Source organism: Ornithodoros turicata, chromosome 1 (genome assembly GCF_037126465.1).
Source record: "Ornithodoros turicata isolate Travis chromosome 1, ASM3712646v1, whole genome shotgun sequence".
Taxonomy (NCBI): Eukaryota; Metazoa; Arthropoda; class Arachnida; order Ixodida; family Argasidae; genus Ornithodoros; species Ornithodoros turicata.
Window position 1 is genome coordinate 95,255,535 of NC_088201.1, and position 287,828 is coordinate 95,543,362.

The 287,828-nt window shown below is 44.5% G+C and overlaps 5 protein-coding genes and 2 long non-coding RNA genes across 11 annotated transcripts; 3 read left to right on the forward strand and 4 right to left on the reverse strand.

The window, feature by feature from the left end:
- Nucleotides 1-5,386: 5,386 nt before the first annotated feature.
- LOC135379151 (uncharacterized) lies at nt 5,387-6,631 on the reverse strand. The gene has a single exon (XM_064612403.1). It carries the CDS (start codon nt 6,629-6,631, stop codon nt 5,387-5,389), a length of 1,245 nt encoding a protein of 414 aa, XP_064468473.1.
- A 25,568-nt stretch (nt 6,632-32,199) lies between these two features.
- On the forward strand, nt 32,200-80,434 carry LOC135378483 (uncharacterized). Of its 2 annotated transcripts, XR_010418409.1 has the most exons (6): nt 32,200-32,370; nt 33,064-34,864; nt 34,931-35,008; nt 36,015-36,389; nt 37,489-37,561; nt 37,903-37,953. It is a non-coding gene; the product is annotated as an uncharacterized LOC135378483 (long non-coding RNA). The 2 variants fall into 2 exon arrangements; XR_010418410.1 differs by lacking the exons at nt 33,064-34,864; nt 34,931-35,008; nt 36,015-36,389; nt 37,489-37,561; nt 37,903-37,953 and adding exons at nt 64,518-64,620; nt 79,324-80,434 and having other exon boundaries at nt 32,221-32,370.
- Nucleotides 40,603-41,858, reverse strand: LOC135366710 (uncharacterized). The gene is made up of 3 exons (XR_010414270.1): nt 41,652-41,858; nt 40,770-41,184; nt 40,603-40,648 (listed from the first exon to the last, which is right to left on the reverse strand). It is a non-coding gene; the product is annotated as an uncharacterized LOC135366710 (long non-coding RNA).
- On the reverse strand, nt 50,741-55,664 carry LOC135366715 (uncharacterized). 2 transcript variants are annotated; one of them, XM_064599558.1, is made up of 10 exons: nt 55,303-55,664; nt 54,811-54,914; nt 54,341-54,602; nt 53,938-54,005; nt 53,778-53,864; nt 53,474-53,551; nt 53,022-53,207; nt 52,779-52,907; nt 51,002-51,221; nt 50,741-50,858 (listed from the first exon to the last, which is right to left on the reverse strand). In XM_064599558.1, exons 1-10 carry the CDS (start codon nt 55,481-55,483, stop codon nt 50,746-50,748), a joined length of 1,428 nt encoding a protein of 475 aa, XP_064455628.1. In that variant the 5' UTR covers nt 55,484-55,664; the 3' UTR covers nt 50,741-50,745. The 2 variants fall into 2 exon arrangements, with proteins under 2 accessions (XP_064455628.1, XP_064455620.1); XM_064599550.1 differs by having other exon boundaries at nt 52,779-52,910; nt 55,303-55,661.
- LOC135378482 (uncharacterized) lies at nt 55,885-62,117 on the forward strand. Its single transcript, XM_064611535.1, has 4 exons — nt 55,885-57,535; nt 57,690-57,947; nt 58,572-58,832; nt 60,168-62,117. The coding sequence occupies exons 1-4, from the start codon at nt 56,041-56,043 to the stop codon at nt 60,950-60,952; spliced, it is 2,799 nt and encodes a 932-aa protein (XP_064467605.1). The 5' UTR covers nt 55,885-56,040; the 3' UTR covers nt 60,953-62,117.
- An 8,828-nt stretch (nt 80,435-89,262) lies between the features above and the next one.
- Nucleotides 89,263-213,884, forward strand: LOC135366726 (protein-cysteine N-palmitoyltransferase Rasp-like). 3 transcript variants are annotated; one of them, XM_064599571.1, is made up of 12 exons: nt 89,263-89,474; nt 96,938-97,064; nt 97,142-97,209; nt 97,268-97,378; nt 104,635-104,832; nt 135,522-135,725; nt 162,577-162,695; nt 166,438-166,644; nt 186,104-186,139; nt 190,063-190,264; nt 210,441-210,573; nt 213,457-213,884. In XM_064599571.1, exons 2-12 carry the CDS (start codon nt 96,953-96,955, stop codon nt 213,570-213,572), a joined length of 1,506 nt encoding a protein of 501 aa, XP_064455641.1. In that variant the 5' UTR covers nt 89,263-89,474; nt 96,938-96,952; the 3' UTR covers nt 213,573-213,884. The 3 variants fall into 3 exon arrangements, with proteins under 3 accessions (XP_064455641.1, XP_064455660.1, XP_064455651.1); XM_064599581.1 differs by lacking the exon at nt 89,263-89,474 and adding an exon at nt 89,810-89,995; XM_064599590.1 differs by lacking the exon at nt 166,438-166,644.
- An 8,285-nt stretch (nt 213,885-222,169) lies between these two features.
- Nucleotides 222,170-223,063, reverse strand: LOC135379170 (uncharacterized). The gene has a single exon (XM_064612417.1). The coding sequence runs from the start codon at nt 223,061-223,063 to the stop codon at nt 222,170-222,172; it is 894 nt and encodes a 297-aa protein (XP_064468487.1).
- Between the last annotated feature and the right edge of the window lie 64,765 nt (nt 223,064-287,828).

A 287,828-nucleotide genomic window follows, 5' to 3' on the forward strand; every position in this document is an offset into this window, starting at 1 on the left:
CCTCAGTACCCAGTTCGTACTCCTGTATTGATAAGGCACTATTACAACCGCACAAACAAAAAAGGCAATTGCTTAGGAATCTGGGCTCTAGTGATTACTTTCGAGGTCGTACCGTCGAAAGGCAGGAACAGATGCATGAACAGCGATAAGGACACCCCCACAAATTTGTAGTCCCAATGAGTCATAATCTCTGTCACGCCGGGAGACCTGATATTCGTTACCAAAATAATCGGAACTAAGAAAATGTGAATGCAACCAAGTTTCGGTAATCCATATATTATCGTAACTGGAAGCCACAGGCTAGCTGAGAATACTCTTTGCCTTGTGCGGAGACCTCTAGCGTTCTCATAATATACAGAAAACATGTTAGTCATGCCGAATGTACAGATAAAGTAGTAGCACTTACAGTAGCCTCCAGTGAAGGAATTCTGTCAAAAAATACACGGGACGAATAGCCCTCTGGCCAAAGATCTCCATTGTGGATTAGATGAAAGCTGGTGCTATCCGTTACTACACAAAAGGAAGAGTAGGAGCTGTAGCGTGTTAAATCCAGCCTGTTAGATTTGCAATGTTTCATGTGTGTTTCTGCTGTAGTGTTTGTGGTCAAGAAGGCGTTCCCTCTTGATGTGAAGCTAGGGTTTCGGCATATCACCTTGATGATTGGGTTATGCTGGGGGTATGGGAAACCAAATAGAAAACGTGTCAGAGAACTTCTCAGACGAAGCATTCAAAGCATGTCACCATAAGTTAGTGAAGAGGCCTTGATCAAAAATGCTTTGACGAAGTTGTGCTCAAAGTCGGGTTACCGATGCATTGGTACAACAAGTGAACAAGTTATTGCAAGCCTATGATTGCAAGCGTTATGATGTCATAGTGATTGAACAGAAGCTTTTAAAAGTTTCCTGTTCGCCAGAGTTAAGCTGTGCGAGCTCAGCAGACCCTGTCAAACTTAAATGTATGTTTTATTCCGAAATAAGCTAGCTAGATTGCATTACACGCTTTTTTCAAATTTCACTTAAGAGTACAGAGTACCCACTAAAACCTTAGATCTTGTTGCGTGTGCAAACAATGTGGTATGTTCTGTACCATTGGCATGTAATTTAGTATACATATTTTCCATTCTTGGGACGAATCTTTGCGGATGACCCTACGTTTAATCTAGACTACATTTTCCTTCCCCCTAACAGTTTTGCAAAGGTGCCCATCTTACTAGTGAATCTTAATACCTCGGAAAGCATTGGTCCCACCAATTCGATATGGTTGTGATCAATAATCAGTAATTCGCCATTACGTATGGGTATATTTCGTAAAATGATGCAAACTGCAACAATCGTTGTCTTTTATACGATTGACACAAAAAGGACTTAAATCATTACAATATCAATGTTCAATGCCTCTCAGCTTTTCAAAAATGCTGCAAAGGGGTTATTATTATTCACATTTTGAGGTTCGATGATGATGATGATTCAGGTTTTCTTGGCGCATAAGCAACGAAGGCCATAATGCGCCAAGACAATGATAAGGAAAGTACTGTTAAAAGTATAGCGATTCAGCTAAGATAAAACTGTACAGTTAGAGAATAAAAGGACATGAAGCTAAAACTACAATGCGTTTAAAACACCAACGTCTTCAAAGAAACTAAACACCCGTTCGAATGGCAGAAGAGCCTCATCCCCCAGCAAAAGGGATGGATGTAGAGGTGTGTGGTATGTGTAGAGCTCATGGAAATGGTGAAGTCTGTATGTTTCATGTGATGGACATGTAATAAGCATGTGGAGGACAGACTTTATCTCGTCGCATCGAGTGCAATGTGGAGCCTCTTCATTGCAGAGGAGGTGACTGTGGGTCAAATGAGTGTGCCTAATTCTCAACCTGGCAGAAACAACTTCATGAAGACGACTGTTAAAAATCTGTGTCGGTTTAACAATGGTGGGCTTAACCAGGTGAAGTTTGTTGGTGTGTAGTGTATCCCAGTGCTGCTGCCATCTGCTATTTATGGCCCTCATAAGTGTAGGTCGGAGGTCTTGGGACGCTACAGCAAATGGATTCACCTCAGATGAAAGAGCACCTGTAGCAGCCGCATCAGCAAGTTCATTCCCGGGTATACCCACATGACTGGGTACCCAGCAGAATGTTAAAGAGAGACCCTTTTTAATTACTTTACCAGCAAGGCACTGTGCCTTCTGCACAAGGAGGTTTTTGGACATCACTATGTTGCCTATTGCTTGAAAAGAGCTCAGAGAATCTGTGTAAATGACTGACGACTTGGTGTGACTTTCTAAGATGTAGTTCAGTGCGAGGATTATTCCGTATACTTCGGCATTAAAAACTGAGAGCATGTGAGGTAGACGATATGACTGTGTGAGTCCATTGGTTACCATTGCGCATGAGACTGAGGTGCGTGTTTTGGAACCGTCAGTGTAAAAAGCTCTGTGTTGCCCAAGACTTTCTTTAAGGGACTCGGACTCCTGCTGGAGCACAACAGGTGGTGTGTTCTGTTTCTTTAACATAGTCAGGGAGCTATTGAAACATGGAGGTGATTGCCATGGCGGGACCCGAGGACTAGCCTCTACTATGGTGAAATCATTATATGGGAAACTGTAATCCTCACATCCCTGAAGAACACGCATGCTAAATGGGGGAACAGCGCTGGGCTTATTAAGAAACAGCTGTTTGAAGCGCGTGCCTCCAATGCAGGTAATAACTGGGTTATTGGGATAACCTCTTACCCTCAAGGAGTACGAAACAGATAAGTAAAACCTCCTTCTTTCGAGTGACCATTCGTTGCTCTCGACATAGAGGCTTTCCACTGGCGACGTGCGGAAAGCACCAGTTATCAAACGCAGTCCCTGATGATGTACTGGGTCTAAAATCTTCAGGACAGATTTCCGCGCAGACCCAAAAACAACACATCCATAGTCCATTCTAGACAGCACTGTGGACACATAAACCCTGTGCAGGGTGTCACGATCTGCTCCCCAAGATTTGTGGGACAGGACCTTCAACAGGTTAAGTGACTTCATGCATTTTGTTTTAAGGCTCTTGATGTGGGGTAAGAAACTGAGCTTGCTATCAAAGATTTCCCCAAGAAATTTGTGTTCACCCTTAACAGCAAGGTCCTGTCCGTTCAGCTTAAGAGTAGGTGAAGGAAACAGCCCTCTGACCCTCGAGAAGTGAACACATACGGTTTTGTCATGTGAGAACTTGAACCCATTCTCGAGAGACCATTTGGTAAGTTTATTTAAAGCTAGCTGCACCTGTCGCTCACATGTTGCTAGATTCGTGGAAGAGAAGGAAATCTGAATGTCATCCACGTACAATGAATAAGACATGGAAGGTGGAATTATGCTAGCTACTGAGTTGATTTTCACGAGAAACAGAGTGACGCTAAGGACAGATCCCTGCGGCACCCCGTTTTCTTGGATGAAAGGACGGGATAGTATCATTCCAAGCCGTACTCGGAATGTCCTGCTTTGAAGGAAGTTTGTTATACACCTAAGAAGGCGCCCCCTGATTCCGAAAGAGTATAGATCTTGTAGAATGCCATACCGCCAAGTGGTGTCATATGCCCTTTCAAGATCAAAAAATACTGACAGGCAGTGTTGTCTTCGGACGAACGCTTCACGAATCATTGTTTCCACTCGAACGAGGTGGTCTGTTGTGGAACGTCCAACGCGAAAACCACACTGTAGTTCTGAAAGGCACTTATTTTCCTCTAGGAAATGGACGAGTCGAGCATTGACCATACGCTCAAACGTTTTGCCAATGCAGCTCGTGAGAGCGATTGGTCGGTAACTGGACGGGCTTGAAGGTTCCTTTCCGGGTTTTAACAGAGGAATTACAGTTGAAATTTTCCAGGCTGAGGGTAATGCACACTGGGTCCAAACTTGGTTAAAAAACTTGAGTAAAACCTCTTTAGATGCATCAGACAGATGACTCAACATAGGATACATCACCCTGTCTGGGCCTGGTGAAGTTGCTTTTGCACACTTTAAGGAACGATGAAGCTCTATTTTCGTGAAAGGTTGATTATACATAAGATTGTCTCCAGAATGCATTGGAATTTTCCTCTTCTCTGCACTACTCTTTAATTTAAGGAACTCACTGGTGTAGTTGCAGGAAGAGGAAACGCTTTCAAAATGCTCACCGAGAACGTCGGCTTGTTCCTGTAGGCTTTCACATGGCTGACCATTCACTTCTAAAAGAGGGGTAGCGCGGTTCATGTGTACACCTCTGATCTTATGAAGGCGATCCCAAATAAGTTTAGAAGGAAAATTGGAAGACAGGGATGAAACGAAGCTCTGCCAAGAGGACCGCTTGGCTTGCTTGCGCGTCCACCTTGCTTTGGCTCTCGCCTTTTTAAAGAGAACAAGGTTTTCACTGGTGGGGTATCTTCGAAATCTACCCCACGCACGATTTTGAGATTTTCGTGTTTCTTCACACTCCTTGTTCCACCAGGGCTTTGGTCGCTTAGGGAAGCGACCAGAAGTTTCAGGAATGCATTCTGTTGCTGCGTCAAGGATAACATTAGTTATGACATCGTTTGCTTCGTCAGTTGTCATCCTATCAACAGGGATTAAAGACAGGTCGCATTTCTCAGAAAAAGTCTTCCAGTCGGCTTGTTCCAGTTTCCATCTAGGGGGACACATCAAGATACCTACTTGAGCCAGATACTTCAGTACCACTGGAAAATGATCATTTCCCATTGGATTTTCTTTTACTGACCACTCTAAAACTCCAAAAAGAGATGGACTACATAAAGACAGATCTAATGCCGAGAAAGATTGTGTAGCGGAATGTACGTACGTAGGTGACCCTGTATTCAAAAGACAGATGGAAGATGATAGCAAGACCTTTTCTATCATCTTTCCCCGACAGTCGGTCCTTGTACTACCCCAGAGTGGGTTGTGCGCGTTAAAATCGCCTAAAAGAATGAAAGGATTTTGAAGTTGGCTACATAGATCTTCTATGTCGTTTTGCGTGATGGATGCTGTTGGGGGTAGATAAACGGAGCAGACAGTGATTACTCTGTCCAGGCACACCTGCACTGCTACAGCCTCCAACTGTGTGTTGAGGTTAACTACCTTGGCTGGAATAGACGCTCGTGTGACAATCGCCACACCTCCAGATGAACGATTCGTGTCATTTCGATCCTTTCGGAATATGTTGTGTCTACGTAAAGGAGTTGGAGAGGAAGTATTCAAATAAGTTTCCTGTACACAAAAGCATGCTGCATTATAGGTATCGAAAAGATCATTTACGTCATCTAAGTTTGAAAACAAACCTCGGCAATTCCATTGGAGGAAGTGGTTCATAGTCGCGCTTATTCCAAGAAGAAAGAAAACGAAGCGCAGCACTTGGTTATGCCGACTAAGCAACACTTGTTTCATTTAGGCGGTTGGACCCTTCGCGGGGGTGGCTTCTGTGGTTCACCTGTCTTTACTCCTCTTCGTCTGCCTTTTTCTCGTTTTTTTCTTGGATGCATTTCAGGGAGGCTTGATGATGATTTTTGCGACATTCTGTCGTCATCATCAACCTCCATGCTCTGAGTGCTTTTTTGGGTGGGGGTTGTCACGCCTCCGTCCCAAATCGACTGCAGACCATCGGCTTTAGAAAGAGCCGTGGCTGCTTCTTCTTGGCCAGTTGGACGGCTGACCTCCGTCGCAGCTGGAGACACCTGAGTGCCCCCAGCTTCCTCTTGGGGAGTGTGGGGTGGAGGCTCAATAACCTGCGAGCAGGTTTGAGTCTCCACGGATTTCCTCTGTGGTGCCACTCCCCTGCGCACCACTTCGGAGAAACTGCCTTTCTTTTGAAATTCGTGTTGCGTTCTAGCCGCTTTATAGGAAATATTCTGCTCTGTTTTGATTCTGATTACTTCTTTCTCATCTTTCCAGCGTGGGCATGATCTTGAGTATACTGGATGGTTACCTTGGCAGTTATTACAACGGTATTCATTACTGCAAGACTCTCCTGTGTGGTCTTTGCCAGCGCACTTTGGGCATGTCAGATGTCCGCGACATGCAAGTGAGCTGTGCCCAAAACGCTGGCATTTGAAACAACGCCTCGGATTTGGCACGTAGGGTCTGACATTACAACTTAGGTAACCTGCCTTGATGTTAGTGGGTATCGTGTGCAGTTTGAAGGACAGAATAATGTGTTTTGTGGCAATTTCCTTGCCGTCCCTTCTGATCGTGATTCGTTTTGCGCATATTACGCCTTGCTCACTCAAACCCTCTTGAATCTCAGCCTCTGTACATTCGATCAGCTCGTCCTCCGAGATCACGCCCATCGTCATGTTCAGTGTACGATGTGTGGTAACAGTTACAGCAACATCCCCAATGTTTTTCAATGTTTGCAATGCAGTGCTTTGTCGTTGGTTCTGAACTTCAACCTGGATATCCCCAGTGTTCAGTTTTTTTGCCTTATATGATTTTCCTATGACTTTTTCCAGCTCCTTTGCCACGGCAAAAGGGGAGATTTTTGTCAGTGATTTTCCGCCTTCATTTGACTGAATGACAAGAAACTTGGGGAACCAGGGACCTGGGGTATGGTCAAGAAAATTCTGCGTAAGCCTTTCGGTGCGGCTCCTTTTCAGGTGCCGATCAGTTTCTTTGGAGTTTTCGTTATCCATATATTTTGGTTTTCCATTCAGTGCAGTAGGTGTGTCGGCCACCACCGACCCCAACCAAGGGAACGTGCTCTGCACACTAACACATCCTTCTGCACTATACCCAAGTGCAGCATCAACGGAGATTGAAAGAACTGCCCAAGGTTGACCCTTGCCGCCAAAGAAGGTGAAGAGAGGAAAAAGAAGATAGTGAAGGGAGTGGAGAAAGAAAAAGCAATGAAAGGTGAGATGGCGACTAGCTGAATAATCCTGGCCGGGCCTTCCGGGACCACCCGACTATGGGAAGCAGGGGCCAAAGCGGTGTGTTGCTTTCCCGGAGGGGCCCCGAAGGGTCCTAAACAACCTCCGGGTCCACTCAACCGCCAGGATCCCCCTTTCCCCAGACACGGGAAAGCCACGCACAGCTATACGTGGGGGTCTCCCTCCTGCGGCGACCCAACCGTGAGTGCAGGAGGGGGCTACTGCGGCTACTGCCGGGCGATGGGGGCGCCAAGTTCCCGACGCCGGGGCATTTTGAGGTTCATCAATAGGCATGATCTGATTACTGTGGAGCAATCTGGTTTCCAAAAAGTATGGTTAATATAGTTTGCACTCCTTTGCACTGGATGTGTACTTCATCAGGTACACAAATAGGTGCACAGTAGGGAATCACTACATTTCCTTCGCTTCTAATTCCATATCGTTTTCGTCTTTTACTGTTACGCTACATAATCGTTCTCTACATGTGTACCTATCTGTATACCAGACGAAGTACAGGCCCTCCACGGAAGCTCTTAATTTTTTGATGTGCTCCATCTTTGTTGCGGATTCCCAGTGCTTATTTTTGGACAGACACTACCAGGATCCCTTTAGTCAGTGGGATATCTGAGAAATCTTCACCAATGAGAAATGGGTTTCAGCCTACCACACTTGCCCTGTCCTTCTGAATTTACTAACACGTCAAAATGTCTGCCTTACTGCTTTATTGATGACCTGCGGCTCAAATTTACAAACTGTACCTTTCTTTGTCATCACAACATTACTATCGATGACCAAGGTTGTGCACACACTGACCCAGGTTTGTCGAGCTCATATCTCCTGTAAGAAGACAGAAATATGAAGGATAAACAGAGTTATGCTTTGCCGTCTCAGACTAAGAAACGCACAAATTGGATATGATTAAAATCACTGGCACATGTAATAAAAGACTTGGTAAACCAAAGAAAGAAATCGTGAAAGCAACTAAACAAGATTATTGTTACGAAGGTCTCGTAGATCAGGTTTTCTTAGCAATTCTCAAGAATCATATAACTGTTGCTTGCCATGTGTGACGGATGCACTATGGACTGTAGCATATTATCATCAAGGTATTCGTTCTTCCGCGTGAAATGATACGCTGTCACTCAGCATTGGCAATGGTTTTCAATCTTGAAACTTGTGCACCGCGTCTCGTACAGTGTGTTATACACTGCAATGAGCTAGCCAAACACTGAGGCTGCAGCCTGTCCAACTCTCTTCTTGGAACTATAGCTGCCCTCCAATGCACACTTGAAGCATATCGGTTCCAACTGGATGCATCTGCAGGAGTTAAAAGACGTGGAAAATCATACCACGTCAATAACTTGGTTGGAGTGGTTTGAAGATCCACAACTTCACAATACAGTCGTCCAACATACGAGTTGGCTGTAGCGGCGGAGCTGGTTAGGAATTTGGAAGAAGCTAGGAAGCATGTTAGAATTTTATTTTGGCAGTGAATTTACCAAGCGCACAAGCTGCAATGACTGCTTTGAATAGTCTTTTGCGCTGGCCCTTGCAACTCCAGCACGACACGCGCCTTCACTACAGCCAGAGAACTACTTATAGGTTTATCCAATGGTAATTTCCTAACTTAAATCTCCGGTTTTACACTCACCAAACGTCGACCAGTTCTGTGATTATTTGCTGCGACATTGGGTCCCTTAGCGGATCCCGGAATGAATTTATTTACAAACTGTTGTTTGTTTGAAATAGCCCGGTGCATGCAATATAGACTTATTTTTTGTGCTTGATATAGTGCCGTCAAAACTATCACAATTACCACAATTACTAGCTGTATTACATTTCCACGTGCCTGTATGCGCGTATACGGTTTCGCACCGGTTTCGTTTTGTCGTCTGCCATATTGGCAGGAGAGATATGAGCGAAATTTGTAATTTCATGCTCGCGCAGGGTGTGGGTGGCTCGGTAGTTTGGGAATACTGGAGCGAGTGCGAGAACACCAAATATTCTCACCTCTTGCCTGATAAAGTACTTGGCCTTCAGAAGAGGAAAATGAGTTGCGCTGCGCATGCGCTAGCAGAGACATCACGTGTCGCTCTTTGCCGCCGCCTTGTCGTCTGCTCGCTTCGCGTGCGCATGCGCTAGCAGACAGCGGTTTGCTTGAGGATGAATTTTTGGTAGTGGTGAAGCCAGTGAAGCAGCTTTGGTGAATATTCCGTTCAAGCTCCTCGTTGGACGTCGTCGATGTTCACCAGGTGAGGAAACGTTTCAGTAACACCTGCGAGTAGCATGTTCGGTTCAAAAGGTGAGGCCGTCTGAACAAAATTGCTCCATGGGCCGTTCTGCAGATTGCAACAAATGCAAGTTTTTCTCAGCTGCACTCTCTTAGCCCAGGCAACAGCAGCACCACGTAAATGTACACAACTTCCAAGCGAATTAAGACGTGCGAGTGCAGGTAAGTACGTCTCATGCTCTGTTTCACTAATACACACATATCATTCGCGTTGAACGCACTTATTTTGCAGGTCTTGCAATAAATGATTCAGTGGCATAAACCGCCAGTCTGGCGTGTAATGTACACCCATTCTGCTGAGTTCCAGTGGCGTGTTCGGACTATCTAATTGGATCACCTGTTCCCAACACCGAAGCCGGTAAATGTGTAAGAAATATCGTGGTTCCGAAAATTATCAGTAATCTTTAGTTGTGCTTAATTATTCCTATACTTTGTGTTTTTACTCAGAACTCTCATGCTGCATTTTTAACTGGGGCAACGAAATTACAAAACATATGCCAGTTGTGTCAGAACTGAGGACATTGCTTATTTTTGCTGATTTCATATTTTCAGGCATGGAGAGAAGAAATGCAGAAGGCAGCCAAGAGTCATTTTACTAACCGCACAGGGGCAAAAAGATTGAAAGGTGGATGTTTAAAGTGCTATTATATTTGTGACTGATCAGGTGTTTTTACAGAGAGGACACATCAAAGGAAATCACAAGGTTCCGTCAGGCGTGGGGTCACCTGCCTTCCTAATGTGTCTGCAACGTTCCAAACTGGCAAGGTCTCATTTGTCTTCCAAGCTTCTTATTATGCACGTGAATTTGGGCTGTGCCACGCCCCACTGACAAAAACAGAGGAAGATGCAATAGAGACAGCCCGTGCAGGCCTCTGTAAAACACTATGTTGTATTGGAATGTTATTTTTTTTAAATACCTTCAAGAAACTATTTGTTTATGTTAGGGAAACTACGTGACTGTGTAGCACTCAGCTTTCTATGCAATTCAGTATTCGAGGTGTGCTGGATGGCACATTGCAAAGGATTCAATTCACCTCACTACAAGGCACTACTTGTACACCACCGTGAGGGACTATAATATACATTACAGTGAGAGGAAAGACGACGACAATCAAAGCACTGTTGCCCTGTTGGTCAGTTCTATCAGAGCCCAAACAAGCAGTTCAGTGTTTTCCCTCACACACAAAGGCAAGAAAGATGATGTTACTCTCTTTCAATGGGGAAATACTGACTTGTTGCAAGGAGGAGGAATTGTTGAGGATTTCTTGCTAGTTCTCATGACAGGCATGGGGGGGGGGAGGGGGCAAACACAGCTGTTAAGGCGTTTGGGCACCAAGAAAAGTGTGTATAGATTCTACACATGGCACCACAGCAGTGATGGGTAAAGTACCTCAAAATTACACTTCAAGTAAAGTACCTGGTGTCATTAGTACTTCAGGTAAAGTACAAAGTACTAGGCAAAGTATTTCAAGTACTCATCAAGTACAACGCTAATTTAATTTGTATCACTTTGCATATCACTGTTCAGTATCTGTCTTGCTCTTTTGGCAAAACTTTTGTGAGCATTCTTGACAAATGCTCTGAAACCATAAAGTCCTAGGTTAGGTGCTAACCAGATGTTATAACTTGCAGTTACATGTAGAGTGGTAATTAGTCAGCTGTGCTGTGATTATGCAAAATAGTATTATACCCTGACTGATCCAAGATCACCATCTTCGGGTATAGGAAGCTAGATAATTTCAGGGGGAATAAGTACAAGCCAACAGAGATTATACATTTCTGGGCATTCCTTGCTGCTTTTTAAAATACAACATGTTTAAAAAAAAGAATATGAAGAAAATTAAAGAGAATGAAACACGGTATAAGCCTTCATTTTTATACGACTGTGATATGCAGCAATGTAATCCATGTGACCAATTAAAAAAACGCAAAATGTAAAAATGAAAGCATGTGTGTCTTTCAGAGTGTTCATTGTGTAATGCAATCACACATTGTGATATAAATTGATTATTAATTGCCAATGAAGGAAACAATATAAAAAAGCATAGAACCTTGCATTGGGAGAGCTGAAATGACAATTGACCAAGTCATTGTGCTGCCGGTTGCAGTGTCATAATGTGTGCGTGTCTTTGCATTCCATTCATTTTACTCAGTCATAGAAGAGTTGATAATTTTTCAACATTTCAAGCCTCTCAACAATAGATTTGCCTCAACAAATACGCTCTTTAAAAGCACAAAAATCCCTTTTGGTAAAATGTGATACTGGGAATCTTGGTACTGCATTTCACTAGAAGCGCTAAAATGATGTCAAGAAGACGAAAACTCAGAGATATAGCCCTATCTGTGTGTTTTCGTCTTCGTGTTGTCATTTTAGCGCCTTTAGTAGGGTGCATTTTTGATACATTTTTGATAGGGTGCATTTTTGATACTCTTTTGTGATTGTTTTGTCTGGAGTCCATATTCGGGTACTTGAGTACTTGATGGGAAAGTACTCGAAAAAAGTACTTTAAGTACAGTACAAAGCATACGATTTAAAATGTACCTAAAGTAAAGTACTCCTTGAGTACTTGGTACATCAAGTACAGCCCATCACTGCACCACAGGTGGGTCATTCTATGAGATAGCTGTGTACTGGCACCAAGTCCATTTTGGTAAAAAGCATCTGTTGCAGCTTAAGAAAACAATACCATCAGTCAGGGATGCAATCACAGGGGCAGTTGTCTCGTTACATTGCAGGAGAGTACTTAGTACTGGAGAGACATAAACACACAGAATAAAGTATAATCTGATTAGAATGGCTGAGTGAGTCTGTTAGTACATAGCTCTACGAAGAGATTGGAGCTGTAAGGACAAGGGACATAAAGAACACGTACACATGACTGGTCCCTTGTCCTTACAGCTCCAATTTATTCGTATACCTATGTACTAATAGACTCACTCAGCCATTCTAATCAGATTATACTTTATTCTGTGTGTTTATGTCTCTCCAGTACTGAGTACTCTCCTGCAACGTAACGAGACAACTGCCCCTGTGATTGCGCCCCTGACTGATGGTATTGTTTTCTGAGCTGCAACAGATGCTTTCTACCATGAAAGTACTAACATCAGTTGGCATTGCACGCATAAAGCCTTGGTGAGCTCAAAGCCGTTGTGTGTATTCTTGTGAATGATTTATCTTAGGAAATGTACACCCTTCCAACAAGCATTAGCAAACTCTTTATGGCTATGCATGATGCAGAATTATTTAATTAAAGGAAAAATGTATTGCCATCACACCAGCTCAATTGTTTTCTTTTGTTATTTTAAAATTTTCATGCACATCAGTACACCTTGTCTATTCAAGTTGGATTTATCTTGCCTCGTGCTAGCGTTGGATATAAGTGTGGGGGGTTCTATGGGGACTTTACATGCGGAAGGAGGATTCTGCCCTCGTTTCCCTCTCCCAAATGCACCACCAAATGTACGTTTTCTGGGGGAGGTAAACTCCCTACCCCCCCGTGGCTACATCTCTGTTGGCTATGCTATGTTAAACCTGCTGTGACACCAGGGAACAAAAATGCCAAACAACTCTGCTTTGTCTCAACAAAGATGCAGGGAGTTAAAGGGACTATCGCATCCGGGAACGTATGTATGATACCGATAGGATAATGTTCGTCATCGTTTCAAAGTCAACTTTGCCAAATTTCTCTTCCGAAAACAGCTTACACATTAAGTAAACGAGTTTTAAAGGTCTGCAGCCAACACGATGATGACGTAAGCCAGGCACACGAATGGGAGCGCAGCGCAGGCAATTGTCTCCGAGATCGTCTGCTTGGCGTTCGCATCGCACTATACTATACTGAGTGAAAAGTCCTCCGTAAATACGCAGACTTTCGCTTACCAGTGTGAGTGCAGACGTAACCATGTTACTTGAAACACGACGTTACGCTCCTGACTGTACGAACACGTTCGACACTAACCAGAAACAACATTCCGCGAGCCGGTAACAGAGAAGAGGCCGTGCCCTAGCATTCCGCCTCGCTCGCCCGCCCGCCTGTCGGTCGGTTGCCAAGGCTACCAAGGTCCCTCCGGCCGCTCCGTGATTGGTATTCTCCATGTCAATGGGCGCGCAGTGATTGGCCTCGTCCGTGTGACGTTTCCAGAAAGGGAATCCCGGAATGCGTCGTCTGCTCTTGCGAAGTTTTATATCAAACTACACAGGAACAACGCTGCCAATTCGCGTCGGGTTTTCGGCATTATTATCAGTGATGAACGCGGAGTAAAACAGCACTGCAGTTTCAGAATCGACCGGGACGGATGCGATAGTCCCTTTAAGACGGGTGCAGCCATGTCAGAGCCAACCACAGCAGAAATGCAAATAAGAGCAACATTTCTGGAACCTGATGTTCAAACAGCTACTGGGAATTCAGAAGACCATACTGGGCGTGAAAATAACCGGCACAATCACAAATGTTTGGATGTTGGTGTGCCTTGCGTCAGCAACTGAGTTCCAATGTATGCTTGATTGCACTTATTTAGGATTTGTGACATGAAGGGCAAAAGTCCTGAAGTAACTGCAAATCTTTATTGTAGATCTACTCAGTATACGCCAGTTAGATCACACAACTTGGTTGATTCATTTCATAAAGCTTTGTTTCACACCTCAAGGAAACGTAGCTCTTCAGTAACCTCAGTGAGCTAAAAATGCAGTCCAGGTCCAGTTTTGGATACTTTTACTGGTCTTGTTGATCGTTAACAATACATCGTTCCAAAATACAACATAAATTCCAGCTGGACACAATATCAATGACTCTATTGGCTTGCACTTCATCAGAGCGACCCTCTGTTGGCTAGCAGGGAGATATTGAACAAGAAACGGGTGACTAGCTGTTTTATGCACCTCTCAGTGTGTGTACCTATGAATTTGTTATTGCCTTGAATGGGCAATCATTGCTCAGAGGTAAAACTTATTTATGTTGACTACTGCCTTCAAACTTGAACTATACATTTTTTCATGCCCTGCACTTATCTTTGTATCCCGGAGGTCACCCAAATGACTTTCTTAAGCTCTCTTGCAAGAGCAGCCTTTTGGGAAGAAATAGGCTGCAAAATCTAAAATTGGAACTCTGACCCTACCGAGCAGTGTTTGTTAGCTGTTGGGGTTGTACAATGTACAGCTTGGGGCAAAAGTTTACGGAACACCATGGTGTCACATTTCTCCATTGGAGTAACATCCTAGCATCAAACAAGAGTGGACACACATACTGAGAGATAGTCACACGTTTTTTATTCAATCTCTTGCTGGTAGTTAGCAGGGGACTGCTCCGATGAAGAAAAGCACTAGTGCCATTAACTTTTGTCTCAGGCTGTACACGCGGTTGAGTGGTAGTCGTACAAATTCTGAACTGCATGCCACTTCTTAGAGAACCCTTGGAAATTTTGAAACGTTATAAACGTTATGCCTTAGTTGTCGGGTCTGATCATGAGCGAGATGGTGGGGGGCCCCGGAGCATACGTCCCGTTACGTCCTACAACCTTACCAGTCTGGAACGTTGCAGACGAATCATCAATGCAGGTTTCCTCCACGCGTGACGGAACCTTGTGATTTTATGAACCTTTCTACTTTGATGTTCTTCTCTGTAAGAGCACCCGATCAGTTACAAATATAATAGCACTTTAAAAATCCACCTTTCAATATTTTTGCTCCTGTGCCTGTTGTAAAATGGCTCTTGGATGCCTTCTGCATTTCTTCTCTCCATCCACGAAGATCTGAAATCAGTAATAATAAAATCTCAGTATTAACCCAATTCTCATGTGTTTTATTTTGTTGTCCCCAGTTACGAATACAGCATGGGAATTCTGACTAAATTAAAACACAAGTACAAAATAATAGGAATAATTAAGCACAAATAAAGATTACTGATAACTGTCGGAACTACAATATTTGTTACTTGCTTACTGACTTCTATGTTGACATAGAACAGGTGATACAATTAGGTAGTCCGAACACGCCATCCGAATCAGTCGAAGATGATGGGAACTAATGTTCTGGAGGCTGGAACACTGTGACTTCCTTCTTTCAGAATTAGTCGAACTCGACAGTATGGGTGTACATTACGCACCAGACTGCCGTTTTGTGCAACAGCATCATTTGCTGCAACACCTCCAAAATAAGTGCATTGAGCGCGAATGGCATGTGTGTATTAGTGTAACAGAGCATGAGACGGACTTATCAGTTTCAGAATTGCATTCGTGCTTCTTAATTCACTCGGAAGTTGTGTACATTCATCTGGTGCTGCTGTTGCCTGGACTGAGAGAGTGCAGCTTATTGCAATTGTTGCATATCTGTAGTAACGAGCGGCCCATGGAACAATTTTGTACAGACGCCCTCATTTTTTCAACCGACCATTCAACTCGCAGTCGTTACTGAAACGTTCCCTCACCTGGTGAACATCGACGGGCATCTAGTGAGGAACTTGAACGGAATATTCAGCAAATTTGCTTCACCACTACCACAAACCGCATCCTCCAGCAAACCGCTGTCTGCTAGCGCATGCGCACGCGAAGCGAGCAGACGGCAAGGCGGCGGCAGCGGTAGCAAAAAACGACACGCGACGTCACTGCTGGCGCATGTGCAGCGCAACTGATGTTCCTCTCCCGAAGGCCAAGTGATGAAGTCGCTCGTGTTGGGAATGCAGCACAGGTAACGATAGGTTAGGTTAGGTTAGGTCAGGTTCGCATCATAGATGAAACTGATAAACTGATTAACCACCGAGAGAATAAGGAATACAGAGATGGTCACAAACACATTCCCGAGGATGTATTTGTGATTGTCTCTGTATCTTTGTCTCCTGGTTCAATCATTTTCCACGTGTATCACCAGTTAGCGGCGGAATTGCAAAATGAGAGGAATAAAAATAAAAATCGGAAGAACTGACGAGAAATATGAAATATTAGAATAGTACTTTATGCACATTTAAATACGCCAACTGCAGCTGCAAACTACAGCTTTTTCTTTCACATTGTGATCAATGCGCACAAAGCCATCGTCGGATAATTTATCATAGTATTAACAGCAATTCAGGTCATGATTCACTGACCCGCCTGACTCCACATACATTTTCACTTACGCGATCTACTTGGAGCCCTAATACGATATTTTCATTTCGATCATTCTTTTCGGCAATTAATAGGGCATATGGAACTGCGACTTCTTTATTTGTGTTTGCTCCCCGAGGACTTTTTGTTCGTACAACATATTGAAGGCATGATGAAAGACCTATTGACAACAAAAGACTGCTCGAAAATGTGTTTAAAAGAATTAAAAAAGTGGAATAAGCATATCACGTATCCCGTCATCAACGCTATACCGGTTCAAAAGCGAGTTCTTTCCATTGCGGTTTCAAGTAACACAACCACTTTATTTGATGTTGATGGTTATGGGAGAGTTTAGTCGTCAGGGGCGATACCCTACCCCATTGCTGGTGGAAGGGAATGAAGTAAAGTCGTAATTGATTCCCTGTACTATTACACGTATGAGGCCATTTGAAGAAGTTCCAGGCGGCCGGGAAATGCGGTGTAAACAATAACGACTACACATACATCACAAAGACGACGACGATCAGAGACGATAGTAACAACAAAGCATTCACAACCTCGAAAACTTCCCCGACAATTCCCAATCTTAACCGCGACTCCCGCAGTCTAGCCTGGTGTGTTCTTTAAAAAAAAAAGAACCTGTTCACTGCGGTAACATTCCACTATCATTGCCACGACCCCAGCCGCTCCGCGGTGTGCATGGCCGAAGAGACGCTTAAAACTAGCAGTCGCCATGTTTGCTCGGGAGGGAACTCGGCAGAGTCCGGGGCCGGCACCACCGATTGCGTACTTGGAGGTGCCAGAACCCCAACTCTGTCTAACCCAACCTGACCTAACCTAACTAAAGTTAGCTTACTTCACCAAATGTATATGATCCAAAGCTTTTTACCTTTACTTTGCCTTTCTCATCATGCACGCGTATTAGCCGCAACACAGATAGGTCGCAGTGCATCTATTTTCCACGTCTTGAATGCGAAGATTTCTGGCACATAACGTACACCCTCACATGTGTTTTGTAGGTTGAATTATATCGGACTGAAGATGAGATATGCCCCCACAGTTAAGCACTCGCACTTTATTCGTGCGAAGTGAAAAAAGCTTTTGCTTCTAAAAAAATTACCTACATATATGTGAATTTGTAATTCCAAACTCCTAAGTGTGGAGTGATATGGGATTGGGACTACAAGCTTTCAGAAATAGGTCGTAAAGAAGGACTCAATGCGTTCGGTTCATATTTTTGACAATGTATACAATCACAGACTGCACTGAAGGGACGAAGAAAATGAAAATCATCCTCACATCAGTTATGAGTTCATGTGTACTGCTCGAAATGTACCCTGTTCTTTTTTAAAGTTGCAACTAGCGCCCACCTGCTTGTTAGTGAACTGGGCTGTTGAGCAAGCCAAAGTAGATATACAAAAAATGCAATTTGTTTTGAATGCGAAATGCACACGCAAAACTGAAAACCATGAGTGCACAAAAACCTTCAAAGCAACATGCGATTCAGGGCAGGCACAGGAGCTGTCAGGACAGGCTGTGATGGAACTAGGATTTCACCATTGTGAAATAATGTCACCTCGCATATGTTGATATACTGTGCTATGTGAAGCACCAGCTAAACCTGCCCACTCAAGTCTCGCCAACAGCCTTGACATCACCTATCCGACTATACCTTTTTGTTGCTCATGATAACCTCAGACGTGACAATCAATCCAAAAGATGTTTTAGAAGAACATTTCGTTGCTCGCAAACAAACATTTTCTGTGACAACACTTTCTTCTTATAACCTTGGTGGAGATCAGTAGCGTAGCCAGACCTCCAAGGTTGGGGGACGGGGGGGGGGGGGTCGATATGAAAACTCGCCCCACTTACCCTCATCCTCCCCCCCTCCCCGCTGATCCTGGGTGCGACAGCACACGCATACTCGTGCACACCGCAAAACTCCCATTGGCCCACCATAGGCCCCACGTGGCTACACCACTGGTGGAGATGCTCTGGCTCTAATAAAAACACAGCAATAAACAGGGTACACGCCACATATGGAATGCTGCGATGAACAACTTCGCTCATGTTACACATAAATGGCACTGTAGTTTTACGCTTATCACAAGGGCAAATGAATGAATTGCCTGCGTAGCTATGTGGCTCAAAGGAAATCAACAGTAAATAAACAGAAAGTACTCAAAATATTGACTCTCACACAAGAGGGAATGACTGTCTGCAACAAAATATAATGGAAAGTTCCCACAACGTGGCCAAAATATCCATCTCTTGGGAGCCTTTTTTCATGAAAATCTTTCTTGGTCTTGGCATGGGTTCACGGATAACCAATCATCACTAACTGGTTGCTACATTAAAAAAGGCTGATCAATTTTCTTCCTAACGGTAACGCACCAGATTTATTCTGCCATTCTTTTTTGACATTACACTTATCGTCTTTTAGTGTGATCAAGAACAATTTAAAGAAATCCTGATAATCTTGTGTCTGTCTAAAATTTAGCAGGACGCCTAATTAATTGTATAACTCTTACAGAAACTTTATGCTGTTGTTCGGAGCCTATCTCACGTTTGAGGTGAAGCATCCGTAAAGATACAAACTGTCATTGGATGCCTAATGTAAAAACCCCGAGACTAGGAAACAGACAGGAACAGACTAGGGACAGACACAACACGAAGTCTCGTGTTGTGTCTGTCCCTTCGTGTTCCCTAGTCTCGGGGTTTTTACATTATGCGTCATCTTCACCAGCTCGCTTGCTTCCTAGCCATTTTTTCATTGTCATTGGATGTCTAGCAGCTATGTAAAATAAATGATGCATTGCAGATAGTGTGCTAATCGTGTGTATTTGTCTAAATTTGCGTATGTATACCAACAAGCCCAGTCAGATGTTTTAGGGAATGATGCATAAAGTGCTGCATGAAAGTGGTGTTGTTTGCTCCTACATTAAAATAAAATGTACTTGCACACAAATCATGCTCGACAGTGATCATGCAGGAAACTCCTAAGCCCATATCCTGTTATCCTGGAACTTCTGCATGATGTGCCTCAGAAAAGAAGTGATTCAAATTATTAGAAGCACTGTACTAATTGAGAGGTATTAGTGAAAGATTTCTATATGTTACACGACACAATTGTGCTTCAGTAATGAAATCTTCAAGCAAGGTACTGGCGTTTCACAAATCGTGTCACTATACAGAGCAAAATTTGGGAGAGGTGTAAAATACAGTGTAAATTTCTGGAATAAATTTTATAAGCATTGATTAAGTTGGTAAGCGCCATGTTTTTCTTAATTGTTTTATACTCCATTCTCCAACTTGGGGGCATCTCCGGAAGCAGGGCTACATTTTGGCTCCACTGCGCATGTATGACATTTGTATGTTTCACTGACATAGAACCATGGGGATAGTCAGATGAGGGGAGGGGGGGGGGGTACAACACCTTCCAAAATTGTACCTTTGGTACAATATTTTTCTGGCAATATTTTATATATTATATATATTTTTCTGGCCCAATATTTTTCTGGCTACGATACTGCATGCAATGGTTATGCAAGATGTTTATTTCTTGATTTACAAATCTGTTTCTCCCTCTCGTGCGTGGGAATAACTTCATCAGCCTTGCGATAGTAATATCCAACGGTGACCCCTGTTGCAAAATAAACAGTCTGTGTGAATTGATAGGTGTTATTTAACAAGTTTTTGGTGTCAATGGAGGAGGGAGAATGACGTCTTGTCATTATAGAAGCACCCGAAAAGACTAGATAGAGCCATCCACATGCATTCCACAACCAGTGGGCTAGTCATGCAACAAGATTGTGTGCTTAAGCAGTTTTTTTTTTTAATTCCGTGATAGCGCTGCGAAGCAACTGTGGCTATGAGTAGCGTACAGATGTGGACAGATCGAGAGAGGACAGCAGGAAGGAGTGGGGGACATGGGGGGTTAGTATGTGTCCTTGGCCGATTTCAGGGGAACTGTGGCAACATCAGTCTGGAAAGTCTTCAGAAAACCGAGGGAAAACCTGAGACAGCACAGCCGGTGCCAAACCCACGTGACCTCCCAGCCTCGGCATGGAAAGCGATCATCCCAACCACTATGCCATGGGAGCTGGTGCACAAGCAATGTAACGCCATCTCTTATGTGGCCTACTCCTGTCTTAGTACACGTAACTTGCAGGAGCCAGTACATAAAAGTGGGCCATTGTCGATACACAAGTAATAAAAGTAAAAATGAGGAAAATCCTGTGAAGTGCTCCTATAAAGCTTTGACCACATTGCTCCTTGTTTTGAAGTCCATATATATTCAGTGATCTCACAAAAGAAAGGTGCACAGTCACACCACAACACATAAACTGTACATTCTACGAAAACACGGGCAGTGGTTTACCCAAAATTTCGTCCTTGGGAGGCAGGGCGGGGCTCTGCAAGGAGGTGTATTTACATGTTTTTCGACAAAATATAGCGCAGTCTCACATCGGTTTGTGGAACGTTGGGGTGTCTGGGCAAATCACTGAGCTTAGGTATGACATACACACACGCACACATCAACGTACGTGCGTAGAGCGACTCCGTATCACGAAATTAAATAACAGGCCGCTGCGTTGTCAATTTATATAGACATGTGCCAGAAAATGCAATGAAACAGCAACATTTAGTGCAAAAGAATATACGAACTTGTCAGTCAAGACATATGCACAGTCACAGCTCAACGGATAAAGCGTTTATTGTTGAAATGAGACAGCTATTGCAGAGGACAGCGGCAGACTTTCGACAGTGGAAACCGTTAATGACATAGAAGCACAAGCACACACATAGTGAGGTATATGTGGTTGTCGCTTCGGAACCATTAAAATAAACGGTCAAGAAAACGATTTTGTTCCCGTACTTTGCAAGAAGACGTGACTAGCGACATTTATATTTCGGTGATCGAAACAAGTGACATAGCGAAGCACGCAAATTTCACTGAGTAGCACGAATAAGAGCTCCTCTCACAATACAACACTTCCACACCACTCTTTTCCTCCTCCAAGCGAAGCTATGAGGAAACTAGCACAGATAGAGGAACGAAAACAAGCGACGCAAACCAGCGGACAAACGCAAACTGACAGCACACTAAACCAGCTAAACACAACAATGGTATCCTGGGCCGATACGAGGTAGATATCATACCTATCCCCTGCGTAGAGATACAGTCCCGTATCAATCCGCCGCTGCGCTAGATTATGGGGGGATTTTGAAACAGTTTATTTTTAATGATGGAATCTTAACCGGTGATATTTAAGCGGATATTTTAACCGATTTATTTTTAAGCGTGTATTTTTAAAGCGGTTTATTCTTAAATGTTTTATTTTTAAGCAGTTTATTTTTAATGGTGGATTTTGGGTACCTCCCTCGTCTGCCGGGTCTGCCGTCCCTCCGTGAGTGGCGCTCCCTCGGGGTCGGGTGCGACTCCACATGCGACGCTCCTCCCCCATTGTGCGCGTCGGAAGCTGACAGGCATAGTCTACTTAATATAGGAGGCATTGCCCAGACTCACTGGCAGATACTGTAGGTGGAGCTGTTATTGGCTGAGGGTATGACTCTGCGTGCAAAGCTTGACAACAGACTCGACAACCTAGATAGTGGCCCTACGGGGGTAAGTTGTAGACATGGTTAAAACTGATGAGAGGCTCGTCCCCCAGCAAAAGCGCTGGGTGAAGAGGAATCCTATACTCTTAAAACAGTGAGAAGTGTTGTTGACGATGGTGTTCGTGATGAGTGCAAACTATGAGTATATGCATAACGGACAAGGCTGTCCCGCAATGCTCGCACTGTGGTATCTGCTCGCCTCGGAGAAGATACCCGTGTGTTAAGAAGGTGTGTCCAGCTCTCAGACGGCTGAATAGCACTTCATTGAATCGATTTTCGAAGTGTTGTGCACACTGTCTTATCCGTGGTTTGATAGTGTGCAGTTTGTTCAGAGTTTGCGTGTCCCAAGAGCTTTGCCATTCTTTGTTGATAACATGTTTGAGGTCTCTCAGGAGATCACTGAGAGGAATCTCAAATGCCGTCATGTCGGTATCCTGAGCAGCAGCGGCAGCACGATCCGCGCTCTCATTTCCCTTTATGCCTACATGGCTGGGCACCCAACAAATGCGTAAACTGTGGCCCTTTCCTTGTATGAGACTCGAAAGATACTGTGCTCGTCTTACCAGCAGGTTTTTGTGCATGTGGAGGCCACATATGGCATGAACTGCACAAAGAGAGTTTGTGTATATAACCGATGATGATGTGTGCGTTTGCAAGATATGGTTGAGCGCAACAATGATGCCATAAACCTCAGCACTAAAAATTGACAAAATATTGCTTAAACGGTGTGGCTTAGTGTATACGCCAGATACCATGGCACATGATACTCCTGTATTTGTTTGTATCGAAGCATCAGTGTATATTTCCACATGGTCGCCAAAGTTTTGCTTGAGGACTTCAAATTCTTGTTGTATTTGCAAGGCTGGGCATTTCTGTTTGTCAAATTTCAGAAGAGTTGTATCATGTCGTACAGGTGGATACCAAGGAGATACCAGCTCACTGCACAACAAGGGCGGTAGATTATAGCTCGTAAAATTGCAACGTTCTACATCCCGCTGGACACGAATACTAAATGGAGCCACAGCATTTGGCTTATTAATAAAGAGCCGTTGGAAACAAGTGCTTGTTACAGTGGAGCGTGCAGGATGCTGTGGATAGCTCCTTACTCTCAGGCCATAAGACACTGCAAGGTAAAAGCGTCGCCTTTCCAAAGACCACTCGTTTGACTCAACATATAAGCTTTGAACCGGTGTGGTTCTAAAAGCCCCAAGTACCAGCCGCAAGCCAAGGTGGTGCACTGGGTCGAGAGCTTTCAGGACTGATAAGCGTGCTGATCCATATGCAACACATCCATAATCTAGTTTAGAACGAACAACAGAACTGTATATGCGGCGAAGAGTCTCTCTGTCAGCACCACAGGAACGCTGTGAAATGGTTTTAAGAATATTTAAAGATTTCAAGCATTTTGCTTTCAAGATCTTGACGTGCAGCACGAAAGTCAGTTTTTTATCAAAGATGACGCCAAGGAATTTGTGTTCCTCATGTACAGCAAGAGCGCGACCATCAATAGTCAGTGTGGGGTCTGGGTACAGTCCCCTTCTCCTGGAAAACAGGACACAAACAGTTTTTTCTGAAGAGAATTTAAAACCATTTTGATCGGCCCATTTGAGTAGTTTGTTAATTGCGAGTTGCAGCTGCCTCTCACAAGTACTCAAATTTCTGGACGAATAAGAAATCTGCACATCGTCCACATACAAAGAGTATGAAATAGAAGGGGGAATAACGCTTGCTACAGAGTTCATTTTAACTATAAAAAGTGTTACGTTTAGTACTGAACCTTGTGGAACTCCGTTTTCTTGAATAAAAGGTCGCGACAGCGTTCTTCCCAGTTGAACTCTGACGGTCCTACCTTGTAAAAAGTTGGTTATGCAACTGAGAAGTCGGCCCCGTACTCCTAATGAGTAAAGGTCTCGGACGATACCATACCGCCAAGCAGTATCATAGGCCTTTTCTAAGTCAAAGAAAACAGACGCACAGTGATTTCCTCTAACAAAGGCCTCTCGAATAGTGGATTCCAACCGGATGAGGTGGTCTGCTGTCGACCGTGCATTTCGAAAACCACACTGGTTATTATTAAGAGTTATTAACCTCAAGATAGTACATCAGTCGGTGGTTAACTATCCTCTCGAAAGTTTTTCGCAGACAGCTTCTCAGTGCAATATGTCGGTAACTGGTTGGGTTTGAAGCATCCTTCCCAGGCTTCAGGAAGGGGATGACCGTTGCTACCTTCCATGTTGATGGCATTTGGCCCTTTTCCCAGACATTATTAAAAAAGTGCTCGCCCAAGTTCTGACATGGGGCCCCATTTACTTGAAGTAAGGGGATAGAAAAGCCTGTATAATCTCCTTTAATTTTCCGAAGTCTATCCGAAACGACCTTTGATGGAGTGTTGTGTGTTAAGGAGGAGATAAAACTGCACCACGAAGAGCGCTTGGCCTGCTTTCTCGTCCATTTAGCTTTCGCCCGTGCTCTTTTAAATGCAAGGAGGTTCTCTGGAGTGGGGTATCTTCGAAAGATACCCCAAGCTCTGTTCTGTTCTTTGCGTGTTTTCCCACAATCGTTTGTCCACCAAGGTTTGGGACGCTTGGGGAGACGGCCAGATGTCTGTGGCACAGATTTCAAAGCAGCATTTCTTATTGCATTTGTTATAACATTATTCGCTTCTTCAATGCTAGTATCCTCAAAAGATAATGATACGAGGTTGGCTTCTATCTGAAACAAGTTCCAGTCTGCCTCAGCAAGTTACCATCGTGGAGGTCGTGACCTTAAAGAATTTGTTGGACCACGAAATTTTATAATGATAGGAAAGTGGTCACTGCCACGAGGGTTTTGTTCAACTGTCCACTCCAGACAATGGAAGAGGGAAGGACTGCACAGTGAAATGTCCAGGCAAGAAAAACTTTGTGTTGAGGAGTTGACGTATGTAGGCAGCCCAGTGTTCAAAATGCAAAGGGACCTTGAAAGAAGAACTCTCTCCAACATTTTTCCTCGCGTATCCAGTCTTGCACTGCCACATAAAGGATTGTGGACATTCAGGTCGCCCAGAATCATGAATGGCTGTGGGAGTTGATTACACAAGTTTTCAAAATCTCTTTGTTCTATTAATTCTGATGGGGGAAGGTACAGTGAACATATAGTGAAAACCCTGTCGAGGCACACTTGAACAGCAACTGCTTCCAACCCTGTAACAAGTGGGATTTGTTTAACAGACACAGATTGCGGAAGGACTATAACCACACCTCCAGACGCACGTGTGGTATCTGTACGGTCCTTCCTAAAAATAGTATGTCTGCGGAAGGGATTGAAACTTTGTTCCTGAAGGTAGGTCTCCTGTAAACAGAAGCAAGCTGCAGTGTATTTTTCAAAGAGATCGTGTACATCGTCTATGTTAGTGTAGAGGCCTCTACAGTTCCACTGAAGGATTACCTGTCCCATAATGAAAGTAGTGATGAATAGGAACAAAGAGAGACTGTACATTATGTGGGAGGTGTAACCCTTGAGGGGGGGGGGGGGGGGGGCTGCTTGTGTCTCCCTAGGGATGTACTGCCCCTGCCTCGGCCTCCTTTTTTCGTTCTTTGTTCCTTCCATGAGGAAGGATTGGGGGGAAGGCTTGACGATGACTTCTGCGACCAGCAGTCATCATCGTCAACATCCATCGTGTATGTGGCAGTCTGGGACGAACCCCCTGTGAGCCCGTCCCAAACTGACAGCTCGCCATCAACCTCCGTAGAGGTGGTGGCCACTACTTCTCGTCTGCCCATCTGAGCAGCCGGTGCCAGCGGAAGCGAACCCTCCGCAGGCTTTTCTTTTGTGGGGGGAGTGTGAGGTGGAGACCCAGAAGTCTGCGTCTCCACAGATTTCCGCAGTGGTGCCACTCCCCGGCGCACCACTTCGGAGAACGTGCCTTTTTTGGCAAATTCTACCTGTGTTTTTGCTTCTTTATAAGAGATATTCTGCGTAACTTTCACTTTGAGTATTTCTTTCTCTTCCTGCCAACGGGGGCAGGTCCTGGAGTAGACACGGTGGCTCCCTTTGCAGTTCGAACAGTGGACTTCGTTTGCACAGGACTCTGCAGAATGGTCCATGCCAGCACATTTTGGACAGATCGCCTGTCCTCGACAGACCTGCGACCCATGTCCAAAACGTTGGCACTTGAAACAGCGTCGCGGATTCGGGATATACGGACGTACATGGCAATTAAGATAGCCTGCTTTGATGGTTTGAGGAAGCCTGTGCAATTGAAAGGAAAGGACAATGTGCTTCGTCGGGATGTCTTTACCATCCCGACGCATCACAATTCTCCTTGCTGTCACAACGCCTTGGTCTTTAAGCCCTTCCTCGATCTCAGTGTCTGAGCAGTCAAGGAGTTGGGACTCTGAGATGACACCCTTCACGATGTTAAGTGTTCGGTGTGTGGTCACAGTAACTGATATATCGGCAATTTTGTCAAGTGAAAGGAGAGCGGAGCTTTGTTGCCTTGTGGTCACTTCAATTTGCAGATCTCCTGTGGTCAGCTTTCGAGCATTATAAGACTTCCCTATTGTGCTTTCTAAGTCTCTTGCAATAGTGAATGGGGATACCTTAGCTATGGGTTTGGTCTCATCTTTCGAGTGGACTATGAGGAACTTCGCAAACCAAGGTTCAGGAGTCAAGTCGAGGATTTGCATAGCTGGTGCATCGGTGCAGCGCCTCTTTTGGCGCTGATCGTGTTTTTTTATACGAGAAGAATAGATAAAAGAGAAGACTGATTCAGTGCAGGAGGTGTGTCGCCCACCATTGAGCCCAACGAGGGAACGTGTCCCACACGCTAACATTTGCCTCTGCACTATACCCTAGTGCAGCTTCTGGAGAGTGAAAGACTGCCCAAGGTTGACCCTTGCCGCCAAAGAAGGTGAAAAGAGGAAAAGGAGAGAAAGAAGGAGACTAAGGAAGAGAAAGTAATGAAAAGGGAGATGGCGACTAGCTGAATAATCCTGGCCGGGTCTTCCAGGACCACCCGACTATGGGAAGCAGGGGCCAAAGCGGTGTGTTGCTTTCCCGGAGGGGCCCCGAAGGGTCCTAAACAACCTCCGGGTCCACTCAACCGCCAGGATCCCCCTTTCCCCAGACACGGGAAAGCCACGCACAGCTATACGTGGGGGTCTCCCTCCTGCGGCGACCCAACCGTGAGTGCAGGAGGGGGCGACTGCGGCTGCTGCCGGGCGATGGGGGCGCCAGGTTCCCGACGCCGGAGTATGCATAACAGAGAAAACATGACGAGTGTGGTTGTATTGAATGGAACTGCTTACCACCAGCAGGTGACACTGCTGAAACACAATAAGACAAAACAGTTGAACTGGAGGAAATGTTCGCCATGGCAAATACAAGCCTTAGTTTTGTGACGGACACGATGCAGCAGACATATATCTACAAAGGGAACACATCAATCAAGGACTATCAGTTTCTCAGGTCAAAGACAAATGTCTGTGGTTGTGCACGAGTGAATGCCTATTAAATCATTCCAAAAGGCTCACTGGTATTGATTGTAAAGAACGGCTTAGTAATGCTATGCTTCAGAAGGAAAAGGCTGTACCCCCCATTCCTTTCAGTTTCTAACGATAAGTCACAATGAAGAGGTGCAGAAGATCATACAGTCTGTCAGTCAAGCCTTTCATGAATCTCAAACCCATTACCAAGACCCCGTGGGGATGTATCTTGAGACCATAGCAAGCATGAATGAAGACTTGTCGTACCCCACTGTGGAGCTTGAGGTGAGGTTGATTATTATTTGAAGCACAGTTGCATGATTGTTTACACAATGAAATTTAATACTGGACAGTGATGCTCCTGCTGCTTAGTCTAGAGGTTAGACTAAATTGTTCGCTTTGTTTTGCTTGACCAAGCTGGTTTCGACACTGTTGATGCTATGCGTACTGTCACCTTCTATGTTACCTTCCTCATTACCTATCGAGCTGGCTTTCTTCTTTGAGACCGAATTGAGCATGTGCGCTACTGAGGTACACGTTCTCGTGTGCAATCATCACAATCACCTATTTTACTGCAAGCATATTTTTCTACCAAGCTAAGCACAGGGCATGATTGTGATGTAACCCATCTACATAATTTTATACGTGAAAGAGTTTGCTGCAATTTTTCTCGAGAGCATGTTACAAAAAGAAGGGAAGAGGAAACAAAAGGCCAAAGAAATACGAAAAATGAAAAAAGACTAAGTGACTAGCCGACATCTTTGTTTGGCTGCATGCTCTTGTATGGCTGCACGTACTGTGTTTTTCCATATTGCCCTTCGTTCTGACTTGCTTTCTGTATGGCTGTCCACACGTTCACTCCCGGCCTTGCTATAACAATAACCTCTATGAGGACTTGTGGTTGTTTACCCACATCTGAAGTCGTGCACCGTGATTTTTTTTCTTGTACACATCCCTTTTGACACATCATGACCCTAACCTTTAAATACGACACCCATGAAAAGGATGGTGCCCTAAAGAAGGACAGTCAAGGTTCGAAGTATTAGCGGCTCCTCACTGAGGCTTTCCTCATTTAGTGTTCAGTATTTTCTTTCTTTTATACTTGTGATTATTTTACTGTGATTTTCATAGTACTGATCGGGAGCAGCAAATGGCTTATTAAATATTTATTTTGTGCAAGATGTATGTCATTAGCATTTGCTTTGCAGGTGCTTCATCCAGATAAATTCTGAAAGGGGAAGAAACGCCAAAAGCAAGCGGCGTGGACCCGGAGTTGTGACGTAAAAAGTGCTCATTTTCATTTGTGGAAAAAATCAAGCAACATGAGGGTACGAGCTGGGTGTTTTGTTAAGACAACAACCTGTATGCACAAGTTTTTGTTCCGATAACCATTCCAGTTACAAGCTGTCATGCGGAGGCCGTTACCACGCAGATGCTATGTCAGCTTACTTGGCGCATGCTGCTCCATTCTGACATTACCACAGTGGTCATTCCAGCAAGGCCTACAAATACTAATCTTATATTTGTTATACTTCCTTCGCACTTCCTGCACAATACATTGCTGAAGCGAAAAATGAGCGCACCTCGAAGACACAGGCAGCCGTTCTTCTAATGACTCCCATGCATGCAATTTCCAAATGAAGAAAATAATATACATATTCATTTGTTGTTTGAGAAATACTTTCCGTGTGGTTTCTGATAGAGCACAAGACAGCAAACTAACGTAATCATCCCGAAAAAAATGCTACAGTGCCAGTGTAACAACTCTTATCTACATGTAATTCCATGTTTGAGACACTATACAGGGTGTCTGTTTTTATTGCAAACTGGACAGTTCGCAAACACAGCAATGAGAGAAAATTGGCAATGTTTTTGTATTACTAGTAAAATAAGCAGGGGTATCTTTTCTCTTGTCCTTGTTCGTAACACAAATACCACAAAAGTAGTGTCAGTCTTTCTTTTATAGCTTTGTCCGTGAAGTGTTCTGTTTTCAATAAAAACTGACCCACTCTTACACAAACAAAACAAGCTTTCCGTAAATGTAACGGGTAAACCTGTTACAATAACAGGTTTCTGCCGTTGGGTTAAAACTGGCTTTCTGTAAAAGCAACAGATAAACCTGTTACATCAACGGGTTTCTCCCGGACCTGATCTAAGGTAACTGTTCTGAGGATGGAACACACAACGAGAAAAAGACAACACAAGCAGCAACATTAACAGACAGGCAAATGAGCTGTGGGGAGCTCCACCTTGGGACAAAGTCAACAAGTAATGCACGAAAAGTCAACGAGTGCCTGATATGTAACATCCGTGACTGGTAGCAGGGGGGTTCATGTTCAGTTCCTGGTGGTAGCACTGACTGGCTTTTTCATGAATTATTTGATGAAGTTTCCATGTGCTTGAGAACATGAACGACTCATCAACCGCTCAATCCTCATGAGGTGATGACGGCTTGCCATTCCAGAGAAGGTTTGCCATCTCTTTCTTGCATGTGTCCTTAGGGTTAGTCACCACTGCAGAAAAACAAAATAATTTAATTACAAGAAATTGATAGTCATGTTTACGTTATAATTGTTTGATTGTGCACAACAGAGTCAATACGGTTGAGAGCATCTAAATTTTAATGAGACGAGACTTGCACGCAGAAGGCTGCACTTCTTCAGATCTAACATCAAGTTACAAAAAAGAAAAGAATACATAACCCATGTTGCAAGGTAGAGAGCAAGAAGAGCTAGGGTTGGTACAAACATACAAATAAAAATAGAAAAAATAAAAAAGGTACGACTCCATCAGTTTCAAACAGACAAGGGATGAGTTGTGTAGCATAATACATGAGTGACCACGGTGGCCAGGTCAGTATTTGGCACAAAATGCATTCATGGGCGACACATTCAGGGAAACGGTGCTACAGTGTCTTGTCAACTTCTCCCTTGCCGGCTTGAAACTGATGGAGTTGTACCCCCTTTCTATTTTATTATATATGTTTGTATATTTATTTTTATGTTTGTACCAGCCCTCGCTCTCTACCTTACAACGTGCCTTATATATTCTGGGATTTTGTAACTTCATTTTAGACCTGAACAAGTGCAACCTTGTGCACGAAAGTCTCGTCTCATTAGAATTTACATGCTCTCAACGTCTGCTTTCTGTTCTGAATCATCTCTATCGCGGGCTACTCGCACATTGCTCCTCTACGTACTATGATTCTGCAATAAGGTTATTGACTTTGCATAAAGAGGCTACAGAGCACTGCTCATGTATTTTTGCGTAGTTAACAGTACCCACTAAAACTATATCAATGTGTCATTGTCCACAGTAACGAACCAAGTGCAGCAAAAGTGCTGTAGAATGCAGGAATTTTAGCTTACATGCCAATCCAGTACCACAATCCAGTGTGAAGTTGTGACAAATAAATAGTTCCCATTTGTCTTAGTTATCAGAATACACACAGCGAATTAATAAGAGCAGACGATGTTAACATGAACTATGAGCTACTCTTCAATCAAACGTTCACATATATTAAAGGCACATTCCTCAATGGACGTTGATAACAGTGAAGATTCAAATACGTTATCGGAGATCGCATTAGCTTCTGCGTCTCAGAAAGGATTGTATGTCCAACAGTAATCCAGCTATAACAGTAACAAAAATGTGCAAAAGCCAAATTCACTGTACCAGTGTAACGTACCTTCTATGCCAGACAGTGAAGGTGGTACCACCCCATTAACAGGAACCACTGTGTGGACAGCAAAAGTGCTTGAACTGGGAGATAGCAGTTAATCGGAATGGCGACCTTTGTTTTCCACCCTGAAAGCAGAGGTTGTAATGTTGAAGGCAGATTTAAGAGCGGTGCCAAGATGTCCGCAGGACAGCTCCCATGAAAAGTGGAATATTGGTGGATGCTCAAATTATAACATCGCATTGCCATACCTGTTAGTGGCAGCTAGACTGCAACTAACATGTAAGCAATTTCTTCATGCACCAGATGCAAGCCAGACCCTGCCTCCAGCGTGCACCTGTGGTAATTTACAAGTTAGATTATCAATACTGCTGTGTTGTTCATTGTGGCTATATCAGGGGAAGCGCAGTCGGACAGCTGCACAAACGATTCATGAAGCTTCCTATTTTTATATCTGAACCTCGACTCACATTTTTGCTCTCGTTTTTTGCCTCTATCCTCCGTGGCACGTTCAAAATTTGTGTTAGTTTGTGTGTTGTGTTTGTGTTCCACTTCAGACGATTTCGTACCGAGATTCCAAATTGCCTCTGGAGTCGCGCCTAACCTATGATAACATTCGCGGACGAAATCCTTGCAGTGGAACTCAGTCCGCACATATTCAGCGTTCGCTAATGAACACACAGCGCGAGCGTCGCTCAATTCTGCGGCACTTCAAAATCGGCATATCCGACCTTTAAGCCAACAGGTGAGTCGGTTAACTCAACAGCCGTGCCTTATTTAAAAAAAAAAAAAAAGGCGAACCTCTGTAAAATAACAGCAGGCGATGTTATATCGACGGACACCGTAATGCTTATATAACGAAACACCCGTGTTGCACAACAGAACGTCTGGGGTATAGATTTCCGATTACTTTCCGTTGAAACAACAGATAATTTTTTCTCACTGTAGAAGTGGTATATACGACTGAGTTAAACACGTAGGTCATGTCACACGGAACGAACATATGTCCACACTGTAGTGCCTCTTGTGAAATAATGGGTTGTATGGAGGACTGACTAAAATGGCGCGCTTAGATTACTCCATTACTCCTTAGTGACCTTTCACGCAGTGGCGGCGGTGATGGTTTGCACAATGAACAATGCAGGTGACATATGCTGGCTCGAATACTGGCAGCTGTATGACGGCTTGAGATTTTGGTAAAATAAACGAGCGCCTAGCAATTGTATAATTTCAGAAGAAACCTGTTCATGTGCGTTGTTTTCCTGTCTGCCCCTTGCAGGTGGTACCGCCACTTGTTCTCCGTTGTTTCATAAGTTTGCAGTATTCCTGGTGCTTTTGTCATAGCAGCGCCAGGGTATTACTACATAATGTAAGTTGACTTTCATTTTGATACGTATCATATGATATGAACAGGGACGCTATGCCTGCAAGGCTTTCACACGCATCTCTCGAATCCATGTCACCTAAATACGAAGTGTCTACTATGCACGTCCGTGTTGCTTAGCAGCAAGAAGGAAAGAGCGATGAATTACGCGCAATTGGTGATCGTTGTACCTTCCAGAATATGGCGGCAGGTTGCTATATGGTGTTTGTTAGTCCCTGGCCGTGAATGAGGCACCATTTCAAAACACCAGCCAAAAGCATTCAGGTGCGTTCCACATGGTAGCCATGCAACGCAAGCGGAAGTCTTGCACCGCTTTAGGCCTCCATATTAGACGCACAATCCCATCAAGCGACACCACCGTCAGTCGAAACAGACTCACTACTGCCATGAACCACTAGGATCTCGAAGCGTCTTGAGCAGGCTATCCGTGTACTCCGGAAAAATACCTAAAGAATCGATACTTTGAGTACGGGAACAGGTTAGAAAGCAGGACAAATCCATGTTAGGGTATAACTAATTGTATTCGCATCCAACCTGATCTAACCTAGTCATGTGTGTCACTTCAAGTGTCGTTCGGAGCGTGTATCTTATTTCTGCATCGTTTCCGTCTGTCCACTACTATTTAGTCCCTAACACAGGAACGTAGCAGTGAGTTTATTTATCTGCACATTCCTCCAGGGCAGTGACACAAATTTGGTTCGCACAATTCATTTTTATAAGGTAAGTGCATGACGCAATTACGTGGCCCATTTCAAAAACGAGTTTGGCATAATTGTAATCATAACTATGTGGCACAATCAACGTTTCGAATTATGTGTCATGTGTGATTCCTATCCCCCATACTATCCTATTTTGCATCATACGGCCCTATATGTGTACTATTGCTGTCACATATGAAGACGTATGGAACCCATATTGCTGCCACATCACTTCATACGACGCCCACATAAGTATCATATTGACTCCATATGGCTCCGTACGGTACCCATAAGAATGCCATATTGCCTACATATGACTTCATACGCGGCCCATATGTATTAATATAGGACCCATACGAATCTGTACGGGAACCATACAAACTGATATAGGAACCATATGTGTTTTATACGGGATTTTTCAATAGGGCGGTGATGTGTGTAATTCATTTTTAGAGCGAAAACACGCTTTCTGATGCAACAGAATAATCACTCCACATTCAAAAAGTGCATCGGCAATGAGAATTTCAATGTGACTTTAATGCGAAAATCCTTGCTGCTGTACATTTGGCCAATGGTAAACTAGGCTGGCCTCCAATAGGTGCGACCGAGCGCTGTTCCACTTCGTTCCCATTGATACAATGATTTCTCTTTGAAACCCACTAAATCCTTGTTGTTTTCAATATGGTATTTGTCCAAAATTGTCGATTCGGAGAATTGTGAATTTCAATGAGAACTGTAAATGTGATATCCACTTAAACCGAATGAGATTCCTGGTCTATTTTGAATTGGACTATTTCCAGCAGGTAGGTTCACTAAACAGCGATATTGTTGCTTGCTCCTGTGCAGACGCATTCTGCGTAATGTATTGTTCTTTAACCTTCTACATTAGTACAACGTCGCGCACAATGATACCAACTAGCAGAACGAAAGTAGTGACCTACAGATCGATCTGTTAAATAACCTCTGTTGGGAACAAATGGAGAATATCTACATTTGTTGTCGCTCGCTTCATCTCACTGGTACAAAAGATAGCTGCTTGTTCGTCGACTTTGTACAAGACACTGGCTGAGGGACACAAGCGTTCACGTTTGAGACCACTGAGTGAACGCCGTGAGCCCGCCACGAATTGCCCGAGTGGATATGCCTTCCGCTTTTGATTTTGACACCCCTGACGATGGCCCAGATGGGCTGCGTCTTGCAGGCGTTAGGGAAAAGGGTGCGCAGAGAAAAAGGTTGATACTGTGCGAAAAATACAGTGCATGTTGATATCTTCTTTTTAGCCTTTATTGCGCTCTGTGCAGCAGGGCAAGGACCGATTTCATGCTGAAAATTTGATGCATCAATTAAATTTTCCGCATTTCGATTACATATGTGCTAAGAAGGTTTGTTGGAATTTAGTTCTTATTAGTTTACTGCACTGGCCCTTTCTACTGCTCTGGCGCGCGAATTAATAACACTATTTCTAATGGATATTTCCATATTTCCTCTCCGTGTAGTTGCCTATGACGACTAACATCGCGCGCCCCCTGTACGCGTAGTAGGCCTGATTCTAAATCTGTTCCTGTACATGACGGCGCCATTATTATTTCTGTCGTTCGCTGCGGTTCGATTCGTTGGCAATTATGTTATGTTCTTGGTTATTCATTGTGAGAAGGAATCGGGAAAACATGCCGTCGAGCACGACTCCATCGTGAACTTCCACGCAACAGATGACTTCGACAAACAGAAGTTATACGAGGCTTTTTGGAATGCGACGCGATGCGACACATCTTACACGGCAGGTAAGGAGATTTCGAGAGCTCATTTTCGATAAGTTTTCTTACTTCTTCATCGTAAAAACATTCCAGAGACAAGGCAGGATGAATTAGTGTCGCCGAAGCTGACGTAACACGGGGTCGCAAACCACGTGCAGAAAAAAAAAAAAGGTAAGATCAGACACGGCATTCCTTTTGTAGGCGTCACAATTTGAAAGTTGGCTTCACCTGACACTTCGGTGTACTGCGGGCGTTAACACGTGTACGGAGTGCACGGAGCAGTGTTCTTTGTGCTGTAGATCTATTTTGTTGAGAATCGGTGTCCAAGCAGCACGCCAATATTGGTCCAATACGGGCCGCCAATATTGGACCAATATGGGGAGTGCAACCAGGCTCCATATTGGACCATTATGGGCTGCCCATATTGGCAAGCCCATTTTGCGGCAATGTTGCCAATATTTCTGTGATAATGCCAACGGTGAGTCCGTGTAATAATAAAGCAGCATGTGACGAAGGAACGGAGCGATCAGTGAATCGGAGAACGAACATATGTTTATTGCGCGCGCTGCACCTCCTCTTTTATACGTCACCCCCCCCCCCCCTTCCAAGAGAAAAGCGGGTAGGGGAATGGTAGAGGCGTAGTTTACTAACGTGGACGATGTCGGTTAGCCGCCCAAGAGGTAAGATGGAGCGGGTCGATTTCATAATTAACGGGTGAAATCTTGCGAAGTATGGTGTAGGGTCCTTCCATGGCAGGAGCGAGCTTCCCACGGTTGGGGTGCCACGGGGTCTCATAGAGTACGGAGTCTCCCGAGGAGAAATCAGCAGGAAGAAATTTTCGGTCGTAGATAACGTTGGTTTTCTGATGGTAGGCAAGAGAACTGCGCACCGCTTGCCTACGGGCTTCGGCGAGGGACGGGATGTTGTCAGAGATGTGAAGATCGTACGAAGGGACGCCGTGCATTAAATATGACGGAGAAAAACGGGTGACTTCGTGAGGGGTGCGGTTGTATTCGGCGACTACTTGCATAAGGAGCTGGTGCCAAGGGATCCTGGGTTGTTCCTGAATTTTGCACTTGAGTCGGTTGACGATAGTTTGATTCGTGCGCTCATTGAGGCCATTGCACTGGGGGTGACCGGTCGACGTGAATAATTGATGGACGTTCCGATTTTTCAGGAACCGCTTGAAGGTGTTGGCGAGAAACCCGGGGCCTCGGTCGGAGAGAACTCGTGTCAGAGAGAGACTCGTGTGCTAGTGACTGATTAGAAGTGAACCGCTATCACGGCTGTCGCAAGGTGTACACCAGTATGCGCTGATCGAAACATGTTGTCTCTTAGGTTTTTAGGCAAGGCAGGACAAACAAGCACTGCGCAAGGCATGCAGAAGACGACATTGCTTCTGCCGCTCGATTCCCTGAAAATCAGTGCACGGAGAACACAAGAGTTTGAAAGCAACAAAAACACGTGAAACTTTTACAGACAGAAGTGGCGACGCTGGCGAAACTTAATCGTATGCTGCAAAACGCCATCGTTTCGAAAGTTTTCCAAACTGGTAAGCAGGACCTCGCGTATGTATGCTAGGTGCGCCAACTCTTTTTCAAGTTTCCTTGTCAATGTACATGTGGTCTTTATTTATGAGTGATTTTTGCTGATGCAGTTTTGGTGTCTGCCTACCTGTTGCACTTGCATGTGGGACATCATTTCTCGGTCAATTCTGCGGCTGCATTTTCTTTTTCTTTCTTCAGTTAAGATTGGCTGTTTGTCTGAAACCTAACTAAAATAACTTTCAAAGCTAAATGTACGTGCACTACGCTACACTGCTAGTTGGCTTCAAAGGGTGCTGCTGATCAGATCTTTGCATAGCCTGGCGTTACACCCTCATGGTGGCGGATCCAGCTTTGGTTTGATTTTGTGTACGTTTTGTCCTTATGGATCGCTTTTTTTGTTTTTTTGTGTGAAATATGAATGTCTGTTCAGTATACAGCTTTATGTGAACTGTACTCCGCAACACCGCATCAGTTGAGATTGCGTATTATATATCTTTCATGCATTAGATATACAGAAGATATACATATGATAAGATATGATATGATAGATAGATAAAATATGTATACGTCTTTATCTGTGTCTGTATCTGTGTCTATATATCGTGTTTCAGTCCGCTGTCTAGTTGTTCCTGCATGACTGCCAAGAAACACTTTCCTTATTATATGATATAATATCCTTTGTCTCTAACATTGCGTGCCTGACGTTGCAGTTCAGAACATTCAAAGAGGCATTAGCGTGACAATGCGCTATGGTCCTAGGGGGTACACCCATATATGGGAGGAGGGAGCTGTAGCCATGGTTTTGTTACTACTGACCTCGGCACATTGCTTTGAAGAACTTAGCTTGCTATGTAGTCCTCATCTCGTCACCCTTCTATTCTACCTGTAAGGTAATTCTTCAGTACACCAGAAACACATGAATCCCTCCTTCTCCACAGTGGAACACCTTCCGCTGTGGGTATTTATGAAGTTGTCTGTTGCTCAGAATTTAATGGTTCTGTGTTGAAGGCATGGCACTGCACAATCTCAAGTTATTGCGGTGTAAATTACAGGTATGGCACTTCAGAGTATTTAGTGGCCTTTGTAATTTGTTCCTCCCATTAGGTGCCCTGGTCAGTGCTACGTTCAGCCTCCTGCCACCACTGCTAAGAAAGAAGACAGATGGACTCATCAAGAAGTTAGTAAGCAGTGTTCTTTGTGCTGTAGATCTATTTTGTTGAGAATCGGTGCCCAAGCAGCACGCCAATATTGGTCGAATATTGGACCCATATAAGCTGCCAAGATTACCAATATTGGTCCAATACAGGCTGCCAATATTGGACCAATATGGGGAGTGCAACCAGGCTCCATATTGGACCAATATGGGCTGCCCATATTGGCAAGCCCATTTTGCGGCAATGTTGCCAATATTTCTGTGATAATGCCAACGGTGAGTCCGTGTAATAATAAAGCAGTATACGGTTTAATATCCACCACTGATATTACTTCTCTCTTCTTTTTCCTTTTTCATTTCTGCAGATCTGATTGATCCACGTTGCATATAATTACAAAAGCAACGCTGCATCGCCCGTGCTACGCCCGTCTTGCTGAAGGACACAGGCAGTCCCACGGAACTGCAACCCAAAACATCCCTCAGAAGCTTCCATTGAAATCGCAACAGTCTATGAACAAAAAATTTCCAACCCGCCCCGAGAGTGCAAAGGTGCGAAACACTTTCGTGACGGTGACGGACATACGCCAGAGTTACTCACACTGCTTGCAATAACTTGAGAGCACCTAATTTTACAGAAGAGCCATGCCTTTCTATGAAACATTGTGTTTTTTACTTGACCTGCCGCAATTCCATTATCATTGGAAGAACCAGCGACGCTTTAGCCCGTATGAAACGTCCGATCCGACTGTCGCGCATGCGCATTAGCTGTAGGACGCGTGATTTCGCTCACGCTCACTCTCAGTCGGTTCGACCGAGTGGCATTGTCATCGCGAAGTAAGATGGCGGCTGCTTCCAGAAAGCGGAAAGTTGAGTTGTCGAGTTCTCGTGAATGTTACAGTGGGATTTCCACGTATGTTGACTCTCTCGAACAATATGTATCATCTGTTGAATGTTATGTCAACATTCTACTGTCAACAAAGAAGATGATGAGTCATTGTCTGTGACACTCGCGTGACAGACATCGCGTTCATTCTAGTTCCTTTTAACGGAATAAACACTTCGTCATCCCTCTCCGTCCTGTCTCATCTTCAACATCATCTACAGGAATTTCTTGGATGTAACGACGTATTGAATTGCGCATTTCACACGCTTCAAAGTCCAATCTTGTCGTGCTGCTTTGGCATTTGTGCAACACGGGTACGTACCATTTTCTGTATTTTCAGTCAATATAGGGTGTACACGGGCAATATGGAGCCCATTGGCCAGTTTTAGCCACCTCCACAGGAAGCCACTATCTTGCAACAACGACAGCGATCCCGGCAAACCACAAACGTCCTGGTGATATCCAAAATAAGTTGCAGATGTCTCAGACATCTCAACGTCCACCGGATATCTGTGGGGTATCCATGGCTTGGTCCAAATTAGGTCGCTAACATCCCGGACATTGTAACGTTCTTTCAATATCCAGAGGACATCCGAAGTTCATGTCATCACAAAACACATTTTGGTGCACTGTACAGATTTAGAAACTGCTTTTGGAGAATAGAACGAGACCAGTGCATGGCGGATGAAGCTTTGGCAGCTTTGCTTAACAAAGCTTTCTTTTGCAGCATGTGTGCTCCAATGACGCGTGCTTTTTAACAACTGTCAACAGTTGTCACCTATTTAAATAAGATGATGTTGAAGGCGCAATCCTTACTTGTCACTGAGAACCTTTGCTCTTGCGAATCACAAACAGCTAAAAAAAAAAAGACGCAGCAAGTCAACATAAGCAAATAAAATAAAAACTGGTCCATCACTGTAATTTCATTTAAGATATATTCTATGACAAATAACTGATGCTGCATATCGTCCTCTAATGTCGTATGTCGGGGCTCGACTACACTAGTGTATATTAGCATAAATTGTGAATCACACACGTAACATGAAAAACGGTTACGTGTGTGATTCCCTCTTCGCGGGCTCCTTGACAGTGTTTCTCTTTTTTTTCCCCTTTTCGACATAAATTGTGAGGTAAATTTCACACTGCACATGGTAATGTGTGTCGACGTAGTACACAGCGTCATGAGTAGAGCGTGAACTTTTGGAGAAATAATTTCTCTTAAATTGGCAGGGTAAAAATCGGGTACGAAACATGCTCTAAATTAATGCAAATTCAGGTGGAAAAACTTCAAGTATGCTAAATCCTGGAGTACAAACAGCCACTGTCCAGGGGTAATGCGCTGTGATGCACTACGCAGCATCACTTCAAACACCAACGTGGTAGAACCTGGAATCATACTTCTGGAGCTGTTGAGAGCACAGTGCTGGCTGCAATCAGATGCTGTTACCACATACTGTGTCATCACAAGTGGTCCTCCAACGGTGGCTGTTTATATCCTGTTCCGCTCGAGTTTTACTGTAAGCAAAATCTAGGTAATTCAAAGTATTGTGTTTCGAGATTTTAGAAAAGTGCGATGACCTTAAACACGGAGTAGCTTTGGTGATGTTGTCTCAATTTCGTTTGAAAAGCCCAAATTGAAAGGTTAATTAAATTTTGCAGGTATACTTAATTGGTCGTCTCACAGATGGATGGTATCATACAGAAAGCTCCCGCCTAGTCGTATAAAGCCAAAGGAAAAAGCGGTAGCCAAGCAGTTGCTGGTCATTTTCTTAAAAATCCCCAGTCAACCACGAAATGTAGAATCAACGTTGAAATAACATTGCAAATCTACAACACCATCGTAGAATCTGCGATAGCGTGCAGCCTAGATTCCACGTAGGAAATGGCCGGTCAAAAACACGTAGAATCTACTATAATTTTATAACGCTATTTGTACGTTGACTGTTGTTTTTTCTACGTTGACTATTGCTACCTATTCCATACGCTACTCGACTTCTGCTCGGGCAAAAGTGCAGGTATCCCGAAACCTAACTGTGTCCAAATACAATAGTACAAATGTGTAATAATTAATATTCAATAAGATAATGAGGGGCATGACCGTTTATGTGCTTGTTTATTAAAATCTTAAATCAAGTAGTGAAACATGTACAAAAAAAAGAATCAGTGATAATGGTCATAATAATAATAATCGCATGGATGGTCGCTACGCCTCTTCGCAACGGTCATCTCTGAAAGATAACCAATAACATAGATCGTTCCATCTGGTGGGATAGCAGCTCAAACACTACCATAAATAGACGTCAAAAACAGACACTCTACAACCACTGGGAACACGTGCATGACACCTACCGCAGTAACTTTCGGAGTATAGATGGTGTGATGCGGAAGCAGCCTAATCACTGGCATGTCCAAGCGATGTTTTCGTCTTCTGGTTTATGCCCCGCTCTTCATTGTTGTAGAGAGACACCAGGTCCTTTACACATGCATGACATGCTATCGGTGTGACGAAATCACATGCAGTTCAAGCTCTCTGACAACTGTAACAGAAGCTATTAGTTCATACAAAACAACAAATGGCGACACTAGCTGACTCAACAACCAGATTAGCTGTTACACAAAAAACAAGGAACCTTGGAGAGCAGCGCAGTCAGATGTGGAAAGGCAACTCATTTCCTTTGCAGCCAATCTTATCTCTACTATCAGACTGCTCATAGAATAGGTCACCGCTGCTTTCACCACTCCCAGATCAAGATATCACGAGCACCTATAAAATAGTGCATGAATCGAAGAGATGTGAACAAAGATATCTACATTTTGCAACTTGTAACATCTGAAATAACTGCGCTACGTACTGTTTGAACGTACGACTTCAACAATGGAGTAGAACTCCGTTGCAAACTGATGTCGCACTGGGAAGGCATTTACAGCAGCCATAAACCAGACAGCATTAAACCTTACCCCAGTAGGATATCATCAGAACATATTTAATAAACATTCGGATACATCAAACTACGTACATATCACACACGCACACCACACACAGTCCCACGGTTCGCATAAATTTGTCAGTGATACGCAACCAGATTCTGCAGGTACAGAAAACGACACAAAGCTGTTTACTTCGGATACTAAACTGTTATGCACCACACTTCTACCACATGTGCTCGCTGAGAAAACAAGAACGCACATATATATATCTTAAGTGAGGCAAAATGAAGAAAGAAAACTCACCTGTGAAACTTGAAGGCGGAGAACAAAGGAACGCTGCCTCTCGCACACTACGGCATTCGCTGCTACGCTCAACATAGTTGTTCACCGCATTGGCCAGTACTGCCCCCGATGCTCCAGATATTGCAGTACAAAATACGCATGATGCTGACGTTCCCAAGACCTTTTCTTGTGACAAAATGAATGTCCATCCTACCGAACTGCCACGACGACGCGCCTCGTCATTCGCCGCCCTCGACTATTTGAGACGGCGGTTTGAGAATGTCGATGACGATGAGGCAGACGTAGTTGAGCTCGGCTCGCGCTTGTTGGGAAATTGATTTCTTGTTATATCCCTCAACCTCCGTGACCGATCATTATAATGGCGTGGAAAAGGTAAAATATGTTTTTTTTTTGTTTACTGAATACGTGCGATTCGTGATGAGTCGTTTGCAAATATGGGTAAAAAAGTATAATGCTATGAGGGTATAAAATAAATAAATAGTATTAGTAATGGCAGAATGAGTGATATAAGTACCACGTCATACAAGCCTTACTCTACACGCGAACGGCACAATGGAACGTAAAAATAAAATACAGTGCGAAACAATTGGGTGCACACTGAAAAAGGGACGGGTTTCCATTCGTGATAAAGGTTGACAATATGTTGAAGGTACAATGTAGAACCAACGCAACTATTTGCTGCGTATAACTAGAGTTGATTCTTTCATGAAAAATCGACGTTTTTCTTTACGTTCATAATCCACCATTGACCAGGTACAGTTGAAACACTGTGGGTTCAACGTTATCATTCTACATTCAACACTGTTCAACATTACACAACGTAGATTCTACGTTCCACCAACAGTCAGTGTTGACTGGGTCTGTAATGTATATGAAAAACACCCTTCAGCAGCACATCATTTTGCATTTGACTCATTGCATTTCTAGTCATCTATGTGAGTATTTTTGTCCATCGATTGTAATACGTGCTGCAGACCACCTGATGCAGTCACCACGACAACATTGAGTTCCTTCATATATAGTATTGCGTGAGTGTACAGTATGCTGCACATCCACATATGTTTGTATTAAAATATAGTCGGGGTGGACCTTACACGTATATGTTATCTTGGAGGATTCCTGAGTTCCTGTTCGTAGGCTTTACAATAACCCGCGAAGTACAAGATACCAAAGAGTTCACATTGTAAGGAGGTTAAAACACACAATAAATATTCTTTGCCGGTACACAGTTGCAGTGGCCTCTACGCACTCTACAACCACTAAGTATCTCATGCACAAAATTTTTAAAAGCAAAATATGTACGATATTCGTAATCTCCCGTATATATCCAAATATCCGTGACAGACGTCACAGGGACTTTCAGTGGATTTACAAACAGGGCAGAAATGCTAGTCGCTGGGATATCGCATGGGTGTAAAGCGTATCTGTGGCAAACTCCAGTGGATATCCAAACGTTCCGCGTGAGATACCTTACGGACATTTGCTGAATGTATCTGGCTTGCTGGGGAGGACGGATACTACGACCATCCAGACAGGACTGACTAACCGCCGGTGAGCGTACTCTTTCCAACTCTAACCCTCAGCCTTCCCCTAGTGCCCAGGCTCTCTTGAAACACAGAAAACTAACCGATAAGTCTATACGGTATTGCCCTCATCGTTAAACTGTACAACTCCACAAGCAACACAACACAATTCCAGAGGACTTGCTATCAACTTTAAACCTACCTTCCCCCTCAATAATGCAGAGTTCGAGGCAACTCGTTACTGTAACGAAGTTCTTTTGGTAACTTGTAACTTAACTCGGTACTTATCCGCAGTGGTAACTTTCAGAGAAACTCGTTCCTTTTTCAGGTAACATTGCCAAAGTAACTTAAGTTCCAAGTTACTTTTAACTCTGTTTTCACTCACGTCCACATATTTTCTTGCTTTCTCTCCGGTTCCTTCATGGCATTTTTTGCCATAAAACGTGATATTCAATCAATGACAGTATTTTATTCAGGAAGTAAGAACTGCTGCCATTGAAATGAACCTGAACTATTGTGCACCCACAGGGAGTAAGATGCAAAGCGTTCGAGTAGACCTCTACCAGAGAAACGTCATCATGACATCGGTAGACGGACGGAAACCGAAACAAATTGGAAGGAGAGGGTTGGGTTCACGAACGGGCACTTGTACGCTGCCTCCCGTTGAAAGAAAAGCAGGACCGAAGGTGAGGCAGGACCATATCGTAATCACCTCAAGAACGTGGCTCTCGTGCGCGACCTTGTTCACCTCTATCGTCGAGCGCAGTTCAATTCTACCAAATTCGTGGTGCTGTCGAACGCTATGATGTCATCTGTTTACAAACAGGGAGATGTCTGTTGTTGGACATAAACGAAAACGATCTAAGCGTGTTGCACTCCTCCGCAGGCAACTCAAGGTCTAACACAACTGCTCACAAGCGCGGCACCTGCGTAATGCTATTTTGTGTCCGAAGTTACTTGGAAGTAACTCGTTCTTTTTGTTAAGTAACCCAGCAACTGCGAGTTACATTTCAGGCTGAGGAACTTCGTTATTAACTTAGTTACATTTTGCACACGGTAACTTAACTTGTAACCAGTTCTTTTTGATGGGTAACTTCTCAATCTATGCAAAAATGAACACAAAGATAAGTGGGACGACATTCTCAACAATACCTCCACCGCGTTAGTCGATGTTTTATTATCCCATTATGATGACGCTATCAGCCAATTTTCTCAGGAAGCTAAACTTATCCGCTATAAAACCGCTCTTGACGACAACCATCACTCAGATTCAGCACGCTTCGCTAAGAACAGGGAAGAAGCCGTGCACTGCAGTAAACGTAAGAAGCTCGCCAGGGACGAAGTTAGCTAGGATGCCCCTACTGGGTTTGGACCCCCTGCTGCAACACCGTAGTATTTCCGACTTTCAAAAACGTAATGATTTGGATATAAAAAAAGCAGATAGAGGTGGTGCAATTGTGGTAATGGACAAAACGGATTATATTAACGGGGGCATTCGGCAGATATCTTGCACATCATTTTACAAAGTCCTCGAAGCTCACCCTACGGAACAGATGCTTGAAAGATCTGAGAACGAATATTTACGCCCTAGAGATTCCGTGCCAGGCAGATATTGCATGCTCTCCAAGATCCATAAACATGGGAACCCAGGGCGCCCGATAGTTTCGTGCAACGGTACGGCTACCGAAAACATTTCCAGCTTTGTAGACTACCTTCTCAAAGATATATTTAAAATCTCCCATCCTACATTAAAGATACAAATCACTTCCTTGAAATATTAAGTCAGTGTCAACCTCCTCCTTCAAGTTTGCGGCTCACGCTAGACGTTGCTTCCCTCTATACCAATATCCCCCACGAAGATGGCATTGCTGCAGCTCAAAGGGCGTTTTTTAAAAGTATTCGGACAACCTACGGACTCCAAGCATTACCTAGCCTTCAATAGTTGCCAGCCGCGGCACCCTAAACTTGTAGCGCCATTATCATCGTCAGCGCGCAGCCTGCGCGAGAAATAAAGCGGCGCTCGTTCAGTTGCTCTCTGACGAGCATCCAGCGAACAGCTGTCCTGGTCTCTCCCTCGTCTAGGAACAACTGGTGACCCGAGCTACGAACACCTCAGTTTCGTAAACAATTAGGCCTTTTACCATCCCTAGTTTTGCAACAGCTTCACCGGCATGGTGCTGAGCACCTCATCCTGGAAGCCTCCCGGCCCAACGACATCCTGGGTTCTGGCAACAGCCGACCATTCAACTGCGACTCGTCTCCTTCGGACCGTCTGATCCACACGCCATGACCTGGTCACATTTCCAAAGGCTTCCTCTGCTCGACCACAGGTGTACTGCAGACGCCATATTGCAAAGCATGTTCTTCTGGCACACACGCGCTTCACAGATGGAGCCGCTTTCACTCCTGCCGCATCTCGGCACTCTTCACCGCACCCAACGCCTTTCACTGCCGGCCGCGACACTCGAGCCTTGCGCTCACCTGCCGGTCGTGGCAGTGGCGGAAGCGGACGCCACGGCACGCTTCAGCCGGTGTCTCGGCGTCTCACCACGGCTCGCATAGCCTCGCCTCACTCAATTAACCTGGGACTCTCGAGCTTCGGCTCCCGCGCCGGTCGCGGCACCCCAGGACCACGACACCGAGCGCCTCACTCTCTCCCGGTCGTCTCTACCTGACGTATCGTTGTTCCCGTCCTCACCATCTTAAGTGCACCTCACCATCCCAAAAAGTGCATTAATCAATAATGGTCGTAAACCACAATATCATGCAGCTCCGAAACGAGGAAGTCACAAAAAGTCACGCCGTAACTAGCATTACGAAAATTGTCCCAAAAAGGTGCAGTAGTCAATGATGGTCGTAACTCACCATATACAGCTTCGACATGAGGAAGTCCCGAAAAGTCACTCCATAGCCAGCTTTACGAAAATTGTCCCAAAAGGGTGTAGTATTCAATAATCGCCGTAAACCACCATACCATGCAGCGCCGACATGAGGAAATCACAAAAAAATTGCGGCATAACAAGCATTACGAAAATTGTCCCAAAAAGGTGTAGCAGTCATTAATGGTCGAACTCACCATATCATACAGCTCCGGCATGAGGAAGTCCCAAGGCGTCACGCCGTAACCAGCAATACAAAAATTGTCCCAAAAAGGTGTAGTAGTCAATAATGGTAGTAAACCACGATACCATACAGCTCCGACATGAGGAAGTCCCAAAAAGTCACGCTGTAACGAGCATTACGAAAATTGTCCCGGAAAGGTGTAGCAGTCAATGATCGTCATAAACCGCATTACCATACAGCTCCGACATGAGGAAGCCACAAAAAGTCACTCCTTAACGAGCATTACGAAAATCGTCCCAAAAAGGTGTAGCAGTCAATAATGGTGATAAACCACGATATTATACATGTCCGACATGACGAAGTCCCAAAAAGTCACGCCGTAGCCAGCTTTACGAAAAGTATCCCAAAAAGGTGTAGTAGTCAATAATGGTGGTAAATAACCGCGCCACACAGGCGTGACATGACGAAATCACAAACAGTCACGCCACACCCCGTATCACAAAAGTCGTTCGAAAATGGTGCAATTATCAGTTATGCTCGTAAACCACCGTACCATCACGCTGGAAATGGCATCACGAAAATTATCCCAAAAAGGTAGAGTAGTCAATAATAGTCGTAGACCGGCATACCATACAGCTCTAACATGAGGAAGTCCCAAAAAGTCACGCCATAGCCTGCTCCAGATCATTGTCCGAAAAAGGTGTAGTTGTGAATAATGATTGTATGACACCACACCATATGGCTCCGACACGAGGAAGTGGCAAAAGGGCACGCCGCAGTCGCACTCGGCATCACCAAAGTCCTCCCAAAACGGTGTAGTAGTAGTCAATAATGGCCCTAAACAACCATATCATACAGCTCTGACATGAAGATGTCCCAAAAAGTCACGCCATAAGCGGTTTCGCCAAAATTGTGGCAAAAAGGTTTTGTAGTCAATATTGGTCGTAAATGACCGTTCCATACAGCTGCGACACGGTGAGGCTCTAGAAGGTCACGCTATGACGAAAACTGTCACAAACAGCTGCCATAACCCACAACACTGAGTATATGTCATGTCATGCAACTCTGACATACGTGACTCAAAAAAAGTTGAGTTCCACGCAGTAGACCGCACCACCTATGTCGCAAAGTGTCTACTATCCCAAGCATTTATATAGGATTAATTTGAGTGGCACCTGGTTTATTTTGTATGGCAACTGGATTAATTAGTTTGCCACTGGGATTAATCTAGCTGGCACTTGGATTAAAATCGCCGGGAAAACCTGTAGTTGAGGACGCAATAAGGAAGGCTGCAGGGCAGGATCGCAAAGCTCTGTTTCAAAACCACAACCGCAAATCAGACAGTGGTTCCGTTACCCTCATTTTGACATTCAATGGTGGTGTTTAAAATATCAACAGTGTTGTACTTAATCGCCACCACAGTATTCTTCCTCATTCAGAGCGCGTGGGACAAATCTTCCTGGAACCCCGACGTGTGACCTATAGGCGCATGCAAAACCTCCATGATAATCTAGTCAGCTCCAAGGTCAACCGACGAGCTAGTCCGAGAACATGCTGCCATCCGTGCGATGGCCGAAGATGCCAAATATGTAAACCAATGCAAAGTGCCCACGTGCTTAAGAGCGCAAATTCTAGTTTTTTCGTCAAAATTCGTGTTGACTTTGGCTGTAATTCAACCAAAGTCATTTACGCCATTCGTCGGCCCAGGACGCATACTAAGGGTCGATTCATACGATGCAACTTTTTGCTACAACTCTGTTCCCGCTAGAGTTGCGCGCAACCGAAGTTGCACCAAAAATGTCCCTTTCATACGGCGAGCAACTCTGAATGCCGTAGTTGCCACTGAGCTCGCCAGATGGCGCGAAAAAACGTCATTGTCATTATTTTCGTCCAATCCCAATGCGACTTCCGCTCGTTACGACTTCAATCCGTTGCAGGTTTGATAATTTTGCATAATTTACACTGGTCAGTGATAATTTTATCGTCTCGCGTACTGCCGCTGCAATAACTGACACATGGAAGTCTTCCCGATTGGTCGCGCTTGCAAGGCGGAGCCGTGTGATTGACAGGTTGCAGCTAGAGTTGCAGGAGAAATCGCTCGTGAAGCGATCGGCTGTGCAACTCCTGCAACTCGAGTTGCGCAACCAAAGCTTCGCGTTCACACGGTGCAACTTGTTGGCGCAACCTAGTTGCGCGCAACTAGAGGTGCATCGTGTGAATCGACCCTAACCCCTCTGAATATAGTCCAATTGCCGGGAGTAGACATCTTTAATAGTTTGAAACGCACCGGCTTTCAACAAACATAACAAAATACAGTTAACGTTTCGGGTCCCATTCGAGTCCCATCATCAGAATGACGCTGTCCTGGTCGTCACCGGGTATTTACGTAGAAGAGCATTCTGGGAGGGGGCCTGGTTGTGGATTGATAGCTTCTTTTGTTTTCTTTATGTGCCATGACTCCACTGTCTCCTCACCCCCCATTTGTTCTCTTTCGCCAGAATGCATGGGTTGTCCAGGTCTAACACATGCCCTGTTTTGCGCGCGTGTTCTCACAGTTCTGTTGGGTTTGTTGCTAATTTCTCGATATCTTTCTTGTGTTCATTCATTCTTGTTCGTGTTTTCCTTCCTGTTTCTCTGATGTACACGGCAGGGCAATCTTGACAAGATACCTTGTATACAATGCCTCGTTCTTCCGGTGGCGTTCTGTCCTTGGGGTGGCTTAGTACGTTCCTCAGTGTTGTCGTGGGCTTAAATGCAGTTTTAATGTTCACCTGGGAAAGCACCCGTCTAATTGGTTTTGACACACCCTTCAGGTAGGGGATGGTAACGTACATGGGTCTTTCTTGACTACTTTCCGCCTGTTCCGGGCTTGTATTCATCATTCGGCGGTATGTATCACAGATAAACTGCACGGGGTATGCCCTTCTTCGTGGATCCGCTTTGGCCTTTGTTATTTCTTCATGTCTTGTCTGATGATCTGAAGGAATTTCATGGCACGTGAAAGCAAGGAACGAACAACCGATCGCTTGTGTTCAAGAGGGTGCCCCGAACCATAATGCAGGACATGACCTGTGTCGCACGGTTTTCTGTAAACCGAGATCTTCAAGTTTCCGCACGGGTCTCTTTGCACGAGGACATCCAAGAAGGCGATCTTTTTCTCTTTCTCCTCCTCGCACGTGAACTGGGTGTAAGGATGAATGCTATTCAGTTTGTCAAAGAATGCGTTGGAGAAATTATTCTTAATAATCACAAATGCGTCGTCAACATAACGGCTGTAAAAGGTGATGAATTGTCCTGCGTCCTCTAAGGCCTTGTCTTCGACAAACTCCATGACTAAGTTGGCAATGGTCGTTGAAATTGGGCTGCCCATGGGACATCCGCCGGTTTGTTTAAAGAACCTGTTCTTGAATTGGAAGAAGGTTTGTACGAGGCATAACTTTAAAAGTTCTCAAAAGGTCAGTGCTCAAGCTCAACTCAAAAGGTCAGTGCGGTCTTTTAAGTCAACGTCAGCTCTCACCTTCGTTCAAACTACGGACAGAGTTACGTCAATGGGCACGTTTGTGAACAGGGAGATGACATCAAAAGACATCATGACGTCGCCATCGTCTATGCGGACGTCACGGATGAGCTCACAAAATTCCGCAGAGTTCTTCACCGACCGGTCGTTCTTGTACATTAGAGGTGCCAACAGTTCAGCCAGGAATTTAGACACGTTGTAGGACGGTGCACCTAAGAAGGACACAATGGGGCGCAGAGGACAACTGTTCTTATGAACTTTCGGTAGGCCATATATCTTCGGTGTCGCTCCGTCGTAGGTGAAAAGTTTCCAGTACAGACTGTCCGTAATTAGTTTCTTAGTTCTGAGTTTCCTGAGCGCGGCAACAATCTTTCTCTCAGATGCAGCTGTTGGGTCACACGATAGTTCGGTGAAATGGGAGCCGTCTTGAAGCATGGCCTCCATCTTGCTGTCGTAATCGTCACGATTCAGTATCACAGTCGCTTTGCCTTTATCGGTGGGCAAAATAACAATTGTATCGTCGTTGCGAAGGTCTTTTAGAGCATTCTGTTCAGCTTTTGTGATGTTTTTAGGCGGAAGGTTTGCGTTCTGTAGTATTCCGATTACTTTGTTCCTCGCCGCTATGGCTGCTGTTTTATCTTTGACTTGTCGCAGTCTGTCTTCAACTTCCCACACAATCTCGCTAACAGGTATGCTTCGGGGAATGATGGCCCCTACTGGAAATTCCGATATAATTTTTTCCAATATAACGTCATATCGTATTCTTGGTCCCGGTATGGGATACATGCATATCTGCCATATCGGTATAACTGCTGTATCAGCATACATGCCATATCGGAATACCAGCCATATTGGTTTTGTGGAATATGGGGCACCTGTAACCACGGAACCACAGCACACTAGCTAGCGTGTCAAACACATTCACATGTGTGACACTTATCTGTGCTTGTCGAAATGAGCAGACATAGCAAAAACATTCTTTTACTTGCTTTTATTTTTTCCTGTTTATATCAGACAGAAGGTTTCTTATATGGAATGTTACTTGCTTGAAGCGCTCCTCCTTCTCATGTGACCCAGTCCGCTTCAAATACTCCCAGAACGCATCTGAAATAAATGATGTAATCTATCAATTCTGATAGCCTGTACACAAAGCAAGGTGAGAAAGCACAGATCTTAGGAGTTACCTCGAACCCGGTGTACAGAATAGTGTAAAAAAAGTGAACAGAGGCTGCCTCTGTGGAACTTACTTCCTAGCGCATCCATCTTCTTCGGTGTGAGACGTTTTTTGCCAACTGCTCCACTCTTCGCGTATCGGCGACATGCCTCCCCCGTCACACTGCGTTCCGAAAGTTCCTCCCCAGTCCACAGGAGCCTCGCAACCTCCCGACAGAAGAGTGAATCCTTGGCAGCTCCCAGTGCCCACTCGAGCCTTTCCTTGTTCACCGTTATGTTGTCTTCAAGGGCAACCTATCACAGAGAACAAAGCACAAGGTTGGACCTGGAGCCACAGATAAGGTACATAAAAAATAAAAAAAAATATCCAGCTTGCTCTCTGTAAACAAACAATAGTGAGCTGCGAATCCAGCTCATTCTCAATGGACAGTGATACAACTGGGTAATTCCATTTTAAATCGACCAAGGTCCGCCGATGACATTTTTTTATTTCAGTGAAAAAAAAAAAAGTTATAAATGACCTTGAGTGAAGACGAAATCAGGTTCCCAACGCGCGTTTCCCATTTCACAGGGCCTTCGATCACCCACCGATGACACTTAGTTGTAGACATGTCCACGTCGGCATTCTTATTTACGTGCAACCCTTTTATATGCTGTTGCGGGACCAACAGATGGCGTCTGCCTGCAGCAACTGAGAGCGGAATACTGACTCGCGATATGTAGCCGAGTATAACAACAACTGTTGCAGCAGTTTTGTTAATACTGCACAGGGTGTGTGCTTAAAAAAATTCTGTACTCGAAAGTACTAACAAGTGGCTCATTGCTGGAGGTGCAGTCTTTAATACAGCTGCAAAAACAAGTAACAAAAAAACTGTCCGGCTACATTGTATAGGTAGCATATGCATTCCCTGAGCCCCTTCATTATTTGGTCACTTAGAACGGATTTGGTCGATAAAGAAGAAGGTTGCACCACACCACACAAGGCGAGCCCTTGTCTTGAGAACGTGTCGTTCATTCTTTTTTATTAATATATGTCACAAGTACATGTCACGATAATCCCCACTGCAGAAAGGCATGATACCTATGCAGTGCGTTACTTCTTTTTGCTGCTGTAATAAAGATGGCACCTCCAGCAGTCAGCCACTCGCAGCGCTTCCCAAATTTAAATTTAATTAAAAAATTCACACCTTGTGCAGCATTCACAAAACTGTTTCAAAAGTTGTTCCTATACTGAGCTACATAGCGTCAGTCAGTACTCCACTTTCAGTCACTGCGGTATAATAGACGCCATCAATTGGTCTCACATCATCATGTAAAAGGGTTGCTCGTAAATAAGAATGCTGACACGGACGTGTTCACAACTAAGTGTCATCAGCGGGAATCAACGCAACATCAGAGAGGCCGAAGGCCCTGTGAAATGGGAAACGCGCAATGACATGCTACTCGATGGTGTGGTCGGAGTGAAGGCCGCAACGGGGAGACCTGGGCACAGAGAAAAATTTGCTGCGTTCACCGTACTAAAATAGTGCAACATACTTTTGCAGCTGGATTTAGAGGATACTTTGGCCTTTTAGTAACTCCAGAATTATTGGAACAAGTATTGCAAGGGCTGAGGTATGCCATACCAAACATCAGCAATTTTCTGCTTTCACCTAACTTTACTGACATCTCTTTCGCAACCATGCATTTTTCTATGTTGAACGGTTTCATTTATGAATATGTGACTTGTTGTCAAGGGGCTATCATCACTAGTAAATGTGCAATTTTTGTCATATCTGCTGACGGAATGGTGCCATAGTACCCCGAGGCAGACTGCTCAGCTGGTCATGGACTGATGGAAGAGCTACTAACCTCATCGCCATCAAAGTTCAGGCTTGGCCGTGTTGGCATGCTTTGTGCACACGACCGTCCCAAGAAAGGTCGCGATGCGGGCTTGGCTGCACGACTACGGTGGGGAGTTTGCGGCGTGGAGAGGTTCCTCTGCTGTAAAAAGAAAGTAACATCATAAGTAACTGCCCCCATGACATGTCACTAGCAGTCCAGTAGGACATGATTCAAAATGTTCTGCGCATACGCATACAAAGCATTACACACCTCATCAATGACGACTGTCTGCACTGGTGTGGTGGGCGGTGCGGTACCGAGCGCCATCTGTGGTGAAGTCGCACAAGCAACAATGGCGTCACTTGTTGGGTGTACAGTACAAGGCTCATCCTGGACATGGAGTGAAGCCTTGCTAACAGCTGCAGGCTCACAAACAGCTGTTGGAATTATCTCTTCCTGTAGATTTAAGCACATTTAATGTGAGGAGCCGACACTTTCAATGCAAATGTATTATGCTAATCAGTATAAGCAACTGTGAGTGGTGCGTTGTGTTAGCGATTAAGGAAAAAGGAAGACAAAGTGCATGATCCCCATAGGGGAAGTGTGACAGCTCCTGAGATTCTTTCTTTTTCTGTCGGCGTTTCGGCAATGGTTTGAAGCAATCAACATCGAACACCTGACTATGTTACTAACAATTTACAATGATGTTCGGAATGAATTACCTCCTCACAAGGGCCACCTTCTTCAGGAACGATAGGAGCATCTGATGCAAAGCTTCTGCACCTCTCAAACACATGTTCCTGAAAGACACGTAGTAAATAAATTCAGCTAGTTTACAGCATATTAGAAGATGACATAGTACTGTTAAGGAACACACTGAAACTGTGTCATTACATGGAGATGCAAAAAGAACATGAAAATAAAAAATTAGCAAGCACAGCATTGTTTATCATCACTGACAAATATTCAACAACGAAACATGCTTTCACCTAGCCTTCTCCCGTGCAAAGAAAAAAATGTATTTACATCTGGTGATCTACTGCTATCATTCAGTGGCTCCGCAGTTTGCGGGACAGGAAGCAGAGGTGGTCGCCCACGGATGTGCTCCACATGCTGCAAAATTACATATAACACGTGGGAGTGCTTTAGAAAATGGTAAAACAAACCACAGTGGCATTCAACTAACCATGCAATCACTTTTAGTGGACAGTGAATCCGCAGCAAGCGCAACATTCAAGGAGTTCGTCACTGTTGCTAAAAAATAAAAATAGAGAGAGAAAGCAAAGCCATGTGATACAAGCACAGTTAGATATTGCATCATAACAGTGAAAATTTTAGGTGGGATAGCTTGATACCAGGCCAACACAGAATGACACACATGTGCAAACACATCTGCAATAGCTAAAGCCAAGCAAAGGGCAAGCAAAATAATGATGCAAGCAAATGAGAGGCAAAGAGAATACACAGCAGCTAGCATTGCATGTGCCACCACCAAGAAAAGGGCCGGCACTGTGCGTCGTGGCATGCATTCCAGTGTTTTGTTACGTCTTCAGTGTCAACACTTTTGTGTCAAATGCTGTATACTGTACCATGCTTCTGAAGTAGAACCTGCTGTATCTGGCGGCAGAGTTTACGCTCAGCACTGAGCTCCTCTCTCAGACTGCGATTTTCCTGTTCAAGCTCGAGGCGCTTCTTCTTTTCATGAAGAAATACCTTGCGTGGAACAGTTTCTATGCTCTCACTCCCACCCTCAGCAGCATTTGCAAAATTCCTTTTCCTCATGATTTGGTTCAGCTGTTTGCCTTGGGCTTCCTCTCGCTTTTCCTTCAGGACTTTGGGATTTTTGGCAACCTAAATTAGGGTATTGAGCAACAAAAAATGTCTAACTATATATTATCACAGAAGACCAACGAGATACGTAGGTGCGACTTACATAAAGTAGGCTACATGACAAAAGAGATTTTAAGGTTTCGCATAGAATGTAATACTGTCGAAATGCAAGGCACAACTCAGGCTTCTCATAACTGAAAATAGGAAAGCAAGATAAAATTGTCCGTACCTTTGATGTCATCCCACTGGTTTGTGCGCATTCTGGAGGATCTATAATGTCAGGAATTCGCATCCGCTTGTTTGACATATCTTGAATAAGTTCACCCAGAGAGTCTGAAACGGGAAAATAAGAGCTTCAGGAATCGCGCCATTACAATTTCACGAAGGCTCCACGATCGCTTGGCCTACGTGTTCGTGAATAACAAGCGTCGAGTGAGGTCGACCCAAGCGCAATTGCTTGCAACTCTACGACAGCAGACGCACTTCGTTTACACGAGGGGTATGTGAACCCGAGCTTAAAGAAGGGATTTTGCGTACTATGTGACCAGCCTCACTAAGCTACATTCATGTACACAGTTAAGCGTCTTCAGTACTGTGATGTGATTTCGTCATACAACGCAGCTACTTTCATATGAAGCATTGCAAACGGCGTCCTTCCCCAGCATGAAAGCCTCTGAATTAAAACGCCGCGACTGGAATTTGCACAGAAGATGACACTTACTTCCAAGCAATTTGACCTTTGTATTGTAGTAGCCTTTCCCGTCGCCGGTCTTTGACTGCCAAAAAGCTTTCCTGGTGGTGCCTTGGTCGAAGTCATCAGTAGTTCGCGGGTTGAAATTCTTGATCAAATGGATCGGCAAGATGGCGTCTACCTCGTCTTCATACCGTACACACGCATACATGTCGCGCCAGACAAAAACAGAAACACTGCAGCACGAAAACCACAAAGACAAAACTGCGGAAAGCAAACCGGCAAACCCACGTGTTAAACCGTTGTTCACTGTCCGGCTATCACCCCACGGCTGTCATGTAACGTTGCCAGACGTGGTAAAAGCGTCACTGACGTTAGCGGGCTGTTACATGAGGCAGCTACTTCACAAATTTATCTTTCTTCGAAAGCTATAGCGACCTTTTACCACAACATAGGTGTAATACCTTTCTATTTGCTCTTGTATTTTTTAACGCTACGCGAGGATTATTATTATTATTTTTTTTGCATTTAATATTTCACAATGATTCGCAGATGGAAAACGAAACGACTCGGTTGGGATTTATAGTCGTCAACTGGCCAAGCCCAGTCAACGCACACTGTTATGCTAGGATGGCGCTATCATGCTTTGTTTAATTCCTGTTGTTGTCTGTGTTCGATAATATTGTTAACCGGCTGCTTTTACTACTGTTTGGCGATTTATCGTGGACAGCTAGTACAATAGCGGAACTGTATTCCACCTCTGGGAATATGCCTCCGAGACAGCGGAGACTCAAACAATATTTGCACAGAGATGTGGAATTTAAGGTTCCTAGACAAACTCGCTATTATCGACGAAACCGCATGGGAAGAGTCGACTCTGAAGGTGGTGAGCAGCACATTTTATCAACTCACTCAACTTCAACGACTGAATGTGTTCCTCGTGGACGTGAATCCCTGCAAGATGTGGCTGGTGTACAGCATCTCGAAGCGAGTTCCGACACCTACCAACTGCTTTGTGCAGGCTCTACCAACGAAGAGTACCCAGAGGATAGCGTAAACTCTCCGTGTTTTCGGACAAGTGGCGACTCGACAGAGGTGGTTGGCGAACATAACAGTGAAGTGCCCACGAGCGTAACAGCGCAAGAGCATCATCCCGAAATTGGTAGCCCTTCTTCCTGCTTCGAACATGATACTGTTCACGTCACTGATGATGAGAGCGACGCCATGCCCACTGTAACACCAGACAATGAAGAGGACGCTTGCAATTCGGAAATGGAAGATATTTTGTTGCTGTTAAGCGAGAGTGAAGAAGAAGATGCAGGTAGTCCTAGCAATGCTCACCAAAGACATGTACATTCTTCTAATACAAGTGAAAGTATGGATGAAGACCCGGAAGACCAGCTTCCGAGCGGTACACTGCCAGGGACTCAAACTACTGTAGCTGCTGCAATAATAATGATTATGGCATTTGTGGTTGGACATGGCCTTTCATGGGTTGCTTTGCAGGACTTGCTCACCATTATCAACACTTTGTTTGGCACAACCGTGGTACCACCAACACTATACCTGTTCAGAAAACTCTGGTGCAAGAAGAATGCATCACTTGTAACATATCACTACTATTGTGAATCATGTGAAGCACTTCTCAACAGTCAGTTCCGGTGTGACACATGCAGAAAGACATACAACCAGAAGCAGCTAAGGGCGTCTGGGTGCTTTTTTGTAATTGCCAAAATAGCCAAGCAGATAAAGCACCATATCGAACTGTCAAAAACAGAGCTAGTGACTAATCTACTGAAGCTATCATCTGAATTGCAGTTGGGAAATGATATCACTGACATTACAAGTGCAGCAGCGCACCGCAAGCTTCGAGACAATGGCACCTTGAAATCGACAGATCTCACAATAACGTTCAACACTGACGGCAGTCCACTTTACAAATCTTCAAAGACATCAATTTGGCCAATACAGTTCACCATAAATGAGCTGCCACCAAAATCTCGTTTCAAGAACCCAATCCTAGCCGGCCTCTGGTTCGGGAAAACACACCCGAATATGACCCTCTTTCTGAATGAGTTTGTGGATGAGCTGAACAACATGGAGCCTGTCACGTGGACTTGCAACACGGAAACCTACACATCACGAGTGTATGCTCTCTGCTGCTGCGTCGATGCACCTGCAAGGGCAGCTGTGCAAAATTTTGTCCTCTTTAATGGCTACTTTGGATGCCCATGGTGCCTGACAAAGGGAAAGTACACCCAAGGTGGGTACTGAAATGTCACTTAATTTGACTCTGATACACCGTTTCTGACAGGCCCACCTATTAAGGGTGTTTTACGTTGCCTCTTCCCTAGTGATAATTCAAAGCAAATTCCATGGCAAATTCGTAGCAAAAACCATATTTGTTCTTCCTCCAGGGAGCATGCGGTACTTGTATGATGATCGAGGTGCTGAAAGAACAGCAGACGGTGTGGCAAGAGATATGGGCCTCGCCCTCCAGTTCAAGACCACTGTCAATGGTGTAAAGGGGCCTTCAGCACTCCTCAACTTACATGCCTTTGACTCGGTGTGGGGCTACACTGTAGATTATATGCACTGCGTCCTGCAAGGTGTTGCCAGGCAGTTCGCTGAGCTTTGGTTTGCTTCATGCCACTCAGAAGAGCAGTTTTATATCGGTAAGTATATATTTCATGTCTGTAGTCTTAGGCCACAGGGTTTCAAGACACCAGGCACTATGCAGGTAATGAGAAGGGAATTGAGGATTGGCATTCAAAGTGCATGGACGGAAAGAGACTTTGGAAGGAAGAAAAAATCCACGTCCCAGGTACCAGCTAAAACGGCTGGTATCCTGACAGACGTCCTGGGTTTGTTTCATATCCTGTGTAGTCGCCACAACAAAGTGTATTCAGGTTGAAAAGACTATTAATAGCTTTGTTAATACCTACTTTGGTATATATAGCATGTAGTGATGCTGGTCACACTGTTACAATTTGCCTGAAGATAATTAGCTTAGTTTGCTTTGAATCACAACTAAAGCCGATAATTGTTACTTATGCTATTGTTGCTTGTTTATTGAAGATATTTGCACGTTAGTGCAAAGTTTTTTCTGTAGTAAACAGCGAGGACTTGCTGTTTGTATTGTTCAGGCTTGATTTATACTTTCTTACCTTTATTCATTATTCGTGTGCAAAAAGTGTATGGGTCTTGGAGGCACTTGCGTTTGAGTACGATACACTGTTTGAGCAGCAGGACACATTTTCATAGGGTGTCCCCTTGCCCTTTGGGATGTCATTTTCCAGGGAACCCTGCTGTCCTGAGCACTGTAGAAAGGCGGCTTCTCAGCATAAAACCACCTCATTGCTTCACACGTCTGCCCAGGACTATCACTGAGCGTGCCTTTTGGAAGGCAAGTGAGTGGCGTCTCTGGGTGCTCTTCTACAGTCTGCCTTGCACCCATGGCATACTCCCAGAAAGGTACTGGAGGCACTTTGCAAAACTTTCACATGCACTGCACATCCTCCTCGCTGAGAAGATCACACATCAGATGATACATAAAGCGGGTAAGGAGCTAATAATATTCTTATATATGCTATACAGGGTGTTTCACGACAATCCCCCGGCTGAATAATTAGTGGACAGGTGGCGCTATCAAAGAAATTTCCTTTTGGTAAAGATCCTTTGGACATCGACCATGAATTGAGTAATGAGCGGCTCATTTGCATACGCTCACTAATTAGATAAAGGTCTTAACTTTTACTTCGCACGCTTACGGAACCTCTGTTTTACGCATCAGGAACTTCAGTGAAAAATATTGCAAGAAAAAAACTGCATCAACACTTAGTGATTTTTTCAGGTAATTAATTGGTTTAGCTTTACACATTTCTTGCGCACAGCAGTGCACCAATGTGCTCTTTGGACAAGCTATCCAGATGTCAATTTCATGTTCATCTGCCTGGTTGACACACTGGGTTGACGGAAGATAAGGAACAGCCGCAAGACCACAGGAGAAGCTTTGATGTTCCCTCTCCTTTTCTATACTCTTAAAATGAACTTCACAACATAGCACGATCAGGGCCAACCATCATCCCCGATGGCAACGCACGTGCCTTGAGTTTGACAAGTACGGGAGGCGTGTGCCTATCTTTTTTAGTACCAATGATGCTGTACATAAGGACAAAAAGAAAGGCTCCGCCTCCCCTGTTCAACAAATTAGACGAGAATGTTGTCATTCGGGATAATGGTTGACTAGCAGCGTACTATGTGGTGTAGTTAATTTTTAAGAGTGTACCGACTAGTTCCCAGCGCTTGCGGCGCATTCGTAATCATTCATGATAACAGCACGCTATCTCACCTACGGAACGACAGAACTGGCTGTGCTGTGTCCTAGGCGCTTTGAGAAGGAACATCAAAACATCTCTTGTGGCTGTTCCTAATTTTCTGTCACCCCCGTGTGTCAACAGGCGGATGAACACGAAATTGACAGTCGGATAGCTGATCCAAAGTGCGCATTGGTGCACTGCTCCGTGCAAGAAATATGTAAACCAAAACAGATTAATTACTCGAAAAAATCACTATGTGACAATGCATTTTTTTTTTCCTTGGAATATTTTTCTCCAAAGGTCCCGATGCGTAAGACGGCAGTTCCATAAGCGTGCAAAGCGAAAGTTAAAAGTTAATATCTTTATCTAATTAGTGAGCGTATGCAAATGAGCCGCTCACTACGGAATTCATGGTCGACGTCCCAAGGATCTTTACCAAAAAGAAATTTCTTCGATAGTGCCACCTGTTCACGAATTATTCAGCCAGGGGATTTTCGTGAAACGCCCTGTATATATTACATTATATATGCTTGCTCAGTTATTGATTAGTTCTATAATTTTCTTTTGTTTTTCAAGAGCATCTCCTTGAACAGTTTGTGTCAAGAGCAGCTGCCCTTTATGGAGAGGGCTGTATGCGGTTCAACGTCCATCAGCTGCTCCATCTGCCCAAAGCAGCTCGACTGATGGGACCCCTTTGGGCACATTCAGCTTTTGTATTTGAAAGTGGTAATGGGACACTAGTGAAGCTCGTCACGGCATCAAAGGGCATTCCGCTGCAAATAGTGGAAAGGGTTGCTCTATCGCAAAAGCTCTATATGCACCTTGCGGCAAACATGCTCACCAGTCGTACAAAGGCTTTGTGTATGAGAATGCTGGGAGAAAAGAGGCTGCAAAGTGCTACTTACGTCGGAAACGTCTGCATGCTGGATAAGGAAAAGGCCACGTGCCTTACAGCTGCAGAGAAGGCTGAAATTGCAAAGGTGTGTGGCAGCTGCCCAGATGTAGCAAGTGAGTTCAAAAGGGTTGTGTACAATGACCAAGTGTATCATAGTACAGCTTATGCACGTGCTGTAAAAAGCAATTCTTCAGCTATAAGAACTGTGGAGGGGGAATATTACGTAGTTTCCCGGATAATTGCTGTAAATACCAGCTCTGGCCGGAAATGTGTACTGCTCTGCAAGGAAATAATAACCGTACATAGTGCCTTTCCAGACCACATCAGAGAGTGCTTTATAGATCCAGTGCCATCTGTGTTGGTCGTTGACATGCTGCGTGTTCAGAAACCCTGTGTGCTAATTAATTTTGCATTTGAAGAGAAGACTTTTGTTTGTGATCTGCCAAATGTTATTGAACGTGACTGATAACATTCAAAGCCACTCGGCACAACTTATATTAAGTAACGTGAGAGAACTGATGTTCTGCGGCTTGAACAACTGAGGCTTCTTCGTTATATTAAGTAACTTCAACCGTACCTCAGGTGTTTTCCTAATGAAGCAGTATCTGGGACGACATCCCCAGGGCTGCCGTCGTAAAGCTTCTCGCTTATCTCTTTTTTGCAAGATATTCTGTCACAAGTGTCGAATTCTCTCTTCATCTCCTGGTTAATAATATAATACAGCTTTTGCCGACCTTTAAAGGGAGACTCCGCAGCAAAAACGTGTTGAGGTAACAGTGAGACATCAATCCGTACCCTATGGTATTTCAGTCAATACAATTTCTCATCCCCATGTGGCGCAGATGATTAGAAAATGAATCTTTTCCTTCGAGTGATTAGGCGCTTCTCCACGGAAAAGCAGTCAAGCAACGCTGTGCTTCACCTCAACGGTATTCCTCGTGTACAGCTTTCTGTAGCTTTTGCTTTTACCACTGGCGAATATTTTAGAACGAAATCGAGGAAGCAGACGACTGGTCATCCATGCAACCCGAAGTTACAAAGCACGTGCTCGAAAAACAGCCAGTGGCCCACACAAGAGTATTGGTGACGTCACGCATGGTACAGGAGGTAGTAGAGGGTACCTGCAGAAGTTTCGGTTTCGTTTTGAGCTTCCTAGCTCTTTTGCTAACTAATGAGTCCCATATTGCCAAACCAACTGTATTTCTCATTATAAGAGTTTTGGATTGTCCCAGATTCTCCCTTTAAGGTTCTTGTTAAGGCTGTTGCAGAGTTACCTTTTTCATAATATTTCAAACATGAACTCATTCGTGCCTCTCACGTTACCATCACCCACTTTTTTTGGGAGCGTACGACTGTCGCTTTTGTTGCGTTTTAGAGTATATTGATATTTGTGATACTGATTTTACCTGTGCGCATTGTAGTACTTACTGCTTCCAACAAGTTTATATCCTATGTTATTATGACAGTTTTCATTATCATATATGCTTAGGTTCTATGTCATTACTACAAGTGCGCATTATTGAATCGTACCTCATATATTCCCAAGTGATATTTTTCTCATTGAGTGTAATTCGGACTGTGTGAACTTGAGTAAAACTGCTTTCAATAATGAATATGCCGGCTTCCATGTACTGCTGCAATTCCCTGCGATAAGGATGATGTGTCGATGACGACGCAATGCAACTCCTCAATTGAAGTGGCTAAATAAGTATTATTCATGCATTTTATGCACAATACATGTAGTAAAATATGCAGTTAGATGAAACATGAAACACTTCCGATTCATCTCAAACGAATAGCACAAGCTGTCTTAAATCATGTGATGCAATACCAAGGGGAAAATACGCATTTGCATGAAAATCCATACCCTGTATGTAAGTAATATTGGGGTCTGAGCGACAAATCATGGATGCACAAGAGGACAAAAATATATCGCCACAAACGTTCTCTTTTTGACAATCATTTTTTATTCGCAGCCTGAGGAATATTAATTATCAAGTACTGGTGTCGCTTTCAGCACAATTATTTTCCTGACAGCTTCAAGTCATATGCGCAGGCACGAAGAGTCCAGATTACATCCTATCTCCGCATACATGCACTTTGTGACAACCGTCTTTTTCATTCACAGTCTGAGGGGTACTGATTATATGGCACAATTTTTGCTTTCATCACCATTTCATTTCATCAATCGATTCACCACGTTGCTATGCACCCGCACCAGTATTATCGGTATTATCAACAGCCGATATGTTGCAATGTCATGCATATTATGAGCTTATGTATTGCAATATAGGTAATATCAAGGGCTGATATGTCACAGTGTCAGACATATCAGGAAGCATTATGTTGGAATATCGGTAATATCAGGAGATATGCTGCAATATCAGTAATATCAGGAGCTGATATGCTGCAATATCAGTGATATCAGGACACAATATGCTGTCATATCAGTAACATCAGGAGCCGATATGTTGCAATATCAGTAATATCAGGAGCCGATATGTTGCAATATCAGTAATATCAGGAGCCGATATGTTGCAATATCAGTAATATCAGGAGCCTATATGTTTCATATTGCTAATACCTGAAACAGATATATTTATACTTGGAGCTGATATGTTTCATATCAGTAACACCTGTTTTGATGGAGAAATCATATTGGATTTTCCAGTAGGGGCGTAGTTCATACCTTTAGTTAGCCACGGAGGTGTGGTCGTCGTCCAGTCGTTTGGAAGAGAGGTTGATCACAGTTGTATTGTCGTCCAGCCCGGAATATTTCGGGCAAAGCACACTAAGTCTGTGCTGGTGTGATGCTGATCGCCGTTTGTGTTCAAGAAGCTCCGCTTCCTTACGTGCGATGATAATCCTGCTGAAGTCGTCTATATCCAAAAACCGTTGAATGTTCCTTTCAGGGGCGTGAAGTTGTTTCCTCGTCTCGAAGATTATTTCTTTGTTTTCTTGAGTGCGGGCCCTCAGGCAATTCCTTTCGTAATATTTGGCCAGGCGTCGTCCGTATGCTGTGTCCACCAGTGGTTTGCAACGGAGAGCAGGAGGGACCACATGCTGGTTCAGACACACTTGGTTGAAGCGAAGATGGCACTGGAATCTGATCACTTTAGTCGCTAGGTTCAGGTATCGACGAGCAGCGGCTAGGGCAGCGTCTCCGTACGTCTCTCAAATGTATCTGAATATAGTCCAATTGCCGGGAGTAGACATCTTAAATAGTTTGAAACGCACCGGCTTTCAACAAACATAACAAAATACAGTTAACGTTTCGGGTCCCATTCGAATTCGTCCCTGTGCGCAAAACAGGGCATGTGTTAGACCTGGACAACCCATGCATTCTGGCGAAAGAGAACAAATGGGGGGTGAGGAGACAGCTGGAGTCATGGCACATAAAGAAAACAAAAGAAGCTATCAATCGACAACCAGGCCCCCTCCCAGAATGCTACGCTCCTCTTCTACGTAAATACCCGGTGACGACCAGGACAGCGTCATTCTAATGATGGGACTCGAATGGGACCCGAAACGTTAATTGTATTTTGTTATGTTTGTTGAAAGCCGGTGCGTTTCAAACTAACCCCTCTGTCCCCCACACCTTCCTGCTGTCCTCTCTCCATCTGTCCACGTCTGTACGCCGCTCATAGCCACAGTTGCTTCGCGGCGCTAACACGGAATTTAAAAAAAATCATTCATGCCATTCAGTGCAACGCGTGTCAAGCGCAATATGTAGGTCAAACCAAAACATCTTTTCGGGTCAGATTCAACAACCACCGTTCGGACGTTCACAAAATGTCAAATCCTCCTGTGACTCGTCATTTCAAACAGCCTGGTCATTCAATAAATCACGTCGCCCTTTTTATGCTTTAATCAAACCTTAGTTCAGATAGAGGCAGGGAACAACGCGAGTCTTACCTCATTTACAAATTTAAATCAATCATTAACGAAGATGCCGGTGTACTTTCAACAGTAAGGAATCTGGTCGCCTAGATGGGATGGACTTTCCTTTTTCCATTTTTTTTTCTTTTCAGCTAGGGCATAAGCACAGTTCACCCTGAGCTGGCTCCCAAAGACGAATGGCATCACCATCCGGACTTGACCTTGTGGACTGTTCCAGAATGTGACTCACCCAAGGTATACATAGACAGGTAGCAAAACTCCCATAGGGCGCTGCGTCTTGAGATAACGCCAACATAGAGACTGTCAGCGCCATCCATCCGTTGCGCGTACTACTACTTTTGTAAATAAGTGACGTCAGATATGACGTCAGCTGCATGAATAATAGGCAGTGCATAATTAGCCATGGCGCGTTTGCATTCGCGTACTTCGTTTGCGTTGTATTCCCTTCCCCTTTCCCTGACCGAACCATACTAATCACGCAGGGCAGCAATACCAGACGAGAACAGAGAAACATAAATCATATCAGACTTAATGGCACATATCAGTTCGAAATACATAGAGTTATCACAGGTTTTGACGAAGGGTACGTGATAACCACAAATAAAAAGGAAGTTTCACTTAATGCCCATTCCTCACCTAGACCTAAACGTACACGTAGTGATTAGCCGTTTGTATTTCTTCAGTGAGTGATCATAATAGGCCCGTTGCAAAAAACATGGCGTCGTTGGTGCACAGCTGATTCGCTAACAGTCACGCTATCATAGCCGGTCTTGCCATGACGAAACCTTTGTTTCGCGGGCCAGCTACACGGGATGCATAGCACTCATCTGTTCACACGTGTTAATCTTGGTCTACAGCTTCGAGATGTGAACGTCGCTTCCTGTTTAATCCAAAGCGTGTACGAACTCCGCATTACAATACACGGGCACACGGCACGGATGCAAGAGTACACGGACAAACGAACCTACTGCTACACATGCGCAGTGGAGCAGGATGCGGAAACGTACTGAGGTGGTAGATGATTTCGTATATATGTACTAGTGGGGCAACAGACAGCTTTTCCTATACTTAAATTATGAATAAACTATTAGTATACACGAGACCCATGCGCGCGTCGTAAATATTTTTGTTTACAACCGTACCTGTGCTATCAACACCCAGGATCGCTCAAGTAACGGAGATGACAGTGTTGCCGGGTAAGATTTGTTTTTTTTTTCCCTGCCTTCGCTACCTGTCTAAATCTACCTTGACTCACCGACGACCGCCACGTGGCGTACATGCACCGATTGTGACGTCACTTACCGAACCTATTTAAGCAATGTGCAACCCGGGCATCCCTTTTGTCGTGGCGAAAACAGTGCTACACAGTAAATCATTTTACACCTTTATTGGCTCAAAACAGGTGTATTGTTATAAAAACACCATTTTCTATTCCGCTGATTAAAACAAAAGGTGTAAAAAAAGCATCATTAAAGGTGTAACATCGACATACACCACAGTTTATCTCGTGTCGATCATTAAGAGTGTAAAAGAGGTGTTGAAAAAAGTGTTTACGTTCTATACACCCGTTTTACACACCATTTGATCTGGGAATATGGTGTTGAAAATGGTGTTTTAAGTCGTGAAAGAAAAATTTATACGGATTTGACAGCGCCTCTCATTAGGTAATCATATTATAGACGATAACTTGAGTTAAAAACACAATAATTGGCAGGGAGGGATGTCAGGAAGTTAGGTGATATCTTTGACTCGTTGCAGGCGTACGTGTTAATTGCAAAGACACATTGCCTGTTGAGGAACTCGTAGGCCCAGGAATTCGGAGCGGGAGGCGGACGCACTTGTACAGACCGTTTATTCCAAAAGAATGCTCGAGACCGCCAGTAACACGCGCTACTATAGCGCGCTACATCGTCCTTGTAGCCAAACCCAAACCGAAACCAAAAACCCAACCAAACAGTACCGCATATTTCACAACATTGCCGTCACCGTTATAGACGAGTCCTGCCACACTACGCTTAACGAACGTGCCCCAACAAACTGTATTTCAGTATACGATCAATCTGGTACGCCAATATAGGCTACCGAAGGTGCCCGGGCTCATTGCTGGCATCGTCTGAAGATCGCAGCATCGTAACGCCGCTCATTTCACGAGCACGGACAGCGTTACGATGCTGCGATCTTCACCTCTTCCCTTACGCTTGTCCCACAGCGTTGCTTCCTTTTTTTTTTTTTTTTTGCTCACTCACTCACTTACAGTGTTGCTAGGATCATGATGGGTGCCTGTGGCTGGAACTGGGCCGTGTCCAGGGCGGGTTATTGCCGTACAGACAAAAACGTGGGACTGCATGGCTCGGCATCCTCCCGCAGGAGCTTCATCCTAAGGGGTGTTTTCAATAGAATAATCCTCTTTTAAGGGTGTCCTTGCTTTTAAACACCAACTTTAAGAGTGTTTTATGAGGAATACACCTAATTAAAGAGTGCTTCAGAAAAAACCCACATTTCATTGTGTAAAAAAGGAGTGCGCAATGGGACAAGCATGTGCTTAAAGGTCAGCTACGCCGATTTCCCGATGTGTTGAAACGGTTGTGATATTCAGAACGAGCACATCCAACTGCCCCCGAAACGCACCTTCGTTTGTCAATTTTGTCTTCCTATTACGAAAATTAATTAGTCAAAGAAACCAAAACAAGCCATGGGCGCAGCCATTTTTGTGACGTAGATGGGATAAACCTGCTCCATCTACGTAGATAGAGAATCGTGCGTCTGATTGGATGAAAGCTGAGGCTTTCTCTGACTTCCCTGGCGTCTTCTCCCGTTTGCGAGGAAATCCAGTTATGGCCGCCGGCTACGATGAGCGTTTCTTCCGAGGTAATCCCGAGAACTATTGAACGATGGAAACAACAACTGCGAACACACCTCAACATCATTTTTGGGCGTGAAATGGTGATTATGTGCTCGAGAACTTCGCAGTTCAACCGTTCAGCTGCCATTCACGTCAACCCGTTTGCTGCTTTTACTACAAGTGCAGGAATGGGAGCGATTGAGCAACAACGTGAGACTTGGTGATTGTTGAGGACTGGTCTTCAAAGAAAGAAGGCCGTATTTCTGCCCATGCACTACGTGCGATTGCCAGGCTTGTTACACGAGATACATATATTGTGCAGCATCATAGCGCGACTGCAATGAACGACGTAGGAATGTATCGTGACCACTCGAACTGCATTCGTTGAACCATTCGTCGGTTATATGAAAGTGCAGAGTTGCCCCGCACAAAAAGTGTTGGATGTAGTTTTGTAGTGTGTTGTTTATCTCGTAGAGCGCATCGCGGCATGTAGGTCGAGAGCCCTTATACGTATTTTTTGCATGTTTACTTGAGTGTGCGCATTGTTCTATACCACACAGGCCATATTTCATTCATAGTAGTTTCGCAAATAAACACGTACGGGTCGATCTCATATTGCTTTTGAGTTAGGCATGCTGTCTTCAGATCAGGGTATGTGTATCCTGTTTGCTGGGCCCAACAGATGTTATCAAGGGTAGTGCAACATTTCCCACTTCTTGAACCATGCTAACATTGCCAGAATAAGGAACATTACACTGTGCTGTGTATGTCAGTTGTCTCGCGACGTAAACCCCCAATTATTATATTGGGTACTCCACATGTTCAACCAGTCAGCACTTCCCATATCCTATTTTTTTTAAACATGTGCTTAAAATTGCACAACTGTCACTCAAGTAACTTTGCCACCAAATTAATCAGTGACAAAAGGTATATGTACTTTATCACAAATTTAATAACCTTGGTGGAAATGGTTGATGGTGTCCTCTGCCTTGTACGGTGCACTTCATAGCAAAATACGCAATAGTCCAAATGTTTTCCTTGTTCACAAATGCCCTGTCAAAGCTGAAAGACTCTTATCAAAATGGGGAAGCGGGCTTGCTTGTCGAGAGAAACAAATATGAAACCGCAGTGCTCAGCGTAAATAACTGCATGCTCAGCAACTAAGGCTGGTGATGCCGAAGACCTAATATTTCTAGGTTAAAAGGAACAAAGGAGAAAAGACCACTGCAGCGTATTAATGTTGTTTCAAAAGTATAACACTACAAAATTTGTGAGGGTCAGTTGGTGTATTTAGTTATGTTGGTCACCTCTTGCACCAATTTTTAATAAGATTCAAATGCGTTGCTACCAACCAGGACCTAAGCCTGACCTATGATCTAATGGTCAATTTCGAATCAATCATCAGGACTATATCACTCCACACGCACCCAGATCAACACGGCTAAGCCATCAGCGCACACTCAAACCATTCCAGTGCAGGACTGACTGCTTTAAATATTCGTTCTTTCCTCGAACCGTCGAAGAATGGAATTCTCTGTCATCTGCTCAGGTCTCACACCGCTCTGTCACGGCATTTGTGAAAGGCTTAAACGCAGTTACATGATGTGACATACGTGTCTTGCTGTAAATTATTTTGGACTTTCTGTGCCCCTCCTACTTGGACCCTTTCAGGGTTTGTAGTATTTTATAAATAAATAAATAAATAAATAAATAATAATAATAGTAGTATCTATCTATGACCTATATGGACTTTCACCACTAGTTTGGTTTCACACGTGGCTTCTAGTGAAATTCGAAGCTGCTCAGTAGAGCTGACAGGAGACTTGCAGAGTAGAGAATTTTTTTATTTATATTTTCCAAAGACCATGTAAAAAACAATGTGCTGTACCAACTGTATTCAAAGAAATACAGATATACTTTGTTTTAGCTATGTGCATATTAGCAGGTTACAGGTGACCGATGACACACAATGGGCGTCAAGGGTGAGAACACAAGAATACTACCACTGCAGGCACTGTCCTGAAATTCTAAGTCACCATTTGTCAGAAAGCAATGACCACGCACAGCCTAAGGATCATGTTGAGCTCCTTCCATTATTCTTTTTATTGACAGCATGTTGGCTGCCATCCAGTCCATGAAAGTGACCCTTATCGTTGAAAGAACGGTTCAACAGCAAGCGAGCTGGTGATAGTGTCCATGATGGCGAGACCTGAAGAGGAGATACAAGAAGGGACATAAACACACTATGTTGAGACATTGTGTATGTCCCTTCCTATCCCTCGTCTCAGGGTTTTTCGCTATGGACCTTCATGATGTTTCCTTCGGCAAACTTTACATATTTTATGTAGAATTGTGGAGGTACAAATCACACAGTACTTTTCTTGAAACAAGAATCCATAGAAGGTGCACAGTCGTCTTCAGCATTGCACACATCTATGGTACATGTTAATCACCTTGGAATGTCACAGACATGTCATGGAGGCCGGCACATGATTTGTGGTGTTGAGCAGACAACGATTTGTCATATTTTAGGCCCAAAAAGCAGTTTTGGCACCTGCATGTTGAGACAGATGCATCTCTACATACTTTGCCATGACACAAATATATGAAGCAACAAATGTACCCTCTACTTTATGGTTATTAGTCAACACTGCCAAGAATGTGGGTATATACACAGTCTTGTACAACCTACACTCTTCAAAATGACCTTCACACACGACACACTGTAGGTCAACGAGACTCCAGAATGATGTCCTCTCCCTCCCCATTGGCTGAAAACATTTTTCTTTTACTTTGCATAAGGGGAAGTTAGTACAAGAAATGCACACGTTCCTTTTTTGAGCAAATCAGTATTCAGAGCATTACCATACTGTGGTGGGCCTGCAGTGCATTAGGTGGTACAGCACATACTGCAAAAAATTTATGTCCCCATTCTAATGACAGTCTTCTCCAGTTTTTCAAACTGCCATTTCCCATAGTGCTTTATGGTATGACACAGCATTTCTAAATCTTTACTGTAGTTTACCGATTGTAGCAGAAAAAGATACTACTGTTTCCGATCACAGGACGCAAGCCATAAGTGCTATACGGCAACAGTACATGCTGCTGTCTAGCAGTTGTTTGTGTTTGGACATGGTATGGTGCATGCAGGGTAAATTCCATGGTTAAAATATCCAAACGTGAACAACTGTTAGATTACATGATGTAGAATGCTCTATAGTACAGTAAAACCTCCAAAGTCGGACACCCACCTACCTCGGACAACTCCCCATGATTTCGTTGCACGGGCAGGCTCCTATTGAAACTACATGGCGACGAAATTCTCTATGTCGGACACCTCCCTATCTTGGAAGTAGGATAGGGTTTTCCCTGCAAAGTCGGACAAAACCCTGAAAAAATTACCTCAATATCGGCCCATCTTTGCACCAAAAAGACCCAAAATGAGCCAGTGGCCTTGACTTTTGCCCCTTTTTTCCCCTATACTGGTCTCAGCATTTTGTTGCTTTAGTTTTTAGAGTCCAAAAACAAGTGCTGTCAGTCTACATTGTAATTCTTTATGTGAGCACTTGTCTTCAGTTTGTCTAGAGCCTTTGAACGAGCACTGCACCAAAGCTATGAGAAGTGGGCTGACGCTTCAGAGACAAGTCCTTGCTGCTCGAAAAGCTCCAGAGGTAATGCCATTGAGTAGAATCCGAACAGAATTGAATATACTAAAATCAGTAATAATTATCAGTGAAGAGTGGGTAGAGGTACCACTACCAGGCACCACCACCAGGTACCACTAAGGACCTTAAATTGAAGAAGGGGGACATTTCTCACAGCTGTGATCTCTTCCATTTTTTGTTGCCGTCATATTCTGTAACTCGGACACCTCTATAAGTAGGAGATCATTTGGCTGCACCGCGGGTGTCCAACATAGGAAGGTTTCACTGTATTTATGTTCCGTGTCATGTGACCACAAACAATATATGCTTTTGCTCATGCTGCACAGCAAGGCGAATTGAGCTGCATGTGAGGATAATAACATGAAATCCGAGGCGCGGAGGAAAAGGCATGACTTTACGGTCTCTGTGTCAGTTGTTTCATGTTGTAATTGCGTACCAGCTGGCCTGTACCTGAGAATAGGTTTGATACATTGTACACGCACCATAGACATGCAGTATGTGGTGTGTTGTGATAGTAATGCCGCTGCCAATTGAACAATAATGCTCCAGGTGGATTGTTTCGGTACAATCTTGAACTATGCATACCAAGGGGTAGGGCATCTGCGTGACAGGTTTACCTGGAAGTAAGAATGTAAATGTTAGCTGAAGTCATTGAATAATTAACATTATCAATATACTGCTGTAGATGATACAAACAATAGCACACAAGATGCTCCGATATGTTCTGCAGGAATGTCTCTGTACTCACAATATTAGTACAGCAGCTACAGAACGGCATAAAACAAGTTTTTGTATACATGATACCACTTGAATGCAACAAAAGCTTCTGCTGCACTGCCAGAACACCACGGCGGACAGATTTACCTTACTTCACCTGAGAAAAAGTATGTACTGTTGCACACATGATGCTGTTTGAATGTCTCGAAAAACATAATTTATGACCGAAAGACATCAACTGGAAGATTTCGATTTACCTTAGCCAAAACTGAAAAAAACTATGTGCTGTTGCACACATGAAACTGCTTGAACTGCCCTTGAGCGCTCTGGAAGAACACCTTATTTGTGACCAAAATACAACAGCTGAGCCAACACTGAATTTATACCTTACTCAAAATACACAAGATGTGCTGCCGTGCATATGATACGATGATACGGCTTAAATGTACTCTGAAAGCGCTGGCACCTCAGGCATGGTTGCTCTAAGCTAGCGAGCAACAGCAAGGGTATACGAACACAAGAAGTCGAGCACAAGTGATGGAATGCACTTGATTAATCAGAAAATGAAATGTCTCAGTACCAGGTGTCACTGTTCCGTCAACAAAAACAGATGAACTTTGAAGGGGCGTCTGGTTGGCACTGGTGACAGCCTTCAGCTTGAAACCCAGACGGTGATAGTTGATACGTGGAGTGATAGTTGAGACGTGGAGTGCAAGCTTTGCGGTGGTGCCAGAATGCCTGTGAAATCATTTAACAAATAAGGCAATTCCAAATCTGTACTGAGAATACACCCGCTGGGGCGTAATCTCTAAAGGATGAAGCAGTAACTGACAGATAGCGTATTTTTCTCTTCTACGTGATGCAATTTGCACCGCATTACTGACTTGTCTAACATTAGGCGTCTTACTTTTATCTCCTGCCTAGTCCTGCCCCTGCAATCTCCTGCTGCAGATAAGGCTGGCACAGCATCCCGGACGAGACATCTTCGGCTTCTTGTGAAACAAGTTGCGTATTGCTTCCGTAACATTCGTATGAGCCAGATGAACAGATCAAATCGCTGCTTTCGAATGTGGCACCTAGTCGGAGTTGTAACCGATTGTTGCAGTCAATAGATTTCTCTTTCGCCTTTCGGAAAATTGTGGTTTGAAACATTGGAACTGCATTGTTCTTGCAGACGGGAGCAAAACGCTCACGCATTCTCGGCACGCAGCACAGAACACGAATCACACCAGGAAGTCTGTACTGGCCTAGCAAATGCTTTGCAGTCGAAGGAAGCAAAACTCACGTTCCTCATGGGTCCAGAAATATACAGGCTCCCTAATAGCGAACTGTTTATCACTTCCCCAATGTGAATCTGCGCAGGAGACGGCTCGGCAGAAGAAACTGGCCGGCTTGGCGGAAGAAACCAAGCCAAAAGTCATGCCAAGCCGGAGCGCGGGCAGACCACGAATGTGTCGTCGACACAGGGTTTGCGGGCCACAAGACGGGATGTCAGTGAAACTAAAAATTCACTTTTTCGGAAAACCGCGAGGAGTTTGGGATAACTATTTTGCATACATAATCAGTGTTCCCTTATGAACACATCGTGTGAGTACCATTCCATTCTGTAACACTCGAAAATCGGCGTAGCTGAGCTTTAAAAAAGGTGTAAAATGATCTACTGCGTACTGTCGAAACATCGGCCTATCTTTTAAACGTTTCATAGCATATTATAACCTTTGTGTTAGATTACCCATTAAAAAAACTAGTTTTTGTTAAGGAAGGGAGTTGCCTCAGGACAGAAGCCGCCGATATTTCGAACAGAGACTGTTCTTCTTCTGGGCACCGTCCTCATCATTGGCATGGTATTTAAAGGGTTAGGTGTGACGTGTTTAAAGGTTCATGCGAATTGTGGGTCAACAGCCCGGAGGGAAGAAAGGTTCTATACGGGCTTTTACGGCCGGCGTGAATGGCTGCTTTGTTGCTGCTTTGTAACAAAGCAGCCATTCATTCCGGCCGTAAAAGCCCGTACGGAACCTTTCTTCCCTCCGGGCTGTTGACCCACAATTCGCATGAACCTTTAAACACGTCACACCTAACCCTTTAAATACCATGCCAATGATGAGGACGGTGCCCAGAAGAAGAACAGTCTCTGTTCGAAATATCGGCGGCTTCTGTCCTGAGGCAACTCCCTTCCTACATTCTACCGGTTCGCTGGATTTCTACCCATCATAGTTTTTATTAAGTTTCCTGTAATCTGTCCTCCACTTCTTATTATTTTACTTTTATTCAACTTCGCAGCCGTCTGATATATCAACCACTTTAACCTATATATTTCAACATTCGTTAAAAATATAGGTTAAAGTGGTTATTATTAAAGTCGTTATTATTGCTTGTATATATATAAAAGTAAAATAACAAAATGTGGACGACAGATTACAGGAAAGTTAACAAAAAACTAGTTTATTTAGTGGGTAATCACACTTCACAACACAACTAACACAAAGATTATAATATTTGTGTTAGATTACGCACTAAATTTACTGGTTTTCGTTAAGTTTGCCGTAATTTGTCGTCTGCGCCTTTTTATTTTACTTTTATTCAACTTCGCAGTCGTCTGATATATCAACCTCTTTAACCTATGTATAGATATATTTAAAAGTGTTCATTCTAGGTAGTTTTTATCGCTGCCCCCTGGTTACTCGCATTGGGCCCTACAACGGGAGCTGTAGGATATTATAGTAGGATATAGTAGGATATTATAGTAGGATATTATAGTAGCTGTAGGATATAGTTAGTAAGCCAGCAAGCTAACTCTTTTAATTATTGATTTTAGGGGTAAGTAATGTCGAGTTTGAGTTGCAGTGCCCAACTGGGCTCACTGCAATTAACATACTCTTTGAGATGTCACACTAGAAGGTTGTGCTACAGTACACATTTATGTTTTAATATGTAGAGCATATACAGCGTGTTACACCTAAAGTGATAAAAAATTCTAACTGTCCACGTGGTCGTCGGAGGATTGTGGGACTTCCGGTAATTACCTTCTGGAAACTTTTGGAATCATAGAGGAAGGCTTTGAGAGGAAGGAATTTTAATTGCGGGAAATAAATTTTTAGTCAATTGAACTTTGAAAATTGCCAAACGAACCTAACTTTCTTTTTTACAGAAATATGAAGTCGTCCACGGATAACCGCAGGCCCAAAAAAAAAATATGCACAGTATCGCAACTGAAATAGTCGAAAAAAAATGTGCTTTAGGCCGCCTGCTTGATTTTCGCAAAGAAGCGCGCGTGAAATGTGGGTCTCGAGGAGGAAGTGTCCCCGCCGTCATTTGTTTTGCCTTCTTTGTGATAAGTCACTTGATTTGTTTTCCTTGTGATAAGACGGTTGTCACCAGCATCAAGGTCAAAGCGTGCAAAAGAAAGGTAAAACAAGAGGGGGGAACTCTTCCTTCTCTCCCCGCAACTTCCATGCGCTCTTCTTTTCGACAAACAAGCAGGTGGGGCTAAAGCGAAAATTTTACTAATTGTTTTCGGCTATTTCTGTTGCGATAGTATATTCATAGTTTCTGTTGGGTCAGTGGTTATCGGCGGATGACTCCATATCTTCGTGAAGAAAAAGCGAGGTTTGCTTGGTAATTATCAAAGTTAAATTGAAAAAATCAATTTCCCTCAATTAAAAATTGTCCAAAGCCTTCCTAAATGGTGGCAAAAGTTTCCAGAAGGTAATTGCCGAAAGTCCTACAATCCTTTGGCGAGTACGTCGTGAGTTAGAATTTTTAATCACGTTAGCTGAAACATCCTGTATAGGCACGACAAACTGCAGTGCAGTGATCTGATTGCTGCGCCAATTGCGCGATACGACCAACCCTGCTGCATCCAACTAGATTTTCCCAAAATATCAGGAATCTGCGCCAGGCCTGCGCAGACATCCACCTGCGCTGTTAAAAGCTCCAGCTGGGTCATTCCACGCCAAATGATCCAAAGGTCCTGCTCGACCCCCCGCACTTCTGGACCAAAAAAATATTGTGGATATCCTATGGCATTAATAGCCATTTCCCAAAGTTTTACTGCGGAATATTGATCCCCTGTCATTTTACGCGGGGTCAAAGTTTTCGGTAAGCACGAAAATCATAGTATGCTTGAAATAATCGGGTGGGTGCATCGCTCGCGTTACTCGCATAATTATGGTGCTGAAACAGGCGAATGGGTTCGGAAAATGTGCTGAAGGAGCAATTTTTGGGAAATTTCAACTTTTAGTGCCCTAAAAGGCCCCGGCTATCGACGCTTTTTCTTGCGACTTTGCGTTTTTAAAATATACTTTACGTAACAGCTGGAATTCTTGAAAACATTGTGGCCGTTCACGAGGACCCATTCTACAAGCCTGCTTGTTTACAAAGCCGTCAATGCAGTAGTTTTTGCCATAGTACACCTTAAAGCTGGCGGTTTTCGCAAAGTTTGACGTTTTTACGACCAATTTTCAAAAGGAAGCGGTCGTCAAAGAACAGTCATTTGGTATACATTAGGTAAAGAAAACCCTCAGCCCAAACATACAAAAAAACTAAAGAGGTACTTTTTGATAAGCGCGAGAAAATATTTTTTTCGCTGAGCATACTACGCGGAGGCGCACGCGCTCTCCGGCGGAGGGAGAGCGTTGGTGAGCATCGCGGGCATGGAGCGCTGCAACGCGACAGCTCAGATACGCCGCTGCTTGTCGCACGATGCCAAAAACGATAATTTGGACTTGTGGGCACCGATCTCCTGCCTGCACAGCCTACTGCCTATGTCGCGACAGGTAAGTAAACTGCCTCCATCAGTGTAGCAACGCGAGTGATACTTTGCATTGCAAACCCGACCGAAACGTATAGCCGCATGAAAGCGGTTTTGCTTACACCTTCCTCTTACCATTTTTATACGAGTTGTAGAAAAACAAAACGTCTGTAACACAAATGAATGGTCGTGCTCAGCACACTAGCACGGTGAAGGCGCTCAAGATAATGTCCAGTAGTTGATGCAGTAGAAGTCGCCTCCGCGTTTCTGGCATGTTCTTTGAACACCCGGAATACCCAATGTTGTTGGGAATGGATGTTGTCTTCACAGTGATTTCAGTGTGGCTAACGGGTTCGAAGCAGTGATACCTCCCTGTTCCAGGCACGGCCCTTGCGCTGTCGTAGCGGTTCTTCAGCGCCCCTTGCTGCCGCACTACCTGTTCTTCCGGAACCCAGATCGATGGGCATCGATGGGCAGTTCTGGGCATCGAGATTTGCCTCTGCCCAGCTGTACAGATCCACGGGTCCCAGTATGTGACCTTCTAAGGGCCTCTGAATGTTGGCTTTAGCAGCAAGATTCTTTAGAGTCCCAGCTCCATTGCACGGCCCTTTCCCATGTGAGGTCGCATAGAAGTGTCATTCATACACTTATGCTGAAATCCGAGTAGTTGTGACAGAGGTTGACGAATTTTGTGTGTGTGTGTGTGTGTTGCGAGCCTGCGCCGTCCGTGAAGTTTATTTATTTATTTGCGTGTGAGCTCTGTCTGAAAGGTATACACCACGGCATTATCGTGCCTTAAGCAATCTGATATCACAACGAATGTACGGTGACGCAAGTTCATATCACCAGGGAAGCAGTTGTAAAATACCATCGAGTGAACGGTGGCCTGTCCTTGATCCCAATGATTGCGGGGTGTCCTGTACGATAAAGCTGTAGTATTCGGCAAAATCTATTAGGATGACACCTTCTTCAGGAGGGAGCGAATCTTTTAGATTCTGAACGAACTCTGATTGTTCCTTTGCCGCGCAGTGGTGGTATTTCAGTGATTCCAATTTATGCGTCAGGTGATCGACAAAGTCGTCCCGACAGGGTCTTTTCTGTCAGCCACAGAACAATAAAACGTAGGACACGTATGCTCACGTGTCGTTGGGATTTGCATCCCAGAGAGGAGATTTGTATATCCCGTAGAGCCGTTATCTCCAAAAGGTTCCCATCTTACGATATCTTTGCCTTTTACAAGCGCAATAAACTGGCGGCATATGCAGAGCTGACGAACGTTCAGAGCCTGTGGCGTGCCGCCGCCTGCACCGCAGGCTACTGTCTCCAAAAGCAGGCAACTGTCAGTGGAGGAACAGGAAAACAACCCTTTTCCACTGATAAATTTTCAACTTTGTAGATTACGTATATGATGCACGCAACTATGGGACGTCATCTTGGGTTCCTTGCGCATAGGGGGGTACTGAGCAGGACCATTTATTTCCGGTGCAGACGTTTTGCTTTTGTACAACTCGTATAAAGATGGTAAGAGGAAGGTGTAAGCAAAACCGCTTTCACGCGGCTATACGTTTCGGTCGGGTTTGTAATGCAAAGTATCACTCGCGTTGCTATACTGATGGAGGCAGTTTCCTTACCTGTCGCGACATAGGCAGTAGGCTGTGCATGCACGAGATCGGTGCCCACAAGTCCAAATTATCGTTTTTGGCACCGTGCGACAAGCAGCGGCGTATCTGAGCTGTCGCGTTGCAGCGCGCCATGCCCGCGATGCTCACCAACGCTCTCCCTCCGCCGGAGAGTGCGTGCGCCTCCGCGTAGTATGCTCAGCGAAAAAAATATTTTCTCGCGCTTATCAAAAAGTACCTCTTTAATTTTTTTATATGTTTGGGCTGAGGGTTTTCTTAATACCTAATATATACCAAATGACTGTTCTATGACGACCGCTTCCTTTTGAAAATTGGTCGTAAAAACGTCAAACTTTGCGAAAACCGCCAGGTTTAAGGTGTACTATGGCAAAAACTACTGCATTGACGGCTTTGAAAACTAGCTGGCTTGTAGAATGGGCCCTCATGAAGGGCCACAAAGTTTTCAAGGATTCCAGCTGTTACGTAAAGTATATTTAAAAATAGCAAAATCGCAAGAAAAAGCGCCGATAGCCGGGGCCTTTTAGGGCACTAAATGTAGAAATTTCCCCAAAATTGCTTCTTGAGCACATTTGCCGAACCCAGTCGTTTATTTCAGCACCATAATTATGCGTGTAACGCGAGCGATGCACCCGCCCGATTATTTCAAGCATACTATGGTTTTCGTGCTTACCGAAAACTTTGACCCCGCGTAAAATGAAAGGGGCTCAATATTCCGCAGTAAAACTTCGGAAAATGTCTATTAATACCATAGGGAATCCACGATTATTTTTTGGTCCAGAAGTGCGGGGGGTTGAGCAGGACCTATGGATCATTTGGCGTGAAATGACCCAGCTGTGACCCTCTTAAGTGAAGAAAAATAGCATAGGCTCTTTGGTTGCACGTTGAACATATGTTTATAAGTCCCAAACGTCGCCACACCAGGATTGGACAGCTGTGCAATCCTGGTCCACTTGAAAGTATATTAATTTTAATTAATAATAATTTAATCAAATTAATTTAATCATCAAATTAATTTAATTATTTTAATCAAATTTAATTAAATAATATTTTAATTTTTTTTTTTTTTTTGCTTGGAAAGGGATTTTTTCCTGCTGTAGTAGGTTCTCTAAATCACTCTCAATCACTGCACTGCTATGAGAAACATCCTCATTTAACTTTATTTCATTCACGGCAGCAAATGCCAACTCAATTGTAACCCCTGAAATATGGTATGCATTTTCCGCGGAAGAGATAGATCTTATGAAATTATATTATTCTCTGATAATGTGGTATTGTTTTCCTGGCACTCTTCATCATTTACCTCGTAACGTACTTTACTTGCAGAAGCCAGAAGTCAGGAGAGGCGCATATGTATCCTACCATCATCCACACAGGAGATGACTTGCAAACATCTGCATCATTCTCTGTTTTGACCGAAGGGTTCATGGTGAGGGCATCCTGCGTGGAGGACACAGTGGCATTGCTGATTGTCACCTTCTTAACCTTGGATGTTGTGTACAGTCCTGGAGCTGCCACCAGTCTTGTGCTTCTGGAGCGCATGTGCCTTAAATGCCCTTAAAGTGATGACAGCCCTAGCGGCCGATTAACTGTTACATGAACGTGGTATCACCGTTTATGGTTTATGCGGATTGAAACATTGCACAAATCTCATAAAGTATATCGATTAAGAACTGCTAGTTGTCATAACTAGTTGCTCTGCTTCATTAATTTCCAGGTAATGCTCCATCGTAGAGCGGGTTGCCTCGGAAAGCCCCCCCCCCCCCTTTATTATTTTGTGTGCTACAGCTATGTGACGGACATCCTGAGGCTGCGAGAACACAGCACCTATTATGGTATCAGGTGGAAGACTGGAAATTAATTCGGAATAGCCGCAAAACGTTATCCAAGGCATGAAAGAGCATACACAAAGATGTAGCAGACAGCGCGCAAGTGTTACTGGCAAGCTTCTTATACAGTAACAATTGCAGCATCAACGAAAAGTATGCAAGTGTTACTTGAATTTTGCAGCAGCATCACCAACCAGCACATCAGCAAGACGTTCGTGCTGTTATCAGAAACCCTCTTCATTGCATTTTGCACATATTTTTGGAAGCTTCTCTGGTATCGAATCACATTCCAATTTTTCTCCCCCGTAATGGGAATTCGTTCTCAGTTCATAGCCACTACGCTCAGCGCCTGCTCGTTCTTAATCGATGTGGATAATCAGATTTGTGCAGGGTTGTGAACAACGTCAAAGTTAAGCGGGTGGTTCAGATGTTTCAATTTAAAGAACAAAGCCTGTTGCTGCTATCTTGTCTCAAAGGAGTGCTAATAGTGAAAGCAATAAGAAACTGATCTTAAGCCTATAGTCTGGAACGATTCAGTAACTTGTCAAAAAAATACAAAATGCCACTTGCAATAAATTCTGTCTTTCTGCGCTATGCTCTAACTGCCAGTACACCTTGACGTGAGTGATCAAAGGGAATTTATATTTGTACGTTGACGACAATAGCTGTTGGTCATTTCCAGGCCAAGTTATGCAGAGTTGCCGCTCGGCCCCACCAGAATTTTATGTGAATTTTTTTGGTGGTTCCTTATGACTCCGAAAGCAACAAAACATTGGTGATTGGTCTTTTCTAACGCATTTGAAATTTATGGTGTGCAGAGCCCCTCAAAGATGCAATTGCTTGGCGAAAACCAATATGTCGTTTTAAGCCGGCGTTACGGCCCACGTAAGGCACGGAGCACGTTAAAAAGCTCGTATTTGATAGGGGAGAGTTCATTTTACCGTATGTAAGCAATTTTCAACACCGCACTGGACGGGCTCGACGCTTGTGGCGTACACGAAATTTCCAAAGTTTGTGTAAATTTACGATTTTTTTTGCAATATAAAATTCTGGAATTTCTCTTCAAAATTTTTTGTACTATAGCCCCCGTGTTCTACTTTAAGCACAAAAAAATCCAATCACGCCGGTGCACTGTGAGCCACGGTAAAAAATCGAGAGGTTGTGAAAATTCGACAAAATGCACATATTTGACAAGAAAAATCGGTTTAAGGAGGTCGGAATAGAAGCGTGATCAAGGTGTCATTCGATGCAGCGTCTTCCTAGCAAGACGTAGCAAAAACATCTCAGAGGTACTTTTTGTTAAACTCACTAATTTTTTAATTGAATGTAAATTCGCAAACGTGTGTGCGCGCTGCGGCGCATCGTACCGAATGAATAACTGAGCGGGTCACTCACAAAACACTAGATGGAAAGAAAACACTAGGCAGTCGCAGTATTGAAGGGCAAATAACGGTAGCAAACACGTGTTTGCCTCCTTCGAGACCCGACGGTTGTGCAGTGAGCTCATCAAGCTGGCCATCTCGCGATCTAACGAAACCTTTAGCCAGCTCACGGTGCTGGTAAGTGAGAGATAAGGAAACACATGGAGATATGGGTCCATTCATGTTTTATGGTACCATATGGCTGATTTTTGGCCGTGCGGCATCCGGCATCTCTCAGTCGAGTCGTTGACATGAGTAGAGTAATCACGACGTGAACAGTGGTCAAGTACTGCCTGCACTGAACACAAGCGGAGGATGCATTAACCAGTCAATTCCTGTTATTTGCCATTATTCCTATCATTTTTTTTTTTTTTGCATGTGCGTGTTAACACATTCAAGTATTTGAAAGAAATTCCTTTAGCTGTCCATTCCGCTTGCGTGTAAACTTAATTAGTAGCTGCTGTGATGTACGATCTTTTCGCTTTGTGCGCCAACATTTGAGATCTACGTGATAGAGAAAGAGAAAAATTTTGTCAGTCATGGGTGCTATCACTTTCGGTACCGGATCAGCTATTTCCGGACATTGCTGTTGTGTACGAAGATATGACACATGTGCTGCGTTATTCAGGTAAGGTCTAATGTTTCTTTCATAGCCATCTTGCATAGAGGGACGTTCCACCCCCACACAAAAATGAAAAAAACAAAGCACCGTTGCAATTTGTTCTGTTTCCCTGTAGTACTCGCTAACTGCACCAGTGCCACCAGCCCTGCTCGACCCCCCCCCCCCCCCCTAGAATTCTATGTGAATTTCTTGGTGGTTCCTTATGACTCCGAAAGCAACGGAACAATAACGAAATTGCAATGTGCATGTCCTTGTACGCTCGCCCATGTTTCTCTGAAATAACAATCCCCCGTATGGAAGATGACTATTAAAGAAACGTTATACCTGGCCTGAATAGCCCAGTAACATAGCTCACAGCAGTATCATAGCCCAGTATCACAACAGAAATGCCCGGAAATAGCTTATCCGACATCAAAAGTGATAGCACCCGTGACTGATTTTTTTTTTTTTCGCTTATACGTACGTCTCAACTGTTGGCGCACAAAGCGAAAAGATCGTACGTCACAGCTACTAAGTAAGTTTTATATACGTGCAAAAGGAGTGGAGAGCTAAAGGGTTCGGTTCCTTATACTGGAACGAGATAACACACACATGCAAAAAAATGAAAGGAACAATGGCACATCCCAGGAACTTACTGGTGAAAGCATTATCCGCTTGTGTTCCGTGGAGGCAGTACTTGATGTTCAAGTTGTGATTACCCTACTCGTGTCAACGACTCGACTGACGGATGCCGGATGCCGCACGGCCAAAATCAACCACATGGTACCAGTAAGCCTTAATGAACGCATATCTCCACGTCCTTCGTTATCTCTCACTTACCAGCACCGTGACCTGCCTATAAGTTCCGTTGGTGCACAAGATGGCCAGGTTGATGAGCGCTCACTGCACAACCGTCGGGTCTCGAAGGCGGGAAACACGTGATTGCGATCGTCATTTGCTCTTCAATAATGAGACTGCCTGGTGTGTTCTTTCCATCTAGTGTTGGTGAGTGACCCGCTCAGGTGTTCATTCGACACGATGCACCGCATCGCGCATACACGTTTGCGAAATTACCTTCAATTAAAGAAATATTATTTCAGTTTAACAAAAAGTACCTCTCAGATTTTTTTGGGTACATCTTGATGATGAAAATTGCTTACATACGGTAAAATTAACTCTCCCCAATTTCGTTATAGAATATCAATGTTCCGTTGCTTTCGGAGTCATAAGGAACCACCAAAAAATTCACATAAAATTCTAGGGGGGGGGGGGGGGGTCGAGCAGCACCTCTGGATCGCGTGGAATGGCACTGGTGCAGTTAACGAGGGAAACAGAACAAATTGCAACGGTGCTTTGTTTTTCATTTTTGTGTGGGGGTGGAGCGTCGCCCCACTCCCTGGGGCATCAAGTGACTCCCCCATGGGGTCACCTGATGCCGGTAGGAGTCAAAACAGTTCCATGCCAGTAGCCCTCTTGATGGCATCAAATGACCCTACCGCCTTGATGGGGTCATAGTTGCTCTAAAAGGGGGGAGATGATATGTGTGGCAGGGTTTGACTCCACCATGGGGAGTCACCCTAACTCCCTTCTTTAATTAGAGTGTGAGCTACCGAGGACAGAGGCGGGCAGAGCGTTCAGATATAGCACGGCATCACCAACATTGTTGCCTTTCGGAAAGTATTTAGGATGGAATCGCTGACGAAAAACGAAAACGAAAAACACTCTGGAAGCGAATCACATGACTGTTATGATGAATGTGATGTTGAAGCCAGCCGCCTTAACTTTCAGTATCCACAACGATCCAGGGAAAATAGCGGGCATTAAAACCACGTGATCTCCAGGAGCCATTCACAGCGCTGCTCGGCACACGGATCCTCATTGAAGTGCGCATGCGCAGACCGACTTGCTTCCCGTACCTTCTCTAATTCAGTTAATTCAGTTACGGATACAAACAAACGGTAAAGGGAGGAATTGCTTGGAGTATTACTTCATCAACATTACGAAATATGTCCATCGAAAGTCAAGCATGTGCAATGCCACACAATCGCGCTGTTATCTCTCTCTCTATCAGAATAAGTGTCTTCGATTGGGCTGCACTTTTTGAACTGGTGCAAGTAGTGCAACTTCTGCCGTTCGATTCGGCGAAGGTGCCCCAGCCTTTGCACTACACTTTCTCATTCGATTCAAAAAAGTGCCGCAGGAGTGCAGCACGAGTGCAGGAAAATATTGCACCTCCTCATATCACCGTGCAGCGTTCCGTGCAACTCGGTAGCAGACGACAACATGGCGGACGCGTAAAATAAAGCACTGAAAAGAAAACTGTAGCTTCACATTCTTTTTTCAGTTTCAGTATCACTATTCTAATTTTTTAAGCCTTTTGATGCACTTCCGTGTTTTCGCTTTTCCGTGTTAATTCCCTATCCGGTTTCTGAATGTACTTGAAGCTTGTCGCCTGCTTATTTTATCACCAAAGAAAACGGTTTTCCATCCTGGAATTCACTGCAGAAGTTGCTGGAGTGTTAAAATCTGTTCGGCCTGCGCTCGACGATGGAAATTATATTTTCCAAAATGTGTGTCTGCGACGTTCTCATAATACAGTGCCACTCGCTTCCTGTCCAACCGCAACTCGCACAACGATTACGCTGCGATCACGGTGGACGTTGTCTTCGTCTTCCTCCTCCTCACTACAGGAGTCTGTGAGCTCAAAGGCGCTGGGCAAAGAGTCGCTCATTGTCGAAATTAACCGGACGGCGCGCAGCAGACGACAGACTGCACGGAGCCAACTCTCCTATTCGATTCAGCTTTGGTGCAACCTGCACTGAGGCTGCACTGACGTACACTTCCGCCCGCTCGTCTTACACTCGCGCCCTGCACTTTTTTGTGAATCGAAGACACTTAGTAACTGATGTAACACCACGTAACATTCCGCCAGGTTCTTGATTGGGAGAATGACACGTCACCAGAACGAGTACTGCTGCAGGCTAGTTCCATCTCAAATCGAACAATCCGGTACACGTGATGTCTCGAATGAACGGGAAAAAATATATGTTGAAGCCATAGGTGAGTTAGGAGAAATAAACGATTTCGGAATTCTCTGCGCTGCGCGGTTCGGGAAATAGGAGAGGACGAAAAAACTGCCTCTCATAAGACGATGTCGTCGCGCGCAGGTTTGAGCGTTCCCTACAAGGCTATTTCTTGCCGCATTGTAGTAATATCTTGCTCTGGCTTTAGACTAGCTAGGGCACAATAGGCTCCTGCGTCAGCAGTGCTGTGTCGCTTTTTGTTTGTCTGCAAAAAACATATCAAAGTTGACTGAAAGCGCCGAAAAGCACCATATTCACTGCAACTTTGCGGGCGATGTAAAAAACGGATAAGATTGAGCTTTATGCCGTTCAATTTGTTATTCATGGGGCTATCGAATTGTATATAATTTGTTGCTCTACTCTGCCAGGAACGTAAGCGATACTTCTTTATATAGCACCACACCACCGAAAAATGAGGAATTTCGGAAGCCTTTATCTAAAAAAAAACCACCAAGAACTAGTCTCGAAAATTTTATATGTCGTAGGTAATCCCAATGACACTATGACTATGCACACTAGACTATTCACAGAAGAAAATTCAAAATTCGGACTTGATTGGTAGGCGCACTGTGAATTTTTTGCCGGCACTATACGCGCTGCACATCCAAGCGGTGGCACAGTGTCCCGCGTTGCAAAATCGAATTTTCCAAAGGGACTTTCAACTTCTGTCTTTACATGAAAATTTATTGCCATTGTTTGAAGCCATTCTGAGCGTTTCCGTTCATAACAGTGTTGTGTTCGCTGAATGTAGATTGCGGAGCAGCCAGATGTGCTCACATTTTTTGCGGGATGACGCACATTTATTGCAAGTGCTGGGAGCCCGTGAAGAACAGAATGCTTTAGAATACTTCTGCGTCTTTATAAGAGGTATATTTGTTCACGGTGATCATATAGAAGCATATTTACAGTACACAGAATAAAAGCAACTTGACAGTGAAGAAGACAAGGTAACGAAGGTAAGAAGGTAACGTAAGATACGCAGAGCATTCCGGGTGAATGAGAGCGCTCGTGTCATGAACTGCTTTAGGCTGTTGTAGGTGCCACTTTCCTTAATGTTACTTTTGATGGCAGGTTCTTGTCAGACTTTTTCCAAAGGAAAGACGAACGGAGCCCTCTCGCAGGTCGCACGGATTTCCATTGCTCTTCTTTGCTCCTTCTGAACTGCTCTACGTCGTCGCACGGCAGGTGAAGGAAGGATATCCTGTGCAGCTTCGCCGACAAGACGCGCACCAAGTTGGCGGCGTTTTGAATCGCCTGGGTCGCCGGTGAACGCAGGTTATGAATGGTTGCGGCATACTTAACTACACCTCCCAATGCCATCGCACGCATTCTTTCCATGCCCCGGTGCTGAAAATAGCCATCTTGTCATTCGTCATTTCATGCAGCTGAAATCGATTCTTGAAGTGCGCGCTGGCTCCATCGGTGACGTAGACTACGCTACCGTAAACGGGGGGGGGGGGGGGGCTTCTCGTCCATGAAGCTGTCAATCCTTCGTACTGCAAGCAAAGCTGCTGCGGTATCGTGGTGTGTGTTGTCGCTGACAACTGCGTAGCTACGAGTACCTCCCGTTGAAGCCGTGACTACGCATGTGAATATAGATTTTTGAGTTTTCTTCCAATGGTAGCCCTGGACCTCGCTGGGCAGGATAACGTCCAGTTTTCGGCGAAGTCGAAGTGGAAGACAAGGCTTGTTGGCTTCACGCACAATTTCTCTTTCCAAATAGCTTGGCGCTGTACTCCTCTTACATAATCATGGCATGTGTAACACATTGTACAGCGTCTAATTAGATCCACAAAGCCCTCGACGGGCAGAAGTTTCTTAAGAAGCTCTCCGGACTCCCAAACTGCCACCTCAAATTGATCAACTTCGTCGGAAAGTTGTACGCTGTGGGCGGTAAGGGCTTCCTTGTCAGGACATGCTGTACACTGACGAAGCAACAGCTGCGAGGCGCTGGACATAGGCACAGTCTCATGAGGTAGTCCGCCGTTATCACGGCATCAGAAGCGTTGTTTAAGGCCACCACGCACAGATCAAAGTTAGTACAATACGTACAAACACATGCGTCTCTGCATGGGCTATAGTGCTAACCCATTTGGGGCGCAAAGAATATAATTTTGTTCTGCTTAGCTTGATGTCCGGATGGGCTGCTTGAAAGAGTTGGTAGGTCTCACGGATAGAACGAGTCATGTAGCGTTTTGTGTTGCTTACTTTCGTTCCTCCTTCGCGCACTTGCACTGCATCCCTGGGTCAGGGGCTCTGAACAGCGTAGTCGAGCTCATTGTTCGTAAAGAACTCAACAACCGCGCTCAAGTTCTCCTCGCTGAGTGGGTGCCCTTGGTACGGGTCAGGTGACGCCCATATGTGCTTGTCCAGGCGAAGCTTCTTAGACTTGTACCGTGTAGCCTCTGGGATGGCGTCCAGGATTTTCATTTCAGGCCAGGATGTGGGCAGCAGCGTCAAAATGCGGCAACGCTCTTGAAACGACGCAGTTTCCCCCCTTGATGGGCTCTTCTCACGTTACGTGCTACCTCGCTGCAATCCTCGCAGTTACTCCTGGATGTTGTTAAAGGAAAACATATTAAACTCGAATTAAGAACTTCTCCTTCACATCTTACTTGACATACCCCTCACATACATACACACATATATACATACCTAGATGTTCCTGGCAAGGCGACACCGAAAGCGGCCTAAAGTTTTCGGCCTGTCTTTCTGACCACTTCTTCACGTATTTCGGAGAGTTTACGCTGTGCATACGCCTCCACCGACTTCCTTCTGGGCTTAAGCGTGTGACGTTAATGGCTTCAGATGATATATACTCATTGATTTCTTCGACCACGTCGGGCTGGTGCACAAACTGCTCACCCTCTGAGCTTCCTTTAAATGTGGGCGACATTGCTGCGTGCCGTGATTCAGCCACCTTTGCTGCGAAGTACTTGAAGCAGCTTCTGCACAGTTGCGCCAATTCTGTTACGCCTTCGGCTTGATCCGCTGGAACCACATTCTTTGTGGCAGCTACGCCGATCTCCGAAACAAAGCGAAAGTCCTTTGTCCGAAGCACTTTTGTCTTGTGTATGAGGCGGTAGTCAGCTCAATACACTCGGTGAGCGCTGTACAACGAAGAGGCCAAGTAGGTGTGACGCCAGGACGACACAGTACAGTAATGCAGATGTCTTCACACACTTTGTATAGGGGCACCGCGTGCACTTCTGTAGTCGAGGATGATGCGAAACTTTGTGCAAGGTATCTTCCGGGAGTAAATCCGATTAGCTCAATAGTGGCAACATATTCATTAAGGGTTGCACAGATTTGTATTAAAATTATTTTTTATTGCGGTTTCCGATATCGCATCGAAGTTCTGTATATACTGCATAATGTAAAAGCACACAGAGGGACGGTGTGTTGTATGTCGTCCCTCTGTGTTCCCAAACTCGGGATTTTACATTATGGAGTTCATCCACCAGCTAGCCCGCATCTACGCAATTTTGTGTGCATACAAGTGTCTGTACAATTTGTATAGAATGATTATATCCTCAGGAAGAGACTGGTGTGCAGTACAGCAGTCCAGATATTTTCCCCTGCTGCGGAGCTGCACTCGAAGCGAGCCAACTTGCCTGAACCTTAACCCGAATCAAATCGAACCGAAAAAAATAACGGTTCCGATACCTGGCTTTCATTGCTCATTTTAGCTATGGCTCAATCTTTGGTGACGATGTCGCGAACGAAAAACTCCAAGTCGCAAGGCATTTACTATGACTGGGCCAATTCCCGAACATTTTATGTACGAATTATACCTTCACCCGGACACTGAACGCAAGCCTTGAAATTCTGAACTCTTCAGGTGAAGCCCGGACAGGTGGCAACCCTAGGCCCAAGCCATCAGAGTTGCTGAACCGCTCCATCTTTCATCAACGCAATCAGTAACCACAGGAGTCAATTGCTGGTTAACCCGCAGAGCTCTGTTTGATAGCAAAATACTGTGATTTTGGCCCAGCTAGTATTCGACCACCCTGTAGAGGTGCTTGTGTTTTGTTATCTCATCACACGGTAGTTCTCGGGTGAGTGGAGATTAGGAAGGAGAGCGCGCCGTACAGGCGAACATTATAATAATCACGAGCTTATATATTAAAGCGACTGCAAGGGGTATACGACTGAGTAAAACACGTAGGTCATGACACACGGAAGGAAGAGATGTCCATAGTATAGTGCATTCGCTGAAGTAATGAGTTGTATTTAGGATTGACCAAAATGGCACAACGTGCTTAGATTACTCCTTAATGACCTTTCACGCAGTGGCGGCTGTGATGGTTTGTACAATGGACAATTCTGGTTCGAATGCTGGCAGCTGTATGACGGCTTGGAGGCTTTTGTAAAATAAGCTAGCTCCAAGTAATTTGTATAATTCCAGAAGAAAGCTGCTCATGTGCGTCGGTTTCCTGTCTGCTCCTTGCAGGTGGTATCGCCACTTGTTCTCAGTTATTTGAGAAGTGTGCTGCCTTCCTGGCGTTTTTGCCATAGCAGCGCCCGAGTATCACAACAGAATGTAAGTTGACTTGCATTTTGATACGTATTGTATGATATGAACAGAGACGCTCTGCCAATGCGTTCACATGCGTCTCTTGAATCCATGCCATCTAAATACGAAGTATCTACCGTGCACGTCCGGATTGCTTAGCAGTAAGAAGAAAAGAGCGATCCCTTTGTTATTTTACCAACCACCAACACAAAAGAGCGATCAATTATGCGCAATTGGTGATTGTTGTGTCTTCCGGAATATGGCGGCAGGTTGCTACATGGTGTTTGTAAGTTCTTGACTGTGAATGTTGCAACATTTGAAACGTCTATCATAAGCATTGCGGTGCGTTCCCTAGGGTAGCCATGCACTGCGGGCCGAAAGTCTTGTAGCGAATTTCGGTGGTGGTCCTCTGGCGAGTAATTCCGCAGTGCATTGGTAACAAAGTAAGGAAACCTGTCACCTGGGACCCAATCCGAAAACTCTCCCGAAATGCAATCGCCTACACGCTCAGAGCTCTCGAGAGTCACTGCGTGAATCTGGAAAATTCAGTGAGTCGTTCCAATGTTCTCTCTTGCCTTGCTTCACAAAATGCGCAAGACTCGACAGTAAGCCACAATGTGACAGACGCGACATTAGCGCCACCAATGGGGTAGAGTCACGGAGGAGAAGTACGGAGACGATCTCGCCCGGCGCCCCTCGGAGGAACTATGGTCCCTAATTGCTCGAAGATTTTATGGCCATGCCGTGGCGCTCGCGTGCCGTGGGAGGCTATGCAGACTCTCGCCTTGGAAATGCACTTTTCAAATTGAACTCGTGCGGTACATACGCACAAACGAAAATAAATCAATCAGTAAACACGATATTTGCGTGTACAGAAAGTTCACTTTTCCTGTTGTTTTCTTCTTCATGGTTCCGTTCAAAACTACACGCTCCTTCAGCACAGCCTAATCAGAGCGGGTAAGCCTCCTTACAGGGGATCACCGTTCAGCACCGTACAGAGAAACAGTGTAAATATATGTGCGTGTGCAAATGGCTATCCAGCGAGCGTCGGCGTGAGGTGGTTCTCTGGAGATCCTCGTAATGTCCACATGTGTTCCTACGTGTTTTCATGGCGTGCGTCAAGCGTGGGCGAGCTATAGCAAGTCTGGCAAAGGTTACGAAATATGGATGGCTCGATTGTATTTCGCCAAAAAAAGAAAAGGACCAGAAAATTCGCAAAGACTGCAGTAACTGTTACTTTGTAGTCAACGGTGCCCAGACCTCCAGATAAAGTAATATTAACGGGTCATGCACGATGGGTACGAATGAGAAAATATGTGCAACACGAATCTTGAAGATGGAGCTGGCGCCCATCACGACCCAAAGCCAACGCCACGGCGATACCTTAAAATAATATTGCAGCCAAGTTTGTCATGTGACCAGAGGGGAATAAATAAGCACACACGGGAACAAAACAGAACAGTTTGCATATCTCCATCATTCACCGTACTTACTATCGAAGTATATCAGTTCAACTTGACTAAGTGCGATTGAGGGTTCACTTACACATTTTGCTCCCTCATCTTTCCAAATTAAGAATGCTGCAAAAATTTGCTGTTCATCGTTTGACCTGAATCTGCCTTTTACCAGTGTTCCAGCTTTGGTTTGGATCCGCATCGACTAACATGAAGGGTTAAGGTGCCGTTTACCGTGCTCTTTGTATTATTTCTAAAAAGGACGTAATTCATTGGTGTCATTCATTGGTGTGAGGACGTAACTCATTGGTGGATAAGGGAGTGAAAGAGCGTCCTTTTGCGCTTCACCGCGACCAGCCGCGACAAAATTATGTAAACCGAAACCAACTAATTACTGCAACAAATGACCAGCTTCGGTGACTGATTTTCCTGTAAAAGTTGTCCTCTGAAGTTCCCAAAAAGGGTAGTAATCATTTAATGCTGACAGCGCCTTGCTTTAGCAGTTATGTTTCTCCCACTAATTCACAGGCTGGGCAGCTTGTAGGCGGTATCGGGTAGATAGTTGCAAAAAAGAAAGTTCTTCGATTGATGCACCCCTTCGCGAATTTGTTTAGCCCGGGGATTTAACGGAAACACCCGGTACGTAGGACAGGCGGGGCGTTGCATCAATGAGCGGTTGATGGCACATAGAAATAATACAAAGGGCGCATTAAACGGCACCTTAGCCCTTCATGTTAGTCGATGTAGATATAAACGAAAGCTGCATGGAACAAACACAGGTAAAAGAGAGATTCAGGTCAAACGATGAACGGGAAATTTTTGAAGCATTCTTTATTTGGGAAGAAGGGCGCGAAAAATGTATCAGTGAGCCCTTAATCGCACTTAATTAAGATGAACTGATGTACTTAGATAGTAAGTACGGTGAATGATGGAGATATGCAATCTGTTCTGTTTTCTTCGCTTGTGTGTTTATTTGTTCCCCTCTGGTCACATGACAAACCTGTATAAAGGCAGTTTCCTTGACGAATACATAACTTGTTGTAGTGGACCAGCCGGTCCCGTGCACGTGTGTTCTTTATGTCCCTTGTCCTTACAGCTCCAATTTCTTCGTATACACTATAAATCCTGTGACGGACATGTGCCGGTGAAAAAAGTTCCCTCAGAAAGTACAGCCGGTTCATAGCCGTAACCGTCTGGAAACAGCTGTTACAGTTATCAAATAGCAAGCACGGCGATTTCCATCGCCAAATTTCAGCAGGCACAAAGCCGTCACGTCGCTATGCAACGGCTTTGTGCCCACTGAATAATATGTGTGCCTCCTGAGCCGTGCACCCGTGTGCTTGTTGAATAATGCGTTGCGCGAATAAATGTGCACGCCAATAAAATTTAGTGTTTCAAGTCCGGTGTACTTGGTGCATTTTCTTCCTTTCTTTTTCGTTTATTTTGAGAAACCTGGAGGTAATTTTTTTGTTAAGTAGCTCGAGAGGCACGATGTGTCTCGCGTATTAGGGGTACGAGTAACCCTTCAATACGTCAGGTACACTGTGGCTCCTGGCGTCAGCAGGGATGTCGTACCAGTTGTTTCAGGGGGCACAGAGCACCTGTAGCTTTATCAGGCACCGCATGCCCCCTTGAAGTCGCCTAGCGCATTTTTTAAAAAAATGTGCCAGTTGATCAGACGTCACCAATCCGTCACTGGGTTTAGAGTGTAGCTATGTACCAACAGGCGCACTCAACCATTCTAATCGACCGTGATATTGCTCGCTTGCATATTACTTATATGTTCATACATGTCTCGTTGGGGTCTGCCCTGGTCTGCCCTTAACAGTTGCCGATGTAAAACACAAATTCACTGCCAAACACACGAAGTGCATGTTTGTAAGGTCATCTTCACAGAGCATTTGGGTTGCATGCATAGCACTGCCAAAGCGTGTATCTTCCTGAGCCAGGCTGGCTCACCAGAGAACGCGAGCGACGCCCTGCGACGATAAAAGGTTCGAGGATTAGGGGCGCTACATTCGGGCGAAGTTCCGTCTCCTCACTTTTCCTTAGTGGTCGACAGTTTCCTATGTGTCTGCGCGGGCTCGCAATGGACTATGCAGGCTGTGGGGAGGTCCGGCGACGAAAGAACGCTAAGGCCGCGAGACTCCGCCGTCAAACTGAATAGGAGCAAACCCGAAAGACTCGTTTGCCTGTAGATGCCGTTTATGTTAGCGTTGTGTGGGGTCGTGTAGCGTTTGTGAAGGGTCATTGAATTGTTGTGTGGCGTTGTGAAGGGGAGTTCCAGAAGTGTTTCAAGTTTTAAATCTAACGCACTCCCGTTGGATCTAACAATTGGTCGACCATATTTATTTATGTATTGATTTACTTATCGTCAGCGCTGTGAGACAATGGGAGTGGTTAAGAATTGGCAAAAATATGATCATATAAGCAGCATACAAAACTATTTCCAAATTAATTCCACATCAACAAAACTGCGCTTATTGAACAAATTGCACAGAAACGTGTATATGTCAAAACAAAAACGAAGGATTTTAGTCTATTAGAGAGCAAAAAATAGCAGCAGAAGTGTACAACATGTAGAATGACAAAAAAGATGGCTACGCATAGAAATAATGGCATAAACACGGTAGCAGTTTATGCTACCGTCAAGGCGGTTCCACTCCAACGATGTACGAGCAAGAAATAAATTGTGAAATTATCCCGTTGAGAATGAGAGAATGCGCACCTTCTCCGGGTGATCGAACGAGGAGAGCTACATGTAGCCTGTTGGATTAACGATTCTCCTAGGTGGTTATTAATAATAAATATTGTGAAAAAAAGGCGAGTTATTTGTAGACGAGTGCAAAGCAGAGGCAGACGGAGGTTATGTTTTATAGCAGTGACACCGGCGGTGCGGTTGTAATTACCAAATATGAATCGGGCTTCCCAGTTTTGAACTGTCTGTGTTGAGTTTGAAATGGCGGTGAGATCAGTACCCCACACGGAGGCTGAACGTTCTAATTTTGGAAGGACCTGCGATTTATGCAAAGCTACTTTAGTGTTAATTGGAGCGGATAAAAAATTTCGGCGACAGTAAACTAGAGCTCAGGATACGTTGCAAGCGATATGTTCAACATGAGGGCGCCATGATAGATAAGAAGAAATGAAAGCGCCGATGTATTTGTAAAGTGATACTGATTCAAGTGGAATCTTATTAATGGAATAAGACTCATGCACTTTATTAGAGCGAGAAATTATCATGAATTTACATTTTGAGAAGTTAAGTTACATGTGCCATGTTTGACACCACGTAGAAAGCTTAATAAGGCAAGTGCGCAGTAATTCCATATCACAATCATCAGTACAGATACGTACGGTGTATCTAAGATCAGTGGGAAGGTCGTAAATGTAAATGTGGAAGAGAAGCGGGCCATGAAAGGAACCATGGGGAACCCCAGAATGGACAGGCGTTAGACTGGATTTGTTATCATTTTCGAAGACAAAAATGTGAGCGATTAGTTAAGAAGGAGGGCATCCAAGCTACAATTTTATCGTCGATGCCAAGACTGCGCAATTTATGAAGCAAAAGAGGGTAGGATACTTTATCGAATGCCTTCGAGAAGTCAATAAATATGCAGTCCGTACGGAACTAATAATCCAGCATAACATGAAGGTGATGAACATACGAAATTAGGTGCATTTCACCAATTTTGTTCTGAAACCTTCTTAATATGCAAAGAAGGAGGAATTGAACTCTACGTGTACGACAAGGTGAGCGTAGAAAATGTGCTCTAGTATTTTACATAGAATAGTTGTTAATGATATATATAGGATGATATATGATGGATATGAATGATATATATATAGGTCGATAGTTACTGGCACAATGTTTAGCTTCTGATATATGGAGCGGAACCACCTTTCCTACTTTCCAGTCATGCGGAAGAATGACCTCTTCAAGCGATTGAGAAAAAATGCACGTTAAAATGATTGAAGCGTACGAGTCAGTGCAGTTCAACATATTTGTGTTAATACCATCGAGGCCGGCCCTCGAGGACGTTTTAAGGAAAATAATTACATTAACAATTCTAAGTGTATCTAGAACTACTGAATCCCTCGGAGCGAAACCATGGAAAATAATCGGTGGATAAGATACTTGTGTACTGGTTCATAATGAACTGCAGTACACTTTCATTGAACACATCGGAGCACTGAGAAGGGTGAACCGTGACATCACCAGTTGCATTGTTAGGGCATACTGTTAGTGCTGTAAACGCTCTTAATTTGTGACGTCTCTATATTTCGCAATATTTTCTTTCATATGTATGTGCTTGCTGCTGATGCTGGGTGGCAGGGCCTTGTCAAGTTGCCCTTTGGCAACTTTTTCTCTGCCATCGTACGATGTACAACGGGAAACTCAATAGTAATAATCTCGCCCATAACCTTTGGTAAAAGCTGGTGAGAGGAAATCATTCCAATGCTTTAGCGTCAATACCAGAGGAAAGTTATGTGATGAAATATGTAAGAATGTATATAATCAATTTTGACCCGCCAGCCTTCGTCAACAATTGTCGGAATTATAGAAGGAATTATTGTTTCGTGCCGATATAGCTGATCTCTCACAGCGCTGCGCTGTTCATTGCATAAATTTTTACAACCCCGTATGAAGGACACACGTTTTCCATGCTCATAAGGCTCCAGAACGCCGGGAACGTTGTAACGCTGCGTCATGGCGCAGAACTGAATGCACCTGCACTAACCAGCGCGTGTGGTGCTGAGGTATCATCCAAACCACTGAGTTCCTCCTGCTGCTATTTCTTCTGAAGAACAAAAATAAGGAAACTTATTTTTTAGGTGACCCTTCAAACTTCACTTCAGTTTCTCCCTTTGCCTTAATGTTTGTTTTCTTGCGGCGACTGTTGTGGAGAAATACCCTACTGAACATGAAATACTTGAGCAATACCATTATGTTATAAACGTATAGCTATTTCATAGTATGACATCAATTAATTTAGTTCCCGGCATGTTTTGCTGGAATTTAACTTCCGTTTTTCAAGCTTGGAGGCTAAAGGAGCCCCAAGTACTGCCCAAAAATACCCCTTGTGATAGAATGACTGTCTTTAATGCGTGAATGCACACGGCTCTTAAAAACACACTAATACAATACCTTGACGATTTCTAATACATTGTATATAGAAGTCCAGCTACAAGATTAATCAGTCAACTTAGAAGTTGTATTTTCAAAAATCTGCCATACGGCTTGTAGATCACTATTTTTGGACGTCTAAATAATGGCAATAATTCTAGGTGTCCAATGCACGTCTAACCATAGATTTAGCCCTAAAGTCTAAGGTTAGACAAGGTTTGCTTGGCTAATAGACTATCATGTGCTGCCAGGGTTTTGAATGTTTCACGTCTTGGGTCTCCTTCCCGCTTCTCGACATAACCAAGATGGCAGGCGTAGTCGCTGCTGTGCAAGGGGGCTTTGCATTTTGCGTATCCCCAACTGTGCAGCTTCAGCACTTTTGTGCTCGACATAACCAAGAGGGCCGGCGTAGTCTCTGCTGTGCACGGGGGATGGCACCTTACATTTTCCATATCCAGAAATTTTGCACCCTCAGTACTTTTGTGCTCGACATAATCAATATGGCCGGCGTAGTCGCTGCTGTGCAAGGGAGATCGCGCCTTACATTTTGCGCCTATTCATTCCAGCACAATCGTGTCCTCATACACAGAAGGTCCCTAAACCGAACCGTGCACCCTAGGCACTTTTATACTCGACATAACCAAGGTGGGCGGCGTAGTCTCTGATGTGCACGGCAGATGGCGCCTTATATTTTGCGTATTCCCAATTGCGCACCTTCAGGGCTTTTCTGTTCGACATAACGAAGATGGCTGGCGTAGCCTCTCCTGTGCACGGGAGATGGCGCCGTACATTTTGCGTATCCCCAATTGTGCACTTTCAGCACTGTTGTGACTAGCCATCGCACTAGCTAGCGTCCGAATCCCTACAGTGGATCTTTGGCAACCACAACTTTGTCTTTTATCCCACAGACATTCAATGCGGAAATGTCCCGGTATACTACGTGGTCATTTGACTCCGTATTGATCCGCTATGCTGTGCTCATGACAATATGGTGCACTGCTGTCCTCTATGCCTGCTGGCGTTTTGCATACACAAGTAAGTGTGGAACGTTCTTTCAGTTCGCTTTTAGTGTTTTTCACACAAACTGAGGAGTAAAAAGTATTTATTTACAGCAAGCAACCTCCCTCTGCAAGTTGCAGGTGGCTTTACAGATAGCATGCACGGCCTAACCAGGAAAAGGGTACGGATGAATTTAATCTTTATTAAGGACGAGTGCAGAATGAGCTTGTCTTTTGCAGGATATTACACACGTAGAGTGGAACAGAGTGTCTAAAGGACTCCTTTCAATATCCGCATGGTTCTTGCTTCAGCCGTTGCTCACTCAATTTTTCATCCGGACTTTTAGGAAGGTGAGAGGCGTGAATCAGGGTGTGTTTTAAGTCCTTCGCCACAATGGGAGCAACCGCAGGTTTGAAATATTGGTGCGTTAGGTGCTGTCAGCGTTCAGGATAAGTTTTTTTTGGATTGGCACAGGTCTGCTAGATGAGGTGGACAATGACTCCGAAGATGTGAAAAAGTGTCCACGTACTACATCGGGGTCGGACAATGGGCGGCCACTCATTGTCTGTGAATAGCAGAACTCTTTAACAGCCGCCTCAACAATATGTGGAGGAAGTGTGGCTGCCTTCCGTCATGAGTGGGCGGGATACAGACAACTAGTGACACCTCTACTGCGATTATCAAACCATCTTCCATTATTTTACTTTGAATTATGACACTGGGTCTCGTATATCGCATGGTGCCAACAAAGAAGATCGTGCATCAAAATATGATAGTTTCCTGTGAACGACTGTATTCCTTTACCGGATATATTCAGAAAGATTGCTGGTAACTCACTCAAAGTCTTTATGGACATTCTGGTAGCCTTGTGGTATCTGCATGTCAAATATAAACGCCCCTTGCCAGCGCCAGCATGAACTAGACAGAATTTCTTGGCTTAACAATATATAATACTATACAAGTTTTCCTCCATTGAGAACTACTGGTGCTCCGACACTAGGTTTGACCAGGTTGCATCTATATTGACGTCAAAGAGGTTCAAGCTCTTGCGAAGAAACGTTCACTTCTGTAACAGTGCCGACGACAAAACCGCGAACCGATTTCAGAAGGTTCGTCCCCTCTTCTAGATGCTATGGAAGGAGTGTCTGAAGACTGAGCTATCTAAGAGGCGGAGCATCGATGAGGTCATTGTAGCGCACAACGGGGACAAGGGTATGGAATCCCTGGAAGAGCAAAGCGAACAAGCTTTTTTGCAGAGAATGCTCCGACGGATTGATACATGATTTTCTATTGTATCAAGGTGGGAGCACGCGATTGCTGAAGGGTATCTGGAAGATGACGAGGAGAAACTCCTCCCAGGTGTCGAAATGGTACCAATCCTGTGTTGAGCTATACGACCTCCAGAGGGCACCACAGTTTCCTTTTATAACTATTTTAACAACATTGACTTGATAAAGCATCTTGACAAAGTTTCACTTTAAGTCTGTAGGTACAGTTTGACAGAACAGGCGTGGGGAAGTTCCCCTACTGAATTATAAAGAACTTATAAAAGGGAAAAGGAGCGGATGATTTCCGCGCGTACGATGGAATTATAGCTGTCAAGTGGGGAGACAACAAGTGCGTGACGGTGGTACTAAGCAACGCAGCAGATGTCAACCAACGGAACGGTTAGGCGATACAAAACGGAGGGCAAGTGCAAACTGTCTGCGCCATGCCCGTCAGCGGTGCAGATGTATAATCAGCATATGGGAGGTACAGACCTTTCAGACATGTGAGTCCACTTATACAAAACGGCTGTGAATTCACGACGATGGTAGTTTCCACTTTTCGGGTACGGGCTGGACATGTCCCTGTACAGTGCATGGCTTCAGCAGGAGGGGGACTGCCGCGCAGTGAGTGACGAGACAATGTTTCTGACGATCTTCCGAAAGTCTGTGGCAAGTGCCGTCAAGTTGGTAAACAGCGCACTAAAAGTCGGGAGGCCACCACTCAAGTCCAAGCAACAAACGCAGAACAGGTGCTACAAGCAGAGCCTCCCACGAAGACATGTTCGCTAGGATCATTGCGACCACTGGCTCATGCATAACGACTGAAGACCGTGGAAGGCGTGCACTTTGCCCCCAAGGAGCTTCAAGTTGCGCACGTTCTAAGTGCAAGTGGTGTTTTTGTGCAACAAACGATGGAGGAACTGCTTCGTGAACACACACAGCAAGTAAAGCCGGTAGCGGGCAGCTTGACAATATTGTTGACACACAATATCTCGCACACAGGTAGGCCATTCCAGCCGAAACCAGCCAGAGGTGTAGCTCGACCCTCGCAGATTTCACTGAAAAAAAAAAAAATGTATGCATTCTCTTATGGGTGTGTATGTAGGATAGAAACGTATTTTCTCGAGATTTTGCTTTCTTGGGCATTGGGGGCGCCTCGAACTTGGCCCAAACATGAAAAAGCGTTGTCCGTTCCGCGCGTCCTTCTGACATATACAGACGACATTTCTCCGCTTTCTTTGTCTGGTGCTAGAGGGGAAGGGTCCATTTAGCTTCCCAAAGAGTGTATGGAACGAAAATAAATCCGGTGACGTCGTAAGAGCTCAAGAACGGAGCGCGTTTTGGGCCAACTTTACGATAAATTGTTGGCAAGTTACCATTGTCTCAGGAGCCCGGAATTATTTATGCTCATAAACTAGTGTACGGAGATTCGCTTCACATAAAAATTTGAAGCTGGCCTGTGTTCATTGCTTAACTTAGCAATCGAGAATATTTGAGCATTCGTAAAAAAATGACATTTTTCAGATATTCTCACATGTGAAACACATCGTGCCATTTGTAGAACAAGTCGTCTCCTGTAACATATTGAAAAAATCAATAGGTGTATTTTTCCTTAAACGAGAAAAAAAGATTTTTTTCCTCACCACACTCCGCTGCAGCTCATTCGTTAGTTGAGGTCTTCTAGGATGTCAAATAAATGTGCCTTTGTGGAAAACACCCTCTCTCATAACATTTAAACGTATACATGTGTATTTCTTCATAAGCGAGAAAAAAAAAAGTCGGCAACGCATTCATATCCCATCTGTAAGGTACCATTATCACCCTTTGAAGGAAATTTGCCTTCTACTGTTAGTTCTACCGCGAGAACTCACAGGCGCCTCTTCGTTTCAGCTTCGTCGTCGTTTCTTGTTGTCTGATTCATGATTCATGACAATGTTACGGTACACACCATTCGCCGCTTGTTTATTGAACAATGTTCGAGAAAAGTACTACTTCCCTGATGGCACGTCGCAATAGAAAAAGAGAAATTACAATTGCTCCTGTTCCTGTACACCTGCACAGCTGTTCCTGTGGGTGAAAAAAAGCTGAAAGAGGGAGCATGCGTTGTGACTCAACGCAGAGGCCGTACGGTTAGAGATGAAATTGCTGAACGTGGAGCACAATGAGGCATGCTTCATCCAGGGCACCAGGAGGTACTGTTATATATACTCTGTTCAGGCACATGCAGCAAAAACGTGTACTTCCAGTGAAACAAAGACAGTGCATGTACAGAAAATTTTTTTTCTTCCTTTTTTTACTTTCTGTTGTGAAAGAAGTGCGCGCGAGACCTTAACAGATGGTTTCCAAAAACTGTTACGGCGTCCCATCCCCCTTTACTGTTACGAAGTTTCTTCCCATTTAAGAATAAATGCGCCAGCATATTCTTAATATGTTATAGAAGGTGGTCTGTTCTTGAAATGGCGTGATTGTTTCACTTCCCAGACGACTTCAGGTATGTGAAAACAATCTTAAATGACGACGAATCTGTTACGAAGCAGCGACTGTGAGTGTTAAGTTGGTAGAACTTGGCAGAACAGCGGAAGGCGAGATTCGTCAGAAGGGTGATAATGGTACCTTACAGACGGGATGCAAGTGCGCTGACGAATCTTGTTTTCTCGCGTAAGTACAAATACATCTGTAAGTTTTCAAAATGGTAAAGCAGCGGGTCTCTTTTCACAAAAGAGGGTCACAAAGTTATCACGTTTTACTTCCTAGACGACCTCAACTAACGAATGAGCTGCAGCGGAGCATGCGTCAGGAAAAAAATATTTTTTCTCGTTTAAGGAAAAATACACCTGTAGATTTTGAATATGTTGCAGGAGACGATCTTTTCTACAAATGGCACGATTTGTTTCACTTCCTAGACTACCTCAGGTAATTGAAAATACTACATGAAAGTGGGTGTTTTTTTGTGAATTGTGGATATTCACGGTCACCTACTTAAACAATGAATATAGATCAGCTTCATATTTTTACGTGAAGCTAATCTCCATACAGCAGTTTATGAGCATAAATAATCTCGGGATCCCGCGAGAATGCTAACATGCTGAAAATTAATCGTAAGCGTGCCCAAAACGCACTCCGTTCTTAAACTCTCACCACGTCACCAGATTCGTTCTCGTTCCATATGAACTTCGCTAAGGTAGATCGATCCTTCTCCTCTAACACAAATCAAAGAAAGCGCAGAAATGTCGTCTGTATCTGTCAGAAGGACGCCTGGAACGGACAACACTTTTTCATGATTGGGCCAAGTTCGAGGCGCCCCCAATGCTCAAGAAAACAAAATATTAAGCAAAAAGTTTATATCCTACATACACACTCCGAAAGGAATGCACACAATTTTTTTCAGCAAAATCGAAGCGGGTCGAGCTACACCTCTGGCTGGTTTTGGCTGGAATGGACCAGGTTCTTCCCACGGGTTGTGCTTGTTTCACGCTACTTCTGTGAGCTTCCTAAAAACAGTAAGAACAAATTAAAAAAAAAAAGCTTTCGCAACACTTGTTAAACGCCTATGGAAAGTGCTTTGTGGGCCCCACTGTTTTTCTCGGCGAACGTAGAATATGACGACCGTCCAGTTTCTATAGAAGTGCTTAAAATTATTTAGTACGAAAAGCATGAAGAACTGATGCTGATGAGTAGGCCCCGGATTCCTAGGCAGATGCCTATTTTTTAATTTTATTTTGTTCGTGTCGTTTTGACAGAGCCTTTTCATACAAGAGCATGAACTGGGTGCTGAGCGACCTCCTGTATCGATTTGGTACTGCTCCAAATGCCTATCCGGCTTTGGTGCCTATTTTGGCATAGATGCGCAAAACTCCGAATAACATCGAAAAATGCCTATAATGGCTCTAAATGGCTTGCGGAGCTCCGTTGTCCAGGTGAAATTAACATTGATCACGTCGCACGTCCTTTCGAATCCATCGATCGCTTGAAGGAAGCGAGTATCTCAAAGGTTCCGGAATGTAAGCTGATAATTGAAAATCTGCTACTCGGTAAAGTAGCTGCTCGGTAAAGTAGCTTCTTTCTAGTATTCTGTTGCTCCGTGGGTTGTAATAGTAAAATATAGGCACGTTTCGTAACGGTCTTGTTGCAGCCAAGAACTCGCAGACCTATTGGTTCTGTAGAGTCCCTGAAGATTTTTTTCTTTTTTATTTCTTTCCTGTTTCCTTCGCTTCTGTAACTGAAATTTGACACACGATGAAACACTGGAACGGGAGCTTGAAGAACGAATCACATTTTCTGTACAATTCCTAAACTTTTGCAACCTCAGGAAGATGCATTCTACACGGGCAGTCATCAGGGCCATAGGTACACGAGCGAAAGCGACGCTGCTTCGAGTGTAAGCAGAATTGATTCTCCATATCTGCGTGTTATTGCGAGCCTTGTGGTAATACTGAAAACGAAGTCTAGAAGGCGGAGCTTAAAAAAGTTTAAAAGTAAGAAATTTGAAAGCGTAAAATTGAAAGTAAGAAAGCGTGGAATTTGAAAGGAAGAAAGCGTTAGCCTCTGATGCTACAAACCCACGTCGCATAGCGCCAGTATGTTGGCCACGACAAGCCCTTCTGGGAAGTGCCGTGGAACTGGAGGCAATGACCAGGGGACTCGTGACCGTAATATGAGGGATAGGGGCTTTGCATTTCGTGCAGCAAAAGTATTAGAAAAATAGTCACAACTCTCATTTACCATATTGTTTTTGCCGATGTAGCTGATTCTCTGACTTTGTTTTTGCACTGTCACAGCTACGGAGGGGAAAAAAAATCAACAATTATCAACAATATATAAATCCTCTAATGTCGTTGTTAGTGCCTAAACGGGGATTTGTAGCGCCATTTATCGGTGCTAAAAACAACGTTTTTTCGTGCCTAAAAATCCAGGCTCTGCTGCTGATGAGGGGCGATCCCTGGTGTGTGTCATCACAGAGGCAAAATCGACATGATGTACCTTGAACCATTGAGGTTGTATTTCACTTTGCAATACCTTTAAATGACTATGAAATACATACATATATATATATATATATATATATATATATATATATATATATATATATATATATGTGTGTGTGTGTGTGAGGTATGAAAGAGGAGGTGCAGCGCGCGCAATAAACATATGTTGGTTCTTTGATTCACTGATCGCTCCGTTCCTTCGTCACATATACAATACAGTAAGAAAAAGCCAGAAGCAAGCCAGAGGAAACAAGTAAATGGCACCAGACGTGTTTGAAATTCAAAATTACAGATTAAGATGGCTTCTATGGCTGCACGCAGAGAAACAGATACTCATGGGACGATGCGATAGCACCAGAGGACACGTGTCTGGCCGTGTTTGCGGCTCTTCAGCTCTGGGTATAGCTGCGCATCATTCGGAATTGGCAAATCAGGGGTCGCTCAGCGAGCGATATACCCCTGGGAGGGTGACTGAGCACTCATCAATGCCACAGTGCAAGTCAGTTCATTATAATGCAGGAAAAAAGCCATTAAAGAAACAAGTAAATGACACTAGACGTGTTTGAAATTCAAAATTACAGATTAGGACGGCTTCTATGGCTGCACGCAGAGAAACAATACAGTACATACGGTACAATACAGTAAAATATCAGGTAAATAAGAAAAGTGTTTCTTACTTGTCTTGTGTTTTCACCTGGTTTCCCGAAATGTTTTTAACCTGAAGCAGTTATCTCGCACCTTTCACCTCCAACCAACCGTGTACGGTGAGCGTAGGCTTGCTTTCATGTAGCCCGAGAAGGTTATGACGCTACGTATGCTCCTGTTGCAAAACTGACAACACTCAGGATCCTTCTCACCATATCTGCAACTCTAAAAATGAAGGTTCGTCACTTTGATGTGAAAACCGCTTTATTGAATGGTGACATTAACGAGGATATCTACATGAGTCGGAGGGTGACTGAGCACTCCTCAATGCCACAGTGCAAGCCAGTGAATTATAATGCAGAAAAAAAAAGCCAACCCATAGGCTTCGGATCTCTCCGCCGCGTTCATCTACCGTCGGTCAACAATCGGTGTTCCATTCGGTGTACAGTAACGTAAGAGTGCATAGTCGCTGGCAGGGACAAATTTCTGCCCACGACACTCCAGCGAGCGCTCGCTGTAATGCGTCGACAGGGCTATCAGCTTCGTAGACCTTCGGGACTTCGTTTAACTTATCTGGCGGGAAAACCGTACATTCATTGGCAAAGCTTGAACTGTGTATCTAGAAGCAACTCCGCTCTTAAAGAGGAACGCTTCATAACCACTGTAAGCTTCACGACATATTACTTATTTCAAACTCTGCACTTCCAGGTGCCGCCATGTTTCTATGCGATGTACACAACAACGTTCCTGATGCTTGAATACGACTTGAACATTTTGCTGCTCCAGTACGCCATTTACGCTCTGATGTACCTTGCAACAACTTCGAAGCACAGAGGTGTGTGCTATATACTTTTCGCTGTTCTGTACCTGGGTTACAAGATGGACCTCACACCATCAATCCTGACAGTAAGTTTCCGTTTGCATTACGACATTGAATGGCTCAATGGAATTTGTTTTGGTAAAGCCCGTTCCATGTACTATAAACTGTTCTCGTGGAAGTGTGGCCAATGAACGGAGAAAATGACTTTATCGACACACTCGTACGCAGTGCTCTTTTTACGCAGTCCATCTTATCTTCGCTGAACTTAAAGGGAGCGCAAGATGAATGATAAAAATGTGGAAACTACACGGCCTGCTGAAACCTTTCAAAAGAGCGCTAAGGTGATCTCTTTCCGTTTTTTTTTTCTTTTTTTTGCTGGGGCGTGTTTTGCAACGAATAAAATGAGCACCAGCGAGAGATCGACGGGAGGAAATGATCTGCAGGGCGTGCGCCAAGCCTTCTGTTGAGCACGCTTTCAAAACTCGTCCGCTCATGGAAATGAGCGTATCGGAGAATGATTGAAGGTTGTGACGTAGGCCTGATCCCCTGGCACGGGACTTGTGACGTATACCGGTGCGACTCAAGCCAACAGCACCTAGATTGAGAAAGTCTGTGCATTGCCTCCTGTCCCTCTTTCAGTTAAGACTCAGAATTCGTCTGCTACTGCGATTCACCGTGCTGCGAATTCAAGAACCCCGTAATGATTGCAGCTGACCTAAATATTTAGACAAAAATACAAAACGCTTTACAGAAAATCACCTTTGAGAAAGATTGACACTGTTTTGCGCTTTATTTCTAACTTTTGCCATTTAGTACGCGGAGGCGTTGAATCACTTCAACTCGGAGACGACGGTGGTTCTTCTCCATGGCCACGACCGCTGAAAGCACGTTCGTTATTGGCTACGGCCGTTGAAAACATGATCCTCATTGGCTGACTCTTAATTGTTACGTCACGTCGTCACGTCACGTCACGTAGACTGAAATGTACCTGACTTACAGTTACTCGTGAAATGTCATTGAGTTACTTCTCAGTTACTTCGGGTTTACTCATGCCCAAGATGACAACATGTTACACAATGTATCAAACAAAGCAGCTCACAATATTGGACCCATATTGGCTGGTCATTGGCGATACTGATCCAATATTGGACCCGTTTTGCCAGCAATTCCCCCACATTGGCTAAAACTTGAAAAAAAAAATGCAGAAAATGGTAGGTACCCGTGCTGTACAAATGCCCAAGCAGCGAGGCAACATTCGACGTTGTAGGGTGTGAAATGCCCAACTGAATACGTCGTTAAATCCAACAGCTTCAGTAAACTTACGTGGCAATCCCACTGGAACATTCACTGCAACTCAACAACTCAACTTTCCACTTGCCGCAAACAGGCGCCATCTTGCTTCGCGATGTCAATGCCAATCGGCCGAATCAACTGAGAGCGTGGTCATTTGAGCGAAATCAAGCGTCATACAAGTAATGCGCATGCGCGACACTCGGATTGAATGTTTCATTCGGGCTAAAATGTACTACCCAAGCTACATTGATAGCTTTTTGTCCCGCCTCCTCCACTTTGTGGAAATAAATAAATAAATAAATAAATATAAATAAAAAATGTCGCTGGTTCCTCTAATGACAACGGAATTGCGATAGGTCAAGCAAAAAAGACAATGTTTGACAGAAAGAGATGTCTCTTCTGTAACGTTAGGTGCTTTCAAGTTACTGGAGGCAGTGTGAGTTGCTGAGGCGTATGTCGGTCAGTGTCACGAAAGTGTTTCGCTCCTTTGCACTCTAGGAACGGTTTGGAAATTTTGGTTCATACACTACTGCGATCCCAATGAAGTCTTCTGAGGCATGTTTGGCATTGACAGTCCCGTGGGAGTGCCTGGGTGCTTCAGCAAGACGGGCGTACCACCTGTTCTGCGTTTTTAGATGCACGGCGGGCGATGCAGTGTTGTTTTTGTAACACTATGCAACGTGGATCAGGAAGATCTGCAGAAATGAAGAAGCAAAAAGAAGAGAGAAGTAATATTGAGTGGTGGTTATATATATATCGGATAACACTTTATTATTATAGGAACTGTGCGACGAACTAGTGGCGCCGCTATGCGGTCTCCGGAGAAAGTACGTGGCGTGATAGCCGCCTGGTAGCCAGCCTTATTTACATGTGAAATGCGAGCGTCATTCTTTGCCACACTGGAACTGTTGCATCGCTAACTGTGCAAGCACCTAAAAGAACTCTTCACTCGGGACCAGATGTGTCATTTCTCGTGATTTCTGTGCCTCGAATATCACCGAGAGATTCGCAGCGAATAGCGTTCGTGACGCGCGTTCGGCCCTAGCATGAGGTGCACAACATGAGCGAATATATTCAATTTCTTTTGTTCTAGTTTCGATGAACCTGAATGAGGACCTGTAAAATGATCAGTGACTTACAGTTGCCACTTTCGTGACTGTAAATGAATAACTGTATCAACGTCAGATGCACCGGCTAAACGGCAACTTATTTCGGGATAATGATTGAGGTGATTCATCGCCAGTCCCCAGAGCCAATATTGCTCCCAATAATTCGGTTGACGAGCCTCACAGTGAAAACGAAAGTTCTGCGTCGTCCAAGAAGTTTAGTATTTACGCACCAACCATTTCACAACCGTCGTGCGGCAAGCCCACGGCGGTAGCCGATATAAAAATTACATATAATTTCTTCTTTAAGGATTTCTTTGACGTTATTGTATCTGATGAAGATACTGGAAAAACTGCAGCACAGGTACAGACAATATGTTGTGACCAGACGTGTTTATTTGCGTGGATAAAACGGACGCATGATGTATTATTTCAGTGACGACAGTATGTGCGCAGTGATCTGCCAAAAGGACGAAAGCAATACGAGACTTAGTCAAAAGCATGATGTTTCAAGTGGTTGGAGTCAGAGAAATGCAACTATATAGTCTTCGCTAGCAAGCCAGGATTTAATGAGACATCAAATAACCATCCTCTCGACGTACCACTTGCAGGTGACACAGACAGACGCAGGTGACTGTAGCTCCTTCCGCAATGTTAGATACATTATAAATACGGTGGTTGCTTCTGTGCAGTTTGTCTCCGTTCTCTCCTTCGCGCCTGAAAGGTTCCACATTATTTGCGCCTTGAAAATCAGCCCTTTTATTTACGGCGGTCGCAACGCAAACTGCGGTTCCACTTGATAATGCATAGAACAGCGGCGTGGTATCACGTCGGGTACTTCCAAGACCGCCACAGGCGGCGCTGTCGCGACGGAGCAACGCGCCCCCTTTAGGTGTCGCACGGTCCCTATACGGGCTCCCCGTTAGTGTTATCACAGAAATATTGGCTCAAAATGGGCTTACAATATGGGCAGCCCCCATCGGTCCAATATGAAGCCTGGTTGCACTCCCCATATCGGTACCATATTGGCAGTCGATATTGGACCAATCAACCAATATTGGTAATCTTGGCAGCCCATATTGGTCCAATGTTGGACCAATATTGGCGCGCAGCTTGGGAAACGTAGTACTTGTTGAAAACAAACTTCGTAAACAACCCACGTATTCTCTCGCTTGGTAGTCAAGCTGATAATTCTGACAAATCTGTTCCTGAGAGTATGCAGGACATTTTTTAAGTTGTCATACGAATCACTCTCTAAAGCTCCACCCTAGGACCTAATACTCGCATGGAAATTTGATTGTGGAAGTAACTTTCCACAGGATATACTGCTCGCGACACGGTTGTCTGAAATCGCCGATCAGTGGACCTGCAGCCCGCGCTTCCTTGGTTGCCCTCCGAAATGTTGTGTCAATGTTGTATTTAAAGGTACACCACATGGTGCACACGTGGGACAATTCGTCGTGACAGACGACACAAGTTCACACTGGGACACACTGACGTGATGCCTGTTTTCTACTCTCTCCAGCACGGCGCTGCATTGCCCAATTTCGAAGTAACGATTGTAACTGTGTAACTGATTGTAATTGTAAGGATAGCGTGTAACTGTACGTAGCCTACTTTTCTCAGTACCTAGTCACTTTACTTCGAAATTCTAGTTTCACGATGATTTCCTCACTTTGCATTGAATGCCAATCCAACTCTATTGAATGTTTGCCAGTCCCCATCAGACTCCAAGGCGACAAAAAAAAAAAAGCAAACGACGACGGACAACAGACACAAATACAATGAATCGCTGCTGCTCCACTCCAGCTAACTGAAGCACACACAAGGAGGCACGTGTCAGGTCACTGCTAGATTATGCGCGGAACTCTCACACGGGGCGCTATAGAATTAGTATAACCTCTTTGACGGGCTGTACAACATTTGTTTATAAGGAGAGCCACCTCGATGGCACTCGGAAGTGGAACCACGTGTCCACCACGTGGTTGCACCACCAAGTCCACCACGTGCAACAACAATGCCTCGAACATTCCTTGGCCAGTGTATGAGGGGACATTTGACTTCGTATACTCTACGGATGTGAACGTCAAAGCTCGTTGCAAGACGTGCACGAAGACTTATCCACGCAGCAAGACATCTACATCCAATTTGAAGAATTGCCTGGAGGTGATTTACCTTCAACTGCGACGAATTTGCAGGCATTCACAGGTTAACAAATGGCTTTTTCAGACGCAGCATCTTGGTCTGTACCGCGTACCGTGTGGCGCAGCAGAAGCCTAAAGCAACGCGATAACGCGATGAAGCCTAACGCGATGAAGCCTAAAGCAAGCCAATATTTGCGAAAGGCAGTTAGGAAACGAGCCTCAACAGAAGAAATTGGTGGAGGTCGTAGCCGGCTTGTCTAGAGTATCTCAAAGGCAGATAGGCCGCACTATTTTAGATTTTGTTGTAGGGAGCAAGCAGCGCTTTTCAGTTGTAGAGAACGAGCAGTTCAGACGCATGACTAGGCTACTTTAGCCTTCACCAACGATAATTGACCGAAAAGCTAAAAAATATATATATATGTATCAAGTATAACACTGGTATCACCTGTAGTGTCCGATTGAGCTTCTGTTTAGCATGCGCAGATATGTTTTCGCACATTAACGAGGAAAACCCAGTGATCTCAAGTTCCAGTCCCTGCTCAAGTGTAATATGTATAAATGATGATGATGATGATGATGATTGGAGTTTTTATAGCGCACAATCAACTCAGGCAATAGTGCACCAAAATATGTATAAATTGTACATTCTACATAACTTCCCTGTTTGCAATAAAGCCTGTTGATCCTACGCCTTTCAAATATTCGCAAAGTAACTGTAACTAATAACTGTAACTTCACTTGTTATTTGCTCGTGGAATAACTCTAATTAGTTACTTTTCAGAGTAACTTCACCCAACACTGGCGCTGATGTTCCTGCGGGTTAGAACCGCTCACACCGAACTGCACAAGAGTTGCTGTCATTCTTCAAAACCAGTTTTCATGGCACTTAGTAATCTCACCCCAATGTGGTGCAGGGTAGTTTTCTCTCACGCTTTCTCTGTACACCCATCCGAGTTTGCCTCCCGGTGTGTCCCATGGCGGACGTCTGTGGACGCCTGTCTAGGAGTTCCTTTCCATCATTCTCAACCAACCTGCATCTCATCTCTCCTTCAAAGACATTAAAGCTGATCCCTTAATGCTGTATTGACCTTCACCGTGCCTGAGGGCATGATCGCGGCGCATGATCTGCATAAACGGCATTTGCGGAGGTATCAGTCACTCACTTACCAAGTCGAGCTCCGGCAAATCGGTCGGCATGGACAGATATACAGCACGACGCGACTGTCGGAAACTTGCCAGCGCGCATTGAACGTGCACACGCTGACCAAACACGAAACGTGATCAGCTTGGCACTGGGTAGTAGCTCTGTAATACATAGTTCCCACTTGTTGACCCCCGACGCGAAGTTGCGGCACGGATGGTGACTTAGAGGGACGTCGGCAGAGAGCACGCTTGTTATGTTCTCACTACGGAAAGCTTGCAGCTATGTCTCGCGGTTGGCGGAAGTCTTCGGTAATATTCAAGCGATCTCCTGTCCTTTTAGTGTGCTCTCTGGTTCTCACATGTAGCTTCCCCTCATGACGACAGTTCTACAGCTCATCACGTTCATTAAGACGAGAAAACGCCCTAGTTGTTGATTATCCATGGCGGCAGCACCCGATATAGGACAGGGACAGTCAGAAACGAGGACAAGGGAGCACTAGCAACTTGGGATTTTATTCCTCTGGAATACACAACAAGAAATGAGAATAAGCTCACAATGCGGTACACTGTTTTCCGATCCAAATAGAGCTGATCTTGTTCCTATGCACGTTTTTCGTAGATACGCAGTCTCTGGTTCACTGGGAGCCAAAGAAGCATGGCTTGACATACAATACCTTGATTTGGCGGTCTGCACAAATATTTTGAAAGTATCATGCAGACCTGCCAATCTTGTATTCAGGCGCCACGGATGTCCAGATCACGAGAACCGATGAATGGGCCGGCAACAGAGCAGACTTCATCTTGACTACGCCGGACCTGTAGAAGGAAGAATGATCCTATAGCCTTGGTAGATTCTCACAGTGAACGGATTGAAGCGATTCCGATGCACAAACTTGAATCGACTTCAACGGGATTTGATAGCTTTTGACAATATAACTAAATACTATTTACCAAAATGTGCGTATTTGTTATTGTTTTCCCAAAGACGTTATGCAAAGTGGAAAATCTAGGCATCCAACTTTATTGGGCCACCGTCACCACTGTGCATGCAGGCAACGTTTGAGCGGGTGGCGTGAAAGTGTCCCGTACCGCGTGATTCCTCCCGTCAGGGTGTGCGACACACCACTGAAAGCCCAGTGCAAAGCCAGTGAAGTACGAAAGGTGTTCAAGTCAAACCGGGACTTTCCATTTTTCGCAAAAATAAAATGAACTTACAGGCGTGATATTATTTTTATTTTTCAACGTAATCTCCATCTGCCCTAATCCCCTTGTCCCAGCGTTTCACGAGGGCTTGGATGGCAGCAGCGTAGAAATCCTTACCGGCGCGTAGCAGCCATGATCGGACCGCATTCTTGACCTCATCGTCGCAGCTGAAGTGGCGGCCCCCAAGAAAGGCCTTCAGTGGCCCGAAGAGATGGAAATCGCTGGGGGCGACGTCTGGACTGTAAGGGGAATGTGACAGCATCTCCCAGCCAAGTTCCTGTAAGGTGTGTGTCGTGAGATGCAAAGTATGCGGGCGTGCATTGTCCTGTAGGACGAGGACTCCTTTGGTGATGAGGCCCGGCCGCTTTTGCTCCAGCGCCTTATGCACATCCCTGAGAACCTGGTAGTAATATGCATTATTGATCGCACTATATGTACTATTGATATCGAGACATGTTATGCGTCGGTCCTTGAGGATTAGGCGCTTCACAAGTTGGATGTCCTCAGGAACTCTGACACTGGGCTCTGAGCCGCCCCGGCCGGGATCGTCCTGCACTGATGTACGACCGTCTCGGAACCGTTTGCACCACTCAAACGCTTTGCTGCGGCTATGTGTATCGTGGCCATACTGAGCCTGAAGTCTCCTGTGAATTTTAGATGACTTTACGCCTTCATTCACGAGAAACTTCATGACAATTCGCTGTTCGATGTGCGCGCTCAACTTGTTGTCGGCCATCTTGTCCAGCACGTGCCTTCTGTTTTGCGCAAACGTTGGACCACCACATGGTGAACGCGGAGGCCTGTCGCGTGTGAAAATGACGAAAAAGAAGTAGCGCAAGCCATTTGTACACTCAGGAGACAGAAAGTCCCGGTTTGACTTGAACGCCCCTCGTATGTAAGGAAAAAATAGCCGGAGCTCTTTGGCCGCACGTATAGCGTATGTTTGAAAATGCTTAAACGTCGCCATGCCAGTACTGGACAGCTGTTTCGGCCTCATTGGGCCATCGTGAGCAGTGCGCACGCCGGCAACGTTTGAGCGGATGGCGTCAAAATGTCACGTAGCACGTGATTCCTCCCATCAGGGTGTGCGACTCACCACTGAAAGCCCAGTGGAAAGCCAGTGAAGTATGTAAAGAAAAAAAAATAGCCAGAGCTGTTTGGTCGCACGTATAACGTATGTTTGAAAGTGATTAAACGTCGCCATGCCAGTACTGGACAGCTGTTTCGGCCTCATTGGGCCATCGTCAGAGGTGCGCACGCCGGCAACGTTTGAGGGGATGGCGTCAAAATGTCACGTAGCGCGTGATTCCTCCCGTCAGGATGCGCGACTCACCACTGAAAGCCCAGTGCAAAGCCAGTGAAGTATGTAAGGAAAAAAGCTCTTTGCCGCACGTATAGCGTATGTTTGAAAGTGCTCAAACGTCACCATGCCAGTACCGGACACCTACCCTGTCTACACCTACTGGTCGCATACCCTGTCCGTGCCTACCATAGAGCGTGTCGCATCCCTACACTGTGCCGATCAGAGCCATGAAGCATGAAACGGCCGCCCACAGCTGGGCCATTCTAGCCGAAACCAGCCAGCTCGACCCTATTAGATATTGCTGTAAACATTTTTATGTATTCCGTATCGGTGTATATGCAGGATATAAACTTTTTCTCAATATTTTGTCTTGTTGAGCATTAGGGGCGCCTCGAACTTGGCCCAAACATGAACTAGTGTTGCGCGTCCGTCTGACGCACACAGACGGCATTTCTGCGCTTTCCTTTTCTGGTATTATAGGGAAAGGGTCCATCCAGGTTCCCCAAGAGCATATGGAACAAAAACAAATCAGGTGATGTCGTAAGAGCTGATGAACATCATGATGAGATGATGTGCATCAATCTTTCTCCAAGAGGAAAATACAGCGCTTATAAACTCCCTATGGAATTCGTCGCCCATAGACCTTTTTTATCGAAGCAATACACTTTTTTGTAGGCAAGTGAATAGACAAGCACACGATATCTTACTTGAGACTTACTAGATATCATACTTACTAGAGACGATCTTCCTAGATACTTGTCCTGTCGCTGCTTTTAATATAGTTTTGGATTTCACAGTGTAGTAGTAGTTGTTTACTCGTATTGGCGCGTAAATCGATATTATGTGGCATATATTCATTTTTTTCTGTAAAACCATGTTACAATACCTGGTTTTATATACCTTTTACTTCTTGATGATCTGTAAACACACAACAAAATTAAGTGTCTAGGCACTACATATTTGTGCAGATTTTGGGGCATCTCATGTTTTCGTTTTCATTGCTTCCGAGTATGAAATGCACATATATATGTGAAAAACGTAGGATGTAGCTGTGTCAAATATTTGTCTGAAATAATATCATATGAACCATAAATATAAACAACTATTATTACCATCTCTTTAATCCTTCACTATTATTAAATATCTTTGGAAACTCTGCATTCTTTTGTCGACACACATACTGTGCACAACACACGGCAGTCAGCACATGAGTAAAGCAATATGTAGCCTACAGGCAGCCTATGCAAAACACACAATAGACAGAACATAAGTGAAACCAATTTGTCGCCTATAGGCAGCATAAGCACAACAAACAATAGACACGCCATGAGTAAGAAACCAGTATGTAGCCTATAAGCAGCGTGTGTACAACCCACAATAGAAAGGACATAAATAAGAAAACAATATGTTGCCTTTAGCAGCCCATGCACGGCACCCAATAGACAGCACATCAATAAGAAACCAATATGTAGCCTAAACTGGATGAAATAACCACGCTGTGTTCAACAAAAGAGTTGAGGTCAACGAACAGAGGTCAAGTCTTTAAGAGTGCGCTCTGGATTACACTGCTAAGGTGCCGTGTCGCACTGAGTCACGCTCAGATATACTGTGGCATTGTTAAAGGGACCGAAAAGTGAATATAAACCTATGAAAACTTTATGTTCAGCGAAAAGCTTGAACCTTCACAAGTTCAAATATCAAAGAACTCCGCTGAAACCGCTGTAGTTTTTCTGTAATGGAATTTTCGATGACTGCATGTCCAGGGACCTAGTAGGAAACCGAGGAGTCTGTCAACAATTGCATCACCCCGCGCCATCTGTCGGGGACGCATGTAATACGCGCGCTTCCGGTCGCTAATCCGGCGAAAACGAAAATGGCCTTAGCATTTGTGACCACTTTCTACGTCGAGAATGTCGAACTTCTTGAACATGAGTACGCTGGAATTCCGCATTCGAGAACTATCGCTCACACAACTTCTGTTCGTGTGATAGCGTGCTGGATAGCGTGCGTGTGTGCTTCGCTGCAGAAGATTCCTCGCGCAGAGATTTACCGGAGTCACAGTCGTCCTCACCAGTAGCTCATCTCGCCGTGAAGACGGACTGGTTTGTGAAATATACATGTATCAGGGAGAAACACTTATGTAAGCCGAAACAAGCGCTGTTTTTTCGTCATGCATGTGTTCATGTGGGAAATGCAAACCGATGGATATCACGGACCAGTGTTTTTGCTGCCGAGAGGTAGAGAATGCGTGTTAAAAGCAGATACAATTGCATCACAACTAACGAATATTTTGAGATACTGTGCCTGGACACCGAAGTACTGCAAGTGCCTTTTACATACATCCGAGAAACTGAAGAGTATGGCAACATACGCGGAAGCGCCGTGTGGTCTTTACGCGCTACTTGAACGGCAAACTGGACGGAAAAACCCTTATTTCTGCAGGAAATTCCGTCATATCACCTGTCGGCTATTCACAAGGAGGATATGGGGTGCTCTGACAAAGTACAATAGAGAGTATTCTTCCTGCGTGCGTCTCGCATTTAGGAACGCTTTCCCCATCTGTGTGCGGACTTGTAGAGATGTATATATTGAACATGAGAACACGAGACATATTGAACTTTCATCTGTATATATGGATGTCAGCAAATTTTCATTTCTTGCTTGTTGCAAGTTTTTCTCATTGCTTTTTCTTTGCAGTCAGAGCATATTATAATATATAATTATTAGTTTGTTCCTAGAGGGTTAAGTAACCTGGGGGCATATCTATATTTGTAGATTATACTCATGTCTTGTATATATGAGGAGTAAATAAGATAATGTTCATTAGTGTCACTCAGCTGAACTGTGTTCATAACCTTTTAATATACTTCTTATTGACCAGATTTCCAAATGCCAATTAATATTTGAACCGAGATTGGGATTTAACACTTAATAAACTCTGTTTTGCTAAAATGAGTACTTGCAACTGATTCATTATCATATCACCAACTAACATTCGTAAAGAAGGACTTCAGTGCTGACTTCAAGTATTGCAACCCTTAATCTGGCTTCAAAGTTAACCATGCAGCAATGGTTTGGGCAATAATACTCCAAGTGGCTAAATAATTTATTGTGTAAGTTCTCTGTTACTGTAATTGAGATGTACTTTTGTAAAGTACTTTTGACAGTCCTGCGAATTGAAAGTGGCTTCAGTGTACACGACAAACGCATCGTAACATTTAATTGCAATATAATGTAAGAGCAGAAGCAAGATTTTGTCACAACTCAAACTATAGCCTTCTTTTTTTATTGTCCAGGGATTTAGGAAACAGAGCAGGACTTCCTGCCCTCTGATGTTTTGACATGCTTGATAGAGCTGTAAAACCTGCAACAAAATAAACAAGAGGAGTATAAACAGTTTTGTCTTTCCCTTCGAACAAGAAAGTAATATGTTACCATTTGTGCACTTTTGTATTCTGTGTTGATGAAAAGGTTACAGGAACAATAATGCTGCAGATAGATCCAACAATGACCTGTCATCTTGGTGAAGATCAGAACTTTTCTTCACGTGTGCTAAGTGAGACAAAAGAAATGTACAATGAAGGTTGTACAAATACACATCAAATCTACGTTGACTAAAATTTTATATATGTGGATGTCACCACATGTAGTTTCCATCTAAAAGTAGGACTAGGCAAGGTTGTTTGGTTGTTGTTGGTAGGTTGTTGGCATGTTGATGTTCTATACCGTTATAGCATATCAATATAGATGAGGGGCAAACATAGTAGACAAGCGTGATGGCTGCAAACTCTCAACTGAAGATTTATTTAACACAACAAGAAACTGAAAGCATGAGTAGAAAAAGCCAGTGCCAATGCAATGCATGGAGAATCACATTAATCTCTGAGAAGGCAGGATCGGGAGAGGAATAAAGAGAAATGACAGTTGTGTCCGAGATAGGGGAACTCTGCAAATTTAAGACCACTATGATGTGGTAACCTTGCATGGCTCACTGCAGCTGTGACACTCTTTGAAAAATTCCAGTAGTGGGGCTTCAAAGACAATGAACTTCTGCTGTTTCACTGGGAATTCAAGTGTAGAGGATGCATCTCTAGAAAATCAATTAGCGTTCCTTAGTCTACCTCAACAGGAAGAATTCCTCTACCCTTCAAATAATATAGTAGTTCTCATCGCTTTCTTCTCCTACTGTTGACGTCATACTAATGTTCTGCACCTGTCCAAAGACCCCCAAAATGTCACAAAGTCTGCAACACGTAAAAGATCTAGTGCTTCCATCTCTGGACTTTGCATACCTGTTTTCAGCTACGTATTTCTGCCATGTCAACTTAAGTGCCTGGATCACACACACACGAAGCAGTCTTGCGCCACTTCAACACTAGAAAACCCCTAAAAGTAAATTTGTTGATGTTGACAATGTTCAGCACGGGACAAGTAGGATAACATAAATTAAATGGAATACGTCATCGCTATATTATAATTTATACATGTGTGACACCTGTACATACATAAGACGTTGTGTTGAACTCGTCGCCTAGGTGAAGCAAAATCACTGGTTACTGAACGGCAGTTTGCTTCGGACGTCTTCGCAATTCGCCTTCTACGGCATCTTCGTAGTCATCGGCACCAAAATGAGCTCAGCACACACGACACGACTGCGGTATCTAATTGCCGAGTGTTTCGAACCACATTCGTTTTCGCGCACTGTCCTGAGGGATCTTGTGCTAGAACACGCCCGTCGTCAAAGATGAACGAAGATGATTTTAGCATCCCCGAACACAAAAACTACACCAGGCATATGTAGGTCTCTCTAATACGTGACACAGCAGCCACAGACATGTACATTCACTTCCATTTTCTGCTTCGCGCGACCAACACGACCACCCACGAAGTAGACAATAAACGCGATAACACACAGACGGCCTTGCAGATGGCGCGGCGCATCGTAGATCTAGCGGTGAAGTAGCTGAATGCTTTACCAATGTAGAAACTATGGAAGTGAGCGTCATTTTAAAATGGCGTTTAGCTGTAAGATAATGTGCGTCAAATTTGTTCTCTACAAAATTAACTTTCACGTGGTAAGGGTTGACCAACTTCTGGGAGCCCTGGACCCGAAACCCAAGTTGGTCTTTTTCGCCGTTTCTTGGCAGCACCGTCCATGTTCAGGCAATCGCCAAAATAGTTATACGTAAAAAATATGCCGAATTGAGAAGTAATGCTTGCTGTGTGTTATCCAACAAGGACGTTGTGCACGATAGTGGGCAAAAATATGGGGATATTTTTCACTGTTCGGTCCCTTTAACTTCGGATAGGATCCTTGGTCATTGGACTCCACTGTATGTGTAGGCCCGTAATTGTCACAATGGCCTCTGTCAGCTGCCGCAGAGACCACGGCCTGCAAGGATGGCAGAAGACGACTTCGAGAATCAGCTATTGATAAAAGTCAAGCATAAAGTGTCCGGGCTACATACATGCTGTTTTTTAGTGCAAACGTTTTCACGTAAGCGATATTTCTGTGTTGCATCATCTTCGTATTTCACAAAATAGTACCGTGCAAAGTATTGCGTTACTTGTTTTATTAATGGTAGCGGTACTCCGTTACTTTAAAAAAGAACTATCGCTATCGGAATTTCGATACTTTTTACTAAAGTAACGAGTATCGGTATCGCGATACCATATTTCGGTAACGGGTACAACACTGGAAAATGCATATAATGCTAAAACAGAAACAAAATTTGCATAAAGGTGTCTAGTGCCGATTACTGATACACGTCGGCCACGTCGCTGTTCTCCTCTGGGTTGGCTTTCCTTTCCGATGCATTACGTTTTCACCAGCGGTCGTTGCTCGTAGAGTCACCGTGAAGAGTCGGAGGCAGATGTCCGTGTGTGAAAGGGACCGCACGTCGCAAGTCGGGGTTGTGGATCCGCGTGGGCAGCTCTCCGGTGACAGGCAGGCCGATGTTCCTCCTCGCAGCAACACCCTTTACTGTAGGCCAGAAAACCGTGTCGGCCATCGTTCGCCGTCGGCTTTTGTAGGGACCGTCGCACGCGGTTGACCTTCTTGCGTCGGTCTTTCCCATTCTCCCGAAATTTCTTTTCCCCTTCAGCGGAGCGTACGTCTTCATTGACAAGGCCGTCGCACGCCAGTTTTCTAGGAACCGCTGTCTCCTGCTTGGTCTTTTTTGCGGTGTCTGAAAGTTAGGCTGTCCGTCATCTGCGTTCTGGGGATTCCTCATCGAGGTATCCTCTTCTGTGACACCGACGTCCTGGTATTTAATCTTTTAGTTCTTATGCTTGGGGTGATGGTTGACGGTTGCGCCGTTTTATTCTGTGTTCTTGGGATCTCTTGTGGCGTAACCTCTTCGCTGGTAAAGACGCTGCAGCGCTGGTTACCTCTTCTGTTCTTTCAAGGTTTGGGACAGTGAGAAGGGCTTTGTTGTAGTGTGTCTCGGGGAGCGCAGAGCCGTGAAGGACGCATTACAATGCGAAATCCTCGTCCCAAAGGTGAGCAGAGCGCACGCGCAAGGCCAGGCGTCAATATATCTACGGGTAATTCTTAGAAATAATAAAACATGTGGCGAAGCACCACATAGTGTAAACAACATACCATCTTATGCGCTTGGACCCACTGCGGATGACATACGCGTCGTGTGGCATATACTGCGTACGTTCCTTATGAGTTATGAACTATATAATTTTGATCATTTAAGATACCAAGGGTTGCACGCTGTTTGTTTCCACATCTGTTTGCATAACCGCTGAACGCACGCAGTTTGGCTTAGCTTGTAGATGGTTACAATACGAGCGAAATGAATGTGCACGAGACAACAGCGACCGCAACAAATTATTTTACATGAAATGTTGCAAACTGCAAAAGTGCACCGAAGATTCAGATGGCAGTGCAACGCTCTTTCGGAGCGTAACAGATAAATAAGCTTATTTTTACCCCTTTACACTTTGTGACGTCCACGCAGCCTGCAGATACCATCCTAGAGAAAACCGAAAAAATACCGGTTCAGGTTCAACGGTTTGGTTACCCGTAATTGCAGATATTAAAACGGCGAATCCCGTAACCGAAACCACTTCCACCGTAACCGAACCGATATTTGTTTCGGCTTCAGTCTCTGGAATTGACCTGATTCAGCGCTTGAACGGTGAGCAATTGTCGCGTGAGCAGCAAATCCTTTTGCGCATTCTTTTTTGGAGGCAGAACCTGATGCACGAGCTGACAATGTGTTTTATTTGACAATTGGCAAAGTATGAGAAGATGTCGCAGACGCACGAAAACGGATCTGTTTGAAACCTGATGCTGCAAATTTCAGTGCACGGGTTTTACACAGTTTACGTGCCAGGGGGTTTCATGCTTTCAGCAATATGAATTCTCATTCCGCTAAGAATGTTGCACGCGCATTTCGGCTTCATTCATTCATTCGGATTCATCTGTCGTTATTTATTTTTAGCATGTTCCGCTACACGACAAAAAACTAAGGACCGAAAAAGCCAAAAAGTAGGGATTTAGCGTCGGGTGTGTTATGTAAATCAAATAAACTAAGTGAAGTGTCTGCATATCTGTAAATGTGCCTTCACTTTTCCGGCATTGTTTTTCGGTATTGATGACGTTCGTCGCTCTATTCCGCAGGCATATCACGTCAGGCTTCTACACGTGGGTGCAGCTGGCGCGGACTGTGTTGCCGGGGCGGGGACAATCCTTATTTCTCTCTATTTGTGTTTCCCTTTTGTCGTTGTTATTTCTTGGAGTGGGTGATTTTGTTCTCGGGCGAATATGTCCACTTTCTTCAAACTGAAATCTGCAAAAATTGCTGTCATCCTGATTCCCCAGGTGACAAATGTCTGCAATTCCACATAATTCATGAAGCAATCCCTACTTGCAAACCATTTTCGTACAGCGGGGATCAAAGGGGGTTTAAGTATAAATTGTTTCATAATTGATATTGTGGACGTGTTCCATCCTGGGCTACCTAGTACTCCCTCGCTCATACGGCAGTAAAAGATGAATCATCGTCACCATCAACACCAGGTATCCCAGCCTTGATTTCGACCCCGTGTAATGCACTTGCACACTCTCCCATTTGAAACTGTAAAAATGCGGACTTCGCTTATCCAGATCACGTGATATCCGAACAGGGGCAGTGCATACGGATTTCAGTTTGCAAAGATTCAGGGTTCCACCCATCCGAATGCATAGCTATCCAGACATTATTTCCAGGAACTGTGGGTGCCACGTAAACGACGGTAGACCTAAAGTCACCTTTGGCTGCGAGTACAAATGAGACAACAGATTATGCGGAAGAACCTCTAGGAGAACCAGCTCGAGGGCCTTCGAGGGCGAGTCACTAGGCAGTTGTGCCCCCGAAAACAAAATACCGAATTACAGATATAGGGGAGAGTGGGAGCGAAGCCTTCAATGTGTTGAGCTTCCCAAAGGGATGGGAATGTTGCAGTATGTGAGTTCATAACTTCGTTATCTCTCTTTAATGGATTAGAGGACGTTGAGCTGAATGTGGAGCAGGAGCGCGTGAGCTGGAACTCTTTTTTTTTTTTCAAGAAATCACGTTGGCAGGCTAATGTCTTGTCTCTTCGGGCTCAAGACTCAACAGACTTGGACTCTTTTCCCAGGGACGCTTCCGCTGTTCTGAAACTCCCTAATATGTGATTCCTTTTGATTCCTGAGTTGCATATCCGCCATCAAAATTGAATAACCACCATCATCACCTTTTGATTCCCCTGCCCCACACGCAGCTGCACCTCTCGCGCCGCCTTCCCTTTCCACACCTTGCCCTCGTGACGTGCAGCTTACTACTGTCCTCCTCTCTGCCGCGAAGAGGCGAGGGCTTCTTTTTTTTTCTTCTTCTTTCTAGCCTCACGCTGATCTCCTCGTCCCATTAACAGCTGCCGCTGCAAAAAGCATCCCAAAATGTTCTCTCTTTACCCTCCGGGAACCTCACCTTTATATTACAATCACCCAACAAGATCTCACAGCCGCCCACCAGAAATTCCTGATTTCTGAACGAGAAATAATTCTAAGATGAAGGACAGGTTCGTGCAGGGTAAAATTTGAGATGATTTTGATATTGGAAAGGGTGGAGGGCTGCGTTGGTAATCCGTCAATCCGTCTTTCGGGCAAGGAGAGCGAATATCTTCTGACTTTTAATCATATCCATACCCCACCCATAGAGCGTCGATCACCGGTGTCGACGGTTTTTCGAGCGGCGCTACTAGAACTTCAAGGCGATATGGACAAGTGGTGACATTTGGTGCATACTATAAACACTACAGAATGAATTTCATTTACACTTTTAGCTTTTCCTCGTAGTCGTGATTTATGAAGCTGACTCTGCGCCAAGGTGGCAGTGTGGAGATTTTATCATATTCACGGCTTTCGCAGATCCACAATACTGAGCCCGGCGTCGGGAACCTGGCGCCCCCATCGCCCGGCAGCAGCCGCAGTAGCCCCCTCCTGCACTCACGGTTGGGTCGCCGCAGGAGGGAGACCCCCACGTGTAGCTGTGCGTGGCTTTCCCGTGTCTGGGGAAAGGGGGATCCTAGCAGTTGAGTGGACTCGGAGGTTGGTTTGGACCCTTCGGGGCCCCTCCGGGAAAACAACACACTGCTTTGGCCCCTGCTTCCCGTAGACGGGTGGTCCTGGAAGGCCCGGCCAGGACTATTCAGCTAGTCGCCATCTACTTTTCACTACTTTTTCTTTCTGCACTCTCCTCTCTTCCCCTTTCTCATTTCACCTTCTTTGGCGGCAAGGGTCAACCGTGTGCAGTTCTTTCACCTCTTGCGAAGCTGCACTTGGGTATAGTGCGAACGTACCTGTTATCGTGTGGAGCGCGATCCCGTGGTTGGGTTCCGTGGTGGACGACAGGGCATTTGCACAGAACATTGTATATTATTTTATGGCAACACGTGACCATAACGGAAACGATCGGGACCGAAAACGGTTCCGCACCGAAGGACGAGTAATGGATTTCTTAGTAACACCTGCGGAAACGTGGTTTCCAAAGTTTTTGATAATTCATGCTGACAATGACACTGGTACTTTAGGCAAGTTATCACCATTTGTGACAGCCAAAGTTATCGAACAAGAAATAGGGAAGTCCTATCAGGCCAGGAAACTTCGTACAGGGGATATCCAGATAGAGAGGCAAACCAAGCAGCAGAGTACAGCTTTAGAGTCACTGAAACAAATAGGCGATATACCTGTGACGGTAACGCCTCACAGAACACTAAACACAGTGAAGGGCGTGATCTCCCAAGACGAGCTGCTGGACTGTTCAGAGTCTGAGATTGAGGACGGTTTAACGGAAGAGGGTGTTGTTTCTGCAAAATGAATAACCATGCGCAGAGAGGGCAAAGAGATTCCCACAAAACATGTAATCTTTTCCTTCTGGCGTCAAACACTCCCATCGACCATAAAAGCCGGCTATCTCAACTGTCACGTTAGACCTTTCATTCCCAATCCGAAGCGCTGTTTCAAATGCCAGCGCTTTGGGCATAGCTCACAGACTTGTCGGGGACAGACGACATGCCCGAAATGCTCTGGAAAGGATCATATGTCAGAAACCTTTCAGTATGACTTCAAATGTGTGAACTGTACACTGTACATATATGTGGGCACCCAGTATATTCCAGGTCCTTCCCTCGATGGCAAGACGAAAAACAAGTCCTCAAAATCAGAACGGAACAGAATATCTCATACAAAGCAGCTAAGGCCCGACTAGAGTTCCAGAAGGAAGGTTCTTTCTCTGAGGTGGTGCGCAGGGGAGTGGCGCCCTTCAGGGTGTCCGTGGAGACCCAAACCGTTCGGCCTCCACTCCACGCTCCCCACCAAAAGGCGAAGGACATGGAAATGTCCCCTCCTCCAGTACCTGCTGCCAGCCAAGTGGCTGGTAGTACTAACGAGGTGGCAACAGCTTCCGTAGAGGCTGCTGGCAACCTCTCCATCTGGGAGGGCAGCACTCAGTGCTCGCCTCTAAATGCAAGCCATAGTATGGACGTCGACGACGATGATTGCTCGTCGCAGAAGTCGTCGTCGAGTCGTCCTTCTTTTTCCCAGGCTATGGAGAAAAGGGAAAAGGGCAGAGGCAGGGGTACAAAACCCAAAGATAAGCAAAGGGTACCTGCACCTAGAGTACAGCCCCCTTAACCACAATACAAACATGAAAAGACAGTCAATGTCCGCAGACATCCGAGGTACTGTGCAGTGTTATGCGCTTCTATTTCTTTTGCCCGTTCTTTTCTCTGCTATGGGTCAGGCTATCTGCCAGTGGAATTGTCGAGCAATCTATTCCAATTGAGAAGATATTAAAGGAGCTAGGAAAGCACTCTAATCACCAGCATTTTTTTGAACCAAGCGGTTAGTAAGCTTATTAAAATGCACCATGCGAAGTAATACTATCAACAGGTGCATAAATATCGCAGAATTCGATTTTGAAAATCGCGACCGTGCGCAACGGTGGCAATACCCGGAACGAGCCGTCGAGCCGCTTGCGTCATTTTGACGTCAGAAAAGTGGAGCCCCTGATTGGTTTCGAAGAACGTCGTCTGCTATTTTTCACTCGGAACCCCGCTGCAACGGTGGAAGAAGTTTCTTTTGCTTTTTCTTTGGTTTATCAGATACAGTAAACGAAGATTGGTCTACAGACACTGTTCAAGGTTAGACCGTGAGAATCTAGAGGCCTCCTCATTGGACTCCCCGAGCGAAGTCAACCAGAAATCGGTCAACCTCTCCCCGCTTGACCTTGCTTTCCCTAAAGCGACCTTCCGGAGTAGGTGGATTATGAAAATAAACTTCAGGTGACAGATGAACGCTGTTCTGTCCGTGTCTGTGTTTTGTACGGTGTTCGTTATCGTGGTGACTGTTTCTTGTTGTGTTGTTGGTGGCATTACGCATAAACACAGTGCAGCACTAAGCGCTGCTTCAGTTCACGCCTCAAAATGATCGCTGCATCGCTATGACCACTAATTCCGTCCGCTATGTCATTATATCAACATACGCTATATCACTAATTCGCTATGATCACTAGTGCCCGTCACTTTGACTAGAAACTTTGTTAGCCAGTCAGTAAATTCCTTATTCGGCTGGAGGAGTGTTCTTGGCCATACGTTGTCAGATACAATCCAGTGAAATCTATCGCAACATGCCGTCGCCGGCACATCGTGGCATCAGGAGTTGAACATTCATTGCCTGAGTTACACACCAAGCAGTGTCATAAGACCACCACAATTTATGGTCAACTTACCAATCATCGAGCTAAACCAGAATTGGCCGATGCAGACTGGAAATGTGGACGACGCAGACACGCAAGTTTGAGTTCATCCGTCCTCGGCGCCATTTGTTTTGTCACCATATGGTGCATCAGTTTTATCTACCATATAGTGACCGACAAAGCCGGTTAAGCGTCCGACGACATATCAGCGTGCACTGAAACAGCACGTGACTAGCGTAAATTTTAGCTGACTATAAAATGCACATGTTGCGCGCAGAAAACTGCAAAGGGCAAACTGTGACTAACCCAGTCATAATATTGCAAGCACACAACTAACCAACCAACATGCCGCTCTGCTAAGCCAAGTGGCTTCTAAATGTGTCTTTCGTTCGCTAAGACGACTTGGACACATATAGAAAATTCCTGAATTTGAGTGGTTAAACAGTGATGTTATGTTCTTAATCGCGGCATGTCATCTTACGAAGCAGCATTTCCCCTTTTCCTTGTTTCCAGACCATGAATTTCGAGAACGGGGGTTTCACGACCAGGAATATCGAGGTCCTCCCTTATTCATCCCTTGACAGGAAGAAAGCAGGGGGAAAGAAAACGGAAAGAAAGAAAAGAAAACCAGTCAGCACTGACCCGGATAGAAGCGCGGTCGCTGCTTTCAACTTTTATTACGTCACGAATGACGTTTTTTTCATTCTCCTCCTCGTTTGACCCGGAGGAGCGAGTCGAGTGGGAACACGTGCGGCGATGTTCAAGTGTCTTTTTTTCTACGAAAAACATCGCGTACAGAGAAAATTTTCATGTTAATCATAAAGTTAAGTTACCTGCTTTCACAACGCGTTCGGAACGGAAAATTTTTTAGATGGCTTTCAGACCTCCTTTAAGGACATTCTAGACAAGAATAACACTATTTGTGCATGCCTACAAGAAACTTATCTGAGTGCACAAAACATGAATCCCCTCAGGCACTATAACATGTTTAGGAAAGACCGCATGAACAATGCACGAACAGCTGGCGGTGTGACTGTGATCGTACCACGGTCACTTCCGGCTAAAGATATTTCTGTTGCAAGTGAGTTAGAAGCTGTTGGAGTCCAAATCTGTCTAAACAAACTTGTAACTGTCGGTTCTGTGTACCTCCCTCATTCAGAAAGAATATTACAAACGGACATTGAGAAAGTATTAGACCAACTCCCACCTCCTTTCATTGTCTTGGGAGACTTTAATGCACACAACTATCTGTGGGGGAGCTCTAAAGTCGATAGTCGGGGGAAAATGTTAGAGAGGATCTTACTTGCTCAACCCATATGTCTTCTTAACACAGGTTCACCAACATACCTCCATATAGCCACACAATTTTTCTCCGCCATTGACTTGTCCTTTTGCAGCCCATCGCTGTTCCCAGACATTGCGTGGGCAGCGATGACAAATCTGATGGGCAGTGATCACTTCCCAGTGAAGTTGACGTATGTTTCAAGTACAAGCACAATAACAACACGTCAGCCTCGCTGGAAGCTCCGAGAAGCCAACTGGAGTTTATTCAAAGAACAATCAGAGTTCACTCCAGTATCTTTTAATGGAATGCTGTACTGTGCGGAGCTGCTGTACTACAGATCATCTTGTCCGCTTGGAAACCGCAATCAGAGAGGCATTTGTCAGGCGGAGTCACTATGTCTCGGTATTTTTTTATCCAGAAAAAGCGTATGATACTGCATGGCGGTATGGTATCATACGAGATCTGCATTTCTTAGGCATAAGAGGCCGACTTTTACGTTGTGTCGTCAATTTTCTTCACGGGAGAACTTTCAGGCTGCAGTTGGGTTCCACCCTGACAAGGCCATTTGTTCAGGAAAACGGAGTACCTCAGCGTTCAGTTCTCAGTGTCACTCTTTTTATTGTGAAAATGAATTCAATAGCTACCGCAATTCCTCCTTCTGTGTCTTACTCGCTGTACGTCGATGATGTGCAAATCTCCTTCTCCTCGACAAATTTGAATACATGTGAGAGGCAGCTCCAGCTGACGATAAACAGACTTGTCAGATGGGCTGACAAAAATGGATTTAAGTTTTCCCCAGAAAAGACTGTGTGTGTCCTGTTTTCCAGGAAAAGAGGACTAATTCCAAGCCCAACACTGTCCATCAATGGTCGGGACCTTGCAGTCGAGGACGAACACAAATTCCTGGGAATGGTCTTTGACAAAAACCAACAAACGTGGAAATATACACAGATGGATCACGAACCGCTAGCAGCGTTTCGTGTGCCATGGTCTCTGCAGCAGTGACAAGGTCGCATCGCCTAAATCCAGTCGCATCTATTTTTATGGCCGAAGTGTACGCAACTATCTTAGCCCTCAATTTTATCTTGCAAACCAGCATTAGATCTGCTGTAATCTACACAGATTCTCTGAGCTCTCTACACGCCCTGCACAGTCTGCAGAGAACCAAGAATCTGTTGGTTAAGAGAGCGCTTTCCTTGGTAAGTAGAGTCATAAATAGAGGTTACAGACTAACGTTTTGCTGGGTGCCCAGCGATATGGGTATCCCAGGAAGCGAGCAGGCAGATCGAGCTGCTTCAGCAGCCCTTACCTTAGACATCAGTCCATTTGACATGCCCTTTCACGACTTCAGACGGGTGGTAAAATGCGCCATTAACGCAAAATGGCAAGAAATCTGGGATTCACAAACACAGAACAAACTTCACCTGATAAAGCCACACATCAGTCATCACACGCACACATTGGAACACCACATCTGTGATATCCTGAGGCACAGGCTCAGAATTGGACACACTTACCTATCACACGGCTTTCTACTTCGTGGGGAGGAGCCGCCACAGTGCACTCTCTGTGACGAGCCCATTTCTATTGTACATATTTTGATACCGTGTCCAAAACACGAACCTCATCGAAATCGTCACTTTACTGAGTGCTACAAGTACGTTTTACCGCTTCACCCAACTCTTCTGCTGGGTGATGAGCCTTTTGTTCCTTTCGAGAACATTTTGAGCTTCTTTTGAGATATGCTTAGGAACTTGTAACTTTTAGCTAAATTTTTTATATCCACCTGTATGTCTAGATTTGCATCTCTCTCTTAATTCCATCATTTTTACTTTTACTTCTAAGTTGAGTCATTTACAACCATAGTTTTTGGCGCTCTATGGTCTCAGTCGCTTTTGCGCCAAAAACCTCCAATTATCATCTTCATCAACAATACTGAGATTTAAGCATACTTGGGTTCAATTCCGTTTATTAGAATGCAGAAGACGACTCAGAAGGAGTTAGATAATCAGATTCTTGTCCTGAATGTGTGGATATGTATAAGTTGCACTATTGCTATTCTCCCTGTGTGAAAACTAACCGGGAGGAGTTGAAAACCGGTGAAATAGCAAAATGTGGTACAAGAACAGGGAAGTTGAGCAAGAAACTAATGATTTCTTCAGAAATCAATGATGTTCATTTCTGTTTTACTCCTTCAGTGGACCCTGCCACTCCAGTTACACAAAGAATATGAGCGTTGATATTATTTTCCATAACTCATGAACGTCTTGATCCAGAGTGTTGATATTTGCAGATATTATTTTGACAAAATTTGCCACAGCTTGTATATTCTGGAACTTAGAGAGCCATATTTTTGTTCAAGACACAGGCGTATCTTCATGAGGTTTCTGCTGTATGCACCATTGTGTGTGTGTGTGTTTCCAAATTAATTTCAGAAATACGTGGATAGCTTTGTTTTTGAAACTTACATCATTTGATACGTATTCATTTGGCTACAGTTTCCTATATGGTGACATATTTTGAAGTGATGCCAGCCACACGAAATATATTTGTCAAAACACCCAAAAATGGCGATTTTTGCGACGCTAAGAAAAGAGATAAGCTTGTCGTTCGTGTGAGTAGTAGGAGGGCTGGTCGACACTACAACAAGGCGAAACTACAACATGGCCACCAAGGCAGCGCCACCGTCGCGTCTGGTTCGTTCGTGTATTTTTCCCCGCGCGGCGCGTGTGCGGAGGGTTGTCCGTGCGCTTATCGGCGGGGGGAGGGCAGCGTGCGCGCTTACCCTCTCACATTTTTTAGCCTGGGCCAACTTCTTTCATCATTTTTCAATCTGTGCCGATTTCAATCGCTATTTTTTTTTTTCCGATACAACAGGTGTGCGGTAGGCGGTTTACATGCAAAGGATAGCCATACACAAAAACACAAGTGAAAATATATTTATTAAAGTCATTCGTGTCAGGAATTATGTTATGACTCTGTGAAGGAGAAAAACTTTGCCAAAAAATGTGATGCAATAGCATTGAAGGGGTATCACAATTTTTTATTAGTGATAATCACACAAGTTTTCAATTAAGCAGAAGGAGTAGCACATTTTAATCAAAGAAGATATTTTTAATCAATACGATTACAATCAAAATTAAATGTTTTATTATGAAAAGTCTGAGACGTGAGAACCATCATTGCAACAGTGGAGTTTTAGTTACAAGTTCTGACAGATATAAGTAATTTCAGGCACAATATGGAAGCTAAGTTTGATATTCCAACATGACACAAATTTAATTAATCAGTTTCTTATGAACTGAATAGCGCAGACAGAAGGAAATAATTTGAATCAACACGATCGACAGATTGCGTTAATATAGAACCAAACCGACATATCCTCCAAAATGTAGGGAAATAATAGCACAATACCATATCAAAACGAGAAACGGACACCATATTTAACCAAATAAGATATTCTTAATCAATATGCTTACAATCAAAATTGAAAGTTTTATAAAAAGTCTAACATTATTATACGTGACCGCCATAGTGGAGCTTTAATTACAAGTGTCGATAGATGTATGTAGTTAATTGTGGACAGCAGAAAACCTGGAAGACCATGGGACACGAATGACAAGAATGACACGAACACAAGACAAAATAAAATCTCTAACACTACATTTAATCAAAGAAGTTATTCTTAATCAAAACAACAGAGGAGCAGAATAATCGATCATTTTAACTATCATAAAATCATCCTCGTGACTTAATCTAGTCGAACCCCATACAATTTTCATTCTAAGAGACACCACAACCCTGACTTTGTTTTATGAATCCAACACAGAAAATATATTAAAAAATGAACTTCACCGCATAGCACACTCCTAGCCAACAACCAGCTCTAATAATATATGCCCTGATTTGTTGAAGACGGGAGGCGTACACCTGTTTTGTGACAGCTATGAACATTTTCGAGCGCAATAGGATAAGATAAGTTGATTATTCCAACATTACACAATTAATCAGTTTCTTATTAAGTAAACAGCATAGACATACGGAAATAATGAGAAACAAAACGATCAACAGCTAGTAGAGAACCAAAACCCATTACGTAAACAAGAGGTACACAAAGGATTAATAATTGAAAAAGAATCTATCAAAACGAGAAACATGCACGCACTTAACACTCAATAGCAGAGAAACACGCTAAACGGCGCATCTGCCAACGTGTAAACACCAGACAGGAAAATATTATTGAAACAAGATCAACAGCTAATAGAGAGCCAAAATCCAACACGTAAACAGACACATGCAGGAAAATAATTTAAAAATAATCTATGAAAACGATAAACATGCACGGATGAATAGCAGAGAAACACTCTAAACGACGCATCTAGCCAACGTGTAAACAACAGGCACATGCAGGAAAATAATTGAAAAAGAATCTAACAAAACGAGAAACATGCAGGGATGAATAGCAGAGAAACACTTTGAACGGCACACCATCCACACGTAAACAATAGGTACATGCAATGAAATAATGAGAAATACAATCAACAGCTAACAGAGAACCAACCAAATGCACCAAAGCAAACAAGAGGTATACAAAAGAAAATAATTCAAAAACAAGCTATCAAAACGATAAACATGCACGGATGAATAGCAGAGAAACGCTTTGAACGATGCATCTGCCAACATGTATTCAACACACAGGAAAATAATAGTGAAACAAACTATCAAACATTACAAATTGAAATGGAAATAATATATCTTTTGAACTATCACAAAAACAACCTTGCGACCTAACAATATAGAATTTTCATCCTACTCAGGCACTATAAACATTACCTTGACAGAGGTATCCAAACACGCAGCACAGCTATGCTTTACACAGTACAACCAACTCAAGCCCGGTGGGGTCACTCTCGCCCTCTATACACCCCAAAAGCAAAGAAACTGCACATCCTTTGTCAATCTATGGGGTGGTCAAACTCTCTCTCTTTTTCACATTCTTTCCTCCAAAAGGAAATATTCTTAGGACTGGTGTACAGAGACGAAATTTTTTATTGATCGCAAATAGACATTGGAATTATTCGATTCTCAAGAACACAATAAGAATTCTATCAACAAACAATAGCACGCATAAATTCTCAGAATAGACTTTTATGTCAGTGCAAACTGGTTTTAGAGAAACATTATCTAAGCAAATCATAAATATTATCGGCATAAACAATACTCAACCAAAACGAGAAACGATGCATTTTAATGGATTTCAGATCTGACACAACTATTATGAATACATTATTCTCAACTCACAAAATATCAATCGAGTGAATATCTGAAGCAAAAAGAGAAAGTCAAATTTATTCAATGATAGAAGCAATACTCATTCGAAAACGAGAATCAAATTTAATTACATCATTTTATGATAACTTTGCAATAGTAATTTCTACACGCAGAAGCCGCAAACAACTCATCTGAAATGCAAATTAATGTAAAAGTTTGCTAAAGCAAAAATGAACGCACACAACTTAAAAATACTTTCACAACTACTAGAGTATTTTTATTAATATCAATCGAGCGATCATCTGAAGCAAACTCAAAGCAGTAATTAATTTAGGGAAACACTTCTGAACAAGCAGGTCGATACATCACAGGAACAAATCTTTTTCATTCAGAGCCCACTAACAAAAAAAAAAAGAACGAGTGAGAGAGGGAAGCTCAGCTCTCATGCACTTTCGCCAAGGTTACGCCCCGCGGGAAGAAGCGGGATCCCACAATGGGTCGTGGTCAAAGTCATAAACTAACTCCAACAACTCAAGCCGGGAATTGAGGGTTCTTCTAGGTTTTTCTCGCTCATCCCATCTTTTTTGTAAATTGACTTTCAAAATTCTCACGTCGGGTGGATATTAATAACATTCTAAACACGATAACATAATAAATTTTTAATAAATAAAATTAGCACCGATATGATTTAATTAAGTTTCGAGGCACACTACAAAACAGAACAGACAATTGCTATACATTGAAGAGATGGACGGATTTTGTACTCGTTACCATAGGTCATGGGAGGACCTGATAAAAAGCTGCTTTTAAAAGGAGGAACCTCGAAACGATTCAATTATCGCTGCATTTCGATTCGTCCTAGACATGGTCGTATTCGGAGATATGGCGCAAATTATGGAATTCAAGATGCGAGAACTTGTAATGCCGAACCTACAATAGTTATAAAAATATTTGCACGTCAACATCGGAAGGACCACTGGGATTGATGGTGGAGTGTTTGAGGTTTGCTAACGAAGAATTGAAATACACTAGACCAAACGTAATTGTAATCATGCAATGGCCATTTCATTAATCAAGAAAGCAATCAGATCAAATTATCATATACAAGCAGTCTATATCGCACGATTCATTACGGATTTGTTGAAATTACACCTAACGGTTGAAATGGAAAGTACATTCAAAATCTTATCTCGTGATATATTCCACCCTGGAGCCTCTACATATTTATTTTATTCTACCAGTCAATGATGTCGAATGAACAGAAGTTCAATATTCTCGTGCAAGGTCTGATGTATCATCACTTATTGAAACTCAACAAACATATCGATTGTGGTGGACCACCAGACGATTTTCATCTAATACTCTCTTGTACGCCATTCAAGAATCTTCATACAAAGAAAGGAAACATCAATAAGAGACTGTCCAAAGTTCATCGCAACAAAGTGGAAGTTATTGAAGCAATACAAACCCGGCGACAACATATCGCCTGCGTTAATCAACGCCGGATTCAAGCGCCCAATAATCAGAATAAACTACTTGATGTCTTCCGAATTCATCAATCAAGACAACATACGGAAACTTCAGAGTTTGGAATAGAACTGTAATTTATCGAAATAAACAAGTGTATAATTGAAATAATAAATGTATTCTTTGTCATCATTGTAACGTATTCTACACATCACAACAAGAACAGCTTATGATTAGATTGAAGATTGCTAAGGAGACGTTTATTCCACACTATCTACAAGGATCTTCGCATGGAATCAACGCTGGCAATCAAAGAGATTTTACACGACCACACTCTATACAACACCGACACCCGAAGGAAAGAATTGTAGAAGAATCGCTAATTGAAATTTAGAGGTATGTTACATCAATCTTTGTTTACAAAGAGGATCACTAATATTTTGTGAAAGCTTATTTTATGAAATAAATTGCACAGTGTATATATTTTCTCAGACGATTGGACAGTTGACAATACCATATTGAAAGGAATCTATTATCAAATGACGCGCAGGCGGAGTCTACAATTCTGATCATCATAACATGCGGCACACAGTTCCAATAACATTTTGGGAGAATCGAATCACACAACTGTCATCAGAAATGTTTAACCACTATACAATGAAAATGAGCACTATGCATAAGATATGTAATTATAATAACTAAATATTCCTTTTGCAAACTTAACCAACGCAGCACACATAAACGTAGCTCCGATTCACAGAATGTACCCAAGGTTTTTTCATTAGCCATACTGAAAAACTATGAGTCTCTTCATTATGTCATGGCATATGAGGCACTACAAATGGGAAGGGCATACTTTAATTTTAGAAGATTTTAGCTCATAACGAAACCAAACGCAAACTCCAACACTAAAGGTTCTTGTTTAAATTTTCAAAGTCAAAACTGTACACTCTTTCTTACAATTTTTTAATATATAGATTAAAAAAGCTGTCTATATAGTCACATATTGTATACAAGATAATTGTTTGTACATTAATTGCTCAAATTTATCAGATCACATTCCAGAGCAGTGGTGACTATCACACATCAGTAAGTGTTTAATTAAAATTTCAACTGCTGCCGCAATTTACGAACTGAGTTGTAGAAAGTGTAATTTCACAGCTTTAGCTGACTCACTTTGATACGCGAAGGTTTTAAGGACTCTTTCACGATGACAAAAAATTTAATCGAGCGTATTGATATTTTCTATATACTCTATAATGTAATGTGAATTCTCCATGTTGCGGATAGTAAAAGTTACGAATATTTTTCGAACTAAATTTACTTAAAACTCGAAGAAATGGTCATCCGCGCCATCGAATGCGTTTCGGCAACACGCCGGGCAGCGTTTCCCGGGCACCCTTCCGAAACCGAAACCGATTCGGCGCCCGAGGCGTTAAACGCGGCACCCCACGCGAGCGTGTTGCTTTCTTCCGGAAACGGGTTCGTCAACGCGGATGACCATTTCTTCCAGTTTTAAGTAAATTTAATCTGCGCGCTAGAAAAAATAATAAAGAAATTGCTAGAGAAGTCGGCCCAGCTATTGTTCTTGAAGTTACATACATCTATCAGAACTTTGTAATTAAAACTCCACTATGGTGCTCACGTATAATAATGTGAGACTTTTTATAATAAAACTTGTAATTTTGATTGTAATCATATTCATAAAAAATATCTTATTTGATTAAATGTGCTATCCCTTCTGCTTAATTGAAAATGCGTGATTACCACTAATAAAAAATATTGTGTATGATGTGTGATACCCCTTCAATGCTATTGCATCATACCTGTAATAAGAATAATCTTTGTTACGTGTATTGTATTGTGTTTCTTCTGCTTCAGGTTTTTGGCTGGGTTTTTCTCCTTCACATAGAGTCATAACATAATTTTTTGACTTTAATAAATATATTTTCACTTGTACTTTTGTGTATGGCTATCCTGTGCATGTAAACAGCCTACTGCACACGTGTTGTAGCTGGAAAAAAATTGCCATTGAATTCGGCACAGACTGAAAAATGACGAAAGAACTCGGTCCAGGATGAAAAATGTGAGCGGCTAAGCGCGCACGCAGCCCTCCGGCCACGCTCCGCCCACCGGTAAGAGCCTCCACCCGAGCACAGGAAAAAATCGCGAAAAAAAAGTCGGCGGGACGGCGGCGCTGCCCTGGTGGCCATGTTGAGTTTCGCATTGTCTGAGTTGAACATAACCTCTATACTACTCGTGTGTAAAGAAAATGATTTTTACTGCGATACCTGTGTGTACCTCACACGCTTCTTCGCATTCTATTTCAGCATATTATGTACAGACGCGGGGCTGACAAAGGCGTCCTGATTGATGTCGGGACGTGCTACGCTTTTCTTCGCAGCTTGAGCTTTGCATTGGATTGCATTGAGAGGGATACGGTTCCGCCACTATGGAAAACATTGGCTTACTATCTCTATTTACCCAACTTCTTTTGGGGCCCTCTGATGAACTACAGTGACTTCGAGCAGGAGGTAAGCAGCAAAGCATCTTATGTTTCTCGTGAAAACGATATTAAACGATATATACCAACGACAGGTGCTTACAGGCCTTCGATTAAAGTTGTACACTTACTACTGCGTTCCATCTTAGCCTTTTTACCAGCCTGCTCTTATGGTGTCCCAGGCTCAGCATCGAGAGAGAGTCACGCCCCGGGCACGCGTCCCGATATAGTCTAGGCACTATGGTACTATCTAGCTACTCGTCATGGCCGATGTTCTTGCCGCTCCAAGGTTCCATATGTGTGTGTCGAATATAGTTAATTCCTACCATTCTACCACTGCGTTTTCCAATTAGTTCATGCTAATAGGTTTTGGTCAATACAGTTGTCACTAGAGGTGTAAACGTTAAAAACCAGAAAAAGTTCTGGGAAAATAAACTGTTTTTGATCCTTTCAATTAACGCAGAGCGAGAGAGAAAAAAAACACGTTCTGGACGGCATTTTTTTGTTCTTTTCATTTTTTCTTTTCTGTATTATTTCGAGCGTGCACTGCCTGGTCCGGTTTTGTTTTCAGAAGGCAAGACAGGTATTCCAGCGCGAAGCAGGAAAAGACCACTGTCGACATTTTCGAATAGCAGGTTATATGTCTCTGTGCACATTCCCTGTGGGTATAGCGAGCCTTAGCAAAGGAATTTCTCCGCGGGAACATGCACACTTGCGTACACTTCATCATGTGGGAATTATAGCCTCGCGGCAAAAGGAAGTTATTCTGCAAGTGTCATAGGCTCGGTTTCATCAACGCTGGCTAACTTTAAACATAGAGCAAGGACTCCTTTTTTACAAATGGGTCATTTCACGCCAAATGATCCAATGAGTGCCCTCTACCTACCTAGGTGTGCGATTCGCCTAGGTGTGCGATGTTTTTTTTTTTTTTTTTTGCCTGATGAGTCAGCTGAATTTCCGTACATATTTTTTGGCTGGTAGCTCTTGTGATGCTGCTCATGCAAAGAAATCGTCACAACTGAGGTTGTAGTTGGTAATGTATTAAAAATTGGTAAAGTAGCCATTTTTAGCTGAATCTTCAATGTTTGGAGGCAAAACTCGAAATGAGAGGTCGGTTTGGAAAAATATAGTTTGCGTCATTGTATGCGACGGACCTTACCATATACCATATCAAAAATATACAGGGTATTTTTTTATAGGCGTGACAAAAAAAAATGCCGACGGATACGTTGCCACTCAGCTGGGAGAATTGGCACCGCGCTCGTGCTTCCGCACTCAATGTCGGTGGCCCCTGATAGTTTCCTTTTTCTAGTTGCTGTGCATGTCTCATTCGGTCGGATAGGCAGTCGAGTTTCTGTGAATTCCACATAAATTCACCTAGTATTAGATTGATGGGAACAGTATGGGAAGGTCCATCGCATACAATGACGCGAACATTATTTTTCCTAACCGACCTCCTCATTCCGAATTTCGCCTCCGAGCATTGAAGATTTAGCTAAAAATGGCTATTTTACCAATTTTTATTACATTACCGACTACACCCTCAGTTCCCACGATTTTTTTTGCATGGGCAGTTTCAGGAGAGCTACCAGCGAAAAAATACTCACAAAAATTCAGCTGACCCATCAGGCGTAAAAAAATCGCAAAATTGCACAAAAATTGCGTTCACGACGTGTCCGTAGGCAATGACGGGGGAAGATAAAAAGGCGGGAATTTTGCTGCGATTATAAAATACACCACCTTCTAGCAGATCCCGAAGCGCCGCTACAAACTATCGGGCGATCCGTGGTTTCTATAAAGGACGCCCCCTTTAATGCCGCCTGCAGCGACAACGGTTACTACTAGAGCATAACATGTGATATTTTTCATGTGGTAGGTCGAGCGCACTCGTTGGATCCTTTCGCGTGGAATGACCCAAATGTTAGCTGGCGACCTGATGAATGTTTCAGTGACAATAACTCCCTTTAATGAAGTAGAGTTAAGCGTCAAATTCAAGTTAAGGGATCGTTGATCTCGGCTTAAATGTTAATCTGCGTTGGTGAAACAGCGCCATAAAATGTCGCACCGCTTTCGTTTTGTACCTTAAAGGAACTGTAAAGTGAATTTCAACCCAGGGTTACCTTACGATTTTATGAAAGCCTAGGAAGAGTACATCTCAGTTACGAAATATTTCTTTTTGAATCCTTTCTTTCTTTGAGTAATCGAATTTCAAAGATTACATTCGAGCGCAAAGCTCAGTACTCCCTCAGACACAACACTGGGTTGGCTCGCGTCGGCTACGGCTAGTTTCGCCTTTCTAATTCGTCTCCCGGTCTGTGGCGGAGCCGTAATGTTGAACAAGGGAGAACTGATGTTCTGAGGCTGGAACAACATAGAAAGGACAACTACATACAAAGCCTCAAATCGCCTAAGAAGCCGGCAATCCAGAAGATGTGGGTTCTAGTCCTACAGCTGGCTAACCTTTTCGGTGACTTTCTTCTTTCGCCGTAATGTTGTTTTGTGGTCCACGTCGTGCGATGTTGATTTTTACAAACTTGAATGCCCTCGAGTTTGCGATAGTTCAGCAGTCACGCCCGCAAAACGTTTGTTCGTACGAGTGCATGCGGTAGACGCAGTATCAGATGACATCATCCGCAGAATCGTCGACGGAGGATGAATTACCGTCATTGCAGTCACCCAGCCGCCGCGAGAAACACTCTTCATGTGTAATAAAAATGTTGAGAACCTCGCAGCGGAAATATGGCATTGCTCCTTCGGTTCAGGTGTCCTTGTGGCACATGCCTGCCGATGCCGACGGCAGAAGAATGCCTTTGTTGCCGCGAAATGAGACATTACTGAAGCAGCGCAGCGGTTGCATTTCAAGAAATATGTACTTCAAAATACTGTGGCTGAAGACTGAGTTGCTCCAGTTGATACGTGATAGAAAGCGACGAGTACGCTCTTACCAGGAACAGCAAAGTGAACAAGTGAGTTCATTCATGTGTGCCTTCGGTTTGTTATTAGTAAACTTACATATCATAATTTTACGCTGTCCATTGTACATGCAGGAAGTTTCGGTACGTTGCCTACAAACAGTTTACCAGGTGGCTCTGGGGACCATTAGGAAAGCTGAAAGCACTGCAGGAAAGTCCTCGAAGCATGTGCTGTACATGCCATAAGGGAAAACTTTCCTTCTGAAGCAAGCACACAAAGGTTTTTGCCTTTTTGACGTGTGATGCAGTAGATGCTGTCTGACCACGTGCGTGTTTATTCGCTTTCACTGAGATGAAGCTCTCACTTTTCTTTCAGGCGCTTGTACGCTGCATTGAATGCCTCCCATCCTGACAGCAGTACACTGGATGGTTTGAACACTGCTTGATCACAACAGTATTCCTTTCATGAACAACAGAGGTCTGTCATATACCCTTCTGGAATAACCAGACAGCCATTACACAGTAAAATACATTCTACAGACATCAAAGATGGTAATGTTGCTTTATTCATCACTGTGTTTATGAATGAGCATACATGTGATAGCATAAACAAGCAAACAATGAAGGAGAACATCCCCATACTGTGTTCATATCAATTTGCAATTGCTACTTCGCACCAACCAGTAACGCAATGTATGTATGCTTTTTTTTTGTGCTGTTCTGTGCACAGGTGTTTGCCACAAACACGTTCCCGTCCATAAGCTCTAAGAGAATATAAACTATCACCTTGCCTATAATCGATTTATATATCAATATAGATATATATCGATTCAGCTGCGATCGTATCAAGGCTCAATTTCTATGTTCCACATTGCAGCACTAGAACCCACAAAACATTTTATGTATATGGTAATAGTTACGAGAAATCACCTTCTTTGAGGCTTCAGATTGTATATAACTCCCATTCCGGGTTTTTTTATCTGTTCAGTGGTGACTCATTTGGCATCGTACGCCAACTTCGATGCCTCCTTCATAATGGGTCCAAAGCAAGGCCAGTTGTTGCCTCGCCATCTACATGGTTTTGTCTTTGTCGTAGTATTTGTTTTTGTTTTATTTTATGTAATTATGGTGTTTTAATGCATTTCTTTGTATTGACTGTTTGTATGGTGCACCATTAGGGTGGTGCACCAAATAGAAATAAATAAATACATAAATAAAACATCTCGCGTTCATGACTTTATCAGTATAAGAAGGCCTTAGGTGGGGTCATGCCAATGGCATCAACAGAGGCTTCTCTTCAGAGGCATCCCTGTGGTTGACAAAAATTTTAGACCTTTTCTGTGTCTGCGCACATCCATCTTTGCAATACTTTCTCAATTTCTTGTTATAAATTTCCCATGTTTTCCCTCATACCAGTCCATTTGCTGCCATTGGTGTGGGCTCAGGCCTTTTGCAGACCGCTAGTATTTCACTGTAGCTCACATCTTTGCAAGTCGTTGGTGTTTCACTCACGAGGTGATCTACATCCTCTGCGAAGATAAGGTATGGTCATGGCTAAGTGTCTTCACTATGCCCTTTATATTGAAACATGGTCCCTCATGGCTGTCATGGCTGTTGAAAGCGTGCCAGGTCAAACCTAGACACATTATCTCGAAGCTTGTATACACTCTTTCCTGAATGACAGCTGATTTGTATACGTAAGCTCATACTTCCCCACATGCTAAGTAGAAGCTCTACACCTGTAAAGATGGTTACAAGTACGCTGCATCCACGGGTTTAGCTGAGCAAGTGCACGGAACTTGACGGCAGACTCAAGCTTTTTCTTAATCCTCTGTTACAAGATCCTCTTGTGGCCACTAAGCATTCCTGAGCATGGCACTTGCATATTGCAATTGTACAAGCTTGTTCTTTTTACCTTTTATAGTACGTGTACCTTTTACGTCATTATTCCAGATAGGAATATTGTAACGGAAAATTCAACTACGCAAAGCCTGTGTGCCTTGTTTTGTATTATTTTTTCGTGCCCTCAATACTTTCTAACAAGAATTTGGATTTCCTCCTCCCCACTACCTTCTTTGTTCCCTTTCTCTAATGTACATCAGTATAAATATCTGTACCAAGTATGTCTGTATCATGCCTAATGAAGGACAGACTCTATTCGAAAGCTTGTGTTTCAGTAAGATTATTTGGATGTTTCAGTCTCTCATGACCGTGAGTTCTGATAATCCTACCTGTGTCGGTAAAGGGAGCCTGCGACCTTTCTGGTAGGTGTTGTAGGTGAGGTCTGTTGAGGTGACTTTTATATTAATCAGCTCGAGTAACCACGGAACCTGGTCAGCAGCAAATACTACAAGGTGTCATTTGAATCTGTGAAAACATAAGGCGCTATGAATTCACACCTTGGCTACACTGGTCCTATTGAAAAGGACTGTGCAGGACAGCAGGATGTTCCCTGCAGCCATCTTGTTCACTTCTGGCCGAAGTTTCAAAGATAAATTGTGTTCACTTGGGCACTCGGCTTTTGTGGTGAGAAGCGTGACACGAACATCTGAGGCCACTTTGTGAGATGCACCGGCAGTTCTGAATATGATGCACATTTGATGTACTTCTTCTGGTCTGGTGAAGCAGAGGGCACAACACTGCAAAGTAGAAGAGCTTCTGTTATCTGCAAACTTGTATCAGCAGGCCATTCAAAGCTGTTGTCTTCAGAAACCCAGAATTACTCAACAGCTGGTTCCACCAGTGGTGCAGATATTGTCATATCATGCACCTGCAAGGCATGCAGAAGTTAAAATGTTAAACAAAAGAAGAGTTTGACTCACCTGTGAGCATGAGTGTATATGGACAATAGGTGTTGAATTCATCGCTGGATAAAGGTTGAGAGGTGTTGACGGTAAATCATCCGCTGACACGCGTTTACTTCTGAGTTTCACATTCTTGTCAGTCACGATGGAAGCCTGTGTCGCTGATATAAGTGAAGAATGCGGTGTCTATAGCGCATAATTTATTTGACACTTATATTCTCCTGCGAGAGCTCAAGGCTCCCCAGGGGAAGGGGGATATTGCGTTTGGTGCGTTACGCAGCGTAGGCATCACAAAAATCGATTCGAATTTCAAGTGAACCACATATATGTATCATTCCTGTGTATCGGTAAATACATACCTCGTCTGCACTGGTGTTCGCATCGTCAGACAGCACACGTTGAAACACTGGTGTCGGGAGCCGTCCGTGTGAGAAGTTTTCGACTGTCCGCTGCTACCATTCCGTACAACTCGTCAGAGAAATGGGTTGACCAAATACGGCGTGGCTCACGAATGCCTTGACCAAGCGCTTGCAACAACTTTCGTTTCATTGCATTTTCCGTTGGAATCATGTGGTACACAACGTCCCTTGGCGAAAGAGCACACTTGGTGTATCCCCGAACATTACAGTAGATACCTGGCATAGCTGTCAGGTGAAGCTTTGTTCAATTTCGGCAGGAAGTGAACTTTTTTGCGTACACAAACCTCGCAAGGCCGCAATAAACGCCGTCGCCGTGCAATATGGTTGGGAGCCCAGGCAAAAATCTAGAGTGGGACCAGCCCAAAGTGGTTTTTGAAACAGGTCTCATGCTGGTCCCCACTCTCAGATGGTCCCAGTAGGGAACCACTCTGGGATGGGGACAGCTTGGGACCTGGAACCAGTCAGGAAGTGGGACCACTTGACGGATGGGATTTCAGTGGGACCCGTCTTGGCCCCGATCCCAAACCAGGCAAAAATCTGGAGTGGGACCACTTAGTGACTGGGACCAGTTGAAAGTGGAACCAGCTTCACGGTGGTCCCACTTGAAGTGGAACCAGTGGAATTTGATTTGATTTGATTTGATTTTATTGTGCCCATTAACAGCCCATTAAAGCGCCTTGTGAATGGTGCACATACATGGAAAAATGGATCAAGGAAAAGAAAAAAAGAAAAGGGAGCACATACAGGGAAAAAAGCAGAACACTGTTAGGCAAAAACACTTCGAACAGTATGATAAAAATTCGTACTCATGAACATATCAATCTCATTAGATTCTAGAGTATTAAACATTAATTCACTCCTGATCACAGGTGAAGACAATAAAACACGAGCAACGTAAAACAAATTAGCATTTCTCCGTTGGCGAGAAGGTACGCAAAACGATACAGACGAGAGTAAATCTGGACAATCAATGGAACTGTTTAAAATTTTGTGCAAAAACAACACATCATGAATATCTCTGCGAACACTTAAAGAACACAAGTCAAGTTTCTTCAGAATCCAGTAATAATCATAAAAATGTCTTCTGTCGAAAAATCTATCAAAAAACGTTCTGATAAATCGTTTCTGTACTGATTCAATCTTAGCTGATAATTTACTGTTTAGGAAATTCCACGCAGCGGACGCGAATTCTAATTTTGACCTTACTAAACCCCTGTAAAGCGCCAGTACGCTTTCCTTGTTACGAAAATCTCTAGTTATACGAAAAATTGCACCTAGCGAGCGTGTTGCCGATGTCACTATACTAGTGACGTGTTCCTCCATATTTAAAGCCGAATCCCAAATTACGCCAAGGTCACGTACAACCTTTACTCTTTTCATATCTACGCCACCGACCTTATAAACATGCAAAAGATCATCCTTTTTTCGTGTCAAAGATATTACTTTCGTTTTCTCTGTGTTCAAGCGCAAACCATTGACCCGACACCAGCATTCTATGGCATCAACATCACGCTGCAACTTTGTGGCGTCACCTGCGTCATTAACTCGTCTATACACTTTTAAATCATCAGCATATTGCAAACAATTTGAATACTTAATATTTTGAATGATATCATTCACAAATACAACAAAGAGCAGAGGTCCAAGATTTGAGCCTTGCGGCACCCCAGAAAAAGTTTCATATGATTCAGATAGAGAGCCACCAACGCGCACAACATTTTCCCGACAAGTGAGATAACTCCTGAACCATGCCACTAAACGGTCACTAAGACCGTACGCAGCCAGTTTCATTAGTAACAGCTCGTGACTCACCATGTCGAAAGCCTTCGACATATCGAAATAAACTACATCCAACTGGCCGCGATTCTCTACAATGGACGCACATTCATTCATAAATGCGCTCAGGTTCGTTTCTACTGACCTTCCCTTGATAAAACCATGCTGACAGTTGTTAATTTTATGCTTTAAAAAACTATATAAACGGGTGTACATAACTGACTCGAACACTTTTGACACGCTTGTTAGCAGCGATATTGGTCTATAGTTGTTCCGGTCAGTAGCATCTCCAGCTTTAAAGATCGGAACAACTACCGCTTTTTTCAGAGCTTCAGGAAATACACCTGCACTCAGTGATAGTTGGAAGATGTGCTTCAATACTGGGGCAATTAAGTCACAACACCCCTTTAGTATAAAACTCGGGACACCGTCATAACCCGACGTAATCTTCGGTTTAAGGCGAGATATGGCAACAGTGACATCATCTAGGCCGACATCATTGATTTGCATAACATCCATATGTCCAGTATACAACTCGCAACTCACGCCAGGTGTAAAATACTGACACTGAATCGAAGAGAAATGCTTACTAAAGATATCCGCCACAATCATAGGGTCATTGTAGTAGCATCCACCATCACGCAAGGTAACATCCGGATACGAGCCCTTCAACAAAGATTTGGTATATCGCCAGAATTCCTTCGGACGAGTTCTCAGACTACGTTCCGTATCTTGAACATTGTTCAGGTGATCATAACTATACAACTTTTTAGCTAGCGTGCGATAGGCCTTATATTTATCGTGCCAGTACATTAAACCAGAACGTTTCCACATTCTGTGGCAATGCAGTTTCTTTCTAAGACACTTAATTAGTTCGACAGAAAACCACGATGGATAACGTGACCTTCTTCGACTATTCATTGGTATGTATTTTCGCATACCATCAACTACAATATTGAGAAAGGCACCCAAGGAGGCATCAAGATTTGTGTCCTGCATTACAGGCGTCCAATCACAGTTTTCAAAATACCGATACAATGATAAGTAGTCGCCACGACTAAACTGATACACTGCAGGTATGACACGTTGGGTAAACTCAACTGGAACAGATATCACTATATCTAACGGCGGATGATATTTATCAGGTGGTACCAGAGAAGAGGGTACATTGACATCAATAAAGGCCTCATCTGTAACAACAAGATCTAAAACGTTACCAGCAACATTGCAATGACGATTTGCTTGTAAGAGCCCTAGAAGGTTCATAAAATCTAGCAGGCAAAAAGCCTTCTTACGAGTTGAAGAGTCTGTCGAGAGGTGAGCATTTCCATGCCATTTCACTCCTGGTAGGTTGAAATCTCCGAAGATTAAGATACGCTTAGAAGACGCTTCCAAGTACTGACTCAGATCTTCAAAATGTCGAATAAAAATGTCCGCATCGGACCCCGGCTGAAAATAATAGTTGCCTATTAGATAACGGCTTCCTTTTCCAAAGTCTGCCTCAAGCCAGAGACATTCATCGTAAGTCTCCAAATCATGTCGTCGATGCACTTGCACTGCATTATTTAGAGCGATTAGCACCCCGCCACCGTAGCTACAACCACAGGCAGCGTAATTGCGATCCTTACGAAACACTGTGTACGCAGGCGGAAAGATTTCAGAAGTAGATATGCCTTCACATAACCAAGTTTCCGTTAAACAGATAAGATCGTATCTCGTAAGCAACAAAGCACTAAGAAGCTGGGCTGTCTTAGTTCGTAAGCCTCGTACATTCTGGTAATATGCTTCAATCCGTGCTTCCATTCCTGTTCTGCTTATCGCTTTGCTTTGATTCAACAGATCCATATATTCTTCCATAATATTGCCTGAATATACATCCCTCCGGCCAGATATTCGTGTCGTTGATCTTATTAAATAGATCAGCATCCACAGTAATGCAGAATGAGGAGTATGTAGTATACCTGGACCTCAGCCTTGTGCAGTCAACATGCACTTCGGGGTTTTCACCTATCACAGGCATAATTAAAGATACTACGTCAGCTTCCGTCGTCTCAGGAACAAGCCGGGACACGAAGAGGCTGCGAGTGCTAACCCGCTTTGCGGCGACAACCTTGCTGTTCTTTGCTGCCCCCGATTTCATTTGCGTCGTGCGCTTCCTTTTGATCAATGTAAATCCATCGTCCTCTGTCAATGGCGGTCGATTACATTCTTCCATATCGCTTGGCATACGACCACTTGTCGTACTGCTTGTAGCAGCAGCGGGACCCGAAATTTCTCGCTGCATGCCTGACGCGGTTGGCTTGTTGACAGAGACCGCTGTCTTCGCGTACGTCAGTTTCGGCTTAACAGCACCAAAGCTATCGTTGTTAACCGGAATCACTCTGTGTCCTGCCCGCAGTTCCGCCCTGAGAGCATGGCATTCGACCTTGAGGTTTTCAACTTCACACGTTAACACGTCGACTTTCTTCAATAATAGCATGATAAGCCCTTCCATTCCATTCTTCTGAGCCGAAGGCAGCTTACCTTCTGTGACCTCTGGGGAAAATTCCTTGTCGTATTCATTATCTTTGCTGTTGTTCACAGGTGCTTTAGGCTTAACGCTGCTTGCAGCGTGCTGTCGTGTGCAACAATCACATTTGTACGTACTAGTACCTTCACGCATTAGGTACTCGTACTCCGTTGCTCCAACGTTGACACATTTACAGTGAAAACTTCGCTGACAGACACCAGAACAGTAGATAAACTGCTGTCTACCTTGAAAGTTCTGGGAGCACTTCCCGCACACCTCCTTGCCGCCCGGCGCCATGGATCGGATTTTTGAGAATCCGATCGGAAGATTTTTTCGGAAGATGAGAATTGATCCAGTGGTCCCCTCTGCTAAGTGGTCCAGGATCCGGCCACTTAGCAGCTGGGACCACTGAATACATGAACGAAAATAATGCGTAGAAATGCACATATTACTCAAGTAAATACAGTTTATTTTGCTAAGAGCATACACTTAGCAGAAAGAAATAATCAATACATCTCTACATGTACCCGCAACCTTAACTTGAACGCCGTTTCGCGTGGCGGAGAAGGAGGAGAGACACCCTAGTGGGTTTCAGCTGAACTATTGGGAGAGCGCGTTTCGTGCTGTTCCACTCGGGTGTAGGGCTGTTTCGTTTTTGCTCAAACGCCTCGAAGGAAGGCGGGCGTTGGTTTCTGAACACGCCGTTATCGGGATGGCGATTGCTTGTGTGAGATGATATGCTGGATGATATCTGTAATATCGGCGATATTCGAGGACGCGTTGACAGCTAAGAATGAAAGAAGCAAAGATGCTGTATCAACTCGAGACGAAATAAACGAGGATAAAACAACTTTATTTTGTGATTGTGATTGGAAAGTTTCATCTCCTTGTGTGGCGATGCTCTACACTATTGCTGATGGTAACATGGTGAAATAAGGATCGTAGTGCAACATACATTTATTTGACTCAGGAAATAATGAATTTAAGTAAGCCGTAGTAGGTGGCAATTGAAACAGGACTACTTTGCTTTTCCTTTATCATGTCTCTACATTTGCCAGTGTTCTTGACGGTGAAAATATCCCTGTATATATCCGAACTGTCCCAGAACTTGCCCATGCCTTGAGATACTGCATAGCAGTTTGGAGCGTTCAGCCATCGCCGGGTGAAGAGCAAGTTTTTTAGAACTGTATGTGTTACTTTCCTCCCTGAAGTCATATGTTAAACGTTATAGCAGTTGATGCAGACTATAGGTTATATCTATGCGGATCATTTTTATGCAACGATGTATTGACTGTCAAGAACACTCGCTAGTCTAGCGACATCATCCCTTCATCCTCCCCCAATGCGAAATAGGGCAGTGTACAGCCTCAGCGGCGGTGAATCGCCCACCCCATCATCATCCAATGTATGTGTGTGTGTGTGTGTAGTCTAGCGACATGAGAATGCACAAGTTGCCCTGTTTCAATTGCCGTTTCGGCATCCTTGTATGCCATAACAGGGTGTCGGAGCGAACCGAAAACCGGAACCGAAAAATATATTTAACGGTTTTCGGTCCAAGAAAAACTTCGCCGGTTTGGACTACGGATAGGCGAATGAGACGTCGTGTGCTCTGAAGTCATGTCATGGATACTATACGAAGGTTACGGTTACGGTGGAACGTATGTCGGTATAGTATGACCCCTAGGCTCCCTTTGTAATGGTTTATCGTTCGCGCACGCACACAGACTTCGAGGTACATGTGACTCTCTAGCAATGTGCCGTAGTGTTCATTTTAATTTGATCCCCCCAAACTGTCCTCAACTAAACAGCGACCCAAGGGGGCTGCATAACAGCTTCTTTATCGGTAATGTCGCGCAACGCGTCCCTTGTTTCAGAGCAGCTAAGTTGAATACATTTACGTATACGCGAGGGCAAGCCCGTGCAAAGTGGCAACTCTTTTGTGGACAGGACACGAAGAAAATAAAACGGAGCCGTCGAGCGCGTTTGTGAGTGAAGGTGTTCCTCGATTTGCGTCGTACTCGTGCGGTGGTGCTTGCAGGCTAGACAGTAGCAACAGACATTCGGATGGGACGTACTCGCTCCAACCCAGCAAGAAAGTACTTTACGTATGACATCACGACAAACAAGTCAGTTTGTAGCATGCGTTTCAAGAAATGAGAAAGCCCATTTGAACAGACAGTAACCTACAGGAACCACGCGCTACCAATTTCACAGCTGTCTATTAATATTAAATACCATGTATGCTGAATAAACGGGTTTACATTTTGTAACATTGATTTTTTTTTTGTGTGGGGATGAATATTCCCAGCAGAAGCGGAACCGGTTAAAAACCGGTATGAACCGTTATTTTTTTGCTCCGGAGCAGAACCGGTACCGGATCGTTTATGATGTAACCGGAACGAAAACCGGAACGAAAAACGTTTCGGTTCGACACCCTGTGCCATAATGCGGAGATCACTGCTCACACCTACTACCGCTCACTTATATTTCATCATATCCTGAGTCAAATAAATGTATGATGCAGTTCTACCCTTATTTCACTATGTTACCATAAGCAATGGTATAGAGCATCGCCACACAAGGAGATGAATCTTCCTAATCACAAAATAACGTTGTTTTATCCTCCTTTATTTCGTCTCAAGTGGATACAGCATCATTGCTAATCCGTTCGGGTGCACACAATCATTCTTAGCTGTCAACTCGGCCGTACCTCGAATATCGCCGATATTACCGGTATCATCTAGCGTTCATCGCACATAAGCAACACAAACAGTCGCCATCCCCATAACGGCGTCTTCAGAAAGCAACGCCCGCCTGCCTTCGAGGGTTTCAGCAACAACCATACATCCCTACACGCGAATGGGACAGCCCGAAATGCGCTCTCCCAATAGTTCAGCTGAATCCCACTAGGGTGTCTCTCCTCCTTCTCTGCCACGCGAAGCGGCGTTCAAGTTAAGGTTGCGGGGAGCTGTACATACTACGTAGTATAAGTCTGATCACTCACTGTGTCTAGACAAAGCATATGCCTGACTGGCATGCACTCACGGACCACAGGGAGCTTGCGTTCGTTGGCCACCTCACATCTTGTATTTTCTCAGAGAAGATGACACATGACACTCCTGTTTTCCATGCAGGTCGCGACATACACCCCCTTCCCACCGCACGTTCGGAATCTTTTTATCCTGTTTCTCTTCAAGTTCCTCCTAAGTTTGAAACATGTAATTGATAGTAATCAAAACATCACGGTCATCACTCATACCTGCAAACATTCGCGACGTGCAGTCCGATTGGCGTTTCACAGTGCGTTTTTGCCCTTACGCCGTTTACGTCTTCTTGGAGTCAGAACTCTTCCAGGAAATCGACAATCAGTGGTTTCTGTGTTGCACAGAAACCACTGTCATCGCATTGTCTTACAAAGCGCACTAGAACACACGCAAATACTGCACAGGAGGGAGGTACACCATCCTAGCGACGGCAACGGAACGGAAGACAAAACCAACTTGCCGCGAAGCGTTCAAGTTTCCAACTGCCACCTGCCAGTCTCGGGGGTCTCGCCTCTCTCCCTCTCCTCTCTCTCTCGGCTCTCGCCGAGCCGCCGTGGCTTCTTCACATTGCATCAGCCTCTGCAATTACCTGTTCTTCTTTTTTTCGTTGTTTTTCTTCTAGTTATTTAGTTTAATTTTTGTTGTTGTTGAGATGTCTTTTTTTACATTTCTCTGGTACTTAATATGTTATGATATTCATGCACCTTCAGATGAGAATATGTGCACGAATTGGAGTTACAGGGATATAGCGTCTGCAATTCATCCCGGTGAAGATTCGCGTAGTTCTAGGGCAGGTGTCAAAATTACAGTGACTCAGTGGTACTGGCTTTAAGGCTTCAAAGTGGTTTCCAATATCAAGTGGGACGGTGCAACACTGGAGCCAGACCCCCCCCCCCCCCCAAAGGAACCTGGCTCAAGTGGGTTGGTAGGTTGTGCTCCCAGGATGGACACACAGTGGACCAGGCATCCCACTCTAAATACCACAATGGGACTTGACTTCAAGTGGGATGGCTGGAGGGGGCCCAGCGTGGAGGCACACTGGAACCACTCATGCTACCCAAGCATCCACAATGGGACCTGACTTCAAGTGGGATGGCAAGCTGGGGCCTTTCGCAGCCGCGCGCAGCGTACAGAGGGCTTTCCTTCTCACATTCGAGCATGCATAAACATGCAAAGTACATAACCACCAACCAAAATGTTATTGCCCGCCCATCTTATTCCCTCTCCGGCCCAGTTCCACATACAATACATCATGAGTGAGGAAGTCCACTCCATGGAAGAGTGTTTCATCTCCCCATGCTTCCCCTTAACATAGCGGACTTTCCTTCTCGCGCCAAGACATGCAAGCAACAGACATACATATTTGTGCAAGTGAAAATATTTTATTAATCTAAAGTACCAGCAATCAGCATAGAGAGGTGTAAAGTTTAAACGAACAAGTTCTGCAGGCAACATTCACATCCTACACACACACACTACAAATTTTATGATATTGTAATATCTGCAGTTAAACCAATTTAATATCAAATGGATAGATTTGATAACTCGAGTGGGCAGATACTCACTTCCCCAGAGCAGATAATATTTATTAAAGAACCTTCAGGAACACAACTTTTAATTAAGGAAGGGATTCTTAGTTCATACACTAAGAATTAAAATTAATATTTCTACCATAACAAGTCTGAGCTTCTTCTATGTGACCTCCATCTTCATGTTGTAAATCAACATAAAAAAATCATACATGTAAATAATTAATTATTCCATGCACAAATCATTTCAATGCTATTAAATACGAGTCTTTTCGATTCAAGAGCACAACACGGGGGACACACCGCACCATCCAGGAAAGCACTAATTAAACAAACAATAGTTAACACTGTCAGAGGGACATCATTAGCACAACTTTTAATTAAAGAATCTTTAACTTCGAAGCTTGCTATCAACACGACCTGAGCTAGGACGAATGCCGAGGAACGTGAACTATATAGGGAGGACAATTTTCATTGATATGAAAGATGATACAGCCCTCACTTTCTTGTGCATTCAAAATTACATGTACACACATTAAATACAATTCCGACTCACATTTACGCATTTTGCCGAACATTTCCATGAGAAGAACACAGTGACACACACACACACAAGCTCAGATAAACTTATTTCCTGACCCCAGTCCGCTAGAACCGGTTTCACCTCTCCTTTCACACATCCCTCTTTCACTCTTTCCTCGAAACGCGCGGGAGATCTCCCTCAACCCCAATCGACGATTCCCTCCCAAAGTCAAAATACATATTGGGTGCCATCATCATTAGAGTGAAGGATGATATCAAACCACAAGTAACACCATAAACGCAACGACTGACCTTGCTGTTATATGAAGGCGATATTTTTTAATTATCCTAATTGAACAATAAACAATGATCACAAATACTCTATATTTAAGCATCTTCAGGGTGGCCAATTCGAATTTTGTTGTAACTCACAACCCTTTTTGTTTGTTTGTTTGTTTGTTTGTTTGTTTGTTTGTTTGTTTGTTTGTTTGTTTATCAGATTACCATCACAAATAGGTGTAAGGAAATAATAATTAACTGCTTATATTAATCGAAAGCTACCAAATACAGATCTACCAAGTGAAGAGCGAAACGCAGGAACATGTGGATAGTTGGAGAAATAGAATCAGACACACGATCACAGCAACAATTATCATTAGTCAACACTACAAATATTATGCAAAAACAGGAACAAGCACAAGTTAAGAAGATGTATATAGATGGAGAAAGAATCGAGGAGTAAAATCAGACACACAGAATCGTAGCAACAATTAGCAATAGTCAATGCTTAAACAATTAATAATAATTATCTACTTATATTAATTGAAGGCTACCAAATAAATACTAATCTATCAAGTGAAGAGAAAAAAACACTTTTTGTTTCACAAAAATGTAAGAGTGAAAGGAGGATGAGTGAGAGAGAGTGGCTGGTTTGTCGCTGAGAAGGCGTGTTAGCTTTGCTCAATTGGTAGAGCCCTGGACCGGCAATCCAGAAGATGTGGGTTCGAGTCCTACAGCTGGCTAACCTTTTCAGTGACTTTCATCTTTCATCGTTAACTTTTTGTTTGTTTGGTTGTTTGTTTATTTATCAGATCACCATCACAAATAGGTGTAAGTAAATAATAATTAACTGCTTATATTAATCGAAGGCTACCAAATACGAATCTATCAAGTGAAGAGAAAAAAACAGGAACATATAGACAGATGGAGGATTTACACGCAGAATCGTAGCAACCATTATCGTTTGTCATTGCTTGAAGGAATAATAATTCTCAACTTATATTAATCGAAAGCTACCAAATAGGAATCTGTCAAGTGAAGAGCAAAACACAGGAACATGTAGATATATGGAGAAAGTCTGGAGGACTAGAATCAAACACACAGAATCGTAGCAACAATTATCAATAGTCAATGTTAGAAATAACATGCTAACAAGGGAACATCGAATAATCATTAAAGGAATAGAAATACGGCGAGCAGTCATAGAGGTAATTAAAGCAATCAATAGTCAATGCTAAAAACTGTCAGAGGGATCTTATTAACACAACTTTTAATTGAAGAAGAGCTAACTTTTATGCATGCTGTCATTGCGACCTGACCTAGGGCAAACACCAAGCAACACGAATTTCTATAGCAGGACAGTTTTCATCAACCTGAAAGAGGCTACAAAGCCTACATTCTTTTGCATTCGGGATCATTGCATGTGCACAGATTAAACGCAATTTTGACTCACATTCTCGGATTTTGTTGAATATTTCCATGAGAAGGACCAAATAGCATACACACAGAGACAGGTTCGCTGTCCCCCAGTCCCTACAGAACCGGTTTTCCCCGTCTTTTCATTTGTCTCTCTCCATTCTTTTCTGGAAACTTACGGGAGAGGTCTCCCACCGCAACCTACGGTTTCCCCCATGGCTCAAATTCCTGTTGCATGGCAATATCAGTGGACTGAAGGATGATACCAACGCACAAGTAACATCATAGATTTTTCAACAATACAATGGGTAAAAGCAAACGACATGCTTTAATTGAACGTAGAATCCACAAGTGAAGAAGCTTGTAACACAAAGTAAATATCATCGCTTTTCTTTGCTTTTTCTCTCTCTAGCATTCATTATCACTGCAAATCTTAAATGTACTCATACCGTTTTTTTAATATCATGAATAAACAACCGCTTCACATGTATCGAATCATTATTCTCTCCCTTAATCAGGAGCATAAATTTGAAAATGAAAGAACATATGATAATACATCTATAAGCTTACTTTTATTTTTTATTTTTTGAGAAGTTTCATAGCTTCGAAGACTATTTCAAGACAACTGCCAAAATAGTCCAATGCATAATTGAAAGAATGAGCATGACCTCATTTATCAACATATAATGTAAGGATCACTCTCCCAAATTTACATCACACGATACAAATGCAACGAGAGCAGGCAAAATGAGAACAACGAACCTGACCATTTAGTGATCGGAAGCTCTTTTTTGTATACTTAGACAGTCATGAACAGCCTATGTCAGGAACTGATTTTCTGGCGGTGAAATGACAAACCATATGGATATCTAAGCAACAAACATGTATTTTTCATTGACCTACAAGAACGAGCTGGACTGGAAATATTCCTACAAAGCCCACGAGTTCTCTCAGGTATTCCTCGCTGCATGCAAGCAACCTTTTCTCAGTTTTACGAAGGCACAGACAAGACCTTTCTAGCTGGCTACAACACAATTGACCATAAGCTCCCAATCCCGTCAACAATAGAACATGGAGGTGTACGGTCTTTTTACGGCTTCAAACGCCCCAAGGATGGAAGTAATTGATGTTGGGGGAGAATCGGTACACAGGATGACGATAAAATTCTCTCCACACACACACCTCAAACCAACGCTTTTCTTCTTTACACATTACTATCATGTTTCAAACTTAACAAAATAACTCAATCGAAAATATTTTTGAGTGTCAAAACAGACCAACCAATGCTATATGAGGACGAACTGTTTAAATTAGCATATGGACTCAACAAGACAAGCAGGACGAGCGAAAGCTTTGTGAAGCTTCTAAAGCAACTGTGAAAATAAACAATTCCACAGCTGAAAACAAAAAAAAAACAAAAAAAACGAGTATACATTATTTTCTCTATACATAGCAAGTCAATGAATGTTCAACTGGAATCTTGTAAACTAATCCACTTCTCTGCCAATCAACCAAACGAATTTGATTACATTAGAAGGAGAAAACATAATTATTAATCATCGTTTCCAATTCGTACGGAGATTCATAGAGATGCTCCCCAAAAGCCACAGTCGAGGCCTCTGTTGGAATCATCGCGCAGACGAAATAGTGTTCTCACATATATTTCTTGTAAACTGCTCTAACTTTGCCCATCATCCAAATGAATTTGATTTCATTAGAAGGAGACAATGTAGTAATTTTAGACAAACACCCAGAATGGCTTAATTTAGAACTCGTGAAAATAGATGATTATCATCTATAACGGTCTTTCAAATTCAAAATAGTATGCAGATACACATAAATACCCTAAATACTGCAATTGAATCCGTTTTCTTTTCTCTTTTACTTTTAGAGAATCAGCATTCAGAGGGAATAGTGTTCCTACACAAAACTATTCTCACATGTTGACATTGTCGTTATGGCATTTTTCATGATAGTAATCTAGTGTTGACATTAGAACATTCTCACTTTTTTGTGTGCGAAAACTTGCAACAATACGTAATCTGGATGTCTGAAAGCAACAACAATATAGCGGACGGGAAAAGTGATTTCATGGTCGACATCGAATCACATTCATGACAATCATTTCAATATGGTGAGCATGTCAAAGGATGTGTAACCACAAAAGGCCTTTGCATCTCAATTGTCTTGCGACGTAAACCCCCAGTTATTATTATTAAAAGGCCTCTGGCCAAGTGTTCTAGGTTACCAATACATTTACGAAGAGTGCGATTTGAGCAATATACAAGCTTTAGTTAGGTGACTGATACGTCGACGACAAGAGGACACGAAGGTTGCGAAGGTCACACTGACATAGAATTTTGTCGATAACCGACGATATGATTAAGAAGAAGCTTGATTAAGAAGATTATAGGATTAAGAAGAAGATATGATTACACAGAAGCAAACTTGAAGAGGCAACTGCATTGGAATGATGTGCGTTCGTGAAGACGTTATATCTCCAACGATGAAGAAAGCGATTTCAAAGCAACACTCACGGTTTCAGCGATGCGCCCGAATCCCCGATGCGCAATGCCGGGCACCCATGTGGTAACATGTGCGAGTCACGCACGACGCATCCAAGCCCAACGCGGTATCCCGACTGTGTTGCTTGTCTCCTGAAACGTCTTCGTCATCGTCGGAGATATAACGTCTTCACGAACGCACATCATTCCAATGCAGTTGCCTTCTGTTTAATCTTGCTTCTTAAGTTTGCTTCTGTTTAATCGTGTCTTCTGCTTAATCGTATAATCTTGTTAGTCAAGCTTCTTCTTAATCATATCGTCGGTTATCGACAAAATTCTATGTCAGTGTGACCTCTTCCTCGTGTCCTCTTGTCGTCGACGTATCAGTCACCTGACTAAAGCTTGTATATTGCTAAAATCGCACTCTTCGTAAATGTATTCGTAACCTGGAACACTTGACCAGAGGCCTTTTAATAATAATAGCTGGGGGTTTACGTCGCGAGACAATTGAGATGCAAAGGCCTTTTGTGATTACACATCCTTTGACATGCTCACCATACTGAAATGATTGTCATGAATGAGATTCGATGTAGACCATGAAATCACTTTTTCCGTCCGCTATATTGTTGTTGCTTTCAGACATCCAGATTACATATTGTTGCAAGTTTTCGCACACAAAAAAGTGAGAATGTTCTAATGTCAACACTAGATTACAAGGACGAAAAATGCCTTAACGACAATGTCAACATGTGACAATAGTTTTGTGTAGGAACACTATTCCCTCTGAATGCTGATTCTCTAAAAGTAAAAGAGAAAAGAAACCGGATTCAATTGCAGTATTTAGGGTATTTATGTGTATCTGCATACTATTTTGAATTTGAAAGTCCGTTATAGATGATAATCATCTATTTTCACGAGTTCTAAATTAAGCCATTATGGGTGTTTGTCTAAAATTATTACATTGTCTCCTTCTAATGAAATCAAATTCATTTGGATGATGGGCAAAGTTAGAGCAGTTTACAAGAAATATATGTGAGAACACTATTTCGTCTGCGCGATGATTCCAACAGAGGCCTCGACTGTGGCTTTTGGGGAGCATCTCTATGAATCTCCGTACGATTTGGAAAAGATGATTAATAATTATGTTTTCTCCTTCTAATGTAATAAATTCGTTTGGTTGATTGGAAGAAGTGGATTAGTTAAGAAAATCCCAGTTGAACATTCATTGACTTGCTATGTATAGAGAAAATAATCTATACTCGGTTTTTTTTTTTCAGCTGTGGAATTGTTTATTTTCACAGTTGCTTTAGAAGCTTCACAAAGCTTTCGCTCATCCTGCTTGTCTTGTTGAGTCCATATGCTGATTTAAACAGTTCGTCCTCATATAGCATTGGTTGGTCTGTTTTGACACTCAAAAACAATTTCGATTGTTTGTTTCGATTATTCGAAACATTTCGATTATTTTGTTAAATTTGAAACATGATAGTAATGTGTAAAGAAGAAAAGTATTGGTTTGAGGTGTGTGTGAAGAGAATTTTATCGTCATCCTGTGTACCGATTCTCTCCCAACATCAATTACTTCCATCCTTGGGGCGTTTGAAGTCGTAAAAAGACCGTACATCTCCACGTTCTATTGTTGACGGGATGGGGAGCTTATGGTCAATTGTGTTGTAGCCAGCTAGAAAGGTTTTGTCTGTGCCTTCTCACAACTGAGAAAAAAGGTTGCTTGCATGCAGTGAGGAATACCTGAGAGAACTCGTGGGCTTTGTAGGAATATTTCCAGTCCTGCTCGTTCTTGTTGGTCAATAAAAAATGCATGTTTGTTGCTTAGATATGCATATGGTTTGTCATTTCACCGCCAGAAAATCAGTTCCTGACATAGGCTGTTTATGACTGTCTAAGTATACAGAAAACAGCTTCCCATCACTAAATGGTCATGTTCGTTGTTCTCATTTTGCCTGCTTTCGTTGCATTTGTGTCGTGTGATGTAAATTTGGGACAGCGATCCTTACATTATATGTTGATAAATGATGTCATGCTCATTCTTTCAATTATGCATTGGACTATTTTGGCCGTTGTCTTGAAATAGTCTTCGAAGCCATGAAACTTCTCAAAAAAATAAAAAATAAAAGTAAGCTTATGGATGTCTTATCATATGTTCTTTCATTTTCAAATTTATGCTCCTGGTTAAGGGAGAGAATAATCATTCAATACATGTGAAGCGATTGTTTATCCATGATGTTAAAAAAAAACGGTATGAGCATATTTAAGATTTGTAGTGATAATGAATGCTACAGAGAGAAAAAGCAAAGAAAAGAGATGATGTTTACTTTGTGTTACAAGCTTCTTCACTTGTGGATTCTACGTTCAATTAAAGCATGTCGTTTGCTTTTACCCATTGTATTGTTGAAAAATCTATGATGTTACTTGTGCATTGGTATCATCCTTCAGTCCACTGATATTGCCATGCAACAGGAATTTGAGCCATGGGGGAAACCGTAGGTTGCGGTGGGGGACCTCTCCCGTAGGTTTCCAGAAAAGAATGGAGAGGGACAAATGAAAAGACGGGGAAAACCGGTTCTGTAGGGACTGGGGAACAGCGAACCTGTCTCTGTGTGTATGCTATTTTGTCCTTCTCATGGAAATATTCAACAAAATCTGAGAATGTGAGTCAAAATTGCGTTTAATCTGTGCACATGTAATGATCCCGAATGCAAAAGAATGTAGACTTTGTAGCCCCTTTCAGATTGATGAAAACTGTCCTGCTATAGAAATTCGTGTTGCTTGGTGTTTGCCCTAGGTCAGGTCCCAATGACAGCATGCATAAAAGTTAACTCTTCTTTAATTAAAAGTTGTGTTAATAAGATCCCTCTGACAGTGTTTAGCATTGACTATTGATTGCTTTAATTACCTCTATGACTGCTCGCCGTGATTCTATCTCTTTCGATGTTCCCCTGTTAGCATGTTATTTCTAACATTGACTATTGATAATTGTTGCTACGATAATGTGTGTTTGATTCTACTACTCCAGACTTTCTCCATATATCTACATGTTCCTGTGTTTTGCTCTTCACTTGACAGATTCGTATTTGGTAGCTTTCGATATAAGTTGAGAATTATTATTCCTTCAAGCAATGACAAACGATAATGGTTGCTACGATTCTGCGTGTTTGATATAAATCCTCCATCTGTCTATATGTTCCTGTTTTTTTTTCTCTTCACTTGATAGATTCGTGTTTAGTAGCCTTCGATTAATATAAGTAGATAATTATTATTAATTCTTTAAGCATTGACTATTGCTAATTGTTGCTACGATTCTGTGTGTCTGATTTTACTCCTCGATACTTTCTCCATCTATATGTTCTTAACTTTGCTTGTTCCTCTTTTAGCATAATATTTGTAGTGTTGACTAATGATAATTGTTTCTGTGATCGTGTGCCTGATTCTATTTCTCCAACTATCCACATGTTCCTGCGTTTTGCTCTTCACTTGGTAGATTTGTATTTGGTAGCTTTCGATTAATATAAGCAGTTAATTATTATTTCCTTACACCTATTTGTGATGGTGATCTGATAAACAAACAAACAAAAAAGAGGTGTGAGTTACAACAAAATTCGAATTGGCCACCCTGAAGATGCTTACATATAGAGTATTTGTGATAATTGTATATTGTTCGATTAGGATAATAAAAAAATATCGCCTTCATATAACAGCAAGATTAGTCGTTGCATTTATGGTGTTACTTGTGGTTTGATATCATCCTTCACTCTAATGATGATGGCACCCAATATGTATTTTGACTTTGGGAGGGAATCGTCGATTGGGGTTGAGGGAGATCTCCCGCGCGTTTCGAGGAAAGAGTGAAAGAGGGATGTGTGAAAGGAGAGGTGAATCCGGTTCTAGCGGACTGGGGTCAGGAAATAAGTTTACCTGAGCTTGTGTGCTGTGTGTGTCACTGTGTTCTTCTCATGGAAATGCTCGGCAAGGTGCGTAAATGTGAGTCGGAATTATATTTAATGTGTGTACATGTAATGATTCTGAATGCACAAGAAAGTGAGGGCTGTATCATCTTTCATATCAATGATAATTGTCCTCCCTATATAGTTCACGTTCCTCGGCATTCGTCCTAGCTCAGGTCGTGTTGATAGCAAGCTTCGAAGTTAAAGATTCTTTAATTAAAAGTTGTGCTAATGATGTCCCTCTGACAGTGTTAACTATTGTTTGTTTAATTAGTGCTTTCCTGGATGGTGCGGTGTGTCCCCCGTGTTGTGCTCTTGAATCGAAAAGACTCGTATTTAATAGCATTGAAATGATTTGTGCATGGAATAATTAATTATTTACATGTATGATTTTTTTATGTTGATTTACAACATGAAGATGGAGGTCACATAGAAGAAGCTCAGACTTGTTATGGTAGAAATATTAATTTTAATTCTTAGTGTATGAACTAAGAATCCCTTCCTTAATTAAAAGTTGTGTTCCTGAAGGTTCTTTAATAAATATTATCTGCTCTGGGGAAGTGAGTGTCTGCCCACTCGAGTTTTCGAATCTATCCATTTGATATTAAATTGGTTTAACTGCAGATATTACAATATCATAAAATTTGTAGTGTGTGTGTGTAGGATGTGAATGTTGCCTGCAGAACTTGTTCGTTTAAACTTTACACCTCTCTATGCTGATTGCTGGTACTTTAGATTAATAAAATATTTTCACTTGCACAAATATGTATGTCTGTTGCTTGCATGTCTTGGCGCGAGAAGGAAAGTCCGCTATGTTAAGGGGAAGCATGGGGAGATGAAACACTCTTCCATGGAGTGGACTTCCTCACTCATGATGTATTGTATGTGGAACTGGGCCGGAGAGGGAATAAGATGGGCGGGCAATAACATTTTGGTTGGTGGTTATGTACTTTGCATGTTTATGCATGCTCGAATGTGAGAAGGAAAGCCCTCTGTACGCTGCGCGCGGCTGCGAAAGGCACGGGGCGGTCTTGGCGCGCGCTCCTCCTTGGCGCAAAGTATCTTGCTCCAAATATCTCCCTATGTGGAGCGGAGGGTGCCGATGGTCACCAGTATCTCTTGTCGCCAGTATCTTCCCCCTTCTACTACTCACACAGGCAAACACTACCAGTTCGCACACAGAAACAGGGGTGTCAAATTTCACTTTACAGTTCCTTTAATAGACATCCGCTGTCCAGACAGGCGCCTGTGTCACGCAGCGAAACTGACCTCAATTTCGATATGTGTGTAGAGATGTTTATGCTCTACATGAGTACTGATCGGCGGTGATGGAATGTCCAGGAGGGCCGAATAGACCGGGGAGCTCCTTAATCCCTGACGTCACTCCGCGACGTTTCCGATGAACGTGACTGGTAATAATGGTATTGTGATGTTACATGTAAGGTTTGTCTGCGCAGTGTGGCGACATGTTGCACGTGCCACAGGGTAAGACTGCGGATAATTTGGACCACCTGGGGTTCTTTTGACGAGCGCCGGAAATCACCGCCACACGGTGCTGGAAGCCATGTTTCCCTCCCCCACATTGCTACCGCCCTCGGCCGGAAAGAACCCGCGATCGTGAGCTCAGCAAGCCGTTGCTGAGCTCAAGATCGCGGGTTGCTGGCACTAAGAGCATGAAGAAATCTTGATGTGACACGAGAAAATCCTGATGCTTCTAAATGTCACATCAAGAAATCTCGATGTGACATCAAGCATCATCAAGAAACACCAGAATTTTCTGGTGTCAGAAAGTTCATTTTGAATAGGGAATTGTTTGTTGTGGTGAACCGATAGTGTGAAATGGTCCGAATTCTTTGTCCTGCGTACGGTATTCACCAAATGCTGAGCCCAGCACTACTGAAACACAAGAAACTGTTTTGGGATTACGACCAACAACATACTGGATTCTGGTGAGCAGGTTCACAACCTCAACCCATATTGCATCAACAGTGATGGGAACGAGTTTGAAATATCTGTCAAAGTAAAGCGCGTGAAAGAATGATCAATGACATGACACATTAAAAAATGAAATAAGATTCCTTGCCCAAAATCTCTTTTTTCTGCTTTGCATGCATACATTATGATCGGGTTCAGAACGTCACTAAAATACTGCTGCTGAATACAGACTGAATACGGACTGGTTACAGTGTGCGTAATACAGAAATTGATAAGGGCTGGTTAAAAGTACTTATAAATTCCTGTTTAGAAAATGTATGCAGTGCGCTCACTAAATCCTGTATCTAGCTTTAATCAGGTTTCCATCTGCTAGATTGGGAGTGAATAGGCTGGATATAGGTCCTGGTGAACAAACTAAAAAAACAATTTCATAAGGGTGGAGTGGTAGAAACAGGCGCGGTAGAACAGCATGCGCACAATACCAACAATGGACACTTGCTTGTACGCTGGTTTTCGGTTTGTCACGTCAAACATCAGGAACTATTGTCGCTCTGGTACGAATAAGTACGTGTGATGGCGCGTTTCGTCTTGCAAATTTTCGTTTTTTTTTTCAAGAAAACCCTAGTTGTTAGCTTGTCAAAAGTTCCGCAAAGTCAACATCCTCGATTGTGGCGCGTCATTGTACGTGAGCTTTGTCGACGTGCTATTTAATCCATAACTTAAAAACCCGAGACTAGGGGATAAAAAAAAAGAACGACAAACACCGACAAGGCCTTTTAAAGTCTATTTAAGGCCTATTTAAGGCCTTTGGTGCTATGAAACGTGTACGAGCAATTACAAAGAGTATTTACACAAACGTTACAAATGCCGCAGTGTAAATGTGTAAAGCAACTAATCCTGAACGACGACAACAAGAAAAAAAAAAGAACAAGAACAAGGAGAGAACGGTTCATAAGCAAGCGACCTGAAGACATCGATCCATTGTGAAAAACTGTCGAGCATCGTTATCGTCCCTAATCGCGGGTTTTTCTGTGTGGACAGAAATAACGACTTTTGTCTTGCGAGCATTTAGGTGAACAGTTTCGTTCTACGCTTGCCTAATCGGAAACTCCCGAATCGATTTTAAATACTGTGACTTCCCTTGTAGTGAATCCAACACACCTCACGACGGAGCGTCCTCGTTGGGGCGTACAATGGGTGTATTCTGCATTTATCAAATACATGTGTAGCATCGTGCCACCCGCTGTTCTTTTATTTACTCCTCATTGTTGCAGCTTGATCGTCCGCCAACGCCCTGGTCCTTCTCGAAGCGATCATTCGGGCTGTTCCTGAACCTGGTGCGCTGCTACGTGCTGTACCTGTTTTACAATCTGCACACTCATTACTTCTATCAGTAAGTATCAATATCTGATTCACGAGAACCTGCGTGCGACTTTTATATGGCTCGCTTGTCTGCATGAGAGCCAAGAATGGTCATGGGTTCTTCCATGTGGTAAACCCTTGGTATGGCACAAACTCAGTGTCTTGGAGGCATGTGATCCCATAAGCTGTTGTGCTGGCACGCTTCTGCTGAGCTAAACTGTCAGGGTCATATATGCATTATATGAGAAATAATTCAACGAAATAAACGCAGTTCCCTGGTTACCACGGTACTTCCGTTCAGTTCAACTCGGGAGACCACATCTTTTCGGTCTGCTGTCTCGGAATATTCATTATTTACTTCAGGATGCACCTCAGTGGGATCGGTAGGTCAAGAAGAATCTAGATGATTCTGGATTCTCCATGCTCGCCCATGCCATGCATCGTTGATCGCAAAAGCACTGGGAGCCGATGAGCGCTTTTGATAACCATGACGGTAATTTCCGAAGGAACCGTTCGTGATCACTTATAGCACCTCCATGAGCATTTATAATCTACTTCTTGCGATGCAAAGGTAGAATGTACTAATTAAGACACCCACTAAAGGTTCAGGCAGAAGCCTCTTCCGTAGTAGCTGATCACTGTCACACTCCTCCTCCTCCAAACGAGCTACAGTATGGCAGATCTAACATGAAGCGAGAAAGTGGACCACCACGAATTTCGTTACCTAACATGAGGCGATTAAAAACAGGGGACAGGGACGAAGCCTGTATGAGGGAAGGTCACAGAAATGCCGTCGAGAAAGCAGGCAAGCTGGTGGTTCTACGCGTCCGTGGTGGTTCCAGGTCCCCTTAATCGCATTCTTGTACATCCGCCAGCGTCGCAGTCCAGTGGATATGATCTACGCAGCGGAAAGCGACTTGGAGAGACATGGGTCGAGTGCCACCACCGTCTGTGCTATGTGTGGTCTTGGTGCTGCACAAACTGTGGTTCAGTGGGGGGTCGCGAAGCGGCTCGGGAACTTTAAAAAAATGCAGCAACAGTTTCCGCTAAAGTCACTTCCCGAATTTGGGGCTGAGTCGGCAGGAAGTACAAGCCATGTGTGCTAAAGTCATGAGAATCCTTCTTCCCTTTGCTGCGACATACTTACGCGAACTTTGCTTACTGTGGTGGCGTCGCTGAAGACAAAGCACAGGTCGCGGTTCAACATTGAGTCGGGACTCAGTGTCCAAACTCCAGTGTCCAGTGTCCAAGCGGCAGAATGACAGTGAAACATTCGTTCCGTGTCACACGGTGAAACGACATGGCCGTACGAGAGAATGGGATTCGCACGCAGTGCACGTACTGCCGTCGAAAAACCTACCGATGTAAAAACAACAACAATAAACCGTGAGGAGAAATTCAACACCAATAAAAAGTTGCTTTTCTATATTTCATCACGAATTTAAGGATTTTTGACATAAAGGAAGGAACGCTTAACACTGTTTTACCGAGAACCACCCTCGTTCCCAATCGACTCCCACGCTCGTGTGTTTGACACATCACACATGGTCTTCTTACCTGCCTTGGCTTGTGATATTTAGCCATGTGAGCGTGGTCCAAAATGCAACAAGTTTGTGAAATAATCTAATGTTTCCGAATGCGCAAAACTAAACGTTCATACGTTCGAGACTGATGTCTTAAAAATCGGTAGTGACATCACATGCGAATGACATTCTGTTTCTTCGTATAGCTCCATGCAATACAAGCTTCAGTAGCTACATTCAGTGGGAATGTCATTATCTGGGAACGTCATTAAATTTGCCGTGTGACAGCGGTATTAAGTGTGAAATAAAATTTCATTGTGTAATAGATTTCACACACTGAAATAGAAAAGGCTGTGACATCGGTAAAACACGACGGGTGCGGGACGGGGGGAGCTACATTTTATACTTTTGATTGGTCGCAGGGTAGCAGCGTTTAGGAAGCACTGGGGTACGTCATACAGCTCCCTGTTGAAATCCGATGCAGGACAGACCTGCAACCAGATTCGTTTTTCGGTTCCCGTCCTTAGATTCGTTTTATAATCCGACACTCTAATGTGAAGATGCCTGACATAATGCCTGCTCGATTTGTTCAAATTATTTCAATAAGCCGCCTACTCACGCCGGCCTATAATCGTATTACGCCGGAATGCATCACTTTCCCTCGATGCGTCATAAGGGGTCTCCCACGACGCAATCCAATAAATTAAAACGTTGTACAACGAGAACACAATGGGATCATGTGATATGACTACGACAAAGCAACAAGGCCCAAGCCCCGCAGACTACAAGAAGCCCACAGGTTCGCCGTCAACGGTCGAATATTGGGATGGGCCGGTGTCTCTACCAGGAATTATGCCCATCAGGTCTCGACACCAGCGCGGCTGCGTTGCTATCATCAGTTTGATTCTACGCGTCCATTTTCAATGTCATCGTCACCGTCACGTCGACATCAGCGCATTTCATCTGTAAACTCCGCCGACCAGGATGTCAGGCCTTCGGAAGGGGGTGTTATTGCAGCGACTACCAAGCTGTGTTGTACATATCGCCGCTACAAGTAACGCCGTTACAGTAATCGATACTTTTTCGGTATCGGAGTGCGTATCGCGATACTTTCTTAAGTCGGTGTCGGAAAAGTATTTCCGTTACAAATTTATGGTAGCGCGATCTCTGGATCGTTACCGATACCGATACTTTTTAGTGCCCCACCCTTTCTTCACCGGCCATATTTCTCACTCTTACTCACTGTGAATGGTCGGTCTAGCCCTCGACAAGAAGCTTGTGGACAAGCCTACGTGCTCCGTAACCGGAATTATGCAATTATACCAAACACGTGTTCACCGTTTTGCTTTGAAACTGAAGGAAATAACCGCGCTGTGTTCAATAAAGCAGTTGAGGTCAACGAACAGAGGTCAAGACTTTGACAGTGCGCTCTGGATTCCACTGCTAAGCTGCCGTGTCGCACTGAGTCACGCTCACATATACTGTGACATTGTTAAATTCGGATAGGGTTCCTTGGTCATTGGACTCCATGGTATGTGTGGGCCTGACACTAACGTAATTGCCATACTGGCCTCTGTCAGCTGCCGGAGAGACCACGGCTTGTAAAGGTGGCAGAAGACGACTTCAAGAACCAGCTATTGATAAAGGTCAAGCATAACATTTCCGAGCTACATATCTAATATGCTGTCTTTTCACTACAAAACTGTTCACGTAAGCGATATTTCTATGTTGCGTCATCTCCGTATTTCAAACAAAAGTATCGCCCGAAATATCGCGTTACTTTTTTTAGTAACTGTAGCGGTACTCCGTTACATTAAAAATGAGGTATCGATATCGGTATTTGGATACTTTTTACTCAAGTAACGAGTATCGGTATGGCGATACCATATTTCGGTAACGGGTACAACACTGCTACGAAGGCACGTACGTAATGCCCTTGCCCGAGCAAACGATTCCTCATCGCATCCTTCACCTGACTGTTCTGTGGCTTAACAATATTATTTACTTATTTTGATGTATTTCAGAACGTGTATAGTCGGTACAGAAGATTCCACAAAGTAGAAAACCTAATTCCTACATTTAGCCACATGAGCATTATTTTACCATACCAATACCATTATTTTGCAGCCTAGACTTCTTACATGATTTGTGGCGTTTTCGACGACTGAAACATTTCAATTGTTCAAGTTCTTACGCGCATCACCATTTACAGCCCTGCTTACCTTTCTCCTCTTCTTTCATCTGTTCCAGTCAAGTCCTGTCGTACCATCCGCATATCGTGGAAACGTTAGATGCGTGGAGTGCAGCAGGTTTCTGTTTCTTGTCCTCCTTCTCGATATTTCTCGAATATCGCATCTTTTTACTACTGGGTGAATCTGTAGCAGCTCTGGATGGTCTGCGTTTGCATCCAGCCCCTATGTGCATAGCCCGACTGTACTCCATGGCCCACCTATGGAAGTAAGTATTGCTGCTACGCAACTATTGATATTGTCTGGCAGGGAGGAAGTATTGTATCCCTATCCGAATTATGTAATGATGTACAGCTACCGGATAGTAGCACACTCGAAATTATCACAGCCTTGCCACCAACGCTAGGCATAGGAGCAGCGTGGTTTCTTACCGCCAGTATTCTGCTACAATACAGAGTTTTTGTTGTTGTTTTTGTTTGTTTTTAGATCGGCTCGTGTGGCACGTAGCAATGATGCACTCAAAGATATTAAATAATATGCCGACTTGCAGCAGATCATGGAATGTTAACTTGGGATGAACTAAAGAATAAGTGGCGGAAGCGAAGAAAACGAAGGGCACAGTGCAGTTAAGAAGTATCTGGAAGAAAATGCAAATCGTCAAGAGGGGAGATGCAGCGACTCTCGTTATGCAGGATTATTTCGAGTTGCTGCAAGAACGTTATTACCGAGAACCAAGGCTGTCATCCCGAACTGCCGCAGTTGTTTGTAGCAGAAACACACCAACTGGAACCCCTGAGCTATTGAGGTACATTCGCAACGGGGAAATTGCAGGGAATGGCTCACCTGTGACTGAGGTTCGTCAACCCAACGGGTAGCTGTCCCCTGCTGACACTGAGGGCACATTTGGGTCATTCCATGCCAAACGTCCCAGAGGTGACGCTCGACCCTCGTCGATTTTGTCATAAAAATTCATACTGATTCATTGCTTGGGGAAAACCACTAAAACAAACGTTTTAGCTGCCATCGCAAAATAGTTGTCCCTAAGTGTCTGTTTAAAGTTGCGGGTTCAGCCTCTGACCACCCCTGCAGTCTACGCGTGCCGATGCCAAAATTATAGAAATATCGCAATGGTTTTCATGCCGCGGTAGGGGAGAAGTGTCCGTCTACCTATCTGAGGGTCGCAAATATTCTGGTTACTTGCCATATGTATCCTAAAGGGGGTGCGAAAAATGCTTCGACAAGCAAAGTTTCGCTTTTTTTTTTCTGCAGTACATCGCTTGAAGTAAAGGGACAAAATTATTTTTAACATTGAGATACGTACGGATACGACAAGCCAAAAAAGTTTCGTTGAGAGGCTAAGCACAATAATATGAGAAAAAAATACGCGAAGATGCAACTTTGGCAAAAATACGGCAACTTTAACGTGAAATAACAAAAATGGTGGAACGCAGAAAGAAGTACAGTGAAAGCTGGAAGAAAGTATCATGCCCAAAGAACACAAGGAGTAAGTTTAAAAAATATGTATATATATTTTTATAGCGGAGAAAATAATTTTTGAAGTTCGGGTACGGCGCAGACATCACGCGCTACCGTAACAACGCTCTCATGCTCTCGGCGACACCACATCGAAGGTGCATCAGGGGCGCGATGCTCAACTATTCGTCTATTCGTTATTCCGTACCGCGTGATAAGTGCATGTATGGGATTCGTTGTGATTCGTCACGAGCTTTCGCGTGATGAGCAGTAGTGTCGTTTCTTTGAAATCACAGCCTAGTGGAACAGTTTTAACGTGCCGCCACATGACATTTGGAGCGCGTCATCTCCAAATAATACCGATAACGAACGGTATCTTCAATTCGACGTCGGGCCCCGTGTCGGTGCCGTCTGCTACGAGCAGTCAGTATGATGTGATTTGTTCATCAACTCGGAAACACCGTCGGAAAAGACTACTTTCTTGAGTACGACGTAAGTGCGGCGCTGACAGTGTACTTGCTTACGTATGACGTCAACAACGAGAATTAGCCGAAGCAGTCTACAAGTATGGATGACACAGACACGTAAGCCTCCAACAGGCGATGTCTTGTGTGTATCGTACACACAAGACATCGCCTATTGGAGGCTTACGTGCCTGTGTCATCCATGCTTGTAGACTGCCTCGGCGAATTCTCGTTGTTTACGTCGAATACAGTATACGACGTTAACAACGAGAATTAGCCAAGGAAAGTTACTAACATGAACGACACAAACACATAATCCTCCAATGGGCTCACTGGTTGGAAGCAGTGGCAGGTGCGTGTGCCGGCAACGGACACAGTACTTTTAACTTCTCTTCAAGGAATTGTATCGTCTCACTTACAAACTGTTGCGAAACCCATATCGTTTTTACACTATCGAGACTCCGGTTGACCCACCCGCAGAATCAACTATTTGAAGGACCGTTGCAAGCTTGCTTTTGCTGCTATGCGTTTCGTCATTCCCCTCATGCAGTCACAGGGTCCTATAACGGGGAAAGTTGCAAAGAAGTGTCAAGTCACAGACACGTTGTGAGTGAAACCATGTCAATAAGGTCAAGTCAACCAAGTCAGAAGGTGCTTCCGTTCTCCACCTTCGATGTGGTGTCGCCGAGAGAATCAGAGCGTTCTTACGGGTGCGCGCGCTATCTGCCCCGTACCCGAACTTCAAAAATTATCTTCTCCGCTATAAAAAAATATACTTTTTTAAAACTTACTCCTTGCGTTCTTTGGGCATGATACTTTCTTCCAGCTTTCACTGTACTTCCTTCTGCGTTCCATCAATTTTGTTATTTCAGGTTAAAGTTGCCGTATTTTCGCCAAAGTTGTATCTTCGCGTATTTTTTTCTGATATTATTGTGTTTAGCCTCTCAACGAAACTTTTTTGGCTTGTACTATCCGTACGTATCTCAATGTTAAAAATAGTTTTGTGTCTTTACTTCTAGCGATGTAGTCCAGAAAAAATGCGAAACTTTGCTTCTCGAAGCATTTTTTGGCACCTCCTTTAGGATACATATGGCGAGTAACCAGAATATTTGCTACCCTCAGATAGGTATACGGACACTTCTCCCTTACCGCGGCATGAAAACAATTGCGATATTTCTATAATTTTGGCGGCGGCACGCGTAGACTGCAGGGGTGGTCAGAGGCTGAACCCGTAACTTTAAACGGACACTTAGGGACAACTATTTTGCGATGGCAGATAAAACATTTGTTTTAGTGGTTTTCCCCAAGCAATGAATCAGTATGAATTTTTATAACAAAATCGGCGAGGGTCGAGCGTCACCTCTGGGACGTTTGGCATGGAATGACCCATTTGTTAGCTTTTTCGAGAATCTCTTCTCTTGAGGAATCAGTAACCACACCGACGAATTTCAAACGCGGCTCAGCTCGTTTCTGTCTAACTTACTGCAAGTTCCCGAAAAGTGCAATGATGAGAAGCTTGTAGCGGCCACTGCAGGTTCGGATAGTACTTCAGAGTATCAAGGCATCTTCCACTCCGGCATGTGACGGGCTCGCAGTTCAGTTTTATCAACGTTTCTTCCCTGTACTTACCTTCTTGCAGTTGGGAGTGTGCCACCATCTTTTGGGAAGGGCAGAACTGGTTTGATCCCAAAGGAGGGCCAAGCCGACATTGGAAACCCACAGGAATGGCGACCCATCACTTTGTTGAATGCCGATTATAAAATACTCTCATCCCTGTTAGCTGCAAGGTTGAAAGGGGTATTGCCCTATGTTGTGTCGCCATACCAAACATCGTCAGTGGTGGGTAGGAACATTTTTTCCTCGCTTTCGCTGACACGTTGCTTAATAGAATTTACGAACATCCGTCTCATGTCAGGCTTGGTCGTCCTTTGTACCAGAAGGAAGCGTTCGATATGGTTGAGCATATTTATTTGTTAGCGGTACTGGGAAGCTTTGGTTTTGTACAACGGTTGTATAATGTCTCATTTGTTTACAGACCTAGTGAGTGATTTGCTTTTCAATGGTATACATACCAGAGAGTTGGTTGCATCGAGGGGAGTAGACAAGGGTGTCCCTTGTCACCCATAATTTTGGTGCTTTGTATTGACCCGCTGTTGCGTAAATTGAACGCCAATCGATTTATAAGGGAACCTTCACTGCCGGGGACGAAGGTTGTGGTCGCAGAGACATATGTGGACGACGTCACCCTGTACCTGAGGGACGCCTACTTCAAGTCTTCTGCGACTTCGGCGAGTACCCGATGTGTTCGGGAGCGCTATTAACTCATCAGAAGAACAAGGCACTTCAGGTTAGAGAGGTAGTGGGTACGCTGCGAAACGGACTTCAGAGCGTACAGAGTTTGCGCATCTTGGAAGCTGTGTTTGATAACTGTTAAGGACAGAGGCTGACACAGACCATATTCTACGGGGGAACCGTTTATTCCATTTGTGCGTGCCAAGCAGCCCACTCGCTCATCTTCATCCAGGGCCGTACCCTTCCGGCATAGTCAACATCCTCCCGCGGCCGCGTTGTACGAGTCTGCTTCCAGCAGCTACAAACGTTGAGGAGGGCGCCGGAGCTGTCGACCGTTCAGGAGGAGTACTCTGAAACAGCGTTCAACACCACCTCTCTTGGGAAGGAACCAACTACGCGACCAACTTACCAAACCAGAGGTGGAAGTGTCTTGTCCTCCACTATCACGACGTCGTCGATGCGTATGCGCGGCGGTGCCCTCGGTTTACAGTGGTATACAGAACCCAAAAGCAGGAGATACTCCTTCTTCCAACGAGTCCATAACTGCAGAAGAACAGCCTGTCTGTGTCGAACTCGGCGACGAAGATCTACGGGAGTGGAACTAGGCAGCTCTAAACTCAGTCTAGCGGGTAATGCCACAACGCGCCTTCCAATCAAGAAGTGGGAAGGGGTTAGAGCCACGCAGTCATCTGTGTCGTCGGCAAGCTGGGTAAGGGGACGGCAGTTGACGGCAGCCTCAACTTCGAGTAGCACGGTGAGAAGCTCTCATAGCAGAGACTACTGCGCCCTAGACAACGTTTCAGCCCGTCCTTGATAGTACGAATGGGTCGTTCCCAAAAACCTCCCCACCAGGGCGCACCTTCAGCGATAAATTTCCACTGGATAAATTTTCACTGGAGAGAACTGGCGTGGACTGAGACAGAGTCATCGAAGAACGCACGCAGCACTTTAGAGCAGTACCTCAATGTCTTTGCGTTGTCCGAATAGATGGTGGACGGCACACCCCGTCGCGAAGCGAAGCGCCGAAAGGCAAGGAGGAATGTGTGTCCCGTCGTATCATTTGTTAGCTCGAGGTGGATCGCTCTTGTCACTGCACACGAGAACACAACGATGTACATCTTTGTGTCAGTGTTTTATGACGCGCGGCAGTACAGTGGTCCACAAACGTCAGTCCCAACGACGTCAAACGGAATGGTTTCGGTTACCTGGTCCCACGGTAACGGTTCTGGAAGAGCAGTCTCCGGACGCAAGCGTTCAATACCCGTCTCACTGTCCGACGTCCTTTCGAAATTCAGCACCTGGAGCGGAGTTCGATTAAAGTCAGCTGGACTCCTCCATGAAGAAGGCAGACATGCGTTGCGACTACCAGAAGTTCAGTGAACCGGTTATTGCACAGTAGTATCTGCTTCAATTCCTCCGGCGCATCAAGGGCCTGCAGGCGACCACGGACACGAAGCAAACCTTTCTGGTCAAGGAATGGCTGTAAAGTCAGAACAGTGGAAGTAGACTCGACATATCGTCCGACCTCTAGCGTAGCGACTTCTGACCGAAACGCAGTGCGTTGAACAAATCGTATCCAATACAACTCTGAGTCGGACAACTCAGGGGCTGCTAGCGGTCTGGAGGAGGACGTGGCATGGAGTGACGCGTTACGCAGAAATATGTTGATCCACGCAGTGACTCTTAGAACTTTGGGGAGGCGTTCGTAGCCCTCAGTACTAAGGAGTGGGCCGTCGAAATAAGGAGAAGTCGCTAAACTTGAGCTCTGACAGGCAGAGGTGTGTCCATTGCCCAAGTCGTCGTGCTTTTGGCTATGCAGGTATATGTAGGCCAGTCGACCTCTGCCTTGTATATTGCATTCTGGAACTAAACAAATGCAGTGGGCTCCTCGGTGGTGTGAGCATCAGCTGGCTTGGTTATGCCAATGGTATCAAGTCTCCACATCTCCGAAGGGTCGATCACTTCTTCGTTACAGCATGCGACAATGATGTAGCCTAAAATGAGTGCGACAGTGTTGCCGCACATGGGAGCCGAATGGCTCGAACTTGAGTTGACTCCTTGGACCACCCAGCCGAACGCTGTGTCCAATTGCATGTCTCAAATGCGGTCGCCGAGGCGCTCGGTACGTCCTGTAACCACCCTCCAGTAGAAATCTGAACCGATAAGGACCCTTTTGCCTCGTACAAGAATTAGGTTCGTCGGCGGAGAGCAGACTCTCCCCACGGAGTTCCGGCAGATCCGTGGTCTAGGTAGTTACCGTACAGGCTTCTGGAGCCTCCAGCGCTTCAAGTGTGACGGCTTTAGAGATAAATCGGCTGCTAAGGGTGAGCTTGATTGTTCGCCAATGGTACCGCCGCGGCCAACTTGAATTTCCGAAGGTAAGTGCGGTGAGGTATACCTGTTCCTCACAAGGAAGGTGCAGTTTGTGGGAAAGGTCGCTCCTTACAACGTCCTCAGGCTGCCAGTATCGAGCAGTAATCGCGCAATGATGCTGTCACTTTCTCCAGACGCCCACACTGTCGCTGTCTGTAGTAGTATCGGATGAACGACCCCGCTACAAGTATGGGTCGCAGCCACGGTAGCTGTTGCGTGCTGTGGGCTATGTGTTCCGGCTGTGGACTGAGGAGTCCCCGGCGGTAGATGACGGTTGTGGACACCTCGGGTCAGATCGCTTCCATAAGCCGCACAGTACAGTCAGATGACGGCATGAACAGCCCCGGCATCTCAGTGCCGCAGCAGTGCGGCACTGACGAGCCAGGTGCCCACGCCTGCCGCACTTGAAACAGCAACGCCTTATTGACAGTCTCCTTCGCTTTTCATCTGCTGATAATGAGGCGTGGCACTCCTGGGTTGTATGTCCAGACAGTTCACACAAAGGACACGTGAGCTGATCAGGAGCGGCGGACACTGTAGCCAACGCCAGAGCAGACGTAAGGTGTGAGGAACTACGTGCTTGCATTCGTTCGGTTGATGCGAGGTTCGAGTTTTTCTTTACGCGTGCTGCTTCGGTCCCATCTCGGCTCTCCACTTGGACCTTCCGAAACGCCATGACAGTCTTTACTTCTTCCGCACGGGGGCGTAATGCGGAGCTGCAAGTTGAATCTTGTTTGTCTTGTGTCTTCATACGCTGTCGGTAAAGACAGCGATATCTGTTCGTAGCGGTCCCGGAGCCGAGTTATCCGAGAGGAACTAGGGATAGGAAGGAGGGATAGGCGCGATGGCAAGAAGTCTATCAATATGTTAATCGACAACAGCATCGGTACGGCCAAACCGCTCGGTGAGCACGCTCACCGCCATCAGGTAGTTGCTTTCGTTGAGGCAAATCCACTCCACTGCACGCCTTGCCTTGCACTCAACTACGTCTTCAGGTATTGGAATTTCTCTATGTCGGGACACCTTGACGTCTGTGGATAGTTGCTTCGAACTGTTCCCAGATCCCCTGCCTTTCACGGAGCTCACCTGAGAAGACGGGCACTTCGAGTTTCGGTAGAATAACTCGTTGCGTTCCTGAGCGCGAGCTGCTCGCAGCGGTGTTCTGGGCGGCATCGACGGTACCCGACCCTTCGCCTGAGTGCTGTCCTGATTGGGCTTGGGTAGCGTTGCCAGTCTTTACAGTGCTATATCCGGGACGGGAACTCGCCCTTACGAAAATTGCTGTTGCCTTTCTGTTTATAGTCAACAGACAAAAGTCAACAGAATCTACACACTTTCTACAGACTAGCTGTTGATCTTGTGTTGACACTGCTAGTTTACTTCCTGTTGACTTATGGCCCATTACTTTCTGTAGAGATTTGTCTGCAGAAAGTCTGTGTATATTTCTGTTGACTTTCTACAGAACTGTTGTGTCATGATGTGTGTCATTTACTTGTTTCTTTAATGGCTTTTTTCCTATTTTCCTCCTATTTTCCTTATATATATATATATATATATACTCATGGAACGATGCGGCAGCACGTTCCATGAGTATCTGTTTCTCTGCGTGCAGCCATAGAAGCCATGTTAATCTGTAAGTTTGAATTTCAAACACGTCTAGTATCATTTATTTGTTTCTTTAATGGCTTTTTTTCCTGCATTATATATATATATATATATATATATATAAGTATGTATAATTATATATATTATGTATTATATGTATTATATTATGTATAATATATACAGGGTGTTTCAAAAAACGTGTCATTCGGACTTTATAAAAAAACGGGGCGACGGAAAAATACGGGGTAAACGGCACTTGTGTGGCAACTGAATTTGCCATCTTGCAAATATATTTTCATTTGATTTTAATTAAAATAAATTGAATTTCTTTAATTGAACTCAAAAATTTCCCAAGTCAACCTAACGTTTTTTTTACAGAATTTGAGAGCCCGTAGCGAACGTAGTCAGATCCACCAAGAAATCCGCTCGATATTGCAAATGGAAGTGCCCAAAAAAATTTCCGAAATTGAGGCTTCAAAGTTTCGGGTATTCAACGGCGCACCAAGTCAGTCGCAAAGATGCGCAGAGAGCAGCACATGCTCCTGCCCCCATGAAAGATAGAAGGTCGAAAAAAAAAGAGGGCGGGAAAAAAAGGCGGAATCATTTTTGTTTGCCGCTTATCAACGTATGGTGGAATGTCAACCGCCTTGTTATCGGCACGTCTTGTGCTGCACGCCGGTTCGGCGATAAATTGTACTAGCTTCGTGGGGGCAGGAGCATCTCAGGCTCTCCGCGCGTCTTTGCGACTGATTTTGTGCGCCGTTGAATACCCGAAACTCTGAAGCCTGAATTTCGGGACTTTTTTGGGGCAGTTCTATTTGCAATATCGAGCGAATTTCTTGGTGTATCTGACTAAGTTCACTACGGGCTCTCTAATTCTGTAACAAAACGTTAGGTTGACTTGGGAAATTTTGAAGTTCAATTAAAGAAATTCAATTTCTTTTAATTAAAATCAAATGAAAATATTTTTGAAAGATGGCAAATTCAGCCGCCAGACAAATGCCGTTTACCCCGTATTTTTCCGTCGCCCCGTTTTTTTATAAAGTCCGAATGACACGTTTTTTGAAACACCCTGTATAAGTGTATATATATATATATAAAGAGGGGGGAAAAGCCATTAATAAAAATAAGTAAATGATGCTAGACGTGTTTGAAATTCAAACTTACAGATTAAAATGGCTTCTATGGCTGCACGTAGAGAAACAGATACTCATTGAACGATGCGACAGCACCAGAGGACACGTGTTTCGCCGTGTTTGCGGCTCGTCGGCCCTGGTTTGCCAATCCCGAACGATGCGCAGCTACCCAGGGCCGACGAGCCGCAAACACGGCGAAACACGTGTCCTCTGGTGCTGTCGCATCGTTCAATGAGTATCTGTTTCTCTACTTGCAGCCATAGAAGCCATTTTAATCTGTAAGTTTGAATTTCAAACACGTCTAGCATCATTTACTTATTTTTATTAATGGCTTTCCCCCCCTCTTTATAATTCACTGGCTTGCACTGTGGCATTGAGGAGTGCAGTGTCACCCTCCCAGGTGTATATCGCTCGCTGAGTGACACCTGGTTTGCCAATCCCGAACGATGCGCAGCTACCCAGGGCCGACGAGCCGCAAACACGGCGAAACACGTGTCCTCTGGTGCTGTCGCATCGTTCAATGAGTATCTATATATATATATATATATATATAGCCTAGGCTATTTTTTTTTCACTTAATACTTTACTGGCTTCGCACTGAGCTTACAGAGGTGAGTTTCTCACCCTGACGGGAGGACATCACGTTCCACGTGACCTTCCGCCGCTACTCGCTCAATCGTCGCCCACCTACGCATTGCTGATGAAGGCCCAATAAGGCCGAAACAGCTGTCCAATGCTGGTGTGGCGACGTTTGGGACTATAAACATATATATATATATATATATATATAAGGAAAAATAGCTAAAGCCCTGTGGCTGCACGTTGAGCATATGTTTACAATTTGATCGCGCTCTCAAAGCCGAGTACAGCTGTTTCGTCCTACTTGGGATTCGTCAGCCCGGCGTAGGGAAATGAGCCATATACGTGCAGCCATAGAGCTTTAGCTATTTTTCCTTTGTATGTGTACTTGCTGGCTTGCGCTGCACCCTCCACAGGTGGCTCTGTCACCGTGTAACATTGACGTCTCGCCGAGAGGCACTGTTAGTGACGACCCAAGATCGTGTCACTTCCCTACGCCGGGCTGACGAGTCCCAAGCAGGACGAAGCAGCTGTACTCGGCTGGGAGTGCACGATCAAATTGTAAACATATGCTCAGCGTGCAGTCATAGGGCATTAGCTATTTTTCCTTTGTATATGTACTTGCTTGCTTGCACTGCGGCCTCCACAGGTGGCGCCGTCACCGTTGAACATTGACGTCTCGCCGAGACGCACTGTTAGTGCCGACCCAAGATCGTGTCACTTCCCAACGCCGGGCTGACGAGTCCCAAGTAGGACGAGACAGCTGTACTCGGCTGGGAGTGCACGATCAAATTGTAAACATATGCTCAGCGTGCAGCCATAGAGCTTTAGCTATTTTTCCTTTGTATATGTATATGTATATATATATATAGATATTCGAAAGCTTAGGAGGGCGGTTGACCAGGAAAATGAAACAAGTAGGAAAAGTCAGAAGACAAAGAGCTTACAGGAAAGCACACCGGGGAGCTTATTAAGTTTATTATATTATACAGTGCCAGTGGCCAGTGTGACAGAACCAGCAGGCATGAGAAGACAGTTACCACCATCAGCCACCTGCCCGAGGTTCAAGCGCATCTGGCAATGAAGGAATTATCTTTACCTCAACATGATGGAATTGTACAGAATGGAGATAGCGATACAGTGGAATCCTCGCAGCCTACGCAACAAGCTCCCTGATTTTAAACCTAATCCACAACAGTACAACTTCCCTTTCATATATGTATGCGAACATGGCATGGATGCTGCACACCGCGTTAACGGATATACAATCGGTCGATCTCATCAATCCTCTGAGAGCAGAACAGCGCCATACGTTCGTAATGACCTCCTTGCTGCACCCATAGGATTAATTTGTCATCGCTCTTAGGATTATCTCACCTGCAAGATCCGCACATGCTTGGGCGCATGCTGTTAACTGCCCCCCCCCCCGTCCTCAGTATCTATCTACGTCCCGTGGTACAGGTTCCGTGGACTGACCTCCAACGTTTATTCAATTCACTTGAATCCCCAGGTCTCGTGCTGGGTGACCTCAATGCTCATCATATGGCCTGGGGAAGCCGTAGGACGGACGGCCGCGGCAAGAGGTTGTTGGAAGCAATGGAGAATGCTCACATCTGCCCTCTTAGCTGCTGACAGCCACCATATATGCGATCAATAAACGTCACTCAGTGTATAGAATCATTCGTGGTGCTCAGCGGGATATAATTCGCCGCTTGCCGTGCGCTACCGATGTCGACACCCGCGGTAGTGTCCACTTTCCTCTATATATTTCGTACTATAGACTGCCTCTCTCAGCCACTACTGGACTGATTTCTTTCACGAACTGGAGACTCTTTTGTGCCGGCCTCCGAGCATCTCTGCAGACCGGTATGTCCCCAGAGGCTCTCTCCGAAGCCATTCGTTGCGCTATTCAGGATGTGGTTGTCCTTCCTAAAAGGCCAAGAGCCGGTCATTCTCCAGCAATTAACCACCTTACTGCTTGCGTCACCGAGCAGAAAGAACGGCCGGTCGAGGGCAACTTCCTGACACTGTTACATACCGCCGGATGCAAGCTAAAGCAACACGAGGACTTAAGACAGAAGACCGAAAGCGTTGGCGTAAGTTTGGCAAACCCTTTCACCGTTTGACCCGGCCACGAGGACAATTCGAGATCTGAAGAATGCGCCCACACAAAAGAATCGTCTCGCGGCATGGGCTGTCGTTAAGACTGTAGATAAAAACACGCTAGCGACAGGTTTCTCCGTCGTGCTAACGACACCGGCGGCTGCCTCCACGACTTCGATACACAGCAGTTTTGTCTAGAGCTTGACGGATGAAATTCACCATGACTGGCCGCGTCCACCGGAGGTTATGAACCGCGAGTTTACTCTAATCGAGCTAAAGACAGCGTTGAAACTTGTGAATGTGGGCCCATCCCCGGGACCAGATAAAATCACCTATGCCGCACTGCGAAACCTTGAGGGGCGGTCACTCCAACCTCTCATTCATGTTTATAATACGTCTTGGCAACGGGGATCCCTACCATCTACCTGATCTACCTGGAAGGAGGCATCAGTTATTACCGACCAGAAACAAGGCAAACCACCATGTACCATGTCCTCAATTCGCCCTGTGAGCCTGACGAGCTGTGTGGGAAAACTTATGGAGAGAATGGTTTTGCATCGTTTAGACTGGTGGCTCGAAAAGCAAGGTGCGTTCCCTCACGAAATGGCAGGCTTTCGTCGCCACCGAAGCTCCATAGATTCAGTTCTCGGCCTCGTTTCTACAGTCCAACATGCACGTGCACGTCGGCGGATCGTTGTATCAGTTTTCCTAGACATCAAGCGCCTCTATAATACCGTCTCCCACATTTGTGTGCTGCACGCCTTGCGCTTCTTATGAGTATCTGGTAGACTCTTCAGCTGGCTCTACGATTTCCTTACGGACTGTCCTTCCAACTGTCGCTGTCTGCACATCCCACGGCCAAAGCCCTAGGCATCCTCTTCATCAAGGCGCATCCCGAAGGAAGCACTCCGAGTCCTACACTCTTTAATGTTTTAATGGCAGGCCTCAAATCGATTATTTGTCGCAAAGTAGCATTCTCTGTGTATACCGATCACGTTGCCCTTTGGACAGTAGGCAAGTTACCACCAGCGACTCAGCGTCGTTTGCAGCTAGCCCTAAATAAGGTTCATCTGTACCTCACGGGACTTGGGATGTACCCCTGTCCCGAAAAAGGCGTCGAACTTCCATTCACCCGTCAGGCAATGACAAATTTTCCTCTTTGGGTTGGTGCAAAGAAGCTCGAGCCTGCACGTTCCCATCGCTTCCTTAGCGCGGTCATGAACTCGGACCTGCGCTGGGCTCGGCACATTAAACACCTTGAAACGAAAGTGCAGCGATGGCTTCCTGCAATTCATCGTATTTCTGGCTTAGGACGGGGCTGTGATCAGCACTCCCTTGTAGCCGTTCATGCGACTTTCGTGAGGGCGGCTGTGCTTTAGAGCCTTCCAGTCTTGCGCGGGATTTCTACAACGTCATACCCTTCGCACCCTGTTTGCCCGAAGCCTTCATAGCTCCCTTGAGGTACCCAGAGTAGCTAAAACATGGCAAGTCCTGGGTGAAGCTGGTGAACTCCAGCTTGAGGTTCTCCGTGAGCATGGAACGGCTCGGCACTTTCTAAGTTTCTGTGCGAACATTCTCTGTCACCCACTCCTCAGGAGAATTCGATATCGTCCTGAAAGTGATTTCCATCGAGTAGCGCAGGGTACACGCCATGCTCTCACTGGCTTCACAGCTAAGGAACGCTACACCGCCGGACGCCCCCTATCTCTGCTTGTGCCACCTACCTTCGTACGTCCACCGGACCTCCGGGAACGAAGACATCAGGTTCCCCCTCAAGTCCTTCGCGCCCCTTTTTTTTGTTCTGGTTCACGCGAAGTTTCCTATCCCTGCCGCAGCATACACCGATGGCGCATCTGGAAATGGCAAGACCGCCTCAGCAGTTTTCATCCCATCCGAAGGCGTAGTGGAAGGACGTCGCCTTTCGCATCAAACCTCATCCACAGCTGCGAAACTCTATACCATACTTTTCTTTCCACAGTACATGGTTGATTTTACCTCGCCGAAATGGGTCTTGTTCACTGACTTTACATCTGCGCTGCAAGCAATTGAAAATTCTCGTATCCGAGGCTCATCCGCACCGTTGGTAATGGATTTGTTAATGGCTTACAACCTTGTCTACGAAGCAGGGTACGGGCTGGTTCTCCCAGTGGGTTCCCGCCCAATGCGGTGTTGAAGGGAATCAATAGGCTGACAACGCCGCAAAACAGTTCTCTCGTCTCAGAGACGGACGCGTATTGCGCTTCTGAGAGCAGATCGTCGTTACGTACTTCGACGTCTCTTGACAACCCTGGCTCCCGGCCACTGACATTCTCCCCCCAGCCATGCTGAGCAGAGTTGTTCCAGCGCTCGCTTTCCGCATGCCTCGACATACCTCTCGTCAAGATGCCGCATTAGTTCATCGGATGCGCATCGACGTGGCTTTTACAGCACAGCGGCGTTACCGCTTGGGACAAGTTGATTCCCGCCAATGCTGTCACTGCGGTGCTGCAGTAGATTCAGAGCACATTCTCTTCCATTGCCCACACTACCAACCTTCCCGAAACGTACTGTCCGAATCTTAACGAGCTGGACTGTCGACCCCTCTCTCTTATTATTTGCGTACTTTATTAGTACTTTACTAACTTATTTACTTACTTTATTAGCTTACTCCTTACTTTATATATACAGGGTGTCCCACCGAAAAGGGCCAGGGGCTCAACAAAAAACGGAGTGCTCTACAAAAATGGAACCAACTGTACGTGCTTGGCAGTTGTGTGGTCTATCCAAAAATATTTGTTTCATCGCACCTTGTCAATTAATTAACCGTAATTAATTTCCTACATTTTTAATTATAAAAGCTACGAAGTTGTTCCAATGAAAACATCTGTTCCTTTCGATGACCTGACATCGTAGCCGTTTTCAGAACAAATATCCGTTGGGTAGATTGTCCGCAAAAAATTCGTGAAGGAACACCATTTTGTTTCTTTATTTTGTTCATTGCGGATCTCTAGAAACGCGTCTTTCCTTCACCCCCAATACAAGAGGATGAAAGAGCACACTATCGCCTCTAGCATCCTGGAAGAAAATTAAAAGAAAACAGAAAATGCAACCCAAGATAAGTGCAGTTGCGATAGAGTCACCCGATACCTTTGTTTTTGTTTTGTTTCCGCAAGTTAAAGCTCATCTTCGACGCATGAGGCGGCACGGTGCTCTTTCGCTCTCTCACACTGGGGATGAAGGACAGACGCGTCTTCGAAGATGCGCAAGGAACAAAAGAAATAAAAAATGGTGTTCCTTCACGATTTTTTTGCGGACGACCTATCGAACGGATTTTTGTTCTGGAAACGGCTTTGGTATCAGGTATAAGAGATCAGATGTTCTCATTGGAACAACTTAGTAGCTTTTATAATTAAAAATTCAATTATTGAAAGTTAATTAAGACATTGCCTTAGGAGTCTGCTAATGCCCTCCTGGAGAGTGCGCTTAAGCATATGCTATATTGCAATTGATTTCATCTCGGAAAAAGTGATATGTTGATATGATATATTTTAAGAAATATGTTCACATTTAGCTGGGACACCCTGTATATATATGTATATATATATACATATAGGCCCAATAATACATACATACAACATACATACATACATACAATACATAAGGCCCAATAAGGCCGAAACAGCTGTCCAATGCTGGTGTGGCGACGTTTGGGACTTATAAACATATGTTCAACGTGCAGCCAAAGAGCCTATGCTATTTTTCTTCACTTAATACTTTACTGACTTCGCACTGGGCTTTCAGAGGTGAGTCACTCACCCTGACGGGAGGACATCACGTTCCACGTGACCTTCCGACGCCACTCGCTCAAACGTCGCCCACCTACGCATTGCTGATGAAGGCCCAATAAGGCCGAAACAGCTGTCCAATGCTGGTGTGGCGACGTTTGGGACTTATATATATATATATATCTTGAAAAGTTGGATCGGACGACTACGTAATTATAGTTGAAATAAATGGGAGACAGAAGACGAAAGTAGGGGAAGTAACAAAAAAGGGGTTTATTAAAACTTAAAAATCATAAAAGTTAGGGAGGATGTCTACGTTACGGCGGAAGCTCCGCCTTCTTCGGGACAAAAGAGCTAAATGTGGCCACGAGGCTGATAAGGGGCTTGAGAATGACGTGGTCGGTTGGGGGAAATTCCCACCACCTGGCGGTTGTCAATTGGGGAAATTCCAGAGCGTTTTCGTGTCAGGTCCAGGAGTAGGGTCATCGTCCTTGTGGGTCGGTGGGGATTTTGATCTGGCTGAAACGAGAAAAGGCAACAGGGTCTTATCTAGGTTGTTAGACTTCTTATTGTTGACAGCATGCCAGGGTCCTCGTTAATGGCCGATCGGAATTTGTAAATTAGGTAAGATTCCCGTTGTTCCCGGAGGCGGTCGGAGGTAAAGTTCGACTGGAGAATAAAAACTGAGGCTTCGTTGATTGAATGTTCTGGTTGTGTGAAATGGCGTGAGACTGGAAGATTGGGTTTCTTGGTAACATCCGATCGGTGATTGTTGAATCTAATTCGGAAAGAAGTTTTTGTCTAACCTACGTATTGTCTGACCCAATACGTGGGTCAGACAAAAACTTCTTTCCGAATCTGTCTCACGCCATTTCAAACAACCAGAACATTCAATCAACGAAGCCTCAGTTTTTATTCTCCAGTCGAACTTTACCTCCGACCGCTCCCGGGAACAACGGGAATCTTACCTAATTTACAAATTCCGATCGGCCATTAACGAGGACCCTGGCATGCTGTCAACAATAAGAAGTCTAACAACCTAGATAAGACCCTGTTGCCTTTTCTCGTTTCAGCCAGATCAAAATCCCCACTGACCCACAAGGACGATAACCCCACTCCTGGACCTGACACGAAAACGCTCTGGAATTTCCCCCAACCGACCACGTCATTCTCAAGCCCCTTATCAGCCTCGTGGCCACATTTAGCTCTTTTGTCCCGAAGAAGGCAGAGCTTCCGCCGTAACGTAGACATCCTCCCTAACTTTTATGATTTTTAAGTTTTAATAAACCCCTTTTTTGTTACTTCCCCTACTTTCGTCTTCTGTCTCCCATTTATTTCAACTATATATATATTGTCGTGAAGATAATGAAGACGATGGCCTGATCGTGCTCGCATCTAAATGATCGCGCGTGCCTGCTTCTTCTTGCTGGTCAGACCCAAGCACAGACCCATGGTGTTGCTGGTCTGGGACCCTTCCCGCCTTCTACTCGTGGAAACCGGTGGATATTGGTTGCTGTAGATCATTTGACATGATACGTCGAGACCAAAGCCGTCCCTGTAGACACCGCGGACCAGGTCTCCCACTTGTTCCTCCACCGCATAGTCCTTCGACACGGTGCGCCTCGTACCCTTCTCAGTGACCGCGGTACCCCTTTCTTGTCCGCTGTCGTTCGTTCCCTCCTTGACGCCTGCAGCACGGTCCATGCCCTCACGACGTCCTACCATCCACAAACGAATGGTTTAACTGAGCCCTTCAACCACACACTCGCCGATATGATCTCGATGTACATCTCCTGCGACCACGCCAACTGGGACATGGTGTTACCATACGTCACTTATGCCTACAACACCGCACGACAGCGCACCATCGGCTATAGCCCCTACTATCTTCTCTACTCCAGGCATCCTACAACTCTTTTAGATACCCTGCTGCCTTGTCCTCCCGAGGCCGTTCACCCTGTCCTGGTGGCCGACGCCGTCGCTAACGCTGAAGAAGCTCGTCAGTTGGCTCGCCTACGCACATTCGCTTCGCAAGACGAAGAACGCTCCCGGTATGACGCCCGCCACCGCGCTGTGGAATACAGCGTCGGAGATGAAGTTCTCCTGTGGACACCAACTCGTCTGCCTGGCCGTTCCACGAAACTCTTGAAGCGCTACGTTGGCCCGTATCGCGTGACTAGGCAGCTCTCCCCTCTCAACTACGAGGTCACACCCCTTGTACCGCCGCCTGACCGCCGCTCACGTGGAACAGAAGTTGTTCACGTATTGCGTATGAAGCCTTTCGTCCGGCCTGCCGAACCCCCAGCCCAGCCTTCCGAAGGAGGGGGGGGGGGGGGTAATGTCGTGAAGATAATGAAGACGATGCCCTGATCGTGCTCGCATCTAAATGATCCCGCGTGCCTGCTTCTTCTTGCTGGACAGAATAAACCTCTCGGTTGTCCCCCTGAGTTGCTCCCTCTTAATCCCCGACAATATATATATATATATACAGAGAAAGGAAGGCTGACAAGACAGGACTAATTGCCAATCGTTTGACTGCCAGAGGTGCGCGGTTCGGATAGTGCAGGGGAAGGTGCTCTTTGGCTATGTAGTGCTACCGCTGTATCACATTTGTTTGTCCTTATCGGTTTCATGTTTTATTTTTACTTCCTCTGCTCTGTGAAGTGTATAAGAGTCAAGTAAGTGTATTTGTCAAGAGTCTTTGTTGATAGTTTTTCTCATCAAGTTAGTTGAAATTGCTGTAGCCTGCCGTGGACAACGACCACGATGGTAACACGACTGGAGCACGGGTTACAGTGCACCGGGGCGGTCATAGAGATAGGCCGCTGTCATCACCTCTCCGTGGCATACCAGCATCGCTGGTCGGGGCTTATGTAGAGGGACACCGCCTCCTCTACAATGGGACAGCTATGTGTGTCCTGTCTACTTTGTTCAATTTTCCTGTTTTGTGTGTGTGTGTGTGTGAAGTCGCCAGTAGCGTTTGAGAGCCCCGCAGAAATGTGCAATCCCATTAGGCGCGCTGCGAGCGACAGCGCAAAACCACGCGCGATTCGACACCATCTTGCCCGTGGCCGTAACCATGTGTTCTCAATGCATTCGATTAAGCGATCGGCACACCAGTTCTTCTAGCCCGCCATAGCCCCAGTTCTACCGGCACCGCGTCCTACTGTGAGGCCACGAACATCAGTCCGCTGGGACCCATCATCGCCGACCAGGACATGTGTGGAGGAGCACCATCTCCTCTACATTTGGCGACCTGAATAACGAACATTACGTTCGGCGTAGTTCGGCCATTCACCAGCCTAGATTTTTCCGCAAATCAGTAGTAAAACACCTTCTGGCAGGGAAGTCGCACTCGACGTCGGACATCATGAACTCGAAGAGAGACCGCAGCAAGCTCTGTTTTCGGCCTCCACCTGCTGCACGATGGTCCTCCCTGGCAATTCTATGGCAACAACCAGAATTTTCGCCCTCGTACCGGTCGCGGTGCTGTCGCCCACTCAACAACCACTCCCCTGCTCAACCACTCCAGAACTCTGTATTCACAGCTCTTCGCTTGAATCCGCATGGATCACAGCGTGCTTGTTCATGCCATCCGCTCTTCGCGGTGTCGACGCGAACCTCAACCGCATGCCCCGCTCCGCGTCTAAAAAGGGGGGGGGGGCGTGATGTAGCGGGACGTGGAGAACAACGACGTGCCTCTGCCTGCGCGCGCGGCTGCGCCTGCCAGCCAGTTCTACCGGCTCTCTCCTAGTATGAGGTCAGGCACGTCTGCTCCAATTTGCACATCCGGACTCACGTGGGAACACCACCCCATTACATGCTGTTTCAGTGATGCTAATAGTTATATGATATGAGCGCCGCTACGGAGCATGCCGTATTATGCAAAAGTGATTAAACCGTGGTGAATAACACTCCACATTTTTATTCCCTTTCAGGTACTTTAATCGTGGCTTCCACTTGTGGGCTGCAAGGTGAGGAACCAATGATTATGTATCTGCTTGTTGCTCTGTGCTACCGTATGCTTTGCTGTCAGAAGAGTTGTCAGGTGTATACATGGCTATGCGAAAGTAATTTAGTTTTATGACAATGGCTCGGGAGTTCCATTCGCCAGGGGCGATACTCTAACCTGTTACTGGTGGCAGTGTGACGGAATATAATAATTAGTCGCCATACATTGAGGACTGAAGCCCTACGGTGTCCAAAAAGTATAAGCTTATCGCATAATGCTATAGAAATATGTTGTTTATCCACGGGAAGACCGGTTGGAAAAGGAATGGCGAAAATCAGCAAGTACCGTTTGCTCGCGTGAGGAGGACGTTTGAAGATGATGGGGAAAAAGGGGGAGAGGCAGGAGGGTTCGTGGCCAAAATTGTTTCCTACGAGCTGCTGCGTTCTCAAAGGAAAGTGCAAACGCACTAGCGCAGAATGGCATGCGCTCTGTCGTAAAAAAGACGCAACACACAATTAGGAGACCTATTGCAACATAGGTGTTGTTCATTCTTAGATCATTATTCTCAAGAACCAGTCTCGGCGACCCGGGTTCGAAGCTGCTGTGTGGCTGTTTTTCTGGGTTTTCCTCAGACCTTTTAAGACAGATGCCGGCACACTTGCCTGTGAAGTTGGCCCAGGACGCACGATCCTCCCCTGTGCTCCAATCGTGACGTTGCCCAGCGGAGCACGGCCTACATAAACTACTAACCCCCATAGAAGCATAAAATACGAATTTGAAAGATGTGCTGAGAACTATGACATATCGGAGTTTGAAAGTTGCAGCGTTTAATGGACGGATGGTAGAACAATGCAGGACTGAATGGTAGATACGCGCGTGAGAGATGGCCGATGATCATCGTCGTCTCCTTTTTACAAAATGTAGCGCCGTGTTCAACGGGTGTAACCATGGGAGCATGGTTAACCATGTCTGGGAACACGATTGCGCATGAACAGATTATAACAACAAAACAGACGCAGGCGTTGTGATTTCATTCGAGGGAGACATTGCGTCGACCGTGCCAGTCGAATTTTCATCAGCGGCGAACCTGAGATTATCGGTCCAGGTTATTGGGTTCCGGTGACAAAGCGGCCTGGCATTCCAGAAAGAAGATCTGCCTTGGGTTCATCGGGTATCGCGAGGAGATCGCGAACCACAGAGATGTGACTAGACAAGTCTGAAGTTTCTCTGGGTCTGGTCAGTTCTGAAGCCTGCTGTCCTTCAGGGCTGCAGGTCTGAGCATCTTGTTCCGATCCAGAGGAAGCGTCGCGAACATTGCGTTCTGATGGACATGAAACTTGGACGACTCCTTTACATATCCGGTGTGCAAACGCTTCCTCAGGGAACACCTTGCCAACCGAAGGGCCGTCAGCAGGAATATCGTGACGACGGAGTTTGTGTTCCCCGTGGCGACGGTGATTCGGTGTGACTCCAGGAAGCTCGGCCTGATGATCTTCTGCGACTTCACATTAGTGGTGAACCGTAGAAACGTTAGCTGATAAGAGTGCGACCGATTCTAGCAATTCCGAGGTCAGTGCTTCTCGGAGGCTAGCTTTCCAAGAACATCCAGGCTTCATTGTTCGTGGGTTAAGCCTCGAAGCTCGAATGTGGTGGCTGCTCATGTGTGCTGTCCGGTATTGCTTATCCAGATTTCCCCAACGAATTGCTTGGAGTATCAGGAGCAATCGAGGCCTCCAAGTCTTTTCCGTGCTGGTTCAGGTGTAGAGTTTCGTAAATCTTCCTTTCTTTGCAAAACGTTGGCGCTGCCCACGGGAAGGGCTACCTTGCGTTCCTCAGTTTGGATATATCTGAATTGACCGTCTTGATCCTCTCCCAGACTCGCTCCCGAAGTATTCGCTGTCCATTCGAAAGGCACAGTCCAGATGCTATACTTCTTCCAAAGCATACTCCCTGGTTGCGGCACCAAAACGCTCAGAACTATGCCATACCGGAGTCTGAAAGGTGCCGGATTTTATGGACAGATTGTAGAACGATGCAGGATTGAATGGTTGATGGACGAGTGAGAAATGGCTGATGGCTGTCTTCGTCGTCTCCCTTTTACCACCAATGAGTAATGTGTCACGCACTGCGACCAAAGACACATCTTGAAACAGTGCGATATTTTATTATTTCCCGCATTCCAAGTCTCCACTCTAAAGAAGCACTGCAAGGAGGAGTAGAAATTAGGTGTAGAAAGTCCTGGTACGAGTGGAAAGCGCAATCTGCCCAATCGCGTCTTCCTCTTTTTTTCTTCTCAGTTTCTCCTTTGGCCTTTTGTGCCGCCCGGCCTGCATTTGATGCAATGAAGTACATCGGTCACTTAGATAGGGTACAAGTCTCGGCAGCCAATAAAAATCCTATACTGACCCGACATCACAGCACACGAAGTGTAGATGGGGAAGATCAGCACCGGCTGTGCACATTCTTCGACAGTTATTGTCTCAGGAAACTCGCCGTTCCGAAAAGGAATATTTTGGGCCAGAGTTCCTGTGTAGTGTTCCAGTAGTGTTTTGATATCGAGCCGTCAAAAAGTATTTTCGACCTTCCACGCTCTTTTAGGTTCAAACAGAATGGTTCCTGTTTAAAAATGCCTTGTCCTGTAGCTCTGTCGCACGGTACATAACTTCTGGTACGTTGGCCCGTGATCTCAATTACCTACCTGCATTCTCAGAATTCCGCAAGTGAACATGCTAAAGGAGAAACGAGGCTACGTTTAACATGCTCGAAATCGTGCCTCATTCCTTAGAATGTTCTTGAGGAGTCACCATGCAAAATGTTTTCGCTGTGTGATCTATTACAACCGCGCAATCAAATTTACGAAGAACAATGGGACAAGACAGTCGTGGTCGGCCGTCACGAACCTACATCGGCAAAACTGACTTATGAGCACGCTTCGACATGCTCAATGTGGAGAATAAGCTAAGCATGCTCGAGCACACGGAGAGACAAGCGCAAGGTGAGTGGGCATGAATAAGCAAACAAGAATATCAGCATTAACAAAGCTCACTCCTGAGCATGAATCAGCAGTCGAGGAGATGAGAATGAGACAAACTAACCCATGAGAATGCTCAATCATGCTTAATGTGGCGAATGACCTGTGCATGAGTTAACTAACTAGGCTATGCAATAAACCTGCCTGATAACGTAGAAACTTGTAAAGCAAAAGTGCTTGAGATTTGAAAAAGAAACGGACTCTTATACACTAATGTTTGTGGTACGTCGTAAACGTCACCCGATCGAGGAGGCCAAGATTGAAAACTTTTAATGAAGGACAAAATTTTGAACACAAAAGTAGGACTAGGTAAATATTAGCCTTGTCCTGGTGGGTCTTGTTTGTTCTCTTCACGTCAATCACGAGGATACATTCTTGTCACTGACGGCACGATCTCACTTGTTCACACACAGATTACTCTGGGATAGGATTTTTTTATTTTATTTTATTGTTTTTCGCTTCCTCAACTAACTCGGTTCTGTGTCGAGGAAGGTAAGAGGACTTGTTGACAACATATGTTATGATGCACTGCGACGAATTGGAGCTTACCACTGGCACTCCATGGGCATCAATGCCCTGTTTCATTTGATCGCAGAAAACTAAATGGTTCGTGAATTTTATTTTTTAAACTTTTTACACGAATCTCTCGAGGATGTAACACCCACGAATAGATAAACCACTCTGTGAGCCGTGCATATACCAATAGTTTAAGTTCATATGCTTTGATTGAACATTTTCGAGATAATTGAATGATGGCAGTCCGAGGAACACTGAGCGTGATAACCCTTGTCTTGTGTTTATCCTTCTCTGGTAAACTGCCTTGCCCCGTCGGCTACAATATTTTCTAGACAACTATAAATATGTGACACCTGATTTCTCTTTCTGCGTACCTCATTTGAATTATTTCTACGCAGGTATTTCTACATACCATTTGTAGGCCGAGATAAGCCCAATGGGCTCAAAGTTATTGGTGCTGGGCTCTGTTTCGGCATAATTTGGTTCGGCCACAATGGGGGAGCTGCCATTAGCGCTTGGTGCTCTATTAATTGCCTAACCGTCCTACTTGAGAAGTTCGTGATACATTTTGGGACCACGTGCTATGGTGTTTCGATCCAGGTAAGATGCAATTGTTTCATTCCTTCGACATTCATTGGGCGATCATTTTTGAACATTATGGTCGTTCTCAAAAAGCATATGAGCATGAGATTTCAGAGCACGTAAGCATGAACAGAATTACAGAGGCGTACGACAAAGTACTAGAAATTAATAAAACGAAAGAAGGTAAACAATAAGGAGGAAAATTCACACAAAACATGTACAATATCAAAAATGTATATGAAAAAAGACATAAGGGCAGCACTTGTTACGATAGACTCATGGTAATTTATCTCTTGAAGGACTCAAAAGAAGGAGAAAAGATATCACGTGACATAGTAATTGGATTTACCAACATTTGTCAACGTATAATGGGATCATATGCACGGAAATTATATTTAAAAAATTACGTAACGCTACTCTGGGTAGACAAGAACTCAGACGACTTAAAAGAAATAAAGAATCAATATATGAATTTACCCATTTATAAGTTAACAGAGCATCAGCAATATTGCGTCGTGCAGTCAGTGTCAGCAAGCTGAAATGCTTCAACAAACCGTGTAAAAATAGTGAACAACGTGAAGTGCTTTTTTTCTGAACAGCTTCAATACAATTCACATCAGTGATGCAGAGAGCATTCCACACAACCCATGTGTAAGGGGTAAGCATAACCATATTCCCTTTGAAGTATCCCTCGCGTGCGCTTTTCTTGGCGAAGTCCTGCAAACCAGGGTACGTATTTTTATGACAAACAACAACAACAACCACTTCGTTAGGAGATGATGAGTGGGTCCTTTCATCGCCAGGGGCGATACTCTACCCCATTCCTGGTGGTGATGCAGGCAATGGAATAATGATCCCGTTCACAATAAGGATCTACATCCTATGGTATCCAGGAAGGTGGAGAGAGCTTTGAGGGCAGACAAGGAATGCAACATTCTTACTTTTTCTCCTTCTTCACTCTATCTTTGATCACGATTCAGGCGGGGCGTGTAGTCAATGGTACAGATGATGGCACTGCAATATATCATGGTACTGGTACAATATCACGAGGAACTCACTCACAAGAAGTGATTTCTTGGAGACCGTAGGGAAACCTGCGATATTAGGCAGTTTCCAAGAAGCGGTGCGTTCAATTCGGTCGCTCCGTGGTCAAGCAGCAAGGAATCGACCGAAAGCTCGTCAGAACAACAACAACTTTATTTTCGACCTTGGAGAGTGGGGAGTTTCATCGCCGCAGGCGATACTCTACCGCATTGCTGTTTACTCTACCCCATTGCTGTTTAAGCTGGTCAGGAACTGTTTACGGGAAGCGTATTTTGAAACCCTGACCAACAGAAACCCATGGCTGCGGTGGCTGCGGAAAACCCTGAAAACATCTGGTCTCTTCTGTCACCTGATACCGGAGCCGTTTTCAGAACAAAAATCCGTTCGATAGATCGTTCGCAAAAAATCGTGAAGGGACACCACTTTTTTCTTTATTTTCTTCATTGCGCATCGTCGGAGAGGCGTCTTTCCTTTACCCCCAATGTGAGAGGGCGAAAGAGAACTCTACCGCCTCTTGGGTCCTGGAAAAATATTAAAAGAAAACAAAATGCAACCCAAGATCAGGGCAGTTCGGATAGTCACCCGATGCATTTATTTTTCTCTTGTTTGTTCGACGCATGAGGCGGCACTGTGCTCCTTCGCCCTCTCACATTGAGAGTGAAGGAAGAACGCGTCTCCGAAGATCGCAATAAACAAAATAAGGGAAAAAATTGTGTTCTTTCAGTAATTTTTTTTGCGGACGATCTATCGAAGCGATTTTTGTTCTGAAAACGGCTCCGGTATCAGGTGACCGAAGGGACTAGATTTTCTCGATGGGCCAACTTTGTAGCTTTTATAATTAAAAAGTTAATTAGTGAAAGTTAATTAAAACATTGTCTTAGGAGTTTGCTAGTGCCCTCTTAAGGAGTGCCCTTCAGCATATGCTATATTGCAGGTGATTTCATCTCGGGAAAAGTGATATATAATTTTTTTTAAATATGTTCGGATTGAGCTGGGACATCCTGTATCTCATCAGCAAGAAGCACACTATGAAGCTGGTCAGTGTATGTCCATTATTAAAGTACAGTACCTTCGGATTCGTTTTGTCTCAAATACCTAAGGAAAGGCGGAGATAGTTAGGCTTGTGGTGACAAACACTTATGTAGCAGTCCATCCAGTTTGTGAATGGCTGTCATGGTAGCGGACAAAAGGTCACAACTGGTCATCACCACTGGATCAAAAATCACCCATGTGTACACACATTTTCTCCCATATCACTTTTTCACGTAACACCTTATCTACGTTTCAGCTTCACCAATGATGCTATCGCTGAATTTCATTTAACTCAGAATTGGAGACTACGATTGAGCATTGTAAATCTTGAATAACTGAATTGTTGATCATTGTGCTACACATATATTTGGAGTAGAGTTCACCACTAGTTGGGTCCTCCTAGGACCCTCTTCGTTGTCAATATGTGACATGTAATTGTTATTATTAGTCACAAAAAAAGTCATACAATGGGTCTCTAGGTTCTCACAGTTTCTGGGGAAGGCCTAAGGCCTAAATAAGAATATCCAATACCAGTGCTTACACTCCCTTGTCCGTACCTCTATTGCACCCAAACTATCACGTCACATATATGTATACACAAAACCCCAAGAACACTCGAGTAGTAATAGGTGGGGTCCATTTGACCGATATTGCCACCAGGGCAGCGCCACCGTCGCGTCTGCGCCGACTTTTTCCAGCGCGCGGCAGTTCATTTTTCAATCTGCGCCGACTTTTTTCGCGACTTTTTCCCGTGCGCGGCAGGCGGCGCTCGGGTGGAGGGCTGCTGCGGTGGGTGGAGCGTGGCCGGAGGGTTGCGTGCGCGCTTACCCGTTCAGCCTGGGCCGACTTCTTTCATCATTTTTCAATCTGTGCCGAATTGAATCGCAATTTTTTTCCAGCTACAGCAGGTGTGCAGTAGGCGATTTACATGCAAAGGATAGCCATACACAAAAGTACAAGTGAAAATATATTTATTAAAGTCATTAGTGTCAGGAATTAGGTTATGACTCAGTGTGAAGGAGAAAAACTCAGCCAAAAAATCTGATGCAATAGCATTGAAGGGGTATTTTATTAGTGATAATCACGCAAGTTTTCAATTAAGCAGAAGGAGTAGCACATTTTATTCAAAGAAAATATTTTTAATCAATACGATTACAATCAAATTAAAAGTTTTAATATAAAAAGTCTAACATGACCAACCATAGCGGAGTTTTAATTACAATGTTCTGATATGTAGCTTCATGCGCAACAGCTAGTATTCCATTATGACACATTTAATCAAAGAATATATTTGTAATCAATATGATTACAACCAAAATTAAAAGTTTTATTATAAAAAGTCCAATATTCCTATACATGAGAACCATCAGTGCAATAGCGGGAAGTTCTGACAGATGTATGTGAACAGCAGAGAACCTGGAAGACCATGGGACACGAACACAAGAGGAAATAAAATCTATAACAATACATTGGTTAATCAAAACAACAGAGGAGGGGACTATCATTTTAAATATCATAAAATCATTATCCTGACTTCCACAATACAATTTTCGTTCTAAGAGACACTACAAACCTTACTTTGGTTTATGAATTCAATACAGAAAATACATTAAAAAATGAACTTCACTGCGTAGCGCGCTCATAGTCAACAACCAGAACAAAGAACGACACGAACACAAGAGGAAATAAAATCTATACCAATACAAAGAAGATATTCCACTTCACCACATAGCACACTACTAGCCAACAAACAGAATAAAGAATGACAAGAACACAAGAGGAAATAAAATCTATACCACTACAAAGAAGATATTCCACTTCACCACATAGCACGCTCCTAGCCAACAACCAGATGTAATGATATCTACCCTGATTTGTTGAAGACGGGTGCCGATAGATGTATGGAAGACCGCGGAATACGAACGACAAGAACACATGAGGAAATAAAATCTACACCACTACAAAGAAGTTATTCTTAATCAAAACAACATAGTAATCTATCATTCAAAAAATCAGAAGAAAAAATCAAACTCATCAGAAAATTAATATTCCTTTATGTGAGAACCATCAGTGCAATAGCGGGAAGTTCTGACAGATGTACGTGAACAGCAGAGAACCTGGAAGACCATGGGACACGAACACAAGAGGAAATAAAATCTATAACAATACATTGGTTAATCAAAACAACAGAGGAGGAGACTATCATTTTAAATATCATAAAATCATCCTCGTGACTTCCCCATACAATTTTCATTCTAACAGACACTACAAACCTTACTTTGTTTTATGAATTCAACACAGAAAATATATTAAAAAATGAACTTCATCACATAGCACGCTCCTAGCCAACAATCAGCTCTAGTAATATCTGCACTGATTTGTTGAAGACGGGAGGCGTACACCTGACAGTTATGAACATTTTCGAGCGCAATAGGGAAGATTATTCCAACATTACACAATTAATCAATTTCTTATTAAGTAAACAACATAGACATACGGAAATAATGAGAAAAACGATCAACAGCTAATAGAGAACCAAAACACATCACATAAACAACAGACACATGCAGGAAAATAAATGAAAAAGAATCTATCAAAACGATCAACATGCACGGATGAATGGCAGAGAAACACTTTGAACAGCACATGATGAATAATTTAATACAGCACAGAGCTAACGCTGAATAGCAGAGAAACAATCTAAACGGCGCATCTGCCAACGTGTAAACAACAGACAGGAAAATATTACTGAAACAGATAATAGAGAGCCAAAATCCAACACGTAAACAAGAGGTACACAAAGGATAAATAGTTGAAGAACAATCTAACAAAAACAAGAAACATGCACGGGTGAATAGTAGAGAAACACTCTAAACGGTGCATCTACCAACGGTAAACAACAGACACATGCAGGAAAATAATTGAAAAAGAATCAATCAAAACGATAAACATGCACGAATGAATAGCAGAGAAAGGCTTTGAACGATGCATCTGCCAACATGTAAACAACACACAGGAAAATAATAGCAAACATTACAATTTGAAATAATATATCTTCTGAACTATCATAAAATCAACCTTGCGAGCTAACAATATCCTACTCAGGCACTTACCTTGACAGAGGTATCCAAACAAGCACCACAGCTTTACAATAATTACAACCAGACTGGAGACATGGTGGGGTCACTCTCTCCCTCTATGCAGACCGGTGGGGTCACTCTCTCCATCTATACAGCCCAAAAAAGCGGGGAGCCTGTTGTCAATCTGCGAGGTGGGGAAATCCTCTCTCTTTTTCAAATTCTTTCCTCCAAAAAGGAAATATTCTTAGGACCAATGTACAGAGGCGAAATTTTTTATTGATCGCAAATAGACATTGGAATTATTCGATTCTAAAGAACACAATAAGAATTCTATCAAAAAAAAAATATCTAAGAATAGACTTTCTAAGCAAATGAGAAATATTATCGACGCAAACAATACCAAATGAGAAACGATGAATTTTATTGCATTTCAGATCAGACAAAACTATTAGGCATACATTATTCTCAACTCACAAATATCATTCGATTGAATATCTGAAGCAAAGAGAGAAAGTCAAATTTATTCAATGATAGAAACAATACTCATTCGAAAACGAGAATCAAATTTAATTACATCGTTTTATGTTAACTTTGCAATACACGCAGAAGTCGCAAACAACTCATCTGAAGTGCAAATTATTGTGTTTGCTATAGCGGAAATCAACGCACACAACTTAAAAATACATTCCCAACTAGAAGAATATTTTTATTAATATCAATCGAGTGATCATCTGAAACAAAGTCAAAAGCAGTAATTAATTTAGGCAAACATTTTTTCATAATCACACAGCGCAAATATACATCACAGAAACATGTCTTTTTTCATTCAGGACCCACTAGTGGAAACGAAGTGAGAGAGTTCCCGTACACATTCGTTAAGGTTACGCCCGCAGGGAGTAGGGGAATCCGAACAATGGTCTAGGTATTCAAAGCCATAAAATCGCTCCTACAAGTCAAGTTAGGGAAGGAGGGTCTCTTGCGCTGTCTTGTACATAGAATCACTGAAAGCAAACGTTTTTCCTTTACACATCACATCTTTTTTGTAAATTGACTTTCATAATTCTAACGCCAGGTGGGAGATTATGAACCTGATAATAAAATTTTATTAAATAAAATTAGCACCAATATGATTTAATTAAATGTCGAGGCGTACTACAAAACAGAACAGACAATTGCTATACATTGAAGAGATGGACGGATTTTGTACTCGTTACCATACGTCATGGGAGGACCTGATAAAAAGCTGCTTCGAAAAGGAGGAGCCGCGAAACGATTCATTTATCGCTGCATTTCAATACGTCCTAGACATGGTCGTATTCGGAGATATGGCACAAATTATGGAATTCAAGATGCGAGAACTTGTATGCCGAATCTACAATAGTTATAAAAATATTTGCACGTCATCATCGGAAGGACCACTTGGGTTGATGGTGGAGTTTTTGAGGTTTGCTAACGAAGAATTGAAATACACTAGACCAAATGTAATTGTAATCATTGCAATGGGTATTGCATTAATCAAGAAAGCAATCAGATCAAATTATCATATACAAGCAGTCTATATCGCACGATTCATTACGGATTTGTTGAAATTACACCTAACGGTTGAAATGGAAAGTACATAAAAATCTTATCACGTGATATATTCCACTAGAGCCTCTACACATTTATTTTATTCTACCAGTCAAGGATGTCGAATGAACAGAAGTTCAATATTGTCGTGCAAGGTCTGATGTATCATCACTTATTGAAACTCAACAAACATATCAATTGTGGTGGGCCACCGGACGATTTTCATCTAATACTCTCTTGTACGCCATTCAAGAATCTTCATACAAAGAAAGGAAGCATCAATAAGAGACTGTGCAAATTCGTCGCAACAAAGTGCAAGTTGTTGAAGCAATACAAACACGGCGACAACATATCACCTGCGTTAATCAACGCTGGATTCAAGCGCCCAATAATCAGAATAAATTACTTGATGTCTTCGGAATTCATCAATCAAGACAACAAACGAAAACTTCGGAGTTTGGAATAGAATTGTAATTTATCGAAATAAACAAGTGTATAATTGAAATAATAATTGTATTCTTTGTCATAATTCTAATGTATTCTACACAACGCGGATAGTAAAAGCTAGGAATATTTTTCGAACGAAATGGTCATCCGCGTCGTCGAATGCGTTTCGGCAACACGCCGGGCAGCGTTTCCCGGGCACCCTTCCGAAACCGAACGCGATTCTGCACCCCGACGCGTTAACGCGGTACCGCACGCGAGCGTGTTGCTTTCTTCCGGAAACGGGTTCGACGACGCGGATGACCATTTCGTTCGAAAAATATTCCTAACTTTTACTATCCGCGTCATGGAGAATTCACATTACGTTATAGAGTATATAGAAAATATCAATACACTCGATTAAATTCTTTGTCATCATGAAAGAGTTCTTGAAACCTTCGCGTATCAAATTGAGCCAGCTAAAGCTGTGAAATTACACTTTCTACAACTCAGTTCGTAAATTGCGGCAGCAGTTCAAATTAAACACTTACCAATAGTCACCACTGCTCCGAAATGTGATCTGATAAATTTTTAGCAATTAATGTACAAACAAATATATTGTATACAATGTGTGTCTATATAGACAGCTTTTTAATCTATATATTAAAAAATTGTAAGAAAGAGTATACAGTTTTGACTTTGAAAATTTAAACAAGAACCTTTAGTGTTGGAGTTTGCGTTTTGTTTCATTATGAGTTAAAATCTTCTAAAATTAAAGTATGCCCTTCCCATTTGTAGTGCCTCATATGCCGTGACATAGTGAGTAGACTCATAGTTTTTTCAGTATGGCTAATGAAAAAACTCTGGTGCGTTCTGTGAATTGGAGCTACGTTTATGTGTGCTGCTTTGGTTAAGTTTGCAAAAGGAATATTTACTTATTATAATTACATATCTTATGGATAGTGCGCATCTTCATTGGTTAAACATTTCTGATGACAGTTGCGTGATTCGATTCTCCCAAAATCTTATTGGAATTGTGTGCCGCATGTTATGATGATTAGAATTGTAGACTCCGTTAGCGCATCATGCATGTCCATCACTTGCATCGCGTCATTTGATAATAGATTCCTTTCAATATAGTATTGTCAACTGCCCAATAGTCTGAGAAAATATATACACTGTGCAATTTAATTCGTAAAATAAGCTTTCGCAAGATATTAGTGATCCTCTTTGTAAACAAAGATTGATGTAACATGCCTCTAAATTTCTATTATCGATTCTTCTACAATTCTTTCCTTCGGGTGTCGGTGTTGTATAGAGTGTGGTCGTGTAAAAAAATCTCTTTGATTGCCAGCGCTGGTTCCATGCGAAGATCCTTGTATGTAGTGTCTCCTTAGCAATCTTCAATCTAGTCATAAGCTGTTTTCGTTGCGCTGTGTAGAATACATTAGAATTATGACAAAGAATAAAATTATTATTTCAATTATACACTTGTTTATTTCGATAAATTACAATTCTATTCCAAACTCCGAAGTTTTCGTTTGTTGTCTTGATTGATGAATTCCGAAGACATCAAGTAATTTATTCTGATTATTGGGCGCTTGAATCCAGCGTTGATTAACGCAGGTGATATGTTGTCGCCGTGTTTGTATTGCTTCAACAACTTGCACTTTGTTGCGACGAATTTGCACAGTCTCTTATTGATGCTTCCTTTCTTTGTATGAAGATTCTTCAATGGCGTACAAGAGAGTATTAGATGAAAATCGTCCGGTGGCCCACCACAATTGATATGTTTGTTGAGTTTCAATAAGTGATGATACATCAGACCTTGCACGACAATATTGAACTTCTGTTCATTCGACATCCTTGACTGGTAGAATAAAATAAATGTGTAGAGGCTCTAGTGGAATATATCACGTGATAAGATTTTTTATGTACTTTCCATTTCAACCGTTAGGTGTAATTTCAACAAATCCGTAATGAATCGTGCGATATAGACTGCTTGTATATGATAATTTGATCTGATTGCTTTCTTGATTAATGCAATACCCATTGCAATGATTACAATTACATTTGGTCTAGTGTATTTCAATTCTTCGTTAGCAAACCTCAAAAACTCCACCATCAACCCAAGTGGTCCTTCCGATGATGACGTGCAAATATTTTTATAACTATTGTAGATTCGGCATACAAGTTCTCGCATCTTGAATTCCATAATTTGTGCCATATCTCCGAATACGACCATGTCTAGGACGTATTGAAATGCAGCGATAAATGAATCGTTTCGCGGCTCCTCCTTTTCGAAGCAGCTTTTTATCAGGTCCTCCCATGACGTATGGTAACGAGTACAAAATCCGTCCATCTCTTCAATGTATAGCAATTGTCTGTTCTGTTTTGTAGTACGCCTCGACATTTAATTAAATCATATTGGTGCTAATTTTATTTAATAAAATTTTATTATCAGGTTCATAATCTTCCACCTGGCGTTAGAATTATGAAAGTCAATTTACAAAAAAGATGTGATGTGTAAAGGAAAAACGTTTGCTTTCAGTGATTCTATGTACAAGACAGCGCAAGAGACCCTCCTTCCCTAACTTGACTTGTAGGAGCAATTTTATGGCTTTGAATACCTAGACCATTGTTTGGATTCCCCTACTCCCTGCGGGCGTAACCTTAACGAATGTGTACGGGAACTTTCTCACTTCGTTTCCACTAGTGGGTCCTGAATGAAAAAAGACATGTTTCTGTGATGTATATTTGCGCTGTGTGATTATGAAAAAATGTTTGCCTAAATTAATTACTGCTTTTGACTTTGTTTCAGATGATCACTCGATTGATATTAATAAAAATATTCTTCTAGTTGGGAATGTATTTTTAAGTTGTGTGCGTTGATTTCCGCTATAGCAAACACAATAATTTGCATTTCAGATGAGTTGTTTGCGACTTCTGCGTGTATTGCAAAGTTAACATAAAACGATGTAATTAAATTTGATTCTCGTTTTCGAATGAGTATTGTTTCTATCATTGAATAAATTTGACTTTCTCTCTTTGCTTCAGATATTCAATCGAATGATATTTGTGAGTTGAGAATAATGTATGCCTAATAGTTTTGTCTGATCTGAAATGCAATAAAATTCATCGTTTCTCATTTGGTATTGTTTGCGTCGATAATATTTCTCATTTGCTTAGAAAGTCTATTCTTTGATTTTTTTTTTTGATAGAATTCTTATTGTGTTCTTTAGAATCGAATAATTCCAATGGCTATTTGCGATTAATAAAAAATTTCGCCTCTGTACACTGGTCCTAAGAATATTTCCTTTTTGGAGGAAAGAATTTGAAAAAGAGAGAGGATTTCCCCACCTCGCAGATTGACAACAGGCTCCCCGCTTTTTTGGGCTGTATAGATGGAGAGAGTGACCCCACCGGTCTGCATAGAGGGAGAGAGTGACCCCACCATGTCTCGAGTCTGGTTGTAATTATTGTAAAGCTGTGGTGCTTGTTTGGAAACCTCTGTCAAGGTAAGTGCCTGAGTAGGATATTGTTAGCTCGCAAGGTTGATTTTATGATAGTTCAAAAGATATATTATTTCAAATTGTAATGTTTGCTATTATTTTCCTGTGTGTTGTTTACATGTTGGCAGATGCATCGTTCAAAGCCTTTCTCTGCTATTCATTCGTGCATGTTTATCGTTTTGATTGATTCTTTTTCAATTATTTTCCTGCATGTGTCTGTTGTTTACCGTTGGTAGATGCACCGTTTAGAGTGTTTCTCTACTATTCACCCGTGCATGTTTCTTGTTTTTGTTAGATTGTTCTTCAACTATTTATCCTTTGTGTACCTCTTGTTTACGTGTTGGATTTTGGCTCTCTATTATCTGTTTCAGTAATATTTTCCTGTCTGTTGTTTACACGTTGGCAGATGCGCCGTTTAGATTGTTTCTCTGCTATTCAGCGTTAGCTCTGTGCTGTATTAAATTATTCATCATGTGCTGTTCAAAGTGTTTCTCTGCCATTCATCCGTGCATGTTGATCGTTTTGATAGATTATTTTTCATTTATTTTCCTGCATGTGTCTGTTGTTTATGTGATGTGTTTTGGTTCTCTATTAGCTGTTGATCGTTTTTCTCATTATTTCCGTATGTCTATGTTGTTTACTTAATAAGAAATTGATTAATTGTGTAATGTTGGAATAATCTTCCCTATTGCGCTCGAAAATGTTCATAACTGTCAGGTGTACGCCTCCCGTCTTCAACAAATCAGTGCAGATATTACTAGAGCTGATTGTTGGCTAGGAGCGTGCTATGTGATGAAGTTCATTTTTTAATATATTTTCTGTGTTGAATTCATAAAACAAAGTAAGGTTTGTAGTGTCTCTTAGAATGAAAATTGTATGGGGAAGTCACGAGGATGATTTTATGATATTTAAAATGATAGTCTCCTCCTCTGTTGTTTTGATTAACCAATGTATTGTTATAGATTTTATTTCCTCTTGTGTTCGTGTCCCATGGTCTTCCAGGTTCTCTGCTGTTCACGTACATCTGTCAGAACTTCCCGCTATTGCACTGATGGTTCTCACATAAAGGAATATTAATTTTCTGATGAGTTTGATTTTTCTTCTGATTTTTTGAATGATAGATTACTATGTTGTTTTGATTAAGAATAACTTCTTTGTAGTGGTGTAGATTTTATTTCCTCCTGTGTTCTTGTCGTTCGTATTCCGCGGTCTTCCATACATCTATCGGCACCCGTCTTCAACAAATCAGGGTAGATATCATTAGATCTGGTTGTTGGCTAGGAGCGTGCTATGTGGTGAAGTGGAATATCTTCTTTGTAGTGGTATAGATTTTATTTCCTCTTGTGTTCTTGTCATTCTTTATTCTGTTTGTTGGCTAGTAGTGTGCTATGTGGTGAAGTGGAATATCTTCTTTGTATTGGTATAGATTTTATTTCCTCTTGTGTTCGTGTCGTTCTTTGTTCTGGTTGTTGACTATGAGCGCGCTACGCAGTGAAGTTCATTTTTTAATGTATTTTCTGTATTGAATTCATAAACCAAAGTAAGGTTTGTAGTGTCTCTTAGAACGAAAATTGTATTGTGGAAGTCAGGATAATGATTTTATGATATTTAAAATGATAGTCCCCTCCTCTGTTGTTTTGATTAACCAATGTATTGTTATAGATTTTATTTCCTCTTGTGTTCGTGTCCCATGGTCTTCCAGGTTCTCTGCTGTTCACATACATCTGTCAGAACTTCCCGCTATTGCACTGATGGTTCTCATGTATAGGAATATTGGACTTTTTATAATAAAACTTTTAATTTTGGTTGTAATCATATTGATTACAAATATATTCTTTGATTAAATGTGTCATAATGGAATACTAGCTGTTGCGCATGAAGCTACATATCAGAACATTGTAATTAAAACTCCGCTATGGTTGGTCATGTTAGACTTTTTATATTAAAACTTTTAATTTGATTGTAATCGTATTGATTAAAAATATTTTCTTTGAATAAAATGTGCTACTCCTTCTGCTTAATTGAAAACTTGCGTGATTATCACTAATAAAATACCCCTTCAATGCTATTGCATCAGATTTTTTGGCTGAGTTTTTCTCCTTCACACTGAGTCATAACCTAATTCCTGACACTAATGACTTTAATAAATATATTTTCACTTGTACTTTTGTGTATGGCTATCCTTTGCATGTAAATCGCCTACTGCACACCTGCTGTAGCTGGAAAAAAATTGCGATTCAATTCGGCACAGATTGAAAAATGATGAAAGAAGTCGGCCCAGGCTGAACGGGTAAGCGCGCACGCAACCCTCCGGCCACGCTCCACCCACCGCAGCAGCCCTCCACCCGAGCGCCGCCTGCCGCGCACGGGAAAAAGTCGCGAAAAAAGTCGGCGCAGATTGAAAAATGAACTGCCGCGCGCTGGAAAAAGTCGGCGCAGACGCGACGGTGGCGCTGCCCTGGTGGCAATATCGGTCAAATGGACCCCACCTATTACTACTCGAGTGTTCTTGGGGTTTTGTGTATACATATATGTGACGTGATAGTTTGGGTGCAATAGAGGTACGGACAAGGGAGTGTAAGCACTGGTATTGGATATTCTTATTTAGGCCTTAGGCCTTCCCCAGAAACTGTGAGAACCTAGAGACCCATTGTATGACTTTTTTTGTGACTAATAATAACAATTACATGTCACATATTGACAACGAAGAGGGTCCTAGGAGGACCCAACTAGTGGTGAACTCTACTCCAAATATATGTGTAGCACAATGATCAACAATTCAGTTATTCAAGATTTACAATGCTCAATCGTAGTCTCCAATTCTGAGTTAAATAAAATCCAGCGATAGCATCATTGGTGAAGCTGAAACGTAGATAAGGTGTTACGTGAAAAAGTGATATGGGAGAAGATGTGTGTACACATGGGTGAGCGGGTGAGGTTTGCGTACATCTGCCTCCTTGCAGTAACAAAGTTTCCGGTTTGTTTCATAAGCAAATTCAACCAAAGACGGAGTGGTCCTGTATAAATGGCACAAAAAAACAGACAGCTAACATAAAATACAAACAGATATACGGGTACAAATACCATTTAATGGATTTGAAAGGAATCTGTCCATATACAGTCGTGGCCACTGTTAACCAACCTCCTGTTTCCGCGGCCTCGCTCTGATAAGAGCTTGGCCATCGGGGAACAGTGAAAACAGTATTGAACCGGTCGGTTGTCATTTTTGGGATGGCCTGGTGGTGGAATGGTATCACATCACTTATCAGAGCCAGGCCACCGAAACAGGAGATTGATTAACAGTAGCCACGACTGTACTTGGTATGACGCACTGATCTCTAAAGTATACGCTGGATCGCGCATAGTATGCTCCACAGCGTGGTCACCGGCCGTCATATTGGTGGGCCCAACGCATCCTGTCGTCTGCATTTAGTTCAAGCGGGACTGCCCGTATTTTTTAAAATTTCCTTCAAATTAAAGGGCATGTCATGCCAGTTTGTTGCAGCTTTGAGTACACTTCACACGTACAGAGAAAGAGGGATAATTTTTCACAGGTAAGCTCTTTATTTTGAGGAAAAAACTGCTTATTTGTATCGCATGCATCTGACAACTCCGACTTGCTTGCATTGCTACTTCGCTGGTGCCATTACGTGCTAACAAAGTATGTGTGGCTGCTCCTATAAATCTCAAAACCATGTATTTTCTATTACCAATGCGCTTGTGCTCTACGGGTTCCCCTCACAGTCTCCCAGCTGTGCCAAAGAAGCGGATGCAGAACCTGCACCAATGTGCCATTTTTTTTCCACTGTTCTTTTAGTTTGTGAGGAACGAACGGTGGAAGTAAATAACCTGCCGTGTTAACCTTCTATGTGCAGTCGTTCCTACAGCGTGTGTGATAAGTCATGCGTGTGCATGCTCATCGTGCACAGCACTTTGAATTTCTGTAATGAAATACACTGACTGAAATACACAGCTGAAGAACTGCAACACAGTCGTGACAATAACGTTATTTTATGATGAGGAATGGGGAGTTTCATCGCAGGGGCGATACTCCACCCCATTGCTGGTGGTGATGTGGTAAATTCCTTTCACAATAAGGATCGAGGTCTTATTGTAGAGCACACGCAGAGACACTCGTTGAACATCATACGATAACGGTAAAAGGCAAACGAGAACCATACAGCACCAAACAACACAATAACGAACGAAAACCGCGGAACAACCCACGAAAACCGAACAACAAACGAAAACAAAGAAAAAATATAAAAGCGGAAGTACCTTACAATAACAAACAGTGTGAAACCTTTCTGAGCAAAAATAATTAATTTTATAGGTTGACATTCACCGAATTCACCTTCATGCGTATGCTCCCTGTGCACGACACTTACGAGTTACGACCCCCTATTCGGAGCACAGGCAGCGGAGAAGAAAAAGAAGGCAATTACCATTAAAAACTACAGGAACACGGCTAAAGCACGTTTGCAATACATCAGCACACTTATTCCTGAGAAGCGTGCTAATCCTAGCTCCTAATCTAATAGCTAGCTCTAATCTCTAATCTAATCTCTAGCTCCTAAGCTAATCCTAATTCCTAGCGTGCTAATCAGCAATGTGGGAGCGTTTAAAGCGCAATAAATGTTCCAAATCAAATTGCTTCCCATTGTTTCCTATGGGAGCGGCCGGCGCCATTCGGCCCTCCGACATGACGGCCGGCTGCCGCACCTCTCTCCCACGAGCCCCTCTCCTATGCGCGATCCAGCCTTTATACATAGAGATCAGTGGATTGACGTGCAATAAAATATACTTTGCTAGACATTTCATTGTGGCCTCCTTGGATGAACATCCGAGAAGAGTCCGTATTGGAACATCACACGGAGCATTTATTGCAAAAGAGACAGAAAAGCGATAGTGTTACACTACCCAAGTCTCACTTTCGATGCGTGCCTCAAACCAAACCAGTAAGAAACACGGACGTTATCTCGATAGTGATACAATACTCCAAGAAATTGCTCACTTCATTGCTGTTTGTGTACGAAATCGAATTAAACTTAGACACCCCATCCTGCATTTTGACTTAGCTGCAAAAAGGACTTCCGTATTTACGGAAGCTCGAAAGACAAGCAGTATGTTCTATCTTTTGTGTCTTGGAAATGAAATGCCACTGTAGCATATCCATTTCTACATGGGCTCGCTGGACTTCGTGGCTCAGGGATCTTTTATATATCTGTATTTTCTTTTTCGCTTTTTAAACTGGGTACTCATTGTTTGTTATGAGAAATATGTTGAACAAATAGAAATGAGAAACCGCGAATGAAAAGCTGGTGCCATGTTTCAAAAAGGAAACAACAACAACAAAGAAACACTGACTTGTACTAAAAACGTGCACTCACTTCACAAAATAAATAAATAAACGATCTAGTATATTATATCCGGTTGTACTCCTCAACCATACTTTACTACATATGTATTGTTGGTGGGAGATTTGCCAGGGAAGGTTTGGGATGATATGTGGAGTCTCATGTTGACAATTTTCTGACAAATTGAGGATCTTTTGGGGACGTCCTAGGGATACCATTCCTGTGTGTAAGAGACCTTCCTGGAATAACCTGGGGAGCTCCGTGTGTTCCTGGGGAAAGTGAGCTTTAAGTGCCACATGATGCTGTTTGCAGTTCTAGGGTGACTGCAGCTCTAAATGAATAGCATGCACTGCCAGGCTATGAAAAATGGCATAACATATTCTTGTCATATGAGTAATGTGCACTCGTTGTCGTCTGTCTTCTCTTCGTGCATCTTGTGTCTCCTTTATTCGGCACTTTACGATATTTTCTGGCATGCACCAACTTGCCCAATCTAAAGCATTGGCAGACTAATATTGCTAGGTTGCACAGCTGTGTCATTTTCATAAAATCAGTGTGTACCGGGCCAATTACTCTCTTGACCTTCATGCATATCATTGTGCCTAGACATCTATCATAATACTGAAACCCAGCTGTTTCAGCCTAACAGCTATTCAGTACTGGCTTGGCATTGTTTGAGTACTTTCAGGCTCTACGTGCAGCCAAAGAGCTCCGGTTATTTTTCAAAAAACAATTACATCCCGATTCCCCATTAGACAGCAACAGCCCGTCCGCCCCCAGCACCGCCCCTACTAGAAAACGTGTGTCACTTTATGGTGAGCCTTTCTCCTCGTGACCTTAGACCTGCAGAAATCTCTCTCCTGGACAAGGGATTATCATTTTGTCCCAATAATAGTCAAATCGATGAATGTCAGCTACAACTTGACAACTTCCGGCAGCGCCTGCACCTTCTTCCATGGCAAAGCGGAATCAAATCTAGCTCCTTTTCGTTTAAAATCTAATTTTACGACAACCCGAACCGAGATAAAGGTCCTGATATGTACACCAAAGGTGTTCAGAGGGATAGTTTCAGTACTTAGGAAAACGCAACCAATTGGAAATTTCTGCACAACTTCACGAAAAAAGAAGAGGAAAGCTTGTCTGTGCTAGAAGGCAATGAAGGTGTCATTATGAAATGAGCTGATAAAGGATGTGCCACAGTCATAATAGATATGCAAAATTATGATGCAGAAGGACTCCATCAACAACTCTTTCCGTCAACGACTTTCACACTCCATCAACAAATTTTGCAAACCTCTTAAATCTGGCCCCACCGATGAAATTGCCATAGATATCTGTTAAATACTAAAACGGCTAAAGACTACAAAGAAAATTTATGATGCCCTCTTAGGATACTGATTTCCTAAAAATCCTAAACCCAACAGATTTGACATGCTCGCTAAGACACATAAACCAGGCAATCCAGGAAGACCAATTGTGTCCTGTAACTCTACTCTACAGAAAATATATAGTCTTTTGTCGATCACCATCTTAAGCCTACCCCCTAAACTACCTTCCTATGTCATAGATACCAACCATTTCCTTCAAACTGTATTGCAAGTAACCGTTTCTTCAAGCCGTCTCTTGACAACATTAGATGTCTCGTCCCTTTACACTAATATTCCCCACGCAGATGGTAGCAGCGGCAGTTTCAGCATACAAAAATCAACCAGATCAGTCATATGATCCGACTGTAGCCACCAAGCTGTGACCTACACTTATTGTGACCTCCAATGACTTTGAATTTGAAAACAATCATTATCTGCATGTTAACGGGACAGCTCTGGGTAGGAAACTGCACTATGAAAACTATGTAAATATCTTCATGGCATCCCTCGAAAAATCATTTCTCGAAAGATCTGTAGTGAGACCAGTTGTGTACAACAATTTTTAGACAATATTTTTATCATATGGCTTATCCTGAAAGTGACCTACTAACGTTCATCAACCGGTTCAACGAAATTCACTCAATATTAAATTTACCCCCTAATGCTCCGGCTCCACTGTGACCTTCTTGGATGTGTAAGTCAAGTTCTAAAATGGCATTAATTCAACCAACTTATACTCGAAGCCCACAGATTCTCAGCAGTACTTATCGTTCCGTACTTGCCACTTCTTTCTATTTACTATTTTCTTTTTATGGAACTTAGTTCTGCACAAACAGATGTCCACCAGTTCAGCATTGACTCAGATGGTGCCCTGCTTTAAACGTGCTGAACTTGTGGACATTATCCTGTGTAAAACTCGAGGTTTGTACCTACTACATAACCTTTCCTTTATGTACTCCTACACGGTGTGACCTAACTTACAAGTGTTTCACCTAAAGTGATAAAAAATTCTAATTGGCGACGTACTCGTGGGACTTTCGGCAATTACCTTCTGCAAACTTTTGCCACCATTGAGAAAGGCTGTGGACAATTTTGAATCTTTGTCAATTGAACTTTGAAAATCCCGAGCGAAACTCACTTTTTTTACAGAAATATGAGGTCGTCCACGGGTAACGACAGACCCAACAAAAACGTATCAGTATCAGCATCGCAACAGAAACAGTAAAAAAAAAAAACAAAAAACTACGCTTTAGCACCGCCTGCTTGATTTTCGCAAAGAAGCGCGCGCAAAATGTGCGTCTAGAGGACGCTGTGACCCCGCTTTTATTTGTTTTACCTTCTGTGTGATAACACGGTTGTCACCAACATCAAGGTCAAAGTAGGGAGAGAAAAGTAAAACAAGAGGCGGGAACACTTCCTCCTCTCCCCACATCTTCCGTGGGCTCTTTTTTGCGACAATCACGCAGGCGGGGCTAAAGCGGGATTGTTCCGACTATTTCTGTTGCGATACTGTGCATAGTTTTGTTGGGTCTGTGGTTATCCGTGGATGACTTCATATGTTCGCTTCGCAGTTTTCAAAGTTATAAATAAATTGCCCTGATTTAAAAATTGTCCAGAGCCTTCCTAAATGACGGCAGAAGTTACCAGAGGGTAATTGCCGAAAGTCCCTCAATCCTCCGGCAAGTATGTCGCCAGTTACAATGTTTTATCACTTTAGGTGAAACACCCTGTGTATTGCATTTTCTGCTTAGTGCTGTCGAATTGTCAGCCTGCTTTCGTGCCTAAGCTCATGCTGTCTTCTTCGTTGAGCTTTTTGCTATTTGTTCTCCCTGCGGTGGCCTTCTCGACCCCATGTGTGGACAGGAGCCGAAGTCTGCCTGTGTGCTATCGCAGACGCAACTATTCGAGGTTCGCCCGTCCGTTTTTCGCGGAAGAGCTCATGACCTACCGCAAAGTGTACGAACCAGGCCACAGCTCGGTCCTGCGATTAGTACTAGCAGAAATGGTTCCATCAGGTACAACAAAATGAAGCCTTGTTATTGCTTCTGTGCATGATGAAAGAAACGTTGTAGATCACGGAAGAACGTGCTAGAAAATGACTGATAAAGGTATCTTGAACATAAGGTACACTGTTTTGAACGGGCGATGCATCGATAACAAATACGTAGCGCTTGACCATTTCACAGCCGCTAAGAAATTACCGGTGACCCTCGTATATCATCCACCCGTCAGTTGAAACAGCAAGCTAGCTGCGGAATCGTAGGCACTGGTAAAACGTCAGAACAGCAAATTATGAACCGTTGTTCAGTGTATGCGACAGAAATCAACCAGCAAATGTTTTAAACTCTAAAAACGAACTAACTCGTTCTCAAGGGTTGCACTGTTCGATGTGGCGCAGCGCAAAAGTGGCGTGTTTTGTTCATGCGGCTCCTACATCCCTTATATAGTCTCCTTCAACGAAGGCCCAGTGAAGCAGCATCCTATAACAGGGGCTAGCAAGAAATATGAATGGGGGGATATCAAACGATATGCAGTTTTAGGAGGCAGTAAACCATAGGGTAACGTGCTAAGCTTCTCCTTTGCCTGCAAGACTAGGGCGTTCTAGATCTCAACAGCATGTACTCGTATATTGCCCTTATTCCACGGAGAGGAGAGCTTCAGCACGAATAACTCATACAGACGAACGGAATAAGTCTATTGTGATGAACCGCAGCATTTTTCTCAACAAACCAATGACAATTTGTGTTTTCCAGCGAACAGTATCCTGTCACATAAAATTTATGCCGCTGAATGCTGATTTATAATTGCAGGACCGCTTTCCAAATTTGGTGCGCCAACTGCAGTTGATCCTGTACACGACCTCGTTCCTGCTTGTGTACATGTCCAACATGTTTTTAGCAACAGGATGGAGAGTACCTTTTATAGTTTTCAACAAGCTTATTTGTAAGTGCTGTTACAACATATACATAGCGTTACAACAAAGTGCAGAGGGAGCCCAAGCAAACGTGCATCGGTGTCTAAAACTGCAGGTGTGTTATAAGTGAATGAAGACTGCAGACAATTGCGTGGAGTCGCTTATTCTAATGACCTGTATTTTTCCATTGTGCCTGATTAATTAAGCGCATTTTATTAGCTAACTTTTAATTATTCGTCGTTGAGCCATGGTGTGAACTGGAAAGTTGCATAGCATGTCGAGAACCAGCCATCGCAATTGTTTTTTTTACAGCGTAGGCCTTGCGTGCACTTTCTTCCCCTGGTAAGAAAGAACGCGCCCGATATTCAAAAGTGAACCACGTCTCACCAGGCGATCCCATCGACGCGCTGGCCTCGATCTCACAGGTCTCACGCGTACAGAAGAACTACTACATCTGTTATCCGCGGAGAAGCGATATTCAGGTGTGCGTCAACAACTGCAGACGCATCCTGGGATGGTTAGATACACCATGCTGAAAGGTGATAAAGTTTTTTTTTATTTACGTGTTAGCGCTGCGAAGCAGCTGTGGCTTTGAGCAGGGTAAAGACAGGAACAGATGGAGAGAGGACAGCAGGAAGGAGTGGGGGACAGCGGGGAAAAGTGATAAAGTATCAACAGGAATGAAATATACCATGTAACGTCTTGCGAATGCGTGATCTTGGTAACGTGCACCTATCGCACCTGTTCGCACTAATGCTGTCCTGTGGACTGGTACAATATTCTCGACGTGAAAGGACTGTGTAAACGAAAGCGAAACTCATTTCTTATTTTTAGAGAGAGAGACTTTTTTTAGAGTCTTATTAAATAAAAATTTAAAAATCTTAAAAAATTATTAAGGTGTTGCATTGGTAATTATATTCCTGTTGAAAGGTTATAAATTATCAACAGGAATGGCGCACTGAGCCCTCCCCGGGTCGGCGCTGACTTCAAGTTCGCCTCGCAGCTTGTTGTCACATAACGGTCGTAGTGGCGGTGGTGGTGCAGGTGAATGCACACGCCGTTGTCGGCCTCACAGACGTGGGCAACGTCACGACTGGCGTCCTGTGGTAATGTGTGTCCTGGGCCGACTTCTGAGGGAGCTGTGCCGCCATATGTCTGAAAGCGTCTGAGGAAAACGCAGGAAAAACCCCAGACAGCACGGCCGACACCGGGATTCGTACCCGGGTACCTCCCAGTCTCGACATTCCATTTCATTTATTTACCTGAAGAGCGTCAGAAGAGGCATTACATCAGGGGGGGGGCATTAAAACATGCGCCCATAACCTACATTCGAGCACTAAACAAAAACTCTACTTCACACAAGGTAACAAATTCATCATAATTGGTAACAGTAGCAATATGAGAAAGTAAGCTATTCCATTCTCGTATACCACACTGTAGAGGAGAGTTGAGAAAATATTCGGTAGATCCAAATGTTGACTGAAGTTTAAAAACATGATCAACACGGCCAGAGATAAAGCATGCCCGCCTTAAATATGTGGACTCTGTGTGGAATAATATGCATGAATGACAAACGTTTGATTAAGCGTCTATTCTCAAGAAGTGCAATGTTCTTTTGCTGTTTTAACGCCGTAATGCTTGTAGAATTACCATGGATATTAAAGGTAAATCGTATAGACTTATTCTGTATACTTAGTTTTCCAATCAGGTACTTCTGGGATGGACTCCAGCTCATGGATGAGTACTCTAATTTCGGATGAATAAGTTACACATGACATGGTCAGCAGGCTAACCGCTGAGTTTTATGTAGTAGGATGTAGTAGTTCTTCTGTACGTTTGCGAGTTCTGAACTCGAGGCGTGCGCGTATCTGCGCTCGCCTCCTGTCCAGTGATTTCCCCAGAAATTCACTGCTGGAGGGGTGCCGAGCTTTCAAGGGAGGGGGGGGGGGTGCTTGGTGAAGGTTCCACTTACGGAATTTTTCATAGACACGGAAAGAATCGTGGCACAATGGTGACATATCTGCACAGCTTTCCCGTTTTATTTGTACACGTTATTACATTAGAACACAGTAGAGTAGAATACAGATTCATTATGAATGGCATTTCAACATTAATATGCATAATCACACGACCGGCAAAGAAAAAAGCCTAGCACATTGTCTCATGAAGCTCAGTGAACGCCTAGCAGCCAACGATGAAAACCTTAAAGCAGAATGCTTCGCTTGATTGAGTTGGGCGCAAATGGTTCTTGATGATCCACATTGAGTTTGCGTGCCCGCACGCATTTTTTGCTTGTATAAGCGCGGAATATATGCATTGAACAGTCACTTTCAAATGATTTTGGAGAAATGCATGGTACGATCATCCATGAATTCCGGATGATCATCCATGATCATCCGGCTGCATGAATGTGGTACAGCCAAAGTTTGACCGTACAGGATGTAATTCGCTGCGCCGGACTCACTACCAGAATGTGTTGGTGGCCGAGCTGGGTGGGGTTACCTGAGAAATTTCAGGGGGGGTGTTGCAAAAATGAAGGGAGGGTGTACACCACCCGAGGGGGGTGTAGGGAAATCCCTGCTCCTGTCACGTGGCACACTTTTGAATTTCGCGTGCGTTCTTTCTTACACGGGGAACCTGCACACAAGGCGCACGCCGTAGGAAACAATTGTGATGGGTGTTTATCGACACGCTCTACAACTATCCTATTGACATTTCGGACACAAATAATTAGAAAGCTAGCTAATTAATTCTTTTCTCACGCACCATGCTTTTTATACTAGAGTGCACGTTAGCTTGGACACTCTCTAGAGCTGGAGTGCAGTGGTAGAGCTGCTACTGGGGGTCATTAGTGGTAGCAGCTCATGGAGTAAAGTGAAAGAGATATGAGTAAAGTACGTTTGATTTCGCAGGTGCTCCTCTGCCAATGGTCGCTTTGTTCATGGCCACCTACTGCGGGATTTGCTGTTCCTTAGAGTTTCAAAAGAAGATGACAAAACGCAACAGAAAATGCGAACACATCAGATGAGATTCCCTCCAAACCACAATAATCAACAGAAAGCTTATTCGGAAGTTGCTCTCAAATATTATTTTCAGCTGCTTTCTTCCCTTTGCTTCGTCCACAACGGTCACGTGCATTCAGCAGGACTCGCACCGATCTTTGTCAAATAAGTCAAACCAGGAACATCCTGACCTTTCCATTGACCAGTACATCAAATACTTGATTTCGTCAGTGACGCTTCTTTTCTTCACTTCGATGGAATTCAGTGATGCTTGTGAGCCATTCTACAGAAGTGTGCGCAAAAATGTGTGGGAAATGGAAATCACGATATCTTACCGACTTTTGGTTTTAAGCGCCCATTCCCCGAAATATATAATTTGCAATTCGAAACCGAACCAACCTCGTCGTCCATGACACACAACAAAGACGTTAGCTGCTGGTGCATGTGAACCACGCAAGCAAAATCCCAGAACAGCCCTCATGTAGCATTAAAACTGCTACGAAATCAGAAAGAGACTTCCGATACATAAGGCTGCACAATATATCGCGAGAATCTGTTTCTATCCGTCTTTGCAGAGTCTCTCTTTTTCTTCTTTTGATACCCAAGAATAAGTATGTTTGAAAGTGAACTTAGAAAATACAGCGAGCCTTTTCAGGAAACTAGGCTCTGCTGCTCCCGACCAGAATACAGCAGTTATTGTGGATGAGTAATAGGGGGGAAGAGCGAAACGCACCATTCTATGTATGCGACATGCCGCAAAATAGGCCATCAGAAGATCCGTGAAACGTCATTGATTGGGCTGCTGCGTAACTGCCAGTGCTGAATTTCATGTCTTCTCAAGCACGCTGATATTTCGCAAGATATTTCGTAGCAGACGACAAGAACAGACGCATTCCAATGCGAAGTCGATATATTCCGGCACGATGCAAATTCTCAATATAATATGCGACAACGTTTGCCTCGTGGGCAGTTCTTCATTTTTGCGCTTTCTTTTTAGAATGAGTGGAATTCCGTGGGATGACAGAAAAACATAACTGTATTTTAATGATGATGATTGGAAACGCGCTGGGGATTATAGAAAACTCGCACAGCATCGTAAGTTTTCATCGCGTGAATGCATGTGCATACAGCCAATTCAATTCCATTTGATTCCATATTTTATTTTCCTTTCGGTTGGAAGGGGAAACAAAAGGCCGTCCTATGCGAGTCCTGCGACATCCTGCCCTATGCGACATCCTGGGGATAGTTGCAAAAATATCCCAATCCCATCTCGGGATCCCAGAATGCATATCTAGAAATCCCGCGATTGTAAAAACCGTTCGGCGTTCGGGCCCTAATTGTACCTTACTTTAAGGACATTTCAAATTATCTACTTCGTCCTGTGCTGTCCCGTTGAGTACTCAAGTACCCAACTGGGGCTCCAGACGAAAGCTCATAAGATAATCAAAAAGATTGCTGTGCCTGGAAAGCCGATTATCAAAAAGGAAAATAATGTGAGGAAGAAACCGATGACAACGCTCGTGACTACAACAAGCTACAAGCTTACGCTCGGACTTCTGTTCTGGATCCATCCTTAGCATCTATAAAATAAACATTACATTTGGTGGAGGTGCGACTCTTTCCCTTTCCTTAATTTGTTACGCTCAACTTAACCGCTCTGGAGCTATGCTCCGGTCGTGTACTGACAGTGGAGGCCCAGTGGGACACGCCCGCTGCCGGTTCTCCAGCAGCACCAGTCGTTCGCCAACAGGACGCTCCCACACTCTACACTACTGACCCCGCCGACATTGAGGAATGGATTAGTGCCTAGGAGAGGGTGAGCAGGCACAACAATTGGGATGATAAGACGAAACTCAAAAACCTTGCCTTTTATCCAACTGACCTCGCAAAGACATGGTTTCTCAACCACGAATCGGAGTTCATGTGCTAGCCTGTATTCTGCGGGAAGTCACGGGACTTATTTGGCCGCTCAGCGTAGAGGAAAGCAGATGCTGTACATGCGTTATCGCAACGGGCACAACGGCCTGGAGAAACTGACACTTCCTACATCGAAGACTTTATCCACGTTTGTGCCAAGACCAATCCTCGAATGGACGAAAGTGATAAGCTCCAACATGTCCTGAAAGGCGTTGCTGAGGACGTAGTTCAGCTGCTGGTAACGAAATCACCTGCCTTGAGGAGGCCTTCACGATTTGCCGCAGTCTCCAACGCGCAAAGACCTTGCGCATTCGCCTTGTTGCGTCCATCACGCCCTCGCCATCCCCAACCATGTCGGTCGCGCAGTCTGAGCATCCGGACTTCAGGACTCTCGTACGTGAAATCACCCGGGAGGAATTATCGCGAGCGTCCCAGTCGCCACCTTGCTGTTTCCCCACAGCACCGGTATCTCCAGTCTGACTTATACTGTCAGTGCTTACTTCTGCTGGTGCGTCCCTAACGCTACGCGACATAGTGCGGAAGAATATGTCCACAGCTTTTACTCCCTCCCCGCCACAGAGTTCCTGCCCTCGCCCGACTTACGCTGACGTTGTGCGTACGGCAGCCACCGGCAGCCACCGCAACTGGCACCTATTCCGCCATCGCTCCGGTGACTGCTCGGCTACACCGTTCGACTTTCACGGCACCACCTACGGGTCCTGCCTATCAACGGCCCATCGAAACCCGCACGCGTTTCTATTGCCGCATCCGGGATCATATGATGCGCTTTTGTCGCTGACGTCGCCGTGGCTTCTCAACTCCGTTTCCGCCACCGCTGGCCTAAGCCTACGACAGTTCGACTCCTTTTATCCTCCCTCCCATCCCTATGGCCCTTATCGGGACCAGGATGCTTCCAGATACACCAACTCCTCACCGTCCCCTGTACGGCGACGCTGTTCCTCCCCTCACCCTTGCCGGTCCCCGCAACGATGTTTCGTGCGACAGCGCTCTGCCACCACACAGGAAGACCCGTAGGCGCAATGGGAGGAGGGCGGACTGCAAATGTGTCACCCATCCCCGGAATCTCCTCGCTGTAGCCCTCGATGGTCATGCCGAACGTGCGTTGATTGATACCGGAGCTGCTTATTGCTATTATGACGCTGAAGTTATGTCGCCGTTTGCTCAAGGTTACCACAGCCTTTTAAGGTTCCGTTTTAAAACCCGCTGCCGATGACAAAATTGTGCATGTTTGTCGATGCACATCCCGTGTGACCATCCAAGGCGTACGCTATGCCGTGGAGTTTCCTGTCCTTCAGTGATGCTGCTACGATGTTATTCTTGGTCGGGACTTCTTGTGTGACAATGCCCCTATCATTGACTGCGCCGGTGAAGTAGTCACGCTTGCTGGTCTGCTCTGTACGAAGCTCCTATACCGGACACTACTGTACCAGCCAAGATGTACGTCGCCACAGATGCGGTGATCCCACTTCATTCTACATCATTCGTTTCTGTCGCACTCGCAACCCCTTGCCCGTGTGACTCTCACGACATTCCTATGACCCCCACATCTCTGCCATCTCGCGAAGAAAGGCCTTGTTGCACCGTATATGCCATAGCGAAGGTCGCTGACGGGCGTGCATCTCTCCCTGTCCCGGCTTAGGGAAAATGGCGCCACCATCGCCCGGCAGTGTTGCCGCAATAGCGCTCTCCCGCAATTACGGTAGGGTGGCCAGGGGAGAGTTGACCCCCACGTGTAGCTGTGCGTGGGTGTCCCGTGTCTGGGAAAAGGTGTCACATTGGCACATGTGCTTACCTCCGGCTCCGCTGACACACAAGCAGTGATGGATTGTGACTCGCATCTACTGTCGGTAGCAGCATTCACTCCACCCGGGCTCTGCGGTTCTGGCACTTTACAGCCTTGGATCTATTATCCAAGGCAATACAAGAGGCAGCTAAGTTGCAATACAAGAGGCAGCTAAGTACTACGGAGCAATGTACAACTGTTTCTCATGAAATGAAAAATGAATACATGAAGAAGGATAACACAAGAAAGATATCTTCATAGCACCAATTTTGTATGTGCACACAAACTCTTCCTCAAATTCCTGTTCAACAGCTCACAGCTCCTGTGCAATATTCATACCAGTACGTGTCTGTTACAAGTTAAAAGTAACTCAAATCAAAGATTCGTCTTCAAGATTTAAGTTAGATGTGGGACCAGTAATGAAAGCGATAAAAATCCAGTGCGGGGTAACATGAAAAAGAGACGCCAGAACACCACCCTAAGCCCGCTTGGATAGCCACAAGGTTAAAAAGCGAAGAAACCGAGTTGACTTGTAGCCCATAATACGAGGGGTGTTCAAGTCAAACCGGGACTTTCTGTCTCCTGAGTGTACAAATGGCTCGCGCTACTTGTTTTCCGTAATTTTCACACGCGACAGGCCACCGCGTTCACCACATGGTGGTCCAAAGTTTGTGCAAAACAGAAGACATCTGCTGGACAAGATGGCCGACAACGAGGTGAGCGCGCACGTCGAACAGCGAATTGTCATGAAGTTTCTCGTGAATGAAGGCGTAACGTCATCTGAAATTCACAGAAGACTTCAGGTTCAGTATGGCCATGATACATTTAGCCGCAGCAAAGCATTTGAGTGGTGCAAACGGTTCCCAGACGGCTGCACATCAGTGCAGGACGATCCCGGCCGAGACGGCTCAGAGCCCAGTGTCAGAGTGCCTGAGAACATCCAACTTGTGGAGCGCCCGATCCTCAAGAACCGACGGATAACATGTCTCGAACTGGCTCGAAAGACCGACCTTTCTGTGGGAACGTTGAACACTATCATTCATGAACACCTCCAGTTTCGGAAAACCGGGCCACATCACCAAGGGAGTCCTCCTCCTACAGGACAATGCACGCCCGCATACCGCACATCTCACGACAGGCACCTTACAGGAGCCTGGCTCGGATTTGCTGCCACATCACCCTTACAGTCCAGACCTCGCCCCCAGCCATTTCCATCTCTTCGGTCCACTGAAGGCGTTCCTTGGGGGCTGCCACATCGGCTGCGACGACGAGGTCAAGAATGTGGTCCGATCATGGCTGCTACGCGCCGGTAAGGATTTCTACGCTGCTGGCATCCAAGGATTAAAAACAATTAAAAACCCCCAGTGCTGGGTAGGACGAGGACAGAGGCAAAAAAAGACAAGGACCGGCACTGAACTGCAACCAAGTGAAGTTTATTTTTCGTTTTTCGAGCAAACCCGTGACACCCCTCTCACTCCGCAAAAACCGACCAAAGCGAGCGCTATATGCACCAGAAACGAGTTCTTCCAAATCTGCTTGCCTATCTGTTGTTTCGTGCGTTGATAAATTCTTCGATTTTCTTTGTAAAATCAATGGATACCATACTAACACAATTATCCCCTTCCTCTCGAATGAACCTAGCCTCCTGATAAAGAAGTGTAGCGGTTGGCAGGAAAGGAGACGGAGAAATGGTTGCTGTTCTGTCGGAAGCCAGAACCGGACTGGCCCGAGATTTATTTCTCGCGCCCCGTGCGCCAGAGGCGCTGGCGGTGTCGCTGGCAGTGTGGCTGCTACAGCCCCCCCCCCCCCTAGCGCTCTGCTGGAGGCAGAGAGGGATAGCAGTGATAGTGAGCAAGCGTCGGGGACCATACGACGTGGCGAGTGGCCGGAGGTGGGTCTGTCGGCCTAGCAAGCAGCGGAGATGAGCAGCAGGCGTCCAGCTTCTGAACAGAGAGGGCGGGTGGAGGGCATGAATGCTCGAGGTAGGCCGGCTTCAGTCGGTGGAGCGAGATGGTGTCTTGCCGGCCGTCTATCGAGATGGTGAAGTGATGTGGGCCCTTCCGGACGACGGGAAATGGTCCCGTGTATTAGGGCTGCGACGGCTTCTTCACGGCATCGACACGGACAAAAACGTGGGTGCATGTGCTCAAGTCTGGGTGCCGGGAACCGGAAGAGGAATGTGCTGAGTGGGTGGGGGCGGGACGGAGGTTGGCCATGATACGACGAAGGCGAGAAACGTAGTCTAGCGTCGAGTTGGGCAGAGGGTCTCCGGACGGGGCGAGGTTGCCGCATAAACCATCTCGGCGACGGTGCAGCCGAGGTCAGGCTTAAATGCGGCTCGGATACCGAGGAGCGCGATGGGAAGTGTCTCGGGCCATGGGGTGCTTTTGTTCGCGCGTAGGGCAACCTTGAGTTGGCGGTGGAAACGCTCCACGAGTCCGTTGGCGGCACGATGGTATGCCGTTGTTCGAATGGGTCTGGTGCCTAATGAGTTGGTCAGGGACGCGAACAGGGCGGACTCGAACTGGCGCCCACGGTCGATCGTGATCACTGATGGCGCACCGAAGCGGGCGATCCACGCACTAATGAGGGCGGTGGCGACGGTGGGTGCTGTCGAGTCGAGGACAGGAACGACCTCGGGCCACCGGGTGTACCGGTCGATGATTTGTGGCCCTGGCAGGGTGGGAGGGGTCCGACGAAATCGATGTGGATGTGATCAAACCGATGATCCGGAGGCAGGAAGGATGCGGGGGCAGGTCTAGTGTGCCGCTGGTTCTTGGTGAGTTGACAAGGCACGCAAGATCGCACCCAAGGCCTGATGTCCGCGTTCATCCTGGTCCAAACGTAACGTGACCCGATTAGTTTTTGTGAAGCGCGCACGCCAGAGTGGAATAGGGCGTGAAAATGGTTGAATATCGGTCGCCGGAGTGGTAGAGGGACGAATGGACGAGGACTGCCCTGAGACGTGTCACAAGTTACGGGGCGTGCCGTGCCAGGAAGGTGAATCTCTTCGAGCTTGAGGCTGGTGTTGCCGTTTGAACGGAGCGCGGCCAGGTCTTCATCGGTTGACTGCGCGGATATAAGCAGGTCGAGTGAGAGAACAGTTGATGAGGGGTCCTGGGCTGAGTCCACGCAGCACAAGCGACTCAGGGCGTCGGCTACAGGATTGTTGATGCCGCTTACGTGCTGTATGTCTGTCGTGAATTCGGAAATGAAAGCTAGGTGCCGGATTTCGCGTGGGGTGTATCCGGTTCCAGACGATGAGAAGGCGTAGGTAAGTGCTTGTGGTCACTGTAAACGGTAAAAGGGCGGCCTTCCAGGAAATGTCTGAAATGCTTCACGGAGAGGAAGATTGCGAGAAATTCCCGGCCGAACGTGCTGTAACGTGTCTCGGGGGTCTTCACCTTCCGCGAAAAAAAATCGATTGGCTTCCAGACAGAAGATACACGGTGCTGGAGGACCGCGCCGACGGCAACACTGGACGCATTCACCATTATGCAGGTAGGTGCATCGTGCCGAGGATGAATGAGAAGGGTGGCGTCGGCGATGTCTTGTTTGATCTTGTCGAAAGCGGCAAGGGCGTCAGGAGTCCATTGGAAGGCTGAAGGGGTCCGCTTGCCTGAAGTGAGCAGGGCTTCGAGGGGAGCCAATGTGGCAGCACACCAGGGCAGAAAACGCCTGTAAAAATTTACGAAGCCAAGGAATCGTCGGAGCTGCGTAACTGAAGTCGGGCGAGGAAAATCCCGAATCGCAGCGACCTTGGACGGTAAAGGAAAATTGCCATGTTGGTTTATGCGATGGCCCAAGAAATCGAGTTCCGGTACTCCGAATTCACTTTTGGCGGCATTGATGACGATGCCGTTATCCTGAAGGCGGGAGAAGAGTGTTCGCAGGTGCTCGGCATGTTCTTCGGCGGTGGTGCTGGCAACTGGAAGATCGTCTATATACGCGTAGAGGAATGGAAGGCCTCGGATGCTAGAATCTATGAAGCGCTGGAAAGTCTGCGCGGCATTTTTTAATCCGAAAGACATGCGCAGGAATTCGTAGAGCCCAAAGGGTGTGACAATGGCTGTTTTCGCGATGTCCTCTTCAGCAATAAGTATTTGATGATGGGCGCGAACGAGGTCGATTTTTGAAAAGATGGTGGCGTTCGCAATGTTTGCGGCGAAGTCGAGGATATTCGGTACAGGGTAGCGGTCGAGTACCGTGGCACGATTCAGAGCGCGGTAGTCGCCGCAAGGACGCCAGTCACCAGTTTGCTTGGGCACCATGTGTAATGGTGAGGCCCAGTTGCTGCTGGATGGGCGGATAATGCCGAGGTAACTCCGCCTTAGCGATAGTGTATTTTTCGGGGGCGAGTCGGCGCGGACGAAAGTGGACTTGTGGGCCATGGGTAATGACATGGTGCACAATGTCATGCTTAACAGGACGAGTCGAGTCCGGTGGTTTCGTTAGCTCTGGAAAGTCCTCGAGGATCGCCGAATAGGCTGACTGAGGTGCGCAGAACGATGATGTGTGGTAGGGTGGTATGAGACTTCGAATTCCGTGAACGTAAAGACTGGTGGTAGAATCGAGAAGGCGCTTCCGAGAGACGTCGACGAGAAGCCGAAATTGCGTGAGGAAATCGGCACCTATGATAGCTTGGGAAACGTCGGCGACGTGGAACAGCCAACGGAAGTCCCTTCGGAGGCCGAGATTAAGGGTCAAGGATTGTTGGCCGTATACAGGGATAGTCGAAGCGTTCGCGGCCTTCAATGTGAAGCAGGGCTGATGGCGTCGATGAACTTTAGTGGCGGGCAGCACGCTTACGTCGGCACCGGTGTCTGTGAGGAAGTCTGCCGGACACACGGTCTACGACGTGGAAGAGGCGACTTTCCGCAAAGCCCTGTCTACCTGTCGCCATTAGTGGCTGGGCGGGGCGTTTCCCGCCCACGAGCACGGTTTAAAACAATGTCGGGCCTCGGCGCCGAACCGCTTACGGTACCAGCACATCCCGTTCGCCTGGGGGCTTGAGAAGCGGCGGCCGCGGGAAGAGCGCGACTGACGGCGGTAGCGACGGGGACTGGGTGAACGGCTTCGCGTGGCTAGCCGAGAGACCATGTGGGTGAGGCTGTTCACCTGTTGCGTAAGGTTTTCCATGGCAGACAAGCATGGAGAACGATCATGCGAATGTGCTTGAGCAGACATGGGAGCAGGAGGAATCAGAGGTGGTACGTCTACATTCATTAGAGTCGGTGGGGCCACTTCCATGACAGCGTCAGCGGGAGTGGCTAGCTCGTCTGTGGATAGGTTCGAGGTTGCGGCGAGAACCATCTGAACGTTCCGCGGGAGTCTTTGTAGGAACAGCTCCCGGATAAAACTGTCACTGGTTGATGATGCTCCGTCGCCGAGTAGTTGCTTCATACGGCGCAACAGTTGTGTAGGGCGTCGGTCGACGAGCTCTTCGGCCGATAGTAGTTGTTGAAGGCGCGCGCGGCCCGAGCAGGTCGTTCGCTTCAGCAGGGCAGCCTTTAGTTTGTCGTACGGGATGTCCAAGGGAGGCGAAGCAATGATGTCGTAAACCTCCTCAGCCGCAGATGAGGAAAGCGCGGAAATGACATGATAGAACTTGGTGGATTGTGCAGTAATGCCGGCCAGATGGAACTGGGCTTCGGCTTGTATGAACCAGGTCGCAGGGTTCCTAACCCAAAAGGGTGGGAGCTTGACTGTGACAGCGGTGACGGTGGCGGGCTGTCGAACCCGGCTGAAGGGGGCGGTTAGTGGTGTCAAATTGGGGTCACCGTCTTCTGTAGACATGATGGTAAGGGTAAGGCCCACGTTCGGGTCACCAGTTGTAGCGGTTGGGAGGAAAGGAGACGGAGAACTGGTTGCTGTTCTGTCGGAAGCCAGAACCGGACTGGCCCGAGATTTATTTCTCGCGCCCCGTGCGCCAGAGGCGCTGGCGGTATCGCTGGCAGTGTGGCTGCTACAGAAGCTTCCCTCTTCTGTGCCCGCGAAAAAGAATTTGCGTTCCGCGATAATCTGGGGGCTGTTTTTTTGCAACCATCGCAATCTTTTACGTGATCTTTTAAAGTTGAATATTGGGAGCTCGACCTGGCATGCTCCTGCGACCTGACGTTGACGCATCTCTGCGTTTGCCCAATGTAATATTTCTTGCAACCTAAAGGTATTTTGTACACGACATTCCGTTTGCAACCGGTGAACCTAGTTTTGTGTTTTATTGTACATTCAAATTCTTCTGAAATATTGACTTTCCTCGGAAGTGATGCCACCGCGCCCCCTTTCCTGAAAACCACGTTGACCCCATACTTTCTCTCTAGCTTTTTCAACCTGTGTGACGCAGTATGCACATAAGGGAACATCCTTCTCTAATTCTATTTCTTTGGTTTTTCTTTGAACGACCTCCGCCAGGACATGATTACATGAATAGTAAAGCATAATATCGGGATACCCTGACTTCTCAAGTCTGAATATCTGCTGACGGACGCTCTTCATGATCTCATGACAACAGGAGTTGTCTAACGCCTTTCTTATAGCATTTTTTATGATGCTGTTTTTTACTGTTTTTGGCATCTGTTTGGCATTTGTTTTTGGCAGCATACTGCTGGCATCCAAGCCCTCGTGAAACGCCGGGACAAGTGCATTAGTGCAGCTGGAGATTACGTTGAAAAATAAAAGTAATTTCTTGCGTCCAAGTTCATTTTACTTTTGCGAAAAATTAAAAGTCCCGGTTTGACTTGAACGCCCCTCGTAAAAGCCATAAAATCCCAGTGCAGGGGAACCTAAAAAGTGACGGCAGAACACAGCCCTAAGCCCGCTTGGATAGACACAAGGTTAAAAAGCGAAGAAACCGAGCTGACTTCTAGCCCATAATAAAAGTCATCAAATGTCATTGCAGGGGAACATCGAAAGAGATGTCAGAACACAGCCCTAACCCCGCTTGGATAGGCACAAGGTTAGAAAGCGAAGAAACCGAGCTGACTTGTAGCCCATAATAAAAGCCATAAAATACCAGTGCAGGGGAACATAAAAAGACGTCAGAACACAGTCCTAAGCCTGCTGCATAGCCACAATGTTAAACACCGTCAAAAGCATTATGTCACCTGTTTTTATTTTCCCTGCGGCGGGTTTTTATCACTTTCATTAAGGACTACGAAACAGCTCGGCTTCTTAAGCTTTCTAGTTAAGCCAGTACCAGTTGCATTTGAGAATGAGTTTAGTTTTGACTCTCCCTTAACTGAATTACAGCTGTCTGGTGTAAGCAGACAAACTGTTATTAGTATGACCTGCTCAAGTGTTCCAGCACTGTGATGCTGGTCCAGCAGGGTTGGAAGCGTGAAGATACGCTGCTCCTGGAGCATTTGGTTCTGAAACAGAGCACATGTACTGGTCACACCGTGCTCTCAGGCACACAGTAACTACAAAAATCACAATATGAACAAGAAGTGTTGAAACATATTGGTTCATGTAAGCCATCTTCATTTACACATCTCAATGCGCTCTGCAGGTCTGTGAATGTTCCTGAACATGGTTCAGGGATTACGGGAAATTGACTTCTGCCATGCATACACTGCTCGCGCCACCGGCATACAGCATCTAGCATATAAAATAAAAAGAACATTCCACTTAATAATAATTTGTCGCTTTATGTTGCGAAATGATTATGATCCGACAGAACAGTGGTCGGTCTGTGAATTAATTTTGCCCCCCTGATGGTTCTTTAACGTTCACTAAAATCTCAACACATGGCACGCCATATTTAACGTCCCTCGCGGAAGACGGCATGTCAAAGCAACTTGTACCCCGCCACCGAGTTTTCTGGCGTCCTCAGTAGGATTCGAACCCGCAACCTTGGGAGCACTAGCGGAACACGCTATCAACTGAGCCACCGAGGTCGGTGCATGCTAACTTAGTCGAGGTGGCAACTTAATGAGGTGGCAGTTATCCACTGTAACACATTCGACCACCTTTACATAGCAATATATGGCTGTAAATGTGCACTGAATCGTACATGTGAATGTTATGTAAAACGGTTAGGAGAGACATCATTACCTATCTTCTCCAGAAGAGTTTCTTGGAGAGGATGGCCTATCTCCCTTTCGCGTCGAATGTCGCTTCGGAGTTGATTCACCTCCTTCCTGAGGTTAGCAACCTCTTCATGTGATTTGTCAAGCAGTGTTTTAGGCACAAGCTCCTCATCATGAGCATTACGTCTCAGGATTTCCCTCACGCCCTTGTTGCGCTGTACGAGCGTTTGCCGGGCTGACTTTTGAAGATTTTGCCTGAGATTGCTGTGAAGAACATAGTGCATTAAAATGGTATATTTTTTACATTACAAGCTTATTATACTTGTGAGGGAAAGGTGCTTTTCACGCAGCATACCTGGCTTGGCTGGTCGTCAAAGAGTTCTTCCTAAAAAATGACAGGTATTGGCTTTCGTAGCCCTGTTAGCATTGCAAGGAGCTGCTCCTTGGTTACTGTGGGAAAATGAAAGGTGTTGGAGAAGCATCTGTGTGTGATTTGTACGTAATGTTTTCTCTGAAATGACTGACTATAGGTAACACTGAAAAATAGTATGCCTAAATGCTCATAATTGCTCAATTACTTTTTGTGCCCTAAACTTACTAAATACTTTCTTTGAATATCTTGTACAAGTCTAACACAAACAAAGGCTGGCTTCGTGATTGCAAATAGTGTTTGATACACAAGCCGGTACGACGTGCCCCTACGTACGGTGAAACACATATTAGCAGGACTCACCTCCCAAGAACACCACTCGTGCACTATAGTAGCCCTGCTAAGAACCATCGGTCCAAAAAGCCTCCCTTGGGGACGCGTCGACATCGTTTATATCCTTGGGATGGAAGTTTTTGATTTTGGAGACCGGCAGTATGGCCTCTACGTCGTCGTCGTTGTATTTAACATAGGCTTACATAGCGCACTCCGATCCAGGCGGAAATTTGAACTGGAACCCCAACTGGATCCACTTGACTACCAAAGTGGTATGAAGTGGACTGAACTGGTCCCACTTCAGAGTCAAGTGGTTCCAGTAGGGAACCACTAAGCACGCTTAGTTCCCAAATGGTTCCATTCCTGCTCCACTTGAATAGAATGTGGATGCTATGAAGGAATGAACTGGTTTCATTTTGCCAGCAAGTGGACTTGACATGGTCCACTTCAGTCCAATGTGAAAAAATTGGAACCCGAGAAAGGGACAGAGGAGGGACGGCACGACAGGTTCTCGAATCGCTTTCTCTCCCTTTATCTCTCTCCCATTTGTCTCCCTTTCTCGGGTTCCAATTTTTTCACCATGTACCAGCTGGCCTGCACCCTTGCCCTTTTGTCAGTCCAATGTGGCTACATTTTGGTGATAAAGTGGTTTTGGCCAAGTTCCACTCGGAGGAGTTTAGTCCCACTTTGGTGCAAATGGTTTTAATCAATGTGGTTTGAGTTGAGTTCAAGTGGACTTTCTGGGATCCACCACAAATACATATATTTCCACTACAATGGCAAGTGGGAAAAAAGAAAGCAACCTAGTGCTTGGACTGCAGTGTGTCAAATTATCTTGCAATCGTGGAAGGTAGGTGGTGTGATTAATTTTTGTCACTGATGACGAGAAAGTCAGAAGCATGAGAGAGTTAACTCTTCATAGCATATATTTAATTCCCTTGAAGGAATTATTGGGGAGACCTCGAAAAAAGAACATTTACTATATACATTTCAGCATATACATTATAGTTATGAAATATGATTGAGATTAAAATATTATACATGACTAAATTAACACTGAGAAATTATATTGGGAACCCTGGCAATCTGCACACAAATCTAGGACCGACATTCAAATATGACATAGGTTGCACATCATACAGTCTCTGAAAAAATAAAAGTTTTATTTTATACAACCCGATAAAATTATGGGGCTAAAAGGCTTGCATAAAAAAATGAACAAGATAACATAAGCACTTAAAAATGTAACACGGTACATATTTAATATGTTCATGGTCAAATTGCATCAGACAAGAAGAACGAACAAATAAAAAGTTATGATAAAAATCTAAACACAAGGTATGGAAATACAAGGATACGCCGACTTTGAGATTATACAGACATTGCGTCAAAAAGAAATGTTTTTATACAATCACTTGAATTGCATGACTCTCCTTAATTAAAACCCTAGAGCTATAGGATACTTTCTGTGTGAACTATCTGACCTTCATCTAAGTATACAATTTTCATTTTTCAATGTGTTTTGGATTCTCTATATCAGTTTCTGGTGGTGACCCTCATTTCCGGACAATGATCCTCATGTAATGGTGAATCAAACCATGAAAAAATGTACAACACACAAATAGTTTTTGTGTCTGTCCCTTCGTGTTCCCTGGTCTCTGGGGTTTATGTTATACAAAAACAGTGCATGTGCACAGGGGTAGACTGGTATAATGGCTGTGCTTCCTTCCATGAACCAGTGTTGCGGATTCGGCCGCTCAAATCGTATTTAAATCAAATCCGCATTTTTTTCTGAAGGTAGTAAATCAAATCCAAATCAAGTCCGGATTTAATTTTGACACGTTAAATCAAATCCTTTTAAATCCAGATTTGTTTTTCCGGACCTAAATCAAATCCGCTTTTAAATCCGGATTTATCGAATCTTTTGACAAATCCGGGAGCCAAAATTCATGCAGTAGCATTACTAGACCTATAACCTGTCTACAAATTATTAATACTGCACGTATTCACTATACGACGCTTAAATAACAGCGTGACGTGGCACAAAGAGCAATAAATTTCGTCTGATTGACGAGGATATAAAGTGCCAACCTATCAATCCGCTGGCCGAAATTTTATTCATATATTAGGGCAATTTTTTTAGTTTAGAAATACATTTTCGGTTACGCCTGCTCGGCGTGTGCCAGACTATCAGTCACCACGTATCAGCCTGTGTCAGTGGCAGATCCAGACGCTCGGTTTGGGGGGGGGGGGGGGTTTCTTTGTCGGAGCGCGTAGTGGGGGAGAGGGAAATTCAATGTATAAACTGACATTTTGGGGGGAGCGATTGGGGGAGCAATTTGGCGAGTTGTTGTTGACCTTAAAGGTTGAAGACGCGCAGCCATTTCGGATCGTTGGATGTGGATGTTGTATTTCAGGCACGACCAGCCGCCGTACGATTAGCTGGAAGCTAACACCGGCCGCGTTTTGGAGGGCAAAAGTACTTCCCCCGAGCTAGGCAGTCCCGACCATTGCACGAGCCCAGAGCTGCGTCGGCCTGCAGTGTGATAGCATGAGATTCCTCCTCACGGAAAAAACTCGTCCTCCGTCATTTAATTCCCCGTTGGCTCAGACGGCTCTCCTCGCCGGCGCGTAGCCGACAGCTGGCCAGTCCGCCGCGCGGAACTGCGCAATGCCAGCGGAAGAGGGACGCAAAGGGAAACCCAACGAAAATACATGTAATGAATGAATGATGAGAGTTGAGTTGAAGGCATCCAGAAAGAAAATAGTAAAACTTTATCGAAAATCAGCCGCACTTTCTATTGCCAACACGTAATAGACCTCTCCCTGTTTGTAAACAAATGACGTCATAGTTTTCGACAGCGCCACCAATTCGGTAGAGTTAAACTACGCTCGAAGCTAGAGGCGAACAACGTCGCGCCCGAAAGGCACGGTCTTGAGGGGATTACTATGGTCCCTGGAAGGGACGCGACCTTCGGTCCTACTTTTCTTTCAATAGGAGGCGGCGAACAAGTGCCCATTCGTGGAACCCAGCCCTCCCCTTCCGATTTGTTTCGGTTTCAGTCTGTCTACCAACGTCACGATGACGTCTCTCGGGTAGAGGTCTATTCGTTAAATTCGTTAAGTTAAATTTTTGTGTTACACCAAAATAGAAAAAGTGATACTGATAAAACTGTATTGAATCGTAGATGACTGGCTCACTCTGGGAGGGGCGGTGCACAACCCCCATCTCCATAATCATGTATCGTGTTGGTGTTGACTAGGGCATGAACAGTGTGGAGTTGGTAGGTATGGTACACCTTCGCAAAAGCGGATTTTGGGTCAGGAACCTCCTCGTCATTTAGCACCTGGCGAACACGCCTGAGTGAAGGAATTCCTATCGCGGGCCTAGGCTCAGCTACGCCCAAAAACACACGCCTGCGTCGATTTCTACCATCAGTACTCAAAAGACCACAGGTCGTTGGTTACGGTACCCTGGGGGTCACAATTTAATGGATCGTCAATAAATCGTGGGACATGTTACGAATACGTATACTAAACATGTAGCCCATGGGTCTATTTTAATGCTGACGTTTCGGGGCTTTGTAAAAATTTTCCTCGCGCAGTACAGACTGTTGTAATCAAGGAAGAAAAAAACGGGGGTATGCGAGGAAGAGTGGCACTTCTTGCCATGATTGGCCGTGGGAGTAGGAAAGGCTTGCCTTCCTGAAATCAGGTAATGGTAGTATGTGATATATTTATTGTTCGTTTTTACTTTCTTTTTCTTGAATGCGTGCACCTATATATGCGTTCAATATGATGGCGAAGACCAAGAATTTCGCGACATGATTTGGCAAGCTTGAAACGGGTCGTGCTTGAAGACTCAGCTAGAGGTCCACGGGAAAGGTGCGGTCCAATTGACAGAATAACGTTAACTGCGTTCAAAGAACTGCACCTGGTGTTCCCTCGGTGCGGTGAGGGGAAGTGATTGGAACAAAACGGCTACTCCTGTCGCTCTGGGGAAAGGACGCTGCTAGTGCGTGTGCAGATTTCAGACCAGGTCACATCAATTCGCGTAGAATGCGAAACGGCGCTTCGCTCACTTTCAAATCCATGCATCTTGTGAGGGAGCTTGGCGAAATCCACGCACAAATCCGCTGAAAAAGGGACGATTCAATCCAAATCGAAATCATTGGTGCAAAATGCGATTGAATCCAAATCCAAATCATTAGTGGAAAATGCGATTCAATCCAAATCCTTCTCATATTTTTTTTGCGCAAATCAAATCCGCCAGCCCTCCGGTGGATTTAAATCCGGATTTAAATCAAATCCATGGATTCAAATCCGCAACACTGCGCATGAACAACTTCCATCTCAAATCGAACAATCCGGTACACTTGATGTATCGAATGAACGGGAAAAAAATATATGTTGAAGCCATCGGTGAGTTAGGAGAAATAAACACTTTCCGAATTCTCTGCGCTGCACGGTTCGGGAAGTAGGAGAGGAGGAAAAAACTGCCTCTCATAAGACGATGTCGTCGCGCGCGGGTTTGTGCGTTCGCTACAAGGCTATTTCTTGTCGCGTTATAGAAATTTCTTGATCTGGCTTTAGACCACTTAGGGCACAATAGGATCCTTCGTTGGCAGTGCTGTACCTGTTTTTGTTTGTCTGCAAAAAAATATCAAAGTTCACTCAAAGTGCCGAAAAACACCATATTCACTGCAGCTTTGCGGACGATGTACAAAACGGATAATATTGAGCTTTATGCCGTTTAGTTTGTCATTCATGTGGCTATCGAATGATGTATAATTTGTTGCTCTAATCTGTCTGGAAAGTAAGCGATACCTCTTTCAGTAACACCATACCACCAAAATATGACGAATTTCGGAAGCCTTTATCTAAAAAACCCCACCAAAAACTTTCCTCGAAAATTTTATATGTTGTAGGTAGTTCCTTAGACTATGCACAGAAGAAAAATCAAAAGTCGGACTCGATCGGTAGGCGCACTGTGAATTTTTTGCCAGCCCTATACGGGGAGCGCATTCAAGCCGTGGCACCGTGTCCCGCGTGTTGCAAAATCGAATTTTCCAAGGGGACTCTCAACTTCTGTCTTCACATAAAAAGTAATTGCTATCATTTGAAACCGTTCTGAGCGCTTGCGTTCATAATAGTATTGTAATCGCTGAATGTAAATTGTGGAGCAACAATATGTGCTCACATTTTTTGCGGGATGACACACATGCCTTGCAAGTGCTGGGAGCCCGTGAAGAACAGAATGCTTTAGAATACTCTTGCGTCTTTATAAGAGATATATTTGTCCACGGTGATCATATCGAACCATATTTAGAGTACACAGAATAACAACAATTTGACAGCGAAGAAGACAAGGTAACGAAGGTAAGAAGGTAACGTAAGTTATGCAGAGCATTCCGGGTGGATGAGAGTGATCGTGTCATGAACTGCTTTAGGCCGTTGTGGAAGCCACTTCCCTTAATGTTACTTTTGATGGCAGGTTCTTGTTAGATTTTCTTTCAAATGTGGGCAACATTGGTGCGTCGTGTGATTCAGCCACCTTTGCTGTGAAGTACTTGAAGCAGCTTCTACATAGCTGGCCCATTTCTGTTACGCCTTCAGCTTGATCTGCTGGAACCACAGTCTTTATCGCAGCTACGCCGATCTCCGAAGCAAAGTGAAAGTTCTTTGTCAATAGCACTTTTTTCTTGTGTATGAGGCGCTAGTCAGCGAAATCCACACGATCAGCGCTGTACAACGAAGAGGCCATTGAGGTAGGTGTGATACCAGGACGACACACTGCAGTAATACAGATGTCGTCGCACACTCTGTATAAGGGCACTCCGTGCACTTCTGTAGTCGAGAAGTGAGTGAAGCGTCTTCTGTGTGCAGGCGAAACTTTGCGCAAGGTGTCTTCAGGGAGTAAATGCGATCAGGACCTTCCCATGGTCGCAACATGTCGAACCGAATAACATATTGGACAGCGGTGCCAGTCGGGCTGTTTCGGCAAGGTTCACAAAAGGCACCATGAATTAGCCTTGAGTGTGTGCGTATGACCACTACACGTCCGTATGGCGTCCGAGGTCATGGGGCGTGGGAAAGGAAATGTTTCAAAGAACACTGGAAGTCACTGCGTCCCTCCTGCCATAATGCGTACAGTAAATATTCTTGTTTAGAATAACCCTGAACAGATATACCTCTTAGAAAGATGTAAAATCACTCTGTTCTTCACGGGCTCCCCGCACTTGCAATGCATGTGTGACATCCCGTAAAAAATGCGAGCACATCTGGTTGCTCTAGATTGCAGCGATTACACCATTGTTATGAACGCTCAGAACCTTGAAAAGGAAACCTTGAAACCTCAGAACGGTTTCAAATGACAGCAATTACTTTGTATATGAAGGCAGAAGTTGAAAGTCCCTTTGGAAAATTCGATTTTGCAACACGCGGGACAAGGTGCCTCCGCTTGAATGCGCTCCGCGTATAGGGCTGGCAAAAAATTCACAGTGCGTCTACCGATCAAGTCCTAATTTTGATTTTGCTTCTGTGCATAGTATAAGGAACTACCTACAACATATAAAATTTTCGAGGTAAGTTTTTGGTGGGGTTTTTTAGATAAAGGCTTCTGAAATTCGTAATTTTTCGGTGGTATGGTGCTACTAAAAGAGGCATCGCTTACGTTCCTTACAGAGTAGAGCAACAAATTATGCATTATTCGATAGCCCTATGAATGACAAATTAAACGGCATAAAGCTCAGTCTTATCCGTTTTGTACATCATCCGGAAAGCTGCATTGAATATGGTGTTTTTCGGCACTTTGAGTCAACTTTGATATTTTTTTGGAGACAAACAAAAACCGGTACAGCACTGCCAACGAAGGATCCTATTGTGCCCTAAGTGCTCTAAAGCCAGATAAAAAAATTACTATAATGCGACAAGAAATGGCCTTGTAGCGAACGCTCAAACCCGCTCGCGACGACGTCCTCTTATGAGAGGCAGTTTTTTGCTCCTCTCCTATTTCCCGAACCGCGCAGCGCAGAGAATTCGGAAAGCGTTTATTGTTCCTAACTCACCGATGGCTTCAACATATATTTTTTTCCCGTTTATTCGAGACATCAAGTGTACCGGATTGTTCGATTTGAGATGGAACTAGCACACTGTGAAATGAGGTGCCATATTAACAGGGCACATACAAGCCACACTATATATCCGCGACACCTGAACCTCAACGATGAAAGATGAAAGTCACTGAAAAGGTTAGCCAGCTGTAGGACTCGAACCCACATCTTCTGGATTACCGGTCCAGGGCTCTACCAATTGACCTAAGCTATCACACCTCCCCAGCAACTTCCAAGGGCGCGTCATCTGAAGGGACAAACCAGCCACTCTCTCTCACTTATCCTCCTTTCATCTTACATTTTTGCTCACTCATACACACATTCATACGACAGGATCGACGCGAGCGGCAACTGTCGAACATGAGAGAACTGACGTTCTGAGGCTGGAGCAATTTTTTTGAATTTGTCCTTTCGATGTTGTTCCAGCCTCAGAACGTCAGTTCCCTCATGTTCACCTGAACCTCGTTCATTACCTTCAACTTAAAAGGTAATGCACTGCTGATGCCACCGTCATGTAACAGCCACTACAGGAATTGAGAAATTATTTTCGTTTCTGTTTCCAGTAATGGATGCCTGCCTTATGTATGTTTTCATTTCTGAGGCTCTTAATTATCAGAGTTTGAATCAATGACAGTCTGCTGTGTTCTTACTCGGCAAGCACGTAGCATAGAGCTTTCACAAAAGTATGACTACGAGCGTGTGTCAGCTTCGCATAAATCACAGGAGGTGGTCTGGTGCTCAACCTGCATCAATAAACATGGCAAGGCAGTGTCATCCAATTTATGAAGTTCTCTCTGCGGGAGTGTGCGTGCCAGCTTCATATGGTTTACATTCTTATGTGGTGATACCGCATATTTATGTGTGACAATATACAGCTTTTTACCGTCTTCAATGTGTGTTACAGAGACGATGTTCTCAACTCAGGCATAGACACCGTTAATCTTCAATGCTGTTGAGTCTGTTTGGAAAGGGGCTGTGTACTTTGTGCTGTGGAGAACGAAGTTTTGCACTGCACCCTAACATATTCTACTACAGTCACCGACTCCTCCAGTGACTCACAAACAAATCTTTCCAGGATTGGGTCTGCAGGCTTTCCTTGACCTAGAGGCACTGGGCCACTCAGTCCACCCCTTTTGTTAGAAGCTAGGCAGCGCTGTACTTCCGGGCTGGTCATGCTCTTTATTGTTGGAAGATTGTGTTGAAGCATGACACGCGAGATAATTTGTTGTGGCACACCTTCCCAGTCAACACACAACTGTAAATTCGATGTAGAAAAAACGTTCGATATCAACAAAATTAATGTTGAATCGACGGTGAAAGCGAACGTGAAATCATGATGTCAAATGTCCGCTCGAAAACATGTTAATTTGACGTATATGAAATGCAGTTTATATGTGAATACAACGTACCAGACTGTACGACATGACAGCATAAACGATACAGCGCTTTACAACATTTCTCCAACGCTGCCATGACGACAAAAATTACACGTTCAATGTAATTTTACATTTATTTTATTATATCACCTTAACACTCTGAATGTCCCTTTAGACATCCCAAGTCTGGTATAAAAATAATTTCCCAGGAAAGTGGGGAATAGAATCACTGTATTACCAAAAGCACATATGGCATAGGTGTTGTCTTGCTATAGCCCTCGTGTTTATCTTCTGCACTATTGGCTTGTGGTTGTGCTGGGTCCCCTGCTTATCTGTACACGTAGGCACTTGAACGTTGCATCTGTAAAAAATCGTGAAGTGTCAGCTGATGAGCTGCTCATGCCTGTGTCAAGACCACTTTGTGGTTACTTGCGTTTGCAAACCTCACAGCGTCTGTTTATACAGTTCACGATCACAATATCGCCACCTTATGTAAATAAGAAGGATCGTCGATGTCACTCACCAGTATAATTAGCTCGTGTCCTGCCTGCTAGCCACGCAACTGTAGCCTGTGGTCCCTTGTTGCCTTATGAACGGCTACCGATTTCATTGTTCCTTCGTGTTTTCCAATTTCTGGAACTCACCGGCCAAGTAGAAGTTCCGCCGTCGAAGTACACTGAGAAAAACGACACAGACATGATACAGACATATCAACGTTATAGAATTTTCCGACTTACGTAGCATTCTTACCTGTAGCGTATTAGACGGTACATGATTCCAAGCTTGCTCAAAGATACACTTTCCGAGTCATAAAATAACATGTAAGATGAAAACTACAGTGAATCGACCACAAATTAGCACACACATGCTAATGTGCCTACAAGCATAGTCAGGATCGTTTTCATTCTCATGAACTCGGTGGGCTGAATCGACTGGAAAACAATAGAGTCTCAAACGAACACTAATAAACAAAGACACCACAGCCGTTTACCTGTATAGACTGTGGCCGCATGTAGTGTATCCGTTGCCTATACGAGGGATACTCACTTAAAGCTTCACAAACTTCAACCTGTGCTGGAGCTGTTGGCGCTGGAAATTACCGCACTCCTCCAAGACATCGGCTCCATCCAGGCCTCCATAGCTCCCCGCATTCGCGGCAGTAGAAAAATAATTTCACGTCATAGTCACGTGGTATTACTTCGTCAGGCATCATGACGGATGCCTATTGGCTGAAGGAGGCTGCGCGCACCGACATTGGTTGACAAAGTTTCGAAATAGCTCACAGCTCTCTCTTTCGCGGGCAGGCGGGCAGTCGCCGATGTCGCTTGACCACAACGATCAAAGAGCAAGTGTATTCGCGGGTTTGTTCGTGATTTATAGTGACTATTGCCATGTACTCTTCCCGGATAAAGTATCAACCTACGAACATTCTAGCCGGTTCGGAACTGGAATGCTGTGGTGAGCTGACGCCTGAGGAACACTTTCGAGTGCTGTCGCATTTTCAAATACGGTGACTGAGAAGACACGGTTCGACACAAGTATTTCCCGCGACTGTGTGACCTTCGGTGCACCGCCGCATGAGAAGAAGATGCTCATTTGTGAAATCGCACGCACTCGTGGCTCTCGCTCGCTTCCAGAAATAGACTGTGTATGTGTTTTGCAAGTTCGAACATGGTTTGGTTGCAGTCTATTCAACGAACGAAACGTCCTGTACGCACGGTGAATATATGAGTCAAACATTTGAGTCTATGCGTTGCATCAATAAATGTGTACTCGTCTTAGTTATTTTGCAATAACGGGCGCCAGACATGAAAACCAGTAGAAGTCAATGGTAGCCAGGACCGGCCGAAAGGCAAGCCAAACGAAGAGGCTGCTGATTAGCTGGCTGCTATAGGCATCACGATGCATTTTTATTGGTCGTATGCCCAGTGTTGCCTGAATTATCTCAAACTATGGGCTCTATGGGGAGCTGTGGACCCCTGACTCCATCCTCCAGCGGCGTTTGAACAGTTTGAAATTAGCCGCTGCAACGGCGCAACGGGCTAGGGCATCACGTGATTCTCTCTTCTGCGCCTGACGAAAAAATACGCCTTCTGCGCGAATTTCTCCTCCGGCTCGCCGGGCGCAAGGCTGGCGGTAAAGGTGTGCGCCGCCGCGCCGAGGCGCCGCCGCCGGAGGTCGGGGCCTCGCCGTCGCCGCCGTACCAAAAGTGCCGGCGCGCCGCCGCCGCCGCCGCCGATGTTGAATAATCGGCGCGGCTTTGTAATGTGCCCATTTTGATCCACTTTCTATAAACGAATATTTCCCATACCAAATATTTTGTTTGTTTTTCTTTTATCTTAGGTTCCAGGCTTCATTTGTGATGTTTTTAGCAGTGATGGCCAGTAGTTAACTACAAGTAGTTAAACTACTAGTTAAACTACCTGATTGTAGTTAAAAAGTAGTTATCAACTACTTGGAGAAATGTAGTCTGCAACTACTAGTTAAACTACTATTTCGAGTAGTTAACTACAGTAGTTAGGTTACTGCAGGCGCCAACTACTTCCGATTTTGCAGCAAGCTTTACTGCACGATTGTGCTTCCGATTTTTACCTCGAGCTACTTGTTTGATGAGAACGGAGGTGCAGAGCAATTGTGCCGTGCATGTGTACTAAATCTTCACTTTTATCACTGCTTGTGATTCATATTTAGGTGTCTAAGAACGCTATAGAATGGGATTGGTGTTGATGGACAACGTTAAGTAGTTATAGATGTAGTTAAACTACATTGCAGTAGTTAAAGAAGTAGTTTTAACTACCTCCCCTGAAAAGTAGTTGAACTACTAGTTAAACTACTCAATTGCAAAGTAGTTAGTAGTTATAGTTAAACTACTGTAGAAGTAGTTAGTGGCCATCACTGGTTTTTAGCAGTAACAATTTCATCTTCTGATATGCTGTTTATGCTTTAGAGTTTTGTTTCATAGCCGACCCTGGAGGCACAACTCCAGGAAAACTTGTCATTCGATTCTTGCAGGTTGTTTGTCAGTCATCCACCAACACCATAGCACGGGTCATTATCCATATACAGGGTGTTTTGTTTTTTATTCGTCACATAATTTTTGTTTAAAAAATAGCGGAACGAAATAGATGCCGCTTTTGAGTTGGTCAGGCGAATATTATCTCGAAGAAAGTATGTAACTATAAGATCATTAATTACCTCAAATACATTAATTTTTTAATTAAGGGATTTCGCGTAAAAACGGGATAGCAGAACGGAAGATATTCACCGTTGAAAGCCATTCCATGTTTAAGAAATTCTTAAACGCGCACGTGTGTTGAAATATCCGACGCTGAATGTCGCTGTGCAAATGAGCCGAAACAAGAAGTACGCAATTTCCGAGCGCAGAAATGACGCGAGCTTCGCCTTATCTGGATTGGAAAGCGATCTATCTGGCCAACAGATTAGCGCCTATACCATTCAGCTCGATCGCTCCAAAGCACTTGGTCTTCTCACGTGGATTGACCGTCGCTCTTTCTGCGCTCGAAAAGTGCGTAGCAGATAGTGCATTTTGTGTGTGCCGGCGAAAAGCACCCAGTCAGAGAGGGTGTTTTCAATCGCGGAATTGCGGGGCTTATAATGCGCGCGAAGCATGGCAGACTCAACCCACTCGTTCTGGACAAGTTTATACTGTAAAACTCTTTAATTTCGCGAGACCTTAATTTTCGCGAATTTTGCGAATCGAGAAAATTCGAGGAACTCGAGGAGCGGGCGAAATTTAGTTGTTGCGAATATATCCCTACTCGATTCGCGAAAATTTAGGGCTGCGAAATTAATTGATTTTACAGTATTTATTCATGATAACTACAGCCTCTGCAAAATACTGTTCAATGACGTTGTGGGTGCGCCTTATGTCATATCGTTTGCTAACATTCGCATATTTATATGGTTTCCCCCCCAAAAAAAGCCACTGGATCAGTGGACAGAGCTTTCACGCGTCGCTGTCCTTTGGACGTTCGGCACTGACGTGTGTGACGTGACGGACGTGTAGTTGCCATTAAAGCGATGGCTCGTCGTTCTGATTATCTAGCTATGTTGTTCTCTCCAGCGCTTAACGCGCCCAGTCGAAGTTCTTGGGCGACGACCTTCTTGAAGTGCTTTACTTCTCCTAATGTCCCTTTGTGTGTTCGGGTTTCTTTCATAATACTATTCAGTGCAGACGCACTTGTTTGGTGCAAGGTAAATACTGCCACCGTCGCGGTGTCTATGATGGAGAAAATACTCTCGTTCTGAGGTGTTCGTGCGTCCCCGTTGGAGAAGAGAACATATTGACAGCCCACGGGGCGCACGCCGATATGACAGCATCGGCGTGACGCCGCTGACGCCGCCGCCGCCGGGCCTTCAACCTGCCCTACGCCGCCGCCGAAAAAAATGCCCACGGCGCACACCTCTAGCTGGCGGTGGTACGGTGGTGTGGGAGGTCTCAGACGGCAGGGGGACAGAGTTAAGAAGATGGGATGAAGGCGGATGGCGGAGAAAAGGGGGCTCAAACGCCCAAACTTTTATTTTTTTGAAATGAATGGAATATTTGATTACAGGTAGGGTTTTCAATGTGCCCTGAATTTTATAAATAAATAAATAAATTAAATAAATAAAATACCCATGTCTGGATTACTGGGTGACTACTTACTGGTTTTCCATCAGCTATAGCTTTGCCACCGTATGGAATTACTACCATATTAATATTTTCTTTGTACGATCTTTCGCAACGTTAACAGTAGCGGAATCATTCCAAAGCAACCTATAGGTAAAGCGCTGTTGAACGGCCTGCGCGGCAGATACACATTGTTTCAGTTTGCTTTTTGCTAAATGTATGAGGCAAAATTTTCGCAAAAGCAACGTTGTATATTCCGCGTCTGTCCTTCTGTGACTTTCCATTAGAGTTATCTACGCAGTTTTCACGTATGACAATCTACTGTTAATTTGTGTGCAAGAAATCCACGTTATATTCACGTAAAACATTTGACATGCTGAGTTGACGACGTAAAATCAGCGCGGAGCCATTGTTCGCATTTTGCGTTCTACACTGTTCAGCAATATTCAAAGTTAATTCTGCATTCTACCAACAATGTGTCTTGACAGGGTTGTGCTGATTTGACTAGCAAAAGTAGACTACCAATGTTACTCTCAAATGCAAAGCATGAATGAGACCAAAGTGGACCCAACTGGACAACGCTCTTGGGAATGTGTAACGAAGTGTGCACATTTGATGTCATTTCTCTCTTTCCATAGAGGACCTCAGTAAGTGTCACAAATCTAACCAGACATTCTGTGCTGTGGTCAACATAACCACGTGTAATTCCGGCCCCTGAGAAAACTGTGAATGCCAGACACAAGAAGGCAGAAGTGGTCCAAGTACAGCATTGGCACTATGTTACTAAGGCATGGCAAGCAAAAATACAACAACCACTGCTGCCACTCGACTGCTTTCCAATATTTTCTGTGTTTGAGTGATCGAGGTAAACGTGAAAATAATATCGGAGGCCTGATAACCATAACCTCTCGTCAATAACTGCAACAGTTTGACGGGTGCCAATGTAATATGGCGCTTCAGTGTCTGACAACCACACTTCTGTCAGCTGCCGGATGGCCCCGAGTAGCACACAATGCATGTAATCAGGGGTAAACCCGTGCACTGGCTGCTTTTCTGTTGCTGTCGCCGTCGTATCTTGTGTCAAGTTGACATCTGTTCTGTCGTCAATTGGGCCACCCTCCATGGGATACTTCACAGCACCTGCAAAACAACATTCAGTAAGTTTCTATGTAGCATTGACACACAGTACTGTCACCTTCAATGTTTGTTCCAGGGTGTAGACACCACCCAGATCCATAGTAACTGTTTAACTGTTTCATGTTTTGCATTGTAGCTCGAGCTGGTGCGTCGGCACCACTACAAATGCAGCACACTTGGAAAAAGGCACGGCAGCAAGTTACTTACCAAGTACACTGTCATTGTTCTACTTATGGAGCACTGCCTCTGTTAATTATGTTAGGATTACATACTGATGCACCATCTACGGTACAATGATAGCAGCGTAGCTCAAAGAAGTGTTTATTTTATTTGTTTATTTAACATACTGTTGATCCACACTAGGATCGTTACAGGATGTGGTTGGGATACAGCATGCACTCAAGTCTATCTACAAAGTCAGGCATATTCTCTAGAGTTACAATTTCAGGGAGGCTATTCCAATCATGCACCGTCCTTGGGTAGAAAACTTGAAAATATCTGTGCGCGTATTGTACTTTTGTAATGAAGACGTATGCTTGTGTCTGGATGCCTCAGTATCCTTGACCAGATATGCAGTACATGTTTCATTATGAAGCTGTTGAAAAAGCAACCTAAGCCTGACCACCTTGGAGCATAAGGCAATAGGTGGCAGGTTTGCTCTGCAACATAAGGCAGTCGCTGACGTAGTCGATTGAAAGTCCCTATAAATGAAACGGGCAGCTTTCCTCTGTACCCCGTCAAGTTTCTTTTGGTGAATACTAAGGTATGGATCCCAGACAGTGATAGCATATTGCAGTATTGGAAGTACCAAATATTTATATGCTATCGTTCTTGTTTCCACTGTCGAATGTGACAATTTTCTTTTTAACTGGAATAGCCTCCGCAAAGCTTTCTGTGTGACATAGTCAATATGTGCACTCCACGAAAGGTTAGACTTAAAAAAACACTCCTAAATACTTATAGGAACTCACATGGCTCAACAAATCGCTACCAACATAATAATCGTACTGTATAACACTGCGTTTCTTCGTTACATACATAACAACAGTTTTCTTTGCATTTACTTTTAACTGCATTATTTTGCACCAGTTAACAATAGTTTGTAATGCCATAGATAATGAATTCTGGTCTTCAGTACATGAAACACGTTTATACAGTACAGCATCATCTGCATAAAGGCGTAAAGATACACCAAAGGCACTCACATAAGGAATATCATTTATATAAAGATTAAACAATAAGGGCCCTAGTACAGACCCCTAGGGGTACCCCAGACGTCACATCCGGCAAGGTAGAAAAGGAATTATCTGTCTGCACAAATTGCTTTCTATGAGATAAATACGCTCCTATCCATCCAACAAGGTTCCTGTTTTTAAGAATACAAGTGAGCTTATGTAGTAATTTCTGATGTGGAATGCTGTTAAAGGCCCTCGTAAGATCTAGGAAGATAACATCAGCTTGGGAACCGCCGTCAACCGTCTTTGCCAGGTCATAATGAAATTGTGTAAGCTGTGATACTGTTGAGTAGCTTTGGCGGAAACCATGTTGTCTCGAACTGATTAGCTTATGCTCCTCTAAAAACGTTACAATGTGTTTGTTTGTTACATGTTCCATAATCTTACAAGAGATACATGTCAATGACACTGGACGATAATTACAGGAAAGTAAAGGATCACCGCTTTCGTGAATTGGTACTACCCTACTGATTTTCCATTCGTCTGGAACTTGGCCGCTTTCCCACGACTTCTTAAATATCATTTGCAAAAATCTTGCGCATGAGTTGCGCAATAAAACTCATTCGGTATGTTATCCGGGCCGCTGCTCTTTCTTTTGTTTATCCTTAATATCAAAAACATAATTCCTGTGAATTCCTGTTTATGAAAGTCGTGAAAGGCTCTACTCTTTCAGTGTTAATTATAAAGTGAACGGAATAACTGATCCAGCTAAGAAGTTGATTTGTAATGATGCATTGCTGCATCTGAGTAGCATCTTTCATGTCTACAATTTTTGACGATGCACAGGCCGGTAAAACCATATCATCGCAATATCCACATCTTTGCAATTATCGTGGTGCTTACCTTTGAGTTCACTAGACGATCATCTACTGACCAGTCCACAACGCTGTTGAGCAATCCTGTTATTTCACCTGCCAATGCTTGCATCAAAAGTCCCATCCTTGGGTGGGAAGCACCATACCACAGCGCAAACGTGATTACATTGCTAAACCGCAATGCAGGGGGTAGCTCATTGATCATCATTTGTACAGGCCATATAGAATATGTGCTCGATTCGAACACTGGCCTGCCGTCACTGTTCACGGTGAGGGTGATGTCATATTTGTTGCACCTTTGCCGGTGTTTCTTGTAAAGTGTTCCATCCACAATGTCCTTTAATGTGCCACTGCTGTCTCTCGCACTTTCAAGGAACTTCAGTTATGCTGCCTTCGTAGCGTCACCAGCAAGTACTTTTTCAATTTGCTTTTTCAAGCAAAGTGTGGCAAAAAAGCTGCCTTTCTTCATCAGGTTTGGTCCACTATGTGTGACATTGCACACTGTGCAATGTGGCTTCACGCTGTTCCGTTCTTTTAAATCGCCAGACGTTTTCTACAGAAACATTAGACAGTCTGCACAATAGAAGTGGAATTCAATGTCGCCCTGCTTGACTCTAGTGAACTTTTTGAAGGGGAATGTGTTTTTCTGTAGAGCATTCTTTCCAATTATATTCTTAATCAGTTGAAGTAAGTCCTCTACGGCAGTGCAAGGGAGCTGATATTTCAAAGCATAGTCCATTACAAGAACGACGGCGTCACCCTCTGACAGGGTCCCGCCCTGTATCAGACGAATGCTAAACTCCAGAGGAGGTGCATGGCGAAGAGAAAATTCAGAAGGCTGTATACTGGCTTCTTCTTGTTGTGGTTGAGTCGACAGAGTTTGTTCACCTGGAAGGATCTCGTCCTGCTCATGAGCCACGTCCCCGAGCGGAACGTGCTGGCTTGCTAACTGTCCCACTTCCGCCGATTTATCAGAGTGCAGGGTACTGGAGGACGGCTGCTGACTCTGCGGAAGCACCTCGCTTTCTGAATGGCTTTCCGAGTCGTGCACCATACGCCAGTTCGTTGCTTTAGGTACCTGCTCATTGACCCAGGCTCTAAGTAGCGCTTTCTGGTTTTGCGAGTTTTTCTACCTCCTGCAGACGACATGTCTTGGCGTGTGACAGAACTTACGACGCCTCACGTCACTAAACCACCACGCATCGAGAAACAAAAAACGTCACGAAACGATACGATAGACGCAACAACAAAACTCGCGAACACGAACCAGAACTAAACAAACGCAAGTTGGTGCACGGGGGCGGCGTGCATGCGAAAGATGTGCGCGCAAAGCTCAAAAGGCGAAACGAAAAAAAAAAGGACTGTTATAGGGGCTGTCGGAAGTTTTTTTGCGCTGTTTATCTGTCGATTTTGTGAAATAATTGGACTTAAAAACAGAGCACTATGGGAGCACAGTACTATTAAACTGCGGAACGAAATAGATGGATCAGAGCATGCGCAGAGCACGCACGCACGCACGGAGTTGTGACGTGCGTTCCGCGCGCGAGCCGACGGGTACGGTAGCTTCGAAAGCTGTGTCCGGTTGTGTCAGCGTTCCCCGTCTCTTTTTGTTGTTTCTTGCAATGTATGCGCTAGTACGGTACGTGAATGGATTTAAGAGAGGGCTGCATGCGGTAGAAGTATGTGAGATTGAAAACTTCGATCCAACGGACGAAACTGGCTTCAACAACAAACGTGTGTACAAAATACCTTGGAGACGTGGGGAACAGTCAGGCGTCCACCGCGTTCAGATTCTCATGTCTCTCCCATTATTTACATGAAAAGTATGTAGATACGTAGAACTTGGAGTGGGAAGCATACAATTGATTGTCGTTTGTAAATTTCTGTAAATTTCGTACTTTTTTTTTTTTTTTAGTTTCACTTTGCGTCCGGTTCGGCGAGGCGTTTATTTGCTGGTATGTTAATTGTAAGGCGTTTCTTATTGTGTGGCAGCTGTAATCTTTGGTTATCTGTACTGCCTGCAGCAAAAACTCAGGGCGGCGATTGCCCCCTCTGCCCCCAGCTTCTGACGCTCCTGCGAACAGGAGGATAATACAATAAAAAAAATCCCAATTAAAAAATATAAGCAAACACTTGCACCATCTCTGGACCTCCCACTCTTTTGAAGAGACTTTGATGCCCTAGGGTGTTGTCTGCTGCAAGTTGATCGTACATCAACATTTGCAGTTGGTATCGTAATAGTATGTGTGCATTTACAATATTATGTCTAGGGGACAAGTCAAAGCTGCTACAGCTTTAGGCAAAAGAGCAAGAGGGTCCCAGTACCAAAGCTAAACAAGTCGGTATGCGATGGAAGCCCACCCGTGGTACCACTTTCAGGGAAGCAGAAGATAAGACAGGTTTGTGTGATTAACGATGCTAAACTATATCGTCTGCCATGGTACCTATATTGGTTGCCATAGAAGGATAATGAATTTTGCATGCAGTGGTTGCACACAACTTTCTGCAGCTTTACGATCTCCTTTGCTGTGTACGACAAGGGTAAACATGATGAAACTGGGACAAAACATGAACAGCACTCTGTCAACTATGTTTCACATTTCTATCTGTTTCACTGCTTTTGCTCTCATCATCTGTAGAAACAGGCTCTACAGAATGTTTTGTTGTGCTGTGCTTCTACCTGAATTTTGTCGCATACACAATTGTCACTAGCTTGTTTTGTATTTTGTGTTGTGAAAAGCTGGAAATCTTCTGTCATTCACTGCGTTTCTTTTATGTATGCACCAATTATGCTGTAAGTGGTATATATGCTATTGCAGTTGTATAGTGTGTTTCATGAAAATTCCTCTGGTAAATAATTCGAAAGAAGCTGACATTATCAAATAATTTTATTTTTGGTTAGCCTCCGTGGGCAAAGATCTGATCACTGAGTTGCAAATTTGCATGTGCTCATTAATTAAATAATTTTCTTAAGTTTTGAAGTTCACATTGCACAGTTTTCATGCCTATGCATAGCAGAGGGGACACTTAGTTTTGAGCAGTTCTAGATGGGAAATCTGTGTTGACCCTTGGTGATATTTTTTTTTTCAAGCAAGCAATTGGTTTCAGTTAAAAAAAATTGTGGAACAGCGCAGCAGTCTTTCCTTTAGTTACTTATCAATCAATTACGTGTCAATCCACCGGGATGGAACGTAGGGGTGTTAGAAGACTAAGGAGAAGTGATGATTGCATAGTTGAGATAGTGTGCATGGGGAGCAGGGAATGTGATAACACTCGGCGTGGCTGTTCCCTATCATAAAGTCGAACATAGAACTAAGCGATGGATAACTGAGGGAAAGACTGCATCGCTGTGCTGTTCTACGCAAAAAATTTGTAAACCGAAATACATTAACTGTTTGAAAAAATTACCCAGGGTCAACGCAGTTGTTTTTTGCTGACATGACTCTCACGAAAGTTCCCTTTCGCTATGGTACGAGAAGTAGGCGATGTAAAATTCAAAAGTTAGAAATTTTATTTAATTAACGAGCGCATGCAGATGAGGAAGGCAGTAGTCAGGGATGCTAACCGAAAACAAAGTCTTTCGATAACGTTAGTAATTTTTCAATTACTCAGTCGCAGAATTTTCATGAAACACCCTACTGATACATGTCCTTACGTGTCTATGTAACTTATCTGCAGGAGCTGAAAAATAGGAAGCAAAGGGAAGGTGAGTCAACGAACAAACAATATCACAATATACTACAAAACTACTTAACAACAGTAAGACTACTTAACAACAAGAAGAACCAGGAAGGATTGCTGGACAGTGATGTACGTATATATGACAGGCGTACTGTGTGGTTCCAGATAAGTACCCGGCTGATTTAGCTTCATTGATAAAAAGTAGCACTGACACATCAGGCATCAACAGCTTTCTCAGTTGCAAAACGGGTTCTGGAAAACCATCCGTTAAGTGCAGAGCTCAAATTCCAAATGTTAAACTTCTGTCATTTATGTTGATTACAAAACTGGTACTTCTCACATAACACAATGTATGCATGAGAAAGTGGTCATTTGTGCTGAGATTTGCCAAAACATCTTGTCATATTACTAGCTTGTAACCATATAAGATGACGATTCGTCTGACTACGAAGACAATGAGACAGCTTCACTCTGTGATGATGCAGAGGTGTTTCACAGCCCGCATGACCAGATGAGTGGGTCAGAAACGGAAAGCTCTTCCTTGCACAGCTTGGCTGAGTCAGTAAAAGACTGCCATGAGAAATTGCAAAGAAGTACGTTATTTGTCTGGCTTTTTGTCAAACAGAACTGAGCCAAATGGCATTTTAAGTTCCTTCAAGCTGCGATGAAGATTGCTTTCTTTTGAGTTCAGGTTGAGGAAAAGGTTGACAAAGTCCTTGAAGAGCTAATGGCATGGAGCAAGATTGAGAGTCATCCTTCGTTATCTCGTGGTATTTTGTGTTTTTTTATCAGGGAAAGTAGCAGGAAAATTTCTTGGTGATATTAGTACTACACCTCATATACAGGGTGGCCACATATAAAAGTGTGCCTCTGTGAAGCACCATAGTAGTACTGAGATGCATAGTACTGAGATGCAGTCTTCCACAAGGGATGTTTAATACGGTGTGCCGTTCGTTGAGATATCCTCAGGTTTCCTTTCAGATTTCCTAAAGAACCCTCATGCGGGCAAAATTAATCCACAGACTGACCACTGTGGCGTCGCTTATGATTATAGTTGTCTCGCGACGTAAGCCATAAATTATTAATATTTGCACATCATACTCAATAAGACTCAATGTAGGTGGAAATTTGTTGTGTCTACATATGACGCCTACATATAAGTAATGTTGGCCATTATAAGTTACAAAGCAATCAAAATGGCAGCATTTTACAGCAGATGAGATATTTCTCACCATATCTTGCAGGTTGCATGTGCATGCCTGGTGTACACAACACACCATTGCTAACAACACATTGGCTAATGGGGACACTGCAATTGAGTTTTGCAACCGGAGTTTGTGCATTTTGTGTTCATCTCTACAGCTGCCATGCTAGATCAGTTTGAAATTTTATGTGCAGACATCCACTCTATGTATTTGTCTGTAACATGGTATTAGTAGGGCCTACCTTTCTGGGTTATACACCATTACGCCTGACATTAGCAAATAGCAGTAGTTACTCAAATTAGCAATAGCTGGGTGTCACCCATTATCTCCCCGGAAACTGGTGAACTAGGTGGCTCTGAAGTCATCACATCCGCTGGAGAACTTTCATCCCACGTTTTACCAGATAAACGTAAAAGACGGTTCTTTGCACCAATATGAACCTGCATTGAAAGTTTCGGGAAAGTTTCGCGGAAAGAGTAATAGAAGCGGAGAAAATGGGCACAGTGAATACCAAAACTCATGCGGCTCTAACATCACAGTGGACGCCGCTGCCAGTGAGGCAGCACATGTGAAGTCACATGCTTACGGCTGCCAATAGAAATAAAAACAACTCTGAGCTCTCTGAAGTCGGTGCTTAGCTCGGGAGTGTGTTCCAGGGCTTCTATCTCCCCAAGTAAGACACGTAGAATAATAATTATTGTTTCTTCTGTATTCTGGGGTGCAGTGCTACACGTCCATGATGTAATGAACCCCATCTATGAAGGTGTCCCAACCCATTTAAGTATGATCATAGAAACTGCCAAAACAAAAACCCTGCTGCCTTTTATACGCATTGACTAAATGTCCACCTCTGTGGCTACTGGAGCATCAAACCAAGAACACCGAGGTTTGCACCTGATTCAACTCCATTTTCATCCCAAATTGGGTTCAATCAGGTTCAGTTAAGATTGATTACATTCAATTTTTTTTAAATAAATATAATTCGATATACACACCAATGTCGAAAAACAGAAACCGAAAAAGCCAGGCCCTGTGTTGTCATTCCTTGTTGCATCTTGTCCATATACACTCTAAGAAAAAAAAGGAGTACTTTTACTCCTTTTGGGGAGTAATTGCATTGGCACAAAAAATAGTCCCTTTCGGGAGTAAATGCACGGGAGCAAATGAATGTCACAGAGTGAAGACCGCATTTCACGCGCTGTTGTAAGAGTCCCAGGTACATAATTGGTGCGCACGCATGAAAATACTTTGAAGCAAACCGTCAACCGCGATAAATCGAGTGATAAAAAATCTTGCGCCATACTAGGGCACAATTTCCGAGGAAAGATGCGCTAACTGTTTCTTACTCTGTGTGGCTGGAAAATTGCTACGTTGTCTGAGTTATACAGCCTTATGTCGTTCAAATTGACCAAGGGCACATATTTACGTAGACTTTTGCATTCAGGAGACCATTCGCGAAGTTTAGTGACAATTTGCAGTCCTGGGGAGTATATGTCGGGACTAAATGTTGTGTTAGGGGACCAAAATGGGGAGTAATTGCAGACTAGGGGAGTAGAAGCTGCAATTACTCCCCGTTTTACTCCTTTTTTCCTTAGAGTGTATGAGGTAAATTGTTCTCTGTGCCCATACATAGTCTTCAAGTGTACGCGTAATTTCATGCCATTGCCTGTTTGTTATTTCGTAAGATACTAAGCAGCTATGTTGGGAAGGTAGGAATGTGCATGCTTTCACAAAAAAAAAATAATAATATGAATACTGTACAAGGTTTATTTTCATACAGTATGGGAGCCGCCCAGCATGGATGCCTCTGATTCAATGCCAACTCTAGGTGCAGACACTGAGTCGGCAAGCACTCACACAAAAGCTTACAAAACCTCAACAGGTAAAGGATCAAGGCGGGTTGCAACATCACAGGCGTCAACTCCAACAAGCAGGGCACCTCGGAGTCCCATTTTATGCACCCCGGTTGCAAGTGTCCAGCAGCTTAGTATGGGTTCAGTGCATTTCTGATTGTTTGTGCTTATTTTGTAAGCAGTACTGTGGCTACTGTACACAGTAGACTCTCGTTAATTCAAAATCTGATACGTCAAAGTTTAGGTAAATTCAAACAAATCTGAAACGTAATGTATGACAACCTATGTTTACAGTATGTTGAAGAATTGCTTAATTCAAACAGCACTTTGCTTATTTCACACTTTTTACCTCCTTGTATGACGTTCCTGCCAGGAGCAAATTTTAAAGAAATCAGTCCTTCTGTGGCTAAACCAAACTATTGAGTGTTGCAACCTGCAAGCAGTTAGGCCTGCTCTGCAATCAAAGGCGTAAACTAGCCTTACAACTAGTGTAAACAATTGTTAGATGTGGTGGTGTTCGATTGCACACTAAAAGCAACAATATGGTTCAGACTTCAAGATGAGCAACAGTGGATCTAAGCCACCAACATACGGCACGCATGATTGCAGTGTTTGCTACAGAAATGTGCCCATACTATATAATTTAGTCCTGTAGCGCATTGCTAAGAGAAATGTTTGGGAACGAGCGGCATGGCCGAGCGGGTTGACGCGTCCCACTCGTTGGTTGTGGCCAAGGTTGTGCTGAAGACTGGGAGGTGGTGGGTTCAAATCCTACCACCAGCTATGCTACTTGAGGTTTTTCCTGGGTTTTTTGAAGACCTTGCAGACGCATGTCGGCATAGTTCCCCTTGAAGTCTGCCCAGTACGCATATTAATCCCCCGTCCCCCATTCCTCACTGTTGTACTCTCTCCATCTGTCCAAGTTTGTACGCATTCATATAGTTTGCGGTGCTAACACTGCTTGCACTCAGAGGTTTGTGCAAGCACGCCCGGATAATTTAAACTTCTGTTAATTTGTCAGAGTGGTGACAAGCTCATAAACATTCATGCTTCGAAAATCTTGAGCATCAGGGGACAGAGAATGAACGTATGTGGCACAGTGGTACTGTTAACTCATACAGAAGCCCTTGGTCCCCAAGAGCTGTAATTAAGAAGAGTCTACTGTATTTATATTAACCAGTGAGTACTATTCAAAGTGTTTGTTTTCATTGTACACTTGTTCATCAAGTTTTATCTTTCCCCTCTTTCACAGAAAGCACCACAGAAGGCTTGGAAGATCCTGGTAAGTTGTACCTCAGGTTGATGTGTGTGCACTATTGTTGCATCTGTGTTGCGTGAACTAACTTTTCTTTTTCTTTTTCCTTTTTACAGAAGAACAGATCCAAGACACTTCACCTGGCACCTCATCTGGCACGACATCTGGCACGTCATTGGCACAGCCACTTCCACCCTTCACCTTGCTTGACAACACTCGAGTAAGTGTAGTTGTGTCATGTACAGTAACATTAAAGACATAGTGATGTTTCGGTAAATGTGTTCCCTCTGCAGATCACACTTTGTACAGCTTTGGACGAAAGTTTACAGAACACGGCACTCACGTATTTCATCATCGGAGCATCCCCTGAGCGGTATACGGGGTCAGGCAAAATATAAAAAATATGGTCCCTGGGTAACCCAGACACCTCTTTTAAATTTTGTCTGATCCTGTTCGCCAGCAGGGGGATGATCTGATGAACATACATGTGTGCCGTGTTCTGTAAACTTTCGTCTCAAGCTGTACCACATGAGACAAGGAGAATTTCCTCCCTCAGCATTGCAATTCTCAAAGTATCAGTCAGGGAAGGGTAACCGATCCATTTTTTGTAATAAATATTACTCTTTTTGTTTCTGATACAGGACACATGATTTCATTACTAGATTGTCATTACTGTATTGTGGTGACCAGATGCTTCCGCTCAAATCACGCTGCTGTCTATGGACGCTGCCTGCGAGGCATGGCTATTAACAAGATTTGTGCAACATGAGTAGTAATCATTCAACCCAAGATTTACACAGAAAATCCACGGCAAGTATTGCACTTTTTACTTTAAATTATTTTAAAATTATACTTCCAATTTTTTTTTTAAGTTTCAATTTTTAAAATTTTTAAATTGTGAAAAACCTGACTCAGTGCAATACTTGTCGTGGATTTTCAATGTAAAACTCGGGTTGTAGGAAATAAAAAACTAGATAGAAAGGAAGCAGAGAGTGGGAAATAATTTATTTGAAAATCGACGACGACATCTTGAAGAAATCACGCCGGTGTGGGCGACTGGAGCACGACGGTTGCAGAGGCAGGTGGCAAGCTAGTTCCAAGGCATCACACCAGATGGCGGCAACATCGTAGCTCTATACGAGAAAGACAGAGAACAAGAAAGTACTAGCGACAGGTAAAAATGGCAATGCTGCCCGACAAGTCTAAGCATGCCAGAGCGCGGGGAAAAGGCCTAACCGCTACTGCTAAACAGCACGGAGAAAACACTACACATCGGGGGGAAAATCTTAAGGCAATCGACTAGGCCTAACCACAGCGTCACAACACTACGCGGCTAACACAAGGCGGGAACAACTAGCCACATGGTGGTAAACGTGCGTCAACAGGCTTGGACACCGCTAAACAAGTCTAAACATTCGCGTGCGGCGAGAAAAGGCTTAACACGGGCACAGTAAAACAACACGCAAACATCGGTAAATCACTCACCTTTTTCCCCGCTGCGACGGAGCGTCCGCTCTCGTCGACAGCCAGGGATCAAATGACGACGGAGCAAACGACCGCACGTCTTCTCCCCACCAGAGCCAGAGCTGGACTGACGTAAGCGCCACTCTCCAGGTTCTACGCATGCGCGCGCGCTCCTACCGCCACCTGCGAGGAGGAGGAGAGGAGGAACCCGAGAGGTCTGCCTGCCTGATTAGGCGGCATGTTTCTCGGGAAGGGAAAGGTGGTGGAGAGGAGGAGAGGAAAGGGTGAAGTGGAAGACCGAGCGGAATCCGCTCGGGGGGAGGATAGCTGCGTCCATGGGCCGACTTGAGGAGTACTGTGCCGGCATACGCCTATTACACATCTGAGGGAAACCCAGGAAAAACCCCAGACGGCACAGTCGGCCCGCGGATTCGAACCGCGGACCTCCCAGTCTCCAAGCGCACGCGTTACCGCTGCGCCACCGGAGCTGGTGCCACCTGCGAGAGGCTAAGAGAGAAGAGCATTCCTGCGCCTTTTCTCGTTGCTCATTGGTCGTGACGTCATCCCATTGTCCCAAGGCTACCTTGTTTTTTTTTCACACTTTCACACAGTCGACACAACTGGACAAGGTCAATCTGCAATGAAGCCATGGCATGACGTCATCATGCACCTGCGTGGCTCAAGGACGCGTACACTCTAGAAAGGGGACTTATTATTTATTGAATCACTATCCCAAGATTATTTCCTTTATTCTTCTATAACGATTGCATAGGCAACTATTGCAGAAGAGCACCACGCATGAAAGCTGATCGTAGGAATTCAAAAGTCTTACTAAATGAGACTTGCAAAAGAACAAAATATCCTAACACGTAACTCCATCTATGGCTAATAAGAGGACTAGGCACTCAACAAATCAACACAGAGTACGGGTAACAAGAGGCGCAGAACGATGCGTCTACTCTATCCGACAGCCAAGCACGGAACTGAGTCATAATGCTTTTTCTCCTCTATAAAGTCATGCATCTGTCCCTCTTGCGGTTGATTTGAGAACTAATTTAATCGCGAAATTATTAAGAATAGCACTATTCCCATTCAGGGCAGCACTATCGTCAAGACAACAATGTTCCTTGTCAACAAAGAAAAAATACAAAACGTTAACAAAGGAAAGCATGCATATCGGGGCATGTCAGGACACGTCAGGATAAATCGCACGACTGTTGGGCAACAGAGGAAAACAAACACTTGAACAGAGTGAAAAGACACTCACTATCATCGGACACGTACACTACATTCCCTCATTGTAAATCCGCTCGTCACAAAATCCACCTGCATCGTCGAACAGCATTCACCAGTGACGAACCACACATCCGCACCCCATCAGAGGCAGACAGAACCCCACCTAAGCTACGCTCTTCCACTGACGATCAACGCAATTGCTAGGATCATAATTACCGTGTCTACACCCGCCAGTGTCCAAGAGAGAAGTGAATCCTTGCGCCCCCTGCAGGCCAGTCTCATTGGTCGTGACGTCATCCTATTGTCTCAGGCTACACTGTTTTTTTTTCACTAATGCTCCTCTAGACAAGGTCAACCTGAAACAATAGTGTTGCGGTATGACGTCATCATGCAGGTGCGTGGCTCAAGGACAATTACGCTGTAGGCAGGGGACCTGTTATTTACTGAATCACTATCCCTAGATTATTTCCTTTATTCTACTATAATGATTGCATAGGGAACTATTGCAGAAAAACACCATAGATAAGATGAGATTGTAGCATTTCATTCCCAAAGTCTTACTACACAGGAAAAAAAACAAAATAATGGTTCAGCAAGACATGTCCATCCCAGCCAAGAGCCATGCACCTAACTGAATAATGACGCTTTCTTCCTCCTGAATAAAGTCACACACCTGTCCCCCTCGCGGTTACTCTCTGAACTAAATGAATCGCAAAATTATTAAGAATAGCTCTACTACCATTCAAGGCAGCACTATCGTCATCGTCAAGAATATCCCTTGTACAAAAAGAAAAAAACTACATGTAGAAGGAAAGCATGTCAGAACAGGTCGGAGCATGTCAGCGCATGTTTGTCAGACAACAAGGGGGGGGGGAGCGAAAAGAAACAAAGAAGAAAACCAGCATCAAACTATTTGTAAGCACACGCACTCCTCTTATTCAAAAACAGTGCTCATCATAAATACGTCCAGGGCAATACACACCATTTTTCTATTGCTACACTTTTTTCCAGTAACGGTCAATGCATTGCTACAGACTGCGTGACCTCTTCACATCCTGTCTGAAGAAAAAGACAGCGGCAAAGACTCCTATTATTTATTGAGTCGCAAGATTATTTCCTTTCTCCTACTCTTAATGGCATTCATTCTCTCATTAAAATTCAACAAAAAAGCACCCTGCATATTAACGATTTTCACCCCAAAGGCTCATCATGGTCATTAGAATTACAGTAAACTACCACTGCTCTTTAAAATAATAAGTGAGACCACTCCACATCACCTCCAGGCTTATGTAATACATGACCCTTTCTATGCTCATACATTGTTGTCTGAGGCTACACCTGCGAGCAAAAAGGCGCGAAAGCTGGGTGGGCAAAGTTCCATTCGCGCATTGCGTGCAAAAAGGCGCGAAAGCCGGGAGCAAAGTTCCATTCGCGCACGCCAAAGCCCAAGACACAGAACGCCTTTACGGGAACATGATGGCATCCCCACCATATTAATGATTTTCTACCTCGCATTGCTGTGTAGAAAAAACTACTACAAAACTATAATTTTAGGAGCCCATTAAAATTCTACTTTCTATGAAAACTATAATTGCCCTATTACTTGGATCGCTATTAATGAAGCGCTCCAATTTTTTCTCTCTTCCCATTTCAGCCTTGTCATGCAGTGAAGCAGACTCACATCCAAAATAATTAATTTACACTGAGGGTGCCGTGCTTCAGGAATTCCTATCCTGCGCTCAGATGCAAGCATTTCTTCACGGACACCTTTAACAGATGACTTCCTAAACATACCGAGCTCCTAACAACATCTAACAAACAATCAGAGAAACCCTCTTCTCAGCTGCACCACGCGACTTTCTTCTGCGCAAAATCGGTGATCTGAGGAAGAGAGCAGCGAAAAATTGCGCGCACTTGTGCTTGACTTAAAAAAACCTGAAGCATATACCAATAAACCAAGAAAAAGACACTCATGTCTGGTATCTGATAGTGCCACATACACAGACGCATTGCCCTTGCGCAAAGAAAGCACAGGACAGGGATACACAAATATCCTTAGGTGAGCAGGGAAAAGGCTTAACACCTCAGGTCACCACACATCGCCACGCGGCTTGCACAACATGACACCAAGAAGATAGCAGCGGGAAGAACTGCAACACTGCTAAACAAGTCCAGACATGCCACGATGACGTCACAAATCAGAAAAAAGCACACGCACGCACGCACAGAGGACAACGCATTAAACACACGGAGCGCTCAGGAATAATCGTAGCGTTACCGCACATCGCTACGAAGCTCAACGTCTAACACAAGACGACAGCAACAAGATATTAGCGAAGGGTAAAAATTGCAACACTACCGAACAAGTTCAGTCATGCGACATCGCATACAAAACACTGCTCATTGGGGAAAAGGCCTAAGCCTGCAGCGGATCATCATAGAGCATACACAACTTCATTTTTTCTATTTTGCGTAAACTAAACGCGGTCTGCTTGGAAAACGAAGTACAAAGTTTCTTAGGGAGCAGAGAAATATAGAAATTTCTACTCCGTGCTCAGATACCAGCATTTCTGCTCAAAGACCTGCAAAATTAAGCACTGCTTACTTCGTCAAGATATCGAACACCCAACAAAATCAAACAAACAACCCCACTTCCACTGATAGAACACTACTCAGCTTTTACGCAGGAGGCTTTCTTCTACATAAAAGTAGAGAAAATAAGAAAAGAGCAGCGAAAAATTACACGCACTTTTGCTCGCACAGCTATAAGAGAAAAAAAAAATATCGACGCACACGCTAATAAACTGTGACAAAGACACCCATTTCTGCTATCAGATAATTATTCCATAATGCTAAATACTAATTTGCATTGTCCCTGCGTGAAGAAAGCACAGGACAGGGATACACAATTTATCTTAAGCGAGCAGGGAAAGTCACTGCTACTCGAACAGCTTAATACCATAAAGTCTGAATTTTTGCAGAGCAAATAAAGCTTGAACAGCGCTACGAACGTGACACAAACAAACAAACAAACGAACGAACGAACAAACGAACAAACGAACAAACGAACAAACGAACAAACGAACGAACGAACGAACGAACGAACGAACGAACGAACGAACGAACGAACGAACGAACGCACGCACGCACGCACGCACGCACGCACGCACGCACGCACGCACGCACGCACGCACGCACGCACAAACAAACAAACAAACAAACAAACAAACAAACAAACAAACAAACAAACAAACAAACAAACAAACAAACAAACAAACAAACAAACAAACAAACAAACAAGCAAACAAGCAAACAAACAAACAAACAAACAAACAAACAAACAAACAAACAAACAAACAAACAAACAAACAAACAAACAAACAAACAAACAAACACTTCTATTCATTTCTATTGATAAAGGCGTAAACCACACTACAAGAACAAAGCACGCTGCTTCAGGAAAGCGTATCAAATGCATCGCAACAGGACCGGCTCTCATAAAATACCCTGCCCAAAACGAAGACTTCACCAGATTCGCGAGGTAATTCCATTAAAAACGCTCTCGGTCTATCCTACAGATAGCAATGCAAGCGCTGCTACCCTTATTTTTTAAACCACTATTCCACGCAATAGTACATAAATGTATCACTCGTGTCACATGAAAAGGCACACACAAACAACTTACTTGTCAAGTGGGATCCCTGGTTCAGGAAAGCGCGCGCGCCCGCGCGCACACACAGAGACACACACTCACATTTTCACACTCACAAACACAAAATCTATTCTCACAACCACATAAATCCATATTATTCCTCAGGTCAATAATTATCCTACTAACGTCAAAAGATGGCTCACTCTTGTATGCGATCGCAAAGCGATAGGTTCTCGTTCCGGATGTAATAGGATATCGCCAGACGCGAACCAAAAAAGAAAGAAAGAAAGGAATGTACGTTCGCTATACCTCCACGAAGAAAACAGTGCCGTGCTTCTACGCAGCGATCATCATACAGGAGTGAATTGTCTTCTTCGTTTTCCTTATTATTTTCTTGCACCCATATATTTTGCAAGAATACTATAGACCCAACAGAGCAATGCGCTCCCATCAACACACCTTGGGCTGACCTTACACACCCGAAGCCCTTTCTGAATACATTCTGCTGGCGCTGGAATAAAAAGATTTATCGCCAGGGTACAACAGTGTCAGCTCTGCTTCCGTTTAATAAGTAAAAAGTGCAATACTTGCCGTGGATTTTCTGTGTAAATCTTGGGTTTAATGATTACTACTAACATGTTCCATATTACAGCATCTTGATAGTCATTTTTCCAACAAAAATAAAACAAAAAATATTCATTTCCGCTGTCTATGCAGCATTACTGCTGGGCACAAATTTTTCATTGGATGAATCTGCGGGACACAAATGTTCACTGGATGAATCACTTTTGCGATTCTACATTCAGCTCGCCCATAGAATCGGGCCCTAGTATCCTTTAACTGTACCTGAGCCCGGCTTGTAGCTGGAGTCAAATCAGCTGTTGAGCTTAGACTTGCATTTGAGTGCTCTCGGGTGTGCACAGTTCATGACACAGCATTCATAGCCCCCTGACCCCGGACAAATGTCTCTGCACGCTCATGTACATTGTGCATTATCATCCCTGTTCTAGTTCCACCTCAAGGATGGTGTTGTAGTGTCAGAAAACTTGCTTGACAGACTACATAAACTAAAAGAACCGACAAAAGTCATACGGGAAACAGCCCAGGCAATTTGGGGAAATGAGGACCTGTCGACCAGAACCTATAGTGGGAAGTTGGCCCCAAAGGACAAGACGAACATCAACAAAGTGGCACGAAAGGGGCTCGCCCCACAAAAGGTCCGCGTCATTGCTGGTACGTAGCTGTTATTGGAGCATAGAGGAATACCACCTTTGTACGAATATTGTTATATATATATTGAAATATAATATAAGTTGAGCAGCAGGTATAACATATCACGCATACAGTAGTGCTTCAGTAATATGTCCAGTAACCAAGCTCTAAACCTTGCTTTCTGGATAGTTGTATGTGTCCATATTAATGGACAGCATAATCAGGTTTGGACTTAAATTCTTGTGGGGAAATATTCGCTTGAAGGTAGTTATGAAGGTTGTTCGCCGTGCCAACAAGGAGATAGAGACCTCATAGTATGTGTACCTGGTTATGCTGTCTGTTGTCTGACAAGCAAGTTTCTGCATTAGCAAGGCGTGAATGCATTGAAGCGTTCGGCTCTCACCAGTGTCGTGCATTTGAAATCCTGGATTTGGCCTAAACCCATGTACATACATGCCGATTTGATGCCGGAATTCAGTGGTAGCTGCTCATTAAGTGGTATTTGGATTGAATCACATTAAAACTTGTGAGATTTGAATTGAATCCTGTTTTCATGGACGGATCTGGATCAAGCTACTGAAATCACAATTTCAGACTGATTTACGTTGCATATTTCTTTTGCAAGGAGAGCTTAGATCCAGCTTGAGTATTTCTACCAACAACTAATTCAGAATTGGGTCGTAACTTGTTTTTGCTGAGGTATCAGGAGTTACCTGGCTTTTCCTACCAGATCAGATTTTTGTTGAGGCCAAGCTTCCATATTTGGTAATAGGTTTATTAAATCAGGATTGAAGCGGCAGTTTGATAACAAATTTTCATTTGCACTTGATTTGGATTTTATTGTTGCATTCCTAAAAACTGCATCACTCGTTCCCAGAGTTTCCCATATTAAATCAGTTGCACAACTGTATCTGTGTAACGGTAGCTTTATTTGCTTATGATTTCATTTTTTTTTCTTTTCTTGCCTTCTGTTTTGCATATCTAGAATGTGTGAAGTGCTGGGCAGACCTACACAAGGAAGTCGTCACAAAGAGGAAGATTGATGTGCCACACGTTCTAAACCAAATGTCCACCATACTGTCTGGAAAAATACAGGATGCAAGGAAGTCGGCTAAACGCAAACTTCTAACTTAGGATGACGTGCTGGCCCACTGACCCCATGCATTCTCTATGGGGCACATTTTGTGTTTTTCCCCCGCAGCCGAATGGTGAATTTTCAAGTGAGTGGTCTCGTTTTAAAGGATGAAATAGTGTTGTTGCCATGCAGGCCGCATTGAAGCTGCGGTAACACACAGGCAGATTTTAATGGTGTAACAAATGCTATTTCATTGAATAACACACACCCTTGGGCTAGTTGTTATTCCATGGCAAAAGGTGCAGAAAACGCTGCGAAGTGTTGGAAAACGGACAGCGAAGGGACAGACAAACGAGGCGCTCGCTTCTGTTTGTCCCTTCGCTATCCGTTATGTAACACTTCACAGCGTTTTTTGCACCTTTTGCTATTTCATTGATTTCCACTCCCTCTTTGAAAGTGAGATCACTCATGGGTGATTTCACGCAAGACCAAGCAGGGTGGTCTGGTCGACCTCTTCAATTTTTTTACTTTCAAACATATGTTAAAGCCTTGTCCCTAGGAGGCATATTGGCGCTGAAAGTAGTTGAAAATAGTTGGTGGTTATTTTTTAATGAATCATCATTCAGATGTGGGCATTTCGATCATTGCGCTTTCTATGAAGTTTGACGCCCCATGTCTTCATAACACTCTGACATATTCAGCTGAATTTTTTTCCACATATTGTGCATTGCATCTTAAGTTCTGAAGATTCTATGGTTTGCCTTTGAGGAGATAAAAAATCGCAAAGTTGCCTCATTTGTAAAATATGGTACTTTTTGGGAACCTCACAACTCGTCCCCCAGTTGTGATACCCGAAAGCAGTGCGCATGCCCAGATTCCTCCTCCCCCGCGAAATAACGGGAAACGTGTGTGATTTGAAACAACGGATTGGCGCCCGTTATTTTCGCGGCGATATGCACGTATTTTTCACGACTATTTTTTGCAGTGCATGGACAGGTCGGCGTCCTCTCGAAGAAAGCATGTAACCACAATATGGTTATCTCAAATTAATTGACGGTTTTATTAGTGAGCTTCACGCATGTTGCGAAAGTAAGATGGTAGAATGGGAGCCAATCCTTGTTCAAAGACAATTCTAGCTTTTAAAAATGCAGAAATGACCGCAAGCCGTGAAATGTCCAGATGATGCCTAGAGCATGGGAGCGAGCGTCACGGTTTAGCGCACGAACGTAGTTCGGTCGCCATCTTGGTTACTTGAGATTAAAGAGTTGTTCTCTGGCAGGTGTCTCATCTGGTACCATTCCTGCAGCTATCAGAGTAGCTACGAGGGTTGGCGTAAGTTTTGTCACCGCCTTTCACCATTTGACCCGGCAACGAAGATCCAGAGGGCAGTCCTATCTCCCAACGAGGCATCCCGCGAAAGGAATCCTCTCACGGCTATCGTTAAGGGTGTGGCCAAAAACTGAAAACTCTGAAAGTCGAGTGCAATGGGGGTGAACGGGTGGGTGGAAAGCATCGAACAGTCCCGTGAAACTCACGAACATTGATAAGACACATACTGTCCACCCCATTGCACTTGACTTTCACTACATTTTTTTCTGCCTCGGGCAGCAAACACAGATGGCGTATCCAGAAAGGGCTAGTTCGCCTCGGCATTCGTTGTCACATTGGAAGGCGTATAGTGCAACGATGACGCCTTTCGCATCCAACCTCATCATCAGCTGCGGAACTCTATGCCATCCTTTTCTTTCTGCAGCACATCGTTGATTTTACCCCGCGAGAATGGACAGTCTTCACTGATTCAAAATCTGCACTGGGAGCTATTCAACATTCCGACACGCGAGGTTCATCCGCATCCCTAGTCACGGATGTGTTAATGGCTTACCACCCTGTGTATGAAGCAGGCCACAGGTTCTCGCCCCTTCTCCCTCTCAAATTTGCTCGGTCCGTGGCCGAACCCAGCCTTGCTCTCAAAGATGTTTTGACTTTTCTGGACACAATCGGACTTTGATCCTTACTGTGAAGGGACTCATTATTATTTCATTCTTCACGTCACCACCAGCAGTGGGGTACAGTATCGCCTCTGTCGATGAAACCCCCCCATTGTTTTTGTTGTTGTGTCGTCACAGAATTTTGCTGTGAAAAGGAGTGCAGTTGCAAAATTCGAAGCAAAAGAAGTGGGAAAAGAATATAGTTGGACGTGGCAAGCAGATCAGCAACTGCTTTGGTTATCCACAATATAAACACGAACTAGTCGAGGCATGTACGTCAGCCATGTCAGTGAGAGTTGCTTAATGCCCATCATGGCTATTTGCACCAGCATATGGCACTTTGGCGTGGAATGAGCACTATGCTCCCAGCGCTCGAGGTCAGCACGGTTTCAGCTCATTTGCACTGCATAATTCTGCGGTGGGCATTTTAATGCATGTGCGTTTCAGGATTATTTAAACATGGAATGGTTTTCAGCGAGGATAGTCTTCCCTTCTGGCATCTCTCTTTTGCATGAAACCCCTTTCTAAAGAGTTAGTGATCGTTAGGCAACTAGTTATCTACTAATTACATGCTCTCTTTGACAGGGTGTCCACCTAGCAGTATAACTCAACTACAAAGCCGACATCTATGCTACTTTCATAGATTTTCTTTAAAAAAAAACAACTTATAGAACTAAAGTAACTGTATGTTGCATGTCATCAAATCCGTATTGGAGCCCCTATGTTTACAGAGTTGGCTGTACTAAAACACCAAGGATGTCACGCAATCTGAAAGCGGCGATGCTGCATGTTGTCGTTCAGTGCTCCAAAGCTATCGTGAACATGCCTATCAATTGTCCATCGTGCCCTCCAAGTACTACGAATTATGAAACAATGCTTCCTGGCAAGGTTCAAGAATCACCTGCCTTAAGTTGTCTTTTGCAGTTCCTTTATCTCTTTCGCGTGACGTAGTCTCTCCTTTACTTGTTTAATTTTCAACTTCACGTTGTGGGGGCCTGGCTAGTTTTTTGTTTGAATACGCAGCTCCTAAAACAGTGAAAATGGCAGAGCTTGTAGGTGACTTCCTGCGGTACGAAGACCGAGCGGAGTCAAAGAACAAATGTCTTTATTCGGCTGACGCCGGATGTAGACTAACCAACCATCGACAGTCGAACAGCTGATACGCGCGCGACTCATCTTCGTTAGTGTAGTGCACCCCTCCTCTCATGATGGGACGTACCAGGCTGGACGTTTACGCACCCTTCGAGGGTATCGGGATGCTTGTGGCGCATCATGTTCCTGGACTTGTTCCGACGTGGGTCCGTGACTGCTTCTGGCCACGGCAGTGGGTCGTTGGTCAGAGATGGCACTGCGGAACTGGGTCGTGTGACTGTGTCACTACTCGGAACTTCATGTGATCAGCCTGAACCCTATGGAGGCGATTGTCAGCTGACCGAACTTCGTAAATAACCTTGCCAATTCTCCGAAGTACGTTTCATTTTAGCCAATGATGCTTGTGTAAATTTTGCCAACCGTACGGAGTCTCCGACAGTAAAACTGCGTTACCATGGGTTACGGTCATAGTTCTTCTGCCTGCACAAGGAGCATACATGGAGACTTTCCCGTAGTTACATGTGGAGTGATTCGATACTGTAGGAGGACCCTCTGTATTGCCTCCTTCTGGGTTCCTCTTCTCCGCATTGTGCTCTTACAAAGTTTGCACAAAGTTTTCGGCTTGGCCAGTGGACTACATGTGGTACGGTGGAGTGAGGATGTGCTGAATGCCATGCTATTGCAGGAACTCCTTGAAATCTTGGCTGGTGAATGGGGGTACATTGTCGGTCACAAGTTACTCATGAAGTCCATGGCGAATGAAGATGTTGTGCAATGTCGCTGTAGTACGAGGAGCAGAGGTTAATGACATTACCGCAACCTTTGGCCATTTGCTGTACGCATCAACGACGATTCAGTAATGTTGATTGTGGAATTCTGTGAAGTCACAGCGAAGGCGTGTCCACGGTCCATTAAGAGGTTCCCACAGATGCAGGGGAACAGGCCGTGCTTGTTGGCTGAATTCGGCACAGCAGTCACAACTTCGGCAAAGTGTCTCAATATCTTTGTCTATCTTAGGCCACCATACATAGCACCAAGCCAGGATTTTCATCTTCGTCTGGCCAGTGTAGCCTGAATTAAAGCCATTGAGGACTTGGGACTGAAACTTTCAGAACCAACATTCGCAACCCCCATACACTGCAGCCCTTCACAACTGTGTGTTCCATCTGGTGGGCTGCGAAAGGTTCGGCATCCAGCGGAACACGTGAAGGCCAACCTTCCACAATGTAACGGTAAATTCGACAAAAGAGTGAATCACTAGCGGTTTTCCTAGCTATGTCATCTGCGGAAACTGGAAAGTTGATTGTGGTAAGACGAACCGCCATGTCATCCGTGAGATTGACATGACCTTCAAAGAACTCCTCGAACTATGGATCAGGTCCTACTGCCAAGCGTCACAGACCATCGGCATTTGCAGTATCCTTGGTAGACTTGTACTGAATGTTGTACGAGTAGTTCATGAGAATAAGAGCCCAGCTTTGTAAACGGTTTGTCGCGGTCACAGGTACGCCCTTGTGCGAACCAAAGATAGTTGTCACTGGCTTATGATCTGTGTAAAAGGTAAAATGGCGTCCCCACAGATATTCATGAAATTTAGTGACGCCTTAAATAATTACTAACGCTTCCCTCTTAATCTGGGCATACCTTTTCTGTGTTGGTGTCAAGGTCTTTGAGGCATGTGCAGCTGGACGCTCTTTCCCGTCGATCTTGTGGAAAATGACTGCCCTCAGTCTCTCTGAGCATGCATCAGTCGCAAGAAAGAGCGGCTTTGCAGGATCGTAATGACCTAGAGCAGCAGGGCAAGAAAGCTTCTTCTTTATTGCCTCGAAACTCGCTGCGCATTGAGAGGACCATTCCCACACGCTGTCCTTATGGAAAAAAGCGCGTGAAAGGGTGCACACAGATCTGCTAATCCTGGCAAATACCGGTTGTAATGCTGAACCATGCCCAAGAGGCCCGCGGTTCTGACCGGTTCTTCGCTTCGGGCATATCCAGAATTCCTGTGACCTTCTTAGAAAGGCCTTCCTTTGAAACGATTTGTCCCAAATACTCCACTTCGCTTTCGAAAAGACACACTTCTCAACCTTTAACGTGCAGCCAGACCTTCTCTAGGACCATAAAATGATGTGTGAATGAGAATGAAAGCAGAAGTGTGACAATGAGGTCGTCTAAACAACAAGCTACATAATGCAATCCAGCGATAACTTGCTCCATCACTCTCTGGAATACAGCAGGTGCTGACGCAATGCCGAATCCATGGAGTTGGAAAAGTTCCTTCTGAATGTTGATGACTAGTACCTTCTTTCCTTCGTCGTCGAACTCCATCTGAAGATACGCTTCAGACAGGTCCAGTTTGGAAAAGATAACACCTCCATTTAATTTGGCGAAGAGCTTTTCCGGCCGAGGCAAATGATACTGAGCAATATGTAGCTGGGGATTGACTGTTACACTAAAATCTACACATACTCTTACTGCGCCGTTGGGCTTGGGAATTCCGACAATAGGCGATTTCAGATATTGCCTTTGGGCTCCGCACGGGGGCTCTCCGTCGCCCAAGTTACGCGCATCGCGCAATGCGTCGTGGGAAATGGTTTACATTCGTGCTTGCCTGCCTATTGATCGAAGGAAAGAGGGAAAACCGAAACCGTTTGCGCTCTTCTTCTTCTGTCTGACTCATAAAACTAAATCCCAAGGTGCAGTGGGGCATTCGCAACACGCCGCTCTCTGGCGGGCCATCCATGCAATTTCTGAAATCGTCTATTGGTGTTGCCCATGGAGAAGCTTCTATAGGTGTCAAGACGCCATTACCAACTTGCCGCTCCATGCCTCGTTCAACGGCAGCGCTAATGAAAATGGGATAGGACGGGCTTTGAAGAACTTCGGGTGGCTTTTAGACTTGAATTGAAGCTGGACCTTTGTCTTTCTACATTTCCCTAAGCGTTCCCTGAACACAATGCATGACTCATTTCGGAAACGATAATTACTTTCGTCATGGTTGTCATTTCCGCAGCGAAAACACTTGTTTCCAGATTTTTCTTCTGCAAAACGGAAATTTTTCTGACCATCGCCCCCACGCCCCGCTGGGGGCATCAGTGTTTGGTGAGTGGCGCTGATGTTTGGTGAGTGGCGCCACCACGGACCCCAGACCCCAGTCGCAAGGTGTTATCCGTACCGTGCCGAGGGGATGGAAGGTGAAGGGTAGAAACCTTGAACGGTGACGGTCCTGGTCATGCCCCCAGCCAATGGGTTACCATGACTCCGCGACTTTCCTATGTGTATAGGTATGAAGCATGGGTGATAGTTTTCGAATACCTATTTACCAAAACAGTTTATCGATAAATATTCTTTAATCTCGTTGATCGAGGGCGGTAAACGCCTCCGGACCGATGCTCCAATACTGATGTTCAACATCTTTCAGGGCAAATATGTTGTCCTTACTCGTGTGACCACTGAGAAAGTAGAAACTGTGCCACTCGGGAAAATTTCGCCATTCTTTATTGAGAAGACACTGGAAAGTCTGTCAAAAAATGAAACGCAAGTAAAACGGCTTAGATCAGGTGACATGCTGTTTAAGTGCGCCACTCAATCTGACTATGAGCGAATACTAAATGCCAAATAAATGCTCGGAACAAAAATTACAGCATGTTTGCACAAGACCCTCAACACCTGCTGTGGTGTGGTGTCGCTAACTAAACTGATTGATGATCCACCAGAGGAAATTCTCGAAAACCCTAAAGATCAGAACGTGAGAGACGTGAGGTAAATAAAAATATGAAAAACAATGAATACGTCACCACAGGTAGCATAGTTCTGACATTTAACTGGCAAACTCTACTTGGAAGACTGAAAAGTGGGGTATCTGTCTGCTCAAGTGCGGCCATAAATTCCGAACACTCTCGGGTGCTTTATGTGCAACCGATATGGCCACCCTTCAGATACGTGTAGAGGGTCTGTGTGCTGCGCCTGCTGCAGCAAGCAGGGTCATGGCTCTAAACAGTGCGAAGGGCCTGATCACTGCGTCAAGTGTGCAGGTGATCATCCTTCGTACCCCAGACAGAACACTATCTCCTTCTGACGTTCGAAATAGATCCCAACGTCCGTGTCCTGAAGTGGATATCAGGTTGACATATCTGGGAGCTACATAAATGGACGTCCGCGGGATGTACCGTAGCGGACGTTTCAAGAACTGTTCGAATAGGGTCCCTGATAGGATGTTGCATTCAGCATTATCACAGGAGAGTGAGAAACATGGCAAGGTGTGTCGCGGCGTGAATTCGACTTCCGCTGTACCAACTGAATGCCTCAAACCAAAAGCAATAAGAGACACAGACGTTATCGTTACAGTGAGGTAATATGCCAAACACTTCTTCAGTTCAGTGTTATCAGTATACGCGATCGCATAAAACTTAAGCACCCCACCCTTTAGTTTGACTCGCAGGAAAACAGGACTCTCGAATTTGTGGAAGCATGACAAGCAATATAGAATATCTGTTTTCGCTCTGGAAAAGTATGCCACTGCCTTTCTAAGTGATCTTCATGGTTCTAAGAGCTTTCCTTGCTTTTTAAATCCTCGTGCTTATTGTCCATAACGGAAATACGAGAAACAAACAAAGAGGAGCAACAGAGAAAGAAAGATGCAGCGGCCGAAGCTGAAGCAAAATGGCAGAAAAAAAATCGCCTACAGGCCTAGTAAGAATCTGTCCACTTACGCAACAGCTCAATAAACAGTATGAATAATCATGAGAAAATACAGGGCCCTGAGCGCGTACGCAAGTAAACCCGTACAACGTCCCGGCATCGCCTAACGACACTAGCCTAACGACACGTCCTCCCAAGTGGAAGCTTGAACAAGACGACTGGAAGCAGCTCTCAGAAAAGTGTGACCACTTATTGCTTTCGATAGAATGCGGATTGACGAAGCCAACTACCTTGTCACCAACGTAATTCTTGAGACAGCGGAACAATCCATACCACAAACATCCGGTCAACTGCCAAAGCGACGTAAGCCTTGGTGGAATGACAACTTCGAGGAAACTCGCAAACTCCAAAATGGGGGACATTTCAGAGGTACCCCACCACGCAGAATCTGTTAGCATTTAAAAAGGCGAGAGCGAAGGCCGGGTGCACAAAGAAGCAAGCTAAACAATCCTCTTGGGAGGGCTTTGTAACCTCTCTATCAGTCGCATAACGCATATCAGTCGCTCTGTACCTCTTTTACACTAAGTGGAAAAGTGTGTGGAAAGCAGCCTGGAGGAACAGGCTAATGCCTTCGGGCATCATTGCCAGAACATATCCAGTGCTTCCCACTATAGTAGCGAATTCCTTAAACTTAAACAAATGGCTAAAAAACAAAAAAAAGTTCCAGTATACGGCGGTGATGCTTAGGCATATAATCACCATGTTAGAACTTTCACGCTCCTTACAGTCTACAAAAGCAACTGCTCCAGGTCCACACTGGATCACATGCTCAATGCTTGGCCACCTGTCTGAGGTGTCCAAATCGTGCTTGCTTGAATTCTTCAATCACGTTTGGGCACAAGGAGTACTACCTGCAGGATGGAAAATTGCCACCATAATTCCCCTTTTGAAACCAGGAAAGGAATCCTCCAATCCCTGAAGTTACCGACCTATTGCTCTTACGAGTTGCATTGGCAAGACGTTTGAGCGAATGGTCGGTAACCGTCGCATTCATATACTGGAAGACGATAATTTAATATGTCGATTTCATGTGGATCACCTCTTTTGTTTAGAAACGATTATCAGCGAACTTTCGTTAGAAGGCAGCACTGTTTATCCGTATTCTTTGATTTAGAGAAGGCTTATGAGACCGCTTGGCATTACGGCATTCTACACGATTTATATTCCTTCGGCATTCGGGGTCGTCTTCTCAAGTGCATCTCTAACCTCGTTGAAAACCGAACATTGAGGGTTCAACTGGGTACCATACTATCTCGTGATTTTGTGCAGGAGAATGGCGTCCTGCAGGGATCCGTTCTTAGTGTCATCTTATTCCACGTTAAAATCAACACCGTAGCCAGTGTAATGACACCATCTATAGCAAACACTCTCTACGTAGATGATATTCAAATATCTTATTCTTCTACCAAGCTGGCAATACGTGAGCGACAGATGTAGCTGGCTATAAATAAGTTGGTGAAATGGTCTACTGAGAATGGTTTTAAGTTCTCACCAGAGAAAGCTGTACGAGTTCCTTTCTCGAGAGTTAGGGGTGTTTTTCCCCAACTATCACTGACTCTGAATGGCCATGACATTCATGTAAGAAATGAACTCAAATTCCATGGTGTTACATTTGACAAAAAGCTCACATTCATCACTCATGGGTTTTTACTTCGTGGAGAGGAGCCCCCTCAGTACGAGCACTGTGGTGAACTTCTCTCCGTGATTCACATACTTATTTAATGTCCTTACTATGAGGCCCATCGTAAACATCAGTTGAGACAGTTTTATACACATATTATTTACCCTTTCACCCAGCCATATTGCTTGGTAATGATACAGTCATCCCCTTTCGCAGAGTTTTTAACTTCTTAAGAGAAATGGGAATTTTAAACGCTCTGTAGTTTTAGATGGACAGTTTTAGACATCTTCCTCAATAGTTATATTTAATTCTGACTAGTCACATCACTATCCATGTCTTAGCGCATTATGACCTTTGCTGTCGATGCACCAAAAAAACTCGAATCATCATGATCATCATCATCAACATGGCCACCGCCGTGTGCAAGTCACGAGATCCAGCTTCAGCAGCAACGGAGCTTTCGGCAAGCCGTAGAGCAATTTCAATGGTGAGGTTTTTCTCCAGCACTAGCTTCGCTCGAATGCTCTGATCCCTAAGACCGACAATGAAAGCGGTAAGTAACGAGCAGGCACGTATGTCAGACTCAGTCTCGTACCCGCAAGTCGCCACGCAGACGATTCAGGAAATCTTTTCGGGGCAAAGTGCTCATCTTGCGTGGAAATCAAATATTCAAATGGAACCCTGTATAATGACTCTTGGTTTACCAAGCGGTACAATCGCTTAAAAACCGCCGCATCCAAAGAGGCAATGAGCAAACTGCGCGTGCCGATTTCAGATTGCAAGGCACCCCTGAACCCAATGCAGTAAAACTTCTACTCATCATCGTCTTGATCGAAGGTCCCGGGCCTGTCGAAGCGAAGAACTGCTGCACCTTGAGAAGACTGATGGTCGCCCGCAGCTGAGCCAGTGCGTTCCGCTGCTGAGGCAGTAGACATGCCTTCGGCAAACGATAATCGCTCGTCGCCACGGGATCATCTCGTAACTACAGGAAAGTCTCCAGGTATGCTCCTTGTAGGCAGACAGCTCAAGTCAGTCCTCTATCTCCTCTGACCCGACCTGGCCAAAGAACTAACGCGATTGGGCTTGGAACTGCGCACGGCGGGTGCAAGGAGCGGGCAGAAGAACTATGACCGTAACTCACAGCAACAAAGTTCTACTGGCGGAGACTCCGTATGGGTTGCCGATGTTTAGACAATCATCATTGGATAAAAGGAAACGTAATTCTGAGAATTGGCAAGGTTATTTGCGAAGTTCGATCAGCTGACAATCGCCTACGTAGGGTTCACGCTGATCACATGAAGGTCCGAGTAGCGACAGATTCATCGAATCTAGTTCCAGTGCCATCTCCAACCAACGATCCGCTGCCGTGGCCACAGCGGCCACGGCGGAACAAGTCCAGGAACATGACGCGCCACAAGCACTCGAAGCCCCGAAGGGTGCGCAAACATCCAGCCTAGTACATCCCATCATGAGAGGAGAGGTGTAGTAGCCTGACGAAGATGAGAGGCGCACTCTGCGTGGATCAGCTGCGAGAATGCCGATAGTTGGTAAGTCTACGTCCGGCGTCACCGGAATGAAGACGTTTGTTCTTTGACTCCGCTCGGTCTTCGTAATATTATACGTGCCACAAAGGCAAATAGCCACAAGATGGGGTGTCAGACACACCGTACTGAAGTCCAGTTCCTGATGATATTTCGCGTGTCCCTTGATGCTCTCAACTGCAGAGACTACGGATATCAACTGCTATACCGATTGCTCTTCAAGTAGGAGCACGGGAAAGGTGAGGTAAACGAGGGTGTAAACGATCGCACAAAGATATGCGGACCTGAGTAAACACAACACGTTCGACGATATTATGGTGATAATAGTTGGGAGTGGATTTATACATATAAGTTGAGCCTCCCTACACTTGTGCGACTACGTGCTGCACGTGCTGCAGAGTAGAACTGTGGATAATTCGACCACCTGGAGTTTTGCTTCGTGCACCGTAAATGTCCGATACATGATGCAGGAAGTAATGTCTACTTGCTACCGTCTTGATCGAACCTGCGAGGCTGAGCTCAGCATGCTACAGTGCGCTACTCACTGAGGACGCAACAATTTTATGCCATAGTCAGTTACGACCAAAGCATTGTGCCGGTTTTTTTTGTTGTTTTTTTTGTAACTTCATTCCGTCCAGGTTGTTATTTGCATCTCTCTGGAGCTGCGCAGTACAGTGCCGTGTATTAAAAGGGAGTCTTGCAATTAGGAGGAGCCTAACAAAGAGGCTCGACCTGTCCATCAAAGTTTGGCGCATTTAATTGGTTGCCGTGTTTACGGGGGCCGCTATGACATCAAAGTTACCTGAGCATTCAAAGATTATAGATACCTTTATTTCTCATCAGTTACATACAAAATCTTCTGCAGTCATCCGATGTCCGAAATTTATTTGCGAAAGGTAGTGTCGGATGTCACACAACGTTCCATGGATAATGCAGTCGCATGGGTGAAGTGTATGCCCTACCTGTTTCGGAATAAAGTAAGTGACATATACCTGGACGAACAAATACATGGGTCACTAGTACCAAAATTTAGGTATAAAATATATATAATTTTAGATATCATGGCTAATACATATCTATATGACGGTTCATTGGATAGATGAGTACTGTCCCATTTTAGACGTTTGGTCTAAAAAAGGTCTAAATCGATGCTACAATTATCCGACTATTAGCTGTATTTTAACGTAACGTTAGCTGGGCTAGGGGAAGGCTAGGGGACGGATACAGAGCAATAGATCCACTTTGTTAGACGTCTAATAGACATTCTCGAAGTCTACATTTAGACATCTTTTAGACGTACACTCGCGCACCATACGTTGCCTGGGGGTACTTGAAAACCTCGTACGCGCCAGACATCAGAAACCTCCCACGAGTCAACTCGACCGCACATTTCTGCCGCAAACATATCTCAAGGCCCTCTCTGCATACTACCAATCTCTGCCGGAAATGCTTCGTATGGGAAGATTTGAGAATATCTGAAACATGTAATGATAACATGTGGACGCAAACCAAGATCGTTCAGATTACTTTCTTAGAGATACAGCCCCAGACAAGTCAACCTAAGAGATCGAGATACAAAATTTCTCATTCCACCACCGAAGACTACTGACAAACACAGCCATTACAGTCAAATAGCTCACAAGTGTGAAGTGACCTTGTTTCGCTGCAGAATATGTAATACGAATTCTTGTGCTCTGTGCTTAACAGCGAATAGTGGCCAAGTGACCTACAGCGTAGGGGGAAGCATAATACCTGCCGTGATAGATATCAAATGCGGCTTCGCAGATGATCTGCAAGTATCTATCCACCGGCTACTATATGGCATAACACAACACGGCAGCACATGTTCAGGGACGTAACCGTTTCACCTTCAGTCCAACATTCCATAAGAACGGGGTAGATTGTAAAATTAGTGCACGACGCTTATGGAGGTGAGTATGTGGAAATACGGGAGAATAGCAGAATAAAGATAGAAAACACGACACATACTTGGCGCTATCTTTTTGAGATATGCTTCTTCCTTATTGCGCGTGAGACGGGATCTGATGCTCAGCTTTCCTTTATTCTGTACCGCGCGACAAATGCGTGGCTTCGCTGTGATTCGTCACGAGCTCCCGCGCGATCAGGAACTGTGTCGTTTGTTTGAAATCCACTTGTTTGAGTTGTGACGTCGCATGACGTTTGGAGCTCGTCCGCTTGAAATATTACGGACTTTTAGTGCACCGTACGCTATCGCGTTTGCGCATGTAAGGGATGATAGCGAGTTTGAGTGCATCGTGCACTGTCACCTTTGCATGCGTAAGGCATAGCGTGATGGTTCCGCGCAATGTGCGAAGCTCTCTATGTTTTGCGCGTGCGCAGAACCACCAACGCTATCCCTCACGTACGCAAAGGCGACACCGTACGATATACTAAAACTCACTAATAATCATAACGGACGGTATCTTCAGTTGAATATCGGGAGCCCCGATCTTGACATAGCAAGCGTTACTGTTATTAGAGAGTTTTAGTACATCGTACGCATAGGCGATAGCGTACGCCACAGATAGCGTTCGTGGTTCTGCGCGCTGCGCGAAGCCGTCTTTCTCTTATGGGCGTGCGCAAAACCATCAACGCTATCCATTACGTATGCAAAGGCGATAGCGTACGATCCAGTAAAACTCATCGAACAGGCTGCCTTGGCTGTTTGGCCAGCATCGGTTCTCCTTGAGAGAACTGTGTCTGCTACACTGTCAAATCGGGCAATTGCTGATGGCTGCACGGACGTGAAGCCTTCCCTAAGTCCACGCAAACTCAATGCATTGTACTGTGAGTATTGTTTATCACCCTATATAGAGCACTTTTTTAAAGCATCCCTTCATTGCAGCACTCTACAGTCACAGGCTCGGGGTGATGGGCAGGGATCCCAAGGAAGTGGAAAGTGGAAAAAAAAAAGCGAATAACAAGAAAGTGAGGCACTACGTCTCGCAAAAAATTTCAGACCTGCGGAGGTTGCAGAAGCGGGCTGCGGAAAAAACAAATAAATGCAGCTTCAATTTTTTTCACCAGTGTTTCTGTCACATCTGATTTTTAGGATAGTCGTCCGGCTACAGAGGTTCTGCCTACTGGTCCAGCAGTCCCCCAGGGGTTCTGCAGGCCCAGCAGTCTTCCAGGGGTTCCGCTGGTCCAGGAGTCCACCAGAACTTCTGCTGGAGCATGTCCCAAATTGCGGTCTGCTGGTCTAGGTGTATATCGCTCTCTGGGCGACCCCTGGTTTACCAATCCCGAACTATGCGCAGCTACCCGGAGCTGACGAGCCGCAAACACGGCGAAACACGTGTGCTCTGGTGCTGTCGCATCGTTCCATGAGTATCTGTTTCTCTGCGTGCAGCCATAGAAGCCATCTTAACCTGTAATTTTGAATTTCAAACACGTCTAGTGTAATATACTTGTTTATTTAATGGCTTTTTTTCTTGCATTATAATTCACTGGCTTGCACTGTGGCACTGAGGAGTGCCCAGTCACCCTTCCAGGTGTATATCACTCGCTGAGCGCCCCCTGGTTTGCCAATCCCAAACGATGCGCAGCTACCCAGAGCTGACGAGCCGCAAACACGGCGAAACACATGTCCTCTGGTACTGTCGAATCGTTCCATGAGTATCTGTTTCTCTGCGTGCAGCCATAGAAGCCATCTTAATCTGTAATTTTGAATTTCAAACGCGTCTAGTGTAATATACTTGTTTATTTAATGGCTTTTTTTTCTGCATTACAATTAACTGGCTTGCACTGTGGCATTGAGGAGTGCTCAGTCACCCTCCCAGGTGTATATCGCTCGCTGAGCGACCCCTGGTTTGCCAATCCCGAACGATGCGCAGCTACCTAGAGCTGACGAGCCGTAAACACGGTGAAACACGTGTCCTGTGGTGCTGTCGCATCGTTCCATGAGTATCTGTTTCTCTGCGTCCAGCCATAGAAGCCATCTTAATCTAATTTTGAATTTCAAACACGTCTAATGCAATATACGTGTTTATTTAATGGCTTTTTTTTCTGCATTATAATTCACTGGCTTGCACTGTGGCATTGAGGAGTGCTCAGTCACCCTCCCAGGTGTATATCGCTCTCTGAGCGACCCCTGGTTTGCCAATCCCGAACGATGCGCAGCTACCCAGAGCTGACGAGCCGCAAACACGGCGAAACACGTGTCACCTGGTGCTGTCGCATCGTTCCATGAGTATCTGTTTTTCTGCGTGCAGCCATAGAAGCCATCTTAATCTGTAATTTTGAATTTCAAACACGTCTAGTGCAATATACTTGTTTATTTAATGGCTTTTTTTCTTGCATTATAATTGACTGACTTGCACTGTGGCATTGAGGAGTGCCCAGTCACCCTCCCAGGTGTATATCGCTCGCTGAGCGCCCCCTGGTTTGCCAATCCCGAACGATGCGCAGCTACCCAGAGCTGACGAGCCGCAAACAAGGCGAAACACGTGTCCTCTGGTGCTGTCGCATCGTTCCATGAGTATCTGTTTCTCTGCGTCCAACCATAAAAGTCATTTTAATCTGTAATTTTGAATTTCAAGCACGTCTAGTGTAATATACTTGTTTATTCAATGGCTTTTTTTCTGCATTACAATTCACAGGCTAGCACTGCCGCAATGAGGAGTGCCCAGTCACCCTTCCAGGTGTATATCGCTCGCTGAGCGCCCCCTGGTTTGCCAATCCCAAACGATGCGCAGCTACCCAGAGCTGACGAGCCGCAAACACGGCAAAACACGTGTCCCCTGGTGCTGTCGCATCGTTCCATGAGTATCTGTGTCTCTGCGTGCAGCCATAGAAGCCATCTTAATCTGTAATTTTGAATTTCAAACACGTCTAGTGCAATATACTTGTTTATTTAATGGCTTTTTCCTGCATTATAATTCACTGGCTTGCAGTGTGGCATTGAGGAGTGCTCAGTCACCCTCCCAGGTGTATATCGCTCTCTCAGCGACCCCTGGTTTGCCAATCCCGAACGATGCGCAGCTACCTAGAGCTGACGAGCCGCAAACACGGCGAAACACGTGTCCTCTGGTGTTGTCGCATCGTTCCATGAGTATCTGTTTCTCTGCGTCTAGCCATAGAAGCCATCTTAATGTGTAATTTTGAATTTCAAACACGTCTAGTGCAATATACTTGTTTATTTAATGGCTTTTCTTTTCTGCATTATCATTCACTGGCTTGCACTGTGGCATTGAGGAGTGCTCAGTCACCCTCCCAGGTGTATATCGCTCTCTGAGCGACCCCTGGTTTGCCGATCCCGAACGATGCGCAGCTACCCAGAGCTGACGAGCCGCACACACGGCGAAACACGTGTCCTCTGGTGCTGTCGCATCGTTCCATGAGTATCTGTTTCTCTGCGTGCAGCCATAGAAGCCATCTTAATCTGTAATTTTGAATTTCAAACACTTCTAGGTAATTTACTTGTTTATTTAATGGCTTTTTTTCCTGCATTATAATTCACTGGCTTGCACTGTGGCATTGAGGAGTGCTCAGTCACCCTCCCAGGTGTATATCACTCTCTGAGCGACCCCTGGTTTACCAATCCCGAACGATGCACACCTACCCAGAGCTGACGAGCCGCAAACACGGCGAAACACGTGTCCTCTGGTGTTGTCGCATCGTTCCATGAGTATCTGTTTCTCTGCGTGCAGCCATAGAAGCCATCTTAATCTGTAAGTTTGAATTTTAAACACGTCTAGTCCAATATACTTGTTTATTTAATGGCTTTTTTTTTCTGCAATATACTATGCTGTATATACTATACTATATATATATATGCTCAACGTGCAACTACAGAGCTTCGGCTATTTTCCCTTTGTATATGTACTTGCTAGCTTGCACTACGGTCTCCACAGGTGACGCCGTCACCGTAGAACGTGGACGTCTCGCCGAGACGCACTGTTAGTGCCGACCTAAGACCGTGTCACTTCCCTACGCCGAGCTGACGAGTCCCAAGTAGGACGAAACAGCTGTACTCGGCTGGGAGTGCACGGTCAAACTGTAAACATATGCTCAACGTGCAGCTACAGAGCTCCGGCTATTTTCCCTTTGTGCCGGATGTTTCAGTTAAATCCCCGGGCTAAATAATTCGCAAACGGGTGCACCAATCCACGAACTTTCTTTTTTACAAGTATCTGTCCGATACCACCTACAAGCTGCACACCGTGTGAATGAGTGGGAGGCGCTCATTATTAAAATAAAAATGCAAATGAGTTTCGTAAAAATGCGTAACTTCGGAAGCAGGGCGCTGTCGGCATTAAAATGGGTACTACCCCTTTTGGGACCTTCAGTGGACACCTTTTAGAGAAAAATCTGCCACCGAAGCGGGTCATTTGTTCCAGCAATTAATTGGTTTCGGTTTACATATTTTTGTCGCGGCTGGTCAGATACAAGTCCAGATACACACATAGGCATGCTTTCTGAACGGCACCAGAGACTGTCGCTGACGGCACCACACAAGCGGCACAACTTCTGACCGTTTTCCTCAGGATCCTGCAAGGTGAGCACCTCGATGATGATGATGATGATTAGTGTTTTAATGGCGCAGCAGCAACGGAGGCTATAATGCGCCAAAACATTGTTAAAAATTTCACTAGTTAAAAATGGAATGATAAGCTTAAAACCAGTACATGATACAAATTAGCTCAAGTACTGTGTTTTCAGAAAATATCGTTAAAATTACAAGACGTTTAAAAAACCAGTGTCTCTAATAAAATTATAGACTCTACTAAACGGCAAAAGAGCGTCATCACCCAGCAGTAGGGCTGGGTGGAGTGGTAAGTGATTTCTATAAAACTCCTGGAAGTGACGATGGCGAAGATGTTCATACGACGCACAAGAAATACGGATGTGTAGAACAGAAAGGGGTTCCCCACAGTGCGTGCACTCGGGTGGCTCCTCTCTGTGAAGAAGGAAACTATGGGTGAGGTGAGTGTGGCCAAGTCTTAGCCGTGTACGGGTTACTTCATGTGCTCTCTTTTCCAAGCTTTGTATAGGGTGTCCTATGTTATTTTTAACCAGGTGAAGTTTATTGTGTATCTGTGTGTTCCAATATTCCTGCCATCTTTTGTTTATCGTCCTCTTGAGATGGGGCTTCAAGTTCTGAAAAGGTACATCAAACGGCGTCACATCAGCAGAGAGCGCAGCAGCGGTTACTTTGTCGGCAAGCTCGTTGCCTGCTATCCCTCTGTGGCTAGGCACCCAACAGATGATAAGAGAAAGACCTCTGTTTACGACCCTGCTGGCTGTGTACTGAGCTCGCTGCACGAGGTGGTTCTTCTGGGGTTGGATATTACATATGGATTCTAAAGCACTAAGAGAATCTGTATATATGACAGATGATTCGATGTTACTTTCTAAAATGAAGTTCAGTGCTAAAATGATGGCATAAACCTCAGCGGTGAAGATGGACGTGATGCTCTTTAAGCGGTGCATCCTAGTACATGAACGGGATACCATGGCACAGGAGACACCTGTGCTTGTTTTGGACCCATCTGTATAAATTTCAGTGTGGTCCTGAAAACTACTCTTCAGGTGCTCAAATCCCTATTGTAGCACTAAGGAAGGGGTCACATGCTTTTTGTGCTTTGTAAGGTAGCAGTTATATTTTAGCGGGGTTTGCCATGGAGGTACCCTCGGACTGCTTTCTGCGATCATATAACTGTAAGCATTAAAGCCGTAGAGTTGAATCTCATCTGATATTCGCATGCTAAAAGGAGGGATAACTGCTGGTTTGTTTAGGAAGAGTTGCCTAAAACGTGTGTTCTTAATGCAAGATAAAGAATGATGATGATGATTGTTGGGGTTTTTTTTTTGCGCAGCGACAACGAAGGTCATAATGCGCCAAGCTTGGTGATGTAATGTAACTTAAGTTAAAACTGTAATGATGTACTTAAAACCACAAGGTAGCATAGATAAAATAACGGAATTAGAATAAGAACAAAGGGGATTAAAATTTTACAACTTGTCGAGAATACCTACGTCTCTAAAAAACTTAAAAACGTTCTCAAATTGAACAAAAGGTTCATCGTCCAGTAAAAGAGCTGGGTGAAGAGGAATAAAGTTCTTGAAGAAGTGTTGAAAGTACCGTTGGCGATGAGTGTACAATGGGCATTCTATGAGAATGTGTATGATGGAAAGTTGTTTGTCGCAGTTCATACAATGCGGCGGCTCCTCTCCCTCAAGTAGGAACCCATGTGTAATATCTGTGTGTCCTATCCTTAGCCGGCAGCGTGTTCTCTCTTGAAGCCGGTTTTCAAGAGGATAAATACACCTCCCAATTTTACCTTTTATGAGACGGAGTTTATTATTGTCTTGAGTTCCCCAAAATTGCTGCCACTTTGCCTTCATTTTGTATTTTAGCACGCGAACTAAATCCTCAAACGGCACATCAAAAGGAGTAACATCATCGGACTGCAGGATGGCAGCTGCAGCCCGGTCAGCACATTCATTTCCTGCAATGCCCGCATGGCTGGGCACCCAGCAAATGGTTAACTTGTATCCTTTGCTAGTGATCAATGATGCTAAGTGTCTCGCACGTTGAATAAGGAAGTTTTTTGTTTTGTGGAAGCTACATATCGCTTGCAAGGCACTAAGAGAGTCAGTGTAGATGACTGATGATGTGATATGGTTCTGCAAGATAAAGTTAAGCGCCAAAATAATAGCATAAACTTCAGCGCTGAATATCGACATCACCAGATTTAGACGATGTGCCCTTGTCGATGTCGTCGTTACCATTGCGCACGATACGCCTGTGCTTGTTTTTGATCCGTCTGTGTAAAGGTCCACATGATCACCAAAACTGTTCCTCAGGTGTTGAAATTCTTGTTGTAGCACAACTGAGGAAGTATCGGTTTTCCTGTACTTGGTTAATGAGCAGTTGGACTGTGTTGGTGCTGACCATGGAGGAAGATCTTTGCCAGATTCGGATACCAAGGAATTGTATTCATTGAAATCATAACATTGAACCTGGTGTGCAATACGCATGGACAAGGGACATGTAGCAGAGGGTCTGTTAAGAAACAGCTGTCTAAGACGTGTACTTTTGACACATGGAAGCGCCGCATGTTGAGGGTAACTTTTCGTCCTCAACGCATAACGGATAGCGAGATAAGTGCGTCGCCTCTCGAGGGACATCTCATCACATTCAACATATAGGCTTTGTACTGGTGAAGTCCGGAAGGCCCCGAGGACTAGTCGTAGCCCTTGGTGGTGTATGGGGTCCAGACGTTTCAATGTGGAGGGCCGTGCCGATCCGTAGATGATGCTTCCATAGTCTAGCCTTGATCGGACAACAGAGGTGAAAATGCGGTGAAGAGTGTGTTGATCTGCTCCCCAAGATCTGTGTGAGAGGACTTTTAACAGAGCCAGAGATTTTGTACATTTCACTTTCAGGCTACTTATATGTGGCAAGAACGTGAGTTTCCTATCAAAAATCAGGCCTAAGAATTTGTGTTCTGGCCTGATGGCAAGAGATATCCCGTTCATATAAAGAGATGGGTCTGGAAGCACCCCTCTCCGCCTTGAAAAAGGCACACACACAGTTTTGTCTGCTGAAAACTTGAAGCCGTTCTCAGTGGACCATTTACTCAGTTTGTTAATGACAAGTTGCAACTGTCTTTCGCATGTGGCTAAGTTCGAGGATGAACATGAAATCTGTAAATCGTCGACATAGAGTGAGTATGTGATAGTCGCGGGTATCGCTTTGGCAACAGAGTTCATTTTGAGAAGAAACAGGGTGACACTCAGCACACATCCCTGCGGAACGCCATTCTCTTGTAGAAACGGGCGGGAAAGGGTTGTACCAAGTCGCACCCTAAACATTCTTCCACTGAGGAAGTCTGAAATGCACTGGAAGAGGCGGCCGCATATTCCACACGATTTGAGATCAAGCAATATACCGTATCGCCACGTTGTGTCATATGCCTTTTCTAGGTCAAAAAAGATTGATACACAGAGTTGTCTTTTAACGAAGGCGTCGCGAATAGTGGTTTCCAGGCGAACAAGATGATCAGTGGTAGAACAGCCAGCCCGGAATCCACACTGGTATCTGTCAAGCAGGTTATGCTGTTCTAGGTAATAAACAAGGCGGCTGTTGACCATTCGTTCGAATGTCTTTCCTAGGGTACTCGTGAGTGCTACAGGCCTGTAGCTTGTTGGGTTTGAAGCTTCTTTCCCTGGCTTCAAAAGCGGTATGATTGTTGCAGTCTTCCAATTGGAAGGAAGGTGCCCATCTTGCCAAATTAAATTGAAGAAATATAGTAGTGCTTCTTGGGAAGTTTTAGACAAATGCTGGAGCATGGAATATGTTATAGGATCTGGTCCAGGTGATGTTTGCTTTGTTATTGACAGAGCTTTCAAGAGTTAAATCATTGTGAAAGGAATGTTGTAGAGGCACCTGTCACCTCCATTGCTTTGAATTGTTGCTTTTTCAGCACTTTGCTTAATTTTTATGAAGTCTCTACTGTAATGTGACGAACTGGAGACGTTTTGGAAGTGCTCGCCAAGGACATCGGCCTGTTCACTCCTGTTTTTGCAAGGTACTCCATTAACTTGTAAGAGTGGTATTGTGAATCCTGTGTAATCGCCCTTAATTTTTCTAACTCTGTCCCAAACCACTTTAGAAGAAGTGTTGCTGTTCAAAGATGACAAGAAGCTCTTCCACGATGCACGTTTAGCTTCTTTTCTTGTCCACTTGGCTTTCGCTCGAGCTCTCTTAAATTGGATCAGGTTGTCTGGAGTCGGGTACCTACGAAAGATACCCCACGCTCGATTTTGATCTTTCCGCGTTTTCCCGCATTCATCTGTCCACCAAGGTTTAGGACGCTTGGGGAGACGGCCAGATGTCTGCGGGATAGATCGCTCAGCAGCATTTATAATTATCCCGGTGACAAAACGGTTTGCATCTTCAACAGACCTACCAGCTAAGGATGATGCCACAAGACTGGCTTCCTTTTGGAACAAGTTCCAGTCAGCCTTGGACAGTTTCCATCGTGATGGTCGTGTAAGAAAAGTGTTTGTGGAACCACGAATTGTCAGGACTACGGGGAATTGGTCACTCCCACGAGGGTTCTCTTCAACGGTCCAGTCAATACAATTATAAATGGAAGGACTACTAAGAGATATGTCTAAGGATGAAAAACTTTGTGTTGAGGAGTTTATATATGTATGTAATCCTGTGTTTAGTAGACAAACTGGTCGTGAAGGAATAACCTTTCTACCATTTTTCCCCGGCTATCTACCTTTGAACTGCCCCACAAGGGATTGTGGGCATTCAGGTCACCTAGAATTAGGTATGGCTGAGGAAGATGGTCACAGAGCTGTTCCAAATCTCTCTGTTGTATTACCACTGAAGGGGGCAGGTACAGTGAACATATCGTAATGACCCTGTCCAGGCATACCTGGACAGCTACTGCTTCCAAATGTGTGACGAGTGGGATTTGTTTTGCAGGTGTGGATAGTGGAAGGACCACAGCCACACCTCCAGATGTACGTGTGGTGTTAATACGATCCTTTCTGAAAACATTGTGTCTGCGAAATGGGTTTACACTTTGTGAATTCAGATATGTCTCTTGTAAGCAAAAACAGACTGCATTGTGTTTTTCAAAAAGGTCGTGAATGTCATTTATATTTGAAAAGAGGCCTCGACAATTCCACTGGAGGATTACCTGTCCCATAAAGAAAGTAGTGATAAATAGCAACACAGAGAGACTGTACATTATGTGGGAGGTGTAACCCTTGGGGGCTTATGTTTCCCTTGGGACGTACTACCCCTGCCTCGGCCTCCTTTTTTCGTTCTTTGTTCCTTCCATGGGGAAGGATTGGGGGGAAGGCTTGACGATGATTTCTGCGACATGCAGTCATCATCGTCAACATCCATCGTGTGTGTGGCAGCCTGGGATGAGCCCCCTGTAAGCCCGTCCCAAACTGACAGCTCGCCATCAACCTCCGTAGAGGTTGTGGGCACTACTTCCCGGCTGCCCACCTGAGCAGCTGGTGCCAGCGGAAGCAAGCTCTCCGCAGGATTTTCTTGTGTGGGGGGAGTGTGGGGTGGAGACCCAGAAGTCTGCGTCTCCACAGATTTCCGCAGTGGTGCCACTCCCCGGCGCACCACTTCGGAGAACGTGCCTTTTCTGGCAAATTCTACCTGTGTCTTTGCTTCTCTGTATGAGATATTCTGTGTTATTTCATTTTGAGTATTTCTTTCTCTTCCTGCCAACGGGGGCAGGACCTGGAGTAGACTGGGTGGCTCCCTTTACAGTTTGCACAGCGGACTTCGTTTGCACAGGACTCTGCAGAGTGGTCCATGCCAGCACATTTTGGACAGATCGCCTGTCCTCGACAGACCTGCGAACCATGTCCAAAACGCTGGCACTTGAAACAGCGTCGCGGATTCGGGATATACGGACGTACATGGCAGTTAATATAGCCTGCTTTGATGGTCTGAGGAAGCCTGCTCAATGACGCATCACAATTCTCCATGCCGTCACAACGCCTTGGTCTTTAAGCCCTTCCTCGATTTCAGTGTCTGAGCAGTCAAGGAGTTGAGACTCTGAGATGACGCTTTTCACGATGTTAAGTGTTCGGTGTCTGGTCACAGTGACTGATATATCAGAAATTTTATTAAGTGAAAGGAGAGCGGAGCTTTGTTGCCTTATGGTCACTTCAATTTGCAGATCTCCTGTGGCCAGCTTTCGAGCATTATAAGATTTCCCTATTGTCTTTTCTAACTCTCTTGCAATCGTGAATGGTGATACCTTAGCCAAGGGTTTGGTCTCGTCTTCGGAGTGGACTATGAGGAACCTCGCAAACCAGGGTTCAGGAGTCAACTCGAGGATTTGCATAGCTGGTGCATCGCTGCAGCGCCTCTTTTGGCGCCGATCATGTTTTTTTAATTGAGAGGAATTCATAAAAAGGAAGTCTGGTTCAGTGCAAAGGTGTGTCGCCCACCATCGAGCCCAACGAGGGAACGTGTCCCACACGCTAACACCTGCCTCTGCACTATACCCAAGTGCAGCTTCTGGAGAGTGAAAGACTGCCCAAGGTTGACCCTTGCCGCCAAAGAAGGTGAAAAGAGGAAAGGGAGAGAAGGAAGGAGACCAAGGAAGAGAAAGTAATGAAAAGGGAGATGGCGACTAGCTGAATAATCCTGGCCGGGCCTTCCAGGACCACCCGACTATGGGAAGCTGGGGCTAAAGCGGTGTGTTGCTTTCCCGGAGGGGCCTCTAAGGGTCCTAGAGATCCTCCGGGGCCACTCAACCGCCAGGATCCCCTTTTCCCCAGACACGGGAGAGCCACGCACAGCTAGACGTGGGGGTCTCCCTCCCGCGGCGACCCAACCGTAATTGCGGGAGGGGGCTACTGCGGCTGCTGCCGGGCGATGGGGGCGCCACTTTCCCGACGCCGGGTGTGAGCACCTCGAGAAGCATTCTTATTTCAAGAAGCGCTCTACGTACATATACATGCGCCTGCGGTTATTCTCATCTACGCGTACTTCTATAGTGCCCAGCTTTGTAAGCTTTCGGATATGATGCGACGCATAGAGGAAAAAAAAAAGAAAAACAAGAAACTGTCAAGCAAGAACATGTGATAGTTTGCTGGTGCATAAATGATACTGTCTGATTTTCAGCGCTTTTGCTGCGTGAACACCTGTCCGCATTGGCCAACGTCAACTGAGCAGGTAAGCACTCAAAATGATAAGCACGTGCCTTGCTGCTTCTGCTATTGGGCGCGCGAGTGTCTGAAACATCCAGTAAAGCGCTTCCGCCCGCGCGTTCACAGAGGACACCACGGAGGGGTTGTAATGTCGGTTGCGTCTGCGAAGCGGAACGAATCCGTCGCTCTGCGCATGCGCTCTAACTACAGCCCCACCTTGGATAGAAATCAAAACTGACCAGTTGTTGTTGTTATTGACAAATATTGTTCGTTCCGCCGTTGTGCGATGTTGTCTGGTATAATGTATTTTTATTATTCTTCCAGTCAGATCACTTTATCGTGATGATGTCCGAAATAGATTCCAATGGCTGTATCCAGAAATGGATGTCCTTCGGACATTCCTGGGTGCATCATAAATGGACGTCAATGGTTGTATGTCCGCTGTATGCTTCACGTTGGCTGTTTCAAGGATTGTCCAAATCGGATCATTTGTTGGGGGGGAGTGAGAAACGCGAGACCTACCACCAGTTCTTCTGTCTGAGGTTTTCCCGGACTTTTCCGAAGACTTCGGTTCCTTCCTCACAAGAGGAAGGCAGAGAAAGGAGCCATACTAACGACGGAACAAGGGTCACCCGCACTAGAGTCACTAAATGGGGACCATAGTAGCGACACTGAGCCAGATACCGCCGATTCGGTCCCCTACCGCCGATAGAGCCGGCGACAGATACCGCCATATTCGGTCCGCCGCGACTGCGTCGCCCAGCAATGGAACGCCAAACTCTCTGTTCTCCGCCGGAGAAGAGCGCGCAGTCGAGCCAGCTCGCAACCGAGGAAACCGGTTTTGGATGGAGGGGACTCAACATGGTCGGCGCGTTCTTGGAAGTAGAAATCACGTGACACGATCGGCCCAATCGCGGACACCGAACGGCGGCTCCGGCGCGGATAAAGGATTCGATACTCTGTGCCGCCATGTAGTGACTCTAACCTGCAAGAGAGATGTAAAGTTTTATGCGGTCACGAGGTGGGTTGACAAGCTCCAGGACGTGGTTCATCAGAATGTTGACGGAGCACATGTTAAGGGCCAATATATTTGCAGATGAGGTTTTCGGAGACCCCTGGCGTTGTGATCGGCATCCAGAGCCAAACGAGGTCGGAAGGGTTGTAGGTTACGTGCCGATGAGAGTCATCGTAGCGGTACTTGGATTATGAAGGTGATCGCGCCCATAGAGAAGGCAGAACGGGCTGAAGTGCGCGGTGGCTTCCACGGCAGAGTTGTAGGCGTACGTGACATATGGCAGGAGAGAATCCCAGTTGTCATGATTCGCAGATATGTAGAGGGCGAGCATGTCAGCGAGGGTGTGGTTAAATCGCTCCGTGAGACCGTTACTTTGAGGATGGTACGCTGACGTAAGTGTAGGGACAACAAAGCAAGCACGTAGCATATCTGATAAGAACTGTACCAAGAAGGGACGGCCGCGGTCGCAAATAAGAGTACGTGGTGGTCCGTGGCGCAGTAGAATATTGTTGATGAAAAATTTGGCCATCTCGATAGATGTTCAGGACGGAACAGCGGCTGCCACCACCCAGCGGTTGCCAGACGACGAAAGCGGTTGGGGACCGAAGAGGTCGATTCCAACACGTCTAAAAAAGGTAGCGGCACGGCGGATGGAGAATACCAGGCGTTAGTGACGAGGACGGGTTGCGTCTTTGGTGCGGCAAACAAGGGTTGACGTGTTTGCGTACGATAGTGTACATTCATGGTCAGAAATAACGCTTGCAGGTGCGATCAAGGGTTCCGTAGAAGCCGAGGTGCCCTGCTGTCATGTCGTCGTGCAGACTCGTCAGAATTTGTGAGCGTAGGGAAGCAGGTGTGTACTGCCAAGAGGTGACGCTGGCCGCCGAGCCATAGTTCTTGTAGATAACCCCATTGTCGAGTACAAAGTTCCTACTTTTCTTTGCTATCTTTTTGTCAGCCGTGGCACGTGTCCTTTGGAGATGGAGAATTTTGGAAGAGGAATGCGGGTGTTTGAGTTGCTCGTCGATGAGCGAAGCCAAGACATATGGCGTGAGAGGACAACGAGGTGGCAACGTGTCGTCGTTAGGCAAGGTGTCTTCTTGCTCTTCAGTGGGAGCGAGAGGGCAGCGGGACAGGGTATCAGCATCGGAATGTTTTCGGCCCGATTTGAACTTGATGGTGATATCAAACTCTTGGAGGCGAAGAATCCACCATCCGAGGCGGCCAGGTGCGTCTTTTAGAGAATGGAGCCAGCACAGGCCGTTGTCGTCTGTAACCACGACGAAAGGCTTGCCATACAGGTATGGCCGAAATTTTCCCACCGCCTAGACAATGACTAAACACTCCTTTTCTATCGTGCTGTAGTTACGCTCCGCGTTGGTGAGAAGACGGCTGGCGAAGGTTACAGGATGCTCCATGGGGTCGCTGGAGAGTCGCTGGGCGGGAATTGCTCCAACACGCGTACCGCTCGCGTTTGTGTGGACTTCCGTGGAAACTGACGAATCAAACAGACGTAGAACAGGGGCGCTCGTGAGTGCTGCCCGAAGGGTTTGACAGTGGCACAGTCCAGTGACCACTCGAACGGAATATCCTTAGAGGTAATGCCGTGAAGGGGCCGCAATATCGGGGAATTCACCAATAAAGCGATGAAAGTGCGGGGAGAGACCGATAAAACTGTGCAATTCCTTGACCGTGGTCGACGTTGGAACCATGTGACTGTGCGTAACGTCTCGCGATCAAGTGGCGCTCCACGTTGGAAAACGATGTGTCCTAGGACCTTAATATCCCAATATGCGCAATGATATTTCTTATGGTTGAGCCGTAATCTCGCAGCCACAAAACAGTGGAAGACACCTTTGTCGTGCTAGGTGGTCAGAAAACGGACGTGAGTAGACAACAACGTCGTCAAGGTAGCATAGACAAATGTGCCATCGGAGACCACGGAGAGCTGTGTTCATCATCCTCTCGAAAGTTGCCGGGGCGTTGGAGAGCCCTAAAGGCATCGCAGAGAATTCATACCATCGATCCAGTGTGGTAAACGCCGTCTTTTCGATGTCGGGTTCATACATCGGCACTTGCCAATAGACGGAACGCAAGTCAAGTGATAAAAAATAGCATGCACCCTGTAATGCGTTAAGGGCGTCGTCAGGGCGCGGCATTGTATACACATCTCTGGGGGTTATTTTATTGAGCCGGCGATAGTCCACGCAGAAACGTATGCTTACATCTTTTTTGGTGACAAGGACAACTGGGGAGGCCTACGGACTGGATGATGGCCCCATGATGTGTTTCGCCAGAACGTCGTTAACTACGCGGTCTATGATCTCCCGTTCAGATGCGGACACCCTGTACGGAGTTGGCGGGCGGGATGTGAATCCTCAGTGTCGATTCTATGGCATACACCTTTGGCTACTCCGAGTCGGGGTGCACCGACATCGAAAAGTGGGGCATACAACTGAAGGAGAGTGACGAGCGCAGTGCGTTGACCGTCGTCAAGGTCTGCAGAGACCATCTTGTTCAGGACCGTTGCAACAATACCAGACTTAGCTCTCAACCGACATTCAAATATTGAATTGAATTGAATAGACTGTATGAATTTCCACATCTAGGCGATCACAAATTGCTATACTGTGCGCGTTTCAAATCATCATGATTAAAATAAAGTTTTCTGTCCATCCCACGGAATTCACCACATTCTGAAAAGCAAATGTAAAAATAAAATTAAAAAAAATAATAAGAAGAAGTGTTCAGGAGCCAAATGTTTCGTCGCATATTATATTGAGAATTTGCATCGCGCCGGAATATCGACTTCGCATTGGAATGCATCTGTTCTTGTCGTCTGCTAGGAAACAGCGTGCATGAGAAGACATGACGTTCAGTACTGGTACTTACTCAGCAGCCCAGCCAGTGACGATTTACGCATCTTCCGCTGGCCTATTCTGTGGATTGTCGCATACATAGAATTGTGCGTTTCGCTCTTCTGTCCTATTATTCATCATAAAAAGAGAGATTCCGCAGGGAGGGATAGCGAGAGAGATTCCTGCATTATATTGTGCAGCCTTATGTATCGGAAGGCTCTTTCTTATTTCGTAAGAGTTTTAATGCTACTTGACGGCTGTTCTCGGCTTTGGCTTGTGTGGTTCAAATGCACCAGCAGCTAACACCTTTGTTGTCTGCCATGGACGAGGAGGTTGGTTCGGTTTCAGATTAGAAATTATATATTTCGGGGAATAGGTGCTTGAAAACAAAAGTCGGTAAGACATCGTT

Coding starts and splice junctions, on each gene's coding strand:
- LOC135379151 (XM_064612403.1), bottom strand. CDS start 6,631: ATGGATAACGAAAACTCCAAAGAAACTGATCGGCACCTGAAAAGGAGC.
- LOC135366715 (XM_064599550.1), bottom strand. CDS start 55,483: ATGTATGCGTGTGTACGGTATGAAGACGAGGTAGACGCCATCTTGCCG. Junction 53,208..53,473: donor AAGGTGGCCCTTGTGAGGAG/GTAATTCATTCC, acceptor TTAAATCTACAG/GAAGAGATAATTCCAACAGC. Junction 52,911..53,021: donor AGACAGTCGTCATTGATGAG/GTGTGTAATGCT, acceptor TTCTTTTTACAG/CAGAGGAACCTCTCCACGCC.
- LOC135378482 (XM_064611535.1), top strand. CDS start 56,041: ATGCCTCCGAGACAGCGGAGACTCAAACAATATTTGCACAGAGATGTG. Junction 57,536..57,689: donor AAAGGGAAAGTACACCCAAG/GTGGGTACTGAA, acceptor TTCTTCCTCCAG/GGAGCATGCGGTACTTGTAT. Junction 58,833..60,167: donor TCAGATGATACATAAAGCGG/GTAAGGAGCTAA, acceptor TTGTTTTTCAAG/AGCATCTCCTTGAACAGTTT.
- LOC135366726 (XM_064599571.1), top strand. CDS start 96,953: ATGTCCCGGTATACTACGTGGTCATTTGACTCCGTATTGATCCGCTAT. Junction 97,379..104,634: donor TCATCCGGACTTTTAGGAAG/GTGAGAGGCGTG, acceptor CTGCACTTCCAG/GTGCCGCCATGTTTCTATGC. Junction 210,574..213,456: donor AGTTTTCAACAAGCTTATTT/GTAAGTGCTGTT, acceptor TTGATTTCGCAG/GTGCTCCTCTGCCAATGGTC.
- LOC135379170 (XM_064612417.1), bottom strand. CDS start 223,063: ATGTCTACAGAAGACGGTGACCCCAATTTGACACCACTAACCGCCCCC.